Genomic DNA, 288,358 nt, shown 5'->3' on the forward strand with positions numbered 1-288,358 from the left:
GATCCCCTCTTTTCCAAAATTCAAAAGACTGCTCAAAGTCCTCTACCTCGATCGCTCCCTAGCAAACAGATAGGATCCCCCGAAGTGCCTTATCAGGCACTCCACTTGACTTTGATTCTCTGTCCTGTCACCTCGACCTCCTATTCCGCCCAGACCCCCACCGCGCTCCTTCCTCCCAGAACAGGAAACCTACTGGCTACTTCTTTTGTGCGACCTGTACACATCATGTGTCTTTTTGTTTTATTTGCTACTCCTTATGTTTGAACTCCACTCATCATGAATCACTATGTCCTACTATGATCTCTGCTTTGCTTGCCCTCGGGCCCAGCTAGCGCTATATAAAACTCCTAAATAAATAAAAGGAGAAGCTGATCCCTTGCATCCACATTTGGTAACAACATTTTTATTAACAATTTCATTTTGCTTTTTCAAAAGAAAACAAGAAAATACGGCACATGATACAATTCAACTAAGAGTAATAGTTCAGTCTCAAAAACTGTGGGAAAAGCAGAACACTTATACTCAAGTGTTATAAGAAAATCAGTTCAACATATCATCCCACCCCGGTCAAGCACATAAAAATTACATTTCGACAGATCCCTCCTCCAGGCCGGTGGAGGACATAACATGGATGTCAGAGGTGCATAAAATTTTAGACGTCATGTAAAGCCCTCCTGTTCACTGTTGGCGCTTGATGAGAGTAGTAAAGGGGTGCCATGTAGCCTGAAATTTGGTCATAGGGCTCGAATGATAGCTGTCAATTATTCCATGGTGTAGATGGACTACACCCTCTCCCACCACATATTTGAAGGAGGAAGCAGCTGCTTTCACATATGCGCCACGCATAGTTGTGCCGCTAGAAGTAGGTGGATGAGCAAGCAGCCTGAGGGGTTAATGTGGGGAAAAGTGTGTCAGCCCATGGGTTGCCCAAAAGAATTAACAGTTCAAATGGGAGGTAAACGTTGGTTATGGTCTGTACTGTGTGGTGAATTTCAACCCAGAAGGTACGGATCATTGGGCTTGACCACCACATGTGCAGAAAGGTGACCCTCTCTCTGTGCCCCTTCCAGCATACGTTCGAACCCCCAAATATCTTGGAAAGTCTAACGGGTATAAGATACCAGCAGGTCAAAACCTTATACGAGTTTTCCTTACAGCGGTCACAAATCAAAAGACTTGGTCACTTTCCCAGATGGCCCCCCAGGTGCCATTAGATATCTCAGCGGCCTACTCCCTCTCCCATTACAATATGAAAGTGTGTTTACGAGAAGGAGACAACTGCAAGAGGTGTTGAGATCACCATGATATGCCTTTATGATGGACTTTATGGAGATAGAGGGACTCTGGGTGTATCATCGCGCTGGAGAACCAGGTACACAAGGGGCCTACCTGCCCAATGAAGTGCCTGACTTAGGCTGAAGGTTGTTCCGTCCAGTTAGGGCAAATTTGGTAACGATTTCACCTTGTGGCCTTAGTTCACCATCGTCATTAAAGTGCCCAAAGTGAGGGAGCGCCCCTGAACTCAATTAAAGGAAGCCGGGTGGCTCGGTCATATTTATGTGTTCGAGTGTACGCCATGCTGTCTGATACCTAAATTTTTTATTTTAATATTTACAGACCCTTTTTTTAAATGCTTTACCGCTATTTAAAATGAACAAATGCGTTGTGTCCATAAGGATATCAGAATGAAGTTAACTGAAGTGAAAATACATAGCTCTCTGTTGACTGACATTTTTTTCTGGCATCTACAACACAGAGTTGTGCTGATTTTATGTCAATATAATAGTGTGGCATAATATGTAAACATCCTTTGTAATAATACATCCAGCAGCAGTAATGGAACGAATAATAAGTCTATTATTTCTCTCAATAAAAATCCGTTTTTTTTTTAACCACATTAGCGAAAGTTCAAACCAACATCAAATGCATTTATCAAATCTTGCCTTTTTTCCATGGCAGCCGACATATGGGGCATTCCTCCATTGTACCTTTTTTGGGCACAGTGTTTTTTCCTCTAACTCCTGTCTTCACTCATTTTGTTCCCCACTGGGGAGATCAAAGAAGTGCCAGCTGAGGTACCGCACATGGCTAAAGTAACAACAATACCAACTTCGCTGCTACTCAAGGTCAGTTTTTTTTCCCCTACTCCTTTTCCACTTCCTCAAATTGAGGGTCGTATTGCATTATTCTTTTCAAAATTACACTTATTACCCACTAATCCCTTGGACTTGCAGGCAGTGTCAAGGGTTTGCATAAACGTTTGGCCCACTCCTCATCAGAGCAAGTACCTACTGCCACTTGTTTTTCCTGCAAAGAATCCGCCTTGGAACAGGAAGTCCAGAACATGCTCAAAAAGGGCACTATCGTATCGTCTCCCTATGAGGGAGGCTGCATATGTACCTTTTTCCACATGAGGAAAAATACATGGGTCTAGGACAGGCCAAAAGTTTCCACTCCCTCAATCTTTGGTTGGTTTATCATCACTTCAAGATGGAGGGTATATGTATTCTGTGAAACAACCTTCTTATAGGTAGCTGGATGGTCAGCCTGTGCATAAAGGATGCCTATTTTGCAGTCCTGATCTGTCCAGCATCAGCCCATCCTCAAATTCCAGTAGTGAAACCAAATGTGGCAATTTCAATGCTTGCTATTGTCTTTCCTCTGCTCCATGTTGCTTCGCCATGGTTTTACATGTAGTTGTAGTAAACTTACAAGCAAGGGGCATTAGTCTCCTCCATGTAAGCCACTCTTTTGATGCATCAATGCCCCCTAGGTTTCATTTGTGATCTCAATTCAATGGTCTCCGTTCTCCATGACCTTGGGTTTCTGGTCAAGTTCGAGAAGTCCTCTTTTTCAGCCCATGGACTTCATAGACTTTACCATAGACACATTGTCATGTGCTCTCACACTCCCATAGAAGATGTCCAAAATCAAGCAATCACCTTCTGCTTCCCTTACACTCAGAACCCTGTCTCACTTAATTACTCATATCTGCATCAATCCAGGCCATTTTATCTGTCCCTCTACATTATCACAACCTACAGTGCTGGAACTGCAACTACATACCCATGTCCCAGGGGAAAGACATCATCCTGGAAAAAGGACTACCAATACAAACTGCACTACTGGCTAACCAACATAGGAGTCTCGAAAAGTCAATTTTGGTTCAACCCCATATTTCCTCATTGAGTCGGATGCTAGCAATCTAGGTTGGGGAGCCCATCTTAATGGAGCTAACTACAAGAGGCTTTTGGTTCATGCCAGAACACCTCCTCCATATCAATGCCCTGGAACTTCTGGGGGCTACCTTCGCAATCAAGAGTCTGGTCAAACACTGATCCAACTGTACAATCAGAATGGACAACTTGTCTATAGTTCATTATGTGAACAAAATTATTGGCACAACGTCGAAATCCATTGCCGATCTCTCCAGACACCAGACAACAATGCTCAAAGTATGGATGCCTTCCTCCAGGACTGGAGCAAACTCCTTCCTTATGCCTTTTTCACCTTTTTGCCTATTTCAAGGCTCCTCCTAGTATGGAGGCATCTTTCTTGTTCACTTATAATTTCCAGGCTTGCTTTCTTTACATGCTTGCATTGACATAACATTTTGTTGCTTACTTCCTTCTCTCAACTCTTTTCACCTGAGTCCAAAAGGTCTTCCCCATGACTAAGTCCTACTATTCCATCTAGGATATCTTGATGATCATGCCTTTTGGGACTTGCTGGTTAGTTAATTCCACAATCTGGTACCGTGGAACAAGAAGAGCCTATCAGTAAGCCTGGGCAAAGCACTACGCTACGCTCGTGTAGTTTGCAAAGTTTGCGCAACTTCGCACTACGCAAATTGCACGTAGCACAGTGCAAACACGCGTAGCGTTGCGTAGTGCAGTGGTCATTTTTTGCTTGCTCGCGGTCCTCAACGTCAAGTAGGCGACCGCGAGCAAGCAAAATTACAACCCGGCGAGACTTTTTCCTCGTTCGCGATCAGCATCATCAAGTTGGCGATCACGAGCGTGGAAAATAATCCTCCCGGCAAGATTCTCAACGCAGGGAGGTCAGGTTTCTCATTGCGAGTGGTCGTGTATGCTCGAGACTGCTCGCGATGAGAAACTACCAGTCCGCGTTGCGAAAGCTGCCGCTCAAGTAAAAATCTACTCGAGCGGCAGAAAACTACAGCTCGCACATTTTCAATCATTGCACAGTGCCGGATGCTTGTCCGCACTGTGCAATCATTGAAAACGTCATGTTGCACAGTGTGAACAGGGAACTACGCAGTTCGTGAAGCGCTACGCGTAGCTCGCGAAGTGCACTTTGCGTAGCGCTACTTCGAACTACGCCCAGGGTTACCTATCAGTCTTCCTGGTCAGCTTGGTTAGTTTGTGCCTGAGAAGGGGTATTCTCTGCAATTTTCTTTTCTCCTTGTTCACCACTGGTTCCAAGTGGACTATCGATGTTTACCATCAGTTGCTTCACATCTCCCGTGTCAATTCCCCTTCTACTGGACATGACCATCTGACTTGCTAATTAATGATTGTTGTTAGTCTTAAGAGACATCCTCTTCCCTGGCATGGCCTCACCTTTGATGTGGTTTCCTTGGTCTTTAATTTCCTTCCAATTTGCTTTCCCCAGTCCTTCCTCTTGTTTAAAATCTCGCTTTTAAGTTGTAAAACATGTTTTGTCTTAACTCCTATTGGAGGTTTTCATATCGATTAAACCAATTCACTCTGGTCTACATTTCCCCCCCAGATAGTGCAATGTTTTATATTTCAGCTAGGACCAAGACTTCCTCTCTTCTCTATGCCCAGTCTCCTAGTTAACTCCCTTCTACTGCATCTATATTACAACCTTATAAATGCAACTGTGTCCATAAACACATCAGACTGGGAAAGTTTTGAAGTGAAAATACATTACTGTCTGTAGAGTGATCAAAGTGTTTTCCGATAGATCAAGCCACATACGATCACACTAATTTTTGTGGCCCATAAGGGTTCCCTTAAAACATGTTGTAATACTTTTTTAAAATAAAATATATTGCACTTAATGCTGGTATTGAGCCCTTTGTCCAAACACGAATGAATTGACAACTACGGAAGATAAGGAAATGGAGGCATATCAAGATAAACTAAATACAGAGTGTGGGAGGGTTCCAAAAACCTCTGTTGGTGTCCATATAGCTCAGCTTAGGTTTTAGGTCTGGTGCTAGTGCGGACCTGCAGATTCTCCTAAACTTATATGTACAATATACTTACTGCAAGGGTCTTTTAGCCAGCTCTCTTCATTCATCAGTCTGGTGTTGTTTTGTTCACATTTTGTTTTCGCCTACTCAAACCTACAGTACTGGCTATGGGTCAGCCTACTTCAGCCATGGGCTTAACTTCACTTTGAGTGACTACATTTTGCTCTTTTACAAGGAGCAAATCCACACACAAGGTTGTTCCCTTCAATGCCAGTGTTTCTGTTTTTACTTTATTATTACTTTAGCGTTGCCTTTGTGAAAAAGCCTGGTGTGATAGCACAATGCTTTCCATCAGATTTCCATGTTATTTTTAATGCGTGCAAAGGGTGTATTCCAGCTTTATCAAACACGGGAAAAACCGAGGTCATAGAGTTTGGTAAAAAACCATCGATTTGGAGCCAACTATGGTGGCCCCCTGAAGCTAGAATCTGCCCGGTGCCGGCACCCAAAGCCAGAAACGTGGGTGTTTTGATAGACAAAGACCTCACTCTTGCCCCACAGATAAACCAGGTGTCTTCAGTCTGCTTTTTCACCTTAAAGGTCCTCCGCAAGATCCTACCCTTTATCCCTTTTTTCCCTGAGGAAAACGGTGGTCGGAGCCTTACTACTGTTTACTACTGTCGAGGTTGGACTACTGTAATTCTCCATATTTGGGAGCTGGTGTAGCCCAGCTCTCCAAACTCCAATCTCTACAAAATGCGGCTGTAAGAGTATTGCTTAGTCTTCCAAAGTACCATTCCACATCTGCTGGCGTAAAACAATTACACTGGCTGCCAGCTAAACGACGGGTGGATTTTAAGGCCTTGTGTATAGTCCACAAAGCCATCCACAGAGGAGGGGCCTATGACTTACAAGCCCTCTTCCCTTGCTACGAACCATCACGCTGTCTCAGATCTTCAAATACTGGATTGGTGTTATGTCCCAAGATAAATAGAGTAAGGTGGGGGGGAAGCGGTTTTCACACTTAGCAGCTAAATTGTGGAAGTCACTTCAAAAGCCACTCCGACTTCAACCAAGCAGGCCACTTTTCAGGAAGAAAATAAAAACATGGCTTTTCTCTCAATGCTAACCGGTCACGCTGCACTAGCCTGCACTTTATCTCAGCACCAAGACGCCTCGGCAGTAGTGCGCTTTTGAAATACCAAGTCAGCCAGTCATCAGTTCCGGTCTCCTGCTAATGAGGTTATAAATTCCTTTTTGAGTGCCCTTTATTTATCAGACTACAGCTATTTCACATAATAACAGTTGTGTCCATCTGAAACTGTCCTCTTTATAGCATGTACGAAATAAAGTGCATATTTAATTGTATTCTTCTGTCATGCTGGTATGCATTGTAATTTGAGGACTACAATTCTACTTGTAAACCAGCTTAGTATGTATGACCCTCTAGTAAGGCTACACGTTTGTTTTCAGTGCTCTTGTGTGTTGTGCGCTAATTGATATTTAACTTTTGTATTAATAGTTAAATCTGTATCATTTATTCTAATTTCCTATCCATCTTTGCAACCTGATCTGTTTGTCTGTGTACCTACTGGTCGTATCTATTTGCCCATCTACCAACCTATCTCTTTTTTGATCTATCTTTTCAAATCTATTTAATATATCTATGCATTCCTAGTTTTCTATATCAACCTTTTCAACTCTATCTATGCAACCACATCTGTTGTCTATCTATGCAAATCTATATACATCTCTCTATTGCTCTGGCTTTACAAAACTCTCTATTTATCTACCTTTTCAACACTCTCTCTTTGTAATAAAGGTTTACAAAAACATTACAACAGCAGCATTAGCTAGAGTCTGGCAGCCAACGCTGACTGGCTTTTTTCATTTTGATGTTAGCCAAGACCTTTTGATTTCCCTAAAACTGTGTATGTTATTATTATTATTACTAACAGTTGTAGGGCGCTATCGAATCATCCCTAAGGGGATGTGGGAGGCAAACTCCTTACAACCAGGTTGTAAGGAGTTTCTTGCACTGAGGGTGGGACAGGCCCATATGTTCACGGGGAGTCTGTTCCAGTGGAAGGGGGCGAGGTATGATTCTCAGGGTGCATAGCAGTTGTCGGTCGCTCGAACTCAGTTGGCGTGCCGGGATATATGGTTTCAACTTCTTGATTAAATAAGCTGGGCCCTTCCCCTCCAGTGATTTAAACACCAGACACAATAGCTTGAATTCTCCTCTTTTCCTAATAGGTAGCCAGTGCAGTTGTCGTAGGAGGGGTGCCGACGGGGTACAGACAGGCTGGTTAAGGGCCAGGCGAGCGGCTGTATTTTGGGCAACCGGCAACCTGCAGCCTGGAGAGTAGGTCTTCCCTATTCCCTACCAGTAGGGAGTTTCCATAATCTAGTCTGCTAACTAGAAGTGCCTGTATAAGGGTTCTTCTGGCCGAGAGGGGGATCCAAGGGAAGACTTTTCTCAACATTCGCATCAAGCCAAAGCAGGTGCCCAAGATAGTTTTCACATCCTCCTCCATAGAGTCGGTCGTCAATTATGACACCCAGATTCTTAGCCCACTTTTTAGGTGTAGGAGGATCACCGAGCATCGAAGGCCACCAATCTGTGGCCCAGCACTCCTCTGCTTTTCTGAGCAGAAGGATCTCAGTTTTATTGGAGTTGAGCTGTAGATAGTTTGCCATCATCCATGTGGCTATTTTTAGCATGCAGTTATTAAACTTTTCTCTGGTCAGCGCGGGGTCTGTCTCAACAATGACTATCACTTGAGTATCATCCGTGTATGAGATGGTTTCGAATCCACAGGATCTAAAGATTGTGGCCAGAGAAGACACATAGATATTGAATAAAGTGGGGCTTAAGATGGAACCTTGGAGGACTCCCTTGTCAGCAACCATGGTCTGTGAGGTAAACATGTCCAATTGGACATGTTGTGTTCTGTTAGCCAGAAAGCTTTTTAGCCCTTTTAACGCCATTCCTCCAACACCAATCTCTCGAAGCATATCCATGAGGATTCCATGCGAGATGGTGTCGAAAGCTGCTGACAGGTCAAGAAGGACTTAGTTAGTTATAGGGGTATTCAGTCAGACTTAATTCATTAGTCCGTTGTATTGTTCACATTTTTGTCCTACATGCTCCAGAATGCATCATGGGACAAGGGGTCGGCCTGCTTCAGCCATTCCCCGACCATAACTGAGTTACGACAAGGGGCATATCAACACACAAAGTAGTTCCCTTTATGGTAATGTGTGCTTTTTGGAAATCCCAAAATATTTTTTATCTTTAGTCAGTGTTATTTTTGAGATTGCTGAGGGCCCGGCAGCTTCTACAACAATAACATTTTGAAAAAACCATGATGGAACAAAATAGGAATTGTGAAAACCAGAAGGCTGGCATCCACCACCAGACTACTGGCTTTGCTAATGCTTGCTTTTTTTAGTTTGTGCAAAGATTCATAGAGTAGGGAGTGTGTGGGTAGGTAAGTGGGTGGATAATGAGACAGTGGATCCACAAGTGGTTGATTGAGTAGCTAGGTGGATGATTACATTGGATGAATATGTGAGTGGATGAATGACCGGATAAGCAGGTAGGTGTATAAGTGAGCAAATAGATGCATGCAGAGGTAGGTAGTTGAACACATCTGTACGTTAGATGAATGAGATGAAAAATGAATGTTTGTTTAAGTGCTGGACGATTAAGTAGGTGGATAGTGTGTGTGTATTTCTAGTGTAAAATGGTGAAATACAGTGCGTTCAATTGCATAAATAAATAGGTGAATTGATGAGCGAACAGGTGGGTGGATGAACAGCTGGATGAATGGCTAGATAGTAAATGAATATATGTGAAAGTATGAGAGTTGGTGAATGAGGAAGTTGGCGACTGCATTAGTGTGTAGGTGGATCGTGAGCTGAATGGGTAGCGGGGTAGGTGAGCAAGTAGACAAATGCATGGTTTGGTGGATAGACATGGGAGTAGCTTATTGGTGGATCAGTGAGAGGATTGATGATGGCTAAGTGAATATTTTGATGAAGGAGGAGTATGTAGGGTAAAGCATGAGTGTGTAATGAATTAAGGAGAATGACTAGATTGGCAATGAGGTTCATGGTTGGTGAGTAGCTGGATAAAAACATTATAGAATAGGTAGTCTGATAAATGTACTATTATGTGGGTATGTCATCAAGACAATCAAGAGTGATTAACAATTAATATGTGGGTGTTTGAGCGGCAGGAAAAAGGTGGGTCAGTAGGTCGATGACCAATAAATGGATGAATGGTGGCTGTTTCGATGGAATGGGTAAGAAGAGCAGTGTTTTGATGGAATGGGTGATGTGTGATGGATAAGAATGAAGATGGATGAGCAAAAGGACATAAGAGTTAGTTTGTGGGTGAGTTCCTAGTGGATGAAAGTGTGAGTGTGTGGGTGAATGAGTAGAAGCATGGATAAATAAATAGGTGCATGGTTAGGTAGACAGATACATGTACAGGTGGATTGGTAGATGGATGGAAGAATGAATTAGTGGGTGAGTTGATTGATATGAATAAAGAAACTAAATAAATAGTGGATGACTTCTTTAAATAGTGTCAATGGTGTACTTTAACTATGTTTATGCTTACCAAAGAGTTATGGCAAGTTCACCATGCGGGGAGCAGGCCCTTTGCCAGCTACCCCAAGCTGCAGGTATCTTGACTCTGCCCTAACGTGCCATTCTGTGTGCTCACTTCAACTCTTCCCCCGCTCGCTGCTGCAATTCAGCATTGTTCTGTGTGCTCATCATAGCATTTTCGTTCCTGTTAGCATAGCGTAGCGCCTGGTGTCAGTCAGCCTTTTTGTTCCGGTCTGGTTTAGACATTCACTGTACTCGTGCGATTTCTTTCAATTTTTCCTTGCTCCTGCTTCACTTGTTTTAACTTGGATTTTGTCTTTGTTACAAGCGTTGTTTCAGTTTGTGTCTGCGCTTGTATAGCTAGCCAGCGTGCCATGCTCCTTGTTTCCCGCCATTCTTACACTGCTCCCGCTACGTAGTGCCCCGCCCCTCTCCTAGGACCAACGTAACAGAGGCTACGGCGCGCCAAAGCCAAGCCTGTCTGCATCTGGACCATGCCTGGCGCCAGGAACCCTGGCTGTCTAGCCATCCACAAGTACTCCACCACAGAACTCTGAGACAAGGGCCACAGACGCTGCAACAATGAATGCTGCACCGAATTTCCTCGATCCTCTGTTGGACCGTTCACCTGCCGCCACTGTCTCTTCAACTGCATTGCAGGACTTCCTGCCCTCTCAGATTCCTGCACCATGCCGACTTCATTGACCTCGACCAGCCCAGAACCACTCCAGTGCCTCCTGCTCAACACGCGATCTCTCTGCAAACATGTTACCAAAATCTGGGACACTATCATCACCTTCGCCTCTGATGTGATCTTCATCAAAAGAGACTTAGTTCAACCCCTCCTTCACCAGACATCACAACTGCAAAGCCCAATGATGCACCATAACCGCACCAACAAACACAGTGGAGGCATTGCCATCATCTACAAAGATACAATTAGCTGCACCACCACCGAAGACAACACCACACTGGTCATGGACACATTAACTTCCAACTCCACACCGACTGCAGAACGACCATCAGGGGCACCCTCGCCTACAGACACCCAGGACCATGCCTAGACTTCTGTGAAGCCGTCGCCGACTTCAACGCCCCACTAGCCATAGACTCCAAGCACTACATCCTCCTCTGTGACCTCACCTACCCAACGGACACCAACTGTCAACCTCCTAGTATGCATGACCAACATCAGTCTTACCCAGGTGGTCATAGAGCCCACACACAGTGCAGGAATTGCGCTTGACCCGATCTTCATGGCCAGCAACCGAGTTACAGTCATGTCACACAACTCCTGGACCGACCATTAATCGTTCACTTCACCATCGCTGGATCCATAGGCACCGCCACTAGGTCTCCCTTCTTCTCCCCTCAGCAGCTGGAACAAAGTGACCCAGGCCCAATGGACGGATGCCCTCAACACAACCCAGACAGACCTTGCAACCAACTTGGAACAGGTTATCCAGAATTTCAACACCTGGATCACCAACTGTGCAGACAGAGTCGACCCCAGCAAGCCAGCAAAGACCTGCAGACCCACCAAACAAGCCAGCTGGTTCACACCAGAACTCAGAAATTAACAATGAAACGCAGTTGTAAATGGCTTGAGAGCAGATGGTGCACCAGCAGAGATCTCACAGACTTAGCCACCTTCAAGCCAGCCATCAATTAATAACACCTCAAAGACACAAAAAAAGACGCCCTGGTAAAACTGCATCGAAGCAAGCGCTAACCACATCAAGGAACACTTCAGCATCATCAGAGAGCTCGCATGCCCAGCAGCCACTGGGAACTCAATATCACCTTCACAGGAACTCTGCGACACACTAGCGAACTAGTTCCACAACAATATATTTACCATCTACAGGAACTTTGAACCCCAAGCCACCGACCTCAAATGACTCCTCACACCAACAGACGCCACCCTGACCATCCACTCCCCATATGCGAACAGCTCACCACACAGAACACTACAGCTATTATGAGCTCCATCCAAGCGGAAGGACCCACAGACATCTGCCCCCACCGCCTCTTTTACCTCAGAAGCAAGTAAATCAGCTGCCAACTCACCACCATTCTCAACTCATCCATCACCACAGCCACCTTCCCTGACGTACGGAAACATGCAAAAGCCAGACCCCTCCTCATGAAGCCATCCGCTGACCCCAGCAAACTAAAGAACTACTGTCCCATCTCACTTCTACCATTCTCGAGGAGGCCATCAACATTCAGCTCACTTAACGCCTGGAAAAAAACAACGTGCTAGAAGCCTCACAATCTAGTTTCCAGCCAACCACAGCACCAACACCTCCCTGATCGCTACCACCAATGACATCTGTACCCTCTTCGACAGGGGAGAATCGGCAGCCCCGATTCTCCTCGACCTTTCCGCAGCATACAACACTGAATATCCTATACTGACAACACCCAGCTCATACTCTCACTCTCAGCAGACATCCCCCTCCACAAGGACCAACTTCCAGAACTGCATTACAATCTACGCCAACTAGATGAAGACCAACTGTCTGAAGGTCAATACTGACAATACCAAAGTGCTGATCTTTGGGAACAGCACCTACCCGTGGAATGAAGCCTGGTGGCCTGCTTAACTAGGACCCACTCAGACGGACGACGCTCACAACCTTGGCATCAAACTGGACAGCAAACTCACCATGAAGCGACTGATCAATGCAGGCTCTTCTGCCTGCGTCCACACCCTCCAGAGGCTCTGAATTATCTTCAAATGGCTCGCCATCCACACGAGAAAAAACGTCACTCAAGCCCCAGTCACCAGCTAGCTAGACTAAGGCAACACACTATATGTAGGAACAACCACCCAACTCAAGAACAGACTCCATATAAATACAAAATTAAGCAGCCAGGCTCATCCTTAACCTGCCTAAGTGGACCCACATCACCCCCCACCTCAGGAATTTTTACTGGCTCCACATTCAGAAAAGATGCCAATTCAAGCTGCTGACACACACCTACAAAGCCCTCCACGACCAAGGACCATCATAGAGCTTCACTCTGCCCCTCTTGCCCAGACACCTCGCATCCCCTGCAATTACACTGGAGGCCGTTCCTTTACCTACCTTGCCGACAAATCCTGGACCGGCTGCCCTCTCCATCTTCGATCATCACCCTCTCTCACGGACTTCAAAAAAAGACTCAAGACCTGGATTTTCAACTGAGCCCAGCAACCTAGCCTCTGAATACCCTTGTAAGTGACTAGCCTCGCTCTACAAATACTGACTGATTGATTAACCTCTGCACTACCATACTTATGCAGTGCACTTCAGGGTGACATTCCACGTGATTAATTCTGTCAATCTTGGAAGGGAACGCAATGAGCACTATGACATTAATATATCCGCTGGAGATACCCTTTCCTGTTAGTAAAGATGCTTGGTTGGCTCTTTTACTAGGCCAGTCTTCCACATCATTAATTTTTCTTACAGTTTTTATGTTACTTTTTCCAACTACTCGGTGTCCCATCTACAGCAATGGAGAAATCCCATGATTTGTTTTTTAGTACCCTTGACACTACTAAAATGTGTATATTCCACCTGCCCTTTCATCCACCACTTAAAAACCTGCATGCTCATGTTGGTGCCATCTAATGATTAATATGATCCAACCTAAATAATTCTTAATAGAAGTTCATGTTTCCTTCCTTGTGTTTCTAAGACTAATTGAGACTTCCTGTCAATGCACCATATAGCTAGGAGTTTACAGTTATGGGGACTATATTTTGTGCTTCCCTTTATTGGTATTCCCTTGCTTAATTTTAATACAGACGGAATACTGCACAGACTTTATTTGCCACATTAATTCAGGCTTACATGCCTCTAATTTCCACTTGACTTTTGTGTGATGTCTGTCTGGTAATGCTTTAAGAAACATTATTTTTTGGGTTTCTCTATAGCTTTCAAGCCTCTCTCTCTTGGTTATCTCCTTGGTGTTACACTCCTAATTTGTACTTTGCTGTGCACGTTGTACAATTATTTTCTATTCTTGCTTACTAGTTTGCACAACAACCCCTGTACATATGTCTCAATTTGCAGCGGCGGGTCTTAATTGTGGACATGAAAGCAGTTCCAAGGTATGAGAGTGATGATGAACCCCTGGTTCTCCATCTCTCCAGTTCCTCGATTATTGATTTAACCTCTAGCTCAAGCCTAAGTACTAAAGACTTGACTATTACGAACTGGACAAATGTTAAATGTGGGTACATTGCTAATAATTTAACGATAGTCAAATCGATAATATGACACTGCAGTCCCTGCACTAGGGACAGCATGGATGTCCTTCGGAGTTATTAGAAATACAACAATTATTTGCTGAACTTGTAGAATTCTTTGAGAGGCTTTGTAAAGTGGAGACTAGAAGTCCAAAAGCATAGGAATTGCATAACTCCAATTCCTGTGAAAGCGAGACACACCATATAGATGCCATCAAGCAGGGTGATGGGGACAAAATAACAGTGCATAGGGCAGTTTACAGAAAGTTTCATAACAGCTGAAACAATTTGGAAGTTTGAAAACTGGAGAGATCTATTAGAAACAGCCAAAAGTAATGATGTAAGAACTTGTTGGGATATTGCCACACACACATACGCCTACGAGACCCTAAGTTCACATATAAGCCAATTTAGAGAACCATCTAAGACTTGTACTTGCACTGAAAAAAAGCACATCTTCCAATCTGCTATTGTTTTCTATCTTTTTGAGAACCAAGCAACTATTAATGTATAGAAGCTAGGAAAAGCGACTAGGTAGACAAAATTTCAGCATCTATATAGATCTGAGCCTAATATTTCGGTTACCTGTAAAAACATTCTTTCCAATGCCATAGAGCAGGTGCTACAAGAGACATGGAAGTTGGCAGAAATAGTTCCAATCTTTAAGAAAGGCTGTATAAATATGGCTAGTGATTATCAACCAATTAGTCGGATTGTTAATTTATAGAAAATATTTTAATAAGTCAGTTAATTCCTGGCTGGATTTAGTCCCACGACCTGCACAATTGATCAACTTTCTGCCACCTCCTGATTAAGTGAAAAGTGGTGGAAATCGGACTGCACAACTAATATGCTGCATTTGTTGATTTCTGTGCTGCTTTTGACACAGTCCCCAGAATGAAACTATGGCAAGTGCTTTCTCAAATGGGTGTCCCTTATAATAATTTAGACATAACCATGAGTTTGCATACAGACATTTTTGCCTAAATCCATTGGGGTTTAAATGGCAAACTTACTGAAAGAATAGATGTACGTAACGTTTTCAGCCAGGGATGTGCTCCTAATCTTTTTTGTATTTTTATTAATGGGTGTGCAGATTTTTTGATCAATTGCGAAAATGATTCATCCTGATTAGCTGCCCAGAAATTCGCTAGGCATGGATTATAGACCAATGTCCCCAAAAATAAATTCACAGCATTTAAGGCTTACAAAAATTTTTAGAAGTAAGATAATGCTGGGTGAAAATGTGTTAGAGAGAATGACAGAGTTCCATTTTCTTAGTGGAAGAGGTGTGGCGCAGCGGCCAGGGTGCCTGACACCGGACCACGGGGTTCACGGTTCGATCCCCGGCACCAGGTTAGCCCAGCACCATATGACTCTGGGCAATAGCTCGCTTGATCTTCCCGATGGCCCCCAGTGCGGGGAAACCTCTCCAGAGGTAGCTGTTAATTTACAAATGCTGGTATTTCACATTTCATTTAGTGTGAGGATAGTAGACTCCCATCTATGGCACAAGCAAACTTAAATAATCACACTTTTATTGACACACAGATCCTTTGCGATAGTTATATTTATACAATGGGCATCAACTTAACCTGGTTACCAGCCCTAGAGATATAGAGTCCAGGCACTTAGTGCTGCTCTATATAGCTTCGAGCATTGGGAGCACTCTGGGTGTGGATTCTTAGTTAAAGTTGAGAAAGATTTCATTATATTGCTCTTAAGACTTCTTCAGAGCACACCACTTCTGCTGTTACTTTTAGATCTGGCCTTAAACTTATATTGTATTATGCCAAGTTGAGGCCCATCCTGTACTGGATTAGAATGTACTTCACAAAAGAGCTGAAACTATACGAGGAGGATCTACTTGGCGTTATAAGTAGGCTACAAACAGTTAAAATGGTTGAAATACACCAAAAACACACTATCAGATCTTGGGCTAGGTAATTATTGGGCTGATACCTAATCTAGCACTACAAATGTGCATCACATTGTAAAAGAGATGTTCTGGAGCACTGGGTCTGTGCTCTAGAGAATGAAATGAAATCAACAACTATGAACAGATTGGCTAATTGTTTTTTAGACCTGAAATACGATTATAGTTTTGAAGAATACTTCGTAAGCATTAGGTCTACTCAGAGTGGAACTCTGTATACAAAGTTCAGGGTGGGGACTTCCACTGGCATGCTTCACGAGTGTGCGGCTGGTTCCTGAAGCTTAAAGCAAGGTATGCCCTATTTGCCAAAGGGCTAGGGAAACTGAACATTTCTTATTCTTTGGTCCAGCTCACAATAGACAGAGATTAGAACTGAAAAAGCCTTTTGCTTGCTTCTTGGAATAAGACACTACCAGGAGACTATAAGAATTTGCAAATCTGACACTTAAATCCTCGTAGTTTTTATGGATTTTTGCAAGTTATACGGTACATGAGAAGCAAAGCATTGAGATCTTGCCTTTGAATTCTTGAATACATTATATCACTTTACTAAAGTTTTTATGAGAAAGAATTTTGTGGTTTTATTGAAAATGTTAACTATTAACTTTGAACAATTCTATATGGAATATAATATTTTATGTATGCTCTGTTGATGGATCATTATGAATTCTAATTAACAAATTAATAAATAAATAAAATAAAACAAATAGTCGTCTTGTGCCTTCTTCTAGCCCAAGCAGCTCTCTACCTAGATAATAAATGCAGCAGTAGTCTTGAGCGGAACCCAGTAGTGGCAATAATGGCTACTTTAACTCAGGTATTTTCTACACAGCCTTCTCCCATCTTCTCCAGCAGAATTGCAAAGTTACTGTTTTGCCCTGGTGCCTTACTGAAAAAACAAACCCATAAAGATTTAAGATGCATTATTCTAAAATGGCAGAGTTAAACTTGGCCTGCACTCTTCTTCATAATTCCTGCTGCCCCTTAGGCTAAAAAAACATAATCCCAACCTCTCTAAACACATCTTCCCAACAAAGGAAAAAGTCTTTTACAAGTGCTCCAGATATTTCTTGAAGATATTAGAAAACAGGTATAATTGGGAAAAATCTTCACAGTACCCATTGGGTGAATGGCCACCACTGGCTCCAGTACCTATACCTCTTTAGGGTAGAAATATATACAATTTACATATCTAGATATCGGGATATCTAGGGACGAGTATATATTTTATAAAGACAATCTGAAACCATTAACAAAGTAGAGGTGGACATCTCTTACTGGAGTAAATTTCCCTTGTCACCGCTTGGTAAAGCAGGAGTGTATAAGATGAGCACCCTTACTAGATTCTTATATATACTACAAAACACCACATACTAAGCCCCCCACTGCCTTTTTATGAAAATAGACTAGACCACCAGAGCATTAATGTGGCCAGGAGGCACTTCAGATACAGCACTAAGATCGACATAGAAAGGGGCATAGCATCGCCAAACATACTTTATTACTACGAGGTAGCACAACTCTGTGTTGTGAATGAATTGGCATGCACACCAACTGAGGAACCAGCATTTAAAATTCCCAATATCCATCAGGACTCCTCCTCCCCTACTCGTACCTCCACCAGTCTGGCTCCAGATCAGGAAAGAGGTGAAAGTACAGACCCCCTTAAACACACTACATCTTGATGCAGTAACAGTCCACAAGCCAGCAACCTCTCAAATCACTTTTTGATTGCATCCTTGTCTTTGACTCTGTACTCCGATTTTGGCTAGGTATGTGCTAGACACATGCTACATACATACATACTAATTTTGAAGTCAGATGGAATTTTAGAAAAAGCTTTTTTTCAAATTGTAACCATTGGGCAAAGATTGATTCATGAGATTGTTTAAATTGTAACAGGTTCACTTTAATAGATCTTTTGAGCCTTGAATCAATATCATTCAAGGTTTCTGTCAAGCAAGAACATTATCTTACTAATATTACACTGTTATTTGTACAACACATTGATCAAATTAATACAAAATCCCAGGATGACCATATAAGGTAATGAAGTAATACAATTTTTTCAACAAATACAAATGCTGTATAAATACACAAAAACAACTCTATTCATGTGAAAATAGAAATTGTCAGTACATATTATCAGATGGCACTTAAAAATCAAAACACATTTCTGTTCCAGTATTCTGCTTAGAAATTATACTTCTTGTGTTCATGATGAATATAATCTATGTAAATATTTACAATTTGTGTAGATATAAATTAATAATAAAGACAAATTTTCATTAAACGTTCCTGTCTCCTTGAGATTAGAATCAAATGAAAAAAGAAAGCACCATCAGTGATGCAAATTAAGAGAACTCACAAAGAGGAAGGCAGAGGAAATGGAAAGGCAACAACCGACATGTCTGAGACTTTTCATAACATACAGGGGCAACCAGAAAGTGAAACAAGCCTGGCCCTGGGGTATTTAGCACAATTAATGTGTAACATATAAATACCTGCCACCACCAAAATTCTAACGCAAAAATGTATTCTATTTACTTTATCTTATTTCATAACCCGAATACATGTAAAATGAAGATTTTCTATTAAGCATATTAAAAAAGAAGCAATGCAAATAGCAGCAAATATTGAGATTTACAATACAATCACATTGTTGCAGTTTAATTGGCAGCATAGGTTTTCTTAAAAATATAATATTTTACATGACATTAGTGGTTTACAACCATCGCAGCTTCATAAAGAAACAAGATTGGCTTTATAAAGACTTTGCAAACATGGGTAAATCTATCTTCAGTATCTTAGTAAAAATATATTTATTTATTTATATATAGAGAGAGATTTATATTAATTCTATCCAGATATATTTTATTCAGGTACTCAAATCCAACTGTTTTACCAATGGAACCTGAACATCAGCATGAAAATTTAAGAGACAATATAAACTGCTTTAGACTCAAACAAAAACATTAACATTTGATATGCGATAACTTTACTCCAAGTATGAAAAAGCAAGAACATTGAATATGGGCTGCGTTTGCACATTTATGTCTGGTTTTCATTCCGTTTCTTTACATTAGTTACACTCAATCATTCCTTCTAGCACATTTTGACATCATGTGAGAGTACCAACAAGCATACATTAGCCGTGTAAACACAGGTAGGAAAATAAAGGTAGGAGGCAGTGTGTTCTTGACATTAATCTATGTGTCCGCTGACCCATGCTGTAAAAGAGCACATGAAAACATAACTCATTTCTCAGCAATTTCTATACTGTTTTGCAAGATTAACAGTAGTCTCCAGAAAGGTAATCTTTCATATTTGTATACTTGCAACCATATTCTGTGAAGTCAGGCTATATACACCTATGAGATTACTACGGTCAGCTCCGTCAGGCATTGTACATAGTTCCAGTCTAATGTTCTTGTTCATTTCTATCAATTAAGATGACACCACAGTTCTTAGACACATCTTTACTTTCATAGATGTTTAGTTTCCACTATAGGACCCGATACATGTTTGGCTAAGGACACGTACAGGTGCGTTTGTACCACTCTGGTCATGTACGTTGTATCAGCAGATAATCTAAGTAATTTGATTTTCGTTATTGTAAACAGTGAATATTTGCATATGTTTTTATATTTTTTCAAATATAGGCCCCTGAAGAAGGGATTTTGTGAGAATCCCGAAATGCATTGGGCATCATCAACTACAATCGTCGTTTACTTCAGCATTACAAGTTTATTGCTGATGTTTTCAAAGTATTGAGATTGACAATTGATTTGTTGAAATTAGTTCTTCTATCATGTTTGGTTTAACAAAAATTTGTTTCGAATTTTTTCTCATTTGTGATGTTTGAAAACTCAACAAGTAAATGAGTAAAACTTTTGTTATAAGTTTCACTGATTTCTTGTGGTTCATTCAAGTAATGACAATTTTACTTAACCCAATGTATATTATGTAATAGCAAACAAGTACTTTCATTGCTGTGCACCCGGTATACAGGTGCGTCAGCACCTGCTCTTTTGTATGTTGTTATAGGTTGGCTACCTTTTCCGGTTTGCACGCACATCATGTTCTAGATTAATTAGTATATGTTTAATATTAATCGTTGTTAAAACTACAGTAGTGCGCTGACTTCCTTTAAATTTTACATAGTTCCAGACAGCCACGGTCTGTGTAGGTAACAGCAGTGGGGCGTTCGGGCCGGGTAAGGGGGGATTTTGAGGGACGATACCGGGGAAAAATAATTATTTAATTTTCCCTCAGCATCGTACCTCGAACTTACCCCTTACCGTTGTGACCTGCACGGACCGCGGCTGGTTCCAGACATCATCTGCTCTGTGCCTCTGCTTAACTGTTTCTAGCCTACCACAGCAACAAGATGCCTGCTCAAAGGCGATAGATGTGCTTTACATAAATGATGATGTAACGTTTTATAATAACAATCCCACACATTTGGGAGATTTCCATAGGTCCTAATTGTGTACATATAACTCATAATATTCAATGAAAAAATATCTGCAGGCAAATATATGAAAAGTCATAGGAACCTGAATACTGAAGTGGATGTATGCTTTAAGGCAGTGTTTCTCTATCAGGTGTAACTTAATATTGTGTACCTTACAATATACTTAAAAAGTGTTAGTACTACCATGAGTTAGAGAACTGCATGTTCATAATTTCCCAACAGTGCATAACTTACATATTTTTAAAATGTATTGTAAGTCACACTTGCATATGTTCCCAGTAGTAGGTCAGTGGAGTAGTCGGGTAAATCGGAAAAATGTGGTGGAAACCCACTCAGGTGTAACTTAGAAGATAATCACAATTATTTGTTAAACCATGTCCTATACATTTCAGCACACTTACTTTGCACATGAAAGATTCAGAGATACAGCCTTAAAAACAAATTGTTTTGGGAGTGTGGAAGGAGTAGATGATAGAATATTTAAAGGAACTATATTGATAAGTAGAAGAAAAACAATTTCAAAAATTGAAAATGTGTTCACACAATTAAAACATTCATGTATACTTCTAGGAAAACTGTTGTATGTATGGTTGCTTCATACACTAGCATCAACCTACACCTATTCCTTTTAACAGTCATTATGTGTTAGGTCAGGATAATTTTGTCTGTAGTGCAGGCAGGGGTAATTTATAGTTCAACAGTGTACGCCACAAGTTACATCGGTCTTCGGAAAACCAGGCAGACCGATGAACACTAAAAATTAGTTAACTCCCCTCTTAAAGTGGACTGTTCGCCATAAATGGGTGCACTGTACTGAAAGGTAAGATGCTATGGCAACTTGCCAGATCAACTTCACATTTGTTACTTCCTGTCTTTAACATCCCTCCATGTAAGTATTTTAAATGAATTGGAAGTATATTTTATATGGAATTATAGATGAGTAACAATGAATTAAGGGATGTTTTTCACCAGAGGGCTCTGAGTGGCATCAAATAGACGACAAGAGTTAAGCTCAAGTTTTCTAAGATGTCACTCATAACCCCTCAGAGAAAAACATCCCCGTAATACGCTTACTTTAAAATGCTATGGGGTCTGTGGCACCTAAAGTCATCTTACCCTGCATTCAACAACTATTCAAAGGCAGAGGGGAAAATTATATCCTCTCCTCCTGTCCCAAATCTAAAAAAAACATCATAATAATAATAATATAAATAATACATGGCCTGCCACGCACCGAGCCACTTCCTGTGCCTTCCCTTTCCTTCCCTGCTTTCAAGTGCTGCTCTGACAGGCGCTCATACAGTCCTACTAGAGCAGCCTGGAATTCCTTTATAACGTAGCGACAGTATTAAACAAGTTCGGTTACCCACGGTTGCTACTTCATAGCAGTGAAGAACTGGATTTAAAATTCAGTCATTCACACTTTATGAGAACCATGCATAAAAAGGATCTTATCTGAACAGGACTTCATGTTCACCTCCTTATACTCATACAATATTACTAAATTTAGAAATGGGAAAATCAGTGTGGTCCACAAAATGCATAAATCATTTGAAAGGGGCCAATATTACAGGTCAATAAAATGACTCAGAGATCAGGTCTTCCTTGAAATTCACATCTGCAAACATTGCGCCGTTTATTCAAACAACAACCAGATACATATCCCACAAGGACAGGATTTATCTTAAATAAATCAATATCTTTACAGTCAGATTCACGAAATTGCACATTTAAACATGCTATCTGTTTCCTTGCCTTGCATCCTCTCCAAAGGGGATTATATTCGGTCTTTGTTGCTGTGTTGGTCACATTAAACAGACAAAATATAAATGCACTTTGCAAAACGTGGGAATTTCATAGTGACCTGCTAAGCCTTCATCCAAATACAACTTTCCTGGAAACAAGATCACTGTCCCTTTCAAGAGATCGCTCAGCATAAATCTGTTTAACCTCATCAAAGAAATCATATGGTAGTCCAAAGCTCCACGAAATGACTATCGAAACTTAAGCATGTATTTTACTGCCGATGCAAAAGCCTCAGGGATACACATTTTTAAGTTTGAGGTCACACTGCGAAAAGGAATATAAAATGAAAAAGTTTAATTTGTTTCCAGGTTTGTCATGAAATTTCAGTTTCCATGGCAGACGAAGTACAGCAAAAGAAATTGAACACACAAGTTCGAGTTAGGTTAAAGGCATGCCTCGGATCAATATAAATAAGACAATCTGCAAAAGTAAAATTGGGTATCCTAACCAAGAATATTTCCAGTTTCTTTCCCCTTTTTTCTGGAAAACATCCAGAGCACATATTTGTACAATTTATAGAATTATTTAAGAGAGAAATAGTAATTGAATGAAGTCTTAAATAACAGAAATTCTGACATTAAGATTTTTTTTTAAAGCACAATCACTCAGCTATGTAAAAAAACATAAAAGGCAGGATAGAAAATGCACACTCAAACATGAAAAATCCACAAAAAGTGAAACCATGTTTGTTGGTCTTGGAAATTATGTACTAAATTAAACAAGTCAGATTTCTGATGTGTGGCTTGGTAGCCATCAGGAGAATCATATGGCAAAAACGAGAATGCCAGTAACATGGTGCTGTTGAGTTCAACAACAACTATTCTTTCATTATTTGACAACTTCTCAACAACACTTTGACAAACAGAACCTGCAGTCATGAGAGACAAACAATGGCGAGGACAAAATTTGAAGGGAGTAAGTGGCAACTAAATCTGTCCGTCCTTACCATTTTCATTAACACATAGGAAATGACTGATCTAAGATGTGATCATTCCTATACAACACTCAACTCTTGTCATTCAAGATAAATGCAGGCTTCCTGCCTACTAGAGCCTATAGTGACAAGATGACTAGGCCACAAAACCTTAACGTTGTCAGCAGTTCTCTAGCACAAAAGTGAAGGGATTGAGTAGGTGACATGTTTATGATCAGTATACAATCCCAGCACAAAGTCTCATGAGCATCTAACAGTGCTAAGATAGTTGTACAGGGTAAAAGACAGAAACAAGCTGTAGAACAGATTCAAATGCAAATCTACCCCCCCAACTGCCAAATTAAAAGATTTTAAAAAATAATATCTATTTGAAATGTTGTCGTCAAGATATAGAAAGAAATCAGATTTTTATCTGCACCTAAAGATCAATATTTCACCAAATAAAAATGCCAAGTAGTCTTTATGGGTTAAGTGGGGTTCCAGTTGTTTTAAACGTTATATTAAATGTTCACAACACATGTGAATAGGATCGAAACCCATGGAGATGGCCAAAACGTTGTTACATATTGAGACGTCTGAATGTATTGAGATTGATACATATCATGGAAACTTGCAAATGCAAATGTGAAATTAGTGAGCAGCTCCACATTTACATCTATGCAGTTTGGCAGCTTAATGTGTACATCTAGAGGGTTTGTCAGCTGCCCGTGTTGGTGTTCATCAGCTGCATGTGCACATCTACAAAGGTAGGCATTTACATCAGGCCCAACTTTCATTAAAACCTGCCCAACTACTGTGCACACATTCAACAGTGCCAAGCTCCTGTTCAAACAGTAGCAACAAAGATAGGGGAGAGGATTCATGGGGCAGTACGGTTTGCAGTCCCAGGTTTTGACACAAGGCTCATTTCTCTGTTAATGATAACAGTACTTTTATGAGCTGGTTGAAGGAGAAGATACAGTTTAGTGCTTAAGATATTTTCCTTGCAAGTTGAAGATGTACTTGATCAAAGCCAATCTTGTGGGACTGTGCACATTACTCCATATTCTTCTGCCTCAAACTGTAAATAAGTGGAAAACCAGGCACAGTCTTGTTCTCTACCAATTCTACGGTCCTGCCACTTTCTTCATCACACCCTGGTTGTAATCAGACTCCGCGCAAACCACTGTTTGTACATCACCTGCTGCAATAAAAATCTAGCATGTAATGATGTAGAGGTGCACCACATCAAATACAATAGCTTATAAATGTAAAAGTGATAACAAAAAACAACTGTAGAAGGTTAAGCCTCTTTATGAAACATACGCACTAGGGCAAGAACGTGGATACACTATGTTCAGGAGAAATTATTTAATTAAACCAATAGAGCTTTTGGTTCATCTTTGTGCACAGGGTCAACCAAAATAAAAAGAATAGCCAAAAACCACATGGAGAGTGAATATGACTAAAATAATGGAACTCGGGAAATCCAGCTCTAGAGCCGATGTAGTACTGCTTTGCAGCATTTTGACTCTAGTTGTGACAAAGTAGTTCTATTTCATCTGGCACAAAGCCCATTACTAGTTTATTAAAGAAAAAACCTAGACCTGATGGAACGCCAGACACTTGGACATAAGAAACAGGAGAGTTCTGGGATTTGTCAAGTCACATACATACATACATACAAACATATATAGAAGTCCAGAGGAAAACAATATTACAAAGCAGGAAAAAAAACAGTAAGAATAATAAAATAGTGATGGCATCACAAACTATCTCAACTGCACAAATCAAAATGAATGACCAAAAAACAACTTTAAAGAGCACAACATGTTCGGATCAAAACCCAATAACTGCCTATGGGAAGTTGCCTTGATGTTACCTAGCTCCTGACTTTGTGTGTGGTAAACTGCCGTTATGTGGCAGTGTGGGTTCTCTATCTATTGCAACAGTCCCCATCATTCTTTGGAGTGTTATTTTCTTTCTTTTAAGCAATGCTGGTGAAAGATTTGACCATGAAAGTAGAAATGAATTACTATCAAGATGTGGTTCCCAGGTCACTCAGTTGCCCATACTTACAATAAATTGTGCTCCTTTATTAAGACAACAGGCTATAATAACTACATTCTGATGCAGACTTTTTTTGTATATGCTTTTATCAATTCCCTACAATTTTTATAATGGTTTTTCATCTACCTCTAGGGTTTTTGTTTAAAAAAAACTGTTTGCTAAACAGAAAACAGTTCTAATCTTCAATAGAAAAAAAATAACTGCTGAAGACAGCAGTAAGGGAATTAACAGTCGAACATTCAGGGGAAGGTAAATAAATAACAAAATCAAAATCCTTTTACCTGAAAAACAATTCACTGTAGCTCTCTGAATCGCAACATTACAATCTTTGCATTTTTTTAAGAAAGGTTAGCAGTTTTTCAGGCTATAGTCAGGACGAATACAGCAGATCTGTTGAATGTTAATTCTTTGCAGACCCTTCCTGTTAATTAGTGTTATCACCCCCCAGTTGGTATAAAAGATAAAGGACAGCTCTATGTCATGGTCTTTTGGGCGACAGAATATTTTTCAGTTGAACACAAGTCCTTTCAAGCTCTCTTGTAGTGGTAAATATAGCAGAATACACATATGCGAGTATACACATAGATTATATCAATGTAATAACATATGCGTATACATGCCTATGAATGTATGTTTGTGTGCTGTATTAAAATCTCTTAAAAGCACAGTGTTCGTAGAAGGAAGGACATCAGGGCTATAGTAGGTAGGGTCTTCACGGAGGTCGCCTGGGCACAGTCTTTGTAGGTGAAGACCTGATGGCTGATTGGATTCTTTTCAATAAAATAACAGTGTATGAAGATAGATTTCTTTTGTTTCGGTGCCACAGGGATTATTTAGGTCTATCCACCTTCTTTCTTGAGGCTCGAAAACGACTCATGGTGTTGGCCGCTCACGTTTCCTTTAGTGATAGCAGTGCTAGACTGGTTTACCTGCCAAGAAAGGAAGAAACAGATGATATAGTGATTAAAAAGGACATTAACGGCTATTTCCTAAAGTGGTACCATTGTCAGAAAGATCGGGTAATACTTCAACAACAGCTCAATCATGTACAGTTCATTAGAGGTTACCTTCCATTTGCATAGAAACATTGCACCCAGTGGTGACAGGTGGTCTTTGGGACTGGGATTGTGCTCCATCACTTTCAGAGTTCAGCAGCTGAGTAAAACAAGCACACTAAACTATTCTTAGGGGGGGTTCGGGGATAGTACTCTGCCCCACCCAGAAATGGCTTTGAATAACAGGGTCAAATAGAGCATTTTGATGCACAATTTTAATATGGATTAGCTAACAAGCCATAGGTTCTGAAAGAGCACTCTTGAAATACTACAGTACATTTATTGAGTGTGTCAGGTAAGCCTGTACCCCCCCAGGAGTCGATAATATTTTCTTCACAATTTCAAATGAATGCCTCCCCCACCTACCCCCCCATATGTCAAGAATGATCTCCAGTATGCCATAGCAAGCATTATGTCATGGGAGTCCACCTTGTGGCAATGATTACTAGCAAGTTGCTAGTGCCAGAATAATCCCTGTGTGTACCCCAGGTGCCACTGGTGCTTCAATATGCCAAAAACTAGCTCACGTATGACCACTTGAGCACTCTGCCATGGGCCAACTCTTTCCCACTCACCATACACCAAGAATGACCTCTCCTACTGCATAATGCACAAATACCATGAAATTTAACACACAGTTTTTCTCGGGTCAACTGCCAAATGCGTGGAACTGGGACATGTGGGTTGTGCCTTTTGCATCAGGAGCTCAACTGGGTTTATGCTCTCCTAATCATTTAAGTTAACTCGCAATATTGAAGCCATATGTTCTTATTCTTGTGAAGATATAGTTGAAAAAGAAATCCAATATATTGATGCATCGTTGATACAAGATTAGAAAATTATGGCGATTACCTGGCATAAAAGAACAATTGAGGCAGCTGATTCACTGTGCAATGATCAGGATAAAAGCTGAAATGATTCCAGCAAAAATAAACACACTTTAGGAACAAAACATATACAGAGGCATGTCATCTACCAATTTAACTTAATTCACTTTCTTCAACAATACAAGTTGTGGTTATTCAACATCCTGCAAGACAGAAAAAGCTGATGGTGGCAAAGATATAAAGATTGCAAAACACACAAGGGGGAGAACGGTTAGTGACTCTAAAATGTAATTACTTGATCTGAATTCTGTAATTCCTATTTTACAAACACTTAATTACGAATGGTAAAACATTTTATAATGTAAACTATACTTCAGCTTCACCTCAGCCTTCATTCAGTTTTTAAGTCTTATTCACATTGAAATCAAGAGATATATTATATATTATGTAAGCAATAATTGGCAAAGCCAACATATTAGATATCTACACGGTGTGCAGACAACCAAACCTATTGCACTAAAGTTCAGAAAAGGAATGTAAAAATGCATTATGTTTTTGTCCCTGCTCACTCTTGCGTACTACCAGGCCAAATGAATATTGAATGATTTTAGCTGCAAAATTATCCCTCATGCATTCCAGTTAAGACAGAGGGGACGCCAAATGGCCAGTAGAAAAATGGTGATATAGCATACGCCTATGGGCTGACCAAGAATTGAAAGACATCTCAAGCCAACGGGGAAGGTTATAGAGCAAAAGAAACTAATGGCTGAATGACGCTGAACCAAAGCTCCTTAAAGTAAATATACAATAAAATATGTACAACCAGAATGGCACATGTGCCAAACGCTAAAAAAAAAAAATTAAGCAAAACCATCTTTATATACCTTCTGATCAACGTTGTTATGCTTACAAATGGTATCTTAACTACAAAATTAACCAACAGACTCATTCAAATAATGAAAGAACAGTAAAAAGAAATCAGTGAAAATGACATACGAGAAGCTTATGTTCTTCAATGTATTGTCCCATTTGCTCTTATGCACTCATCCCCTCACAAAAAGTGCAAAAGGTAAATGGAGCATGGAAGATAAGTTAACACACAACCGGGTGAAGGATAAAAACCATGACTAGGGAATAAGCACAAACAATATGTAGTATTGTTGGCCAATTGTATCTGTCAATTGCAAGCATTATGGAGCTCCACCTGTTTGTGCATTTAAATACGATCTTCTTGAGGACTTTGACAAGGGAGGATGCTATTCTTGACGGTTTATTTGAGAGGTTGTAGGGAATGGCGGTCCTCATGTTAAGGAGTAAAGCATTACAATAGAGGGATAATGAGATGGCAAAGAGAAAATCTGGAGTGGCCTAAAATATTTGGAGGATTAAAGATGGTACACCAGGCACTAGGCGAAAGTAGTTTGGTGAGGAGAAGCGAGACCTTGAAGCAATTTAAAATCTAGGATTAGGAATATATAATACTGTGCTTTGAGAACCAGCCAATCTGGTGTCTAAAGAGAAAAACAATGGGTGCCTGCAAAATTGCAGAGGGATCTACGGCAAAGTTGAGAACATATTTCTAGGAATAAGATGGAAGTAATGTGGGAGGCTGTAGTAAAGCTTGATCAGATACCAGGTACAAGCGCTTTGAAAAAGTGTAATGTGTAGGGAAAAATGATCTTTAGGAAGTCATTCTAATTGCATTTGAATGTTAAATTAGAACCAAATGTTTCTGACTGAGCAGGAAGGTGAAACTTACTAACGGGTAGTGAGGTCTAAAATGCGCAAGATTTAGTGGTTAGAAAAGTCCACAACCAAATTATCAAATTTGTATGCATCAAGGGAAAAACAGCCACCACCCAACGCTGTTAGCTTACAATTGCAAGCAATTGTTAAAAGTTCAAACAAATGTTAATTCCCTGAGCAAGGTTCAGAAGTATATGTCTCTATATTAGATGATAGAAATTTTCATGCACAAGTACATATAAGGTAATAATATTCGGTCCTCATCCACAATCTTTATTTTCAGATTCTGTCGTTTTTCTTGGAAGACTTGTTTAAACATAAACTCTGTTCTCAAATCGTACAACCTCAAAACGTACAGCCAACACGTGTATCGTCTAAGGCAATATTTTCCAAAAGACTTCCTCAGGGCTCAAGCGGATAAGTAATAAGGGTAATCCTATAAAATTATCTTCATAAGGTCATCATCCAAAAATGACACTTCCTATTTATAGAAATCCAATTCAGAGTTAACAATATATGTAACGGTCAGCCCATAGAAAATTTCTCCTTATTAGCGGACTCCTGACCTCCAAATTCGAGGCAGAAGGTTCCAACACGTCTTGCCACAATACCTTGTATTTTCTATGGGCTGGCCGCGGTGCATTGTGGTCCTTGCGTCAGATGTGGGTGAGTGGCTTCTCAGTCTGTTGCTGTGTTAGGTGCGGAGGCTGCTCCCATCTGTTGATAGAAGTGCATCACAGTGCACTTCTAACATTAACCCAGGACTACTGCAGTCCATCCTCCTCCTTGGAGGAGATGCTGGTTGAGAACTAGCATTTTAACTAGCATCCAGCATTGATCTGAAAAAGCGAGTTGTTAATTTCTGAGCGTTTAAGTGCAATGCAAATAACTAATGTAAATGCAAATTCTGGATTATTAAAACACAGACAATCTATTTTAATGTTATCCATCAACACCCTCCTGCACCACACCTTCGGACATAAAACAAAATGCGGTGCCCTGCTGAAGTTGGGTACTCTGCAGATTTTATGGATTCATTTGGTAACTTTATTTTTTAGTTAGGATTTCATTTCAAGTTTCTGCCTTTTTCTGTAGAATTGAGAGTGCCGTTATTATGTGTAGCTCACTGGCCTGATCTGGTGGCTTAGTGGACTAATGCATCCACTGCAGGGCCCCGTATTAGAGCTGAAGGTCACAGATTCAAATCCCTGCCTGTCATCCTTCTGAGGTCGATTAAAATGAGAACCATCGAGTTGGCATATCATGAAAGCAGGACCGAGACAGGTGTGCCATGAAAGCAGGGCCGCACCACTCCTGCTATGAAAGCAGGGTCACATTAGGCAGGCTGTAAAATCAGGGACGTACCAGGCATGCCACGAAAGCAAGGCCATGCTTAAAAACGTATAACATCCCAAAGGCGAGACCTATTGGCTATGCCAACGCTTGTTATTATATGTCTCTGCTACCTTCTGTGGGACTTGTATTAAATGTCTGACTTGCATGCCTTGAGAAGTTTCAATTAGTAATGTACACCACAGAAACGTTATGCATAAACAAACGCATAAAAGGACCAAATAAAGTTGTAACAGATGCTACCATGCTTTTTAAGTCTGGTCAACAACCCTATAAAATGCTTACTTTGCGACAACCTCACGCAATAGATACGCAACCCCCCTCACTCGCCCTCTCTTCAGAGGAGTTGAGAAACTTCCCTTGGAACTCATAAACCGCGACCAATCTCTTTGAAATGGTCAAACGATACTCACCCTTGTATGACAGGTCCGGGTGTAATTGAGAACAGGTTCGTAAATATGGACCATCAGCCTTGTTTAAAGAGGCAAGGAAACTACTGACGATGTTGTTGGCTCATGGGAATTATTGATTCCTTAAAAGGATTAGTCACCTCAGCACGCCCGATTGTGCTCTAAACATTCCTTCGGAGCTGCTCAGAGGCCCGAAAAGCCAAACTGAAGAACGCACACAGGGCTTTAAAACAAAGTTTCTAAAGAACACCTTTCTAGAAGCTTCCGGCGGCGGTAATTTCTGAAAATGCTGCGACCCTTTTGGCCTCCGCATACAGGAGACCGTGGCCTTCGCCATCGAATGCCTCCTGGAGCTAGAAGGATTGTACACATATCGGTCACATTACCTGGCAGGTGGCCTACCTACAGATGCACACACTTGCTTCGAGCCAACAGCTAAATAACCATGTAAGATTTAATTATAGAAAGACCGAAAGATAAACCATGTTTGGTTTTCTTCCACTGACTTTCTGTATATATGTCCGAAAAAGAAAAAAAACACCTCAACAGCATGGTAGGATTCTTCTGCGGATTATTTAAAAAAGGATAATAAAAACTGGAAACTGGTGCTATGAAGAAATAATCATTGTATGGAGAAGGCAGAGAAATAACGGGACCAAATTTTGATGAAAAGTGCCTTTGTCATTCAGCTTACTTCAGCTACTTTACTCCCTGCAAGATTGGGGAGTCATTGTAAACAGGCTGGTGCGCAACAAGTCTCTGAATATTTACTGCGTGCTTGCCAAAAATGGCAGGTGGAGGGGAGAGGGGGGGGGGGGGGTAGCAGAATGCTCATCTGGCATTACAGTGTAGAAGAACATCTGCGAAGGTGCGGGGAGAAAAGGAGGTCCCCAAACACACCGCCCACGAGCCGACACACAAAAGTTCCACCTGTGGTGGCTGGCATGTTACTTGTGTTGATAGACTAGCCTGTGTGTTTTTGGCAGTCAGGAGCTCCAGCACAGGCGCCGCTTCGGTCATGCGCCCTTGGTGATGAAAAGGAAAACAAACAACCATTTGCCCCTGTGCCTTAGGGAGCAACACATTGAATGAATAAAATATATGTAAATAAAAAAGCTGAGAGCACTTAATGCAAAAGAGATGTAAAGCAGTGCCACCTTCATAGAATTGAAACGAATTGCTGGGAGGCAGAATGACACACCATACCGTTGACAGCATGAGGTGAGAGTAGTAATTTGTGCAGATCCAAAATGGGATTGACAATGTCTCAAAACAAAGACAGAAGGAAGCTGACCCAAGGCCCAAAACCAGTATACTAGAAATACGCCTGGCTTATTAAAGGATGTGTTACAACAACAACGACAACAAAGTCAAGGAGGGGGTTAGGGAAAGATAACGGAGACTGAACAGGAAAAAATTATATTAAAAAATACAAGAACTAAAAAATAGATATTGCTTAGGCTAAGTCTAGAATTACACACTGTGTGAATGGCGAGAGGGGGAGGGGAAAAACAGGAGCCCACTGGGGTCTGGCCTGTGAAAATACACATAGCTAGAGAATGATGCTACAAGGATCTAGCTCGTCTCCAAAGAGACAAAACGGAAACACACCATGCCGAGTTGCATTCAGGGCAGCGGGACTGAAAATCCTGACATCAGATCAGAAAGCGTGTTACAGTATAGGCTGCGTTATGTATATGGCAATGGACCGCCTTGATTCTCCAAAAAATTCTTAATCAATTCTAAACTGAGGAGAAGACTTCTGCTGAGCTATTTGGTGCCTAATAGTGTGAATGTTTATCTGCATATATAGATGTGCCTTATATCTACATAACTTTTCATAATCACAGTTCAAAATAAAACATCTTGATGTCATGACTGTAGCCAGATTTTAAATATATTTTATAATGAACTGTCCTCTGTCCAACTTTCCACCTGATAGATGAACAAATTAAATATTAACGTGGAAGATACGGATGTGTGTGTAATCTGGGAGACCTCCTCTACCAAAGTCTAACAGACAAAAACTCACTTAAAATTCCTATCAGTACCAGCTTCACCCTGAGTGAGTGAACAAAGTCATAACACAAGCAAGGAAGCAGTCAGGGGTAAATCAACCAAGTTTGTATGCAAATTATCCTCATTAAGATAGCCTGCAGGGCTGGAAAGAAACCGCGGTCACCATTGGCAAGCTTGACCGTATAGGCAGAGAAGGGACTTGAGAAAGAAATTAAATGACCCACTGAGATCCACGTTCTATTTATGGGGCTCACCAAATACATCACTCACATTTAGGTTACTGTGCACTGAACATCATCTGAGCCATTTTTACTAAGACCACCAATGCTTCAGCAGATGGCCAAAGGATGGGGGTTACGAACTCAAGCAAATGTCAACTATACTTATATCTTGCTCTAACATTGTGCAAAAAGAACCATTGATCAACGAAATGCTGAACAACGTTAAACATTGACCCCCAGTACAGAGATCTGGGCCTAAATCCATCGTTTTATTGCCCGCAATGCCATTCCAGTTTAAAGGCAGCCATATGCAAATCAGTCTTGACAACGCTCCCCAGTGGGAACAGTCTATCCCGACTTGCCAGGCAGGTCCTTCCTGGACTGTAAAAAAGCATCCTGGGACCAGTTTCGGGGTATCACCCGTCATCAGCCAGACCAGCTTGAATCTAGTGGCATGATGAGCAAGGTACCGACGTCTGGGCATACCGGTCTCACTCGGGGTGACAAATGCAAAAAGAGCAATTGATGGACAGATCTGGGTCTAAATCCATCGTTTTTTGCCCGCCATTCCAGTTTAATCCCAGCCATATGCAAATCAGTCAGGCTGGGTCCAAACTGAGGGGGGGATATGGCGAGCACCCAGTTCTGTGACTGGGGGTGAGTGTTTGAAATATTTTTCTAATATAGTCAGTTTCTATCTGCTTGTTGTAGCTTTTTGGGAAGCATTTTGTAAAAATTAGATAAGAGAAACTCCACTCTTCATCACCTCGACAAACTTGTCAATGAGACTCCTAATAAAAGATATGGGTGAACTGAAGACACTTTCTGAAACTAGTCACACTCGTGTATTAGATATATGTATAAGGAGTTCAATTTGTTGGGAGTCGCAAGAATGCACATTTGAAAACTACTTTCCATACCTCATGGACATCCAATATCAACAGAAAGTACTTGGGTGATCAGAAAAAGAATCATAAAGCACTAAACCAATATCCACAGTTAATTTTCTGAGGAGGGAACATATAGAGTGGCATGGGTCGTGATGGGATGTGCTAAAGAGTCCTTTAGGTTTGGTAGTCATACCCTAAGAAGAGAGCAGAGTCAAATACACCGGTTTTCCAGAAAAAAAAAAACATACATACAAATTGAATATGCTACTTACCAGTATGCATCTGTTCTTGGCATGTAGGGCTGCTGACATTCATATCTGTGCATAGATCGCCGCCTAGTGTTGGGTCCGGATGTTTGCACGTTGTTGTCCTGGAAGAGTCTTCGAAGTATCCTTGGATAGGTGACTCCTCCCCTGGACAACAGTGCGCATGGGCATCCTCTCCATCCTCAGATTGTTTTTCGCCATTGTGGCAGTGATGGAGTAGATACAGAAAGTGATGACCATGCTTGCATTAATTCTGAGAGCTGCAGCTGCGACAGGCGCCGGGGAGGAGGGAGGGCGATATGAATGTCAGCAGCCCTACATGCCAAGAACAGATGCATACTGGTAAGTAGCATATTCAGTTCGAGGCATGTGGGCTGCTGAATTCATATCTGTGCATAGAATACATAGCAGTGCCCTCTATTGGCGGCGGCTACCCGTGCCAGCTGCAGCGGTCTGAAAAAGTGTTTTGAGAACAGCCTGTCCTACAGCTGCCTGTTGTTTTGACTGCACATCTACGCAATAGTGTTTTGTAAATGTGTGTGTGTAGTGGACCATGTGGCTGCTCTGCATATATCATGCAGGGGAATATTTCCTAGAAAAGCCATGGAAGCCCCCAACTTGCGTGTTGAGTGGGCTCGTGGTGGAATAGTTAATGTGCGTTTTGCCTTTTGATAACAGATTTGAATACACTTAACTATCCATCTGGCTATCCCTGCTTTGGAGATGGCGTTACCTTTGTGGTGTGGGGCAAAGGCAACGAACAGTTGTTTTGTCTTCCTGAAGGGTTTAGTCCTGTCGATGTAGTACATGAGGGCCCTCCGTACATCTAGTGTATGTAGTGCCCTTTCTGCAACAGTTTGTGGGTTTTGGAAGAAAACTGGCAGTTCAATAGTCTGATTCATGTGGAACTGCGATATTACTTTGGGCATGAATTTGGGGTTGGTACGTAGTACGACCCTGTTGGCGTGAACCTGTATAAATGGCTCTTGAACGGTTAGTGCCTGGAGTTCACTAACTCTTCTTAGGGAAGTGATCGCTACAAGGAAGGCCACTTTCCAGGTAAGGAATTGAATCTCGCATGAGTGTAGAGGTTCAAAGGGTGGACCCATCAAGCGTGTGAGGACCAAGTTGAGGTTCCACATTGGAGACGGTGGGTGGCTTGGTGGAATGACTCGTTTGAGTCCTTCCAAGAATGCTTTGATGGCAGGCACTCTAAATAGAGAGAGGTGCTGCCTGGTTTGCAGATAGGCTGAGATTGCGGTCAAATGGACACGTATAGAGGTGTACGCCAGATTGCATCGATATAGGTGTAAGAGGTAACAGATGATGTTTTGGATGGATGCGTCCAGCGGGTTGATGTCATTATTACCGCAATAAATGACGAACCTTTTCCATTTGGCTGCATAGCAAGCTCTGGTAGTGGGTCTCCTGGCCTCCTTGATGATGTCCATACAGTCAGGTGGCAGGTTGAGATAGCCAAACTCTAGGACTTCAGGAGCCAGATCGCCAGGTTCAGCTGTTGCGGATCTGGGTGCTGAACCTCTCCATGGTTCTGCGTCAAGTGCGCGGGTTTGATCCGCAGCCTTTGATGCGGCACCACGGAAAGTTCGAGGAAGGTGGTGTACCACGGCTGGCGTGCCCACGTGGGAGCAACTAGGACGAGTGTCAGAGAGTGTTGTCGGAGTTTGCGGGCCACTAGCGGTATCAATGGCGCTGGGGGAAAAGCGTACGCAAATCTGCCGGACCAGTTCATCCATATCGCATTGCCCTGCGACTGCGGATGTGGGAATCTGGCGGCGAAGCTTTGGCATTTTGTGTTTTCGCTTGTCGCGAATAGGTCTATCTCCGGATGACCCCACTGCTGGAAGTACGGTTGGAGTACTGATGGGTGTAACTCCCACTCGTGCATCTGGTGGCTGTGTCTGCTGAGCAGTTCCGCCATCTGGTTGTCCTTGCCAGGGAGGTGTTCCGCCATGAGGAACATGTTCCTTTGAATGGCCCACTTCCACATGCTCTGAGCCAGATGAGACAACTGTGGAGAGTGTGTTCCTCCCTGTTTCTGTATGTAGTACATTGCGGTCATGTTGTCCGTCCGGATCAACACGACCTTGTTGCATAGATGTACTTTGAATGCCTTCATGGCTAGGAAGATTGCCATCAGTTCCAGAAGGTTGATGTGCAACTTCTTTTGTTGTGTTGTCCATAGTCCCTGCACTGTGTAGTGGAGTACATGAGCTCCCCATCCCTGGAGAGACGCGTCCGCTGTCAGTACTATCTGTGGGACAGGCTCTTGGAATGGTCGGCCCTTGCAAAGGTTTTGTGGGTTCCACCAATGCAGAGAGTTGTATGCCCGACCGCTCACCAACACTAGGTCCTTTAACTGTCCTTGAGCCTGATTCCACTGACGTGCTAGGCACTCCTGAAGTGGGCGCATATGTAATCTCGCGTGCGGGACTATGAAGATGCAGGAGGCCATCATGCCTATCAACTGCATAAACACTCGCGCTGGAAGTGAGTGATTGGGTTGGGACTTGGAGATCAGCAGTTGTATGCTGTTGATCCTCACTAAATTTGGCTGAGCTGTGGCCGCCAGAGTGTCTATAGTCGCACCTAGGTACTGTTGTACGTGTGCGGGCTGGAGATGGGACTTTGGATAATTTAGTGAGAATCCCAGACTGTGAAGAAGGTGAATAGTGCGGGACATGTGGCTTGCACATTGCTGGGCTGACTTCGCTTGAACGAGCCAGTCGTCTAGGTAGGGGTAGACGTGTATATGCTGCCTCCGTAGATGTGCTGCCACCGTAGCTAGGCACTTCGTGAAAACCCTGGGCGCTGTTGTCACGCCGAAGGGAAGGACTTTGAACTGATAGTGCTGCCCCTGAACAGTGAACCCGAGGTATTTTTTGTGCGAGGGGTGGATGGGTATGTGAAAGTACGCATCCTTGAGGTCCAGTGTGGCTAGGAAGTCTCCCTGCTTGAGAAGCGGAAGGACTTGCTGTAGAGTGAGCATGTGAAAGTGCTCTGAAAGAATGTACTGGTTCAGGGGTCTCAGGTCTAATATAGGTCTGAGCGACCCGTCCTTTTTTGGAATTAAGAAGTAGAGGGAGTACACTCCCGTACCCTGCTCGTGGATGGGTACGACCTCTATAGCGCCTTTTAGAAGCATACTTTGCACCTCTTGCTGTAAGAGCGTGAAGTGCTCTGAGGACAGGCTTCTTGGTGGTATTGTGGGTGGAGTGGAGGTTAACTCCAGACAGTAACCGTATTTTACAATATCTTTGACCCACCTGTCCGTGGTGATGGAGTTCCACGTGGACAGGAACCTTTGTAGCCTTCCCCCGACAGGTGTTGTGTGGTCGGGAGGAAGGGAGAGGGCGTCACTGCTTGTTCTTGGGGGAGGACCTGGTGTTGCCGTAGCCACGTCCTCTGCCCTTTGTACTGGAGCCACGATATCCACCTCGGGTGTTTTTATCGTAGGTGGTCTGTGTATTGCCTTTGTTATATGTTTGTTGTGACCCCTGTCCTCTACCTGCTCCCTTGTTTCCGGGGCGACGAAAGGAGCCGCTCCGAAAGGACTGAGTTTGTAGGGCGCCCATGGACTTTGCAGTGTCCGTGTCCTTCTTTATCTTTTCGAGGGTGGTGTCAACCTCTGGCCCGAATAAATAGTCGGGGTTGACGGGCTGGTTCAGTATATTGTTTTGTACCTCAGGCTTGAATCCTGAGATCCGTAGCCAGGCATGTCGTCGCAGCATGACGCTTGTGTTTATGGCTCTGGCAGCCGTGTCTGCAGCATCTAGTGCACATTTGATGGAAGCGTTCGTGAGTAGCTGTCCTTCTCTGATGAGCATTTCTGCGCCTTCTTTGAACTGGTCAGGGAGATGTTGGAATATTTGCTCCAGTGTGTCATAGTGCGCTCTATCATAGCGAGCAAGGAGCGCTTGAGTGTTGGCTATGCGCCATATGTTGGCAGCTTGGGCGGCAACTCGCTTGCCAGAGGTCTTTAACACTTTGGACTCTTTGTCCGGGGGAGGAGCGTCACCTGTCGTTTGCGAGTGTGCCCTCTTGTGTGCATTCGCTACGACGATGGAGTCGAGTGGTAATTGGCCTCTGATGTAAGTAGGATCCCCAGGTGCTGATCTGTATTTCTTATCAATCCTGGGGTTTATCACTCGTGCCCTGGTGGGTTCCTTGAAAATGTCCTTAGCTGGTTTGAGGACCCCCTTCAACATTGGCAGAGTTTTTACATGTCTTTCTGAGGATGCAAAGGTGTCCATTAGAAAGTCATCTTCGATGGTATCAGAGTGAAGCTGTACCCCATGGTTATTTGCAGCACGTTCAATAAGAGCGTTGAACGCCGCAGTATCCTCCGTAGGAGATGTTTTTGCCCCATAGAGTTGTTGGTCCTGTGCATCGAGAGGTGCACTGGGGTCTGCAGGGTCGCCCCAAGTTTGATCATGGTCCTGCTGGTCATCAGGGTCCGTGTCTACATGGTAGGGGACTTGGTCATCCATGTAGTCCTCCAATGCGTCCGTGTGGGGGAGAACCGGTGTGGATCCTGGTAGGATGAATGGAAGGGTTCATAAAGGAGAGGTTCTGATTCTACAGGCAACTTCCTTTTTAGTGGGATCCTGAAAGGGTCCAGTGGCGGCTCCGAAGTTATCCTTCGGTCGTGGAGAATCATCCTGCCAGTGTCGGCGTCGATGACGCGTGCCGGAGACGTCTCAGCAGGTGTGACCGTAGTTTGGGTGACCCGTGTCCTGAGTTGGAACATTTTTGGGATTGTCGACGGAGGCAAGCCGAAGGTAATGTTGGCCGGCACCGAAGAGGCTGCCGGAGCTCCGATCGAACCGGAACCCGACGTGTCCTGGAGGACAGCCGTGGTTTTGCTGCCTTGCGTCGCACCAGGTCGTACTTGGGGCGCCTTTGAGGCTTTGGCACCGGCCAGGTTCGTAGAGGCGGCCGTGGATTTTTTCGGCGCCGGCGGTTCTTCGAGTCGAGGTGCAGAGATCACCGTCGAAGTCTTCGATACGTGAGGCTTAGGTGTCGTCGAGGGAGCGATGCGAGACGCAGCAGGCGTTACGGCCCTCGGTGTCGTTGGTGCCGGTAGCCGAGCAGGTTTGTCGGTGCCGATGGCCTTTTTCCGTTTGTCGACTCCAACGTCGCCCGCTTCAAGTTCGGCACCGAAGTCTCTCTTGGTGCGGTCGGTGCCGACGCGTTGCGCTGGCGTCGAAGGCGTGGAAGGCCTCGATCCGACCAGCGCCACTTTCAGTTTCGGTTTCGGTGGAACCGGAGCAGCTTTCGGTTTCGGTTTTGCGGTAGGGAAACCAGCTTGTTTATGCAATAATGGCTGCCGCTGAACGTCCGAGGGCGGGGCCGAAGAACTGCGGGATGGGTCTCGGGTAAGGCCCGAAGGCGATCCCTCGACCGGAGCCATAGGCTGTGGCACTGGTGTTTCTTCGGTTTGAACAGGTAGGCCTTGTTCATCATTGGAGCTACTCTCTTCGGCCCCTAAGGCCTCCTCGTCGTCTCCTACCTCGGTGTCGTCTTCACCTCTGTGGAAGAGTGACTCGTCTACCTCGTCCGATCCGGGGTCGTGTTCGGAAACGGGACTGGAGGGCAAGACTTCTGATTCCTCGACGTCTTCGGCCTCGTTGAAGATGTCTGTTGGGGCCGGTGCCGCGTGCTGCGCCTCGAGTCTCGCCGCTCGTCGGTTCCGTAGAGTCTTCTTCGAACGGAACCGGGCACAGGCCATGCATGTCGATTCGTCGTGGTCCGGCGAAAGGCATTTGTTGCACACCGGATGGACGTCGATGTGTGGGTACTTCGCATTGCATACCGGACACCTTTTGAATGGCGTCCTCGATTCCATCGTCGAAGTAGTCGATGGACAGGTAAATGCGAAAAAAGTCGGTGCTGAAAGTTAGTAAACTAACAGAATTGTATCGAAACCCGATCGATAAACAGTACCGACGCAAACTAAAGGCCTTTTGGCCTCGACAAAATATTTTCCTAACTTGAGCTAAGATAGCACATCCGAACCCAATGGCGGAAAAAAACAATCTGAGGATGGAGAGGATGCCCATGCGCACTGTAGTCCAGGGGAGGAGTCACCTATCCAAGGATACTTCGAAGACTCTTCCGGGACAACAACGTGCAAACATCCGGACCCAACACTAGGCGGCGATCTATGCACAGATATGAATTCAGCAGCCCACATGCCTCGAACACTAAAAAATGATTTCGTAAACATGGAGTAAAGATTCTGACCTTCATACATTCCATTGCCTCATTCAATCGTGCTAAGCACATTAACAGACTGAAAGCCTGAAGTGATGATGTTACTTGTAAATTGCACAGTCACTAGAGGCATAATCTGCAAGGCTTCCAAAACCTCACAGTATCTAATATAGTGGAACAGCGAGTGTAATATTTAAATACTTACAATATATTCCCCGCCAGGATGAAGTACAACCGATCAATAGAGATTAATTCAAGGTCATCTAAGTGATGAGGTGCCTAACATATCCTGCTTGGCAGTAAACCGCTGGGTACCTGAAAAGGTTCAGAGAAACCATCATGCCAATAGAAAAGTAATGCTTGCCAGGGAAGGAAAGGGTATCCAAAACACACCTATATATCTTGAGTTTCTTTGTCTAGCAGCTGAAGCGAAGCCAAGTATGTATACACCGGGTAGCATGTTTTAAATTTCCTCCTTGCTTTGACTTACAGCCAGGATAATGACTGAAAGCTGGCTTTTCGGCCAAAGCGTTCATATCCGGTTTTCAATCCGGATGCAGTGTTTATGTAGGACTGTGATGTACTTAGCAGGGAAAAATACTAGAACTTATGCCAGAAAAAAAGACTCGTTCTCAAAAGTGATCTGCATTGTAATAAATGAAGATTGTGCTTTTCAAAGTTTGTGTTAGACCTGACAGCCTTACCCCTTAGGGTGGGCTTCCCCCAACTTTTTGCCTTCTTCCCTCCATTTTTGTGACCTAGTTTTCGCTGGCTTTAGGACTCTGTGTGCCTTACCACTGCTAACCAGTGCTAAGGTGCTTATGCTCTCTCCCCTAAACATGGCAATATTGTCTCTTCCCCAATTTGCATATTTAATTTACTTATAAGTCCCTAGTAAAGCGCACTACATGAGCCCAGGGCCTGTAAAGGAAATGCTACTAGTGGGCCTGCAGCACTCATCGTACCACCCACTTAAGTAGTCCTCCAACCATGGCTCAGGCCCACCAGGACCAGCTTTAGTGTTGGTGGCGCCCAGTGTGACAATGTTTGTTGGCACCCCACATCCATGATGGAGGTGGTGAATACCTTCAGCACGGATTCCCTCAACCCCAGCTTTTAACAGTGCCCCTCAAAGCTCCATTACTACTCTCTTTCAGCTGCATATAATTAGTTATATGGCGCCACTCATGCCAGTGTGGGGTGTCAGAGCTCTTTGCCTCACACACACACACACATTACACAGAGGCAATAAATCAGTGTATAAATCAGTGTGTAAATCAGTGTATAGGAAGTGTTGCATAAGCCAGAGGACTAGAAGGTGTAGGAGTGACACGTAATCCATACTGGTAGGCAGTATAGTTTAAGAGTGCTTGGTTTAGAGAAGCACAAATTCAGAATTGAAAACGGAACACCATAGTTAGGGGTTACCTTTAATAATAAGAATTAATTTCTACCCAAATGAACCCTTTTTTGTATTATTAATCTATTCTCCAACACTTTGCAGTGTGCATGCAGTTCGTTGATGGCAGTTAATAATTCACTGTTCTATATTAGGATTTCAACATATATAGTGCAAGTAACAAAAGGATGTCTCTTACAAAAACAGTAACCCACTGACCTCTTGGCATTATATGCACTTTGTGATCTGCATGGTACAGGTTCTTTCCTGCAGGCATCTTAATCATATGTGCTATTTTATGATCAGTCAAAACATCAAGTAGACAAAACTCCGCTCTCTCGCCAAGAAGAACATTAATCACTGGTGTTATCTTGACATTTTTATTGTTGCCTGGAAACTGCTTGAGGCAAAGAACACGGCATCAGGTGCTTTAAAAACCAAAATAAATTTGCAAACACGGTGCCCCCTGATGTCAGCACCCGGCGCAGTGGCACCGGTCACAATGCCCTAGAGCGGCCCTGAGACATACCAATGCAGAGCCGGTCTGTGCAGTTTACATTGCCATTTCGACCTGGCAAGATAAACCTCTTGTCAGGCCTAAACCTTCCCCTTTTATACTCATAGGTCACCCTTAGGTACACTCTAAGTAGCCCAGACGGCAGGGTGCAATGTATTTAAAAGGCAGGACGTGTACTTTTAGATGCCCTGGAAGTGACAAACTACTCCTAAATACGGGTTTCACTACTACAAGGCCTATCTCTCCCATAGGATAACATTGGAATTACCTCATTACATCTTTTAAGTGTAATTCCCAGTTGTGAAAAGAGAGATCTCTCAGGTTTGGTGTGTCTGGAATCCCAATTTAAAATCACAACTGATGGGGAAGTTGGACTTTAAATTGCATCTCTAAAAAAATCAATTTTAGAAAGTTGGCATTTTCTTACGTTAGTCACTCTGTGCCTATTGGTCTCTGAATACACATCTGGGGTGGGTGACAGCCTGGCTTTGTGCATTCCCTCTAGACAGAAACACTCGAAGGGAGCTTAGGTGTAACTGAAGGGCAATCTACATCCTGATTAACCCTCTTGGGCAGGATTGAAGGGAGGGGCAGGTCACAGCCTCACACTTAAACCTGAATAGGCTGTGCCCTGTACCCACACAAAGGGCTGCATACCCCCAGTAGTGAGTCTGAAGCCTGGGCAGGAAGGGAGGACCTCTGTGCACTTCAAAGACCTTTCTTTGAAGCCTTCCCCACTTCAAAGGCTCAACTGGATACAAGTACTGGAATAATTACACCACCACTCCAGTACACTTCTGGTCTGTGACCACCCTGCCAGGAAGAACTGCTGTGCTTCCACTCTGCTGGACTGCTGCTTTGTAGGACTCCTGCCTTGCTGCCTCCTGTTCCCCTGCCTGGGTGAGAAGGACTGGACCTGCCACACTTGACCCCAGAGTGACTCCAAGGGCTTGCTGGCTTGCCTCCTGATGTGACGTCACAGGGACATACAAGACTTCCATCTTACCTGCATCTGCACATGGGTTCTGTCATCTGTGAGACTAACCTGCCAAGTGGTGCCAGCCAAGTCCTGGACCCTTGGAAGTGAGTGAGGCCTAAGTGCTTCTTCAAGCCAACCCATGCATCCTAAAGCGCATCTTCGCCTTTTGATGGCTCGGAACCGGCGCATGTTCTCCTTGGCATGGACTGGAACCGGCGCTTCCTCATCATTGCGTGGAGCGGACCCGGTGCATCAGCTTCAGAACCCAAGCATCGCCCTCGCAAACGACACATCCTCTGCTGAAGGAGCATTAAAGCGCAGCGCATCCAGAACCAGCGCATTGCATTCTGAACGGACGCATCATGACCGGTGCATGGAGAAAATCACTGCATCTTATCCACTGCATGACTCAACACAGACGCATCACTTTGGATGCACTCTACATCTTTGTCAACAACAACCTAGTACGTATCGGGGTACTTTTGTTCAGTAGGCAAAACTGGATCCCTTTATGTGGCCCGCCCTCCATCATTGTCAGCCTAAACTTTTGACCAGGGGTGTGGAATTGCTATAGCCCAATACCCAGGACATATTGTTTGGGGTCAAGGGCAACTCGTTTTCATGTGCATTTTGTCCTTGGGACAAGTAGGCCCTACCCACTACAGCACAAACCTTTTGGTTGCAAGTTTACAGCAACTATGGATCTGAGAAGGGCATTGTCTGCAGTTAAGGTAATATTTGTGTCCATGTATTAATGGTGTTCAAAGTTGTATTTGTGATTCATTAATGAAAAGCCTTTTATTATTAAGGGTGAGCACTCTAAGTAAATGTTGTAAGCTTGGACTGCTCTTCTGACAGTGGTTCCAGTATAAAAATGTGTACACGTTTTCAAAGTTTTGCAATATGAGGCTATGTATAATGCTCCCAGAATGCTCTTGGATTAGATGCAAATATTTGCAAATGCTTGAAAGCAAGATTGAGAAGTCTTTGCTTTCAAAATAAAATGTTCACAAAAAAATGCAAGTAGGAAAAAAAACATTTAGCTCTAAAGTACTGTATCATTTGAGGTACCATTTCTTTGCTGCATCCTTCAGTAAAATGTGTTGATGTATGCTGGTATTTCACAAAGATTTTCATATTGGAAAACCACTGTAACTAGTTTCAATAAGATTATGGGAAACATTAAAATAAACAAGCATTGGCAAAACCAGCGGGTTTAAAATTGGTGGCCAGCTTTTTGGTTGTGTCAATACGGGACTTGTTTTGGCTTGGTTTTTATAAAACCTTATTGGTGTGGTAGCTGCCGAGCCATCACCATTATAACAAACATTGGCAAGAGGAGAAGTGGTTTTTGCTCTAAAAAAATCACACATTGCCTTAGTAGTTCCTGGCACTGAACAGAGCTACTTTGTGTGCTGATATGCTCCTTTTGAAAGAGAGAGGAAAGAGAGAGAGGGAAAGAGAGAGAGGGAAAGAGAGAGAGGGAAAGAGAGGAAAGAGAGAGAGAGAGAGAGAGAGAGAAAGAGAGAGAGAGAGAGAGAGAGAGAGAGAGAGAGAGAGAGAAGAGAGAGAGAGAGAGAGAGAGAGAGAGAGAGAGAGAGAGAGAGAGAGAGAGAGAGAGAGAGAGAGAGAGAGAGAGAGAGAGAGAGAGAGAGAGAGAGAGAGAGAGAGAGAGAGAGAGAGAGAGAGAGAGAGAGAGAGAGAGAGAGAAAGAGAGAGAGAGAGAGAGAGAGAGAGAGAGAGAGAGAGAGAGAGAGAGAGAGAGAGAGAGAGAGAGAGAGAGAGAGAGAGAGAGAGAGAGAGAGAGAGAGAGAGAGAGAAGAGAGAGAGAGAGAGAGAGAGAGAGAGAGAGAGAGAGAGAGAGAGAGAGAGAGAGAGAGAGAGAGAGAGAGAGAGAGAGAGAGAGAGAGAGAGAGAGAGAGAGAGAGAGAGAGAGAGAGAGAGAGAGAGAGAGAGAGAGAGAGAGAGAGGAGAGAGAGAGAGAGAGAGAGAGAGAGAGAGAGAGAGAGAGAGAGAGAGAGAGAGGAGAGAGAGAGAGAGAGAGAGAGAGAGAGAGAGAATGAGAATGAGAATAAACACAAAAAGGTCATGGTATATGTCCTTGCATTGAGCGCAGATATTCAACTTTCGTCAATTCACAAATTTAAAGAAGTAGGCCAAGAAATAGTACTCCTCAAAAATATTTGTTAACTGCCTTTCAGAATGCGCAAATATGCATGTGTAGCTTTGCTCATGAGAAAAATCTAAAGTGTTTGCCAGTTCACTTTCTCTCCAACCACTTTTTTCAAAACCCTGGAAGATGTTTCACATCTGCCATTGTCAGGAGTAAAGTTTCAACCTTTCTCAGTGTGAGAGAGGATTAGAGAGGAGTTGGCGAAAACCCTTAAAAAGTGCAAGTTAGTAGGTTTACAAATACCAAAAAGGCATTCCAACCCAGGAACTATTGCTTACCGTCAGCCCCAGAATGTAGATCTGCGAAAATGTGGCAACGTGAGGGAATTGCTAGTATTCAAACCCTACTATAGTGTGAGCACTGGCATAATCAGAGAGACTATATCAGAGCTCTTATATGATGAGTTTTTTGCCATAATCTGTTGCCGCATTACATGGCACAAAAGGGACATATGGATTTTTTGTACAGCACAAGTAGGTTTATGAAGCAAACTGCCCCAGGGACAAGTAGATATTTTATTAAATTTCACACCCGTTTGTCTCGGTCCAGTGTGACCAGATGAGCCTACTTAAGCACTTATTGCTTCTAAGCGCTATTTTTCAGAATATTCATTAAAAAAAATTCATATCTCTACTATTATTCATTGGCTTTTGGTCATGTTAGTCTTGTTTTATTTATAACATTATTCTCTATTGTTCTGAACTGGTTTGGGGTCTTTTGTGGTGTGTTCACTGTGCTACTGTTTGAAGTATTGCACAAACGCTTTACACATTGCCTCTTACATTAAGCCTGACTGCGCTGTGCAAAGCTAACAGAGGGTGAGCACAGGTAATTTAGGGTGTGTAGTGACTTTCTCCGACTAGGTTTGTGGTTCCTACTAGGACAGGGTACAAACCTCTGCCAACTAGAAACCCAATTTCTAACAGTTGGCAATGCCTAGTGAGTTTTATAGTTCTTTTTAACATGTTAGTTCTAAATTGGTACTCTTTTTAACATGTTAGTTCTAAAATGGCACTCTTACCTGACTGCAGGTTGAAAAAGATTTTTTTTAAAGATCTATGGGGACTGTGCACAAGAACTATAGCCGGTAAATACATTTGTTTGCCATGTACAGCTCTTCAAGCAGATTCTGCCAAGAATAATTCTGGACATGTCAGTTTATGTTCCTGAACCTCAGTTTTACTTCCAAGACCCAATCTTACAACCAGCCTGAGTAATCCCCAAGACTCTATTAAAGGTATGATTAGTCGATATTCTTGCATTTTCATTTAGCCCTTTGAGATTTAGATGGTGCCTATACTTCCCTTTCTGTAACATGAAATTAATTATAAGTACAGAGTTAACCCGTTTCTCCAACAAACTCAACCGCAGTTTCCTGCTGTACATTCAGTGGCATGGCAACATTATTAACCTATGGTGAACTCATACAGAGGGGTCTACTCATTCTGTAGCACCTAAAGTAGTACTGCTCATGTACTACAAAATGCAATTCACAAACCTGTTGGCAGAGACCAAAGCCACTCTGACCTTTTCTGAGCAGAGAGCTCCACACAGAGGTATGCATTTCATTAGTTAATGTGTAAGGGACAAGGGAGAGCGTCTGGAAAATTGAAAATATTTACTCCTAAAATTGAGTGCTTTGGGGACATTTTCTCAAGTCAATAATGTGTAGAATGCTTCCTGCATTCCATGTGGGATGAGGTGGTCAGAGAGATGGTGGACCTCTGGAGAGGAGGGTGGACGGTTGACGTGCTGGCACGTAGCTACCTCTTTTTATTGCCTGATCTTGAGCTATACTTTAAAGTTGTTTTACCTGAATTTTGGCAGTTGTTACTTCACTGGCAATTAGGATGGCTGGCGTTAAGGAGAGCCTCCTTCTATAGGAGCTGGCAGCTGAGAAGCTACTAGACGGTGTGGTCGTTGAGCGGAGCAGTGTCGAGGGATAACCGCCGCCGCTCTTCAAAGTTGTCATGTTGCGGTGTTATTGAGGAGAGTAACCTATCATGCCACAATATCGAGGAACAAGTCATAATTTATTCAAGCTACTGGGGAGGAGAAAACACCATGCACACAACACTTGACAAAAAAATACTGCTTGTATCATGTCAGGCGCTGCCTTTTACTAACGTTCTTGGCAACGTATTGTGTACCGCAACCTTCCTGTTATGGGGCAACCTTACTCTCTCGACAACGTGAGCATTCCATAGCGTTGCAGCCTTGTGTGCACATTGCTTGGCAAAATTGCGTAGTTAAACGCCACGGCCTTCCTCTTGTATTGATCTACTGTGAACTACTGCCGCCTTTCCCTTGCTAAGCAACCGTGTTCACAGTCTTGTGGATTCTGCAAGCAGTTGTTATGCCACATAGTCCTTTCTGAGCGTGAATAAATAAAGAGGAAAGAAAAAAATTGACATTTTATTTTAGCCAAGATTAAAATTCTAACGCTGGCTGGAACTGTTGGTAATTCCCTTCTTTTCCATGAATACATTATTACTGGATTCCATTATATATATATATCAACTGTAGAAAGAAGTATGGAAGGCATGATGGCCCCTGCACATTTCTTAAAGAGGCCGGTGAGCCTGTTACCATGTGGGAGGATAGGAAAGAAGGCTTTCAAGCATACGTTGAGTCCGTTGGTGGAGATATACTCGCTACTTCTCGTATAATGGCCATGTTGAAACACTGTTTAGAGGCCGAAGGGCGTTGAATTGTTCAACATTTACAATAATTACCGGAGGAGGATGATGAGGAATCAAATGGTGATGATTCTGAAGCGGCAATAAATACAATGGGTTTAAACTATGGAAAAAAGAAATGAAGTGGTAGAAAGACTTATGTTTTTACAAAGACCTCAAATGCCTGGGGAATCCATAGATAATTTAATAGCAGCTTTATGGTGATTGGCATCCATGTGCAACTACAGAGTTTTCGTAGATGAGATGCTGCATGATCAACTGGTACAAAAAAAAAACCTGACAAACGCTCACAAGAAAACCTTCCAAACACAGAAAATGTAACGCTAGTGAAAGCTATCCATATAGCAAAAAAGCAGAGAATACTGAAGGACTTAAAGAAATGGCGTTTTAGCAATATGGGAAAAGTGGATGTGGTGCAAAAATAAAATCATACAGTACTATTAAGAAACAAAATGGAAGCAGTGGGTCCCTAAAAAACCAACTGGTTGGGTAGTGAGAAAAGTTACTCATTTTACAAATGTGGGTTAGAGAGGAATGTAGATACCGATTCTAATTGTCCTGCCATTGGTCAGGTGTGCAGGAGGTGCTAGATTATAAGGCATTTTGCTAAAGTTTGCAAAGGGATGAGAGGTAATCTTTCTATGTCAAGGGGATCTGTTCACATCGTTGGTGGGGATGGTTCAGAGACTCCGGTGGAAGTTTATATTACAAATCAGTGAAGCAAAGATTGCTGCTGATGAGATGTATCCTTATTGTACCATCAAGGTTGATGGGGTGGAGGTGCTAGCAATGGCTGATTGGGTGCCCTTTAAACCTTGATTGCTGAGGAGTATCTAGATAGATTTACTGAGCACGAGTTGTTCAAGCCGGACATCAAGCTTTTGGCTTAAGGGGAAAAGTCCAAAGAGTTGTTGGGGTATATTGAAGGAACAGTGGAATTTGAGGCAAAAAGATGTATTCCAAGGTGTACATTGCTAAGGATGGGTCATGTTTGCTAGGGTAGCCACAACAAAGATGTACTGATCAGGCTAGATCCCAATCAGGTGCTGGGAGGGTTGACTGATGTGAATGTGGTGTGTGATAAGAAGTGGCAAGATACATTTCCCAATGTTTTCAGAAGTGAATTGGGATTGCTCTAATGTTTTGTTCATAAGATTGTGTCTAAAGAATGTGTTTGTCTCAAGGTGCACAAGCCTCACAGTGTGCCTTTGGTAACTAGGTAGCCTTTAAAGGAAGAATTGCAAAATCTGTGTGAAGCAGACATTGAGGCTTCGGAATGGTTGGCCCCAGTGGTCTTAACTAAAAAACCTACTGGAGAGTTACAGATGTGCGTAGATCAAACTGACCTTAATAAGGCTATTTAATGGACAGACATCCACCACCCAATATAGGCGAAATGCTGACCGCAATCAAAGGAGCACAAATATTTACTACCTTGGATTTGCCATTCGCTTTTCACCTATCTGCCTCGCACCCTGACTCAAGACAAGTTACATCGTTTGGAATCCCTGAAGAAGCATTCAGGTTCAAACGTATGCCCTTTGGTCTGGCATCAGCTTCTGTTTTATTCCAGAGGGCGATGCACCATCTATTCAAGGAGCAGAGCAATGTAACCTACTTCCAAGATGACATACTTTTTGCATAGAATGAGGAGAAGCATGATGAAGTATTATCCAAGGTGTTGTAGACCTTACAACAAAGACTATAAAGTTGGAAATATTTTCAATTGGGGTCAGGTGTGTTGAATATCTTGGGCACTGGTTAGATGTAAAGGGAGTATCACTAAAGTTGAAGCTGGTCAAGGCCACTGAAGATGGCCCAACAGCAAGAGTTCAGTTGAGATCCTTCTTAGGATTGGCTGAATATTATTCACGGTTCATCCATGTGCAAGCATAAATTAATGTTAGGGAATGGCAGATTTGACTGGTGTGAGCGAAAGTTTGAGCAACAGAAGAAGGAAATTGCATCTGCTCTGGCACTCAAATTTTTTGATACGCATGATAAGAGCATTGTGTGTATGGATGCTAGGACCGTAGGTTTGGGTGCTGTGCTCTTCCAACTTAGACAAGGGAAGGAAGTCACCACTGATCACGCGTCAAGACCCTTGAGGGGTGCAGAGAGTACGTATTCTACCATCAAAAGAGAAGCTCTGGCGTTTTGGTAAGGAGCAATCATTTCAAGCAATTTGTATAGGGAACAGATTCTCTGATTCGCAAAGACCACCGTCTCTTGGTTGATGTTTTACCAATAAAGGGACATGTCAAGCTTCATCCCGAATTTTGCGTTGGGCTCTGAAGATGTTGGAATTCTCATAAATGAGGGAGAATATGCCTGACAAACAAAAAAAGAAGTGGCGGACTGTTTGTTGAGATTTCCAATGAATTTCTAATGTGTGGATCATTACTGATGTACTCCAATACAGTCCAAAAAAACCCATAGAGGCAAGAAAATAAAAACATTCCTTAGGAAATAACGTTAAAGAAATGATATTTAAACATTTCAAATATACAAAAAATATATATATTATTAAGAATAATAACATTCATTTAATAAAGTTAATAATAAACTTAGTTTAAAGGCAAAATAAACTATTTTAAAAACTGAGAAAATATAAAAAGAAACAATTTTTAAAACCATGTACTACATATTACATACAAATACGAATGCTAGTGAGGGCAAGACTATTTAAATTAGTGTTAAAATTATTTATAATTAAATTGATACATGTAAATACATTTTTTATTATAAATTTAATTTGGTGAGTTAATGTACTATAACATTTCATTGTATTAGTGCTAAGCCACAATTAAATAATTTAACTTTATATTTTAGGTTAAAGTTTTTTTTATATTTTGTTTCAGTAATAATAAACTTCAATCATTCACTCCATACTCTTGTGGCTATCTCCATCTATTTGTACAAGTAGTAACTTTACACTTGTAAACCCTGTTGTAGGCGGGTCCACCCTTCCGACTGATGGGGATGGAGTCTTACAAGTCTCCACCTAACCCGAAATCTACACCCAAAGTAATGTATATTTACTTTTGTGAATAGGCCTCAAAGTGTTCCAAGCTTCGTGCCCCCCAGGACTGCTTTCAACAACATGGTGTAAACAGTTAGAAGATGATATTCCATACCCAACAATAAACCCGAAAAACGTTAACTCATTTGGGGACTCTGGTGGCTCAATGTAGATTGGAAGTGTACTAGAAGTTTTTGACGTTCGCCTACACAGATATAAATCTCAACCATGAGTGGTCCTTGGGTTAATGATCTGAGTCCTATGTGAAATCACATTGGTAGCTTCAGTCTTGCACTGCCTGTTGGCAATGCATATTTACGAATCAGTGGTTATCACCCACTGACCCTGCTCCCCCTTAAAAATCAACCAACAATAATGCAGCACATAAGGGACAGTTAATTTATTTGTGCCCAGGCTTAGGGCTAGCGAATATTGGAGACGCTATAGCGTTTGTGCTATTGCAAGGAAGTCCACCTTTTCCTAGACACCTGAAGAGTGGGGGTGGGGGGGGGAAATAAGGGGCTACTCAGTACTTGGAGGAAAGTAAAAACATTCTGAGGTCATTTTTATCAGGTACTTTGATCCATAGTCAATACTTCAGTGGATTGTGCACAAGCCCCAATGGCATTTGGAAAAACACATTTCCTTTGTGCTTGAAGCTTCTGAATAAATGTTGCATGCAGACCAGGTAAAGCAAACAAAAATCCAATTTATTGGAATTAAATGCATGCTCAGCGCACAGTGGAATTTCAGATGGGTCAGAAGGCTCCATCTGTAACACTGAATGTAAGGATGTTTTTCGAGTGCCACTACATTCATGAGTTAGTGTTTCCTTTTTTGTATGCCTGTAATCAACATGCATCTAGGGCACTATTCACTGGTGCATGTACGATTCCATTACATAAGTTGGAAACAGCTTATGTAACGCTGACCACCACCGGCTGCCTACAAACCCACACTTCTCCTCAGGAGAGAGCAGATTGGTATGACAGCCAACAGTGCTGTTCTATTTTCCTTCACAAATAGAGGGTTTGTGGCTTTAGGAAAGCACTAGAAGGATCACAAAGTTTTAAAACGAGGCGTGGCTGTGAAGCCAGTGTATTATGTCTGTCTCTACTGTAGCCCTTAATGTTGCAAGGGGCTGAGATCCAGAGAAAGCCCTCACACTTCATCTTTTTTGCAAAAGATGGATAGGCTATCTGCCACACAGTGGCAGATGGATAGGAAAGGCATTTGCTCTGTGTCTTTGCACTGGTGTAGAAGATGTCTGATGCATGCAAAAGCAGTGTGTGACAGTCTTCTGAAGAAATGAAATGGTGGTAGACTGTGCTAAGCAGAGACAAAATGCCTTGCACCAGGCAGTCTAACCCTTGGAGCAGAACTGAAGGATTTTCCTTCACCTTTCTATCACTGTTATGGGTGTTATTTCGACAGCTGAGTCTCCACTGGAAGAGAAGTCTCCTATAGTGGATTTCTTCTCCACCGGTGGGCAATTCTCCTTTGAAGGAATTATCACTTCCTGTGCAAGTACGTGGATTTCCAGTTACTGCCAGCTTTAAATCATCCCTAAAGACTCTAAACCAAGCTCTTATATGTAATGTGGATTTTTCTCCCAGCAGCAAATCCCTGCATCATCCTCTAGTAGCCTTGAGGGGCTCCAGAAGTTTTCTATATCATGGTCTTCAATCTACCACCTTTTGCCTTATTATGAGATTTGCATAATAAGTTGGTTTTGTTAAGGCTCTTCCCAACATCGCTGTAAACAGCTCTATTGTCCATATGGGCAGGCTTCCCATAAGACATACACTTAATACAACAATAAATAACTTTAGGAAGCCAATTCTTACAATGATATACAGGAGGTATTTTAAATGTGTGCAGCATTTCAATGTCAGAAAAACATTTTAGAAACTTTTATTGCAATATACTACAATCAACAGGGAACTTATTGGTAGATCAATTAACATTAAATCTCTAAACCCCCACTAAGTGAAATTAGTTATTTTCTTACAAATATGTCGGTTGATTTACAGTTACTAGTGAGATTTTCTTACTATGATAGTTAATTTATGAGTGAGCTTTGGTGATTATGTTATAGAAACAGAATTATCACAACGTTAGAAAGTTAAATAGCAGGGTATTCTGAATTAAAGAAATGAGCAATCAATGTTCACCTCCATACTGAAAGACAATGGCATAATGAAATATGAATCACAAAGAGTCCATCAAAATATGATCCACAAAAGAAGCACATAAATGATTAAACTGTTAAGGGTTAACCGCAATACACAAAAAAGGTCAGGATATGGTTAGGTGTTGATGTGGTAATTAGGACAACAGCCCAATTACTATTGCATCTCCAGCACTTGACCCATACGCCCATATTTGTTCACTATTCCCAGGAAAGACAGGGTACCAGGGAAGAGCACTTTAGGGAGGCAGGTGATAGGGAAGGACAAAGAGCAGGATACTAATGACCGGGAACTAGGTGATCTAGGCTGGGGCAGTGATGGAAAGGAGATTTTCTGGTATCTTCCTTTCTACCTTGCTTTCAACCAGGACGTGTACAAGGCAGTGGCTTGACAACATTAGGTTTTAGAGGGGCCAAGAGGCTCGACAAAGAAGACCCTGGCATGAGACTAACATGAGTGGCTAATTTAAGGGAAATTTCTTTTTTAATGTCCTGGCTTTCTTTGGGGAGGGGAATAGGTCGCAAAAAGGCATCCTACAACTGTGGCAGCTAAAGACTTATGAAGAGGAAGGCGAACACACAAAAGATGCCCTGTGCTTGAGCAGACTGCTGTGCTGTGGCCATTTTACCTTCTGATCAAACGTTCTTTCATGCAAGACTATTAACAGTTATGCTTTTGTTTAATCTTGTACTAGCATCTGTTCGATCACATTTGTTTTTGCCTGAAAATACAGAAGCTGATCTTACAAACTGTACAAGAATTCTAATTATCCGGGCACAAGATGCTTGATAGTCATGCCATCATTCATACAGAATGCTGTACTTCTCTTGATTACTGTTCATTTACAAGACATATGACTCCAGGGATGGTTTAGAGAAAAGGAAAATGTATTGCGAGTGGGATTGACTAAAAACCTATGGGGATCTGAATAGGGCAAGCCAATGTAATATATTGTCTATAAACTCTATATTTCCCTTCAGTTCAGTGGTCGTATTGAACCTACTGAAAAAACAGAAGCTCAAACCAGAAATGCTTAACCCATAAACCTATTCTTAATATAAAAGCCCTTCAAAAGTACAAACTAGCAAGGATTTCAAAGTGGAAGCAAGGCTGACAAAGTAGGTATCAGTCTTTGGAAATTGAAAAAGGCAGTGACAGAGTGACATTTTTATATCATCAAAACAATTTAATTTCTCCAAACCAATCCATAGCCGTGCATGTAAAATTTAACAGTTGTCAAATGACTCGCCAATTAATCACTTAATGATTTTTCAGGGTTTAAAGAGTTGTGGGTTTTCCAGCTGCACTTATTACATTCAACACAAAAATCTACTACTTTTAGTAAGCAAGGCCACAGGAGATAACGAACCCTGTGTGGTTTACCTACTGTTCATAACTAGAGCTTACCATCCGATTATTTAACCAATTTCAGTAAAAACACCAAAACTTAATATAACCAGTCTCTTTTTCAGTTAAATGATTAAAACCATATTTGATCATTAAAGGCTGATTTACAGAGGTGCCAATACTCACAATAATTCCAATGCCACACTAATGAAGCCTGAGTGCTAACAACCACACTCCTTGGTAAATGCAATTTCCTAAGGCCTATTAATTCTTGCAAATGTCCCCCATGTCTATGGAGAACTACGCACAGTAGCATAGGATCTTTTGAGAAAAGCCACATGCCAATCCCGATTTTCAGCAGGGAAAAAGATGAACTCCGCCGTGAGGAAAACGTCCGTAGAACTTCTCCGGACTACAATGCTGGCGAGACGATATATACTGCCCATTTGTCGATGAGTAAAGCGTATGAACTAACAGGAGAAGCGGTACTGAACTTGCTAAATAGGCTATAGCTTAAAAGCCTTACCTGCACCAAAAGTACTTGATGATACGTCGGGATACCCGACTCCTCCACCACCTCTGGATTGCGCGGACCTACTCCCACCGTCTGATCGGCTTGGGCTGCTCGGCCCTCCACTGGCCTAGTCTGCTGTCAGCTTATGCTATGGCCACCTAAGATCAGCGTGCCGAGGAGCGGGCGTCCCGTTCAGAACTCAGCTGCTACTCATACCGCTCCGCAGAGAGTGAAAAACACGGAGGATAATGCAAAACCCCCTCCAGGCGGAGAGTCTCCCCTCCCCGCTTCCCCCCTCGTACCATCCAGCTGTGCTCTGCTACCTCAAATCACCACTGACAACTTTTGTTGGGTGCCTGAAAGGGTCGCAGTTTATTCGCATAATAACACTTTATACATTTGTATCACATTGTTCATGGTTATGTACATGTTGCGTTATTATTCTTGACCCAGCTTTATCAATCACCTGGGAGGGGAGGGAACCCTTTTTGTGTTTCCTGCTTCCGGGTCTAGGCTTCAGCTTGCTACCGATTAGGCGGGTCTCCGTTTGGACCTGTCTGGGCCGCAAGTGCCGTCCCGCTCGCCCTGTGCCCTTTCGTGGGCCCTCCCTTCTCCCAGAGGCCCCTGCCGGCTGGCATCCCAAGGGCCTTTCTTGCGTATCTACTCTAATTTCTTGCGACTGGGTTCTTTGCTTTTGTCTCCTTCTGAGCCCCTGCCGTGAGGCATCCCAAGGGTCATGGGGAGAGCACTGTCACTAGTCTTTGCTGGCGGCGTGCCGCCCTTTTGGCTCCCTCAGTGCCCCTGCCGTGCGGCATCCCCAAGGCACTGCGAGAGCCTCCCATCTATCTTCTAATGAGTTTTCCCCTTTTGTTTGTTAATTTAGTCCGTCTAGCTCCGCTACCCTCCACCTTGCAGCTGCGACGCCCGACTCTTAGGTGTGGGTGGGTGGGATTCTTCTTTCTTTGTCCTTGGCCCGGGGGGGGATTTGTGATTCCACTGGACCCTGTGTCCCCCTTTTATTCCCCCCCCTGGCCCCTGTGCTCGCCCCCTGATTGGGAGGGGCTTGCTCGCGCCATCGCCCTTATGTAAATGCAGGAAGGGGGTGGACGGGGGAGGGGCGCCGCCCCCGGACGGCGTTTTGCCCGGGCCTCTAATGGGTCCGGCTTTGCCTACCCGGTCCGGGTTCTTTGCAGACTTGCACTTACAAGAGCGTGTGGATAGAGTGGAAAAGAAAAATGCACTCCGTATGGGGAGACCCATCTTAAAGCTGCTCCATTCAGGAAAGGCTGCCGACATCCTCTCTGCTGTTCCTGAAGCGGCCATGGCTGACACTATACTGGGGGGCAGTACAGCTCGGACATAGGGAGAGATCTGACGGAGGTAAGGGAGGCCCTGCCGGTTTTGAGGAAGCCTCAGCCTGCGTGAACAAGGACACAGAGAACTCAAGCATTTTGGGGGCAACTCGGCTTCGATATTAAATTTGATGCTGCAACAACCACTTACTCTGCTAGACAGTCAATCAGTGGTTGCGCTACTGCTGCATGCTCAAATATCGCTAACCCTTCATTGCTTTTTCAACCTTTGCCGCTGCCGCTTTCTTGGAATGAAACTGCGGGTAACAATGTAGCCTGTTTATATTCAGGGGATGACCCTGGGGCCGCAGAATTAACCGCAGGTTTAGATACTCCCCTATCAGGGACTAAGCTGTCCTCTCAAAAGGCTGATACAATGGGTCTAGGACCTGAGGAGCAAATAAAGGATTTATTTATTGAGCAACTTGTGGAGGCTGACATCATGCCTCCCTCACATTCACTGTTGCAGAACATGAGTTACAGAAATTTTAGAGGATTCTAATGATTCAGCCTGTCTTCCCTCAGTTAAGAGGAAGTATAATCTTAAACTTGCTACCTCTACTAGATGACCTAAAAAGAACGCCAAGCTTTACAGCAAGACGCGACTCTATGGTACTGTTTTCAGCACACGCGAAAGGGAGGGCGGAGGGTAGCCCCATAGACAAATGGGTCACTTCTAAAGGAGAGGTAAAGGCATTCATATCAGGACTTTCTAATTCCAGGTGCTTCTGCAGGAACCCGCCCGCTTGAAGGTTATTAAAGATAGACACTTGCAAATCTTCTATTTGGATCAGGAGGCAAAGCTGGCGCTTGGAAGATGGCAGCAACAAACCAAGAAATGACATTAGCTGAACGAATGCCACTTTTGCAAAGAAGACTAGAAGACATTTATCACGTTTGGCCAACGTATTTCTGTTTTCCTCACCAGCTAAAACTACATTATGCACTAGCTTAATTTAGCTGTGACTTTTGATCTTTCTTTTACTTCTCCTTGCTCAAAGCTTTTTTTTTCCTTTCTTCTCTTTTGGGCATCAATCTTGTATCTCTTCTTAATATAACGGATACTCACTAAAGGGGGGGCTCTCGGGATAGTGTTCATCTACGGCTGTCAGGTGTCGACAGCCGGGAAAAAAGGGGGGATTCCTTTTCTAGAGTACTAAAGGTGTCAACCAAAAACTATTTTGTCATTATACAAATGCTATTTTTTTTTTTCTTTCATTCGAAGTCTTTCTTCTTTAAAATCTTTGGGTGGTCAATATGCAGAGAAGTTGAAAAGAGTATTGTCATCCGTCTTATGCACTTTTAAAAAATGATCTATGCTTAACGATGGGGACAATTAGATGCATGGGTTGTAATGTTGCTGGATTGAATGAAGCAACTAAGCGCCAGCTGGTCAGGGAAGAGCTCAAACTTTATAAGCTTCATGTGGTACTTCTCACGGAAACACATCTGGCTTACAAAGATAGAGGCTTGCTAAAACAACTACGTCTTGAAATAGCTGATTGTACGTCACAGGGTGTGGCATTAGGAGGAGTAACGATACTCAAAAGACAAACGGCTAATCTGTAAAATTCTTAAAACTTTCTCTGACCAACGTGGTAGATGGGTAATCACACAAATGGAAATCTATGATAAAAAAAATATGTATTCTGCGCAGTGTATGGACCAAATACGGATGACCCCACTTTTTTTAATACTTTAATGTTGGAACTGTTGGATTGGCTGGGGGAATTAATTATTATGGGGGACTTTAACTGTATGCTAAATTATGACATTGATTCTACCAATAGGGCAGCCTATCTGAGAATGGGAAGGGTTCGAAGCTCAATTTTTTGAATGGCTAGATTACACGGTCTATCTAATGTATGGCGGATGCACTAACCCACACTATCTGGATATACTTACTACTCTGCTCCTCATAAGTAATACTCCAGAATAGAACTAGCCTTGGTCAATAGTAGTATTTTGACAACTGCTAAAATTGAGGTATGTCCCCGGATAACTTCTGACCACAATCCCATTCTGCTTAGTTTTCCCATTAGAGGCAGCAGATAGGACTAAGGGGCCCTTTTCATGCCCTAGACACCTGTTGATGGACCCAGAATTTATCTTGTTTACTCAAGAACCTTTAACTGAGATTTTTCATTTTAATGTGGGCTCCGCTTTTTCTATTATAGTTTGGGACACCATGAAAGCCTATATACGTGGCACTACCCAGGAGTATGTCTATCGCCTAAATAAAATCAATGAGAATAATATAAGGGCATCTTGCCATGAATTAACACAATTAGAAATTCTTAATGCTGAGGAGATTAGGCTCGGGGGGGTTGAATCAAGACCAGCTATATGCCTCATTAATAGATAAATGATTACACATTGTCAGGATATTTAAAGAAAAGAGCACAGCTGTTTATAATAAAAATCGATCTGTGCAATATGAATATAGAGATCAGGTGGGGAAGATACTGGCTTGTCAGGTGGCAGATAGCTTTTATCTGCCCTTTAGATTTCCTATTAGGGGTGAAGATGGAATTATACACACATCCCCCCACTCAATATTAGAACAATTATCTCAATTTTATCAGAGACTTTACACTCCTTCATGTACTTTGGTTACGTAGTTCGATAATTACTTAAAAAGTTGCGACCTCCAATCTCTGAATGAAGAAGCAGCTGATCTTCTCCATCGGGATATTACTAACAAAGAGATTTTGACTGTCTTAGCCGCCTTACCATCCGGTAAGGCCGCTTGGGATGTTACCCTGCCAATCGAGTTCTATAAAACCTTCAAAACCCTTATCCTACTGTTACTGAACGATGTCATACATCTGATAGGGAACCGTATGGGGGGCCTAAATCTTGAGATATGACTAATATTGTCTTTTTTCTAAAAAAAAGGGGAAATCAGATGACGACTGTGGGTCCTACTGCCCGATAGCTCCTATTAACGCAGGTGCTAACATTTTTGCCTAGGTAATGGCTAACGATTGGCCCCTCTCATGCCGGGCTTAGTCTCGGACCAACAGCATGTGTTTATAACCGGTAGAGACACCATAGCTCATGTCAATACAGCGATTACTGAGTTTGATATTGCTAATAAGACAACATGCAGCATGGAGATGGTGCTATTGGAAGCTGAGAAATCGAGTTGTATGGGAAGTGCTTTGGGCCACACTAATCGCTAATGGATTCTATGGTCGATATACTAAATGGATCCGTGCACTATACATTAACCCACAGGCTAAACTTGTGTAAACTAATCTACACTCTGCCCCTTTTCAGATACATCGTGGCACTCAACATGGGTGCCCACTTTCCCCAATGCTATTTGCATTGTACATTGAGCAGTTCATTAGAGCACTTACTCGGAATGCCCACATTGTTCCATTCAGTATTGGGTCACGCAAATTAAAAGTTACCGCCCATGCCAACAACATAGAGGTCTTCTCTTCCGATCCAGCGACGGCACTGGTTTTAATACAAGAGGAGGCGGAGAACTTTGGCCGCTTTTCATGGTACAAACTGAATCCTCACAAAACATAAGTTCTACATAATTCGACTATACCTATAATGGGTGGCTGCACGACTACAACCTAATTGGGGGTACGCATCTCTCCTCTTGTCGAACAGGTATGGAAACAAAACTACGAGCCATCGCTACAGTCAGCTATCCAAGGTTTAAAGAAATTGAATAAACTCCCAGTAACTATAATCTGAAGATGTAACATCATTAAGATGACTATTTTGCCCATGTTTCTGTATCTGTTCCGGGCTATCCCTCTTCGCGTCCCCACTTCCTTCTTTAAAAATCTGGAAGGTGTGAGAAATATCTTTAAATGGAGGTATAAGCAACCGCGTCGTGCAATCCGATCACTTAAGTTCCCCATAAGCAAGGTGGGCTTCAACTCCCTGATTTTAAACTATATTTCTGTGCGGCATTTGCAGGGCGCCTTCAAAGTCTTCTAACTGTTAAGAATTCCTGCTTTTGCTTTTTCCTTGCACTAGGTGCAGACAGTAATAGTTTCTGTATAGGATCAATGACCCAAACTATAGCAAAAGAGTTCGATTGAAGACAGTTAGGGACACAATACGTATATGGCAATAAATTCTTGACTACTGCTCGCTGTCCTCTAAAGATCTAATGCAGGACTCCCATCTTCCGCTTTGGGATAACCCCTTCCTCCCTGAAGTATTTCATGACTCTATTGCTCGACGTTGGGCAAGTCATGGGATTAAACGGCTTGGGCAGCTGTACGATCTTAATGGCTTTCCTACTTTTGTGTCCTTACAATCCACACACAACCTCCCTCAGCAATACTTCTTTAAATATTTACAACTAAGGGACTATTCTTTTAAGACGGCAGATGATGCAAATACCATATACTCATAACTTACTGACCTGTAACTCAAATCTCAATCAGAAATCACGAATCAGCACAATGTATTTACAACTCTGTCACTATAGAACGATAAGTCAACGGCTACCTACTAAATGGAGTCAAGCTTTGGGTATAACTACTACTCCTGCAGAAATTGTTTCCGCTTTAGATCGTTCTATTTCCTCTATCAGCTTAAAGCTGCAACAATTTCGCACTATCGTATGCTGTATTACACTCCCGAAATTTTTTGGAAATGGGTGCAAATAGCACTGGGAAATGGGGGAGATAGCACACTATGTCCAAAATGTGGATTGGCTGCAGCTAATATTGTGCATATGCTTTGTACTTGTCCCATGCTTGATATTTTCTGGGGGGGGGGGGGGGGGGGGGGAGGAAAGGGAGGGGCAGGGAAGTAATCTAATCTTTTGGAAGTCGCCCGGGTCTGAATTTCCACCCTACCAATAAGGAGATTATGTTAGGATTTAAAGAGGATGTTAACCAAGGGTTGAGATCTTTCCTTTCTATCGCTGAGTGGCAGCTTGCCTATGCATTGCAAGAGAATGAATTTCTCCTTACCCCCGTTTTTTCAGAGTGGTGGTTAGTCATGAAAGATCTGTATGAGAGGGAACGAGCATTTGCTAAGTCCAGAGGTATACAGTCCTTACAAAAACTGGATCGTACATGGGTCTTACCTATATATTTGATTGTGATTCAAGAGGACTTTTGTTGCTGCTACTATTTTTTTTAAAATCTTTTTATTAGGTTTAGCAGTAGTTATGCATACATTTCTTTGTATCTGTTCAGCTTGGTATAATACAACAATACTGTGTTAAGGGGAAATTAGCATTTACATAGAGACAACATCCAGTACTCTGTCACGTCTTAGTTCTAATTCTATCAACGGGGAGACACGTATATCACCTCTGTATTCGTTCCATTTGCTCCACTTCTTATCCCACTTCTTAGGGCACACACGTGTCGTAAATACTTCATTTTCTGCGACCATACATTTATCCAGTTCTGTTATCCATGTCTGGAAACTTGGTGGGTTTGCCGTCCCCCCCCCCCAGCCCCTGGCGATTTCCCGTTTGACAAGAGTGTAACCTAGTGTGGCCAATTGTTGTTCTGTTTCTGTAAGGTACGTGGCTACCCAAATATTAAGTAGACCCAGCCCTGGTGTGAGATTAATTTCTTTTCCTAGCGCCGTCTGGATATGGGTCGTAGCCCCCTCCCACAGCCGCAGAAGCACCGGGCACTCCCAGATCGTATGGTAGAAGGTAGCCATCTGGGAGCAACCTCTTAAACAAAGTGCATCTGTTCTGGCACCTATCTCCGCCAAGGTCACTCCTGTGAGGTATGACCTGTGAAGAATTTTAAGCTGCATCAGTCGTAAGCGGAGGGTAATTGCTGCTTCTTTGGGGGACATCAGAGCCGCCTGCCGGTCCTCATCTTTAATGGGTCCCAGGTCCACCTGCCACCGCTCCCTGAGTTTGTGAAATGTGTTTGGTAAGTTGTTGCATAGTTTTTTTATAAGTTAATGAGATTGCTTTTGAGTCTAGTGGCCCATCAAGAAGTCGATCTTCCAACGGGGTCGACTCCGGTATATTTGTAGGATCTGGGAAGCCTGTGTTGAGTGCATGTCGGATTTGTAAATATCTAAACCGTTCTCCCTGTGCCAACTGATATTGTTCCTGGAGGTCTTCAAATTTAAGGATTGACCCCTTTTTAATCAGATCTCAAACTGTTGAGATCCCAATTATGTCCCATTTGTCGAAGCCCGATTGATAACAAAGGGAACCCAACCCCTGTGCATACCACAGCGGAGACGCCTTTGTGAGTACATTGGACCAACCCAGTCGGGAGTTTGACTGGTGCCAAATCGCCACCGTATGGGAGAAGGGCCCAAAATACCTCCCTCTCTTGACCGTTGAATATAGTGCTCCCAAGTAGCCAGTTTGGTATTTGTCTAATAAGTACGCAGGATCGTCAGGGGAACGATACATCCAGTGGTTCACCACTATCAATTACGAAATTACGAGGCCCAATAGTAGAGTCGAATATCCGGGAGGGCAATCCCCCCCCCCATCGTACCATCCATTCATCAGTTTTTTGATAGCAATACGGGGAGCCCTACCATCCCAAAATAGAGTGCGAACCTCACCTTCCACCGCCTGAAAATAGGCCTCTGCGACTATATAGGGGCAATTCTGAAGAATGTATAGGAAGCAGGGAAGGGCCAGCATCTTTAACAAAGCTGCGCGGCCCACCAGTGATCGCGGTAGGGATCTCCAATGTTTAACATCTGTCCTCAACCGAGCTAATGGAGGGGCCAGGTTACGGTCAAAGGAAAGAGTTGAGTCTGATGTTACGAATATTCCTAAATATCTGAAGCCGTCTGCTGCCACCTCCACCCTACAATTCAACTGAAGACGGGGAAATCGGGCCTTGAAGTACAAACAGCACCGATTTACTCCAGTTGATCTGATAGCCTGAATACTTCCCAAAGTTTGTAAAGATGTTTAGGACGCCACATATGTATTTATATGGGGAGGCTAAATACAACTAGTATGTCGTCCGCATATAGGGATATCCGGTCCTCTTGACCCTCCGCCCACTTCAGACCTCGCACCTCTACATCTCTACGGATCCAGGCGGTCAACGGTTCCAGCATAAGAGAGATTATCAGTGGGGAAAGAGGGTAGCCTTGATGGGTTCCACTCCGCAATGTAAACACCCGTGAGGTATAGTTATTAACTCTCACGTGACCCTATATGTTAGTGTATAAGAGTTTCACCCACCCAATGTATTTCGGGCCAAACCGCATTTTTGCTAGAACTTCAAATAAATATGGCCACTCTATGGAATCAAACGCCATAGAGGCATCTAAGGGAGAGCACTACTGCGTCCTCCGCAATATATTCTCAGCGCGAGAGCACATTATGCAGACGGCAAATATTTAGTGCTGTATTCCTCCCTGGCATAAATTCAGATTGGTCTGGGTGGACTAAAGACGAGATAACGGCAATTAGCCTGGTCGCGGGAATCTTCGCTAGGATCTTAGCCTCTACGTTTATTAATGAGATCGGCCTATAGGAGCCGCATTTATCCACAGGTTTCTCCGGTTTGTGGATCACAACTATATATGCCATCCGCTGGTCGCTAGGCAATTCCCTCGATCATAGCTTTCATTATACATAGCCCGCAGATGCGGGGCTACCAGGGAAGCAGTAACGTTTATGAATTCGATAAGAGTCCCATTCGCCCCATCGCCTTACCAGAGTTAATTTGGCTTATAGCCTTTAGAATCTCAGCATCTGTGAGGTCACCGTCTGGGGCCTCTCTATCTGTGTCAGAGAGGGTGGAGATGTTACTGTCAGAGAGGAGTTGGCGGGAGTCCTCAGCATCATATGTAGTTGAGGGAGAGTATATCTGCTCTAAATGATCCGCGAAGACATTTGCTACATCTCTAGGGTGCGTTATAACTCTACCGTCAGTGAGGGTCAAACGCGGGACCCATCTGTTCCCTTGATCCCGTCTTTCCAGATAGGCCAATTTTTTCCCGGCCCTATCCACTAGCTCGTATAATCGGTGTTGTGTATTTAAGTACTTGGCCATCATATGTTCCCTTGTTTTGATTTTATATTCGGCCTGCTTGAGTGTGAGGCGGTATAGTGTTTCTTCTGAGGGAGTGGTGGTATTGTCGGTCTTTAGTTGCTGAAGCTAAGTTTCCAACTGGACTAACTGACGATTTTTGTTAATGACCTATCCCGTCTTTAAGGACAGGGCGTGGCCCTTTAGGACCACCTTGAAGGCTTCCCATAGTGTTTGCCCCGACGCAACCGATCCCATGTTCTCCTTGAAGTAGTTCGTAGTTTGTGCGTACAGTTCTGTTTTAATGTCGGGAATTTTAAACAGCCATGGGCTAATAATAATAGTCGACCGCAGTTGACTTTCCCAGTTGCTGAGCTCGATTCTGACGGGGGAGTGGTCCGAAATACCTCTCGGCAGAACCTGGGGATTCTGAAAATTCCCAATGGAGGCCACATGTGTCAAGAAGTAATCGATGTGGGAGGAGCTTTTATGTGCCTTCGAGAATTAAGTGTAGTGTGTGTCATTCGGGTTCAGCGTACGCCAAATATCTAGGAGACCCAAAGCCTTGGTCAGTCATGTGTGTATTTGGCCGGGTTCCGGGCCTCTGAGGGTGTCTGTCTAGGCTGTCATCCATGGTCATGTTGTAATCTCCTCCTAGGACCAGGGTTACCGGAAGGTCTGTTAGTATTTCGCCCAGGTCAGTAAGTGCTTCCCTGCCCAACGCCGGTGGCAGGTATAGTGAGATCCGATTAATCGCTCTCACCTCCCACTGGACCTCCAGGACCGCAAATCTACCCCCGGGATCTGCCCAGGTGAGTTTTACGATAAGAGCTAGGTGTATTTTAACTAAGATACCCGTACCCCGGGATCCAGTAGTGTAATCAGCATGCACTAGGAGCTTATATCACCATCATGTTAATGCTTTGCTTTTATTTCCAACCATATGTGTCTCCTGCAACAATACTATGTCTGGGGCCTGGCGTTTCAGATATTGTTGGACAATCCCCCTCTTAATTTTGTCACCCATACCGTTCACATTCCAAGTGAGGATGGAGAGCAACGATTCTCGGTCATCCCCCATCATCTGATACGAAGAAAGTACAATTACAGAACATTGGCAGCAGTATGTGTAGAACGAACCAGCCAATCAGAGCTGGTAAGACATGACATCTCTCCTTACCCCTACTAGTATTGCGAGTGAATAAATCGATGAATGATAGTATGCAAACACCACTTATTAATTCAAACAGTTCTTGAACAAACCCCAAACCATCCCCCCATTTCACCTCCCTGCCCCCTCCCTGCTCCCCTGCCGGTGGATTTCGAACTACCCACACCCCAACTCGGCAGAGTGCCTCTTCCCTGCCCAACAATAGTGAAAAATGTAGGGTCGGTAATCTCACAGTCCCCGCTAAGGACTATTGGTATTGCCCCGGCTGTCTGTTTGTCCCAAAGTCCACAGAGTGTGTGATGCAAATCTCACAATACACATGTGGGTCTGTATATCTGTAATAGTTTGGGAATAAATCTCTTGAAAACCCTTAAATCGACAACATCATACAAACTGTCTCACCACTTCAGTGAAGCAAGCGGACGTGTCCTGGATCTGACATGCCCATTCTCAGGCGCAGTCGTCGGCTCCGTACCTCAACTACTTGCCTAGTGTACCAGCAGATCCACTTGAGGGAATGGCCTCACCGCTCTCCATTTGCGCTCGTGGTCTGTTGGTCCGCTCTCCACGCTGGCCTCCGACTCTATGCCAACCCTCGAGCCACTCCATGTGTCCTCCAACGACGTGAAGAACCATGTTTTGCCCTCTGATTCCACTCTAAGTTTTGCTGGAAAGAGCATAGCGTATTTCACCTCGTGGTCTCGGAGCTCTTTCTTCACTGCCTGGAAGCTCAGTCTTCGAGCCTGGACTTTGGCCGTAAAATCCGGGAAGAACGTTATTTCAGCGTTATCTATTTTGAGTGGCAGGTTAGAGCGCGCTGTTTGCAGGATAATATCCCTATCTGTATAGTTAAAGACACGGGCTATGAGTGGCCGCGGAAGAGCTCCCGGTTTTGGCCTGCCTCCCAGCACTCTGAGTGCCCTCTCAACCGAAAAATAACTGGACAATCTTTTAGGTTGTAGATGTTTGGTTATCAGGTCTTCCACAAAGAGATCAGCGGCTGGTCCCTCGGCCCGTTCTGGCACCCCCAGGATACGTATATTGTTCCTTCGGGCTCTCCCTTCATACTCATCTAGTTGTTGTGCCATCTCAGCTTGGCGACTTTGAAGGTCAGCAACTTGGTCTGGAGTTGTGCCGTGTCCTCTTGTAGCAACAACGTTACTATCTTGAGATCTTTCACTTTCTCGTTCATTTTACGGAAGTCCGCTCGTTTAAGGGAAACTTCAGTAGTCACGGAATCGAGAGAGGACCGTACTCCCCCGATAGCCACCATAACATATCGCAGTGTTGGTTCCTGTGACTGGCCAGGGTCTCCCTGCGTTTCCAGAGCCTCCATCTGTTGTGACCCTCGACCCTCACCTGATTTGGTCTAGGCGAATTTGGCGAGTTTGTTCTGCGTCATTGACTTCGGGCCCCTATTCGTTGCCATGCTGGGGCCGCAGTGTATTCGGGAAGGTAGAGGACGTAACTCACAGTCTGGGTATTCCCCGCCGCCTACCCAGCGTAGTTGGTAGTTCCGCCTGTGGCCTGTTGGGTTTCACACAGATCTGCCAGCCAGGGACACTGTGGCATGCCTACTCTGCTGCGCCACTAAGGTTCTCACTGGACTGGGTGGGCCAAAGCATCAGGTCTCTACTACAGTATTGAACAGTGGTGGATGGGGCAAGAGGTCCCTCCGCACAGTGTGTCCCGATGGGTCCTTTATTTCTCCTAAAACCCCAACGATCCTCAAGGCGGCCCTTAACTAGGCTCCCTCCAGTGTGTAGTAGCAGATGGATTTGGGGTGACGCACAGATCACAACCGCAGTTCCCAGGTCATTGCGCAGAGCACCCTACAAGGACTCCAGTGTTGTGCCAACACCCTGTGCACGTATGTGGAGTTTTCCCCACTGCCCCAACAGTTCGATTGCCGATTCAAAGCGCCCCTTCAATCTCCTATTATAAGTCAATGTGTGCTTATATAACCATTATGTGCAGCCAGGAGCCAGACTTCGCCAGGGAGGAGGGGGGCTTTCACATGCCACGATGTCCTGGGGCCCTCTTGATTTAAAGTCTCTCGTTCAGGACATAGGCCGTACCTGAGGTTGTGACTCCTGCGGGGTCCCGTCTCCCCGATCAGCGGGTGTTCCACTCCGCAGTCACGCTGCTGGGCCCCGGGTAGCAATCACTTAAGCAGGCTCGGTAGGCCCGCGAAGCATCGAGTAGCGGCCGCCCGGAGGCCGCTCCAGTCACCTCAGTGCCGCTCCCCCGTCCCTGCGCCGCGAACGCCGCTGCTGCAAGTTTGTCAGGGCGGCCAATGGCCGCGTCTCAAGTTGGGGGGGGGGGAGCGTTCGCACACAGCACTTGGCCACAACCTGCTCTCAAGTCTCGGGCTCCGAAACCCGATCGGAGCCTAGGACGCCGCCATGTTGTCTTCTTGGCTCTGCACAGTTGTGTCTCTGTCACATGTGTCGGTTCAGAGAGGCAGTCTCGGCGATACCGGTGGACTCTAGAGCCGACGCCGTCTCCGCAGCTTCGATTTTTGAGTTGTTTGGCACATTATTTTAGCGGATATTTTGCAGGTATGTAGGAGCCTCTCTAGCCAGCCGCCATTCTCTTCGGCTGTTAGCCACGCCCCCTCGTTGTTGCTACTATTCTTGATTTATTTTCTTTATTACTCATACTAGGACCACAATATATATGTATTAATTTAAGGTTTTTCTCTTTTGTACCCTTTGTCAAAACCAAATAAATAATAAAAAAAGAAAAAAAAAAAAAAAAAAAAAAGGAGAAAAGCCACATGACAATTCTAGAAGTACTTCTAAAAACTTACCAGATCCACCAATTTTTATGTGAATCAAAGGAAAGGTCTCCACTATTTAATTATCGAAGTGGTTCCAGGCATAATTCAAAAGCAGGTATTTGCAAATCCTCAAGCAGATACATCCCAACTGCATCACTATGCAAATGTATAATGCATAATTTTACAGTGGTATCTTATTACAAACCAACATAATGACAAACATGCATAGTTATAAATATTCTCTGATGACAGGGCCCAGTGGTGTGATGCCATTTGCTGAGCTCACTATTACAGCTGTAGGCAACTGATTTCTAATCATGAATTTGACTATTTTATATATCTGTGGAGAGTCCAGAGTGCACAGATTGTAATGCACCATTATATACCATAAGCAGGCCATAAAAACAGTCTCTATTTCTATTGTATTTTAATAGTGCACACACCGCACCATCACAGGTTATGTCCTGAATATATCAAACACTAAAGGAAGTCTGTAGCCTTAAACAGCAGGGTTTTTAGAGCATCTGGGTCATATGTAGATTGCACAGCCCCTGGCTGGTTATTCTATGTATGTCAGGGCTTGAATACACAGAAGGAGGGGTCTCTTCCATAAAGGTAAGAGAAAGCCCAGGTAAGTGGGAGCTTCTTTTTCGATGTACTACATTGAAGTGCTACCTCCACACTGGCTGTCGTTGGGGTTCACTCACTACAAGTTACTACTCTTCAACAATTAGAACCTGCCAAGCAGAAATTATTACTATCTCTGAGGCTATGCCTGTAAACCTTCTAGACAGTTGTATGCGATCTACTTCCCACTGACGTTTTCATGATCAAGTTGACTTTAGCCATAGGTCAAACAGATTACCTGAGCAAACTCCTAAAAGTAGCGCACATGAGATCTGTGTCGGATTTCTATTGCCAGAGACATGCTGGTATCTGTTATGGATATGCACTTAAAATATCGATTTTGTCCAACTGACATGTAGACATTAAATTATGATGAACACAAGCCGAGCTATGGCACACTAGAGCTTACAACCAATGAGAACATCAGAAAGAACTCCCACCTCAGTGGGAAAAGTGCGAAACCCTGTCACTGGAGTCCATGCCTTGACTCTAGCCTGGAATTGGCTGGGAGGAATCTTGAGCCCATCCACAGGTAAAAACATTTCATGCTATTGGGGTAAGCAGCCCAGGGGTGGGTTCTGTGCTTTATTTGCCTTTTGGCATGAATACAAGAATCTGCAGTCTCCATTACATTTTCCATAAGGCTGGCACGTGCGGGAGGAGAGATCACAGCAAAGTCGAGGGCGTCTCACCACTGTCTGGTAAGACGCTGGAAAGTATGGTGGAAGAAAGTCTCTCAAGGGTGCCACTGACATCCCATACCTATTTCACTGCCTCTGGTGTTGCATTTCCTTTCCTTGTTGCTCTCATCTCAAACCCTCTACTCACTGCTCAAAAGTATGCTCTCCTTGCACTTCTGATTGCAGTGTCCTGCCAGCCCCAGGTACTCGCCAATAACCAAGCCACACATGGAGAGTAGTTGCACACGTCTATCTGCTGGATGTAAGAACTCAACATTTTAAGCCGGTCTTCAACTCATCTGTCCAACGCTTACATCACAGGCCTATGGTGTACAGTGGGAACGAAAAGAGTTTCAGCGTTTTCATTATTTGCAAGACACTGCATCAACCGCAATGTTTAATAATAACTTTTACAAATAGATAAATAACTAAATAGATTAATAAATACACAAATACACATATGATTATAGATAAACAGGCAATTATAATTCTTCAAATAATTGTGGCGCCTGAATCACACGTTCTGATAAGGTCAATGAAAACCGGGAAGTTGGAGTGTCAGTGATCTGTGCAGGTGAGGAGGAATACTCACCAGACATCAGAGATGATAAATCAGCTTCAAAAGGAACATCAGACTTTCTCTTTCTGTGTTGTTTGACAAGCACTCCAACGCCTCTTGTAAAGATGTCTCTTACATGATGTCATCTGTCAGCATAGTATGAATGTCTACTTCTTTCTTGGTTCGGAGGTTGGTCCATTGGGCCAGCTTGGTCGTCATGGCTCTTCCAAACATTACAGTTGCAGGGCTTGCCCCTCCCGTTGACTGAGGGATCTAACAGTAAGCTCGAAGAGTAGTGTTCAAAACAACTTTGAGGTCGAGCTTCTCTAATGCAGCTGAAATGAGTACTCTTGAACCGTTGTACCAGACCACTGTCCTAGGGCCAAAGAGGAGTGCTATTCTGATGATTAAATATTGAGGTGATTCAGAAAGTCTTTGAATTCTCGACTATTAAAAGGTGGCCATTGTTAGACTTCACGATTGCAGTTACACCCCATGTTGCAAAGATGCCATCTAACTTTAGAATAACCTTTTATGTGTGGTGGATGAAAGGTCTTCTACCAATGGAAAACTGGAGTATTCATTAACAATGAGTGGAAGATGATGTCCATTATCAAGAGGACCAAAGAAATGGATACCTATTCTCTCCCATGAATGATGTATCAATTCTTACAAATTCAAAGGGGGCTGAATGACTGGAGATGAAAGACGGCTGCATATATGACAAGTTTTTACTTTCCTTTTTTTCCGTCGAGATATGAAAACCAAACTCGTCATGGAAAGCTCTTTTGGTGGTAACTATTCCTTGATGTCCCTCATGGGCAATGTTGATCACTTGTTGTTGTAGACTGTTGGGAATCACAATTCGTGTACCTCGCAGATTGAGGCCGTTTTGAGTCACTGAAATTTAATCTCATACATTTTTTAACTCAAGAGTGCTGGTACCATGAGAGATGAGTACTAATTTCTTTTTAGCTTCAACATATCACTATCTTGGCTCGTGGCAGTGACAATTTGATCCTAAGACATGGCATCTGGTGTGATCAATAAAATTGATGTAAGCCTTGGTTGTCTTAGATGATGTAGCAGGACACTACAATGGCACTCTTGAAAAATAATTAGCAGGATTTTGATCTTTCCCTAGATGATGGAGAATTGTATAGTTGTATTCTCATAACTTCAAACCCCAGCGTTCAATTTGAAGAGGTATTTTGGCTTTGGGATTGCCAAATATCGTCAACAGTGCTTGATGATCAGTCACTAATATGAAAGGCTTTTCATGTAAGAACATATGGAAATATTCACAAGCCCAGATCACTGCCAAACTTTTTCTATTGGTGACAAGCTGTTGCTGGCGTATGCAACAATAGGTCTCCAGGTATTCTGCTGTCCGCAGTGCCAGAATTGAACCTAACCCCACAGAGCTAGATTCAACTACAACCTCTGTATAAAGTTTGGGATCAAAGTAAGCCATTTCAGTGGCATTTTCAATAGCTTGTTTGATTTTTTTGAAAGCTCTTCTCACATTCACATGACCAATGAAAAGACCATTTTTTTTGGGGGGGGGGAAACCTTTATTGATAAGTCGGATTAAACACAGCGTGGTGCCTACAACCCTGACCGGGCCGGCAGTGTAAACACTCATAGAAAGAAAAAGAGAAGAAGAGCACCCGAGCATGCAGCTAGATCATACACAGCAAGTCCCCTACAACCACTTCGAGCTGGCCGCGTGAGAAAAAGCATTGCATACAACATAAACAGGCTTCAAAGGGATAACAAGCAAAGTGGAACAGGAGGGCCCAAGTCAGGAGCTGCAGTAAAAGCTTTGGACACATTTGTTTTTGCCAGTTCTCGGAATTGGGCACAGTGTGTAGCAACATATCGAAAGAATCTAGAATAGTAACTGGCCATTCTAAGAAATGATTGTAACATAGAAATGTCCTGTGGGGGACTGGCAGTAGACAATGCTTGCGTTTTGGCTGGATCAGGTTTCATGACCACATCAGCAAATACATGGCCAAAGAAGTCCAAGTTTCTTTGTGGAATTCACATTTATCAGCATTTAGTGTTAAAACTGCAACGTTCAGCAAACTACATACTTTTATAAGACATCTGTCATGCTCTTTCGGGGTGGCTCCAAAAACTGATATGCCAGCTCTATAGTTAAATTCATTTACTACAGGCTGTATGACACGTTGAATGACATCTTGAAAATGTTCTGCAGCATAGGATACACAAAACTCAATTACTTGTAGCAAAACAGATCAATACGCGAATAAAAGGTTGTAATATACCTGGATTTTTCTTCAAGCGTGGTATCCTTTAGTTCAGTTGAGTCGAGAAAAGAACTCCACACCATTTAGTTATCATATCAGCAATGTGAGGGCCTTGATGTCACTCTCGCTCAATTGCCTTGCATATGCGTACAGCTCCTTCACTGTCACTACTACAATGGGAGAAACCCATGGCGTTGGACCAGTGGAGTATTCAATGATGTCATGTTTAAGCAATTAATTAAGTTCCCTTTTAACAGCCTCTTGCAAGTGAAACACAATTTGTCTGTGTCTTTGTGTAAGATGACAAATATCTTCATTTATATGTAACTTTACTTTAATTGTTTTGAGTTTTACTAACCCATGAAATAATTAAGTAAATTGACTAACAATTTCATGATGGGCGTTAATATTTTATTTGACTGATATCAGTACCATATCAGCAGCAGTGTTAAAACCCAGCAAACAGGCACCGGAGGCTATTCGTGAATTACATGAATAGGTGCTTCTACCACAGTTTTATTTTGTTTCATCATAGCTTTCTTCACTTACACTTTTTCCTCACATCCAACTAGTCCCATATGTGCAAAAGTAAACATCGACATAGCACAATTGTCATGGTCACTTTCACTAGCAAATGATACTGAGGAACTTTTTGTTGATGATTTAGACGATGATGGTCTTCGTTTGGTGTTGATTTGACTCAGTTGGTGTGCCTGCTTGTCCATGTGGGGGATGCACTGAAAGTCACTGAGTTAAGGTTCGGTTGGCCAAAATGTCTTCACGCTGTAACTCACTTGTTTTTCTCTTCGCCTTGCCAGTCATCACAAAATGGTTTGCTTTAACACAGCTGATAAATATTTGTCTAATTGCAGGACATTTGCCTTCATGTGGAAATGACAGTCCACATCTGTAACACGTTTTCTTCTTCTGTGAGGAAATCACTTGGTGTCCCTCAGCTTTATACTTTGGACTACTCTTCATGCTTATGACTGATGCACTTTGGGTGCCACCGGCCTCAATGTTAGTCGCTTGACGATCCGCACGTTCTTCAGCACCAGAAGACTTAAGGACTTGTTCCATGCTCAGAGTTTCCTTCAGCATTCGTCGTCGAAAGGAATCTGACAGACATCTATCAATTACTCTGAGGCATGTAGCATCCTCATCATTAAAGTTACTGAATCTACAATGCTTCACCAGAGCATCCAGTCTCTCAACAAACTCATCAATGGTTTCACCTGGTCTCTGGCGTCCTTGACTGAATATGTATCTTTCATAATCTACATTTGGCACTGGATTAAATTTCACATTCAAGGCGGTTTTAATTTGATCATGTGTCACGTCTCCTTCTTGTGGTAACTATTTCATAACTTCTTTCACTTCTTCACCTTGCGTTACCTTCGATACGTTATTACCTTATTATCATCTTTTTTATCTACTGAATCTATAAAATCTTCAAGAGTCTCTATTCGTGCAGTCCATCTATTAACAATATTGTGTTTCTTGGCAGTATCAAATGCAGATGGCAGTTTAAAGAAAGCAGCAGTAGTATACATGTTGGTGACAGTAGTGGTTTCTCATGCACTTCTTGTGGAACTCGATCAGGCAGAGAGATACTCTAGCGCGTTGTGACAGGCTAGCTTCAGGGTCATCTTTAATGACTTTGAGCTTGGATCTCTCCTGGATCTCCATTGGAGCGTGTTAGACCTGGCATCTTTGGCGTGGTTACCCCTGACTTTTTGCCTCTACCTCCTGTATTTTTGACGCTATGCTGGATTTCGTTTTTGCTGGTTTAGATGCTTTGGGCACTTTGCCACTGCTGATCAGTGTCAAAGTGCAAGTGCTCCCTAGGTAAATTGTTATATTGATTGGTTATCCATGATTGGTATATTTGTTTCACCTGTTAGCCCCCAGTAAAGTTCACTGAGTGTGCCAGGGCTGGTGATTCAAATGCTACTAGTGGGCTGCAGCACTGATTGTGCCACCCACGGGAGTAGCCCTAAAATGATGTCTTAGGCCTGCTTGCAGTGCCTATGTGCAGTCCAGGACTGCCATGTCGACCTGGCCAGTGCAACCACAGGCCTTATCCCTCCCTTTCTGTACATGTCAGGCATCCCTATGGTGGCCCTAGGTACCCCCTTGGGCTGGGTGCAGTGTATCTGAAAGGTAGGGCATGTACTGAGGTGTGTAACATGCCCTGGTAGTGAATTACAGCCATTTTCGTTTTTCACTGCTGAGAGGCTATCTTGCCCATAGGACAGAATGGGGGAGGCTGTTTACATGCCATCTTCCCCTAAAGGCAAGATAGAAAATCCAAGTTTGGTATCTTTGTGTTCAGAATTTAATTATACATTTTTTTAGCAAGATTGTTTTTAAATTCACTGTGTGAGAATAGCACTTTTTAGAAAATAGCTATTCTCCTGTTTAACCTTCATGTGTGCCTGTGTGCAGATTGGCTGACTGGTGTCATGTGACTGGCTAGGTGGCTCCAGGAGTCTGGATGAGTCAGCAGCAGGGTGAATAGGGAGATCTGCTTTAGATGGGTGGGAGGTGTAGCCCCTGGGTTTGAGTAGGGCTGCCTCTGCCAGCACAATGCTGGCTCCACCCCCTGCTGGTCAGGCTGAGGACTCTGCCTCTTTCAGCACAAAGAAGGCTCCACCTCCTGCTGAGCGTCTAACGACCCTGCCCCTCACTCTGAAAGGAACCAGGTGCTCCAGGGCAGAGCACACCCAGGAACCGGTTTGAGCAGGGGAATCCCCCCACTGAAACAAAGAAAGACAAAGACTTGGAGGGGTATAAGAAGAGGACCCCTAAACTTTAGATCTCTTTGGAACTAAGAAGGAACCTCTGCCAAGGAGAAAGCTGAAAAGGACTGAAGAGGAGAAGACTGCCTGCTTGCTGTTTTGCTTTGCTGCCAAGGAGAGGGGAAGGACTTTGCTGTGTCCCCTTCTTTTGATTCTAATCTCCAAGGGCCTGAGAAGAGCTGGCTCCCTGTTAAGAAGTCCCAGGAACAAAAGGACTTCACCACCAGCTCCCCTGGAACTCTGATGAGGGAGTTCTGACCTGCCTTGGAGTGCTTGCCCAGTCTTGGGGCCTCAGGAGGTCGTTTTGCTGTGTTTGGGAGCTGAAAAGCAGAAGCGTGAAAAAGAGTAACTGGTACCCAACGCATCATCCGATTGCGAGTCGCAAGAACGAGAGTGGAGAAGAATTTCATCGCGGCGTCATCGCAGCACCCGGAGTCCCCGCATCGCCGAGTGCGTCGAGCATCGTCCCGGTGCGTGAAGATTCCAGACGCTGCGAGGGTCGTCGCAGAACCAGTTTGCCGGCCTCACCACTGCCGGTGCGTGAAAGTATCCAGTCGCTGCGTGTGTCGACGCAGAATCCCGTCCCATGACGCATCGAGGGTTGCGGTGCACCGCGACGCATCGAGGGTTGCAGCACCAAAAGTCAGCACTGCGCCGCGTATCGCGCCGCATTGAAGATCGTCGTATCGTACCTGTGCGTGAAGCTTCCCCCTAAGAAACCTACGCAACGGAAGCCAAAGTCATCGCATCCTTCCCCTACAGATCGGAGCCGGCGCATCCACCTCTGCTGCGTGAAGCAGGGCTGCTGCAAAGCCTCCCCAAGATCTCAGGAGTATCGCATCGCCTTTGCCATCTTCCTTGTTATAGCTTTTGGGAACCTTATCGCAACTACAGGTACTGTTGGGCACAAGAGTGTCGCATTTTGTGCATTGAGAGTCGCATTGTGCAGGACACTGATTTTTACATCCTGGAGTACTTTCTACAAACTCTTGAACTATCTTTAAAGTAACCTTTTTAATTGTATGTTGGTTTTTCTGTAGTATTTGGTCTTGTGAAGTTTTTAGTAAAGGTACCTTATTTTTCTAAAACTGGTGTGGAGTAAATCTGTGGTGTTTTCACTGTGTTACTGTGAGTGTTGGTACAAATACTTTACACATTGCCTTTGATAGCCTAGACTGCTCAGGCCAAGCTACCTAGAGGGCGAGCAGGGGTTATCTTAACAGTGTATCCCCCTTTCCCTGACTAGAGGCAAGGGTCCCTACTTGGACAGTGGTGCCTACCCTGCCAACTAGAGACCCCCAGATCTAACATTGGTGGTCAGCGGTGAGGATTGAACTTGTATTTGTACTTGACCCACAGTAATTGGTGTACATCACTAGGAGAGCAGACCATTACACAGCCACATACTGCTGAGTGTTGATTTTTGGTTCTATTTTTGGAAGTAACTCTTGAATTATTGAATTATCATGGCTCCAAGTGAGAAAGCAGCCAGTGTAGAAGGAGAGCTAGAGTTCACCATTGAGGATTTGTATTCGTACAAAGTGGAGGAGCTCAAGCAGTTCTGCAAGGATTTTGGTTGTCCCATAAAAAGCAACTTCAGAAAGGAAGAGTTGCAGAAGGTTCTGAAAACCTGGTTGGAGGCTAAAGAGGCTGAAGGAGCAGATGATAATAATGAAGGGAATGGGCTTGGGGCAAATGATTTGCCAGTGGGCAACCCCATCAGAGGAGCGGGGAGCCACCATTCCAGCAGGGGTCTCTCCCCAGCAGAGGAGTTACAAGATAATCAAAGAATCAGAGAACATGAACTGGAAGTAATGAAAATGAAAATGGAAATGGCAAGGGAGGAGAAGAAATTGCTTCTGGCTCATGAGTTGAGCATGAGAGAACTGGATATCAAGGCCAAGCAGCTGGAGTCCGGTTCCAATGGTGGCAGCGCACACCCAGCGCAGGGGGGTAAAGTATATATCCCCAAGGATTTGGTACAGAATTATAATAGGAGTGAGGATATCTATGCCTAGTTTACCTCGTATGAAATTGCGTTGAGGATGAATGGTGTGCCTGAACAGCATTGGGGGGCTGGCCTGTGGAAACATTTCGAGGCTTCTGGGAGGAGTGCTCTAGAGCCCTTGGAATCAGCAGGTACCATGACCTATCCCAATATGAAGGAGTCCCTATGTCTCAGGTATGGACTTACTCCAGAACAGTATAGACTGCAATTTGGGAACTCCAAGAATAAAGAGTCTAAGACTTGGATGGAGTGTGTGAATCTGTACTCGCGGGCACTGGAAGGTTGGATGAAGGGCAGCAAAGTAGTAGTAGTAGTAAATCTTTATTCGGTTATAAAAACAATGATAACCATTAAAGTACATAAAAAATATATATCATACACAATATACACTTTATAAAAAGACTGATTGTATTGATTAAAATTGATTCAATATAGATTTACTCTATGTTTAAAAATACATTTTAAAAACGTGCTAACACTTTTAGTAATCAATGGGTTGTTCAGAAATTGCAAATACAACATGGCAATGCGACACCTTCTAAAACCCAGTGTTCTCAGCAAAGGGATTAGCCATAATTTACGGTGTATAGAGTAAAATTTACAGAACAATATCGTGTGCATTGTTGATTGTTCCGATAAATCATCACACGGACAAGCCATTAGGCCCTCTTTCCAGTTATAGTTTTTTGGAAAGGCAACAAGTCTATGGAAAACATTCAATCTGAATCGTGTCAATAAAAAGCGTTCAAATTGTGAATCAACATAAGTCAAATACGGTTCCATTTCAAGTGTGGTCATGACTGTCAAGGAGTGCTGAGTGGATATTTTATTTATCTCCTTGCCCATCCTTAGTTCTTCCAAGTGGCTGAGGGCCCTTATTTTTAAATCTTTCTTGGAAATCTCAGCAATTTTTTGGGGATTAATATAATATTTATTAAGGCTCAAATCAGTAAGGAAGTTTTTTACATAAAGCAGCCATTCTATTTTTCCCACATGTTCCAGGGACATGCAATCCGCCACAATCTCTTTTGTAAATAGATTCTTCGTTGAGGTCCAAATACGGCGCCATAACAAAAGAGGTTGAATTTTGGCCAGATCTTCAATATGGGAAAGGCCAAGTTCTGCATGACAGGCAAAAGTGGATGCCCGCTTGGGGGCCATCAGGAGAAATCTCGTAAATGTATTCTCTGCTATCTGCAGGGCATTGGTGTTTTTATGTCCCCACAGATGGAAAGACACTTTGCTTTATAAATGCGGAGGAGCTCTACCGGTGGCCGCTTTCCTAGCTTCTGGGAAAATTTTATCAAGGCAATAATAGCTCGCAAAAGTTGATGTTTGCGGGCTTCAATGGCCGCTTTCCAGTTAAGTTTGTCGTCTGTCATCACCCCTAAGTATGGGTATTGGGAGGTCGAATCTACTTTCTCTTCGTCAAGGTAGATGAGCTTTTCCTTTTTTTTCCCCTTTCCTGCCACCATCACATACGTTTTTCCTATATTTATTTTAAGGTCCAAGGTACCCATGAATTTTGAGTATCTATCTAAAGCTTTCTGCAGCTCTCGCGGAGTACGTGCCAGTATTACTGCGTCATCCGCGTAGAGGAGGGCCAGGACGGGGCGATTTTTTACTCGTGGAAGGTCCTGGGCCCCTCTCAACATCTCGACCTCAAGATCGTTAGTATAGAGGGAGAAAAGAAAGGGGGCCAGTACACAGCCCTGCCTCACGCCCCTCTCCACGTTAAAGAGTTCAGATAGCTCACCCTGCGTTCCAAAACGGACCCTTGATGAGGCGTTGGAATATAGAGCCCTAAGAAGATGTACGAGGGGAATATCTATGCCCATATTAGAGAGCACTGACCACAGTTTCGAGTGGGAAACGCAATCGAAGGCTGCGGAGAGATTGACATAGACCATATATAACTTTCCTTGCTTTGCTGATGCATATTTACCCATCAATAAAGCTAGGTTCAGGGCCTGTTCTGTTGTTCCAAATCCCTCTCGAAAACCGAACTGAATGTCAGATAGTACATTGTGGTCATCTGCCCACTCCTGTAGGCGCTGAAGGACCACTCTGCCTAGAGCTTTGCCAAGTGAGTCCAATAAAGAGATAGGCCTAAAACAGGTCACATCTTCCCTGTTTCCTTTTTTAAAAATAGGGACCATGATTGATTGGGACCAAGTTTTAATGAGACCACACTTCATTGTTGCATCGAACACTTTTTTTTAGGATTGGAGCCCACAGATCTAAGTTGGACTTAAAAAAGTCCACTGGCACACCGTCTGGGCCAGGGGCTTTTCCGCTTTTACTCTTTTTTACCGCGTTTATGACTTCGTTTAACTCAAAATTTAAAAGGATCGGGAATACACTTTCATGTGAGATCTGTTTATTTTCTTCGAGTGGATCTTCCCCTACTACTTTACCAAATACTTTAGAGAAGTGATTTGCCCATATTGGGCCCTCGATCACTACATCAACTTTCGGCAGATCGCTAGTGTCTGTCAAAAAGGGAGTCCTTACTACCTTCCAGAATTGTTCACTATTCCAGTTCCGGGAACACTCATATAGTTGGTCCCAGAGCGCTTTTTTCAAATGTTTTTTCCTAGTTTTACATGCTAGACGATAGCACCTCCTTAAACCACGTATTTCCTCTTGATCTCGTAGAGGTTTTGTCAGCGCTTTTTTTAAAGATTTATGCGCCAAGGTGCATTCATGATCGAACCATCTTTTTTTCCTGGGCTTATTCACTTTTATATTACGGGTTAGAAAATCCTTTACTTTCTCCATGATTAAACTAAAATTTAGTAGAATCTCTTCTTCGCTGGTATCGTTCTCAAGACACTTCACTATTGCTGGATATGTCTCACGAACCACTTTGTTTGTCATGGCCACTGGATCAATCATTCCCCATCCTATGGCATAGCCATTTGTTCTTGCAAGATAGATATTATTCTGAGCAAGTGTTGTCATCATTGGATGTGAATTATATTGCCCCTGGTCAATGACCAACTCAAATGCCAGTGCAGTATGATCACTTAAGGTATTTAAGCCTAAAACTCTTAGCCTTACTTTCAAGTATTGCTGAGACCAGTATATAGTCTATTGTTGTTTCCCATGCCCTACCCAGATAGGTGGGCTGTACTTTGCCAGATACAATGTCAGTTTCATTTAAAATTACAAGTCCTAGTTCTGATAGCATTAAATTATGAAATCCCCCACTTTAGAGTGAGAGAAGTGGGACGGGTGTTTGTCTATTTCTTCTGCCATGCCACAGATGTTACTGTTTTTTGCCTCGCAGGGATGGTGATTAAAATCGCCACCCCAAACAATGCATGGTACGTCGGCTCCTTGCATTTTTTTTGTCTGGATAGAAAGTTTATTTCGAAGAGGCCCAAGTAAATTTAATCTCTCGCTTTCCGGGACATTGTTGTATGTATTCACTAAAATTATTGTCCCATTCTTCGGAAGTGAGAGTTTCAATATCTGGTAGTTGGAATGTAGGCTGAGCGATATTATTTTTAGCCCAATTATAGTATTTTTTATATATATCGTTAAACCCCCCTTTGCCCTACCATGAATGCCTGCCACTGCCGCTATGAAATGGGTTTTATAACCTAATAAGGAGTAGTTTCTTACCTGTAACTCCAGTTCTGTAGTAGGGGTATCTCTGTTATAGTCATAATCTATGAATAATCCCCGCCCATGTGCGGGGACCCCGAAGCAATCAAAAATATCTCTTAAGCTGTCCCGCATTTGCAAACCTGCAAAGACACTTAAGAGACAGACAAAATAATACAGCCTAATCACCACAAGGCTGCACTGGCCAGCACTTCCTCTGAAGTGAACACAAAAGCCAAAATAAAGTTGAAATGTCATTTTTATTCACATTTGACATGTTCCTTTATTATCACACACTCCCTTCACCAAAATCCCTTTAAACAATAGAGAGGAAGGGGTGGACAGACAAGCCCTATAGGCTGTCATTATGTGTCTGCTAAAGGGATACCGTGCCTTTAAGAAACTCTCCAGAGACCCCCGGTATCCCAGGATGCACAGCCAACACAAGTTACTTTCAGTTCTTTTTGAAGGTGTATAACAACAGGCCTGATACCGTCAGGTTACTCCACCGGGGAGGAGGGAGGGTCGCTTATGACTATAACAGAGATACCCCTACTACAGAACTGGAGTTACAGGTAAGAAACTACTCCTTCTGTAGTAGGGGATCTCTGTGTATAGTCATAATCTATGAATAGAATGGCAAGCCCATCCCAACCAACAAGAAGCGGTGGAGTAAGACCAACCACCAACAAATCACTGTGCAAACAAATTCCTTAGCGAAGCCTGTCCAACCTGCGCATCTGCCCTAGCATCAGAGTCCAGGCAGTAATGCTTTGTAAACGTATGGACTGACTTCCAGGTGGCAGCCTTACAAATGTCAGCAATGGGAACATTCCTAAGCAAAGCGGTGGTAGCCGCCTTTCCTCTAGTCGAATGTGCTGTAGGCTTACCCCCTAATGTTTTATTAGCTTTTTGGTAACAAAGCTGAATACAGGAAACAATCCATCTGGAAATGGACTGCTTTGAGGTAGCTAAACCAGTTCTTACCGAACCATAATTAACAAACAGTTGATCCGACCTGCGGATATCTTTTGTCTTATCCAGGTAGAATTTCAACACCCTACGCACATCAAGTGAATGCAGAGACCTCTCCGCCGGAGAGGAAGGATGCTGAAAAAACGTAGGCAAAGTTATCATCTGATTCACATGGAAATCTGATATCACCTTAGGCAAAAATTTAGGATGGGTACGCATCACTACTTTAGAAGCATGGAAAACAGTATACGGCTCTTGGCAACACAGAGCCTGAATCTCACTCACCCTCCTGGCCGATGTAATGGCTACCAGGAAGGCCGCCTTCCAAGACAAATGCTGCAGAGAAGCCTTATGGATAGGTTCAAAAGGCTCCCTCATCAATCTAGATAACACCACATTCAATTCCCAAGGTGGAGAAGGCCTTCTAACAGGGGGAAACACCTTACGCAAACCCTCCAAAAAATCCTTAATCACAGGGATTTGAAAAAATGAGGTTTGAGAAGGGCCCTTCCTATACGCAGTCAGAGCTGCGAGATGAACCTTAATAGATTGGAAATTAAGCCCAGACTGAGCTAACTGCAGCAGATAAGGCAAAATAACGTCTTCTTTACAGGATGTAGGGTCAAAGTCCTTCGCCTTGCACCATAAGCAGAATCTCTTCCACTTATAGGCGTAGGAGGTCCTCGTAGACGGTCTCTTAGCCTCTTTTAAGATCTCCATACAGTCCTGAGGCAGGTTCAAGTGTCCATACTGCACTAGCTCAGGAGCCATGCTGCCAAACTCAAGGACGAGAGATTGGGGTGAACCATCTGCCCTCCGAACTTCGTGAGGAGGTCCGGCCGGCACGGCAGGCGCCGGTGTGGCAGAACAGACCGGTGAAGAAGGTCGGTGAACCACCATTGTCTCGGCCACTCCGGAGCAATCAGGATCATTCTGGCTCTGGATTGCGACAGCTTGATCAGCACCGCCGGAATCAGGGGAATGGGCGGAAAGGCGTAGAGAAAGCTGTTGGACCAGCTGATCCATAGTGCATTCCCCAGCGTCCCTGGCTGGTAGTACCTGGACGCGAAGTCGCGGCATTTGCTGTTTTCTGCCGTGGCGAACAGATCTATATCCGGAGTGCCCCATTCTGCGAAGACGTGTCTTAGCACGTCGTCGTTTAGCACCCACTCGTGGTTCTCTTGAACGAGTCTGCTGAGCGCGTCTGCTTGGGCATTCTGCACTCCCGGCAGGTGGGTCGCCGTGATCGTCAGATTCCTGGCCACCAGCCAGTTCCAGATCGCCTGTGCCTCCCGAGACAGGGTGCGTGACCGGGAGCCCCCCTGCTTGTTGAGGTAATACATGGTCGTAGTATTGTCCGTCTGAACCAGCAGGGAGGACGTCCTGAAGGAGGGATGGAACGCCTTCAAGGCCAAGTGTACTGCTCTGAGTTCCAAAAAGTTGATATGGTAGGTCGTCTCCATCTGCGACCACATCCCCTGAATCTGAAGAGGGCCCGAATGCGCTCCCCAGCCCCGGAGAGACGCATCGGTCACTATGGTCTGGGCCGGAATGTCCTTGTGAAAAGGGGTCCCCTTGCAGACATTCTCTGGGGAACACCACCATTTCAGAGACTGCCGAGCGTGCTGAGCCAACTGGATCCTGTCCTCCCAACGCCCCCTCCTCTGGTCCCATTGATCCTCCAGACATTACTGCAGGGGCCTCATATGCAGACGTGCATTGGGGGTGAGGAAGATGCAAGAAGCCATCGACCCCAGTAATGAAGACACCGTCCTCACCGTAGGAGAGCGGGCTGAGATGAGATGCAGAGCCTTCCCACGGATCGATAAGCGTCTCCCCTCCGAAGGACACACGCTTGCGGTCAAGGTATTGACTGAAGCCCCCAAGTACTGGAGACACTGCACAGGGATCGGCACTGACTTCGTCATGTTGATGTGCAGCCCCAGACGGTGAAGCAAAGCCGCCGTCCTGTTGAAATGGCACTGGGCTTCCTGGTAAGTGGACGCTTTGATCAACCAGTCGTCCAGGTAAGGGTACACAAACACCTTGGTCTTCCGCAGGTGTGCCGCGACCACTGCCATGCACTTGGAGAACGTCCGTGGCGCAGACTTCAGGCCAAACGGGAGTACGGAATACTGGTAATGGTTGTTGCCTACCAGAAACCTCAGGAACTTGCGATGCTTCGGTGCGATCGGCACATGAAAGTAAGCGTCCTGCAGATCTATGGCGCACAGCCAGTCTCCTCAATGCAACTGAGGGTAAATCTGATGCAGGGACAACATACGGAACTTTTCTCGGCGGATCCACCTGTTTGCTTGACGCAGATCCAGAATAGGCCTGAACTCGTTCTTGTCTTTTTTTTTTCTTACGAGAAAGAACCGTGAGTAGAGACCTTTTCCTTTTTGCCTCAAAGGAACAGCTTCTATCGCCTTCTTTTTTAATAGAACGTCCGCCTCCCGCTGGAGCTCCCGCACCATGTAAAGGGAGCGCACTGGTGGAATCTGTGGAGGCGAACTGGTGAAACGAAGACAGTAGCCATTGCAAACAATATTCAGCACCCACTTGTCCTGTGTTATTGTCCTCCACTCTGCCAGGTAGTGTTGAATACTTCCCCCCCACCGGAGCGGGTAACGGATGAGGGGGAAGTAACTTTTCAGGGCTTCGACCCGGACGGGCCTTTGTTCCCCGCCGAGGACTGATGCTGGCCTCTGCCCCTCTGGCGCTTCTGAAAGGGCTGCCTCTGGTACTGCTGCTGTTGCTGGGGCTGTTGCTGGGGGCCCGACTGACGCCCTTGGCCCCTCTGCTTGGTGTAGCGCCTGCCCGAGGAACGGAAGGACCTCCTCTGCTCCTTAGGCCGCTCCAGCCCCACCGCCTTCAGACTCTCCGCCTCAGCCTTCATGCGGGCCATCTCGTCATCCGCATGCGACCCGAATAACGTCGTGCCAGAGAATGGTAGATTGGCGATCTTCTGCTGCGCTTCCGGCTTGAGCGGAGTCAGCCGCAGCCAGGAATGCCTCCTCATATGTATGCCGTGGCAGTACCCATGGGCCGCCAGCAACGACACGTCCCCCGCCGCACTGATGATCTGATTAGAGACCATCATGCCCTCGTTCAGCACCTCTTGAAAATCCTCCCTCTTGTCTCTGGGCAGGGAGGCCGCGAACTGTTGCAGGGAGTCCCAAAGAGACCTGTCATAGCGCCCCAACAGAGCGGAGGCGCTAGCGGCCTTCATTGTAGTAGCCGACGTGGAGCACATCCTCCTCCCCAAGGAGTCCATTTTGCGACTCTCCTTATCCGGGGGAGCCGTGGAGGAAGGCGTCGTAGAGTGTTGCTTACGAGCCGCCACCACGATAACAGAATCCGGTGGGGGGTCCAATCTGAGGAACGCCGGATCCGAGTCAGGGGCCCTGTACTTCTTTGACAGTCTCGAGGGCGCCGGCTTCACCACAGCCGGCGTTAAGAACACCTCCATCGCAGGTTCCTCCAGTCCTGGGACCAGCGGGAGGAGGGGGCGCGACAGATGTACTTTATGCAAAGTCTCAAAAATCACAGACGTAGTGGGAATAGGGGTAGTCACTGATATCCCCAACTTTGCAGCCCCTCTCAGCAACACCTCCTGGAACGTGGCAATGTCATCCACTGGAGAGACGCGGGTAGGAGGCGTCTCTGACAGCGAGGGCGAATACTTGCGAGCCCCCGGAGAGTACGTGCCCCTCGACCCTCTGGAACGGGACCGATACCTCCATCGACCATGTCCAGAGCGAGTGGAGGATCTGCGCCTACTCCGTGATCGCCTGCGAGGGCGAGAGCGAGATCTCTGCCGGTGAGGGACCCTCGGGGGAGGAGGCGGTGGCTGCGGTGGTGAGGCAGGCAGCTGAGGCACGGGCAGAGGCAGCGGAGGAGGTGGAGGAGGAGGAAGAGGAGGAGGAGGAGGAGGAAGAGGAGGAGGCTGAGGAGGAGGAGGCAGTGCAGGCACCGGTGGAGGCGCCGGTGGAAGGTCGGGCACCGGAGGCAAAGGAGGCCGCTGGGTACGCAGCGGGGTCAGAAGGTCTGAAGCCCCATCACTTCTAGCCGGAGAGCCCCCATCATCATTGTCCGGGCTCGCGGCCACTCTCCTCTTCTTGGCGGGCCTGTCCCGCGGGGAAGCCACCGAAGGCGAACGTCCGCGCCTCCCCGATCCCCGACTGGAGATCGTAATCACCGAGGACGTATTCCCCGATGTCTGGGACGTCGAACTGTACCTTGACCTCGAACGGCGTCTCTTCGCCCTCGACGACGAGTGCCGCCCCGCAGTCGATCGTCCTCTCGACGTCGAACCAAGTCTCCTCGACGTCGACCCATGCCTCCTCGGAGTCGAGCCCCGCCTTGATCGCCGTCGCCGGGGTGTCTGCCTCGACGTCGACTGTCTCCTCGACGTCGACTTCTGGCGTCTCGACGTCGACCGCCGGTGCCTCGGCGTCGACTGCTGCGATCTTGACGTCGATCGTTGGTATCTCGACGTCGATCGTTGATGTCTCGACGTCGATCGTTGATGTCTCGACGTCGATCGTTAGTGTCTCGACGTCGATCGTTGATGTCTCGACGTCGATCGTTGATGTCTCGACGTCGATCGTTGATGTCTCGACGTCGATCGTTGATGTCTCGACGTCGATCGTTGATGTCTCGACGTCGATCGTTGATGTCTCGACGTCGATCGTTGGTATCTCGACGTCGATCGTTGGTATCTCGACGTCGATCGTTGATGTCTCGACGTCGATCGTTGATGTCTCGACGTCGATCGTTGATGTCTCGACGTCGATCGTTGATGTCTCGACGTCGATCGTTGATGTCTCGACGTCGATCGTTGGTGTCTCGACGTCGACCTGCGTCTCGGCGTCGACCGCCTCCGCCTCGACGGCGGGCGCCGGGATCTCGGCGTCGACTCCGTCAGCGTCGAGCCGTGGGTAGACGGCGGCGAGTGCAGTCCATGGGGCTCGGTACGACGTCGATGTGTTGTCGACGTCGACCGTGACACCTGCGACGGCGACCCGGTCCCGGGTCTCGCCGGCCCCTCCCTCGACGTCGAACGCCGAGGCTGCCGCGACCCAGAGCCCTGGATCGACGGCGAACATACCGGTGCCTTCTCTCTCGCCGTCGACGTCATCGCCTTCGACGTCGAACGCGACCTACCAGCCGGTAGGTGTCGTTTCTGCTCCTTTTTCTGCCCGGAGGTCCCTCCAGGGGCTGAAGCATGGGCGGAGGAGGGGGAATGGGACCCTCCATGCCCTGAAGTCTCACCGGTCCTCTGCTTCTCCTGTCCCTGAAGGCGAGTCTTCTCCCGGTCCCTCAGGGTCCTTTTCGAAAAGGTGCTGCAGATGTCACAGGCAGCTGGGACATGTGAGGGCGACAAGCAGAGGATACACACCTCATGTGGGTCCGTCTTAGCCTTCTTCCTCCCACACTCAGGGCATTTATCGAATAAAGCCATGCTGAGAGTGGGCCAAAACTGCTCCAGATTGCAGGCAGTAGTAGACAAAGGCTTTAGACGTCGAATGAAACCACTTTTAATCCAAAAAATCCGATTTTAATCAATTAAACCACCCAAAAGGGTAGAGCTCAAGCTCCAGGGTCCTGCTAGCAGGAGCCGGAAAAAAGAACTGAAAGTAACTTGTGTTGGCTGTGCATCCTGGGATACCGGGGGTCTCTGGAGAGTTTCTTAAAGGCACGGTATCCCTTTAGCAGACACATAATGACAGCCTATAGGGCTTGTCTGTCCACCCCTTCCTCTCTATTGTTTAAAGGGATTTTGGTGAAGGGAGTGTGTGATAATAAAGGAACATGTCAAATGTGAATAAAAATGTCATTTCAACTTTATTTTGGCTTTTGTGTTCACTTCAGAGGAAGTGCTGGCCAGTGCAGCCTTGTGGTGATTAGGCTGTATTATTTTGTCTGTCTCTTAAGTGTCTTTGCAGGTTTGCAAATGCGGGACAGCTTAAGAGATATTTTTGATTGCTCCGGGGTCCCCGCACATGGGCGGGGATTATTCATAGATTATGACTATACACAGAGATCCCCTACTACAGAAATGCTCTTCATTTATGGACCATGTCTCCTGCAAACAGACAATGTGGTAATCTTGTATAAAATCCAGTAAACTCCCATTCCTTATTTTAGTTCGCAGTCCTGCGATGTTCCAGGACATAATTTTTATTATGTTATCGTCCTTTCTAGGAACTAAACATTTATTTGTGCAGGCTACCTCTACTTTTGAGACATTCTCTGGGGTTTTTTTTGATTCATCAGCCAGATACTTAGATCGATTACTACAAATTCTCCCACGAGTGGTAATATCGTGTCCTATATGCACTGTTTGGATGGGTGCTGGGGAGGAATGACTGTTTACCATTTCTTGTATTTCTACAATTTCTCTTTGGAGAATAGTGTCATTTTCAGTAGATTGACTTGGCATGTTCGGTCTTTGGACTCGTGCCTGCTCGGCATTAAGTCAATCTACATTCTCCAAACCACCCAGAACTGAGAAGCGATTAAAAGTGGGTATATTAAACCTCTGATGTTGGTTTACATAATCGCTCTGATAGAGTGGTTTTAATCGCTGGAGTGGGTATTGATTATTATTCGAGCTTCTCCAGAACTGGGGATTAGACAAATGATTATAAGCGTTTTGAGGGGCAAATTGATGGTCTGCCTCCATCCAGTCTTGGAGAGAATTAGTTGCAGGATGAGGTCTAGGATGGGAGATCCGTTCTCGTGGATAAAAATAATTGATATAATGTGTGGAAATAACGTCTCCTCCTCTAGGTTCGTACCAGTCGCCGATACATCTAACGGCTCTGTGGTCCCTAAAGTTTACAATTATCACGTCCCCCTTCCTTTCTTTTGGTCTTGTACCCACCCAGCTCGTTCTTCTCACCATTAAAATTTCCCCATTTATATGGGCAGGGAGAGGTCGATTTTGATTAAGCCAATAGATGGTTTTATTTTTTAACGCGTAATAGTCCTCCCTAGAACCATCTGATAATTCGGGGACCCCAGTCATGATAATCGTGTATGGGGCTGATTCTGGGGGTAGATCCACTCTTCTAGATAGTGCAATGGGTTGTTGAAGGGGGGGCTGTTCTTCATTTCCATTATCCAATGTGTGTGTTAATGAGGTACTACTTTTTCCCTTAAGGACATTTGTACTTTTGTTTTTATTATCTTCAACATTTCCTGTCGTTTCTAGTATAGAACTACTATCCATCCTTATCTCCCTATCATTTTCTGTGTTGTTCTTTGGGCACTTGGTTTTGCTTGTGGACACAGTTTTTTCTAGTGCTTTTCCAACAGATTTTTTGCCCATCGGGGTAAATGTTTTCCTTAAAGTGCCACTAGTTGATAGTTGTTCTAATAGAATGGGGGGAGAGGTGGAAGTGGTGGTTTTAGTCTGGGTTTTTAGATATTCAGTTAGGGTCAGGTTATTCCCTTTTATTTGTTTACCCAGATCGTCCAAATGTAGGGTAATCAATCTAGTCCTTTCAAAAAGGGGGAGTAAGAGGGACTTAACCATTGTCTCTATTTTCGTGAGTAATTCGGCCAAAGGGTCCTCGTCAGTGGCTAGCCCTATTATATTAATACTTGTGAGGGGATTTTTTATCGTCATTGGGTCAGTAAGGATCGAGGGTTGTACTTTGGATTTGGTCTTCTGTTTTTTCGCCACCAATGGTGTCGCAGAGGCACCTTGCCTCTTTCTTAAAATGTGTTTAGTCTCGAGAGGCCCTATTGACGGTGCGGGGGAAATTGCTAGGTTCGGGGAATCTGACAGTCCTGATATAGATGAGCCAATTGTGTGGTCAGCAATACTAGCCGTAACTGAGGTATTTGTCTGTAAAATTATTTCGTCATTCTCAGGGATAGAGCCTACACCCTCATTCATTGTCTCCGGGGAGAGTACTTTTCCAATTTGGCCAAGTGAAGAGCGTTTGCCCGTTAACAAATCAAGGGATAGGCGTTTCTCCGTATCCGTAATTTCCTTTTCCAGAACTGTAGTAACACGTTTAAAAAACTGATCTATTGTGCCAGAGACAGGACCATTAAATGTATTAACGGTTAGAGTGCGTGATTTGCCAGCGTCTAGTGGCATATTTGCGGACTATGGGCAAATACCAAAGGGACTCAAGAAACAAATAAATAAGTTCGAATTATCAGCAATACAAGGTCCAGAGAATCAGAGTAATTGTGGCAATATTGTCACATAAGTCTTACCGGGCCGTAGGAGTTAGCGGAGTGGCCCGTCCCGTCCTCGCTCGTCCTCGAACGGCCTCAAACGGCCCGCCCTTTGCCCGGGCGCTCCCGCGCAGCGGGAAACTGTGTTCGTAGAAATAGGGAGGTGCTTGAGCAAGGGGTCGTGGCGGCCAGGGAGAGCAGCCCAGGTGTTGATTGGGGTTGCAGGGACTCCTGGGCAATGGAGTCCCCGCTGCTCGCAGCCCCGGTCCAGGTAGGTTTTTCCCCCAGCCCCGTCCAGCAAGCTCCCGCGCTGTGTTGGCGCGCTGCGGGACCCTCGCAGCGGGTCCGGCGAGTTGCTGACGGCAAGAACAGGGACAGCAAGATTGTGCAAGGCAGTCCAGCGTCGATCCTGAGGTCTGTAGGTTATCCCGCTGTTAGGAGAAAACTGATCCTCTTTTACTCTCGTGAGCAAGGGGGCATGGCGGCCAGGGAGAGCAGCCCAGGTGTTGATGATTGGGGTTATAGGGACTCCTGGGCAATGGAGTCCCCGCTGCTCGCAGCCCCGGTCCAGGTAGGTTTTTCCCCCAGATGGTAGGCAGCCCCCGCGCTGTGTTGGCGCACTGCGGGACCCGCGCAGCGGGTCCGGCAAGTTACTGACGGCAAGAACAGGGACAGCAAGATTGTGCAAGGCAGTCCAGCGTCGATCCTGAGGTCTGTAGGTTATCCCGCTGTTAGGAGAAAACTGATCCTCTTTTACTCTCGTGAGCAAGGGGGCGTGGCGGCCAGGGAGAGCAGCCCAGGTGTTGATGATTGGGGTTGCAGGGACTCCTGGGCAATGGAGTCCCCGCTGCTCGCAGCCCCGGTCCAGGTAGGTTTTTCCCCCAGATGGTAGGCAGCCCCGTCCAGCAAGCTCCCGCGCGTGTTGGCGCGCTGCGGGACCCGCGCAGCGGGTCCGGCAAGTTGCTGACGGCAAGAACAGGGACAGCAAGATTGTGCAAGGCAGCCCAGCGTCGATCCTGAGGTCTGTAGGTTATCCCGCTGTTAGGAGAAAACTGATCCTCTTTTACTCTCGTGAGCAAGGGGGCGTGGCGGCCAGGGAGAGCAGCCCAGGTGTTGATGATTGGGGTTGCAGGGACTCCTGGGCAATGGAGTCCCCGCTGCTCGCAGCCCCGGTAGGTTTTTCCCCCAGATGGTAGGCAGCCCCATCCAGCAAGCTCCTGCGCTGTGTTGGCGCGCTGCGGGACCCGCGCAGCGGGTCCGGCGAGTTGCTGACGGCAAGAACAGGGACAGCAAGATTGTGCAAGGCAGTCCAGCGTCGATCCTGAGGTCTGTAGGTTATCCCGCTGTTAGGAGAAAACTGATCCTCTTTTACTCTCGTGAGCAAGGGGGCGTAGCGGCCAGGGAGAGCAGCCCAGGTGTTGATGATTGGGGTTGCAGGGACTCCTGGGCAATGGAGTCCCCGCTGCTCGCAGCCCCGGTCCAGGTAGGTTTTTCCCCCAGATGGTAGGCAGCCCCGTCCAGCAAGCTCCCGCGCTGTGTTGGCGCGCTGCGGGACCCGCGCAGCGGGTCCGGCGAGTTGCTGACGGCAAGAACAGGGACAGCAAGATTGTGCAAGGCAGTCCAGCGTCGATCCTGAGGTCTGTAGCAAAGTAGATTATAAGGGGTTGTTACATTTAATTAGTTGGGAGCACTTGAGTAGTCTATGTGTTCCAGAGCTGCGCCAGCATCTTTTAGACAGCAAGCTGACGGACCCCATTGAGCTTGCTAAGGAGGCGGACCGCTGGACCAGTACCAGGGTCCACAGAGGAATTGTGGGTACCATGGCCAAAGGTGGGCAGGGTCCCCAGCATAAGAGTGGGGGGGACAAGGGTAACCAAAAGGAGTTCTCACAAGGGCCCCAAAACAGTTCCCAGGGTAACCAGTCCCAGCCCCCCCCAAGTCAAAACCCAAACCAACCTGGCCCCCTAAGGGCAGGTCGGATAACAGGGGTCCCATTAAGTGTTATCACTGTCAGGAATTGGGTCACAAATCTCCTGTGTGTCCCAAGAAATCCCAGGCACCCTCTGGTGCTCCAACACCGGGTATAGCTAGTGTAGCTTTTGGTGGGGATTTAATTTCTAGTGATTTAGAGGGATTAGCAGTTATGGCCCTTGTCTCTTTAGGAGACACAGAGATGGTCCGGAAAACCCCTGTCCCTGATAACACTAAGAAGTACAGGCAGTGGGTGACCATCAATTGGAAGAGGGTGAAGGCTCTCAGGGACACTGGAGCCAGCGTGACTACGGTCAGGTGTCAGTGGGTCCCTGAGGAGCTGATCATTCCCGATGTACTTCACCCTGTAGTGTCAGATGACAACTCCGTGCGCCTTTGCAAGGTAGCACATGTTCCCTTTGAGTGGGGGGGGGGGGGGGGGGGGTCTCAGGTCCTCTCAGAGTTGTTGTGAGTCAATCCATGCCAGTAGACTGTCTGCTAGGTAATGACCTGGAGAGTTCCCCATGGAAGAAGGTGGAACGCCAGGCTCATTTGGAGATGTTGGGTTTGCCTGAGTGGCTCTGTGTGACCACTCGGTCCATGGCAGCCAGACAGGGTTGTGAAGCAGACCTGGAGCCTGAAACAGTGGCCCAGGTCCCTGCCAGAAAGAGGAAGGGCAAGGGGCGTGGTGCATCCACCCCCGCTGTTCCCACGGTCCAGGAAGGAGCAGATCCTGCGGGGGATGCCCTGGAGCCTACAGGGGAACAGGTAGGTGAGCTAGGAGACATACCTGAGCTGACCCATTGGCAGCAAGAGGGTGGTCCCTCCAGAGAGGAGTTCTGCCGAGCGCAGAAGGCATGTCCTACTCGAAGGTCTGCAGCACCAGGCTGCAGACCAGGAAGCAGGTGCTGATCCAAAAAACTTCTTTCTCTACTGGGAGAATGACTTGTTGTACAGTGAGCCTAGGTTTGCTGAGCCCAGTGGATCACGTACCCTGGTGGTACCCGCAGGGTTCAGGGACTTCCTACTGGGTCTGGCTCACGACGTACCTCTTGCAGGACATCTCGGGCAGGACAAGACCAGACAAAGGCTTGCCACCCACTTTTACTGGCCCGGGATGAAGACGGACGTCGCTTCCTTTTGTAGATCATGCCAGACTTGCCAGGCAAGTGGCAAGGCTGGAGGGAAGTGCAAAGGCCCTCTCCAGCCTTTTCCTGTAGTGAGCACCCCTTTCGAGCGGGTGGGGATAGATATTGTGGGGCCACTGGACCCCAGGACAGCCTTGGGCAACAGGTTCATCCTGGTCCTGGTGGATCATGCCACCCGGTACCCAGAGGCTATCCCTCTCAGGACAACCACAGCCCCGGTGGTGGGCCGTGCGTTGATGGGGGTCTTTTCCCGTGTGGGTTTCCCCAGAGAGGTGGTATCTGACCGGGGTACCAACTTCATCTCCAGGTATATGAAGTCTCTGTGGGAGGAGTGTGGGGTAACTCATAAGTTCACCACTCCTTACCACCCTCAAGGAAATGGGTTGGTTGAAAGGTTCAATCGGACCCTGAAGGGCATGATCATGGGGCTGACCGAGCCCATGAGACGGAAGTGGGACGTCTTTTTGCCATGCCTATTGTTTGCCTACAGGGAGGTACCACAAAAGTCTCTAGGGTTCCGTCCCTTTGAGCTTTTGTACGGGCACCCTGTTAGAGGACCTCTCAGTCTGGTGAAGGAGGGTTGGGAGAAATCCCCTGGGAAAACCCCCCAGGATGTGTTCAGCTATGTGCTGGCCATCCGCAACCAGACACAGTGCTTCAGGGCCCTCACTCAGGCAAACCTGGAAGCCAGCCAGGATGAGATGAAGAGATGGTATGACCAGCATACCACTCTGGTGGAATTTCAACCTGGGCAGATGGTGTGGGTGATGGCGCCAGTGGAGCCTTGCGCGCTCCAAGACAAGTGGACTGGGCCATATGAGGTGGTGGAGCGCAAGAGTGAAGTGACCTACCTGGTCAACTTGCGGTCTCCCAGGAACCCCCATGAGGGTCCTACATGTGAACAGCCTCAAACCCCATTTTGAGAGGTCTGAAATAACAATGCTACTTGCTACAGATGCAGGGATAGAGGAGGATAGCGATCCTCTTCCTGACCTCCTGGAAGCTAAGGAGCAAGATGGGTCAGTGGATGGAGTGGTCCTCTCGTCCACCCTGACTCCAGAACAGCAGAGGGACTGTCGCCATGTGTTGGGTCAGTTTGCATCTCTGCCTCTGCCAGCACAATGCTGGCTCCACCCCCTGCTGGCCAGGCTGAGGACTCTGCCTCTGCCAGCACAAAGAAGGCTCCACCTCCTGCTGAGCATCTACCGACCCTGCCCCTCACTCTGAAAGGAACCAGGTGCTCCAGGGCAGAGCACACCCAGGAACCAGTTTGAGCAGGGGAATCCCCCCACTGAAACAAAGAGAGACAAAGACTTGGAGGGGTATAAGAAGAGGACCCCAGACACCTAAACTTTAGATCTCTTTGGAACTAAGAAGGAACCTCTGCCAAGGAGAAAGCTGAAAAGGACTGAAGAGGAGAAGACTGCCTGCTTGCTGTTTTGCTTTGCTGCCAAGGAGAGGGGAAGGACTTTGCTGTGTCCCCTTCTTTTGATTCTAATCTCCAAGGGCCTGAGAAGAGCTGGCTCCCTGTTAAGAAGTCCCAGGAACAGAAGGACTTCACCACCAGCTCCCCTGGAACTCTGATGAGGGAGTTCTGACCTGCCTTGGAGTGCTTGCCCAGTCTTGGGGCCTCAGGAGGTCGTTTTGCTGTGTTTGGGAGCTGAAAAGCAGAAGCGTGAAAAAGAGTAACTGGTACCCAACGCATCATCCGATTGCGAGTCGCAAGAACGAGAGTGGAGAAGAATTTCATCGCGGCGTCATCGCAGCACCCGGAGTCCCCGCATCGCCGAGTGCGTCGAGCATCGTCCCGGTGCGTGAAGATTCCCGACGCTGCGAGGGTCGTCGCAGAACCAGTTTGCCGGCCTCACCACTGCCGGTGCGTGAAAGTATCCAGTCGCTGCGTGTGTCGACGCAGAGTCCCGTCCCATGACGCATCGAGGGTTGCGGTGCACCGCGACGCATCGAGGTTTGCAGCACCAAAAGTCAGCACTGCGCCGCGTATCGCGCCGCATTGAAGATAGTCGTATCGTACCTGTGCGTGAAGCTTCCCCCTAAGAAACCTACGCAACGGAAGCCAAAGTCATCGCATCCTCCCCCTACAGATCGGAGCCGGCGCATCCACCTCTGCTGCGTGAAGCAGGGCTGCTGCAAAGCCTCCCCAAGATCTCAGGAGTATCGCATCGCCTTTGCCATCTTCCTTGTTATAGCTTTTGGGAACCTTATCGCAACTACAGGTACTGTTGGGCACAAGAGTGTCGCATTTTGTGCATTGAGAGTCGCATTGTGCAGGACACTGATTTTTACATCCTGGAGTACTTTCTACAAACTCTTGAACTATCTTTAAAGTAACCTTTTTAATTGTATGTTGGTTTTTCTGTAGTATTTGGTCTTGTGAAGTTTTTAGTAAAGGTACCTTATTTTTCTAAAACTGGTGTGGAGTAAATCTGTGGTGTTTTCACTGTGTTACTGTGAGTGTTGGTACAAATACTTTACACATTGCCTTTGATAGCCTAGACTGCTCAGGCCAAGCTACCTAGAGGGCGAGCAGGGGTTATCTTAACAGTGTATCCCCCTTTCCCTGACTAGAGGCAAGGGTCCCTACTTGGACAGTGGTGCCTACCCTGCCAACTAGAGACGCCCAGATCTAACATTGGTGGTCAGCGGTGAGGATTGAACTTGTATTTGTACTTGACCCACAGTAATTGGTGTACATCACTAGGAGAGCAGACCATTACACAGCCACATACTGCTGAGTGTTGATTTTTGGTTCTATTTTTGGAAGTAACTCTTGAATTGTTGAATTATCATGGCTCCAAGTGAGAAAGCAGCCAGTGTAGAAGGAGAGCTAGAGTTCACCATTGAGGATTTGTATTCGTACAAAGTGGAGGAGCTCAAGCAGTTCTGCAAGGATTTTGGTTGTCCCATAAAAAGCAACTTCAGAAAGGAAGAGTTGCAGAAGGTTCTGAAAACCTGGTTGGAGGCTAAAGAGGCTGAAGGAGCAGATGATAATAATGAAGGGAATGGGCTTGGGGCAAATGATTTGCCAGTGGGCAACCCCATCAGAGGAGCGGGGAGCCACCATTCCAGCAGGGGTCTCTCCCCAGCAGAGGAGTTACAAGATAATCAAAGAATCAGAGAACATGAACTGGAAGTAATGAAAATGAAAATGGAAATGGCAAGGGAGGAGAAGAAATTGCTTCTGGCTCATGAGTTGAGCATGAGAGAACTGGATATCAAGGCCAAGCAGCTGGAGTCTGGTTCCAATGGTGGCAGCGCACACCCAGCGCAGGGGGGTAAAGTATATATCCCCAAGGATTTGGTACAGAATTATAATAGGAGTGAGGATATCTATGCCTAGTTTACCTTGTATGAAATTGCGTTGAGGATGAATGGTGTGCCTGAACAGCATTGGGGGGCTGGCCTGTGGAAACATTGAGGCTTCTGGGAGGAGTGCTCTAGAGCCCTTGGAATCAGCAGGTACCATGACCTATCCCAATATGAAGGCGTCCCTATGTCTCAGGTATGGACTTACTCCAGAACAGTATAGACTGCAATTTGGGAACTCCAAGAATAAAGAGTCTAAGACTTGGATGGAGTGTGTGAATCTGTACTCGCGGGCACTGGAAGGTTGGATGAAGGGCAGCAAAGTAGTAGTAGTAGTAAATCTTTATTCGGTTATAAAAACAATGATAACCATTAAAGTACATAAAAAATATATATCATACACAATATACACTTTATAAAAAGACTGATTGTATTGATTAAAATTGATTCAATATAGATTTACTCTATGTTTAAAAATACATTTTAAAAACGTGCTAACACTTTTAGTAATCAATGGGTTGTTCAGAAATTGCAAATACAACATGGCAATGCAACACCTTCTAAAACCCAGTGTTCTCAGCAAAGGGATTAGCCATAATTTACGGTGTATAGAGTAAAATTTACAGAACAATATCGTGTGCATTGTTGATTGTTCCGATAAATCATCACACGGACAAGCCATTAGGCCCTCTTTCCAGTTATAGTTTTTTGGAAAGGCAACAAGTCTATGGAAAACATTCAATCTGAATCGTGTCAATAAAAAGCGTTCAAATTGTGAATCAACATAAGTCAAATACGGTTCCATTTCAAGTGTGGTCATGACTGTCAAGGAGTGCTGAGTGGATATTTTATTTATCTCCTTGCCCATCCTTAGTTCTTCCAAGTGGCTGAGGGCCCTTATTTTTAAATCTTTCTTGGAAATCTCAGCAATTTTTTGGGGATTAATATAATATTTATTAAGGCTCAAATCAGTAAGGAAGTTTTTTACATAAAGCAGCCATTCTATTTTTCCCACATGTTCCAGGGACATGCAATCCGCCACAATCTCTTTTGTAAATAGATTCTTTGTTGAGGTCCAAATACGGCGCCATAACAAAAGAGGTTGAATTTTGGCCAGATCTTCAATATGGGAAAGGCCAAGTTCTGCATGACAGGCAAAAGTGGATGCCCGCTTGGGGGCCATCAGGAGAAATCTCGTAAATGTATTCTCTGCTATCTGCAGGGCATTGGTGTTTTTATGTCCCCACAGACCCGCCCCGTAAAGTGCGATGGAAAGACACTTTGCTTTATAAATGCGGAGGAGCTCTACCGGTGGCCGCTTTCCTAGCTTCTGGGAAAATTTTATCAAGGCAATAATAGCTCGCAAAAGTTGATGTTTGCGGGCTTCAATGGCCGCTTTCCAGTTAAGTTTGTCGTCTGTCATCACCCCTAAGTATGGGTATTGGGAGGTCGAATCTACTTTCTCTTCGTCAAGGTAGATGAGCTTTTCCTTTTTTTTCCCCTTTCCTGCCACCATCACATACGTTTTTCTTATATTTATTTTAAGGTCCAAGGTACCCATGAATTTTGAGTATCTATCTAAAGCTTTCTGCAGCTCTCGCGGAGTACGTGCCAGTATTACTGCGTCATTCGCGTAGAGGAGGGCCAGGACGGGGCGATTTTTTACTCGTGGAAGGTCCTGGGCCCCTCTCAACATCTCGACCTCAAGATCGTTAGTATAGAGGGAGAAAAGAAAGGGGGCCAGTACACAGCCCTGCCTCACGCCCCTCTCCACGTTAAAGAGTTCAGATAGCTCACCCTGCGTTCCAAAACGGACCCTTGATGAGGCGTTGGAATATAGAGCCCTAAGAAGATGTACGAGGGGAATATCTATGCCCATATTAGAGAGCACTGACCACAGTTTCGAGTGGGAAACGCAATCGAAGGCTGCGGAGAGATTGACATAGACCATATATAACTTTCCTTGCTTTGCTGATGCATATTTACCCATCAATAAAGCTAGGTTCAGGGCCTGTTCTGTTGTTCCAAATCCCTCTCGAAAACCGAACTGAATGTCAGATAGTACATTGTGGTCATCTGCCCACTCCTGTAGGCGCTGAAGGACCACTCTGCCTAGAGCTTTGCCAAGTGAGTCCAATAATGAGATAGGCCTAAAACAGGTCACATCTTCCCTGTTTCCTTTTTTAAAAATAGGGACCATGATTGATTGGGACCAAGTTTTAATGAGACCACACTTCATTGTTGCATCGAACACTTTTTTTAGGATTGGAGCCCACAGATCTAAGTTGGACTTAAAAAAGTCCACTGGCACACCATCTGGGCCAGGGGCTTTTCCGCTTTTACTCTTTTTTACCGCGTTTATGACTTCGTTTAACTCAAAATTTAAAAGGATCGGGAATACACTTTCATGTGAGATCTGTTTATTTTCTTCGAGTGGATCTTCCCCTACTACTTTACCAAATACTTTAGAAAAGTGATTTGCCCATATTGGGCCCTCGATCACTACATCAACTTTCGGCAGATCGCTAGTGTCTGTCAAAAAGGGAGTCCTTACTACCTTCCAGAATTGTTCACTATTCCAGTTCCGGGAACTCTCATATAGTTGGTCCCAGAGCGCTTTTTTCAAATGTTTTTTCCTAGTTTTACATGCTAGACGATAGCACCTCCTTAAACCACGTATTTCCTCTTGATCTCGTAGAGGTTTTGTCAGCGGTTTTTTTAAAGATTTATGCGCCAAGGTGCATTCATGATCGAACCATCTTTTTTTCCTGGGCTTATTCACTTTTATATTACGGGTTAGAAAATCCTTTACTTTCTCCATGATTAAACTAAAATTTAGTAGAATCTCTTCTTCGCTGGTATCGTTCTCAAGACACTTCACTATTGCTGGATATGTCTCACGAACCACTTTGTTTGTCATGGCCACTGGATCAATCATTCCCCATCCTATGGCATAGCCATTTGTTCTTGCAAGATAGATATTATTCTGAGCAAGTGTTGTCATCATTGGATGTGAATTATATTGCCCCTGGTCAATGACCAACTCAAATGCCAGTGCAGTATGATCACTTAAGGTATTTACTAACAGCCTAAAACTCTTAGCCTTACTTTCAAGTATTGCTGAGACCAGTATATAGTCTATTGTTGTTTCCCATCCCCTACCCAGATAGGTGGGCTGTACTTTGCCAGATACAATGTCAGTTTCATTTAAAATTACAAGTCCTAGTTCTGATAGCATTAAATTATGAAATCCCCCACTTTAGAGTGAGAGAAGTGGGACGTGTGTTTGTCTATTTCTTCTGCCATGCCACAGATGTTACTGTTTTTTGCCTCGCAGGGATGGGGATTAAAATCGCCACCCCAAACAATGCATGGTACGTCGGCTCCTTGCATTTTTTTTGTCTGGATAGAAAGTTTATTTCGAAGAGGCCCAAGTAAATTTAATCTCTCGCTTTCCGGGACATTGTTGTATGTATTCACTAAAATTATTGTCCCATTCTTCGGAAGTGAGAGTTTCAATATCTGGTAGTTGGAATGTAGGCTGAGCGATATTATTTTTAGCCCAATTATAGTATTTTTTATATATATCGTTAAACCCCCCTTTGCCCTACCATGAATGCCTGCCACTGCCGCTATGAAATGGGTTTTATAACCTAATAAATGCTCTTCATTTATGGACCATGTCTCCTGCAAACAGACAATGTGGTAATCTTGTATAAAATCCAGTAAACTCCCATTCCTTATTTTAGTTCGCAGTCCTGCGATGTTCCAGGACATAATTTTTATTATGTTATCGTCCTTTCTAGGAAATAAACATTTATTTGTGCAGGCTACCTCTACTTTTGAGACATTCTCTGGGGTTTTTTTTGATTCATCAGCCAGATACTTAGATCGATTACTACAAATTCTCCCACGAGTGGTAATATCGTGTCCTATATGCACTGTTTGGATGGGTGCTGGGGAGGAATGACTGTTTACCATTTCTTGTATTTCTACAATTTCTCTTTGGAGAATAGTGTCATTTTCAGTAGATTGACTTGGCATGTTCGGTCTTTGGACTCGTGCCTGCTCGGCATTAAGTCAATCTACATTCTCCAAACCACCCAGAACTGAGAAGCGATTAAAAGTGGGTATATTAAACCTCTGATGTTGGTTTACATAATCGCTCTGATAGAGTGGTTTTAATCGCTGGAGTGGGTATTGATTATTATTCGAGCTTCTCCAGAACTGGGGATTAGACAAATGATTATAAGCGTTTTGAGGGGCAAATTGATGGTCTGCCTCCATCCAGTCTTGGAGAGAATTAGTTGCAGGATGAGGTCTAGGATGGGAGATCCGTTCTCGTGGATAAAAATAATTGATATAATGTGTGGAAATAACGTCTCCTCCTCTAGGTTCGTACCAGTCGCCGATACATCTAACGGCTCTGTGGTCCCTAAAGTTTACAATTATCACGTCCCCCTTCCTTTCTTTTGGTCTTGTACCCACCCAGCTCGTTCTTCTCACCATTAAAATTTCCCCATTTATATGGGCTGGGAGAGGTCGATTTTGATTAAGCCAATAGATGGTTTTATTTTTTAACGCGTAATAGTCCTCCCTAGAACCATCTGATAATTCGGGGACCCCAGTCATGATAATCGTGTATGGGGCTGATTCTGGGGGTAGATCCACTCTTCTAGATAGTGCAATGGGTTGTTGAAGGGGGGGGCTGTTCTTCATTTCCATTATCCAATGTGTGTGTTAATGAGGTACTACTTTTTCCCTTAACCCCTTCGGTGCTCATGACGGAATGGTTCCGTCATGACCCACGGTTGAGCTGTGCTCATGACGGAACCATTCCGTCATGACCACACCCGCGCAAGATTCCGTCAGCACATCGGCGGAATCTGCGCAGCATCGAAGGGGTTAAGGACATTTGTATTTTTGTTTTTATTATCTTCAACATTTCCTGTCGTTTCTAGTATAGAACTACTATCCATCCTTATCTCCCTATCATTTTCTGTGTTGTTCTTTGGGCACTTGGTTTTGCTTGTGGACACAGTTTTTTCTAGTGCTTTTCCAACAGATTTTTTGCCCATCGGGGTAAATGTTTTCCTTAAAGTGCCACTAGTTGATAGTTGTTCTAATAGAATGGGGGGAGAGGTGGAAGTGGTGGTTTTAGTCTGGGTTTTTAGATAATCAGTTAGGGTCAGGTTATTCCCTTTTATTTGTTTACCCAAATCGTCCAAATGTAGGGTAATCAATCTAGTCCTTTCAAAAAGGGGGAGTAAGAGGGACTTAACCATTGTCTCTATTTTCGTGAGTAATTCGGCCAAAGGGTCCTCGTCAGTGGCTAGCCCTATTGTATTAATACTTGTGAGGGGATTTTTTATCGTCATTTGGTCAGTAAGGATCGAGGGTTGTACTTTGGATTTGGTCTTCTGTTTTTTCGCCACCAATGGTGTCGCAGAGGCACCTTGCCTCTTTCTTAAAATGTATTTAGTCTCGAGAGGCCCTATTGACGGTGCGGGGGAAATTGCTAGGTTCGGGGAATCTGACAGTCCTGATATAGATGAGCCAATTGTGTGGTCAGCAATACTAGCCGTAACTGAGGTATTTGTCTGTAAAATTATTTCGTCATTCTCAGGGATAGAGCCTACACCCTCATTCATTGTCTCCGGGGAGAGTACTTTTCCAATTTGGCCAAGTGAAGAGCGTTTGCCCGTTAACAAATCAAGGGATAGGCGTTTCTCTGTATCCGCAATTTCCTTCTCCAGAACTGTAGTAACACGTTTAAAAAACTGATCTATTGTGCCAGAGACAGGACCATTAAATGTATTAACGGTTAGAGTGCGTGATTTGCCAGCGTCTAGTGGCATATTTGCGGACTATGGGCAAATACCAAAGGGACTCAAGAAACAAATAAATAAGTTCGAATTATCAGCAATACAAGGTCCAGAGAATCAGAGTAATTGTGGCAATATTGTCACATAAGTCTTACCGGGCCGTAGGAGTTAGCGGAGTGGCCCGTCCCGTCCTCGCTCGTCCTCGAACGGCCTCAAACGGCCCGCCCTTTGCCCGGGCGCTCCCGCGCAGCGGGAAACTGTGTTCGTAGAAATAGGGAGGTGCTTGAGCAAGGGGTCGTGGCGGCCAGGGAGAGCAGCCCAGGTGTGGATTGGGGTTGCAGGGACTCCTGGGCAATGGAGTCCCCGCTGCTCGCAGCCCCGGTCCAGGTAGGTTTTTCCCCCAGCCCCGTCCAGCAAGCTCCCGCGCTGTGTTGGCGCACTGCGGGACCCGCGCAGCGGGTCCGGCGAGTTGCTGACGGAAAGAACAGGGACAGCAAGATTGTGCAAGGCAGTCCAGCGTCGATCCTGAGGTCTGTAGGTTATCCCGCTGTTAGGAGAAAACTGATCCTCTTTTACTCTCGTGAGCAAGGGGGCGTGGCGGCCAGGGAGAGCAGCCCAGGTGTTGATGATTGGGGTTATAGGGACTCCTGGGCAATGGAGTCCCCGCTGCTCGCAGCCCCGGTAGGTTTTTCCCCCAGATGGTAGGCAGCCCCCGCGGTGTGTTGGCGCACTGCGCGACCCGCGCAGCGGGTCCGGCGAGTTACTGACGGCAAGAACAGGGACAGCAAGATTGTGCAAGGCAGTCCAGCGTCGATCCTGAGGTCTGTAGGTTATCCCGCTGTTAGGAGAAAACTGATCCTCTTTTACTCTCGTGAGCAAGGGGGCGTGGCGGCCAGGGAGAGCAGCCCAGGTGTTGATGATTGGGGTTGCAGGGACTCCTGGGCAATGGAGTCCCCGCTGCTCGCAGCCCCGGTCCAGGTAGGTTTTTCCCCCAGATGGTAGGCAGCCCCGTCCAGCAAGCTCCCGCGCTGTGTTGGCGCGCTGCGGGACCCGCGCAGCGGGTCCGGCAAGTTGCTGACGGCAAGAACAGGGACAGCAAGATTGTGCAAGGCAGCCCAGCGTCGATCCTGAGGTCTGTAGGTTATCCCGCTGTTAGGAGAAAACTGATCCTCTTTTACTCTCATGAGCAAGGGGGCGTGGCAGCCAGGGAGAGCAGCCCAGGTGTTGATGATTGGGGTTGCAGGGACTCCTGGGCAATGGAGTCCCCGCTGCTCGCAGCCCCGGTAGGTTTTTCCCCCAGATGGTAGGCAGCCCCGTCCAGCAAGCTCCCGCGCTGTGTTGGCGCGCTGCGGGACCCGCACAGCGGGTCCGGCGAGTTGCTGACGGCAAGAACAGGGACAGCAAGATTGTGCAAGGCAGTCCAGCGTCGATCCTGAGGTCTGTAGGTTATCCCGCTGTTAGGAGAAAACTGATCCTCTTTTACTCTCGTGAGCAAGGGGGCGTGGCGGCCAGGGAGAGCAGCCCAGGTGTTGATGATTGGGGTTGCAGGGACTCCTGGGCAATGGAGTCCCCGCTGCTCGCAGCCCCGGTCCAGGTAGGTTTTTCCCCCAGATGGTAGGCAGCCCCGTCCAGCAAGCTCCCGCGCTGTGTTGGCGCGCTGCGGGACCCGCGCAGCGGGTCCGGCGAGTTGCTGACGGCAAGAACAGGGACAGCAAGATTGTGCAAGGCAGTCCAGCGTCGATCCTGAGGTCTGTAGCAAAGTAGATAAGGGGTTGTTACATTTAATTAGTTGGGAGCACTTGAGTAGTCTATGTGTTCCAGAGCTGCGCCAGCATCTTTTAGACAGCAAGCTGACGGACCCCATTGAGCTTGCTAAGGAGGCGGACCGCTGGACCAGTACCAGGGTCCACAGAGGAATTGTGGGTACCATGGCCAAAGGTGGGCAGGGTCCCCAGCATAAGAGTGGGGGGGACAAGGGTAACCAAAAGGAGTTCTCACAAGGGCCCCAAAACAGTTCCCAGGGTAACCAGTCCCAGCCCCCCCCCCAAGTCAAAACCCAAACCAACCTGGCCCCCTAAGGGCAGGTCGGATAACAGGGGTCCCATTAAGTGTTATCACTGTCAGGAATTGGGTCACAAATCTCCTGTGTGTCCCAAGAAATCCCAGGCACCCTCTGGTGCTCCAACACCGGGTATAGCTAGTGTAGCTTTTGGTGGGGATTTAATTTCTAGTGATTTGGAGGGATTAGCAGTTATGGCCCTTGTCTCTTTAGGAGACACAGAGATGGTCCGGAAAACCCCTGTCCCTGATAACACTAAGAAGTACAGGCAGTGGGTGACCATCAATTGGAAGAAGGTGAAGGCTCTCAGGGACACTGGAGCCAGCGTGACTACGGTCAGGTGTCAGTGGGTCCCTGAGGAGCTGATCATTCCCGATGTACTTCACCCTGTAGTGTCAGATGACAACTCCGTGCGCCTTTGCAAGGTAGCACATGTTCCCTTTGAGTGTGGGGGGGGGGGGGGGGTCTCAGGTCCTCTCAGAGTTGTTGTGAGTCAATCCATGCCAGTAGACTGTCTGCTAGGTAATGACCTGGAGAGTTCCCCATGGAAGAAGGTGGAACGCCAGGCTCATTTGGAGATGTTGGGTTTGCCTGAGTGGCTCTGTGTGACCACTCGGTCCATGGCAGCCAGACAGGGTTGTGAAGCAGACCTGGAGCCTGAAACAGTGGCCCAGGTCCCTGCCAGAAAGAGGAAGGGCAAGGGGCGTGGTGCATCCACCCCCGCTGTTCCCACGGTCCAGGAAGGAGCAGATCCTGCGGGGGATGCCCTGGAGCCTACAGGGGAACAGGTAGGTGAGCTAGGAGACATACCTGAGCTGACCCATTGGCAGCAAGAGGGTGGTCCCTCCAGAGAGGAGTTCTGCCGAGCGCAGAAGGCATGTCCTACTCGAAGGTCTGCAGCACCAGGCTGCAGACCAGGAAGCAGGTGCTGATCCAAAAAACTTCTTTCTCTACTGGGAGAATGACTTGTTGTACAGTGAGCCTAGGTTTGCTGAGCCCAGTGGATCACGTACCCTGGTGGTACCCGCAGGGTTCAGGGACTTCCTACTGGGTCTGGCTCACGACGTACCTCTTGCAGGACATCTCGGGCAGGACAAGACCAGACAAAGGCTTGCCACCCACTTTTACTGGCCCGGGATGAAGACGGACGTCGCTTCCTTTTGTAGATCATGCCAGACTTGCCAGGCAAGTGGCAAGGCTGGAGGGAAGTGCAAAGGCCCTCTCCAGCCTTTTCCTGTAGTGAGCACCCCTTTCGAGCGGGTGGGGATAGATATTGTGGGGCCACTGGACCCCAGGACAGCCTTGGGCAACAGGTTCATCCTGGTCCTGGTGGATCATGCCACCCGGTACCCAGAGGCTATCCCTCTCAGGACAACCACAGCCCCGGTGGTGGGCCGTGCGTTGATGGGGGTCTTTTCCCGTGTGGGTTTCCCCAGAGAGGTGGTATCTGACCGGGTTACCAACTTCATCTCCAGGTATATGAAGTCTCTGTGGGAGGAGTGTGGGGTAACTCATAAGTTCACCACTCCTTACCACCCTCAAGGAAATGGGTTGGTTGAAAGGTTCAATCGGACCCTGAAGGGCATGATCATGGGGCTGACCGAGCCCATGAGACGGAAGTGGGACGTCTTTTTGCCATGCCTATTGTTTGCCTACAGGGAGGTACCACAAAAGTCTCTAGGGTTCCGTCCCTTTGAGCTTTTGTACGGGCACCCTGTTAGAGGACCTCTCAGTCTGGTGAAGGAGGGTTGGGAGAAATCCCCTGGGAAAACCCCTGGATGTGTTCAGCTATGTGCTGGCCATCCGCAACCAGACACAGTGCTTCAGGGCCCTCACTCAGGCAAACCTGGAAGCCAGCCAGGATGAGATGAAGAGATGGTATGACCAGCATACCACTCTGGTGGAATTTCAACCTGGGCAGATGGTGTGGGTGATGGCGCCAGTGGAGCCTTGCGCGCTCCAAGACAAGTGGACTGGGCCATATGAGGTGGTGGAGCGCAAGAGTGAAGTGACCTACCTGGTCAACTTGCGGTCTCCCAGGAACCCCCATGAGGGTCCTACATGTGAACAGCCTCAAACCCCATTTTGAGAGGTCTGAAATAACAATGCTACTTGCTACAGATGCAGGGATAGAGGAGGATAGCGATCCTCTTCCTGACCTCCTGGAAGCTAAGGAGCAAGATGGGTCAGTGGATGGAGTGGTCCTCTCGTCCACCCTGACTCCAGAACAGCAGAGGGACTGTCGCCATGTGTTGGGTCAGTTTGCATCTCTGCCTCTGCCAGCACAATGCTGGCTCCACCCCCTGCTGGCCAGGCTGAGGACTCTGCCTCTGCCAGCACAAAGAAGGCTCCACCTCCTGCTGAGCATCTACCGACCCTGCCCCTCACTCTGAAAGGAACCAGGTACTCCAGGGCAGAGCACACCCAGGAACCAGTTTGAGCAGGGGAATCCCCCCACTGAAACAAAGAGAGACAAAGACTTGGAGGGGTATAAGAAGAGGACCCCAGACACCTAAACTTTAGATCACTTTGGAACTAAGAAGGAACCTCTGCCAAGGAGAAAGCTGAAAAGGACTGAAGAGGAGAAGACTGCCTGCTTGCTGTTTTGCTTTGCTGCCAAGGAGAGGGGAAGGACTTTGCTGTGTCCCCTTCTTTTGATTCTAATCTCCAAGGGCCTGAGAAGAGCTGGCTCCCTGTTAAGAAGTCCCAGGAACAAAAGGACTTCACCACCAGCTCCCCTGGAACTCTGATGAGGGAGTTCTGACCTGCCTTGGAGTGCTTGCCCAGTCTTGGGGCCTCAGGAGGTCGTTTTGCTGTGTTTGGGAGCTGAAAAGCAAAAGCGTGAAAAAGAGTAACTGGTACCCAACGCATCATCCGATTGCGAGTCGCAAGAACGAGAGTGGAGAAGAATTTCATCGCGGCGTCATCGCAGCACCCGGAGTCCCCGCATCGCCGAGTGCGTCGAGCATCGTCCCGGTGCGTGAAGATTCCCGACGCTGCGAGGGTCGTCGCAGAACCAGTTTGCCGGCCTCACCACTGCCGGTGCGTGAAAGTATCCAGTCGCTGCGTGTGTCGACGCAGAGTCCCGTCCCATGACGCATCGAGGGTTGCGGTGCACCGCGACGCATCGAGGGTTGCAGCACCAAAAGTCAGCACTGCGCCGCGTATCGCGCCGCATTGAAGATCGTCGTATCGTACCTGTGCGTGAAGCTTCCCCCTAAGAAACCTACGCAACGGAAGCCAAAGTCATCGCATCCTCCCCCTACAGATCGGAGCCGGCGCATCCACCTCTGCTGCGTGAAGCAGGGCTGCTGCAAAGCCTCCCCAAGATCTCAGGAGTATCGCATCGCCTTTGCCATCTTCCTTGTTATAGCTTTTGGGAACCTTATCGCAACTACAGGTACTGTTGGGCACAAGAGTGTCGCATTTTGTGCATTGAGAGTCGCATTGTGCAGGACACTGATTTTTACATCCTGGAGTACTTTCTACAAACTCTTGAACTATCTTTAAAGTAACCTTTTTAATTGTATGTTGGTTTTTCTGTAGTATTTGGTCTTGTGAAGTTTTTAGTAAAGGTACCTTATTTTTCTAAAACTGGTGTGGAGTAAATCTGTGGTGTTTTCACTGTGTTACTGTGAGTGTTGGTACAAATACTTTACACATTGCCTTTGATAGCCTAGACTGCTCAGGCCAAGCTACCTAGAGGGCGAGCAGGGGTTATCTTAACAGTGTATCCCCCTTTCCCTGACTAGAAGCAAGGGTCCCTACTTGGACAGTGGTGCCTACCCTGCCAACTAGAGACGCCCAGATCTAACAGAGCTCCTTACTTGGGGCGGTCTAAGGAGTTGTTCTAGGCACCTATGTGGCAGCTTTGGTGGTGGGCCGTGCAGCTGTCAAGCACAACCCCTGTGACCCTCCTTCTGGGGCAGCTCTGCAGCACGTTATGGAACGATGATTCGTGAATGGTTTTGGTAGATAAACCTTCTACCCCACTTGTCCATGAGAGCAGATTAAGTTATGATATTTGATAGGCTTTGCGATTAAATGTTTCTTCACAAACACCCGGTTAGTCTCTGCTTTGTAGCACGATTTCAGTTTAATCTGTACTGAACTACTGTGTGAACTGCTTTCGGAACCTGGTTGCATCCGCCTTCACCGTTACTACTCCGTTAAGCTTATGGCATTAATTTACATACTGGCTCAGTACCTTTTATTTGTAGCCATTTCAGTTAGTCTGTGGCCTCTGACATCTAGACTTTTAAAGTCGCTTTCTTCATCTTCAAGCGTTTACACAGGTTGGCGTTGCTCTGAGACCCCACCAGTGCCCTCGTTGATTCTGCACATCAACCACAACGCACATGGCACACACAAGCAGACCACAGCAAACTCTGCAAGAGCACATTAGGCGTATGGGCTTTGTATTGCCTATTTTGTCACCAGTCATAGTGTCCTGTTAGCCCCAAATACTCGTCAAAATTCTAGATTATAAGTCTGTCTTCAACGCATTCCTCGAACGTTTACGTCACAGGCCTACGGTGTACAGTGGGAACTAAAAGAGTTCCAAGACACAACACTGATACTTCCTCATCTCTAAGCTCTTTTCCCTCCGTGTCATGGCTCTTATCTCTCTATGTCAAAGGCCCACTCATGCAGTCAGCTCTTTGCTTCTCCCTGTGCCTGGTATAGGTAAATTTCAGTATACCAAAGTAGACTGGGAAGCGATAAGCCATAGATGTACAAGGGGCTGTGGGAGAATTTATACCCTTCTGATTATGAAATTGGGGGTGGCGAGTGGCCAAAAGAAAACCCAGGTTCCTGCTCTATCATGGCAATACATATGGATGTTTTTATATGAACACTAACCTTGTGAAATAGTAGATTTTATTCTGCTAAGATACACAAATATCTATATGTCCTTTCCTTAGACAATAGCCCAACAAATGGTATTACCAACGGACAATAAATGAACAGGGCCTGTTGGAGGGATCCCCCCCCCTCCTTGGATCTAACCTCTTTTCTGAGGATTCTGAGTCATCTAAAATCTGGCTCTCCCACAGGTCCCGCCCCCCCACCATCCTAAATAAGATCGCTGAGACCGTATCTCCGGTTATACTGGATTTGATCAACGCCTCCTTTCTGACGGGAATTGTGGCCCCGCTATGGAAACAGGCTATGGTCAAAGCACTTTTAAAAACATCCAAATACCGACCAATAGATCGGTTCTCTGGAATAAGTAAAATAGCGGAGAAGCACGTGAATTTAGCTCGCTCTGCATTCCTGGAAAAGAACAACTGTCTCCACCCTATGCAGACAGGATTCAGATCACAGCAGGGTACGGAGACCGCACTCCTGTCGTTAGCAGAGGAATCTAGAAAAATCTTTGACGGCGGAGGCTGCACTGCACTTATTCTGTTAGATCTCAGCGCAGACTTCGACACGGTGAATCATTCACTGATGATTCAAACACTCAGGGATGTGGGAGTGACTGGAATAGCACTGAAATGGCTGCAGTCTTTCCTGAAAAATAGATTCTTCACAGTCTTTGAAGATGAAATAGTTTCAAAGCAATTGCCCCTTACATGCGGGGTTCCTCAGGGATCTGCCCTGAGCCCCACCTTATTTAATATTTATATGAGCTCCTTGGCAGAAATAGTTACTCCGTTTGGAGTACCGATTGTTACCTATGCCGACGACACTCAGTTGGTTGTCTCCCTCAATAAACAAGATAATTCTGGACCTGGCATAGCTTCGTGCCTTGAAAAGGTTTCCAGATGGATGGATAGCTCATGTCTGAAGCTTAATGGAGCAAAGACTGAGCTCATGCTCCTTGGTAATTCTGTCCCTCCTAACATAGATCCATTCTGGCCTAGCTGCTTGAGCCTACCCCCTGCTTCAAAAAAGAAGATTAAGAACTTGGGCATGTGGCTCGACTGCAATCTTGATTTTAAGGAACAAGCCCGGAAAGGAGCAGCCAGTTGCTATGGTCTCCTGAGGATGATCAGGAAGATCCTTCCCTTGTTACCTTTTGCACTCTCCGGAGAAGGATCCCCAATGATTCGTTCCATGATTCAATTTTATCGGCCCAATAGAGCTTTGAGATCCGAAAATAAGCATCTGGTGGCAGTCCCAAAAATAAAACGAACCCGAAGTGGAGGTCACCTCTTCTCGTACAATATAGCTAAGCTATGGGATCACCTCCCCCTCACGTTCGTCTACTGTCAAACTACTTGAACTTCCGAAATCAACTGAAAACTTTCCTCTTCGCTTCATAGGCTCGAAGTCTGAATCTGCGTCACTATCAGTGCTGGGATGCCCTCGGGTAACTAGGCACTTTATAAATGCTACCTCATTCATTCATGTATGCATGTTCCATGCTCGGACTTGCCATTTCAAGGCCTTCTGTCGCTAACGATGCTAGAGCTCAGTTGGTGCAGAAGTTCCCTGGAGTGGCCAGTGCAGGATGTGGGCTTTCACTTTATTTCAATAAATGTGAATTTTAGCCTGATTTCTTTTGTCATTGTACTTCCACATTTGGGGACGAGGACCCTTCATTCATAGGAGTCTGCGTTGTGCTGAGGGGGTCATCCTCCGTTCTACCTTGACCAGGACTTCTTCGATGCCCCTGGCATCTCTGATGCTGGTGGTGTCTGCTGCTCCCTGTGGTATCCTTCGCTGCCTGGATATTGGAAGGAGCACACTGGCTGCCGTTTTGAAACCCTTCAAGAGCTGTTGCTGCCGCTCAAACGCCTGCACTTTGCGTGCGTGCCCTTGAGGACGTTAATTTGCTGATCCACAATGTTGAGAGTGACATTTAAGGTGGCCACACTTAAATGGGACCACTTTGGATTGGATTCACTTCCCGAACCCGTTTATGTCATCATGCTCCATCAGCGTCCATTTTAATTGGGCTTATTTGCCTTCGTGCGAATTCCACCTATGTGTATTTATTTTTAGCAGTCTGGCTTGGAGTTTGCTTTTGGTTTATCTACAGACATTATAGGCAATGTTTGTTGATTTACAAACACATTAGTTTAACTAATTAGCATTCCTGGGCCAGTATTATTAAAGGGCGCACTGTGCCAGTTTGCGCCACGGCGCACCTTAAAGCAGGTGTGCCTGGTGAAAACAGGGAAAGGGCACCCAATTATAACGAATGTGCTAACCTCAGAGCAGCCAAAACAATCACGCTTCAAGTGAAATATGGAGTAGCTCTTAAAAAGCAGGTCTGTTTTTCTCTGTGCAGGAAGCAACAGGCCTCCACTTTCAAAAGTGATTATAAATCCCCTTGCAGGCGAGTGCAAGGAGTGACTGCACCCACCTGCAGGGTGATGTCAGCGGGGTCCTCGAGAGAGGTGCCCTCAGGGGGTGGGCGGATGACTGCACTGGAATGCCACCACCTTTTTGTATCCCCCTAAGGGCACGTTTGTCTATGCGCCCACATCGGTAACACGCCATGGATGCAGAGGCAAAGTGATTCCCTCATTTGGAAATTAGGGCACGCCCTCGCTCGATAGCACTGGCTCTACATGTGAGCCAGCGCAATCTGTTTTACAGAAGGGCCATACAAGCATCTGCGACCCATTTGTAATACCAAAGTGCCTCGGGGACACGTAAAGTAAGCGCAAATGCCCCCAGGGTCACTGCCAACATGGTCACTACTCCATATCCTGGCCAGAGTTAACTATTTCTACAGAATCTAGGAAAACCTCCTGTTCCCTGGAAACAATGGCTTCACATTTTTAAAAATTATTTAGAGGTCATTGATGCCACATAATTTGAACCGGCAAGAAAGGCAGACTTACTATTTAGTCATTTGGGCCAAGAAGGGCAAAATTTGTTGATAATCTATCTATAATGGAGGCCCCCAAGGTTCCTCTCTCTCTCCCCTTCTGTTTAATTTGTATATTGCCCCTTTAATTTTTTCTCTTCAACAGATGGAGGTCACCGTATTCAATTATGCGGATGACCTCCAGCTGGTCTTTAATCTCTCTTCTCCCTCTGCTGTTCTTAATTTCCAAACTGTCATGCTCCATATCAGGGACTGGATGAACCACAACCACCTGAAACTCAACCCTGATAAAACCGAGTTGGTGCTGACGGGCGGTTCATCCAGCCCCTGGTCCCCTCTCTTCTGGCCCCCCGCCCTTGGTCCCTCTCCTGCTCCGTCTTCCTCAGTTAAAACTTTAGGCATAAAACTTAATTCTCAACTCACCCGTCACTCCCAGGTCAGCTCTGTGGTATCCTCTTCTTTCCTCTCACTGCGCACTATACGCAGGGTGTCCCGCTTCTTCACTTTCTCTGCCCTCAAACTCATTATCTTGGCCATGGTGATGTCCCGCCTGGACTATGGGAACGCCCTGTATGCCGGTATCCCCGCATACAGTTTGCGTCGCCTACAACAGATACAAAACCAGGCGGCTCGCCTGGTCTTCAATCTCCCTAAATTTCACCATTCCACCCCACTTCTGATTTCACTACATTGGCTCCCCGTGCGAGCTAGAATTCAATTCAAGCTCGCATCCATTACCTTTTTGGCCCGATCGGGCTTGGCGCCAGCCTTCATTTCTTCTGAAATTGCCTCATATATCCCCACCAGGACTTTACGTTCCTCCTCCCAGTTCCTCCTCACCATCCCACGCTTCCGGAGAAAGAAGTGGGGAGGATCTAAATTTGCTATCCTTGCCCCTACCCTCTGGAATTCCCTTCCCCTTGAACTTCGTTCCATCACCCTCTATTCACAGTTCCGTAAACGCCTTAAAACCCACTTATTCACAAAGTCCCTTGTATAAACGCTCCCCCTTCCCTCCCTGTTTTTAACCTCAGTTTCCCGTCAGCCATAGCGCCAAGAAACCGCTGGTATACGTGCGCTTTAAAAATACTTTCAAACTCAAACTCAAACTCCTGGAGGTGAAGGGGATGGTTGAAACATTTATATACAGAGACAGTGTCACATTTTCTAAGTACATTTTATGAACAACCTAATAGGCTTCTGGAAACAATCTGTGGATGAAAGCATTGAATTGTTTATTTCTGGTCTAAGATTCTTGGCTTCCTGCTACAACTTTGGAGATTCACTTGACACTTCCATCAGGGACCAGTTTGTCTTTAGTTGTTACTCTAAGAAAATACAAGAGCGGCTGCTGAGCTACATGGGCCCCACTCTTGCAGAATTAACTGATGTTGTCAAGGCCACTGAACGGGCTATAGTTTCTGACCAACTTATGGCTGTGGAACAATCCACTACTTCTCATGTTAATGTTAATTCAGGTTCTGAGAAGCACCCTGCTACTGAAATATCAGTGAAAGATAAGCTTGCTAAAAATGTGTCTAAAAATGCTCAAAATATATGTTATAGATGTGGGTTCAAAGGTTAGAACTTCAATTGTACTCCTTTGGGCAAACGTTGCAATAAATTCAAGACAATTGGCCACTTTGAAAGTGTCAGCAAGGTAGGTAAATCTTTACTTACAGTTACCAGTATGGATCTTGAATTGGATGAATGCACTAATGATTTGTCAAAGTACTTCATATAATACATAGCAATGTGTCTCCAGATTGTGATAGTAACAACATTGGTGTGAATGGTAAAGTCAAAGGACCTTGGTGTGACCCGACTATCGGTAAGATTTCCCTAAACATGATGACTGATTCAGGTGCGCCAATAACCATATCTGATTTGTGCTGGGTTAAGGAAAGGTCACTTCAAAAACCGGATCCACATCCCAAAGTTGCATTGGGTAGTAAAGCATCGAATTCCAAGGGTATTTTATTGAGTCTGTTTAATGTCTGGGGAGAATGGCAATTGCCAAAGTTCATTTAGCCATATAGGGTAAAAATTAGTTTTGGTTGCAGGATTTGGCCAACTTGGGCTTAATGATCATTCTCGAGGCTGAAACATCAGTCGTGGCAGCTTGACACTTTAATTGATACTGCATTAGTGAAAACCACCTCTGCAATTCTTCAGAAATTTCGTGAAGTGTTCGTGAAGTGTTTGGAAATAACATTGGTCTCATTACAAATTTGAGCATAAGATCAAACTCAAATCCAATGCAGTGCCGGTGGTCCATAAGGCGACCCCTATCCCATTAAGTGTGAGGGACGACCGTAAGACGTTATTACATAAATTGACGCCTGAGGTAAATACTAGAGCGACTGATTCTGCAGAATGGGTAAGCCCCATTGTAATGGTGTGGAAAAATCTAGGGAGATTTGCATATGGGAAGATCTTCGCACCCTGAATTAAAACTTTGTTATTGACTGCCATCCCCCTATCCAAAGTGCATGAGCTTTTAGTCAAAATGGAACAAGTCAGATTCTTTTCGCTCATTGATTTACGGTCGGCTTATAACCAGATCCTCTAAGCAGAAGAGTCACATGATTTGATCACCTTTGTAACACCATTTGGTGCGTTTAAATGCTTATGCCTACCTTTTGCCCTAGCATCCGTTGCCAGTATGTTTTAGAGATTCATGGACATCATTCTAGAAGGCATGTCTAGAGTACAGGTTTTCCAGGATGATATTTTATTTTTGCTGAAGATATTGAGAAACACAATGTGATTTTAGAGAGAGTATTGCAGATCTTCAGGGATTATTCTGAAGTGAGAAGTGAAAGTTTTTAGTCCAGGAACTTTATTGCCCAGGTAGAACATTACAGCTGAAGGGATCGAACCTAACTTTGTTCTTGTACAACCCAGTTAGGATGCCATTCCACCCAAGAATAAAGATATCCTTCAATCTTTTCAAGGACTTAGTGAGTACCACTCTATATTTATTGAGGGGTATGCTTTCATCATTTAACCATTACGCAATTTGCTTAAGAAGGGTGTAAAGTTTGACTGGAATGATTCAACTAATGATGCATTCCATCTGCCCGAGCTTCATTTGATTCGGTGAAGAAATGTTTTGTAACGGTTGATGTCAGTCAAAGTGGTTTTGGTACAGTCATTTCATAATGGGTGAATGGCAAAGAGCAGCCAATGGCATTTGCTTTTCATGCTTGAAAGCAATCTGAAACTAAGTACAGTATGATAGAACAGGTGGTTCAACGTACTGCTGGGCTGTGGAGAAATTCAAGACCGTTTTAATGGGGGACAGAATTTGAGATCTTTACTGACCACAAGACTTTGATTTACATGTTGGATGGTAGCGGCACTGGCAAGTCCTCTTTGACATTAGTCAGGTTGGTAGCACGTCTGGGAATAATCATTTACCTCTAAGGACAGGAGGAAAGAAAAGTAGGGCAGATTGCTGGTCTAGGATGCCTCTGAAACTTGATAGAGGGGCAGATGGAGAAGAGGATGTGGAGTGTGTGAGGCTTTGGTGAGTAACATGTTGAAGTACAAAGAATCAGTTACATGGTTGAAAGTTCTGGAATAAGATAATGATTAAAAAAAATATCAGTGTGATTCAAGAATAGTTTGCCCAAGGATAGGCATCTGGGCACTGGTGTTAAACCTTTTGCCAAGGATTCTCAAGAGTTATCAATTGTTTTCCAATGTATCAGGATTTGTGCATTGCCCCGGCTTCTATTTGTGTAATGATGATTGGTTTAGCTCAAGAGGAACATTAGGGCAGCTCCGAGCATCTGCCTGTGGCTTAAAAAGTCAGCATGAAGCAGGCAGGGCAGCTCTCAAACTGTGACCTGAGGTAGTGTAGCAGTGGCTGACTGCCTGAACTGAAAGACAAAACACATAAGATGATGGATGGAAAGTTGCACATTGGCAAAACATTCACTCCCAGTCACAGATCTGGGTTTAATCCATCGCTATTTTGCTCACCATGCCACCCCAGTTCCGAAATGGCCATATGCAAATCAGTCTTGACCCTGTGCCTCATGGGAACAGTCCAGCCCGAACTGCCAAGCCATGTCTTCCCTGGACCGGAATCAAGCATCCTAGAACCTAGGATTTAGGCCCAGATCTCTGTACTGGGGTGAATGTATGACATTGTTCTGCATTCTGTCCATCAGCTGTTGTTTTTGCATTTGAACTGAAAGACAGCACTGTGCCATCACACTGTATTCAATGCTGGATGCCACTGCCACCCAGTGCTTTAAATGGGACGGTACTCACCGGTACTAAGTACCGTCACTTCTGAATTTTCTGCCCTTGAGTACCGAAACTTCTCCTTGGCTAAACAGAGTACCGGTACTCAAGGGGCAGCAACGCAGAAAGGAAATGGTTATGTGCTGAAAGAAGAGCAACACAACTGACAACGAGCCGTCCTGTTTTCGTGCAGCACTCTGATAATAGAGTGATAACTTGCACTGTGCTAATTCGGCAGCAGACCCAGGCGCGCAACGCCCATTAGGATCAAAAGGCTCCACTCTCTACCCCCCCCCCCCCCCGTGTGTCAACCCGGGCTGAGGCAGCTTCCTGGGCACACCATCAGCCGCACAGAGTACTTCACAGGTCTTTAAAGGACCATTGACTTGCTATCGAGGGTTTGTTATTTCACCCCTTCTTAGAGCCCCTACAGCTCCACTCTGCTGATAGCTGGAAGAATCAGCCCCACCCACCCAAGTGACACGCTAGTACATCATAGTATGCGAACACTTGTCTGGAGCAAGATTGTAGGGAAGAGGTGGTGTCAGAGACACTGAGGGTGGGAATCAAGGTTTTGTAATGCGAGGCCAGCTAATGTAACCATTTCTAAAAACAAAACGTATTGAATGCAGTTGACTGTTGAAATGGGTCGTTGCCAGTAGAAGACTGGATTCAGAGAGTAAAGGCAAATAAGCAATCAATGAAGCCCGTTCCTCCATTATCAAATGTTGATAATGATAATCAGGTTTACTATTTTAAAGCAAGAATATTTTCTCAAGCTTCATTGTGCATAAGTGCTCATGTGTCACTGTGCGTGATTTTGCATGCATTAGTGTTGTCTGCAATGTTCATCACAGCAAATGTATAGCTTCCATCCCGAAAAGCCTTGCATTACCACAGTCTGGCGTGAAGCGCATGTAAAAGGGTTCGCTTATAGCAAGTACTAGGCCAGTCTTTCTCTCCCCAGTGCAGATATGATTTTTCTGCAGTGTGTCAATACAACTGTATTTTATTCTAAAGAGGCCATTTTCTCTAGGGTTAATGGAGTGGCTCTGGGAGAGGCAGAGGTGGACAAACCAACAAATAAACAAGGATAGCAAGTCAGTTGAGTCAAGAGTCCGGCTTGGCTTGAAGAGCCCTTACATAAATCGAGCCTTGAAAACATTGAAATTGAAATAAAAATTGTATTCTTTAACATGTGGAAGCATTTTACCTTGGTACATAAGATTATATCATCGCATTGAGAGGAGTTTATTAAAAGTGATAGTGAAGTTAGAAACTTTTGAGCTCCCACCATGACCACAATGCCCCTAGTGAACAAAGAAGCAAGTCCGTTCTCAATGGTACATTATATATAGCCTATTTTGTTTAACATTATAGTGCATTAAATCTAACACAAGATTTGACTGCATACATCCTGAACTTGTGTATTTGAATATACGAACAAATGAGATAATGAAGAAAAAAGGAGGGCTCCTGTATCATTATGCACATTTGCACACCAAGAAAATCTCAATAAAATTAAATATGTGATCCTGGACACGCTCCTTAGCACCGCCCATAACCCCGCCTCCAAACTCACCCCTAGTGAGTACCTGCACTTATTTTTTCCATTTAAAGCACTGCTGCCACCCTAATTCTACGTCGCCATTACCTGACCCCAGGGCCCGAGAGTACTCGGTCTACAATTTATTGTATTTGCTCAGGCTATTCCGATTAATTGCATATCATTTGCTGAACTTTTGAGAGGTGTTACTGAGCACCGGCCAAATAATTACCAGTTTTTAAAAAGATGGATCGTTTGCTGTTTTCAGCAGGGTGACCAGACATCCCAGGTTGGCCTGTGTCCCCGTTTTCTATCTTCTGTCACAATAGTCGATTAACTGAAGGATGCACGTTTTCACGTACACAAAACAATTTAACTTTGCTGATACTATTCGGAAAAGCTTCATTTAATTCCCTTAAGTGTCTCACTGCAATGTGTTCTTTATGATGGACTGTGTTTTCTAGTAAGCAATCATTTGTCCCGCTGTTGCTGAATAACTGTAATCCGACTTGCATGTATGTTTTTGATCGGTCATTCACGGCTTTAGTTTTTTTTAGAATCTCGTCACCTTAGCGTAAAAGTCTGAAGTACATGTAGATGGTGCTGTGGATTTTCCTACACAATGTTTCCTTGTACATAGTCCTTTGCATGGAGAGGGCCAAGAAGCCTTTAATCATTGCAACCTTTGTGCAAAATTGTTTCAAGCAAAACAAGCATTGGCATAGCCAATAAATCTCGCCTTTGGGACCTTATAAGTTTTTAGCCATGCAACAGTTAATGTTGTTGCAGTAAGGCTATTGTGCTGCATAACTAAATACTTATAAGGTCCCCAAAGGCGAGACCTATTGGCTATGCCAATGCTGGTTTCTTTTTCTGGTCTCCTCTTTATTCCCTTATGTCACCCGGTGTCCCCTTCACTCTGGTAGCAGCAGATAGACTACAACAGCAGCTTATTCTTTGTGAGCCAAGCAAGCTTCACGCCTGCCTCTAGCCAGATGGCTGGCTCTGACCCGTCCCTGGTCTCTTGGGAATAGCGAACCAAAGTAGAGCCAGGCTCATCACAGGTCCTGCCCTTTCCTTCCCTTTCCTTCCCTTTTAAATGACAAAACAGCTTTGTCCATGAAATCTAAAAAAGTGTTTTTTCTTTGCAACCAAGGTACACATCTGCATCTCATTGAAGACCTGTAATCTCGGTCAACGTTTAGTGGGTGTCCAAATCCTCTTTGTTTTGCTAATCTTCTTCACTACAGTCATTGTTATTGCCTAGGCTCCTAATCCTAGGTGCTTTGTACAGGACATTTTAGATTCTTTTAAAGTTTTCATGTTGTATGGATTATTTTAAGTTGCACCACCGCACATTTATTGAATGTCAGTGTATTTGGATCCTTGCCAGATGAGAGGATGTAGGCGAGAGAGTGTGAGGGACGACAGACAGGAGGAGAGAAAGCGACAGACAAGAGGGTGAATGGAAGAGAGAGAGGGAGGGGCGACAGACAGGAGGAGAGAAAGTGACAGACGAGACGGACTGACTGAAGGTATTTATAGAGTGCACTACTGCCGAGGCGTTTTGGCGAGAGGATGTAGGGGAGAGAGAGTGAGGAGCGACAGACAGGAGAATAGGAGATAAAAGTGACAGACGAGAGGAGAGAAAGTGACAGACGAAAGGGTAAAGGGAAGAGTGAGAGATGGAGGGGTGGTGAGAGGAGAGGCGAGTGAGGTAGGGAGGCTGACAGGCAAGAGGCAGAGGACGGAAAGTGACCGAGGAGAGGGTGGCCGCGCCGCAGGCTGTGAGGACGTGCCCAGGTGAGGAGCCTGCGGGGTGGGCTCAGTGGGGCTGGGGGAGCCTGGGGAGGAGGATGGAATCCCCTCCTCCGCTCCTGTATTTCCAGACACAATTGCGGGGTAATTTGCGACTATTGGCACGTGCCGTGCGGAAGTACCACATCCGCTCCGGGGGGTGGGGAGGGGGGGCGTGTGGGGGAAGAGGGGGCAGAGTGAGAGTGAAAGGGATAAACTAGGTGAGAACAAAGCGGGCAGACGTAAGAAATAGGTAAATAGTAAATATTTTTTTTTTTAAATTAAACTCCAGGATGTTTTATGGACTTAACTAAAAATAAATGTTATTGCTTCAAAAAAAACAGACTCACTTAGAGACTGTGGGAGAAAGGTAGGAAAGAAGAGACAAATGAAGGACAAATAAAAGGGGGAAGAAAGCGACCTACAAGGATGAAAATAAATGTAAAACAAGGAAGACTACTGGGACAGAGGAGTTAGAAGACGACGGGTGCACGAGGGGTGAATAGGGAGTGGGTAGTAGAAAGCTGGAAAGGGTGAGGGACGGTACAGAGACGGTGGGAAAAAAGCACAGAAAGAGGCCACTAAAAGAGATGCCGCTGAGGATCGGAAAGAGCCGTAAAAGGGAGATAAAGATAAAGGGGCCACACCAGGAAGTTCAAACAAACAACAGCTGATGTTTAAATGAGAATAAACTAGGGGCGAAAAGAAGATGAAAGGGAGAGATTCAGAATGTGAAACTAAGAAAGCAGACCTCAAAAAAGAGAGAGGATTGACAGAGAAAGAAAAGATAGAGATGAGTGAGAAGAAGGGACGAGGAGAGACAACGGCGGCAGAGAGTGGGAGGCAGACACAGACAGGGAGGCGGCGCGGGAGAAAGAGGAAGTGAGAAGGACAACCAGGGAGTGAGATAAAACTGCGGGAGTGTGCGCTTGTGATGGAGAAACGAAGACATCCCCAAAGAAAAAGGAAGAGAGCGGAAAAAATAGAAACAAGCGTAAGGGAGCGTGGCCCCGTACCTGTGGTGCGTGTGTGTGCGCAGTCTTCTCTTTTTGGAAGCACATTCTCGTGCTTGCGGAGTGCCCCTGCTCGCTTCCGCAAGGTGGATGCCGCCACAAGCATGAGTATGTGCTTCCAAAAAGAGCAGAGCGACAGCTAAAGGTCCTACTATGGAGCGCATGCGCGCTGCGTAGGCAAGACCTAAAAACGTGTTACTTTTCATGATAATGTCCATTAAACATTAAATCCAAACGAATAGGTTTTGTCTTTTTCAATGACAAATAGTGTGTTTGGAGTTGGACTTGTATAATTTGATCAATTGAGTTTTTCATGGTTTTAAAATCATTTAAATTGTGAAACTGGTCACAAATGTTGCAGCACGAAATAAAAACCGAGATTTACATTGTTAACAACTTTGCTGAAAGATACGCGTGTACCTGTTTCATGTTTGTATAACAACTTAATAAACAAACATGTTTTTAGAACAAAAGAAACCCTGAAATTAAATATCAACGTCACCTTATACGACAAAAGTCCACCTTAACTGGAAAATGACAAAACAATTGATTTTTCACTAAAAATATTCTAGTTTTGACAAACAAATCAAGTTGTAAGAATTTGTGTTTCGTAATTCAGTATTATAGTGTGGCACACTGGTGAAGTTGTGCATTTTAGCCCTTGTACGCAGATCGCTTTGGTAGAATAAATGAAATCGACCCAACACTAGTAGTATCCTACAGTAGAAACCTCGGCTCTAGAACTACTGAGTTCCTTCCTCTCCAGCCCTCCACACCCAGAGATACCTGATCTCTTAACTACCGACTATCACCCTCAACGACTTCCGGTGCACCTATGTGCCTATTCTACGAACCTCTATTACACAGCACTCCATTGCTTTGTGACCGAGTTTACAGAGAAGTCTCATACACACATAGCTAGCTTAAGTCTTATTCATTGTCTTTTGAGCTCTTTCTCTGGGTGCTCATGCTTATTTTTCGGTGAAAGTACAATACATTTTGTTTGTCGTAACCTTGATTATAAACATAAAATATTAAAATACTATTAATGTGCCAGCCACAACTAGAGTAAGAAGTACGATGCACAATTGCAGATTATACAATCAAGCAGATACATAATTGTTTCATACAGTCATACTGATCAGGCAGTGGTTTCAGTACTACCTCTTTTCCTTAAACCTTCTTTATCTTTCCAACCTCAATCAATGTTTTGCTCATTTAGCAACGTCTTTACTTAAGGTTTACAGAATTCTCATACATCCCATTCAACAACTTTACACATGTTATTCCTACACTATGCATCTAAGAGCTGTTGCGTGTTTTGCATCCAATTTAGTCCTCAAATAGTTTTGATGTCCTGGAGCACAAAGCTTATATGAAAAAAGATAATGCATTCATTCAGAAAACAAATTTCCCCATTCACAATAAATCAACTGTTATTACAGAGGAACTATTTTTCTGATCTAGGCACAGGATTGTGTCTTGAGTCTAGCATTCCCACATAATCAAAGGCTATTCCGAAGTGATCAGGACTGAGAACAACCTTTTTCCAGAATATGCTACAGTCTACAAGTCAGCTGCCTCGATTGCTGCAATCATGGGGTGTCGGAAATCCACTAAAAGCAGCAAGTGTTGTCCTAAAGATTGTTTGGGGGGTGCGGTGGGAGGAGGAACTAGGTGATTGGTGCAAAATGTCACTTTTCCCAAGTTGGCAAATATCCTTCCACAGACAATGGGCACAGACACAATGCCAGTAGACCGCACTGCCTTATACGATGCCACATGTTTGATCTCCGCAGAGCGGGGAATTGCAGCTTTCATTCTCAGTAAGCTTAACTCGGTCTCCTATCCTCTCACACTGAATAGCATTACTCTGCGCAAACCCCTTAAGATTCTTCCGCATATGCAACAACTTTGCCAGAGTGTTGTCAAACTGATGATTGTGCAGGGAGAATGCTCCAGGTACACATTCATTGTCACAATCCTTATGAGGTCGAGAATAATGAGAAACAAGCGCAAACACTATTCCACATATTTACTCAATGAGAGATTACAAATTAAGGAGATGTCATTAGAAAAATATTTTAAAAAATCTATGAAAAAAACTGTGAGAAGTATGAAAGAAGCCACTACCAGGAGTATAATGAATAAAAGGCAGCCTCCCAGTGCCTGTGTGTACATTACCTGTACCTGTATTTCACATCGAACACTGTTGAATCCTCGTCATCATCATTTTCTTCATTCAGAGGCGCCATTTCGACTCGCTCTGCAGGAGTGGTGATGATGTCATACTTCCGCGTTTTTCTTATCCTTCTACCAGACCTAAGAATGACATTAAATATTGGTTGACTGATGTTCTCATCAGAGTAATAGTCTTATGAAGAATATAATGCACTCAACTATTCTTATTAAGGTTGTGCAAATTAAAAGGTTCTCAGCAATAGTAATCAGACTGTAAATATAATTCAATATTTGTTTATAACGTGCAATACGGAGGTTAGCCCATCTGACAGAATCTAAAATTTATGCAGACAATAGAAACGGGGCAGAGAGAGTAAATGATTTGCTAAGAATCTGGATCTAATAGGAAACATGGACATTGAAGCATAGGACTCTGGGCCTGGGTCGAAAACCACTTGGCTCCATCCATCATCATGACAGTTGGAAAGAAAGGCTTGATGATCAATTTCCAAAGTTAAATATAGATCCACACTCTTTTTCAATTATAAATCAATAGGGATTGTCTTTATTCTATGAATCTTGACTTGGGGCTTGAGGAGGATTGCTATTGATTGTGTTAGTTTTTTAGTTTTTTTTTTAATTAGCCCAAGGAAAGCTTAGGATCACACTTTTCATGCTTGCCTTTTCCCCGCATTGGACTAGGATTCACCTACACATGCCCTAAAACACTCCTACACATAGACCTGAATTCTGTCTCCTTCCTTCCACGCCCCTTAAGCTCAATGACCGAGGTCTGAATATTTCTTGATAAAATTACTATAAATATTCAGAACCTGGCTGTAAACTGAAACACTCAAGGCAATTTCTTACACAATTTTAGATCTCTATAGTACTTAGCAAGAGTTGCAACTCGCACTTTTGTGAACCAGTAATAATTTTGGATAGAGTGGGTATGGAATAAGGTAGCCCCGCCCCTCTTTTATAGTCAAGTGATTAAAATTGTGAACATAAAAGCAAATGTTTGCAAAATATAATGGCATCGTCGCTGTGATGGGTCTTTCTTACTCGCATTAGGATGAACACACCTGGAGACTAGTGCATTGATCTTGCACTTATTTGTATTTATTTTTTTTTAATGCTAGACTCACATTCACAAAATATTACTTGAAGGTGAAAGCTTCAGCCTTTTCAAAGGAAGTCAATGCAACAAGCAGAGACAACCCTGAACAATGTAAAAAGCAGAATTTTTGGAACAAATGTAGCCCAAATATTTGGTTATTTAATGTTATAGCGTAACTTGTTACATGTTCATGAAAAAAAGACTATACAGGTGTCTGGTCCTAATATCTTCTAAAAGGAAGTCTATTTTCACAGCTATTTCGGGGTGTTTATTTTCACTACGGTGCTGATCGCGAGTAGGGCAGATGGGTATAAGGGATTTACTGCACCTGCTTAAAGTCGGACACCTTGAGGTATGGCATTTACTTGGTGTAGTAAATACCTTCATGTTTTTCCTCACACAGCAGCATAAAATGTAGAATTCCGAATGCATCATTAGTTTCCAGGTATTTTCCATCAGAAGATTTTGCAAGGTTTGACCTGCCGAACTTCACCGGGATACAATTACAAAAGGGGAGGTGTGCAGTAAGGAGTGTGAATCTCAGAATTCCAATATGGGGAGTGACAACTCAAATAGGTATTTAATGGCCCATGCATGGTCAAGGCCAAATAAGGGTTTCTGAAATAAATCACAGCCAAAACATGGTTAGGTACTCTATCTTTCTGCACACCTTGAGGAAATCAATGCATATAATACTCTTCCTCAGGACGGTAAACTTTCAAGAAATACGAAAAACTCAATATCAAGGGGGACACTAGCTGTAAAGAAAAGCTCAAAAGAATCCTAACTTCAATGGATTTCTTTTAACTGGAGGAAAGGATTTGTTAAAAAATTATACACACATGAATCCATCTGCGGGTAAAAATATAAAACATTATGTTTTGTTAAGCAGGCACGGACAGACATTGCTTTAGGCTCCATCGTCACTTTAAATGATTTGGAAAGAAATATTTTGAGATATTTTCCAATTATTACTTCTATGAGTCATGACTGAGGGGGAGTGGACAAACTTGGGAAACAGGCACAGAAGTCCACCTCAGCCCATGATGCCAGGCGTGCTGAATCTGGAAGTGTGACTTCTAGATAAGATGGCAGCTCCTTAGGGTTTCTTTGCGAGACTAATGTATTCAGGACTGGCGTGCCTTCTGTGGCTGTCAGCGAAGGGAAGGGAAGGGAATTACAAAAGTGAGTGCGAGCCAGGGTTTCTATAAGGAGAGGTCTGAAGGAACTTTATTTTGCTAACATTTTAACTATTCACAGACAGCATTACTTCTAAAAAGTGTGTTCCCCTGCTTCCTAGTAAAATTGCATGAACCTTCCATATGCAACTGTCACAACTTAATGCAGTTAACAGTCCCCTGGCACATATTTTAAGGAGGGTGATAGTTAACTGGAGTTTGTGCTATCCCACCCAGGCACTTGTTACGGGAATGTACTGTTTGGGGTCAAGACCCAGGGGGCGTGCTCATTCAAGGAAATTGAGAACATTAAGCATGCTATTAGTTTCTGGATGCCTACCTTTGAAGGGGTAGGATGTTCCCATTACAGTGTAAAGTATTATTTCTTAGGGGAGACACATTTCATCTGGACCTCTGGGAGCGTAGAGATAGGGTGGCAATAAACCTTAGGTGGCACATAAACACTTCTAAGTAGGTATGTAGGCGAGAGGGGTTTAGACCTGCAATAAACATTAGGTGGCACATAAACGCTTCTAAGTAGGTATGTAGGCGAGAGGGGTTTAGACCTGCAATAAACATTAGGTGGCACATAAACGCTTCTAAGTAGGTATGTAGGCGAGAGGGGTTTAGACCTGGATTTAGGTTGAATGGTGGCATACTTCTCCTACATCCAGGACCTTAGCACTTCATTTATTTACGGTCTTAGGCAGTTCATTCTTACGCCTTTCGATATTTGCAGCAGGACATTCACAATTGTACTCCATCTTGGAGATGCTCTAGGCTTGCATGGCTGGCCATACTCTGCATCCCTCTCAAAACGCTACCCCTCATTTCTTTCTCTGTGGCACTTTGTCATGGAACCCTCCCCCTTGACCTCACATAGTCAACTATATCTTCCATATTTTCTGCTACAAACCACAGGATGAAGGATAATTATTCTGATCTTATAACTTTCCTTCCAGTATCAATTTGATATAATCCATGTAACCTTAACAGATCATACGTCCAGTTCATTACCTGATCCCCTATTGTCAACAGAGCAGGCATATACTGTACGAAAGGCAATGTGGAACCTTGCTGGCAACTGGATGGGGCAGATCCACGCTACACGAACATGCTTAAATCAGTAACTCAGTATTAACCAGACAGGCCTGCCAGCACCAAAGAGATCTGCCACAAACTGCTAGTCAACAGAAGCCTCTACAACAGACCACCCTGCAGATCCTAAATAGTCACATGCTCTAGGCACCGACATACTGTAATAACAAAAAAGAAAACAAAGCGGTCCTTCACATAATGGAAATCTTATAAGGGAGAACTAGAACGCAGTCTATATTAGCAGAACTCGGATCCCTGCTCCTCACTCATTAAATCGACTTCTGTTACCTCTTGGGGATACATAAGACTATATCGGGGACGACCTCCTGCCACAGCCAGTATAAGAAATCAGATCAAGAACATAACATTAAAAAACTCTCTCCACAATAACGGACCTGCAGAGCTGATCAGTGCTGGCAGCGTAACATATTTTATCAAACTGCTAAGGACTGTGTCCCATAACATGATAACCACACCTCGGTGGACATCACTAAGGTCATGGAAACACTTCCCAAATAGGTTCAAATCAAAGACCACAATCTTTCAATCACACACCCACATGGTGTAGTGTGCTACCCATGTGAACAAGCACGTCAGTGTCCCTCAAAGGGGTAAAAAGTGGCATACAAATAATATACTGCAGTACAACACAATATCAAAGTGGAGAATGTTAACCTGGTAGGATATTTAAAGGACGCCTGCTAAAGTAATAAGTCAAGAAGATGCATTCTGCATTGTTCCAGTTCTAGGTTATAATGCATAAAATGACGAAATGCAACCTCAAGTCTATTGTATAGCATGTGTGATAACTTTCAACATAGCACTGCATAAGAAATAATGCCACACGAAAGAAGGAGTTCCCTTGCTTACACACTACTATATGAGAACCGAAAGAAAGTTCTTCTGAACTTGTCCTGATATTTTAAAATGAATTTTATTGTAACAGTTGTCGTTCTGTAATCATAAAAACAATCTCATATCTTTGTCAATGTGACACAATTTTTCGTTAAAAATACATATTACACAATCAATCAATAAAAACGAAATTAAAACAAAATTACAAAAACAACAATTAACAGATGCCCAAAAATGACCAGCATTATGGAGACAAACAAGTACGTAAGACACTGTTTTCTGTTCTTTACCATTACATATCCATTGAACTCAGCAGAACATTGAATTATATTCGTAATTTTTGTGTTTGTTGTTCTGTGCTGGTTATAAGATTATGTTTCCAGAAACAAGGGCGTCGATGCGTTTCGATGGCTTTTATATTGATGCTGCCATCTTTATCAAGACAAAAAGTGATTCTGCTGTCTCCTGTTTTCTTTTATGGCTTTCTTGTATGACTTTCTTTATTCCTAAATAGAGTAAATATATGTATTATTGTGATGAATATACTTCTTTCTTCCATATAGTCATCTACTGATACATTATAGGTACCAGACTTCCCTCTTTGAATTTATCTGGGTGAAACCTCCGGATATTATGTTTCACCGGGTGGGTTGTCGGTCTCCTATTTTCAGGACCTCAAAACATAAGGTGTCCTACCAGGCTCTTATTCTCTAGCAAATTTTACAAAGGTCAATGACCCCGATACAACGCTATCCTGTACCCACCGATTCCCTCTTGTATAGATATGCGAAGATATTCGTTCATTGTTGATAACTACTTTCTCACCTTCTTATTTCTTGAAAGTCAGAAAATAACATAAGAGGATGGAAAAGGTGCCGTCATCCGTAGTAAAACCACGATCTTCTACAGCTGCTCAATATATGTAACTGTGATATAATACTCTGTATATCAAAAAGAGGGGGGGATATATAGAATTTTTTTTTTATATATGTCTACTCGATTATAGTTATCAAAACATCTGCCTGAGAACAGATGTATATTGTGCTTTAATAATTAGAATCTGTCTATCCCTCCCATTGAGTTCTATAATCATAATTTACCTTGCTCTAAGGTGCCAAGCGATTATATGCTACCGATTCTTCTTCCCTAGGATGCGGGTCGGTGTAGATTACGGCATAAAACTGCGGGACCCACACTCTCGAGGCTCGTTGTCCTCCTTATTACTTGAGTGGGACTGAAAAGTAACGAACATTAACGAACATTAAAAGTTTGATAAGTCTCTCCCGATATTAACCACAAGAAGAAATAATGCTACCGTGTCTTTAATCAAGAAGTAATACAGAGTGACACGATAGGTATATGGGCAGAGAGGCAGGTAGGTTCATACATGTATAAAGGAAGCTAATCTTGTATTTATAGACTGACATACAGGCTTTGTATACTAGACTAAGGGGTTGCCTCTGTTTCAGCTGCACTGCTTCAGTCCTGAAGAGTCCCACTGATAGCAGATTTATGGTGACTGGTGGAGAAGTGCCACTTCTAGAACTTGGCATTTCTGTGCACTGTGTGTCTGCTAGGCCTGGGCTAAATTTCCGTTCCGCTCGCGGAAATTGCGATAATTTGACATTTTCGCGTTCTGCGGAGAGCACGAAAATGTCAAAATTTCCGCATTCCGCAGCTTAGCGATAATTTGTTTCTTGCTCGCGCTGTAAAATATTACATTCTTGCGCGATCGCCTTACCTGAATCCCCGCGTTCGCCGACAAGTTTACCCGATCCGGTCGCGTTCTCCACAAGATGTTGGATTGCTGGTAGCCATTTGCGCTGTCTCGCGACAGTTCGCGCCCGCAGTAATGTCATTGGTCGCGCGATCACGTCTTTCTTCTCGCGATCATGCACCGCAAGAAGAGTGAAAACAAGATGGCCGCGCCCGCGAGCAACCGCATGGGTAAGTTGGTGAGCCGCGACCACGCAGAAAATACCCCGAACAGGCAGGAAAAAAACTTCTGCATCTTCGTGATATTTCCGCTTGTTTGCGGAGATTTTTAACATTTTCGCGATAATTTGCGAAAGTCACTTTCGCAAATTCCGCCCACCCCTAGTGTCTGCCTGCCTGATGTGGAGTGCATGTCTGACTTGTGATTGACAGGAGCTGAGAGGGCTGGGGAATTCCAGGAGCCAGGGGTGAGTCTGCCCGGTGGTGAATGGAGAGATCTGCATGTAGATGGGAGGGAGGAGTTGCACCTGGGACCTGAATAGAACTGTGCCTTCCCTCCACAATGCTGGCTCCGCCCCCTGTGGTGCGTCTAAGCACCTAGCCCCCACCTAACAAAGGAGAGAGGAGCTGAGCAAAACAAAGTGCTCCAAAGCTCCCCTAAACTAGTTCTGGCTGGTATCCCCAAGCCTTGGGCTGTGACACAAAGGAAAAGGGCATTTAAATATAGGGGCTGTGACCCCATGGAAATTGTTCAGTCCTGTTCTGTTCCTGACGGAGGGGGGCTTGCTGCTGGTGGGGCCCAGGAGGGACCGCCATGGGGGCTGTCTTCCTGCTGGAGGGCGCTGTGTGCTGGCCCCTGGGCCCTGCATTGCCCCTTTCTTTCTAAAGACCTCTTTGCTGGGATCTTTTTGCTCCATTTCTTTATGCCTCCAGGACTTTAAAAAGACTTTATGCAGCCTTTCTGCGCACTAGGAGCGCTTTAACTTACTTTACCCCCAAAGGAGGAAAGCCTGGGGGCTGCGCTGCGGCCCTGTGTGAGGGGATCCCCATCGTAGAGATTCTCCCCATGATGCCTTAATTGCGGGTGCCACCCCGCTTATGTTTATTTTAATTTGCGGGTGCCCACTCCGCTTTATTTCTTAATTTAGGCAGGTGCCTACCCCGCGTTCTATTGCTGGGAAAGATTCACCGCTGCTGGCCCGATCGATAACCAGAAGTCAGGCAGCACGATGCCTGTAGCGGGGCGGGACTTCCGCTTGAGGAAAGGAAGTCCCGCCCGCCGGAGAACGCGAGAAGGAGGGAGTGCGGCCCGGAGCCTCGGAGGCTCCATGACTAATCCCCGGGTCCCAGGAGGGGACCCGGGTGAAGTAAGAAGTGGCGGCAGAGGCCGCTGATGCCTGGGAAGGGCTCCCGTGTGGGAGAGAGAGCCCCGCGTGGTGATGGCAGGCTGCAAGAAGGAGACGGAGCCTGCCTTGCCCCATGTGCAGGCTGGAGCCGACCGAGAGAGCGGCGCAAAAGGTCCTGCCTCCGGAGAGCAGCCCGGTGAGTGGTGCTGCCTGTGGAGTGGGGGGGCGCGAGATCGACGCACAAGTGCCAGTGCTGAGCAGCCCAGCTTGACAGTGGGCCGCTCCAACATGCCCTCTCCCGTGTGTGTGCGCCAGATGAGGCACAGAGTCAGAGCAGCCCCGTCTGTCAGCGGGCCGCTCCAACGCAGGCATAGTGGTTTTCAGAGCCTACATGGCTCCAACGATGGACACATTTATTTTAGACGGGCCCAGAGGGGCCCAGGCTTTTTCCCCTGTTGTGTGGCCATCCCTCCACAGCTGCCCCGCTTGCTAGAGGGAAGCTGGGATTTTAGTTGCGGCCATGATTGTTTTAGAGCCCCGTGTGGCTCCCACTTGGGCATATTTGTTTAGAGGGCACAGTGGGTGCCCAGGGCCAAAATTTGGTCCTCCCAGCTGCGCAGAAATTAGTGCCAGCTGCACCGTTTAGGTTACAGTACTTTGGGAGCATGTCCTTTTGCAGTTAGGAGTGAGATGCACTCCTTTTGCCCCTTTTCTTCACAGCTGCACAGCACTTAGTCCCAGCTGCAACGTTTAGGCCTGCGCAGATTGCGCACCCTTGACTTTCGCTGCTTTGGCATCGCGCCCTGACTCTTTTGGACCTAGGGCATTTGAGCCCCTTTTTGAGATGGCCAGTTGGACTAGAAGGTAAAAAGGGCGCCAGGCCCTAAAGTGATCTATGTGCCAAAAGTGTTTTGGTGCTAGGAAATGTAATTCATGTAGTATGTTTTACGCACCCTGTGCTATACCTCTAAATGTGGTCTTTTATGATTATGAGGTTGTTTTGCATATCATGGTTTATGCTAGTGAGATTATGTTTCACTGTGTGATTTACGTCCCTAATGTGAGTTATGCTTAGGAGGTTAGAGTCTAATTTTTTTTAGACTTGTGAGAGGATTGCATAATGTGTTTATGCTGGTGAGGTTGGTGCAGGAAGTAATTTGCGCCTGATGTGATGCTGTGCATAATGTAGTTTATGTTACAGGCTGATGCTAAGTACAGTGGTTACCAGTAGTTACCAGTAGTTACTGGTTGTGTTCCATGTTTATGCTAAATTCTACATTTACTAAGTTCACTTTGTGTGATGGTACTGACAGTGGTCCAGTTGGCCCTGTCAGGTGTAAATAATCCCTTGTAAATATTGCCCAGTGCCAGTTGGCGCAGTGTACAATATGTGCTTACTATTCTAATGTGTTATGAGTATACAAATGCTATTTTTGATATAACCTTGTGTGGAGTTCCTTTTGTGGTGAGCCTGGGGATGCTGTTGCTGTGTGTGTGCGCAAATGCTTTACACATTGCCAACGGGATAACCCTCACTGCTCGTGCCAAGCTACCAAGGGGTGAGCAGGGGTTATCTTTGGCGTGTAACTCCCAAGCCCTGACTAGAGTGGTGGTTTCTGCCTAGCTTTGGCGCAAGCCTTAGCCAACCAGAAATCCCATTTCTAACAACGCCTATGTGCTGACCTTAGAATTCTCAATAGAAATATTCTGGTTGATTGTCATCCTCTCCCACGTATTCATGAAATGCTAGCCAGTTTGGGTGGTAGCAAGTATTTTTCAACAATTGATTTACGCTCTGCGTACCATCAGATACCATTATCTAAAAATTCACAACACCCGACTACTTTTGTAACGCCTTTTGGTGTATATATGTACAAGCGTATGCCATTTGGATTGGCATCCGCTGCCAGTGTATTTCACCGTCTGATGGATCCAATTTTTGGGGGCCTAGAGGGCATACAAGCCTTTCAAGATGACATCTTAGTTCACACTGAGAGTTTAGATGAACACATTGCACTGTTGGAAGAGGTCATTAGCAAGTTAGGTACTTGGGGAATGACAGTCAATTTGTTAGGTACTTGGGGTATGACAGTCAATTTCGAGAACTGTAAATTTATATCACAACAAGTCAACTATTTAGGACACAACATTTCAGGGGATGGTGTTAAACCCAAAGAATCCTTACTAAAGGGTATAAATGAAGCAGCCATTCCAAATGACAAAGATTCTCTAAGGGCATTTTTGGGCTTAAGTGAATACTATGCACGTTTTGTTCAGGGTTATGCGGTTATTGTGCAACCTTTAAGGAATCTTTTAAAGAAAAATGAGAAGTTTATATGGTCCAAGGATTGTCAGGAAGCTTTTGAATCAGTAAAACACTTAATCACTTCTGCCCCTGCCATTAAGCCCTTTACACATGGTGCGAAATGCATAATTACAGTAGATGCTAGTGGCAACGGTTTAGGGGCAGTCCTCAGCCAAATAATTAAAGGTCATGAGTGGACTATTGTCTTTACAATTGAACGTGAAGCACTAGCTTGTTCATGGGCTTCAGACAAATTTAAAATTTATATTTGGGTAACAAAATTCGAATTACATACTGATCATAAACCCCTAATATGCATGTTAGGCGATAGTTGTTCAAATAAAGCCTAATCAAGATTAAAAAGATTGTTGGCAAGGTTACAGGAATTCAACTTTGACATAAAATACATTCCAGGAGGAAAGAATGTTAGAGCTGATTGCTTATCACGTTTACCAGTTGGAGGTGATAGTGTTGAGGACGACAACAAAAAAAAAAATGGGAAGATGTGGAATATGTTTTCACAATTGGTGACATTAATGAAAAGTTTAAGATTTCAGAGAAAGAATGGTTAAAAAATTGGGATAAAGATGAATGCATGGTCCAAGTGAAGAAATTTCTAGTTAGTGGGTGGCCAGGGGATAGGTGTATGTCCATGGGCGTAAGGTGCCATCATCAAGTTGCTTCAGAGTGGTCTGTAGTTATTGATATCTTGTTTAGACAAGATTTATTTGTTCCTCCTAGTAATCTACGGTCTAAGATCATTGCCTTGGCACATGAGGGACATTTAGGAATTTCTGCTACTGCAAAGAAAATTAAACAGATCTATTGGTGGCCAGGTATTGATGGTCAAGTCAAAAGATATGTGGAATCTTGCACTGAATGTTTGTGCTCGGACAAACATTGGAAGACATCAACTGCTCTATTACGTCCAGTTAGTTTGCCTAACAATGCTTGGAAAAAGATTGGGTTAGATTTCTCGGGTCCCAATAATGTTGTTGGTTGCTATAAAAGATTTTTGATAGTGGCAATAGATTACTATTGGAAATGGTTGTATTTTTCTTTTATGAGTTCTGCTGATTCTTCTTCTGTAATAGCATTTTTGAAACATCTATTTTATATTGAAGGAAGAGTTAAGGAAAAAGTTACTGATAATGGTTCCCATTTTGTCTCTAAGCAGTTCATCAATTTTCTTGATAAAAATGATGTGAAACACATAAGAGTACCATTATATAGTCCAGCTTCTAACGGTTTAGTTGAAAAAGCTAATAGGTTGATTAAAGAAGGGGTTCAAACAGCAGTTGCTAACAACCTTGATGTGAAAGATTATTTACATTTTAAGATCTGGAATTATAATATTACTCCTCAGAGTACCACTGATGTAGCTCCTTTTATTTTGTTAAGAGGGAGAAAACCTATTAGTTCTATTAGTCCAACGTGGTTATTGGACAAAGTTGAACGTTATCACAAAATAGATTTGCAAGGTCTCAGAGAACATGCCCGGGAAAAACAAAATTGTTATAAAAAGAATTATGATTCCAGAATGCATGTGAAGGAAGGAACTTTGACTATAGGTGATTGGGTTCTGATTAAATAACCAAATAGAGTCAGCAAAGTCAAAATTCTCAGAACCTGTAAAAGTTGTAAGAATCAATAGGACAGCAGTTTTATTACACAATAGATGATGGTGGAATTGCAATTCTCTAGTTAAGGTAACTCCTAAGCAAGCTAGGATCATTTCACAAAGAGTAAATGCACCTTTTGGTAATGCAAAGCAGGACTGGTTTGATTTAGATGCCCATACACATGCCGATCTTAGTGGTGATTTGCAAACTTCATTACCTTCTGGGAACAATGGAAGTACGCAGTTTCATTTGAGTGATGCTAATTTAAATAGAGGTGATTTTGTGTGGATGTTGAAAACACAGCTGCTTCTTCTTTACCATCTGATTTTATTCCAGGAGGAAGTGGAGACAATTCTATCAGGAGTAGTGCGAGAATAAAATCTGTTCCTATCCATTCTAGAGACTATGTATATTATGGATGTGATTGTATATATATATATGTATATATTTGTTCTTTTATCTATTTATTAATTTTATTTAAATTATGGAAAGGGGGATGTGTAATATATGGAAATGTATTATTTATTTCATGGCATGTCTTAAAAATGTAGAACGTACATTTCAGGGATGTAGCTTTAAGGAATGCTAGTGTTGGAATGTTATTGTTGGAATGTTGGTGTTTGACTGTGGGCAGAACGGACTAGGAAATTGGAGAAGAAGGTCGTGGGTCCTTACTCTTATTAAAACTTCAACTTAACTTATGTGGATTGGCTTTTATTGGATTTCGTAATCCACCCATACTACAGTAGCTCATGGTCCTTAGGGGTTAACGCAACCAAGAGAAACACAAATGGATTGTTTCATTGGCATGTCCACTCTCCCTCTGACACCGGCCCAGAGCCGTCCGTGACAGCTGTCACGCGACAGCACACTGGGCGTTTTGAAGGACGCGCTTGTTTCCAACAAGGAGTGAGGCTCTTGCAGATGACACTGTGGCACACAGTGTTCATGCAGGGGAACCTGCTGGGCTTGTTCACAACGGCCGAACAGCACAACGGTATTCTTCTTCTCCTCAGCAACTCAAAAAAAAAAAAAAGAAATTAGGAGTCAAATTGTGAAACGTTAAGGTGTTTATCAGTGGCATCCCGTGATTAAACCAAGTGTTAAGAAGCACTAAGCAGCAGGCCTACCAGTACAATAACGTCATGGGCAGCACATAGCAGGGTGCTCGGGTTTCTCAGGTTTCTCAGATTTCTTCTTTGCACTATGTTCCATCTTTTGGTAGAAAAACAGAAAGGAAGGGATCGAAGAGTACAAGTTACTGGCCTTGCTGGTAGCCTTTAACCCTCTCTTTCTTATGAAATGTTTCTCCTCATCAGGTGGAAAAGAGAGCACCTACACCAACACAGTTCTGTTTCTTTAAGAAAACTTGAAGCCCTGGCACACGCTTGGCCCAATCACATCTTTTTTAGTGGTAGTAAAGAATGTTAACAACTGAGCTGTCAAGTGCCTACTTTAATTTGTAATTGTGTTAATATATCCCTTGCTAACCCTGACCAGGTCTTGAAGGGACAGTTATGTAAAAAAAAAAATGCATTACGTACAGCCTGGGTATTACTCGAATCTATATTTTGGAAGCACCATTTTATCTTAAGCCTTTTTTGGGCATTCTGTAGCAGTCTATCTTAAACTGTGTGTAATGAAAGTTTAAAATAATGACGGACATATTCACAGTGCTTTCTGCTACAGACTAGTAAATCGAATTGTCTTTAGAATACAAAGTTTGTTATTTTGGGAACATGTGCAAGCCTGTGTTTAGACACGAGCTTAGGCAGTAGGCATTGTAGGCAGATGTCCACTTGTATATTATGCTTTGGGTCAGATGTGAGCTTTGAAGGGGTTGCCGGAGGGGCTTACTTATGTGCATAAGTCAGCTTCGGCCGCACTGTTTTCTAGGCACACGTGAGCTTGAGATGTGCTGCTTGGGTGCAGATGCGAGTTTAGAATGTGCTGTGGTAGGCGTTGTCTTGAATTACTGGTGTGCAGCTTTTTGGGAGCTGTGAGGATGGGATGAGTGGGAGGTGGGAGTCAGCAAGGAACGCTTTGATTTGAGATCGAAATGAGTCTGGACTAAGCTGCTTCATGGAAGATACAGCTGTGTGCCCTTCCTTAGGAGACATGTGACCTTCAGATGCGCCTCTCTAGGGAAAAAGGTGACATTTTGTTGTTCCGCCTTCAGGACAGTTGTGACCTAGAGATGCACTGTTTAAGGCCTGCTCTGAGATGTACAGCTCTAGGTGTTGATGTGACCATAACATGTGGTACCTAAACACAAAATGTGAGAATGGTCTGCCTTGTTTTGTGCCACAATGGGTGAGCGAGACCGTCATAAAGTGGCTTCAGAAGAGGTATCAGTACCCTTTAATTGCAATGTTGATGAATACGATGATGAAGAACTATGCGCTCGAGATGCTGGGCACAGACATGAGCTTGGGGTGCTTACCACAGGTGAGATTGTGGGGCTCTACTTTAACGCTCAACCACATCTGGCCAGACAGTCGAGAAGCTTTGGGAGCCATCCTTCTAATGCAGATCAGTCACCAAGCCCCCTAGTCAGTAGGACACCCCAGAACTCTCAGCTTGGACTGTGCTTGGTTGCCCATTAGTGGGAGAGGTAAATGCTTGACAATACACTCTTCTACATGCCCCATGTACTGCCAGACTGGATTCGTGCACAATAGGTATTGCCAACGTCTACATGCCTCAAGAAACATGAATTCTCAAGGAATACATGACCACAGAAACAGATGTTACTAGGTTTACTTGCTAACAATCAGTTTTGCCCATATCCACATGCCAAGTAACAGGTACTAACAGGTTGCACATGGCCTCAGTCATCCAAGTAGTCTAATTTTCACAAGCCCAGTAATAGGTACATGCCCTTATTATAAGGTATTGCCAGTTTGTAAATGCCCCCAGTGCCAGGTATTACCAGCATCTACCTACTATTAGTATCAAGTATTGTCAATGTGATCATGCTAGCTGTAGTTGGTGTATTCAGTTTCCACAGTACCCCCAAGTAAGTGTGCCAAGAGCTACAAATGCAGCTTCAATGCTTGACTTTTCATTTCGCTGCAGCAACTCGTGCCTGCTGTCTGCCAGGAAAATTTAGACTTGGGTTATTCAAGCACTTCTTCTACAGCAGAGCAGGAGCTGAAAGCTACTCGGATCCCTCCACCCGGAATACTAAGTGGCCTACAGCATTTTCCTGCCAAGTGAATCCACGGCCATTCCAGTCTGCAGCCACCCACGTGCTGGCCCACGCATGCGTCTGAATGATGGGCGCATACTGCTGACTCCACACTGGCCGCATGCCAGTCAACTGGATGGAGCATGCTCATAGGGAATGACAGGGAGTGGCACCAGCAAAAACAGCAGCATGAATATTCATCTTTAATCTTTTAGTGCTTGGGGTGTGTACATAAATCTTAAACAGGCATTTTACTTTTGCCCTAAGGTTGCCCATACATGTGACCACACCAAGAGTGTGCGCCAATTCTTCTCTAGGGCTGTACATAAATGCCAAAATATCAAACACAGAGCGCAAGAGCTAGGGAGCATGAGTGCTATTGGACAACACAGCAACAGCAGACTCGGATCTGAAATCAAGAGATAGAGCATTAAGTGTATAGAGAGGTCCCTTCTCAAGCCAGACTCGTCCCATCTCGACCCCCTCAGGGCCCTCAGCTGTGCCGAAGAATCTAGTCAACAGGAACGGAGCATACTGGGCACCTTCAAGCAAGGCCGAGCGTCACGCAAGGTTAAGATGGGTTTCGACAATCACCCAGAAGAAATAACTCAACAATATCACGGAAATCCTATTCATATCCCTCAAGGAGGGCATAGCCACCAGCCCCATAAAAAGGGCCCTCATTTCCCCCCACCCGAAGAAATATCTCCTGCAGACCTCAGGTGCTAGCTAAATGCCAATGTGTCTCAAACAAACCGTACTCAAGCAAAACAACAATTAAAAAAGTACTGACAGCTGCACGAGTCTGTGGGACGCTTCTTCATGACTGCCAGTTCCTGGAGACAGACAGAAAGAAACAGCACTTGACAATGTTCAGGAGAACCTCCACAACTTCCTACGTAAAGGACGGCCAGCAGCTTTAACATATATGGACATTTCTGTCCCCAGTGACCCTGCGGACCGTGACATTTTACATAAAAATCTGCAAGAGTGGATAAAAAACTCGGGAACCGGCTGAGAGTGGACCCACGGCTTCCTCCTAACCACAGCCCATGAATAGGAACGGGGCACTCTGGGTAAGGGTTATTCCAGTTTAAGGGCTTTGGGAGGAGCGTCGGGGGCTCTTCTCCTCCATCTTTGCGATTCCAAGTGCACTTTCTCGTTAATAGAAGTACACCAAAACACTCAGATCTAGCTCCGAGTGTAAAACGAAACACCCTTTACCGTGCTCAAAGGTGAATATAGGCGAGTTACGTCGGCCTAAAGGCATCAAAAAGAAGATGTTGCCTTTGGGCCACACTAACAACAAATCGGTTCCAGGCTTTACCAATGCCCGGTGCCTTTAAAATGCACCAGGACTTGCAAAGCCAATAATTGCAACAGTTATCTTGAACATCTGTCTCTTACACTTTCAAGAAGCCCACCATTTTGCGTGATGCAAAGTGATCACCTGGTGCGTCGGCCCACTTGAGAAGATAGAAATTAAGGTTTTTATACTTTCAAGATATTCGCCACATTAGGAGATACTATGTCAGATGAAATAACGTGACAGTCATTTCAAAGTAAGGAAGCATTATCCCACGATTATCTCTGAATTAACACATGCAAACAATAGAAAATAAAATGAAATTATATTTCACCGGCGGAAACCATTATAATTAGTTTCACTTAAGTTTTATTCTTTTGAATTTTGCTGTTGTTAGAAGTACAGTTAGGCAAATAATACGGACATCTTCAGGGCAGAGGGAAATAGAAAATGTGCGAAATACAGATAGTGGGATAGCAGGGAACAGACATAAGGGGAAGAGTGTACTGAAGGATATTTTCAACCAACTTAATTAGGACGTGAAAGGGGTTTTATGACAGTCAAGAGCATGCATTTTTCAGACAAGTCCACTGTTCATATCAAGAGTGAATACAGAACAACCTTATACTCGCACCCAAAAGTTCTCAAGTTTATATTTTCCTTAACTCATCCTAATGTTACACATTAAATACCTTTGAAAAAGACAAAGAGCATTGAATGAGCAACATTTCTTAAGATTACGGGCAGTGATCTATGACTTGTAGGATATTATTATTGTTCACCTATGCAATATATTTCCAAAATATATGTTCCAAATTGGCTCCAGCTAGCCTTAATCATGATATTGTAAGGCATCAACAAGCTCCCTGACTATATAGAGGCAAAGAGTCTGTTGAGGTCATGGTACTCCAAGGCGACTCCATGCGGTCTCAGAGCCTAGATGTTATTCTTTAACATGCACACTCACTTAAGTATGGTGTATAATTATTCATAAAAATAAATATTAACAATATTCCAAATCTCTTAATTTCACACATTTTGATGTGCCACGATTTGCTGAGAACATCAACTAAAATTGTGGTCTAGCATTTTTCAAAAAATGCTTCAGCAAACTACCAGTTACCAAACTGTACATCCAATGATATACACAAAACTACATTTCAAAGGAGTGAGGCCTTTTTTGTTGATAGTAAAATATTGTTCTTCTTTTCCATGTTTAAAAACAAAACCTTGTGGAGGGCGTTTTCATTTCATTCTTGGAAATAGAATTTTCATATGGAAACAAATTATTTAACAGAACCAATAAAGATCTATTGGCTGAAGTGTCTGTGGCTTTACATCAAGTTTTTGCTCATATAGGACAATGAAGTATGTCGTCAGCATTTTCTCCATCGAAGAGGATACAAGTCTAGCTGAGACTATGCTTGTTTTAGGCAGTTACAGCTGGAAAATGAGTAAGAGGCAGGCGGCTTAGAGAGCGGTGATTAGATCTGTGCTGTGCCTGCAGGAACATTGTGACAGCACTGTTCTAAATTACTACAGGTGGCTTGTGCTGTATCTTAATATAACAAATTATCTTTAATGTCAGAAACTCTGAGATCACATAACGCTTAGGTGACGCGTAATTTATTTTTAGGTCTCGGCTAAAGGCAGTTTTTGCCGTCTGTTGGACAGACATTCAGTTTCCAATGTAGATACATAATAATGACATAGGGTTAGCCCCATGCCAGTGGTCGAAGTGGAGGAAAAAAAGAAGGGGAATTGTGGGCGGAGAATCAGAGGGCGGGAATAGCCGGAGGATTGAGTCAGTGGGAGCAGTCAGAGGTGTGGCCAGAAAGTGCAAAACATCCCAATTTTTAGAATTTGTTTGGCAATGCACTTGCCTGTTACAGCTTATTTATTACGTTATTTAATACAACCAATAGATACACATGTTTATTTAAGGTTTAATGCGAGTTGACATTGGAATCGTATCCCACTTTGTGAATGTATTTTAATTAGAGAATGTCCCAAATATGCTTAAAAGTGGAATCACAAGCCATTTGTCTCCGAGCCATACAGTCTCTGTCATCAGCACTTCCTAGTTTTGCAAATAATAGATGATCGGCTGCATAATCAGATGATGTTAACTAAAATAAATTGTACCTCAAATGGATCAGAATGTGACTTGCATTGCTGTGAAGTGAAGGGCCCTTTGCAAAGTTTGACTGGTAACTTTTTTCACTGCTGCATTTGCATATTACACTGGTACTAATTAGGCAAAATATTTGCAGAGACTGTTAATATGTGTAAAAATACCAAAATAATGAAGTATCAGAAAATATAGTGCATTACGCTGCAGCCTTTATTGTGCTGCATAATTTAGTCAACACTACGACATAATTGTGTCCTCAACTGCTGCATAATTCCAGTGACTCCAAAGCAGACAGCACATGAGAAAAGTCCTTGTGCATGAAGCAGAGAGACCGTGAAGCATGTGAACTTAGTTTGGTGTGGATGCAAATCCTGCATTGCCGATCCCTGGCGAGTTGCACTACTACTGCTGAAACAAGGCCAATGTTGGGTGGTACCACTAGGTGAGGTGGACTGGCTCAAGGGTCCTGCGACCTGTTACTCTAGGGTGTGCCGCTTTGTAGGCCTTCCCGCAAGATTGAAGGTGAACTTCAGTATGGATTGTGGTGGACAGGCCTTCAAGGTTAACGCACACTAGGGTCCACCTGCTGGTGCTAAGACACCAGGGCTTCTAAAGTCTAGCGGGCCTTCTAAGGTCTAGTATGGAAATGTGCTCCCTCAGGAGAGTGGTCTGGTGGCCTGGTCATGTAGACTGAATCTGGTTCCTCAGGTCCAAATTCAGCAGCTCAGTCCATAGTGCCACATCCTCTACTCCACTTAACACCAGATGGTCCCACTGAGTGAAAATCGCATTGTCTTCAGCTACAACCCAATTGTGTCCTGCTATAAACACCTGGATGAGACTCAATTCAAATTATGCACTAGACAGGAGTAATATGCTGCCTGTAAAAAAAAAGTAAAAACATCCTGGAAAAAGCAAACGCTGAAAGGCAAAGCAAGACTAAGAAAAGCCTGTGAAATGTAAGCAGAAACAGCATGGTTATCTTATTGCTTTTACACTCATTATTCAAAAATCAATTACTGTTTTAAGCCTGAAAAGTTAAAGACAGGACTACAGGGCCCAGAAGGAATCCGTTTCAATGTCCATTGCTTATATCCTTACACGCAAGCAGTATGGTTTAAAAATACCACATCAATGAAAACAGCTGCAGTACACATTTTATAAACATAAAGAAAGAAAACACCTGATAAGGATAACAAACGTTTTCCCCTCCACACATCAACCAGGTATTGCAGCACCTCCAGGAATGGTGCACTTTCCCACCTGGGGAAAACAACGTTTTTCAAAGAAAGATAAGAAAACAAAAGTAGCACTTCACTGGCAAACTCTGCAAAGGGGCGCTAATGTGTTTGGGTGTGAATAAAACCAATCTGGCTACTTTGTGACCACTCTTATTTTATGTATTTTGAACCTTTATTTCTCTCCGTCACGAGGTTGCCCTTTGGAATATTAACATTTCAGAAAAAGACGACATTTCCAACGAAAGAGCTTCTTTCTTTTTGGATCCATTTCGCAGGCGAATGAATGAAGGAAAGGAAAGGAAAGGAAAGGAAAGGAATGGGGGTGAAAGCCATTTCTTGAAGTCACGGTTATCATTCAGCAAGTGAGGAGGAGAAAAACAGAGAGAGAGGAAATAAGAAGACAAAGAAGAAAGGGAGGGAGGGGCAACTCACAGCGGCAGAGCAGGAAAAGTGGACAATGTCCTTGTTTTCTTCTCTGCGCAAGAAGGAAGAGACAGAGTCCTTTTCCTTTTCTGTCCACCCCGCCCGTCCCCGAACTGCCGAGTCTTATTTATAGGCGTTAGCTATTGCTGCCGTCCTGGGGCGCATTTAAAAAAAAATTAAAAGTAGGGGGAACGGATTTTTAGTAAATTGAAAAAGTAGGGGCACACCATGCCCTGCCGATCCTGACCACTTCCCGTTGCTCATTATTTCATGGCTTTGTTGTCTATCTGCCATCCTTGCTCCTTACTGGATGGCTTTTCTTCCCATTCGTGTGCAGTCCAACCCTGGTTCATTTCTGTATCACAGTGTTCAGATTGGCTGATTTGTATGCTTTCTTGCTTGAAATCAAGGAGCCACATTTTTTTGTAAGCACTCCATGGGAATGCATCAGTTTTTAGGTCTCGCCTGACCCAGCGCATTTAGTAGGTGGGTTTAGAAAGTGCTACCCACATTTTTGTGCTGGCTACAAGCTTCAGTGTACGATGGCATGCACGCGCACAGCTGCTCCCCGCATTCCCCCCTCCCTTCTCGCCCAGACATCTGCCTTTCCTGCGCCAGCCTTCAGCACCATACCCCTCACCCGCTGCTGCGCGCATATCCCTAGCGAGCTTTAGCGCGTCATCGCGATCACTTTCAGAGTGATCGCGATGACTTTCACTTTTACGGCCGTGCGGCGTTACTTTTACTGCCGCGCGGCCAATGCTTGTTAAGGAAGCACCGCTTCCTCCCTGGGACACGCATTGTCTTAGCTTACGAGAACGGCACAACTCGGACTGTTTTGGTGGGGGGGAGGGAGGGGGAGGAGTAAAACTGTACTGTTTCTTCCCAAAAACGTTCCCAGCCAAACATGGACCCACCACTTATCACAATGAAAAAGGAATACTCTCTTCCTCCTTCAATATATGGCACACCTCCCCCCTCCTACAACATCACCCCGTCCCCTTTTTCTTCAGGGGGGGGAAGACATCCTTCTTTACCTACGATTCTGTCTTCCACAGTCCAACAGAACGTGCATACCACCTCACCTTATGCAATACAAACCACTTTGCTGGTAGTTTAATGCTGGTTTAATTTAGAACATTCTCCACTCTGAGTGCCATGTACTATTAGATTTACAGCCCTTCTGCCTCAGGTTGTGCTGGCATTTAATGACCGGATATCCCTATCCAGAGACCTAGAACAGCACGTAAAGTGCTTATGCAGTGCTCATTGCTTTCTATATAGGTTCTCTGTACTTGAACAAGAGTTTTTACAAATACCAGACTCCTTGGTCCTCGTGTAATCGATTCCAGAGGACGGAGAGCTCAGTTGGCCTGTCCAGCATGCGAGCCGGTGACCTGAGGATTATACACAGATGTCAGCCTTGCCTGGCTGCCGCGCTGAACTATCTGTCAATCTGTTAAATGTGACGCACTGCTTTGTTTAGAATGTTTGCTGTTTCTTTATTTGTCCTTGTTTCATCTTATTGGTAGGTCGTCCTGTGGGTTTAGAACAAGCAGGAGCTGTAGTTTCTTTGAAAACACTAACAATAGTCTCTAGGAGGGCACTTTGTATTCATGCTGCAGTATTTAACAGAAAACTTGTGTTCAGTGTCACACGTACTTGCTGATGTTGGAACACGCAAGTATACAGCCTCTTTCTTTAATAGCTGTCACTGTATCGTTTGTGATGGCTTTGTTCAAGTTTTCCTTTAGCTACGTAATTTTCCTCTTATTTGGGCAACACCCTATGGAGGTTGTTAGATTTGTGGCTTGAAATTAGTTTTAGCCCAGGTCTCCCATCGGGAGAGAATTTCAATGGAACAAGTTTGAATTCAAAATTAACAAGCATTGGCATAGCCAATAGGTCTCGCTTTTGGGACCTTATAAGTATTTAGTTTTGCAGCACAATATCCTTGGTGCAACAACATCAGCTGTTGCACAGCTAAACCTTGTACCTTATAAGCGTTTAGCCATGCAACAGTTGATGATGTTGCACCAAGGATATTGTGCTGCATAACTAAATACTTATAAAGTCCCAAAAGCGAGACCTATTGGCAATCCCAATGCTTGTTTCTATCTCTGTCCCTTTTGCTGCTTCCCCATTAACTTTACCCCACGCCCTGCTCTCCATGTTGCTTTTGCCGCCCTTGCCTTGTTGCTTATTAATAACATGTCCAATCACCGTTCACACTCTATTTACCTACACCTACCATACCGTCACCCACCATAAGGTACACCCACCAAGTGATTTTAAAAAAAAAATATATTTCTTTTTTAAAGGACTTGGCACCCGCACGGATGGGACACTGTCAACTTTTCACACTTTACGCATTTTTTAATACTTTAATTTACCAGTCTAAAATGGATGTCTGCCTTGTTATATAGGTATATTTCAAATAGCAGCTCCTGGCATGATATGTGGCGTTTTGTTGCCACAGGCCATCTTGGAATAGGTTTTCTGTATCAGAAAACTCACTTCAAAGTTACCATTGCACGTGCACATATGTGTCTTCATAAATGTACACATTTACAACTGCAAAAAGGCATTGACAAAGCCAATAGCTTGGCTTTTTTGAGTGTAAACTATTGGCTTTGCAAATGCTGGTCATGTATTCGCAGGAATACTTTATTAATTCATTATGTTTAAACCACCATCATCCCGTTTGTACGTCAATACTTGGGGCCGCATTTACAGTTTAGAGGAGGGGTCTTCTAACTTGGGGGCTGGCCCTGCTGGGGGTGCTCCAGTGACCCCAGGAGAACCACCAGGCTCTGGCAAAAAGAAGCATTATGCTGATAATAGTCCTTTGTTTTAAGCGTAAAAGAAAATGAGTGGCAGAAAGCCAGACTGTAATGGGCCATCACTAACATCTTTTGTCATTTATATCCTAGTTGGGAGTATGTGTCAAAATGGAAGGGACTCCAAATATTCTTCAAAAATCCCATCCCCATTTCTAATAATCACACTGCGTATACTTTTACACTTTCGTAAGGCTTTCCTGACCAGAATAGTATATTTGACAATCATGTATTTTGGTTGCATTTTTAAAACGGTACCAGAATTTTACAGCAATATGTTTTGTCTTTAAATAAAGTCGAGACATATTTAAAAATTAGCAATTTAATAGAATTAATGGGAAATATTCTAAAGGGGGAGGCCCGATGAATTAGATTTTTTTCACGGGGATGTGAGGGGGTGGCGCAGCATTAAAAAGCTTGAAGACCGCTGGTACAGGAAGTTGAACATCCTCCAGTTTCTAGGAGGAAATTCATACTATGAAGTAGACTTCACTGGCTGAGGTCCTTCCTTTGTGACTTGGAGCGTGGTGGATGGGTTTCTCCATCACAAGATGAGGAATATTCCGTCTACTGTTACTGCATGTACATTAGGATATAATGCACTTGTAGTAAGGCAGATGGAATATCAGTCACATTTGTGACGGAGGACCCATCCACGAAAGTCTAAACCAGGCCTTCAGTCTCTTGCTGCGTTCGCTATATGAGATATGTGTATTAATTGTGAAAACTGAACTGTGTAAATAAATGCATCATAGCTCACCTTAGACTTTTTACAAACAACTGACTTTTAAAACCTGGTTCATGGTTTACAACACATGCAACAAATAGTTCCTTGTTCTCATGTGCTGAACTAAGTACATTTACTACAATTAATCTCTCTTTGGGAGCGGACTGTTATCAATACTAGGTAAAGCAATTTCACAGGGCAGGGATTTCAAAAGCTAGGGATCTCTTAAAATGTTTAGATAATTTGGGTTTTGCAATGGAAGCTGCATTCAAAGCTGTCTGCTGGCAGCAGACACGGACATCAATTAAACGTGAAACACTACTACACTGGAGTTGTGAGTAGTGACCTCACTCTTGCATGCTTTATGAAGTTATGACATAAAATAAGTATTTGTGAGTAGTAATGATAACATCAAAAACAGATATTTTGTTAATTGTGATCGCCCACTTATCTACGAGTACTCTCTTTTATTCCTACAGTGTAACATGTAGAACAAAATACCCGGTCAGTAGTTCGATTGACCTGAAGTGTTGCATTGCTTATGTACAAAAATCCAAACCGTGAGCGGATGAGAAGCAAGAATGAGTCCGTGCTGCTGAGGTGGTCTATGAGTGAATGTGCGTGTGTAGGACTAAAGTGGGTGTGAAGCGAGCAGGTGAGTATCCTATTCTTTTCAATGATGAACAATGGTCATCAACAAGTTCGCCAGGGTCAAACATGGAGCATCAGAGTCGAGCAAGGGGTCGACTGCTCTGTGTGAGCGGCCTTTGTGTTGCAGATTAAGCGGGTGGTTGGGAGAGATGAAAATGTGTGTTTTTTAATGAGTGATTATTAACCTGCAGTCACTTGCTTCATATACAGGGCACCTGGGGAAAGTGGCAGAGAGAGGATTTCAACCCAGGGATGCAAGGTAGCTGGGTCATCCATCTTGTTTTATCTCTTGGTCAGACTACACCAAGAAAGAGGACTTTCGAATACAAACATAGCTAGAAATTTGCTTCAATGCGATGCAAAAAAGTACACACATTTTGTTTTTCCATTCCCAACGCACTGATTTGCGCGGCGGTGCGCCAGTTAGTGCTGGAAACGAGCGAGACCCACAGCGAGCTTGGCTGTGAATGCGGTTGAGCCTTTTTTATTTTCACCTGAGGGTGTTTTGCTCAAATCCCGGTCACATGCAATTCCTTATGCTACTTTCGAGCACATCATGTGGTTGAAGAAATGCAAAAATCGATTCATCAGCCTTGACACAGTTTATGACAGAGTTTATTTTTGGGGTCAAGGAACTGTGTATTTTTGTTTATGGCCATTAAAAATGCCCCAGAGTCGCTCAGTTCCCACAGATTTCGTTTTCAAAAAGCTGTGGGGACATTTTTCTTTTATTTATCACGATGCCTTCACTGCTCACAGATTTACCGAAAAACAATCTATTTAGTTAATAAAAGAAAACCACCTCAGGCTCAAGAAGAATCTGGAAACTTCCCGACCCCCGAAGAGGCATTCATCTGCTCTTCATTCCCACCTCGTGAGGTGCTCGGTCCTTGTTGTGGGTTCCTTTTTAACATGGCCATTCGGGGGGAGGGGGGGGGGGGGGACTTTGCGGGTTTGGTGCTGTTGTTGCTTGTGGTCCATGTGTGCTTCAGGTATGTTACTGGTTTGCTGTGGCGGGTGGCCGCTCTGCACCCCCATCACCCACTATCCTCGTTCTTGGGTCATTAACCGAAGTTTTCTGCTGTGACGATTCAGTGGATGTCTCTTTAGGAGGCGCTAATATCCCTTGCTCTGCTGCTCCGCCTCGGTCCTTTTTGTCCTCTGGTTAGCCACCTGCTCGCTGGGATGGGTTGTCGCAGTGGCGTCACTAGGGTTGGTGTCACCCGGTGCGGGTAACTCATGGTGTCACCCCCTCACGACTTACCGCATGGACCTCCTCCGCTCCGAGTCCACCAGTGGACACAGTTGGCAAATAACGGGACCATACAAAATGGTCTGCTGTGGCTTTTCTGCCCATAAACGCCCAGGGGTCTGTTTTTAATATCTCATTCATGTCAATCCAGCCCAAGCTTGTCATTGTCCATTATTTTGCGCAACTCTGCCTAATGTCTCGGCTACTTTTTGTAAAGTTTGCAACGTTTTCGCTTTCTTGCTGCTTAAACATCATTTTCAGCGTTTTTGTTTTAATGTTTCAAAGTTCCAGTATTCACTCCAGTCGAACGCGCAGACCTGTACTTCAAGGAAGGTTCTTAAAGTCCAACTATGGCTTTTCAGCTTGATCAATACTATCTCGCTGAGCATTCCTTTATTTTCTGAAAGCGCTTAGAAGCAGTTCTATATGTGCGCTATACAGTTCAAGCATTGGCAAAGGTCTGGCCTTTACTCTATCATTTACAACATACACATAATATCTCTCTCGCTAGGCTGCATTACCCTTTCTCTACAAACACCCATGCAACATCGTCAAACACAGTCACAAAAGAACATCTTGGTGGTGATGGTTTTGCAGTAGCGGACGTTATGGTGGTAGTTGTGGTGGTGATTATAGTTGTCATGGTGATTAGTGCTTTTGGAGAGTGGTGAAGCTAATAGTGATTTTAGTGGTGGTAGGGGTGAGGCTGTTATGGTGGAGATTATTATCATGGTGAGGATAGCAGTGGAGACAGTGGTGGTGCAGTAGTGAAAATGATGGCAGTGGTTGTGGTGGTGATTGGAGTATTTATGGTGGTTAGTGTTGTTGGCGAGTGGTGAAGATAGTGGTGCTTTTGGTGGTGGAGATGGTTGTTAAGGTACTGAGTGCAGTTGCGACAGTAGTGGAAGTGATGGTGGTAGCTGTGCTGGTGATTGTAGTCATGGTGATTAGTGCTGTTGGCAAGTGGTGGAGATAGTGGTGGTTTTCGTGGTGGTACAGGTGATGCTGGTAATAGTGGAGAGGATTGAAATGGGGGTGAGTATAGCAGTGGATACAGCGATGGTGCAGAAGTTGTGATGGTGTTGACAATGATGTTTGAGAGACAGTGGTAGCAGTAGTGGTGATGACTGGGATAGCGGTAATATTGGTGGTGATGACTGTGATTTAATATCAATAACCAGCACCTAATATTCAAGCCCGCTAAAGGTAGTTTAAATTCTGGCATTTACTTTCTTCGTAGTCACTACTATTACAATAAATCATTCAGAAGACGAGAGAATCATCTTCTAATAGAATATTACCCTACATTAATACATTTCTGAAAATGATAGTCATATTTTGCCCCTCTTGCACAGTGAGCTACCTTTTTAACAGACCATTTGAACCATCTTCCATCCTAGCGCGCTGCAGTAACGTGTCTGCAGTCATGGTTGCATGTTCCTCACAAGCAAATACAATATAAGATATATAAGTACATGTAATAAATGTGTATAGGAAATCATTTCGAGGAGGGTTGGTTTGTTCCAGTGCAGTATCGTAAATTAATGAATGTAATGTATTTAAAGATGAGACACAGGCATACATCGATTGTCTAGAGAAGTGTTACACTAAATATCAGAGAATGGAGAGGGAAGGGAGAAGGACAGCCGATAGAGCATGCAGGGGGTGAAATTATGGCAGAATGGGGAATGAAGTGAAAAAAGCGAGGGGGGAGGAGGAAGTATATTAGGAAGTGAGAGAGAGGGGCAGAGAGGGGAAAGACACCAGTAAAAGAAAGACATCAATACACAGCAAGGAAGAGGGAGTGTGTAAAGATATAAACATATGGAGGAGAAGGGTAATACAGTGAGAAGTCAAAGGAAAGGGCGAGAGTAGGGAAAATATGGAGCAGAGGTGATGAAAGAATGGAGTACAGATGGCAGGGAGAAGGGGGAGAGAGATTAGGAAAGGACAGAGAGAAGGAATATACTGAGGGTTTGAGGAAGAGGGGGTGGAAAATGTGTCCTAAAGAAGAAGGGAGGAAGAAAAGGAATCAGAAAATCAAAGGTAGAGAGAAAGGAATGAAGGATGGCATGGAGAAATGCAAGGAATTTCAAAAGTGACGGGAAGTAAGGAGTAGAGAGAGGAAGAAATGAGTAGTCCCACAATGGTCATGAATTCATCTTTTGGCACCTGCATGACACTCAGACACTCAGACACTCTACAAGCCTGGAGCCATAAACTTTGTTGAAGAGACAGGGAAAGTGACAATCTATCAGCAGCCAGGACCTCACCTGTGAGCAGCAGGAATAAAAAGAATAATAAAAGACATAGCCCGAAGTGTACCCGCATACATGCCATCAGACCGGATTCAGGCCAGAGACTCCCGATTTCTAAAGTTAAAATGTCTTTATTAATTCTAGCAGCCTCTCGTCTAAAATTGCCTCGATTTCCAGTTAATTCGGGAAAATATACTAGTCCACCAGTTTTTCAGTATCTCCCTCTTTCCCCCTCTTTGCTGTTTCAAGTATGCTCCTGCGACCCCTGAAGTACACGAGCACACGACAGAATGCAGAAATGCAGAACACTATCGTAAACTGGGCGCTGATGCACAACAGTACAATGGAAACGTATTTTAAGGAGCCTCGTGCGCAACACGAGTCAATTCATTCAGTGCACAGACTCACTGTCAGCTGAAACCTTACCTTACCGTTGATAATGGAATCGCCCACCGCCCTGGCCTGCACTGAATAGGCAATAGTAGGCCAAGGCCACTCACCTGCTGAGTTGTAGGTGGGGGGGGGGGGGGGGGGGGGGGGGACTACCTCGGTCGGCCTTGCTTGGAATAAAATTAAATTATAGTGGCAGTGTGGCGACGGCGACCTGAGACCTCCTCACCTCCTCGTCATGCCAAGTCACGCGCACTTGGGGGAGGGGGGCCAATGCGCATGCGGGATTCGGATTCCACCCGTAAAAAACATCGCCGACTGCACCCCTCTAGTGACGACGTGACGTCACTGCCGAGGCGCGCAGATGCGGCGGCGGAGAAGACAGTGCGCGCTGGCACCTCCTGTGAATAGAACACGGTTAGGTTGCGCGCGTCGTCGTTGTGTTTCTGTTTCTAATCTGTAGTCCTGGACTGCTGGTTTCAATAACATTGTGCACGGACGGTTGCAGTGCACCAGTGACCACACAGACAGTGACACACCGACCGGACCGGCCCTTTGGTGTCACCCCCCGTGAGGGTGTCACCCGGTGCGGTCCGCACCCCCCGCACCACCCTAGTGACGCCACTGGGTTGTCGTGCCCATTCTGGGTGTTGGCTGAACTCAACCAACACACGACTGCTAATGCGGGGCTACAGATTGTAGCAGATGGTACTTCAGAGCTGGGGCTCTTCAGTGGAAAGGGGTGGAGAGAAGCCTGCAGCCAGATATGCAAGAGTAGTGCAAAGAGAAGGAGTCAAAAGGCGACAGTGGACTCGGTGTAGGAGGAAGGGCAGAAAGGAAGAGGAGGATGGGGCAGAATGAGCCAGGAAATAGAGACAGGGCAGAGAGAGGAGGACTAGTTTGGGAACAGTGGGGGGGAGATGACAGTGCAGGGGGTAGAGCAGCCAGCAGCAGGATGAGTTAGGAAGCACAGGAAGCAGTGGCACAACTAGGTGGAAAAGGATGGCTGACAGAACAGGAGTAGCCACATAATTGTGTGAGCTCCAGTTCCAAAAGTTAAATCTCAAACGCCTGGAAGTCACTAGGCAAAGCTTATAAATGACTGTACAGCATATCACACGCATGATCAGTACTCTTATGCAGCACTGCAAGACTTTGATCACCATGGCCCACTGCTGGACTCCTGTATGCCACAGTACAAACAAGCACTGACAAAGTCAATAGATCTCCGCTTTAAATGACCAAGCTATCGAGTTTGCCAATGCTTGTTTATGCCTCAAGATGCAGGAGTATACATGTAATTTTCAAATTAGGTCCCTATTAAGAAAATACATTTCAAGATGGATGCCATGTGTCATGAAGATTGTGTATGAATGCTTGAAGAAGTGTGCATGTTTAATGACACGCACGTCATGATGTGTATACACATGTATGTTATGGCTCGTACACAACGGCATGATGAGGTCTACGTGTACACGAGTAATTACATTGGCAACCATTTGTTTTTGTTCCCCCCCCCCCCCCCCCAATTTATTTTTCCCAGATGGCGGACATCCATCTTATAGCGGTAAATTAAGAAAAAAGGAAAGAAAAGAAAAAAAAGTAATGTGTGTCAAAGCTTATTTTCAGAAAAGAGCACCCTGCCAGCAAATCACAAAAGGCACATGGTAATAGATGGGAATGCTCCCCAGCTTGCCAGAGTCAGGTTTTCTGATAGTGGTGTACTTCAGAGTATTTCGGCCATTCTTGCGAATTTATCAAATGCATTAGAGTAGGACAGTTCGACACCTCCATGCTTCCGGTGGCACAGCTGTCCCGTTATCGTAAATGCCACTTCTTAACCTTTGCTTACTTAGTCAGTCATGTGGATTCATGGCAACTGGTGAGGTCCTGTATGGTCAGCCTATTTTTCAAAGCTGCTGCATTTCTGTTTCGATACTGTAGCAGCAAATAAATCAGTATCACTACTTCTAAAGTTCATAATACTAACCCTCCCTTTCAGGGCCTCAAATTCACTTGGTTCATTTAGGCATCAGTAACTTTCCTAGAATGCTTCAACCTATCGCCCTTATTGTGAAGGGACGATGCAAGGTAATGACAACATATTGCAACTATTCCCCTTTTCTCTCCATCCAGTCTCGGGGAACTACAATATTCATGTTCATAGGTCATAAACAGCTAAGAATGTTTATTTTATTGACCGTGATGTTTATCCAACTCATGTTGTGGACCATGCCCATTAGTGCAGTCAACAATATAGACATGAAACACACAGGCGTGTGGCAGGTCTGTGACATGGTTGTGTCTCGAATAATATTATTTAAATGTTGGTTGCTTTGTTCTAGTGCACTTTGATACTTGAAGCTATATTTGTAATGATCATTTCCTGCAACTTTTACTGCTCACTTTAAAATCTTACGCCTTTGAGTTTGTGAGGGTGGTAAGTGGGGCTTGCCACGCTGCATTCCAGGTGACACAATAGCTCATGAAGCACCCAACTCCCAGTTTGGTTCACAACCCTAAGCCAGTTTCAATGACTATTATTAGCAATGGTGATGAACGCTGAGATCCAAAAGCAGAACCAGATTGTAGTTGGCCAAGGACAAAGTTGTTCTCGCTAAGACATACATGTACATGATAATACTAGACGCCTTCTCCGATATTATGAATGTCGAATGCAGTAGGCTAGCTGTAGGGATCTCAAATGTGTCTGGAAATGCTGTACACCACTAGAATTTGAACTGGTTGATGGTTTTCAAGAGAGTGAAATTCATGTACATACGTTGCAAAAGTATTGAGTATCTTCATAGGACTTCATAAAACTTAAATACATCAATTTTGATACTAAAGCTATTCTATCTAGAAACGTTTAAAGTAAGAGTAAAATAAAAGGGGGAGATTATATTTCCCTACTTCTTTCCAACATTGCAACAGAACCTCTCAAATCAGCACGTAGGAAGAACGAATTTGAACAGGGAGTTAAAGTTAAGATATGATATGCTTCTCATGGTGGCAGAATAGGTAGATTACTATAACTTACTGTGCATTTAATACAAGGTTTTGATGAAGTAGACACCCATAGAACTGAGAAAAATTAAGCCTACTAGGAATTCTCTCTGACATCATGATTGCTAAGAGCAAGCTGGACATTTAAGTGCCAAGTAGATGGTACTCGATTAATGTCAATTTAATTTACAGGTTGTAAAACTTATGCTTGGGTGTATGTTTTGGATCAGTGTTTCAAGAACCTGGAGAAGAAGATATATGATGAAGCCACTGAATCTAGATTTATTAATAAAACGAAACGAAACAGAAAGTAATACAGCTGATAATATTATATGTATGTAGTGATGTGGGTTCAGAAACTCGGCAAATTACTTTCCCACGTTGAAAAAGTCACCAAAAATATATGTATAGGACAAACAGATCAAATGTAAAAAAAAAAATTGGAGAGTCTAAATACGAATGGAGAATGTCGTTTGCGAAATGTAATGGTCAGTAGTTTGTCTTTATGTATACTAGAGGGTTTTTCAGCGGAACGCCTGATGATCGCTAAACTAGTTGGGCCCAAGAGGGAGGGTGTGGCTAGCAAGCCGGTGGATTAGAAACCAAAGCCATCAATTTAATTTCAGAGTCTCTAGAAGGCTAGGAACATTCTACAAGGGGCGAGTTCAAATACATGGAATAGCCAGTATAAACAATTGAGAGCCCAATTGGAAGGATTGGGCTCGCAAAGGTAGAGTGTGGTTTCACTTTGTAGAAAATATGCATATCATTTCACAGGTTGTAGGAAAACTATATTCCTGTGGGCTGTGTAATATGAAATGACTAATCTGAAATTGGCAATGGAACTGTATTTATTTTTTGAAAGCAGAATGAACAAAAGCATGAGGTGCTACTCTGGGTGTTTGCTGAGAATTTAAAAAGTAAAGTGTGAGACTTTAGGAGATGTTTGGTTAAGTGTCTATACTGCAGATTTCCTTCAGATGATTGGGGTATGGTCTGAACCTAACCTTCTCAGATAATGATTGGCAAAGAGGTTGGTCATTGATTCATAGGGTACATATTCATGTGGTGGGTAAACTTTCCCAGCAAAAATTCGGTCACTGCCTTCAAGGGCAATTTGAAAAGATGAAGATGCTGGATTTACTGCACTCGTATGTCTGAAGGAAACGGCAAAGCACAGTCAGACATTATTCCCAAATAGAGCGTTTTCATAATAGAGTGTCAAAAAACCCACGTGGATTGATCAGTGGGGTAACTGTAGAAGCAATAAGGCGCTGCCCCAGAGTAGTCATCCTCAATGATGGAACTCAGCTGGTCGTGGCCAATTACTCTGAAATGTTGTGGATGCAAAAGGCCATTGATGTGGCAAAAAAAATAGTCTTTGGAATAAAATACGAGTGAGATCTCATGGTAGAAATTGATATAGTATCCTGTGTGTCCCCATTCCCTGTATGTCTGACCTGGTAGCAGTCAGTCAAAATATCTTTATTTGGCTTAAAGCAGCAGCCATAAAAGTGCACGGAAACATTCAATACCTCAAACACGCATTGAGTAAAAATGTACAATACAAAAGAATATCAGCTAAAAACTACATCTTAGTCCAGCTATATAAGAACAGTTAATCAAGTACTTAGAAAACATCCATCATAATGCTATCAAGCCATAATGTTTCCTTGAATTCGAAGCACTTTGAATACAATAATGCAATATTTTCTGAGGTCATTTGTTGTAAAACAAGGAGTGCTTGTTTGGCACTCCTTACCTTAAGATCATGGAATACCCCATCATCTTCAGATCATGTAATATCGACAAAATATAGTGTTTCCTGGGGGGAATATACATTTTACAAAAGATGGCATAGTGCAAGGTGCTCTGAGAAGTTTGACGGTCACTGTCACTTTCAATAAGATCTTCAAACCATGTACCACAGCTGGGGAACACAACCAAAAAGTGCACCACATTTAGCCTGAAACGCGTTAGGTAAATCAATGCTTGGGATTAGTGACCATCAAAAGATAGGGCTCCGGGCCCCTCCCAGTTAGTAAATCAAGGTGATACGGAACTGAGGATTTACTGAATTCCTGTGCTTATCTAGCTTCCTCCAGGTTCGCCCTGTACATTTATTTTACCCTAGTCCTACTTGTTGTCATAGATTGATCTGGGTTGCTAAAGACCTCTGGCAACCCCAGGTGATGAAATGCATTTTTTAAACAAGCTAGCCAAGGAATATGCCTGAATCTGAATAAGACTCTACAATCTTTTTTTGTAATCTGTTGCATAAGGCTTCTCTTCGGGCTCCACCTTTTAGAAACCCATAATAGATGTGGGCAGATCTTTACTTGATCGACAACAAAAGATAGTCCTAGCTCGGCGCGACAAATGCCAGTAGAGCAGCTTTATGGTACTGCTACCATTCTCTGTAAAAATAATTATTCTCTACTTTCTGCAGCTGGTCTACGACATCATATCCCCACAAGACAGCTCCATATGTGGCAATGGCACACTCGTACTCCTATAGAGGAGAAGCATTTCTTGAAAGGGTTTGTGGAAAGATTTTGTGCGAATCTTAAAATCGCCTCTAGAGATCGGTTAAATTGCTGAGATCTAACATTTATCAAGTGGTGCCAAGTGAGGAATTAAAAGTGATACCTAGATATGTAAAATTCTTAACCTGTCCCACTACAAACTCCTCTTACATATAAACGTGATTTTGTATTCTTTGTACCACAGATCGTAATAAACGTTTTGGCAAGGTTAACTTTAAGATCCCAATTATTAATAAAAAGAGTAAAATTATTTCAAAAGGTCCTGAAGTCCATTTGCAGCTCTGGCTAGCAGAACTACATCCTCCACCTACAGCAACACGGGGATAGGGCGCTTACCCACAAGAGGTAGGTCTTTTCTGTGGTTAATTAAATAGTCCGCCAGCCCATTTATATACAGTGTGAATAGGAAAGGTGATCATATGTAGCCTTGACAAATCCCTCTGAGTGATTTAATTCGCTCTGCGCATTCCACATTTCGGTCAAAAGCGTACCCTCGCTAAAGTATTTCTATGCAGCTCTTTAAGTAGAAAAAAACCCCCAAGGAATCCACTACGCCCATTTCGGTCAAAATACCCCAGAGCCTCGAACTAGTAACCTTATTAAATGCATTAATTGGTCAGGTCCACAAATGCCAAAATGTATGGCTGTGCCCTTAACTTTAGTGTATTTTGCAGTTAATAAATACAGATTTGGTGTCTGGTGTCGAGAATGGGGAGAGTGAATGATGTGTGGTGTGGAAGCTAGGATATGTAAATAGTTTACGTAGTATTGAACCCTGACGGGATCTACCTGCTATTGCTGTAACACAAGGGCCTAACATGAAATAAAGAACGTACTTCCTACTTGAATGGCTCCAGACGCTTGCCCACTAATGTAAACATTTTGGCACGGAGTTAAGAAAATGCAGCAAGACTGTGGACGTCGAGAGCCATTTCTGGTAGAGGAGGAGGCCAGTCAAAAGAAGGAAGATGGCCCTCTGACTATGGAGGACTAGTCTTGGGTCACCCACCCTCAAAATCAAAAGTAAGCTGTGTCAGCCCAGGCTGCTGTACAGGAAGGGCAAGGTCTGGCGAGTAAAAAGAGCCAACTGAGAGGAGTTATAAACTGAAAAGATGTGCCCTAGTGAAGAGTCTACACTTAAGGACAATGTATAGAGACAGTGTGAGAAGGATAGGGCTGTGGAGGCACTGGGAAGAGGCAGATCTCCTTGACAGAAAATGACAGATGGAGCTTCAGTTAGTAATACATTAAACAGCGACATAAGAAGCAGTGCTCGTGTGCAATAGCGTTCTGTGTTAAATTGACGGTGGCACATCTGTGCCTTTGGAGGGTCCTACGTGCATTCTGAATATGTTATGGCACCCAGCGCAAAGTGACTAAATGAGATGAGGAGTCTCTTGTAGGTGCTGTGGTCAAGGCAATGGACGGAGATTTTGTGACATTGCGCACCACTAGGTAAATGGGGACCTTCCACTTCGGCACAAGTTAGTCAGAGCTGGAAACAGAGGGTGTGGTATTTGGGGGTAGAACACCGCAACTTGCTCGTGAGAGAGACTCACTAATACTTGGATTCCAGATGGGATGTCACAGTTGAGGATAAGGCTCTGTTGGACATCATAAACAGAGGTAGTAAGCTGATGTTTAGCTAGGTCAGGTTTGAAGATATTGAAGACTACCCAAGGCCTCAGGGTTAGTTTAGAAAGAAAAGTAAGACTACCTCCAAGGATAATGGAGAAAGAAGTGAGTTTGTGATGTTCGAGGGTATAATGTGCCCTGAAGTCATGGGAAGTTCAAACATCACCTGCCTGTTGGGAGGAGTTGCATGGGAGAGTAACCCACTGTTTCTAAGTTAGGGAAGAGTAGTACCCTGTTGTAAGAAGTGGTATGGGGGAATACCCCATGGGTGCAATGTGCCACAGAGAAATGCCATGCTGCAAGAGTTGGCAAGGGGAATTACCCCATGGAGTGAACATGTGGAGATGTACAGTACCCCATAATGTTGTGGGTGGAAACCAAAAGCTTTTCCGGAGTCATTATTCTGTATGAATGGGTAGATTTGACATGTGGGTTATACAGGCACAGTAGGTTTGTGATTGTATAGTAGTGATTTTTATTCAGTTTGCATATAATGGAGCCGGGCAGCGTAGTGTTTGAATGATAATGTTGAATGTACCTCGAGTGTATTATTAGAGAGGACTTCTTTATCTGCTGCTGATGTCTGGTGTTAATGGGGAGATTGCTGCACTGCTCTAGTATTCAACCCGTTTTGTGTCAATCTTTCAGTATGCATCTACTGGAGCCTATCATCATGGTGTTCAGAAGACATCCCAACTTTCCTGGTGCAACTTTCTTAACAGCATGGTACTTGCTGCAGATTAAGTGTTTTCTTCAGGCTGGCACTTGGTCATGTTGGTTAATTTGACTGCATGTGCTGTGTGTTGAAGTGCTGGGCTGCACCTTTGTGTGTGCGAGTCTAGTGAAGTAGGTTATTCTTCTGGGATGGAGTGCGCTGCTTGTGGAAGATGGAGAAAGTGTGAGAGTTGGGTCTGGGTCACCTTTGTAGTTTACTAATGTGAAGCGGACGTCTAGAATCTAGTCAAGGGAGTTTTGATTTAAGACAATGTATGGTTAAAGTTTCCATTTTTATTTTGCTTGAATGTGTACACTTAGGGATAACAGAGAAACTCTTTGTTGAAGGAAGCCTGTGGGCTCCGTGCCCCGGCCGCCGTGTGATCAAGCTACATGACTACATGATGTGTGTGCATAAATGTTGTATGGTTCTCATTGTGAGTGTGCAGACGTGGTGGTGGGGCCTCATGTCCGAGGAGGATGCAAGACTTGCTCATCTTGTACTGCTATGGAATGGTAGCCACAACCTAGTTGTTGTCATATTTCTTAGTTTGAAATAAGGTGTGGTGAGCCCAATGTCTTGGGGGAGCCCAATGTCTTGACCTGTCACAGAGTTTCTGTAACTGCTATTTATGGTCTTTTTGTGCCTGTATGAGTATTGGGCAGTGTTTGAAATTTTCCCTTCCAGCAAGGTCACCCATGATTATTCCCTTTTTATTCAACTCAGTCTTGAACATGCTAAAATTGGTAATTTCAATTTGGAGTGCACTGTTACAGCCCACATGGCTTTAATTAAAATGGTGGTATTGCCGCAGCTCTTCTACTATTTTACCAACTTACCCCTATACATAACTCCAGCTTTTTTCCAAGCATTGGAGAGGGTGGTGAGGGGATTTATTTGGGGGAACATCCTGCAGTTGAGTTGCACTCCGGAAGCTTCATCTACCAACGAATCAGTGCGGGCTCACGTTACCCAAATAAGAGCACTACTATCTTGCAGCTCAATTGCAATGGGTGGCCTGGTGGCTTTCCAAGCAATACCCATCAGATACGGCAACAGACTCTCCGCCCTTATCACATCGCAACCTCCTTGCACTATTCCACCCATGTCATAGGCCGTGAACTCTAACACAATTACTGCTTTATGTAGCATACAGATGCTACCGCAGAAGCTTGTTCCTTAAGCGACTCACAAAGCCATAGGCCCTTGCACTACCGCTATTGGGTACGCCCAGAGGATCCATGGCTATCGGGGCCCACGAATTGTGGCACTTGGCAGAAGGCGGGATTCATGACATCGGTGATCTATACCTTGAGGGTAGACTTATGCTGTTTGCCTCTCTGGTGAAGAACAGTGAGCTCCAGCCAGGGCAATCCCTCATACACCGCACATTACCAGCAGCATTGGGCAAACATTGGGGTGACAAGTCGAGAGAGCCTCCAACGCATTTAATTATCCAATACTTACATGTCATGGGACAGGGACGACATTTAATCAGGTGGTTCACCCCCGCCCTCAGGCATCACACAGCGATAGAGCTACTTCCTTTGCGCACAAGATGGCACAGAAACTTTCAGCATCCTTTCTCAGACTCTGAATGGAACACATTTCTGGAGGGGCTAAATAGCATCCCGTGCAGCATTTGTTTTTGCCTAATACAATACTTTATAACACGTAGGGCATATCTCACTCCAGTTAAGATTAATGAACACTACAATCGCACAGATGTTGGTTGCCCGCTGTGCCACTCAGTTGACGCAGATTTGCTTCACATGGTATGGAGCTGCAAACGTTTGGGAGAGTACAGTGAATCTGTGGTAACCTCTTTAAATCACTACATGGGCCGCTGTCTACCCCTATGCTGGGAAGCTTGCATTCTACACATTTATGCAGAACTAAGGAGCAAAAGGTGACTTCCGTTTCATTGCCCTGGGACTGATAATTGCTAAACTATGAATTACTAAAAAGTGGTGATCCCCTGAAACCCCTGTTATTCTTGCATGGAGGCGTTTGTTGCGGGTATGGGCCACAGCAGAAAGTGTCACGCTGTGTAAAGAGGATGTGCTCGGACTGCTTAAAGCACCAATTGCCACACACTGGGACACGATAGTGCAAGAGCTCCAGGAAACAGACGGGACACCCGATACTAGGCCAGAGGCTACATCAATCATGTATCAAGATTAGGAATTAGCTGTGATCCCCTGCAACTGCCAAAGCAGAAACAATAGACCTGGTTTTGGGCGGCCAGGCATAAACTCTGATAGACCTTACATGCTGAGACGTGGAAATGCACTGATGTTCATTTTATTTTGGTATGCGGAGGGTTCGGGGGGGCAGGGTTGATCCGATCTGTGGGCAACGCCATGTTAGATAGAACTTACAATCCCAGTTATGTTTTAGTTGTCCCCAACATTATTTTCTGCCTTCTGAGTCAGCAATTCTCACTGCGGTACATTTACTGCCATTCAACTGACAGACCATGCGGTTAAATAGCCACAATCGCAAACTAGGAGACACATGAACATGTACAGAGGCATTTAATATGACTATAGTATATGTAAGTGACATGAATGTATTGACCACAATATGCAGGCAAGCTATTCCGTATTGCAGATATTTGCTTTGTTCTCTTGTTAAGAAATCCAATAAAACAGATTGAAACAAAAAGTAGGATCCGTGCCCTAAACACTTATCAGGAGCGGTCCTGAAGTGGTTTGCCTCCTTCTTAGACAACAGATCTCAAAGAATACAGATTAACCAATCGCTATCCTCGAAAACACCGGTCACCCTGGGAGACCCGCAAGGTTCCGCCCTATCTCCTACCCTCTTCAATCCATTCATGGGACACTTAAGCGAAACTCTGAAACTCTCCAATATCCACTACCACATGTACGCGGATGATACCAAACGATACCTAAAAATATCATCGCCGGATGACATCCGCCTACTCTACACAATTTTACAAAAAACCCACACCTGGCTAACAAAAAACACCTCAAACTCAATGTGCTCAAAAAGGACTTTCATCTAATCTCCCCACCACAAGGTGACATAGTAAACTGGATGAAACACCCAACAGCCCTCAAATGCAAACCTCACATTATCGATTCCACAAGATCATTGGGAATAATACGGGATAGGAATCTCAAAATGAGGAAACACATCAGCACAGCCACCAGAGGAGCAAACTTTCATATGAGCATTCTCAGAAAGCTAAAACCCTTCCTCAACGACAACGACCTAAAAACAGCCGTTCAATCATTAGTTCTACCCAGAATAGAATATGGGAATACAACCTTATGTGGCCTGCCGAGATCCAGTCTGGCTCCTTTAAGAGCCTCACTCAATACAGCTGCAAGACTGGTCACTAGCTCCAGAAAGAACAACCACATCACCCGGATCTAAAGGAACTGAATTGGTTTCCTTATGAGGCAAGAGCACAGCTAAAAATTGCGTGCATGATGCACAAAGCCCTGCACCTCAATACACCAAAATATCTAGCCAATAAACTCGAATTATCAGGCAATAGCAGAACTCTGAGAAGCACCAACACACTGCTATTGAAACCACAAAAATGAAAGAAAAACGCAAACCTACACTTGCACCTTCTCTTGCCTAGCACCGAGGCTATGGAACGCCCTGCCCCAAGCAATCAGAATGAACCCCTCCACCACGTCCTTCAAAAAAGAAGTCAAACTACTTTTAATGAATAAAACGCTCTACTGATCCCAGCCCTGAGGCAAGTTGATACCAACCAGAAGCTGCTCCTCTACCAAGATACATGATGATCTCTAAACGAGAATGACTAACACAATCCTGACCTTCAACGAGAACTTACAACTTACATGATCTCATCTTAGATACTCATTTATATGTGACTAGCGCTCAACTTTTCTTTTGATGTAACTTATGTAAAGCGCTCGAATACCCTCATCACGTCTAGTCCGCGCTATATAAAACCTTATAATTAATAAAATAAAATTGCTTACTGAGCGTTGAAAAGTACACTCACTAAAACCAAAACAGCAAGTGCAATGTTTACAAAGTAGGAAAGTAAAACAAAATCAAGATGCAGAATAACTAAATTATGAAGGATATGCATAAAGTTAAGATAGAATTTTAGTCCTCTCCTAATAGGACATTTCGAAAAAGGGACATGCTATTGGGAATGTTGATGAGTAGATCAGACACTTACAATCCTGTGTTTTCCCTGGTCGTAGGTGGTACCTACTAAAATAGGAGGAGGTAAAATCTACTAGATGCGAAACATGCACAAATCTTGTAATCCCGATCCCAGCTGCAAACTCCTGCCTACATCCGAATCGAGTTAACTATACATCAGTGGATTCCCTGTTCAGGTCATCGAGTGACTTGGGGTCTAGTTAGAGATTAGAGCTGAGCAGAATGAAGACTAATTGTACACAATTTATCGACCTCAGAAGTATGAAAGGCTGAATTGGTCTAGTCTGGGTTGGAACTTGTGACATGCGCATTATGTAGATGTCAGAATATTAACTCTCGGAGCCATCTTGTTGATAAAGATGTTAACATTATTCTCCCACAGCTTTACAATTAAACTTTGCAGTAACAATACAAAATAATTTTCTTTTCATCTGCATGTTTATATTTTAGGGAATCAACTTCCCTTCACTTTTAGATTTAACCTTTGCAATCCTAAGAACATTGTTATAAAAAACAAAAAATGCGAACACCACCTTGTCATCAGAACTGGCCCTTGGAAAACTACAGCCTACTATAGTATCTTGGAATTTCTCGTAGAGAATGCACATATACAGATGGTGCCCATTATCTTCGGTTAGTGGGAGAGCAATAACTATGCTGCAAGTTTCTAGGTAGACACGTGCACACAGGCTCGGAGAGTGAGGTTTTCCTGCCCATGGGCTAGTCAGATTAGGGGTGGGCGGAATTTGCGAAATTCACTTTCGCAAATTATTGCGAAAATGTTAAAAATCTCCGCAAACACGCGGAAATATCGCGAAGATGTGGAAGTTTTTTCCCCGCCCGTTCGCGGTATTTTCTTGTTTTCACTGGTCTCGCGGTGCATGATCGCGAGCAGAAAGACGTGATCGCGCGACGCATGACGTTACTGCGGGCGCGAACTGTCGCGAGACAGCGCAAATGGCTACCAACAATCCAACATCTCGTGGAGAACGCGACTGGATCGGGAAAAGTTGTCGGCGAACGCGGGGATTCAGGTAAGGCGATCACGCGCACGCGAGAATGTATTATTTTACAGCACGAGCAAGAAACAAATTATCGCTAAGCTGCGGAATGCGGAAATTGTCATTTTCGCGATTTCCGCGGAACGCGAAAATGCCAAATTATCGCAATTTCCGCGAACGGAACAGAATTTTGGCCCAGGCCTAAGTCAGATGCCAGCGGGAGCGAAGCAAACTGGAAAGGAGCGAAGCAAACAGGAAATGAGCAAACCAGAAATAAGCCCGCATTCTTACGATTTAACATGACAAACTCACTCATTGCTACTCTGTGTAAATAATAAATCACTTTGTATCACTTTTTCTTTGAGTGTCACGCACACACGCTAAAAGGTTTCCGTGATCCCTACTTTTGCTTCCTCCTGCTGCAGAAGAGAGTGGGTGGGGGGGGGGGGAGGAGTCCACCGACCACCAGGCAGTGTTCAGTTTTATGTGCTGCCTGCGCCCCTCTCTCCCAACCACAACCCCTTTAATCTTGCGTATAAATGAGAATACGAACCAGGAAAACGTCTTTCGAAAATCCAAGGATAACTCGTATTTCTTAGATTAAGATACCATTTCGTTGCTTCGACAAATTTGCTCACTGTATTATTCAGGAGAATAAGCTTCTTCGTAAAAACATAAGCTTGTTCACAACATGCAGGCACGCATGTACCCCTCAATTTGGGGTCTTAAGCTCCACCAATAAAGACTGCTTTTAGTGTGTTTTTTTGTTTTTGTTTTTTTTTTACTTGGAGCCCAGGGAAGACTTCCTACAAAGCCACATTCTGTTCTCTAAATAAAAAAATACATATTATATTCAATATGCTTGTCTGAAGATCGCAGGAAAACGATGATCAACAAATAAAATAAAAGGATTAGTTCAGTGGAATGTTTACATTTCCTAAATTAAACATATTTCTGACCAGGGCACAAGTCCTAAAAAAAATAAGTGTGGGGACAAACCTAGTAGATCAGTATGCAACATGACATCACGGCCTGTGACATCACGGCGCGTGACATCAGATCTTAAGCCCTTACATATATGTTTAACAAGTCTATCATGAGTACATTTTAGCACATTTCGAGTATACAGGGAAACCCTCCTGATTTAGGCAGAAGATTCACACTTTTGTAAACTACACAAAACAATGTTGCCTTTTGTCAGCGTAAACTTCCTCTACCCATTGTGTTTTACAGGAAAAAAATAGTGATTTTAAGGGGTTTTAAGCACTTTATAAATGCTATTTTTTTGTGTAAACACTGGGAAAGACCAACACATCTGACATTCTTACAGTGCATGCATATCTCCTAAACAGGGACTGAACAAAGTGCTAACAAGGTGTGTGCCTTGGTTTCCCCTCTGCTGCATTTGCTTCTACGTGTGAAGCTCACGATTGCTGCCAGCCAGGAGACTCAAACAAAAGGAGGCCTGATGACCTCTCAGATTGGACCTTTGTTATGGGCCCATCAGGAGTCTGAACTTAGAAAGTCCCCTCCCAGCCTGCACATTGTTGCGGATCGAAAGCAGACAACTACGTGCAGGCGATGCCAAGTGTGTCCCGGTGTTTGCAAATTACTCCAGGACAAATTTAACATATTTTTCAGCAGTTTTGAAATAGTGGAAGGTGCACCAGGAAAGGAGTCCAAAAGTTAAACAAGTCCTTAAAGTTTTTTATTCCTTATAGTAAAAACGCAGTTCAGACATCAGCCAACGCGTTTCGTTCTTTACACAAGAACTTCTTCGGGGCATAGAAAGTCAATCATTGGTATTGACGTTGTCTAAGCACGAAAATATATTAGCCAAGTCTCTACTAGGAGTTCCTTATTATGAGTTCCAGTACATGGGTACCCTTCACAATGATCTTACTAAGTAGTATATATGCAGTTCATTTTCAGGGTGTAGTTCAAAATATAGGAGCATAAAGTCACAAGGAATCCCATCTAGAGGCTCCACAATAGGAGTTACAGTTCATCACTTCCAGCCCCAAATGTCTAAGGGGTCCTGAGAGTACGAGTGACAAGTTACTCCTTGGACGGCTCTATAAACGCTTTACGCAGCGACGCTTTCTTCCACCCGGACGCAGCAATACCGCAAAGTTTTAAATACTGAACCGCAGATTGCGTTTCTGTTACTCCTTGGACGGCACACTTGCCACTCGTACTCTCCGGACCCCTTAGACATTTGGGGCTGGAAGTGATGAACTGTAACTCCTATTGTGGAGCCTCTAGATGGGATTCCTCTTGACTTTATGCCCATATATTTTAAACTACGCGCTGAAAATGAACTGCTTGTATACTACTTAGTAAGATCATTGTGAAGGGTACCCATGTACTGGAAGGAGTAGTTTCTTTTCTGTAACTCCAGTTTTGTAGTAGGGGTATCTCTGTTATAGTCATAATCTAGTGAATAGTCCCGCCCATGTGCGTGGACCCCAGAGCAATAAAAAATAATCTCTAAAGGTGACAAATCATGCAGACCTGCATACACCTTTAAGAGAGAATTTAATTTAAAGACAGATAATGCAGCCTATACCCACAGGCTACACTGTCCAGTACTTCAACTAGAATTCCACCAACATCCACAAACAGCACTGCCTGTCCAGCTTTTTTCCACATAGGAAAAAACCCTGCCTCTACCAGCAAAAGCCTCTGGAATGATAGAGAGGAAGGAGTGGACAGACAAGCCCCATAGGCTGCCATTATGTGGCTTAGAACAGGATACTGTGCCTTTAAGAAAACTTTCCAGATTTCCAGAACTTTCCCCAGTATCCCAGAATGCCCAGCAGGTCCCTTTTACTTTCAGTTCTTTTTGAAGGCGTAGCACGCCAGACCTGTAGCATTCTTCATATGAATAATTATCTCTCCACCGGGGAGGAGGGCGGGCGCTTATGACTATAACAGAGATACCCCTACTACAGAACTGGAGTTACAGAAAAGAAACTACTTTTCTGTAGTAGGGGATCTCTGTGTATAGTCATAATCTAGTGAATAGAATGGCAAGCCCATCCCCACACAACAACAGCGGTGGAGAACAAACAAGACAAAACCACTACTGTGCGAACAAATTTCGCAGCGAAGCCTGCCCAACCTGAGCATCTGCCCTGGCATCCGAGTCCAGACAGTAATGCGCAGCAAAGGTATGGACCGACTTCCAAGTGGCCGCCTTGCAGATTTCCGCAATAGGAACATTACGCAGCAAAGCCGTCGTGGCAGCTTTGCCCCTGGTGGAATGAGCCTTAGGTTTACCCCCTAAGGTCTTATTAGCCTTTTGATAACACAATTGTATGCAGGACACAATCCACCGAGAAATGGACTGCTTAGAGGTCGCGAGACCGGTCCTGACTGATCCATAATTAACAAACAATTGGTCAGACCTACGAATATCCTTGGTCTTATCCAGATAAAATTTCAACACCCTCCGAACATCCAGGGAATGGAGAGACCTTTCCGCTGGCGAAGAGGGATTCTGAAAGAACGTAAGTAAAGTTATGGTCTGGTTGACATGAAAATCAGAGATAACCTTAGGAAGAAATTTAGGGTGAGTACGCATCACAACCTTAGCAGCATGAAATACAGTATAAGGTTCTTGACAACATAATGCCTGAAGTTCACTCACCCTGCGGGCCGATGTAATGGCCACTAGGAACGCCGCCTTCCAGGATAGGTGCTGCAATGAAGCCTTGTGAATGGGTTCAAAAGGCTCCTTCATCAGTCTGGACAGCACCACATTCAAGTCCCAGGAAGGCGAGGGAAGTCTGACGGGAGGAAACACTTTCTTCAAGCCTTCCAAAAAATCCTTGACCACAGGGATCTGAAAGAAGGAAGTCTGTGAAGGGCATTTCCTGTAAGCAGTCAAAGCAGCCAGATGAACCTTAATGGAATGGAAATTAAGGCCAGACTGCGCCAGATGTAAAAGGTACGGAAGGATGACATCTTCCTTACATGTCGTCGGATCAAAGTTCTTGGACTTACACCAGATACAGAACCTCTCCCACTTGTAGGCATAGGATGTCCTAGTGGAAGGTCGTTTAGACTCCTTCAGTATGTCCATACAATCGTCTGGTAGATTCAGATGGCCATATTGCACTATTTCAGGAGCCATGCCGCCAAACTCAAAGACGAGAGGTTGGGGTGCACCATCCGCCCCCCGAACTTCGTGAGAAGGTCCGGCCTGCACGGCAACCGTATGCGAGGAAGGAGAGACCGGTGAAGTAGGTCCGTGAACCACCACTGCCTGGGCCATTCCGGGGCGATCAGGATCATCCGCGCCCTGGACTGGGACAGCTTGATGAGCACTGCCGGAATCAGGGGAATGGGTGGAAAAGCGTACAGAAAGCTGTTCGACCAATCTATCCATAACGCATTCCCCAGCGTCCCCTGCTGGTAGTACCTGGATGCAAAGTCTCGGCATTTGCTGTTTTCGGCGGTGGCGAACAGATCTACATCTGGAGTCCCCGACCTTGTGAAGACTTCTCCTAGTACTTCGTCGTTTATGACCCATTCGTGGTTTTCCTGAATCAGCCTGCTCAAGGCGTCCGCCTGAGCATTCTGCACCCCTGGCAGATGCGTGGCCGTAATCGTCAGTCCTCGGGCCAGAAGCCAGTGCCAGATCACCTGCGCCTCCTGCGACAGAGTGCACGACCTTGACCCCCCCTGCTTGTTGAGGTAATACATCGTGGTTGTATTGTCCATCTGTATCAGCAGCGAGTTGGTCTGGAAGGACGGAAGGAAGGCCTTCAGTGCCAGGAAGACAGATCTGAGTTCCAGGAAATTGATGTGGTACGTCGATTCCAAAGGAGACCACTTCCCTTGAATCTGCAAGTCCCCGGAATGCGCTCCCCAGCCTTGGAGAGACGCATCCGTCACGACACTCTTCGTGGGAATGTCCTTGTGGAAGGGAACCCCCTTGAGGAGGTTTTCCGCCGAACACCACCACTTCAGAGACTGAAGAGCATGTAGAGACAGTCGTATCTTGTTGTCCCAAGAACCTGTCCTCTGATCCCACTGATCCTCCAAGCACTCCTGCAGTGGTCTCATGTGTAGCCGTGCGTGAGGCGTGAGGAAGATACAGGAGGCCATCGATCCCAGTAGCGAAGACACCTTCCTCACTGTCGTCGATGGAGCAGTCCTGAGGTCCTGAGCCTTCCGAAGGAGTGATAACCGTCTCTCCTCCGAAGGAGACACGCTTGCTGACCGCGTATCGATGGAGGCTCCCAGGTACTGTATGCACTGGACCGGAGTCGGGACCGATTTGGACATGTTGACGTGTAACCCCAGCTTGTGCAAGAGAGCGCACGTCCACCGGAAGTGTTCTTGCGCTTCCGAGTAGGATGATGCCTTGATCAGCCAATCGTCCAGATACGGGTAGACAAACACCTTGTTCCTTCGCAGATGTGCCGCCACCACCGCCATGCACTTCGAGAAGGTCCTGGGCGCAGACTTTAGCCCGAATGGCAGTACTGTGTATTGATAGTGATTGGCGCCGACTTGGAATCGCAGGAATTTCCTGTGCTTCCGTGCTATGGGCACATGGAAGTATGCATCCTGTAGATCTATGGCACAGAGCCAGTCTCCCCGTTGCAGCTGAGGGTAAATCTGATGCAACGATAGCATGCGAATCTTCTCTCTGCGAATCCATTTGTTTGCCTGTCGCAAATCCAGAATGGGCCTGAACTCGTTCTTGTCCTTCTTGCGAACGAGGAAGAATCGAGAGTACAGACCTCTTCCCCTTTGAGACAGAGGTACCTCTTCTACCGCCTTTTTTCTCAACAAGATGTCTGCCTCCGCCTGGAGCTCTCCCAGCTGGAACTGAGAGCTTACCGGCGGAATCGCTGGAGGCGGGCTGATAAACCGAAGATTGTATCCATTGCAAACAATATTCAGCACCCACTTGTCCTGAGTAATTCTTCTCCACTCTGCCGGAAAAAGTTGAATGCTTCCCCCCCCTCTGGAGTGGGTAACGGTTGCAGGGGAAGTAGTCGCTCAGGGCCGAGACCCGGCCGGGCCCTTGGTAGTGGTAGCCGCCTACTGGCCTCCTCTACCCCTCTGGCGTTTCTGGAAGGGCTTCCGGAACTGCTGCTGTTGGTGCTGCTGCTGTCCCGAACCCTGCCCACACCCTCTGCCCGTAGACCCGAACCGCCTCTGGAACGGGCGCTTCTTCTCGGCCTTCTCCAACCCGACGGCCGTCAGGGTTTCCGCCTCCGCCTTCATGCGGGCCATCTCATCATCCGCATGTTTTCCAAACAGGGTTTCCCCCGAGAAGGGCAGGTTGGCCACTCTGTGCTGCGCCTCTGGTTTGAGGGACGTCAGGCGCAGCCACGAATGCCGCCTCTGGTGGACGCCATGACAGTAGGCATGGGCGGCCAACAAGGAGACATCCGCCGCCGCGCCGATCACCTGATTCGAAACCAGCATGCCCTCACGCACTGTTTCCAAGAAGTCCTCCTTCCTGTCCCGGGGCAGCAGGTCCGCATACTGCTGCAGGGACTCCCACAGGGCCCGGTCGTAACGCCCCAACAAAGCCCCTGCACTCGCCGCCTTCATGGTGGTGGCGGCGGTCCCACACACCTTCCTGCCCGCAGAATCCAGCCAGCGGCTTTCTTTGTCAGGCGGGACCGTCGATGAAGGAGCGGTCGCATGTTGTTTCCTCGCCGCCGTCACGATGACCGAATCCGGCTTCGAGTCCACCGTCAAAAAGGTAGGGTCCGACTCTGGGGCCCTATACTTTTTCATGAGCCTGGAGGGGGCGGCTTTCGTCACCGCGGGAGTGAGGAACAGCTCCAACGCGGGCTCCACCAGTCCTGGTACAAGAGGCAGTAGAGGGCGAGACAGATGTTTCTTATGAAGTGTCTCGAATATCACGGACGTCGTGGGTGTTGGAACCGTCACCGTGATACCCAACTTTGCTGCCCCTCTCAACAACACCTCTTGGAAAGAGACCAAGTCCCCGGCGAGTCCGACAGCGTCGGTGAAAAATCTCTGGTCGAGGACCGCGTGTGCGACCTGGACCTGTGCCTCCTATGGCGTCGTCCTGAGTCCAACGATGACCGTCCATGGCTCCGCGATCTTCTCCTCCTGAGAGAGCGGGAGCGCGACCTCTTCGGCTTCGGTCTGCCCACTGGTCTAGCCGGTCCCGGCGTCTGTGGATGTCGCGGCCTCGGAGTCCCCTGCGGCGGAGTCGGGTACCTCGGAAGGGAAACCGACCGCGGAGGAACTGCCGGCGGCCCCAACGGAGTGCGCGGTAACGAACGAGGTGGGGGCGGCGGAGGCAGTGGCGCTGGCTGCGGATGCGGAGGCGGTGGTGGCGGTGGAGGTGGCGGTGGTGTTGGCGGTGGTGGTGGAGGCGGAGTCGGAGGTGGTGGAGGAGGAGGCGGTGGCGTAGGCATCCGAGGAGGCGTATACACCACAGAGTACACTGATCCCGATGACTCTCTCTTCCTCGACGGCGACCTTCGCCTCGACGGCGATCTTCGTCTCGACGGCGATCTGCGCCTCGACGGCGATCTGCGCCTCGACGGCGATCTTCTTGACGTCGATCGTCTCGACGTCGAACCTCTCATCGACGGCGACGTCGACCGTCTCCTCTTCACCGACGGCGATCTCCCCTCGACGGCGAGCACCGACGCCGGGTCCGATCGACGCTGACTGCTGGACGGCGACGGCGTCGTCGCAGAAGATGCCGATGTCGTCGACGGCGGCCTGTTCAGGTCCTTCGACGTCGACCGTCGACGCCGCTTCTCCCCAGAACCCTGGGGAGACGGCGAACAGATGGTAGTCATCCCCCTCGACGCCGCCGTCTACGCCCTCGACGTCGACGGGGAGTGGGGACGCTTACTGGTCTTCCTGCCCCTGGGGAGCCCCCCAGAGGCCTCATTATGGGCCAAATCAGCCCCTCCAGACCCACCTGGTGCCTTCAGCCTTCTCTCCTCCAGGACTTGAAGCCTGATCTTCATTCTGTCCCTCAGGGTCCTGGCTGAGAACGAGTGGCAGATTTCACAGTCTTCAGGCACGTGGGACTGGGGAAGGCAACCTATACACACCTCGTGTGGATCTGTTTTAGCCTTCTTTCTACCACACTCCGGGCACTTGTCGAACAAGCCAGGCATGTTGACAGTACCAGCCACTAAGCACTTGAAAAAGTGACAAAAATTGACAAAAACTACAATAAACCCTTGGAAAGGGGAGCGCTCAATGCTCCAGGGTCCTGCTAGCAGGAGCCGGAAAAAAGAACAGAAAGTAAAAGGGACCTGCTGGGCATTCTGGGATACTGGGGAAAGTTCTGGAAATCTGGAAAGTTTTCTTAAAGGCACAGTATCCTGTTCTAAGCCACATAATGGCAGCCTATGGGGCTTGTCTGTCCACTCCTTCCTCTCTATCATTCCAGAGGCTTTTGCTGGTAGAGGCAGGGTTTTTTCCTATGTGGAGAAAAGCTGGACAGGCAGTGCTGTTTGTGGATGTTGGTGGAATTCTAGTTGAGGTACTGGACAGTGTAGCCTGTGGGTATAGGCTGCATTATCTGTCTTTAAATAAATTCTCTCTTAAAGGTGTATGCAGGTCTGCATGATTTGTCACCTTTAGAGATTATTTTTTATTGCTCCGGGGTCCACGCACATGGGCGGGACTATTCACTAGATTATGACTATACACAGAGATCCCCTACTACAGAACTCATGATAAGGAGCTCCTAGTAGAGACTTGGCTAATATATTTTCGTGCTTAGACAACGTCAATACCAATGATTGACTTTCAATGCCCTGAAGAAGTTCTTGTGTAAAGAACGAAACGCGTTGGCTGATGTCTGAACTGCTTTTTTACTATAAGGATTAAAAGAAACTTTAAGGACTTCTTGTTTAACTTTTGGACTTCTTTCCTGGTGCTCCTTCCACTTTTTCAAAATTTCTTGTATGGATTTCAGTGGAGCCCTACTGCGGCGGACTCCGGAAGTGTTTTTGCACGAGACTCTCATATCTATCTAATAGGGATTGAGGTGCTGGATTAAGGGTTAGCCGCAGTTTTGGAATTTGTAAGATATTTTTCAGTGAGGACCAACTTCTTGGCAGGGTAGTAGTGGGTGGACGCAGTCCACCCGCGTTTACCCCCGACTCGTGCCCAGTTTCGGACAAACATTTATGGGCAGGCTCTCATCTCATCTCAACAGTTCGTTCTCTAACGGAAATTTCCAATATTTTGGGACATTTGGATTCTGCTCCTTCGTACAAGTTCCAATGTGGTACTACTGAACAGCTTTGACCCACTTCCACCGAGAAGTACAAAGAAAAAGACACTATGCCTAATGTCTATGGTACTGCAGGACACTGCTAAAGTCTTATTACAACAGAAGCAACCGAGCAGCGAACCCAGGAAAACTGCACCTCCCCCTTGTCCCAGATACGGTAGGTCTTAAAATATAATCCTTAGGATGTGCACCCACTATAGGCACCTGCTGCATAAAGATGCTAACTTATGGCCACATTGTAATAAAAAACTAATTTCGGTGCATCTAACAATCAATGTTCAGGTAAATAAGTCCAGATCAAGAGTGGATATATTGGATATATTCTATATTTTGCTTTGGTGAAAAAGGAAGAGACTCCAGACATTACATCAAACAGCCAACGCATTTCGTTCACCACATCTGAACTTCTTCAGGGCATTTACATCTCATGTGAGAATCTGTATCTTGTGTGGGCGGGATCCCTGTCAGATTTGAAACCCAGGATCCACTATGATCTTGGTCCTTCTACCGTTATACATTGAGACTGATGAGAAGTGCATACCGGCGGAAGTGCAGTTTTCAGGACACATTTCAAGGTGTCAATTATAACGGTAGACTAGCAAGAATCACAGTGGATCCTGGGTTTCAAATGTAACAGGGATCCTGCCCACACAAGATACAGATTCTCACATGGAATGTGGAATCAAGCAATGGCTAAATGATGGCTTGGCATGTAATGTAAATGCACTGAAGAAGTTCACATGTGGTGCACTAAACGCAATGGCTGCTTGCTGTAACATCTGGAGTCTCTTCCTTTTTATACATTCAAAATAAAGAAGATATGGAATATATTAAGTCTTGATCTGGACTTCTTTACATGAACATTGACTGTGTGGTACACCACTATTTGTTTTTCTTTGCTTAAGTCTACAAGTACCACTCTTCCTAAATAAGCAACTAGTTAATCTGACTCATCAGACATGCAATACTCCTCCTAAATAGGCATATAGTTGATCTGACCTGCAATGAAACCAAGTTCTTCTGTTCTCTAACGCCATCGATGGAGGCTAGGGAAACAACAGCTAATCTCAGCCGGTGTTCTTGTTCACAGAAGACTAACCAGTACTTCTGTCAAGACCACCTCTTACAAAAACCTGGTCTAGGACACCAGGCAAAGCATGTTAGCTCTGTTCACGTACTGTATTTATCTAGACAGCACCCCTCCCTGCCAGCCTATACACATTACACAAGCCTCGGGTTATGTAGGCGAGTATGCTTATGGGCAGGTGCTACACTTGACAAAGCATCTAGCAAAACCGGTTTTCCAAGGCATGCTCATGTTTTAAACCGCATCTAGATACGGATGTTGAACCGGTCTCTGAAACCCTTTGTTGCTCAGATGATGGCTTTCTGCCAGAGATTTTTCTGTTTTCTATTGAACATAATCTCTTTGAGCAGCATGCTGAACATTTCTCTGTTAATGTTTCCGTTAACAACTGGGTTTGGAAGAGAGTTTGTGAGAATTTGGCATCCTAACATAGATCACGAAAATGGTGCTGAAATTCAATTCTTACTTCTCTCAGCAATACAGGGCGTTCACCTTTAATCAAGCTAGAAGGACAACTGATGCAAATCGAGTGAAACATTGGATGCTTGTCACTTTCTAGGCTTCCACTGTCCCCATCTGTACCGGTTAAGGTGCGCGAGGGGTCCTTCTATTGCCTCCTTTTCACTTAAGGACGTTACTTCATTTAGATTCTCAAGAGAAACAGTGATTCCCGAGGTGTGTCCTCCATTACGTAGCCTGTATATGGGGAACCCACACCTCAACCGAAAGGGCTGCAGGATTATACAAGATGGCCCACCTGTTATACACACAAGAGGGGAAACTTTGGGCATGGTGGGAATCGAAAAGTAGGCGAATGTGTGGGAAGCACAAGTGCATTTTCAAGCAGGGCAGCCTGGGTTATGCCGTCAGTATAGGCAAAGGTGCAACCTGGATCTCGGCATGCGCAGAAGGTTTGCATCCAGACTCTTGGGAGCCCCAGGCAACATGCACTGTGGTAGGGGGGGGGTGGGGGAGAGCCTACAGCACACCTACTGAAAGATGCGGACAGTGGCTCAGTAGTTGTGCTGAGCACAAGAGTATGATGAACCAGCATGCATTTGTGCCACTGAAAAACACAGGCTTCTTCCTGCCTTGGCACCCGCCCCTACATCTGCAACAAATAGCTCATGATGCATCTTACAGAAAATGGCCCGCACTACACACAGTTTTCCCAGGAGGTATATGCTCCAAGGTCGTAGTCTGGAACGGATCACGGATAGCCATGTAGTGCAGAGAAGCTATGTTCACCAGTTCATTGAACCATTTCTTTATCCTCCCTGGGACCCCAGGCTCTACACAACAAGGACTTGGCCAGGTAAGAAGGTTGCAGGACGAATGTCTTCTCGTTCTTCATGCAATGTTCTTTAAACATCTCTTTCGGCAGATTTATTTGTTGTTATGATTTCTTGGGCCCTGGACAATAGTAAGAGGTAGAGGCAATACTTTAATTCAATGCGCATTTTTTTTTAATTATTATTTCAGGAATGTACAGCCTCCAACTACTCAAAATGCCAGGTTACCATTCCTGGATTCCAATATCTATTCTTCAGAATAAATGTTAAGTTTACAAAGTTCTGATGTGAAAGATAACGGGGTTCTTTCAGGCACTACCTATCAGTCCCCCCCCTCCCACCACATGTAAAGCGAAAGTGTTTGAAGATCCCCTTATTTCTAAATTCTTAAAGGCTGTGAACTGAAACCCCAATGAAACTAAAGTATTTTCTGTTCTCTTCCATCGGTTTCTGTAGCGCCGAGGCGGAGACATGCAATATTCAGAAGAGTTTTCACCTTCACACAATTGTTCATTCTAATGTATGTCTGCCAAATGCCCTTTTCACTATTCCTTGAGAGATATGCTACTGTTTATAGTATACAAGAAAGTGTTATATACAAAGAAAGTTTACAAAGCACAGACAATAAACAACCAGGATAGGTTGTTGGTGAAACCTTGGGCCGCTCAGGTCACATGATCAACATTTTAAACGACAAATCAAGGATATTCGGAGGAACAGATTTGGCCTACATCATTACTCTATCCTGGACAGACAAATATTCAAGGAAAAGACACTTTAATTTGTCAGCTGGAAAATGAGGCCTTCTAAGTTGACATCCCGGTTTCTCCAGGACAGATCCACTGTCAAAGGCTCTATAAAATCAGGAATACAATCGCTAATTTACTGTAACACCTCTAAATTGGAGCCTTGCATACTTATTTCTGAACACCAATGGAATTAAAACAATCACTCCAAGTATGCTTTAGGACAGTGATTTAGGAGAATCTCCACATTTCTCTAAAAACCCCTAGGAAGGATTCATTTCCAAGTTTTTCATTCGAGTTGGGGGATAAAAAGTCTTGGACAAACAGGTTTAACTTGCAGTTTAAATGTAGAGGGTTCCAAGAATGTTCCATGACAACATTTTGAAAAACTAAAGCCTTCTTCACTGAAACTAGTTATTGTTACAAATTTTGAAAATCTCAAACACACAAACAAAACAGGAGGTGAATGAAAGTGGTCAAATACTTTATTTAACTTGTAAGAATAATTGTAGTTATGTATTGAATGGGGGATCATGTTATTTCTGCTCCTTCAACATAAACAGCTTCACAACCCATTACATGGCATATTATACTGGTAACACTAAATGCTCCTGGATAACAATACTGCTCTTCCAGAGTTTAGTTCTGGAAATGCCTTCGCTGGAATGAAGAGGGGGCTTATTTTGGTAATGAGGTTCTAGTTCATGGTTACTACCTTGATTATCACTGCCCCAAAATAATCCTCTGTTTTCCCGCATTTATTTTGAGTATAGTTTACACTGTTCACCTATCAAGAAATCTACCAAAACCCTAAGACATACTTATTTATAAAATCATCAGTTGCCGTCAGTCTCTGCGCATTTCAAACCTCTGCTGTGGTCTCTGGATACTCAATAGAGTCAGAAGTACAACCTTTAACGAAGACCGTCCATCAGGGCCATTGAGCATTTAATAAGTTGGACAACTAATGCTGCAACAGTAAGGGAATTCTAGAGTAGACAACCATGCATTGGTGCAAAAGACAACTATAGAAAAATTGATCACTGATATCCAAATATTGGCAGAGAAGGCCAAAGCTAGCTAAAATGTCAAATATTATGGTTAAAGCAAAACCAAAGGGGATGATGGACGGAGTGTTGAACATTGAAAGCACTCACCCCCAGTCAACTGATTGTGGTTTAAGCCATCATCATTCTTTAGCTCTCTCCACCACCCCAGTTCAGACATAGCCATATGCAAATCACTCTGACCCTGTGCCTCATGGGAACAGTCCAGCCCGAACTGCCAAGCCATGTCTTCCCTGGAACAGAAACAAGCATCCTGGGACCGGTTTCGGGTTCATAACCCTCATCAGCCAGGATATCTTGAATCCAGTGGCAAAGTGAGCAAGAGACCCACGTCTGGGCATACCCTGCCAACTTAGGGCGAACAAAGCATAACCAAATATTACGGTTAGCAGCTGCACCCGATATATGCTTCCATTGTACTGAGTACTTAAAGAAGACTAATGAAATACTAATGAAATTCCTTTGGAAAGGAAGACTGTACAAAACTAGAATTGTGTGAAAAGTCGGAGGTAAAAGTCGCATATTTTAAACAAGAACAGCTAACCAGTTGACATTAAAAATGTATGGTGTTTTACGCAAACCTTTACGGCTTCAAACCACGCTGGATATGAATCTGAAGAAGCTATTTAACCCGTTTTGCTGTTTTCTGCACTACTCCTTATTTCAACCTTACAATTAATTTTTAGCGTCATTGTTTAAAATAAATCTAATATATTTTTAAATTATGAAGATAAAAGAAAAATTTAGAAACTGCCTGGTTATGTCAGAACACTCCTCTCTAAATTCAAAGGCTATCCCTTATATGAAACTCAAGGGTTGAAAATAATACAAGGGACCGGATTTAGAGTTTGGTAGACTAAGTTACTCCGTCACAGATGTGGAAAATATCCAGTGTGCCTTGTTACATGGGCATTCTAGCCTATGGCGCTTCTAATAAGTCACTGTAACGGAGTAACCAGTATGATAAACCTTAAGTCAGGCCTAAGGTCATTAAGGTAATCATTTAAAAAGTCTGGGTAATAATGGCATCTTCATCCCGCTTGAAAAATGCTTGGTTTTAAAGCAGTGACGTTGGTAAGGCACAGTAATGCCAACATATTGTATGCACAGTTGTCTGCCTGTGCAATGACCAGACTCCATCATGTCGACGTTCATGCAAAACAAACACGTTTTAGACAATGTAAGCAGTAGTACAGGTCGCCAGAGCTGTAAAAACTGCACTGGTTCCTGATACGAAGGATGGTAGAGTTTGAGATGTAAAGTCCGCAACGCTGCACTTTCGGGTTGAAATGGCTGACCTGCATCCGAGACTTGGTCAAGTGGTATAGTTCAGGCTTTGAGGTCAGTTGGTGATTTGAAAAATTAATCCGATCAAAGCAAGAGGTGGAGCGCTGGCTAGTCAGGGTGCTAAACTCTGGAACAATCCAACAACATTTGTTCACAGCAAAAAGGTAACTATGATCAAGTGGTCAGTCAGAGCTCTTTCAGAAACCTTTCCACTAGACCAAAATGGACCACAGTTAGTTATGGCAGCTGTTGGCCAGATCATAACTCTGGAAGGGCACAGCCCTGAAGTCGCACATGGGATTTATGGTTTGCAAGGAAAAAAACATGCACTAATAGTACAATAAGGTACTTTGGTCACCGCTCTAAAGTTGGCTTTGAGCAGGTTCAGCACAATCAGCAACAAACAAGGATCTTGGTTGGAATACTGTTAATAATTCTGGGCCAATAGACTCACAACTGGTTGTGTTCTTCTCAAATGATCATTTCCGTATCGGACACCTGCAGTAAACATTACCTCAATAAGAACGTATGATTTAACTTAAGCTTTTATAAAGGAGCCTATTCCCCGGAGATAGATACCACCACTGCTGTCTGGATTCTGGACCTCCTATGTATGTTTTTGGTTGCGTTTCATTCAGATCATCAGTTTACATGAGCCTCGCTCAACTTTCATCATTTCGCTTTACCTTTTGCAAATGGCATGCTTGGTGATGCCTGACATGGAAATGTGACACCACTGCTCCCGCAATTACCTTTAGAAAAAGAGATGTTGTTCGGCTTCAGATGCAGTAATCACTGAAAGCCTACAGGTAGCAAATAGCCTTGCTTCACAACGGTAAAGGACACACCATCTTTAAAATAACAAAAATACCTTCATCCTGCTCTTTTTAGGTCCAGCCTGTGAGAGCATTAACTGTTCACTCCTCTTTGCTGCCTTCGCATTGGGCAGTGGCTTGCCATCCGTCACTTCTTTTCAGTTTGTGGTGCATGGACAAAGTACAGATTAATTAATGGCCCCTCCGCTGCCAACTGCTACTTGTGCTGTGATTCAGGTACTTTTTGCGCTACAACGCAGTCAATGCTGCTCGCGTCATAGCTTTTTTTTTTTTTTTTTAACACCATCCTCCCTATCTTTTCCTCTGTGTCTCTGCAGGATGCCTTGTGAACACTCGGAACCCAGCTGCAAAAGGTGCCCAGTAGAAAGGCTTGGATTGGCAAGGCTGGCAATCGGACTTCGCTGATCGGCCTGTTGGCCAGGCCAGTTGGAGGGCCATTTTTTTGGGCAATTAATCAGGGCCATCCTGGTCTCCCCTACAAGTGCACACCGTAAAAGGCTGCTATTATAGCATTTGCATCCATATACTGAGCCAGACACATCTGAGGCCAGGTAATAGTCAGAGGCAGAATGACAATGGGCTGCTCCTTTGTGTGCCTGCCCCCTGGCTCCATTCAGGTCCGACAGAAGCCTCAAGGAGCTGCTGATGGGGAGCCATTAGCACTCGCCTTGCAGAGGACTGGGGTAGGGAGGAGCACTGGAAAGTTAGGTAGGTGGGGGGCTGGTTAGGGAGCTCCTCAGGTTGTGTCCCTCTCCAGTCATGGAAAAGAGGGGGAGGGGCATAAATTAGACTGTTATTCTTATGATTTTCCTGTCCGAGGCAGTGTTCACACTATATAAAACGACAACAAAAAAAAAAAATTACAATTCTGAAATGTCGGATACTTTTTGGTCAAGCCTGGGCAGCGCTTGCGCTGCTCTGCGCAATGCTGTATTGGAGTATGGAATAGAATCCCATCCACTTTCCGCCCAGATTTGTAATTGGTTTGTGTCATTGTCCTTTGCAAATGCTGGCTTCTGATTCATTTATAAGCTTGTTAGTCCCTCCTTAGTACCTACCGCCTTGTCTTCATTTGTAACCTGCCATGAGGACTGGCCCTTTCACTTCGGTTGTTACACGGTACGTCTTCTTAGGTCTGCAAGCACTATTTTCTTTAATGAGTTTCTCCTACTGCAGGCACGACATGCTTTTCTGCAACATTCAGTACGCCATGTGTGCCTTCACTTTCAGAGCAGCCCGGTATAATGGCGGCCGCTTCTTTGAATATGTCTCGCAAGAGTTTGAGCTATTGGCATTGTAAAGAGCAATGCCTTTTATTTAATGAATTAATTAGCAAAACAGATTTAATAAAAGGCATTGTCATTTACAATGCCAATAGCTTAAACTCTCGCAAATGTGAGACTTATTGCATTGCCAATGCTTGTTTTTTGGGAGTGCATGGGCCTAATTTGTGATCCCGATCCGACACTACCGGTAGCAGCGTGGCTCACACTTCATGTTTTAAACTTCTCCCCACCTCCCTGTTTCTTTTCCACCATATTTTCAGACGGCTGAAAATAAATAAGCCCAGGGTGTCTGCTTCCCCTAAGAAATGCAAACGTGTGAAAGGCTGCTTGGAAGGCGTTAGTTGCTGCAATCCTTGGAGTTTTCCGATGACACGATATCTTGTTTTTGCGAGGTACAGTTAGTAGACAGAATTCATGAACTCGAAAATCTATTGAAAGACCAGGAGACTAGGAAGCTGTGTAAGAGGAGTTCAAGGGACAACTAGAAGAATAAAGCAAACTTGAGGAATAAAAAGGTACAGAGATCGAACTGCTAAATGCCAGCTGATGTGCAATGTATTTCCAACTGCTGTATTGCAAGCCGTGGGATAGCCACCTTGGGAGTTTGGCAAAGAGCATTAGGTCCTCCAAGTATACATTTTCTACTTTATGAAATAGTATGCAAAAGCGTTCAATAGCTCCGACAACTGTAAGATCACTCACTTTTACTGAGTTTTAAAATAATGCAAAGATTATAAGGTAGTACATTTAGGCAAGGCATTCTTTACAGTGTGTATATGTTTACTCTTAAATCTGCTTGATAATGCTTTGTAACCATTCTATTATCTAACTACACCCACCCTCCCATTCATCACCTAAACACGTCCTACTATTCACTACACAATTCAGCACCCCGCCACATGTTCACCACCCACAAACCCCCTCCCGTTCACCACCCACACCAGATTGCCAAAGCCAATAGCTCGCCCATGGCGACCTACTGCTTTTCCAATGCAATGCTTCCAAGTGCCTGTGGATCTGTGGAGGAGAAGCATGCTTTGCGAGCTTGTAGACACCTTAGGGCAGGATAGGATTGTCTATCCATGGCTCTCCACTCTTCCCATCCTGCCACTTAGCATGCTTTTTCATACGAGGAAAGCGGGCAGGGAAAGGACATCTTTTTAGTTGGAAGGGGTAGGTGGGAGTTCACCTGTTAAAATTACGCATCTGAATGAAGTCGTTTTGAAGAAACGTACAGTAGATTCAAGCCATTTCTGTGGTTTAAATGACAAGTTCAACAGTGAGCAGTTCTACCTGTTTAAGAGGTATCTGCTAACGACTGGCTGGTCTTAAAATTTAAACACACCCCATTAGGTCTTTCAAAACGTCCACATTACATATACACATCTACAATATCAAAGATCAAATAGAGAAAAAAAAAACTATACAAACCACTGCGATTGCCTGGCTCACATTTCCAACTCCAGCAAACAACAATTTTAAAGATTACGCCAGTGGCGCAGCACAAAATGACGGGGCCACCAGCAGAATCTGGTGACAGGCTCCTGAGACTCCTGTATCTTCCAGATATTCAGCTTTGGGCTTACTGAGGGGCCCCTAGAGGCTAGTAGCACTCCTGCACTGCAGAGGCTGCAGGAGCCTGTGTTACACCCTGACTGATGCATATGGATACAGCATGACGTTTGCAGAACAGCAGGTGTCATTGTGAAGCCAGGACTTGCATTTAGGATTTGCAAAAACAATCCAGGTGTGTTAACAAATGTAGCCACCACATGATTGTAAAGCAATGATTACCTTGGTAAATACAATCTGGTCCTCTTGCTTATGGCAATGTGGTTCACCAATAGAAAAAATACACATTGCGTAGATCTACATATCAAGAAGAAGCCGGATGTTGACACACCCCAGTTCCTGAGAAGCATTTGCAGAACAGCCAGTCCTGTCGTGCCTGCCAAGTTCTTCCATGTGCTCAACAGTCGCGCATGAAGTCATATAGTCAGACAAATAGTTAATATATTAAAAATAACAGTTGTGTATCAGAAACTGCTTTCTCTTTCACGCAGACATCAGATGGGACCTCTAACAAAAGAAAAGAACCCCTCAGCCTGTTTCCAGTTTCCTGGGGCCTTTCTTTTTTTCACTCAAGAAGTCTCAAGGAAGGAGTAGTGGTCTTTAAAAGAAGGGCCCTAGGTAGGGGTGTGTGTGTGTGTTTAAGTGTAGGTGTAGGATGGGTGCGTGTGAGTGGAGGGGTGCGTGTGTGTAGAGGGGTGCGTGTGTGTAGAGGTGTGCATCGTGTAGAGGTGTGTGTGTGTGCGCATGTGTGTCCCTCCAGCCAGCCAAATATTGTCTAAAATGAGGGTTCCATTAAATGAGGCGAAAAGCATTGGTCCTCTATCTCGCTCCTCTTCATTTTTTAGTTTTGGTGGAATGGTGATATAGGTCCAGCATGGGTAAACAAATGCGGTAATATTACAAGGATGGGGCCAGAAGGTCACAAAATGCCTCATTGTGGAACCTTCAAACAAAAGTATCCATTTGATTGCATCGTGCCACTGCACATGCTGTGAACAGGGTGCGTTGGTCCTTTTTTTATAGAAAGGATGTTTCACTAAAAAGGTGCCTGTCATAATGGAAGAGAAGCCACGAGCACCCCTCAAAAGCACAAACAATTCTGGCACTATTCTCATTATTTGTCATTGATCCCACTGCTTTATTTTCCAAATCACATAAGGGATGGTGGACATTCAAATACTTTGCGTTATTACATTGCTGTAAGACACGGAAGCCAAAAACCCATTTCTGCCTCATGATCAGAGCTAGATAGGGAGGGACTGATCCCCCGGGTCAGTGCTATCCACTACAAGTGCAATGTATTTCCAAGCCACTGTTTAATTAAATACTCACACTTGGAAAAGGGTGTACATACACCATTCTGCTTTCATTAGGAGCATGGAAGGAAAAGGCAACAATATTAACTCCTTGGTAGATCAATGGCTACATGTCTTCAAAAGGTGATCAGAAAGAACATTCGTCTATTTTGTACTGGAAGATGGCGAATGAAAAAGCACACCACAAGATGGCATGTGTGTGTTATTGAGTGGTTTAGGTACATATATCAACCACAAAATGGATGTGATCGACTAAACTAATTACTTTAGTCAGTCATTTGGACCACCAGAATATGGCTGCTCTTAACCATAATGACACAGAGTTCTAGAATTCTGAGCATGGATAGTCCTATAGATGTGCTTTCTTAAAATCATGAACGCAAAAGAGTATATGTGGCCTGGGTAGGAAAGAGAAGGAGGCCATGCCGGTCAGAGGAGTTCCCACTGGTAAAAATGTCCTACCTCTTTCCCCAAAATTCTATACGGACCCACTCGGTGTTAAGGATTTGTTCCCACTGGTAGTGTTGCTCACTAACATCGGTAATTCTCAAATTGTTATAGTTCATCAATTATGGTAATATTAGTTAATTAGTTATTATGGTATTTTATAGAGGGCAAGATATCTTCTTCTTTCTCAGTTTAGAGCACCACCCTCAGCCAGAACGGGAGCAGGTAAATAATATATATTTAAGTTACACTGGATCGGTTTGTCGAACAAGTTGGTTACTCTGTTCGAGCCGACTCCCAGCAGAATTCAACCTCAGATACAACATTGAGGGATGCTGAATGTCGGCATTGAGTGCGCCTAAACTGTTCAGAGGCAAGTATCTGTCAAAAGGGTAGATAGTCGGCTGCACCTTCTTGATTAGTGAAAAAGCATACTATGCCCTTAATCTAATCCTAGAACTGAAATCACGTTCACCACGTTGGTTAAAACACAGGTTTCTTGTTTCCAGAGTGGTGACTCAAGATGAGTCAAAGAGAACACGAGGTAAAGCCATTCTATTCTGCACACCTACAGGCGGCTCCGATGAACCATGGGGCAATCTTATGACAAAACAAGTTACCACCCTTCACACCTTTTTTCTCCGATTCAGCAAAAGCAATGTACAAGCCTGCACTGGACGCGATCCAACAAGTTTGGTTTTCAATTTGACTACCTACTCTGAGATGTCATGTCACATTTAAAACACTGCTCACTGCACACCTGGCTAAGTCCCTAATCCCCCAGAATGACAAGTGATGCTCAGGCATGGACTGAACGCTAACATACCCCACAAACTGTTCCGAGTGACTAATGCCACCGTATTTAACAGAATATTTCACCCGGAGGATTAACCTTTCCTCCTGTGAAGACTGAGTTTGATCACGCATATAGATTTCATTTAGGCAGACGGATTTGTTTGTGCCAATGCAATAGTTATATGAAGGGGGACTAGTTATGCAGAATAATGGAGTCTGTGCTCCAGCAGTGTGGGGGCGCTCCCTCCATCAACAATAAGGAATTAATAGTGTGAGTGGGAAGGTCTCTCTAGAGTTCCATGTCAATTCCTAATTTCACCAGGAGATCGATCCTGATGTTTCTGCTACTTTCAGGAGCCACAGGGGCTCAATTACAAAGGCATTTTGGCGTATGTAAAGTAGTGCTTCTGTTTTACTTGCTTACCCATCAATGTGAATTCACCCCAAAACATTAAATGGGAATTAAATGGGAATATTCACATATAATTAGTACAAACAGAAAGAACTGTGCCCTCTTTCACTACTAAGAACTTAGATGTTTTGGGTTGATTCTCAGAGGCACGTAGGAGTACATAATGAGTACTCTTATACTACTTCCCCTGCTCATAGATACTTTCGTGAAGTAGTACCACAATTTCAACTTAATTTTAGATCGTTAATTATTTTGCCTGCTCTTTTTTTTAGTATTCTCTGCTGGGGGGAAGGGAATAAAGCCTGTAAATATGGAGCTAATGTAAAACGTGTGTTGCAGGTATGCAAATACTCACTTTTTTAAGAGTCTGTCTGACTCCAAGCGGTGGTGTTGCAATAGTTAGGGTGTGGCATATAACAAAGTGGCTCTGAAACATGTACAGAACAAGCATTGGCATAGCCAATAGGTCTCGCCCCTAGAACCTTATAAGTATTTAGTTATGCAGTACAATATCCTTGGTGCAACAACATCAACTGTTGCATGGCTAAACACTTATAAGGTCCCAAAGGCGAGACCTATTGGCTATGCCAATGCTAGTTTTGTGCAAGTTTGGGGCGTACCCAGGCACTGATAACACAGGCTGGAGAAAGAACAGGCAAACGCGTGGCAATAAACTGGTCAATCACAGCCTTATCACAGCTCAAGAGGAAAGACTGTAAATCACCAGGAGGAGATGAAAGAAACCAGGTGCCTCTCAAAGCAGCCATCGCTGGCTGCAACCGGGCTTTCTCCTCTTTTTAGCCAACAGTGTGTACATCTGGAGAGATGTTGGCAAAAAAAAAAAAAAAAAAACAACAATAACTAGGGAGGCCAGGAAACAGAGCGCCGAACTCCGATGGAACAGAGTAAACATGGGAACTGGGAACTACCGGTATGTGGGTCTTGGAGATCACTCTATTGAACATAGGGCAGGGAAACATCAGCCATAACCTCACAGTGAGGTTGCACCCATGAGCAGCGGAAGCAGAGCAAGAGAGGGACAGGCTTTCTCCAAGTGACTGGGAAACTAGTACTATAGATGGGATATTTCCATTGGTACCTTGATCGGACATATTACACACCAGAAGACCCACACACATTGAACTAGGAAGGTTGACATACAGTCACAGGTTGTTTGTAAGGGCACAAGATATTTTACTCTTTAAGCGGTAACACAACCAGACCTGACACAGGTTAGGCGGCGTGGCTCAAGAACCAAAGCGTTACTGCAAACTACCATAAAGAGACGATAAACTGAACACTTATCAGACGGACTAGAATGGATGGTCTAATTAAGTCTGCTGGCTTGCTGAACTGCTCATGATCAAGATTAAAATCTGTGATGGGTCCACTCAGCCTTTCATCCTTCAGAGGTCGATAAAATTAGTACCACTGAGATGGATAACAATACACATGTAGCCTGCGCCAAAAAGTCCCAAGGGTTTATTTGTGCTCTTTACAAATGCATGTTTTGTAAGACCCACTCGTCTCTCGGCCCTTCAGGAAATACCTCTTTAAAAATAACACATGTCTTTCAAAACATATACCCTTCAAACCACACACCCACACCAGTGTGGTCCAGGAACAAATGCTTAACGGAGAATGTGCTCTAGAGAATCGCAAGTTGTCAAATGTTTTCAGAAAACGCACGGAGGCAAAGTACTAGCCAGCTGCTGTGTTATACAGCTACCCAGTAGAGTAACATAGCATATGGTTTACAGAGTTAAATGTGAATAGTAGGCTAGTATGCTAGCTAAAGTTTTACACAAATATTATGCAGCAGCAATTAATCATTTTCCTTCAGATGCTGCAAGTCACAGTGTGTGCCAAAATTTGTCGAGGTTACAAACATGCAGTTATACACAGGGGTTAAAACAATTTAAAACTATTTGTGAAGTGTTGTGTTCAGTGGTGTAATCATTACGTCATCAATGATGCTGAGAGTACAGCAGTTTGATCGAACTGCGTAAAAACTACCAGTTACCGGTTTAATTGCTGCTGCTAAGGCAATCGGAGACTGGCAGGGGGAGCCCCATGGCGAGAGGCAGACAGTAAGAGCGACAGGGAGTGGACGAGAAACAAAGAGCAAAGGAGACAGACCGTGACAGCTAAAGACAATCGGAGACTGACAGGGGGAGCCCCATGGCGAGAGGCAGGGACAGACAGACAGTAAGAGAACGAAAGAGAGTGGGCGAGAGACAAAGAGGGGAGGAGACAGGCAGTGCAAACAAAAGTAAGATTGAGTCCGAGAGAGAAGTAAAGAGAGCGCCCGAGATGCAGAAATCCTAAATCTCAGAAGAGAAACGAAGGCGAGAAGAAAGAGTGAGAGACAGGCAGATCGAGTCAAAGACCAAGAGAGTGCGAGAGACGACCACATAGTGCTGAAGAGTAAGAGAGACCTGGAAAAAGGAAGGAAAGTGCAAGAGATGAATAAAGCAATGCAGAGAGGTCTAAACAGATAATGAGAGACAGACAGGGAACATTACCCTGACGGAGAAAAGACAGATGGTGGTTGCACGCGTTCACGCGCACAAGCACGCAGGCTTGAGGCCAGCAGCTGGCAGCACTTTGAAAATCCCCTTACTAAAAGTCGAGCAACAGCGCATGCGCTGTTCTAGGCTCTACCTAAAAAAAGGCTGCTTCTAGCGGTGGCACGCCCAAAGTGCGTGCCTTCAGCGCCAAAAGGCTCTCGGGAAGGCAGGGCCTAGCAGGAATGCAGGCACTGCGATACTGCCTGCTCGATGGCCGGACAGAAATGTTTTCTTTCAAAACAAATGTGCTTATTCCATTCGCCGACCCTTTCTTTTCAACTTGGATCCTATAACCTTGGGTGGAATTAATAAACCTTTATGTTTTATTTATTTAGGGATTTTTGTTTTGGATAAATAGATACGGATTAACCAGGGCCGGTTCTAAGATTTTTGGGGCCCTGACCAGAAGGGGCATATGGGAGGCCCCTCTAATTTGCACAGACTTGACCCATTCAGTGCTGCCTGTAACTCACTAGATGCCCCTGCTCCCGAAGCTGCAGCCCCTCCCTCTCAGCCACTTACAAGCACCTCTTAACAGATCATAAAGGGCTGAAGGTGTGAGGGTTGGTTATCTCTGGAGAGGGTGAATACTGCCAGGGAACTCAATAACAGGGCAATAGCCAACCCTCTGTGCCTCTGTGTGGGTGGGGGGGGGGGGTGGAGGCCTAATTGCCGGACAAACCTGATGAATGGGTCATCTTGCACCTGGGAATGGGCATCCCTTCCCCTGGGGTTCACATTGCTACACCAAAGCAGTGAGGCCAGGGGAGAGGGGCCTCCTAAGCTGGCGCACTTGCAAGGTGGCACCTTTCATGCCGTGGTCCGACTCTCTCCCATTGGTACGTCGTCCCAAGTTGGAGGGCTGACTACGGAGCCCTGGGCAGCTGCTCACTCTGCCCATGCCTAGCGCCGGCCCTGGGCTTAACGCAGCAAATCTAGGCACTACACCTAACGACTAATACCACCTACTCACTGGAATAAATTTGCAGACCAGCCCAATTATTTTTACTATCACCCTTTTATATAATGCAGATCACAAAATGGCAAGTCTCTTTTGCTCAATAACCAGTGTTATTATCGCCGCACTCAATAGCTCACGTTTGTTCAACTCCACAAAGAGGAACGTCTGAGTCAGCCTTGCAAGGATTTTGAAGCTGTAGCATGCAGGTTGGCCACAAATCTCTGCAGTGGCAATCAACCCACGCTAACTTTGCGTAGTATGTATGTGGAGATGATTGTGTAGCACAAACCTATTTAGGAGGCAACACAGCAGAACATCCAGGGGTATGGAGAGGTTGTTAACAGGTTCCAATGGTCATAAACAAGTTCAAAGTTTTCAACAAACCTCCACCAAACAAGTGTTGGGAGTAAGCTTATATAGGGCACAATACAGACAGAGGAGCGATAAAACATCTTGTAGGGAAACATGCCCTGAAAAACATTTCATAAACTTGTTCCCTTAAACATTTCCATATGAATGACAATTTCAGGATGTTGAGTCCATCCTGTAGCATTCACAGGGCTCTTCAGATCCCTTTTCCGGGATCAAATGGTTATCTTGTTCCATTTTTACATGGGAGGGTAAGGGAAATCCCTGTAAACCCATTTGTTTTCTCCCAGTCTTATTTTTCTACCCGGCACACCCCCAAATCTTTTCTTATACTCACATCTATTACTTGCCTCAAGTAGGGTTTTCTTTATCCAAACCCTGAACTTCTACCTTTACCCTAATATCTGTATCCCAATTATTAATACCCTCGTACCAATATCCATACATGTAGCCTGGTATCTTTTCACCCTTCTTTTTCCATTACTCCACACATTTTTTTACATGCCTATGATTTGTGCACTTTTCTTGTTCCACCTTCACCCCCCTTTATGGTGGCTTTTTGTCAAATGTTTTTCGAAAAAGGCTTTTTTCTAATCATGGTATCTTCTCAAAATAGAGTAATTGGGATGGGTCATGGTGCTAATGTTGTCCATTTTCTTTGTATTTTTTTAATTAGTCATGTGCACCTTTGGCTCTTTGATTAGGAAAACAATTGGGAACAACACTATCTACTTAAATGTGTATGTTATGTGTGGTGTTCGAAATCCAACAAAACTTTGCTGAAGAGCATTTCACAATATGGGATCCACGGAGGATCTTCTTCAGCGATAACCTGAAGGGTGTTTTGGTGAAACAGAACAGTTGGCAGGGGCACACTGTTCATGGGAAGAGGTATGAAGAACAGCATGAAGTGTAGTAGAGCAACTTCCATTTCCAACATGCGGACTGTTATCAAAGGAAATGAGCCACAGTTACTAATAACTCCTGGACTACGAGCGGTAAAATTTGATATCTCAGGGTCTAGTATTTATGGGATAAGACAAGCTTCACAATGGGGCATAACATGCAAAAGCAATATGCATGGTGTTTTTTGGCCATTTTTCGTCAGAGAATTTTTACAGGTTTGATCTGCCAATGCCGTGCAAGTGTGGCCTTTATGCACTCATTAATTACAGATGACGGTTCACTCCACACAAATCCTTATACTGACCCATTCATAAACAGGAGTTTGCACAGAGGACAGAATTTCTGCATCAGTTGAAGGCACGTCTTAAATGTTTCCCGGATCTTTTGCCAAAGACCTCATATTAAAACAATTGGTTGGTTCTTTTGAAACTGAGCAGAGGAACAACTGATTGCCAAAATGCAATGGTTCACTTGGTTAATGGACCCTTTCATTAGGAAGCGTCTGCAGACCTCACAAAAGAGTGATCTAGGCAAGAAAATAAATAACTAAAATGTCAAAGTCTACTCATACTGCCATAATCAAATTACCATGTTTGTGACTTGAGACTTTAATGCCACTTATGCGTTAACAGGAACATCAAACTCAAAGAGTTTGAGAACAGTCACAGTTTGGGATAAGTGTTTTGTATTACATCATTTCCTACCTACTCTGTCATTACAAATGGACTTTTAATTCCAATGGTGCATGTAGGAATAGTAACCGGCCTCATCCGAATTATGAAATCCACAGGAACACTGTGGATCATTAATTTTCACCCTACGATTTAGGCAGCAAAAATCCCCAGGTAAACATCTGTGCACAAACGAGGAATTATAGAGGGAAATGGATCAAGAAATAAATAGGGACTTGTATTGATTGATTTCATCCGGGTTCTTGCAGTCCCCAATGTTGACGGAGTTCTCCGCCTTCTGTTGTTTATCTGCCTCATCTTTATGAGTTTATGCACAGCTATTTACAGCCAAGGGCATTAAAGCACTTATGGAGGGCAACTAAGATAACCGTTCAGAAGAGATGGCTTTTCAGCATGGGTCCCAAGCCCTGCCTTTACAGCGGACAAGCATAAGTGCAAGCAACAAATGCAGTTATTGATCTACTTATTCATGGGATATGTGAGATATTGATATTAAACAGGGGATAGAAGGTCCAAAGAAGATGCAGAAGAGTATGATATGCAGGGGGTTTCGAGAGAAACGCTTTCTTTTTAACAGCTTTCAATTCAATTCACTCTAAAATATATTTTGAATGAATAACTTCAAAATCTGGCATGGATTCAGCTCTCCTGGACCTACATTGGCACCCCTGGATAGTCCTGCTCTAGTGACAGACTAAACTGCAAGTCCTACACAGAGGGCAAGTTGTGACCAAAATGTCTAGGAGTTAATTCTACTCACAGAAATTACCTCCATGCCCCAAAATAATTTTAATTTGACAGGCTCCGCAACATAACATTGAGGGCCTTATGACACAATCTATAGTGTCTCATGGAACACCTAAACAAACACAATCTCATAGATGGTCAAGAAGCAATGTCTACAGGGGAAGAAGAATAAGAACTTGCTCCACCTTACTGCCAATTAGTGATTACTATAAATACTAACCAGACTGAAATATATTACTAAAGTGGTAACACAAAACATCTGCATAAATGGTCAGCATGGTAGTATGTAGGAGTGGGTTAAGGTACTTTATGTAGAGGTTCGACACAATTTTAGCCACAGTTTCTGTCAGAACATGCCCATATTCAACTGCAACTCTTCAACATATGTAATCATAAAGTTCATACATTTTCATGTAAACTAGACTAGCACATAGCCCCTTTTGTGAATATATGAATGGTAGAAGGACAGCACAGTTCTGTAATTCCTAGATGTTCACATCATGGAGTACTACGTTTCTGCACAACAGCTTTGTTTTTTGCTGCTGTGGGAGAGAAGGTTCCTCTAGAGCAGGGGTCTTCAAACTGGGGGACGGGCCCCCTAAGGGGGCCTCAAGTGAACATGGGGTGGAGGGGGGCGCCAGGCTCTTGCCAATAGAAGCTTTATGCTGAACAGTGCTTTGTTCTTAGCAGAAACAAAATGAGCATCAGTAAGCTGCTCTGTAATGGGCCATAACTAACATCTTTTGTCATTTATATCTTGGCTGGGAGAAGAAGTCAAAATGGAAGGGGCTGGGAAGAGGTGTCAAAAGGGAAGGGACTGGGAGGAGGTGTCAAAAAGGGAAAGGATTCCAAATAAGACATATTTAAACATTGGCAGTTTAATAGAATTGTGAAAAACGGGGGGCCCCGGTGATTTTTTTTCCCACAGGGGCATTAGAAAATTTGAAAACCACTGCTCTAGAGGGAGAATGTGTGTGCACATCTCAAAACAATTATTGTTGTGCATTTGTGTTAAGGACATTGATGTACAGTCTGCCACTAGACCGAGGGAAATATTCTATACAGTGGGCTTTTTAGTTTGATAAGGAAAATCAAAAAAAAAAAAAAAAGAAAGTTTGCATTCCATGTTCTTTTCTACAACATTTTTTTAAAAAATTGAATTAAAAGATGGCTTTTTGAAGTGCACTTCTTTGAAAATAAAGGCCCTTATTTAGAGAAAGGCAAATGGAGGGCAGATGCAAAGCATCTTTCCAAAAGTGTCATATGTTCTGTCTGGCCTATTCAGAGTCCATTGATGTAAGTGGCATTCTGAACAGGTCAGAAGAGCTATCCACCACTTTTTGGCAAATGTCTCACTCCGTCAATTGCGAAATAAGGCAAAAGCCAGAAGATAATTGATGCTCTCAAAATAAACAAAACTGAGACAAAAAACAGTTAAAAGAGAGTCAAAAATAGGCCTCGATAAGTCGACCAGTTGGATTTTTTCAGGTTGAGCTATTTTTAGCACCTACTAGTCTGTTCCTTCTGGCAAGAAAGAGAAGGAGTACTAGAGAGGTCATTAAATCTTGTTTTTATCTTGACACATTTGCTGTCTGTTCAAGGAAAGAGGTCAAGTGTTAGTTTGTCTTTTTACTAATTGCTGCTTAGAACAAGCATTGGTAAATGCATTAGGTGGTATCGCCTATGTGCTTAATAATAAACTGTTTTCTGTTGTAAGTTGTAGCTTGCTGATTAGTTGTACAATATAAGTTACAGAAAGTCTGTTAAAGTGTTATGACTTGTTTATGTCCAAAAAGGCAATACATTGTGCTGTTACTAGTGGTATAGGGTGGGTATGTAAAAGCAAAATTTTGAAAAATGAAATGAATGCGGGAAATAATAGAATTAATTAAAGTAATAGCAATATTATGTGTTTAGAGGAGTCTTTTCAACTTTTGGCCCTGGTGCAGCTGCACCACTTAGATCATTACCCTAGTCGCTGCTAGATAACTGCACTTATGACTGCCTATTTAGCTGTAAAATGTAGCAATATTCTGCGTTTAGTGGGACCCTTCAAGCTTTTTGCCCTGGTGCCACTGCACCTGCAGTATCATTCAAATCAAACATTTTAGCTGAAAGATAACTGCAACTGTGTCTGCCTTTATAGCAGTAAAATATAGTAATATTAGGTGTTTAGAGGAGTTCTGACAAATTTTGGGCCCGGTACTACTGCACCTGCAGCAACATTCAAATCATGACCATGTTGTCTGCAAGCTAACTGCAATAGTGTCTGTATAGCATAGCTCTTGCATATTAACTTTATTTTTATTGTGCAAGGTTTATTTCAACATTTAGAATTTGATTATAATGACCAAATGGCTTAAGTTAAAAAAAAAAATTCAATCTGACAATGCCTACAAAGTGCAAAAAATGATACTGAAGCATGCCTAGGAAATGAAACAAACGTTCCAAGGCTAAAGCATATACTTTACACAACTAAGTCATAAAAAGCAAGCATTCCAGCATACTGTTAAAAGCTGTCAGCCTTTTCCATGTGAAGAGATCTTATCTTGACTGTGAATGGGGCTTAAGCAGTGAATAGCTTTAGTAGAAGTATCATAAATTTGTGCAGCCAGGAGAAGTTACCAAAAACAATAGGTTCCACACAAAAGTGAATGAACACAGTAATTTGGGTATGGGAACCCCTTTCAAGAGTTTATCTTTCCTTTTTTCTTACTACAATTGGAGGTTTTTGTCAAGTGAGCTGTCTGACAATCATGGTGAAACAAAAGGCTGTAAGATGTCAGTTTTTTTTTCCAAATACGACATTTGAATAGCTTGTAAATGAATAGTACAAATATTTCAAAATATATACCTGGAAATACAAAAGCACATTTGTTTTGTAATTAAGAAGTGTGATGCAAACAGAGATTTTGAAAAGGAGCAAAACAAATAAGGACACTTTATTTGGTAGTGTGCATATTTGCAGAAACTCGATTTCCAAACACTGTACACTTTATAGTTTTATCAGTAAATTTCTACCCGAGCAGCAGGAATACCAGCACAAACTGTAGTTCGCACTGTACTCTGCCACTCGTGGAACTCAGAGGAGTTTTTTTTAAACTTCGGAGTTCCGCGTAGCAAAACTCAGCGAACTACGCCCAGGCCTGATCTCATTCAGGCATCTGTGCAGCCCTTCTACTGAAGTGTGAATATATTTAGCCAAGCAAACACAAGGTGGTTATGGACGGAGCAATGGAAACTTTTCAGACACTCGTCCTCAGTCAAAGATCTGGGTTGAATCCATCATCGTACTTTAGCTCACTTCGCCACCCCAGTTCAGACCCAGCTATATGCAATCAGTCTTGACCCTGTGCCTCATGGGCCAGTCCAGCCCGAACTGCCAAGCCAGGTCTTCCCTGGACTGGAAACAAGCATCCTGGGACCGGTTTTCGGGTAACACCCTGTTATGAAGACAGACACTGGATGATTTGGCAAGAATTTATTGTCTTCTACTCACACCACCAACTATCGCTGCCAGCTCGTCAGTTCTCCAGTCTCCAAGTGTCCCAACAGAGACATCACCATGGAGACCGGAACCAACATGCACGAGCTGAAGTACATAGCCAAACAAGTCATTACAACACATCCCTCAAAATACAGAAAAAACTTGAAGAAAAATGAACAAGGAGAAAAAAAAGAAAGAAACAAGATTAAGAAAGAGATAGTAAGAATAAAGACAAGGGAAATTAAGAGAAAAGATTGTAAGGGAAAACAAAGCATTATTGCTACAATACATCACATAGTCCTTGAAATGTTCTGGAGAACGGCGAGACCTGGAAGAAAAACCTCTTGCATTAAAATTTGAAGGAAGATTAGCTTCAGACAAATTGGATCCAGGCAGATTAGCTCCAGAACATGAAGGATGCAATAATTTGTCACCTTGAAATTTCTCAAGGCGTGACATACTTCTCCACATACCACCATTGTGGACCGTCACCACGTTCCTTTTGATAGAAGTTACATAAAGTTCATACATTTTCATGTAAACTAGACTAGCACATAGCCCCTTTTGTGAATATATGAAGGGTAGAAGGACAGCACATAAATTCAGTGACCCCCCTTTCTTTGCCACCTTGGTTTCTTTATGAGCACCCACTCACCAACACTCCATGACCTTTACTTAACTGATTTCTTAAAATCATATCTATTTTTATATTTCCTTTGATATGATTTAATTCGGGCATCAATCTCCTCTCTACCCAAACCAATAACATCTTTCAAAGGCAGCCACCCAGGATTCAGCTTAGACAGTGCTAACCTACTACTCAATATCTGAAACGGGGAACTTTGCAAGACACCGTTAAGTGTGGTGCAAAGTGCCAACCAGGTATCCCTCAAAACTTCCTTAAGAGGAACTGTTGCCTCCAAAGCTGATTTAACCACCCCAATGCGTCCAGCAAGCCCACTGGCCTGTGGCACATAAAGAGCTGTTCTGATGAATTATACCAAAACCTTTCAGAAACGCTTGCATCACTTGAGAGGTGAATTGCACCCTGTTGTCAGTAACTAGGAACTTGGGAATGCCCTCACTCATGAACTCATCCTTTAGAAAATCTAAAACCACTCTGGTACTGACAGTGCTCACACACCTAGTGGAAACCCCCTTTGACGAGTAATCCACCAAAAGAATTACAAACCTTTCAGAAGGTCCCAACAGTTCAAAAGGACACATCAGATCTAACCCTAACTTAATCCATGGCTAGAGCGGAACCTCCACCGGAGACAAAGAAGCAGAGTTAGCAACACGAGATTTATCATGGTGACACTTTCCACCTGGCAGTCCATCCCAGGCCACCAATACCTTTCTCGGAGCCGAGACTTGGTAAGACTTCCTCCCAAGTGTCCCTCATGAGCAAGATTTACAAGCTTTGACCTCAAATCACATGGGGGCACCACCCTCTCACCACGCACGAGTTTAATATGAAACAATGTGAGTTAATTCCTAACAGACCAGAAAGGCAAAATATCAGAATGAGTTTTCTTGCACACAGGCCACCCCTTAACTACAAAGTCAGCAACAACAGGAAGCAATACATCATCAGATCCAGGCCTACTCCCACTTGCTTCCTGTGATGGCAGGCTCCTTGACCCAACATACTCCAGTAGGCTCAACATCGTGAACTTCACAACTGCTCTCAATTGGCAATCTGGACCAACAGTCTGCAGCTTTATTTGCTACGCCAGGAAGATACAGTACTTAAAAATTAAACTCTTCCAAGCCTCCACTCCACCGTTTCAACCTAGGTGTCAACTTCTCACTCTCCATGCAAGAAAACACTTGCACCAAAGGACGATGGTCAGACCTTACTAAGAAGGGTATGCCCCAAAGATACAACCTAAAGTGCCTAAGTTATAGCAAGAGCCTCTCTCTCTATGCACAAATATTTTTGTTCAGCTTTCTGTAAAGCTCTGGAAGCAAATGCAACAACTTTCACTTCACCCCCATCCAATTGAGAAAGAAATGCACCTAGTCCACAAAGACTAGCATCAGTGGTGAGGACAGTTTTCTTCCTTGTGTTAAAATGACCAAAAGTGGGAATCTCTCCAATAGCGTGTTTAACAGAGTTAAAGCTGTTTTGCATTCTTCAGACCAGGCAAACTGGATTCCTTTTTTGTGCAGAGCCCTAACGGGTTCAACAATAGTGGCATAACCTTTGATGAACTTTGAGTAAAACTCAACAAGTCCAAGAAAGGGCCTCACTTGCTCCTTGTCAGTGGGCGCAGCAGCGTTGACAATACTCTTTGATAAATCCAGTTTGGGTTGAATGCCCTCCCCAGAGATGACATGCCCCAGATATGTAACAGATGACACACCAATCTTGCATTTCAATTTGTTCACAGTCAACCCTTTGTTAGATAACCTCCCCAGTACATTTCTAAACACATTATCATGTTCCATGTCATCTTTACCATAAATTGAGATGTAATCTTGGAAGAACAAGATGTTAGACATATCACCAAGAATCATTTTCATGATGCGCTGGAAGCAAGCAGCCGCTGAAGCTAACCCAAACGGCATCCTGACTAAACAAAATGCTCCCAGAGGCGTCACAAAGGATGTTAAATGCTTAAGAGTCTTGGTGCAGGGGTACCTGGTGATACGCCGAGAACAAATCTAACACTAAAAACCTTTGCACCATAAAGCATGGTAATGGATTCAGCAATATTAGAAAGAGGCTGTCAATCCACCTATATCCACCTGTTCAAACTACTTAAGTCCAAACACATTCTGATATTTTTCCAAACATGCTTGGGGGCCAAAACCACTGGTGCCAACCAATCCGAGGATTCAATCTCCTCAATAACATTCAGAGCCACCAGCCTATTTAGTTCATTCTTCAACGGCTCCAACATCATATTGGGAACCTTCCTAACCTTATGCACACACGCCTCAGCATTCTTTTTGAGTACAATCCGATGTTCAAAGTCTTTCAATAAACCAAGTGCATCACTGAAGACTTGCGGGAATTCATCAAAGAACTTATTAGAGCCTCCACAATCATCCACTAACATGATTTGGTCAGTTGCATTACGTGCATTTGGGTTAAGTATTATACCTACTAGGTTGTTGCCTCGTTTGGCCACATACATTTTACCAATGGTTTCTCTGCCCTTAAAGCATTTCCTCATGCCTGCTTAACAAATCACATCAATATGCAAACCCCCATAACTTACTGTGTTAATGTCAGGAGAGAGAAGTTGTATGTCTGGAAACGTTTTGTACCACAATTCATTACACAATATTGTGAAGGGAGAACTTGAATCAGCTAATACAAACAACTTGCCACCAATCATTACTTCACACTCAGGCATGCTTATGGAGTCAGGGTCCACCACGCCATCACTTCTCACATTCAACATCACTGTTCTTGGATTAGCCTGGACGGTCTCAATATTCTCTATAGTGCGAATTTTCCCTCCAGATCTACAAACTCTGGCATAGTGACCTTTAATGCCACACTAGTGACAGGTGGAATTTTAGGCATAGCAATTGGGGTTACTGAAGGTGTGATTAAGACTCCCACAACGATAACATTTAATTTTTGAGAAGTCAGTAGAGACTTTGCCCCTTGATCCATGAACCACTTTATAGATATCGTCTACAGAGTCTTGTTGAACATCCTTGTGTGCTACTTCATGTATGATACTGGGAGTGGGAACATCCTCAGTTACAGGTTTATGAGTCTTCATTTCTTTGACCCAACCGGAAGTATTCTCTACACCTTCTACAAAAGCAATAGCTTCCTTAAGTGAAGGATTTCTTGATAGAAGCTTCTCTTGCACCCTAGAACTGTTGGTGCATGTGACTAACTGGTCAGGTATTAAGGAGTCGGTCAGATCACCAAACTCGCAAGTACGAGCAAGTGTTTTGAAGGAGGCGATGTAATTCCCAAACTTTTCATTGGGTTCTTGGATTCTCATAAACAATTTATGTCGTTCCAGCACAACATTAATCTGTGGGCCTAAATAAGATTCTAGCATTTTTATGGACATTTCAAAAGCATCTGAAGTTTCACCATCTCCCTCACTAATTGGTATTTCATCAATGCTTTCATAAATATTGCGGCCCTCAATTGCCAAATTGTGAAGAAGAATAGCTTGTCTCCTATGAGCAGAGAATTTCTCACCACCTATTACCACTAGCTAGGAATCAAATACCAGTCTCCATCTTTTCTATGGGAGCAACAGTTCACCCTTCTCACATAGAATGGCTGGGGGCCGATTCATAGATGTGGCTGACATGCTGGCAGACTTTTGTTACAAAACAGAATTTGAAATATTACTGTCCTTGCACGGTCTCCTTGAATAAAAAGAAATGCGATGAGGTACCTGAAATTATTGATGTCTTTGAACAATTCTCAATCCGGTGCACAGACAAAATTGTGTAGTAAAACAAAGCTTCCACTTGCTTCCGTGTCTAGTTCCGTGTGTGTGGCTGTTACCAAGGTAACAAGAATAAAAAAGATGGCAGTATACACTGCGTAAGTGGTGTGATGACGTATGCTCGCGCGTCAGGATTCAAAACATGAGCATTGAGTCAGCAGGCACAAGCAGCTCCGCGAGCTTTGCAGGGAGTCGTTGGCAAAGCTGAGAATAAGCACAAATAACGGTAAACGTTTACCAAATCGCTGGAAATCAGATCGCAACACAATTGCAATGCATCCTCGTAGATCCTGTAAAGTAGAGAATGTTATTTGCTTCCGCTAGCCGCCAATCAGGTTAAAATCCGCGAGTCCAAAACCAATCAGGTTAACATCCGTGGGTTCAAGGGGAATTGTTGGTGGTGAGCTTGTCCCCCACGAGCATCACTTGTCGCCAGTATTACGAAGACAGACACTGGATGATTTGGCAAGAATTTATGGTCTTCTAGTCATACTACTAACTATCGCTGCCAGCTCGTCGGTTCTTCAGTCTCCAACTGTCCCAGCAGAGACATCACCATGGAGACCGGAAACAACAGGCACGAGCTGAAGTACATAGCAAAACAAGACATTACACCCCTTATCAGCCAGGCCAGCGTGAATCCAGTGGCAAAGTGAGCAAAGGACCCACGTCTGGGCATACCCTGCCAACTTAGGGCAAACAAAGCAGACACAAGGAGATGATGGACAGAGCACTGAAACTTTTCAGACAGTTACCCCCAGTCACAGATCTGGGTTGAATACTTCATCGTTCTTTAGCTCACTTCGCCACCCGAGTTCAGACCCAGCTATATGCAAATCAGTCTTGCCCCTGTGCCTCATGGGAACAGTCCACCCGAACTGCCAAGCCAGGTCTTCCCTGGGCCGGAAACAAGCATCAAGGGACCGGTTTCGAGACAACACCCCTCATCAGCCAGGCTAGCTTGAATCCAGTGGCAAAGTGAACAAGGGACCCACGTCTGGTCGTACCCTGCCAACTTAGGGAGAACAAACACAAGGAGATGGACACAGTACTGAAACTTTTCAGACACTCACCCCCAGTCATCTAAGGACATGATCAGCTTCGTATCATCTCCATAATTTACAAACGACATCACGTGAGAATAAGGATCAGCACTGCTCGTAGATATATATTGGAGAGTATGGGGCTCACTGCACACCCTTGTGGTACCCCAAGAGCTGTTAGCTTATATTCCGAGCAAAAGGGCAGGAGTGGGATTACTTGAGATCTGTTTGTCAGGTAGGATTCAATCCACTCCTGTAATGTCCCTTCAACTCCTATTGCCTTCAGTCTAAGGATTGGTGTGTGTGGTGGCGAGTCGTGTCAAACGCAGCCGACAGATCTAAGAATGTCAGGACTGCTGTGTGACTTTTATCCACCATCATCCTCAGCTCATCTAAGGCCAAAATAAGTGCCGATTCTGTGACATGAGCTAGTCTGAAATCCATGTGTTCCACCTCCAAGGCGATATGATTTTCCAAATAACATGCAAGTTTTTTGCTGATATATTTCTCTCAATTATTTTTATCAGATGGGGAAGTTGTGGGATTGGAAGCTTTTTACTGGGGTCATTTCTATCTGCGGTTGGCTTCTTTATAAATGGGATGACTAAGGCCTTCTTCCTGGCTTGAGGTAGCGTGCCTGCTCTTAGGGTTTGGTTACATATTTTTAATAAGCAAGGAAGTAATTCTTCTGCCTATTCTTTCCACATATTCGGTGGGATAGGATCAAATAAGGAGCCGGAGGAGATTGACAGGGCCAATGATCTAAATTCCTCCTTCTCCTCCATGCCTTCAATCTTTTCTATTTTAGTGGACTCCTACTCATTCATGTCTCTGTAGCACTCCTCCTCTGTGGATGGATCTAACTCTATGGTAGAATAAGCTCCATTGTTTTTTTAAAAAACTCAAACAGATTGTCACAGAGTACCTGTGAAGGTTTAATGGTTTGCTCCTTACAGTCAAGGGTTGCCAAGTCCCTTTCCAAGCCAAATATTTTCCTCAACTTATTTGTTGCTTCTATGATGGTTTTCAAATAGTACTTATACTTAGGGCAGATTTATTATTTTTAGTGCAACCCATCTAAGTGTCAAAGCCCTTTCTGAGTCTTCCGACATGGGGCAGTGGATATGTTTTTGCATAATAACCTAATTCTATGCAAACCAGCATGAAGCTGGTGCGTCGAATGTGTACTTTTTCCTTATATGTTTATCTGCTGCGCGACAAGTGTTTTGACTAGGCACAAAGTATTCAAAAGCATACATCGATTTATTTCCTGCTGTAAAAGAATATTATTGTCTTTGAAACTATGATAAATCTTCAACATTTCATTAAAGAACCATTTGTAAAATGTAGCAATGTGTCCAATTTATTTACAGAAATGTGCCTTAAAGTGGATTTTTTCAGCCATTAATTTTCAATTTTCTTTTGGTAGGCTAGACAGTCATGCCTATGCTGGACTTCACTTGCACCCGACATTTCTCCCTTGGGAAGGCTTCGCTTACTCACAGAACTCGGACTGGGCCCGTTTGCAGCCCACTGGATTTGGGGGAAAGGATGAGAGTGCCGAGTCCTGGGAAAAGAGGCCATGAGTTTCATGGAGTAGTCCATTGGTGGGTGGAGAAACAGATTTCCTATCGAAGTTCTGAAGAATGTTGAGTAAAGCTTAAAACATAGTCAGGTCTGTCCTCTTAGTGTAGATGCAGAATAACGATAGGCCCTGTAATCTTTATCTGACACCAAACGAGATGAGCCAATGAAATGTCAGCAATCTTGCTGAAACTTTTACCATATTTTTACTATTAACCTACCTGCCTCTAGTTTAACTTGCTTGTATGCATTACATTCAACAGACACAAAAAAATATTTTTTCCATATTGACATATTAGTGTATGCCTTCCTATGTATAATCCTAAAATATTCAGTGTTAATATTTAAACTTTAGTTCAAAGAACTTCTTAGTCCTTAGAGTCAAGCATGCTGGAAAATTACTTTCCTTCCTCAGATCGAGGCCATTACTGAATGTTGTTCTTATCAACTGAGATACTGAATTTGGCTCATAGAAATATAACACCCTGAAGACATGCATTATGAAGGGGTATCCTCACCACTATCAAGGACTGTCACATTACTCACCCATCGAGCTTCAAAACAAGGCTGTCCATTGGTGACAGGGCAAGGCATAATTTCTTACCTGGCCTATGCCAGCATTTCTTCCAGTCTCATTAAGCAGTGTGATAAAAACAACAATAAGGCAGCCTACTGTCCTTCTCTGAACCGATGTTGAATGTTTCCAGAGTCCAATAAAAACTTTTCGTGGACAGAGCATTCTCTTTCCAGGTTTCCAAACTTTGCAACTTCTGCCCAATGCACACAGACCGATAAAAATTTATTTTTCGTTGCATAAACAGTGAACACTTGGCTTTTCCCCAAATGGGGATGCACTCAATCTGGACTGGATGTGAGCCTCAGTCACTGCCAAGAAACCACGTGTGGCCATGGGGTCCGCTAAGAAGCTGACAAAAATTAACATTGTTAAAAGCCCATGCAAAAATATGTGTGAATTCTTGTAGTATGACTCGCACAGTCTCAATGCCATGTGACAATGGAGGACTGATAGCGTGAACAGCCTGGTGGAGTCAAATATTCAGCTCTCTCCCTAGATAGTTATTCCATCTTACACTGTTTGCACAGTGACTAAAACTCACACTGACTGCCACCAGTTCACTTGAGTCAGACCTAGGGTCGGATTGACCAACAGAGCAATCTGGCAGTGCCCGAAGGGCTGGTCTGACAGAGGAGTGTGTTGGTTGTTATTTGGCTGTTTCTGGGCCTGTTTTATGGTCCGAGAGGCCGGTTTTTACTGTTGATTTTCCTGATATTACCACAAGCATTGCCTACAGCAAGAATAAATGCATTCATTCTCCCATGCCTTGCAAACCAACTACACGGCTGTTCTTTACTGATTCGCAGATGGAGGTACTTTTATATTGGTACAGATGCCTTTTTCTGACCCAGCTTGGCTATGCTGCAGTGAGATAATTTTTGAGCTACTGAGTTGAAAGACACATGCCACGCTCAAGAAATGCACTTACAGCAATCAGATTTAATAAGGACATTAATGCTGTGCCGCCTTGAAGACTGATCCAACAAGCATTTGCAATGCAATAGGTCTCGCATTTATAAGAGTTTGAGGTATTAGCATTGTAAACAACAATGCCCTTTATTTAGGTGGTGGTCCTAAAACCGATAAATAAAAGGCATAGTCATTTGCAATGCCAATAGCTTAAACTCACGCAAATAGTGCTTTGAGGCTGTAATTAAAAAACGCAACCGCTCGACAACACTAAACAGGTGTGGCCATGGGAGGTAAAAAATGAAACAAAGCGGTACTAAGGAGGGATTACTAAGCCTTTTGACAAACGAACTGCCACAGTTTACAGTGGACAATGACACAAGCCAATGGATTATGTAGGTGGGGAGTGGGCGGAGCTTCAAGTCCCTAACTCAGCAGAGCATGCCTCGCAGAACAGAGCATGCGCTGCCAAGGCTCGACCTAAAAACAGCAAAAAGGATTTGCTTGTTGATTTCCGTTTACATTTGGAGGCTTTATCAGGTTTCTTTAGATTCCAGCCAGACCATATGAAGTATCCAAGATTCCCTGAGCGTGTACTTCAAACCGCTATTGTTATTTTGGAAACATAATTGTTTGCCTAGTTGTACAATTGAAATGTGCCAGTCAGTGACTAAAGTCTATATAGCCCATTTCTAATGCACTAATTGTATTTGTTTGATCTCTACTCTACAACTTGTTGTGTAATGGAAGAAAGTGTGAGCTTTTGATTCAGTCCCAATTGCTTTCCCTTTAAAATGTTCCTTTCTATAGCCATTCATCTGGTTCACATACTTTGAAGTGAGGAATAATCGTATGCAAGCACAGTTTTTACAATGACCAGAGGCTCATCAAGTGCCGCAAATGAGGGGGATCCAGACAGATCCTGGATGTGATAACTATTATTGAATCAGATCCGAGACAGCCCAAGTGAAATATCACAACTTTTACCCCAAACGTGCCAAAACTGGGACACGTTCATCAGTGCCTGAACCTTGACCCTCATTTTCAGTTGCCCAGAATAATTTGTGTTAATTCCTTTCCCCAGAATTACCATTACTTAGGGTCCTGGTCACTCCAGAGGTCGGTGAAATAATAGGGATTGCAAGGTTTTTGCGAGTAACATGCTGGAATCCGTGTTTCTGTGCCAATTCCTGCATGTTTCCCCCCAATATTTCACACGGAGATTTCACATGGAGATTTCACCTGCTCTTAACACCACTGATACTTTAACTGGTCCTTGTAACTAGCCTTACGGGGCCCATCAGAGTTATCGTGCCACTGGTAAGGAGGACCTTTGTGTGCTTTCATTCAGAGCAGTTGCAGGGGGTGAGGGAGTTCTCTTCTTTTCAGTTCCAACACAAATGCCTCACGTAATGGGCCATCACTACACATTTAGTTTGAGTCTCATGTGGCTAGGAACTAGCTAAAGCTCAACACCTTAATGCAAATACCATCCAGGAAACAAAGACACCGAGCCCGTCACCTCACAAGTTCGTAGGAGCTAAACAGCTTCCAATAAGTCATTATTACTTAACAAAAGAATCATATGTAGCAAATCTTAGAACAGAGAAAGATAGAAAAAAAACTGTAAGGTTCTACACCTATGCATTGCAATTTACATGCATCTCCTTGATGCCAGTTCACAACTCAATGAGCTAGATTACAAAAATTGTATCTTTTGTCCTGCATGTAACAAAAGAACTCTGCAAAAACAAGTAACCCACTGAGCTGACTACAGAATTTACAAATCTGCGGTCTGCATGTTATATGTTGGGCTTTGCAACAAGCTCATTAACTCTGTATCCCATTTTCTGATGAGTCGAATGTGTGACTAGATTGCACACAGCATTTCTTTTTGTTAGGCACAGGGAGATCAAGTGATTTACCCAGAATCACGTGATGCTGAACCGACGAGACTATAACATGGTTCCCCAGCTCCAATGTCGGCAGCTCTGGCCGTTATGGTACATCCTATACGTTACTATATCCTGGAAAGCGCTGGGCACATAAATATCTCTAGAGCAGGTGTCTTATGTATAAAATGCAGCCTGTTCGGCTCCACTTAAGTAGGTAAGTACGACCGACTGCTGCCAAGTTCCTTGCTGTAGACTAGTTAGTAAAATAAATGTAGGAGTTGAGTGTCAGGCTCCACTCTCATGACTTCACCCCCCCTTTCTGCTGCCACCTTTGATTGCCAATTTATGGGATCCCAAAGTATTTTTTTTCGGTTTCCAGCACTAGCCTTATCTAGTTATGTAAATTCGGTGCTGCAGCAAAAGAAACCTGTAAAATGACAATCACTCATTGAAAGCACATCAGAAACATGGACGGACGCCTGTCTACATACCAGAATGAAGACTCGTAGTGATTGCCTGTTAGCTGCCTTAATAATAGCCAGTCAGTTTTCAGTTCTACTTTCTCTGCCATCTTACTTTGCCTCATAGTGCCTGTGAGACTGTGGTCCAGCAATTATGTGCCGAGGTAATAATATTTAACTACACCGGACTGCTCCACAGCCACACACAGTAACTGCAGTTTACCTACCTTGATAGAGTTTGTTTTTCTACTCCTTATAGGCTATAGTTTGTATTTAATTCTAAATTTGTTATTCAAAAACCGAAAAGACTACGTCTAGATTCTTGAGTGTTCGAGTTATATGCACTTTGGTCTTTACATAAAGAGCTTGTATCTGTTGTCATTAGGTAGGATTTGCTGGTGAATTATTTTAAAGTGTAAAACGTTTGTGTAACTAGTTAGCTCAGGATTCTCTTAGTTTTGGACCCCGAGGCCACCAAGCCAGTCTTTTTTTAGCTTCTACTTTGTCTGCCATATTGCTTCAGCTTATACGGTCGGCGAGTTTGGGATAATTCGTGTCAAACTAAGAAATCCTCTGAAACCGGGGCTGCTCTGCCACTGTGCAGCAGGCAGTTATGCCGAGGGTGCCCATGCATGCCCTAGAGTGACCGGAGACAGTTCTATGGCCCAAATGACGTCCATTACCATCCCTTCGGAATTTATGAGTAATGCTTCAATAACCTACTCATTTTCCCAATTTTAGGCATTACACTGTGCTAGCTGAATGCTCAATGACCAAAAAACAGGCTTTACTCAATTAACATATATACTGCCCCAGTTTCAATTATGGATCCCTTCCTCCGTTCCTGTCTAACTCGGCAAAACAAAAACTAAAAGGTCCTTCTTTATAATGTAAGATCAGTCACTGCACACCGACACTTGATTGTAGAGCTCTTGGAGCAAACTAGAGTTGACCTTTTTTGCTCGACTAAAAGGTGGCCTTCTGGCAATAGCAATCCTTTACTGGCATTTTTGTACCCAATAATTTCAAAATCTATCACTCTGACCTGCCCAATAAACCTAGTAAGGGAGTTTCAATTATTGCACGGTTGCATTTTACAATTCACATGAAACCTTTCATCTCAGATTCTGCTATGTATTGCCTTACTTTTTCCTGGAAAGTTGATAAATCCACTTTCTACTTCCATTGGACACAACACCCACCAAACACTTGCACTGCTAAATTGCATGCCTTAATACAGGGGTTGGCTAGTATGCTCTAAGCAATGCGAATGGTATGCTTTTAGGGGACCCTGACCTGTGGTTTGATTACCCTCGGGCGCATCTCAATTTGTGCAAAGTATGGAAACCTATAATATGCTTTTAGTAAACCAGCAGCATACACACAAGGCAAGTCGTCCATGGGACGCTGTTTTTTCCATGATAGATACTAAGGAAGTTAGTGATCCCATTTCTTTAGCATGGAATGATCATTTTGAAATTCCTTTTGATAACCCTCTTTCTGAGTCTCCCAAGCTAAACATCCAAATTGAATTTCATTATGGAAAAAACTTAAACTTTTGTTCCTATAAATCTACACCTACTCAGACCTCTCATAATTTTAATATCCAGTATCAACTACTTACAAATAAACACTTCCGACAGCATCTTAAAATGTTTTAATGATTCCCTGATGTATACTGTAGACCCCCTAATTTCCAAAACCAAAAGGTCAGTTCCAAGCACCAAAAACACAAAGTTTGAAATCAATGTAAATTGAAAATTCAAGCTTGCAGATTAAGCGTAAATGGTGTAGGTCATATGATCCCATTTAAAAGTCAACTACATTACTTTTTATAAATGTTATCAGTAATCTCAGATTAAGGCTGCTAAAAAAGCCTATTAATCAAATAAGAATGTGATGGTGCCCAATATATCCAAAGAAATCTGTAAATTCGGTAATTCTAAATAAGTGTCGATCGCCTGTAGCTGCGAAAACTTCAATCATTCCCTCAGTATCCATATGCAACAATCTGGCCATCCTTTTTGAAGATGCAATTTTAAGGACTTGGGCTAAAATCTTACCTGAACATTTATCTAAACCGGACCTCTTTGTGGGTGATCGTGGTCCCTCCATTTCTGCATCTGAAAACTGCATCTGGAGTCAGCTCAATCTCTAATTAACACTTGTAACTCGCATCCCTTTAGGTCACCGAGCAACATGTGCCCTGCAAATTGGCTGCAAGTTTTAATCAGCTCATTTCCCAAACATTTTGACTATTATTTTCAGTAATTCTATTTAGGCAGCGTTATGTCAGTTCTGTGGAAAACAGCAATGTTTAAACCTCTCCTGCAAAGGCCCTTTTTTAAATCCAGGAGAGCTGAGTAATTATACATCTATATCACTTGCACCATTTTTGGACAAAATACTGGAGAAACTGGTCTTCTTGTTGGGAGTAATAATCATCCTGGATAGTTATTAAGTGAGTTTCCATGCATCCAGACGCACAAAACTCGTCTTGACTGCCCTGATGTTCTGCACAGAATAACAGATAAAGATGGAGTCAGGACACGGATTTTGCTCTACCTGTTGGCAGCGTTCAGCACCAAAGATCACTCTACACCTATCTCCATACTTTTGTATGTGGGTATTTCAGGAGTAGACTTGAAAAGGGGTTGAGTCTTTCTTGGAAGATTATAAACACATTTTCAACCAAATGCAAAGATTCCTAGTTGTGATTTTTTTCAAGGCTCTATTTTATCAGCAATGTTGGTCAATATACACATGCTCCCTCTAACCAAATTACTCCATCAACCACGGGCTCAATTCTAAATACATGCCAATAGCACCCAACTAGATATTCTGTCCTGCCAGCCCTGCCTAACCCCAAGTGCTTGGTCAATCAACTATGGCAGATTATCCTTCCATCATTCATTGGCAGGCGGCCTCTAACTTTATGTAACTCAACTCTCCAAAAACTCAGCTCCTCATTTGCCATCTAAACGCACTGCCAGCGGATTCTTTAAGTGCCCCGATGGAAAGGGCTTTCAACTCTCTTTAACGGCCTCAGTTCCCAATCTTAGCTTTAATATGGACACAAGCCTATTGCAATAGAGCCAGGTTACCAATCTATTCAAAAAGTAATTTTGGCAACTTACAACACTGAAATCTCTATTGCCTTTGATTGATTCCATTCATCACAAAACATTGATTGACACCTTAGTCTTGTTAAGGCTGTATTCTGGCTATGTTTTATATTTAGCTGGTCCTAATTCTCTTGTAAATCAGCTTGTCTAAAACGTTGCTGACTGACCTATTGGTCATACACATTTTTTAAACCTTGTGATTGTTTATGGTCATTTATCTAGGACCCCCTGACATCTTCGCAGTTATTCTTAGATCTACTTTTACATCCCCAATCGTTCTCTCTGTTCAATGACACAAACTCTAATTGTTGTTGCTAGAATCTGTACAATTAATGAGTAAACACAACAGCTCTCAACTGCAGCCTCAAAGACAAGGGATTCTTTTCCACTGCGCTTCAAATATGATGCCAATTTATTATAGTTTAGGAGATTTTAAAATTTACTTATTTTGGGTTTCAAGCTGGTCGGTGCTGCAGTGCTTTACTTACACGATGACGTGTCGGTGAATTGGTGCTTTATAAATACCATATATAGACCACAGGCCTTCAGTTATCTCTAGATTAGTTATAACTGTTTAGGGAAGTTTTAGACCCTTTAGGTATGTTATACAACATGTAGCTACCAACACCTTCATGCAAGTTTTCACCTTCAGGCATTAATTCTGCTTTTGAACCCAATGTACAAATGTAACCTAACAGCTGATCTACTAGCTATCAGATTATTTGATTTCAACCAATTGTATTCAAGTTTGTATAAGACATAGAATACACAGTGCAATTTCTGTAAAGGTTGACAGTAAAAATCACAGAGTGAAAAAGTCATAGCCAGCAGATCAGATTAGAAGAGCAATATGTAAGTGCCATAACCTATAACCGGAAGGAATGAATTTAGTCATATGAGAAGTCGTAAAAACAATCCTGTAAAAAGCATTGAATGGAAGCTCTTTGAAAGGTAGTCATCCTAATCACAGCAGTGAGTGCACTGTGAAACAACTAAAAAGAAAGAAAAGAGAAAGAAAAGAGAAAGCAAAGAAAAAGTTGCAGAGTGCGTAAGCAAAAGAAGAACCGGGGTAGAGGAAAGAGGGAAAGGCAATAGACATGTGTAGCTTGTCCGGCAGTCCAATCACAAATTCAAAATAAAGGCGATAGAATTCACCAAGTAATCAGACTGTACGGTGGAACTGTATAGCGGGACCTTTAGGGTCGTTGGGATTTCTGCAGGTAACCATAAAAGAATCCCATAAGCGACGAGCTGCATGTTGTTTTATGTTATATAATGTTTTATACATCGCATTATACACACTTCTGGTGACACAAAATATGCCACCAATTATTGAATGGGGTTTCTGATGTGATTTCTACTCTGACAGAATAGTTTTTGCTCTGAGTGAAATCAAGTCTAGCAATAGCTTATCATCTACAGACAGAGTTAAAGGGTGTGGGTGGGCTCTTAGTCCTAAGGTAATCGTAAGGAAATAGAACGTAAAAGGAATATTGAAAAGGTGCTCTATCATGCTTTGCACTCACATTATAATTTTCTTGGCTACACAGCAAGGAGTACAATGTGTTCTTGCAGTAAACGGGTAGCATAGCTAAGAAGGTTATGTTACTGACAGTTTCCAATACACCATAGGAGGAAACAGGGGATACCATAATGTGATGGTCCACAGACACTGCAACTTAATTGGACTTCTTCGTGTTTCAGCCAATACATATCACCCTCATTTTAGTAACTTTTGCTCTGTTTGAGATTAAAAAAAACAATGTTTGGGTTAAAGTCTGCAGAGTATCCAGCAGATTAAGTATTGCGTGGCAAATGCAGAAAATCTATAATTATGAAGCATAAGCCTCAGCCGCAAAAATTGCATCTTTCTCGCAACCTTGCCTGTAGGCTACTGATTCAAATCTCAGCAGGACTAACTTAACTTCTCAACTTTAGAAGATGGATAATCAACTATGTGGGGACAGATTTTGTTACAGGGGACTGGCTGGCCACATTTCCTGCCTGCCACTCTTTAAAAGTAGACAATGCAACAAAAATGTTTTTAACGAGTTCTTTCAAACAATTTGAGTGGTTCCTGGCTCCTACAGGGTCGCCACCAGCAGCACTAGCCTTCGGAGATTTAAAGAGTGAGGGAGAGGTCTGCTGTTGCTGGACTCGGAGAGTCCTGTACATTGATGATAAGGACTCCTCAAATTTCAAAACAATTTATTTCTTTATAACGTGATCTGTGCAACCAATTTCAACTAAGTATAATCAATTATACCATTGTATTGAATGGCATTTGTTAGAAGTGACATATTTCAATCATGATCTTACAATCATTTGTGCCCCAACCGCCACTGCCCTGATGACAAAGCTATTAGCCAACCAAGAGGAAAGACAGCTGTGTTTTGCCCCTTTATCTGGGCTAGAGTTTTAGTATAGATGGAGTAACATTAAAGTATTTTGCTTTGTGCAGCACACACCCAGAACTGATGTAGTTGAAGTTACTCTTGTGATGACAAAAGAAAGGAGGCACTCTGTAAAAAAGTAATTGCCTGAAATCACACAACGTAGTCAAGTGGAAGCCAGGATTGATGCAAGGTTTCCTGATTTCACATTGTAGAATTCAGGCAGTTATCTCAGTCTCTCTCCTATTTTTGAGCAAACTTGCATGCACTGTGGTTAATTCTTTAAGGAGCTAAATCAGTGCACTCTGTTAAATAAAGCCATGCTATGTATGGTTTAAAAGGATTTGTTGGTAGTAGTGTTTGGGGGAAAGGTTGTTGTAATGCAAAGGTTAAAATGAAAATCAGACCACCCACCATTGGTCAGTGCATCGAGACAATTTGTTTCACATAGCTGAAAGTCTTTATTCAATACCATCCATTCATCTACTTACTGCTAACAATCAAGCTATTCATTCATGGAGCCAAGCAGCCCCATCTCCAATCTTGATCTGCCCACCCATTCAACGATTGGACAATGTTTGATAATGAAAAATATGTTGTAAAACGCACCGTATCTGCAACCCTCTGGGTGCAGCGGAGTAACACAAAATAACTTCTCTCACTGCAAAACATGTGGGGGTGGGGGGGGGGGTGGTCAAACATTTCTGCCTCAGAGATAAGGAGGCCTTGGACGGTGGGTGGGCATCTGAGGGGTGCACACTACTCCAAACATGCTACAGGGCCTGAAATATGCTCTTATCCAGTGGCACTGCCGAACAGGGCACTACACGAGAAAAAAAAAAAGTTTTAGGATCGAACGTTTCGGAACTCACATGACTGCAGCAAGTAACAGCATCCCGGAGCCCAGGCGTCTGACCTCAGGCAGTACAGGCCGTGCATATGCTGGAGCACCTGATCTCAGACAGTATCCGGCATGATACACACACAGCTCCCTACCGACCCCACCTCAACCGTGGCCCCGTCAGCCTCGGTTGTTTCTCCCCACCACATTGTATATTGTTTTCAAGACCCATGCTATAAATGCTAAAAGAGAAAGCACACGCCCCGAAAAGCAAAGTGATGTTGGCTAAAACTTAAGAAAGTCTGAAGGTCTTGTTGTGAGATGAGGTCACTTGGAAGCTGTGCAAAGGGGGTGGGCAGAACTCAGACAGTAAGATTAAAAGGGGCAACTTGAACTTAAGCAGTAAAGGAGAATGGGGGATACCTGAACCTAGTAACAGAGGAGAAAGTGTGAGTTAGCTCAGGTGATCAGCACCGAGTGCCAGAAATCAAATAGCAAAAGATAAAGAAAACTGTCGCCAGGTAGTAAAAAAATAAGTCATCTGGGTTCATTGGGCAGGAATAAAGAAAGCATCGTGTATAGCCCGACGTAGTAAAAGGTGTAGTGTTACGGAGCCGGGCAGCCCAAAGCATTACATCTGTGCATTGTGGAAGTTACCTGAAGATTTTGAACATGAGGCAGGCGATGAGGAAGGCCGTGAAGCCACACACAGCGATCACCACATTCTTGATGGTGGCGAGATCTTTGAAAATGGAGATGCGGGTCACAATGGTGGCGTTGCCCCCTTCGACCAAGGATGGATCTAGGGAGGCGGTGACGGTGTTGTTATCAGTCTCCCCGGGCTTACTGTCCGCCTGAGGGTTATCGCGAGTTAGTGTCCGAGGCTCTGCAATGCTGGACAAGGAGCGAACTTGCCCTCCGTGGGCAAGGAGGGCAAAGACCAAGGCAAGAAAGAAAGCGGGCATCTTTATTCCAGGAGAAGCAAGGTGTCCGCGACCAGGTGGTCCCAAAACCGTGTGCAGTCGTGGGATGATACTGTAGACGCAGTGCTTCCCCAAATGATCTACGGCCCCAGCAGCAGGCCTTGCTGCTGGCTCTAGGACAGGTGTGCCGGTCGCCGTGCCCCCTTCACTCCCGAACGTGATGGCAGAGCAGGGCGCCGCCTGCAGCCGTGGTTACTGCAAAGATGGAGCTTAGTACTAGCCGATCACTGACCTCTCAGTGGGGTCTCGAATGGCAGCCCGGTTACAAGCAAGAAGTCCTGTGTCCAGAGTTGCTGTCAGGAAAGACTGTGCAAACACAGGAGTGTGTAACACGTGGCGTCAGAGGTACCCCTTGGAAGTATGCCTTTGCGCAGGGCTGCAAACCATGCTGGAGCTCTGTGATTCGACGTGGTCTCAGCAGACCCTTGTGCCGTGCTGTACATACGAGGCTGTCCTCCAAGCGCTCTGTTCTCTCCTGCTGCTGTGTGCACTTGGAAGATTTGCAGGAAATGAGCCTGCAAACCCGGAAGAGTTTTCTCTGCAGCATGCTCTGATGAGTCACTTGATTCAGTTAAAGACGCCTATGGGGGAGGAGGGCGGGAGGAGACCGAGGACACAATGCTACAGGAGCAGGAAGCTGACTGTCTGCATCCTGATCCGCCTCCAGCAGCAGCGTGTTTGTGGAGCACTAGGAAAGGCTCCGAGCTGGCTTTGGAACAGCGCTGTGTTTTTTAGCTTACCTATGGCACAGTATGTATGGAAATACCCCGAGGCTGACGTGTAACCATGTTCAACTGTATTCATTTCAAGCGCAGTGCGTGCCCTTTAAAAAAATACACCGTAGTTTGAAAAACGATTCAAAACAGCTGCTGACACTGGAAGGCATACACGCACACACACACACACGCACGAAAAGGGTGCCCCCAGGTGAAGTGCACTCACTCAGGCTGCAAGGCTTTTATTGGCAAAACCTGCTTTGATCGATACACAGTCCCATGCCTGACGCGTTTCGGACTTGACATCCTTTCTCGAAAACTGCACATGAAATACCCGCGGCACGTGAAATACCGCAACTTCATTCCCAATATATCCCCATGATTCTATATCAGTCTCAGGTGAGTACATAATTAAAAATTTGCAAACATTCGTGACAATAATTTTCAATTCTATTAAGGACACGGAGGCTATGATTATGCTTCTCATTTTTTTACTGAAAATTCTCAGCAGCCAATTAGAAAAAAAGTAAAAACCAAATACACACTACAATACCCATAAACCTTAGTGGGTATCACATGACAACCATAGAGTAGACCCCTATATAAGGAGCACAAGAGAATACCACATCCTCTTTCTTTGTGAAATAACAGTTAAGTCCAAGAGAAAAAACACAGTCTGTGATCTGGCAACAGCGGAAAAGAAAAAATCCAGTCTTCATAAGGAAAATCTCCCAGGCTAACGAACAGCAATCAGAAATTTGAAGGCAGCTTCAACGAACAGCATCTTTTTGGAAAACTCGAATACTCTCTTCAGAGACGAAAAACAGCAAACTTTACTTGAGATCAGAACCTGAAACGGAAAGATAAGCCTGGGCTCTGTCGCTCCACTCCCTGCTGCTGCCATTGCCTGCTCGCTGCCCTGCTGACTCCGCCGCCTCCTGCCTGCATTTTCTGCCCCGCTCGCCGCTGCCCAGCTGATCTTGCTTTTCCCGCCGCTGCCTCCCTGCGGCCCCGCCCACGTGTCCTCCCATTCGCCGCCCCGCTCCCGCCACCCAGCTGACCCTCCCTCCCGGCTCCTTACTTAAGGGGACCGCAGTCGCCCACAGAGTGTGACCGCTCAGCCTTCCTGGGCTCTGTCGCTCCACTCCCTGCTGCTGCCATTGCCTGCTCGCTGCCCTGCTGACTCCGCCGCCTCCTGCCTGCATTTTCTGCCCCGCTCGCCGCTGCCCAGCTGATCTTGCTTTTCCCGCCGCTGCCTCCCTGCGGCCCCGCCCACGTGTCCTCCCATTCGCCGCCCCGCTCCCGCCACCCAGCTGACCCTCCCTCCCGGCTCCTTACTTAAGGGGACCGCAGTCGCCCACAGAGTGTGACCGCTCAGCCTTCCTGAGCTCTGTCGCTCCACTCCCTGCTGCTGCCATTGCCTGCTCGCTGCCCAGCTGACTCCGCCGCCTCCTGCCTGCATTGTCTGCCCCGCTCGCCGCTGCCTAGCTGATCTTGCTTTTCCCGCCGCTGCCTCCCTGCGGCCCCGCCCACGTGTCCTCCCATTCGCCGGCCTGCTCCCGCCACCCAGCTGACCCTCCCTCCCGGCTCCTTACTTAAGGGGACGGCAGTCGCCCACAGAGTGTGACCGCTCAGCCTTCCTGGGCTCTGTCGCTCCACTCCCTGCTGCTGCCATTGCCTGCTCGCTGCCCTGCTGACTCCGCCGCCTCCTGCCTGCATTTTCTGCCCCGCTCGCCGCTGCCCAGCTGATCTTGCTTTTCCCGCCGCTGCCTCCCTGCGGCCCCGCCCACGTGTCCTCCCATTCGCTGCCCCGCTCCCGCCACCCAGCTGACCCTCCCGGCTCCTTACTTATGACGCCCCCAGAGCGACCGCGCAGCGGACGCGCGCAGCGGGATCACCGATTGAGCGCCGAAGGTGCGCCAAAGGTAAGCCCGTCTGCGCCCGTCCATGCCTGGACCGCGCCCAGCGCCAGACCCCCTGGCCCCCGCCGCTGCAATCCCACCGGACGGACCTACAATGCCGCGGCCCTCAACGCACTCAACGCCGGCCGGAACCCTACCTGCTGCCGGGCCGCCCCGAGACGCGTTCACGGACCGTTCACCTGCACTACCTGCAAATTCACCTGCCTCCGTCCCTGCACCACGCCCGCCAAGCCAAACTCCAGCAGCGACCTCAAGTGCATCCTGCTCAACACCCGCTCCGTCCACAGACACGCCGTGGAACTCTGGAACCTCCTCGACACAACATCACCAGACATCGCCTTCCTCACCGAAACATGGATGAACGCCTCCTCAGCCCCCGACATCGCCAACCCGGATGGATACAAGATCATCAGGAGGGACCGCGTCAACCAGACCGGAGGAGGCATCGCCATCGTCCACAAGAACACCATCCGCATCACGACCGACGCCGACGACACCTTCACCACCGCCGAACACCTCCACTTCCAGATTCACACCGACCCAAAGACGACCCACAGAGACCCCCTCATCTACAGACCCCCGGGACCACGCACGCAATTCAGCGAAGACATCACGGACTTCATCAGCCCACACGCCCTCCCCTCCGCTGAATACATCCTCCTAGGGGACCTCAACTTCCACCTGGAGAACAACAAGGACCGCAACACTGCCACCCTGCGAGACAACCTCGCCAACCTCGGACTCAAGCAACTGGTCAACACCCCCACCCACTACGCCGGCCACACGCTTGATCCCGTCTTCTCATCCAGCAAGCACATCACCTTCAGCCACTCCACCGGACTCCACTGGACCGACCACAGCTGCGTCCACTTCGACTTCAGAAAAACCACAACCCACCACCACCCGCATCAGGTTCCTCACAGGAGCTGGAGCAAGATCACCGCCGACCAGCTCACCACCGCCCTCAACCAGAACCCACCTGCCAGTACATCGGACCCCAAGGAAGCAGCCCGCAACTTCACGCAGTGGCTGACCGCCTGCGCAGACGACCTCGCACCACTGAAGAACCCTCCCAGCAGACCCAGAAGCATGAAAGCCCCCTGGTTCACCGACGAACTCAAGGACTCCAAGAAGACCTGCTGCACCCTCGAGAAAACCTGGCTCCTCAACCAGACCACTGACAACATGACCGCCCTCAAACACGCCACCCGCAAGCACCACCAGCTCATCCGCACCACCAAGAAGAAATCACTGAAGGAGCGACTGGACAACAACGCCCATGACAGCAAGGAACTCTTCAGCATCGTCAAGGAGTTCTCCAACCCCAGCACCGGCAACAATGACATCACCCGTCTCAAGATCTCTGCGACTCCCTCGCCTCGTTCTTCCACCGCAAGATTGCCGACATCCACAACAGTTTCGGCGCACCATCCTCGCACCCAACCACCGAACCAACGCACCCCACCGCCACCCTCCGCACCTGGACCACGGTGACCACCGAAGACACAGCCCGCACGATGAACACCATCCACTCCGGCTCTCCAACCGACCCCTGCCCCCACCACGTCTTCAACAAGGCCGACTCCACCATCGCACCCCAACTCCGGGACGTCATCAACACCTCCTTCAACACTGCCACCTTCCCAGAGAGCTGGAAGCATGCCGAGCTCAGCGCCCTACTGAAGAAACCAACAGCGGACCCCACCGACCTCAGAAACTTCCGCCCCATCTCGCTCCTCCCTTTTCCTGCCAAAGTCATCTAGAAGATCGCCAACAGTCAGCTTGCCGCCTTCCTCGAGACGAACGGATCCCTCGACCCCTCGCAGTCCGGTTTCAGAGCCAACCACAGCACCGAGACCGCCCTCATCGCAGCCACCGACGACATCCGAGCCCTGCTCGACAACAGGGAAACAGCAGCACTCAACCTCCTGGACCTCTTTGCAGCATTTGACACTGTCTGCCACCGCACCCTAGTCCAACGCCTCAGCAACACCGGCGTCCAAGAGAAGGCACTGAAGTGGATCACCTCGTTCCTCGCCGGCAGAACACAGAGAGTCCGCCTCCCCCCTTTTCGTTCCGAGGCCACCGAAGTCATCTGCGGCGTCCCGCAAGGATCATCACTCAGCCCCACCCTCTTCAACGTCTACATGAGACCTCTTGCAGCCATCGCACGCCAGCACAACCTCAACATCATCTCCTACGCCGACGACACCCAACTGATCCTCTCCCTCACCAGAGACCCCGCCACCGCCAGAACGAGCCTACACGAAGGGATGAAAGACGTCGCCGAGTGGATGAAGAACAGCCGCCTGAAACTGAACTCAGACAAGACGGAAGTCCTCATCCTAGGACCATCACCCTCCGCCTGGGACGACTCCTGGTGGCCCCCAGCCCTGGGCACCGCACCCGAGCCAACAGACCACGCACGCAACCTGGGCTTCATCCTGGACTCCTCCCTCTCGATGACCAGACAAGTCAACGCCGTCTCCTACTCTTGCTTCCACACCCTCCGCATGCTTCGCAAGATCTTCCGTTGGATCCCGACCGAAACCAGGAAGACGGTCACCCAGGCCCTCGTCACCAGCCGTCTGGACTACGGAAACACCCTCAAAGCCGGAACCACAGCCAAGCTACAGAAAAGACTCCAACGCATCCAGAACGCCTCCGCCCGACTCATCCTGGACATCCCCCGACGCAGCCACATCTCCGGCCACCTGAGGGACCTGCACTGGCTCCCCGTCAACAAGACGATCACGTTCAGGCTCCTCACCCACGCACACAAGTCTCTCCATGACCTGGGCCTCAAGTACCTCAACGACCGCCTGACCTTCTACACGCTCACCCGCCAGCTACGGTCCACCAGCCTCGCCCTCACCACCGTACCACGCATCCGAAGAACCACCGCCGGAGGCAGATCCTTCTCCTACCTGGCAGCCAAGACATTGAACTCCCTCCCCATCCACCTTCGGCGGACCCAGGACCACCTCGCCTTCAGAAGACAACTAAAGACCTGGCTATTCGAGCAGTAGCAGACCCCTCCCCCAAAGCTCCTTGAGACCCTTCCGGGTGAGTAGCGCGCTATACAAGTACTATGATTGATTGATTGATTGAATACCATACTCCCAGGAAGAGATGAAGCATAAGGGGAGGGTCAAAACAATATAAGCATACATTGCAGTACATAAACAATGCAAATCAGATAATACAATACTGAAATACGGGTGGGATAATCCTCGTCTCCGTGTCCTTAATAGAATTGAAAATTCTTGTCACAAATGTTTGCAAATTTTTAATTCTATGTCAGGACCGGAGGCTCCGATTATGCTTGATCAAAGCTGAGCCACCACAACAGATGCAACATTCACAATAGGTTTATAATAAAACGTTTTAAAAGTAGAGTCCGAGGACCAATCAGCAGCATTCATAATGTCTAATAAACTGACTCCCACAGAAAAAGCCTTGGAGGCCATAGCCCCATGAGCAGAATGAGCACCAAATCTGGAAACATCAATACCATCTTCGCCCATGAGCCAACGCACCCATCTTGCTAGTGTAGCTGGAGTCACTGGGCAAAAAGGTTTCTGTAAAGCAATCAATAATTGACCCCCCATATCATGGCGAAGACCAGCAGTACTCACCTCGTAATCTCGGATACACTGTACCACACACAATTTTGGATTATCAGGAAATGCAGGATAGGTGACAGAAGCAGTGTTACATTTAGTGCGCCTGGTGACCAAAAAAGTAACACCTTCTGGAGAGAATCTGCGACCCGCGAGATCTAGAGCGCAAACATCCAAAACGCGTTTTCAGGATTCTAAACAAAGCAACATAGTGAGTTTGGCAGAAATTTGCTTACGAGATAAACAATGATTAACGGGCCAGGAGTCCAAGAAACGTAAGATAATGGAGACATCCCAAAGGTCAGAATATTTAGGACAAGAAGGTTTTACCAGCCGGATGCCTCCAAGTAATTTACATACTAATGGATGTTCACCAAGAGGTGTACCGTCAATGGCCACGTGTCCCGCCGAGACGGCCGATCGGAAATTATTGACAGTGCGATAAGCAAGGCCTGCAGCGGCTAAGGATGCCAGAACATTCACTACCAAGGAGACATCTGCTGTAACGGGATCCACCTCCCGTTGAGAGCACCAATCACACCATCGTTTCCATGCTGTAGCATAATGCTTGTGTGTGTTGGGCGACCAAGCCTCGCCGATGAATCTGGTAGCATCTCTCAAAAGGCCCGGGACTTTCCAGCAATCCCCGAAATTCGCCCAGCGACCAGACTGAGTTGACCTGATGTTATCAACGGATGCGGAGACTGGAGAGGGTCTAACAAAAGATTCCACCGTTGGGGAAGAAGGACCGGAACTGCACATAACATTTCCAGAAGAACCGTGAACCACGGTTGAGCCCTCCATAGAGGGGTGATCAGAATCAACTCTGACTGATAACATTTGGCTCGGGCCAGGACCCGTGCGATCATTACAAACGGAGGAAACGCATAACAAAGTGTTGGGGGCCACACCTGCAGAAAGGCACCCGTGGCAAGAGCGTCCAGATCCGGACGCCAGCTGAAGAACACTGGAATCTGATTGTTGAGTCCGGAAGCAAACAGATCGATCTGACAAGGGCCCCACATCTGGGTCAATAACCGGAACACCCGAGGGTGAAGCCTCTAGTTGCTGAAATCCCGGAGATGTCTGGAATTCCAATCGGCAACCTGATTGCTGCACCCCGGCAGGTACTCCGCCACCACAAACAATTTGTTCTGAAGGCAAAAATGCCAAAAGTCCTTTGCAATCTCCGCTAGAAGGCGGGACCGGGTCACGCCCAACTTGTTCACATAACGAACCGCCGACACATTGTCCATGTGGAGAAGAATGCAACAATGCGTCTGATGGGGCGAAAGGCATCGAATCGCAAAAGAGCCCGCTAGAAGTTCCAGACAATTGATGTGGAGATTCAATTCCTCCGGAGACCAACGGCCGCCTGTGGACACTTGACCGCATCGGGCTCCCCAACCCTGCCAACTGGCTTCCGATTCGATCACTACTTCCGGAGTGGTGCAAAATAATGCTCGATCGTTCCACGATTCCATATGTTCCAACCACCACAACATCTCCCACCTCGCCTCCTCTGAGAGGGAAATCTGATCGGAGTATTTGAGGCCTTTCTGGAGAAGGCGTATCTTGAGCCGTTGAAGTGCTCGGTAATGAAGGGTAGCCGGGAAGATTGCTTGTATAGAGGAAGCTAACAACCTGATGACCCGGGCTACAGACCTCAAGGACACAGTCTGCTTGTTCAAAATCAACCTCAACTCTCTCTTGATCAATCTGATCTTCTGATTGGGTAAGAGAAGTTTACAAATAAGGGAATTGACTAGAAAGCCCAGAAACTCCACAGACTGAGAGGGAATCAATACAGATTTTTGAGGGTTGACTAGGAATCCAAGATTCTGTAATAGATCTATGGTCCAGGCAAGATGCTTTAATACTAGACGAGGACAGTAACCCATGAATGTCGTCCAGATAAATGATGAGGCGAACGCCTCTGGTGCGCAGAAACTCGACCACAGGCCTCAGAAGTTTCGTGAAGCACCAAGATGCTGACGAGAGGCCAAAAGGAAGGACTTTGTACTCGTACCACATTCCCTGCCATTGGAACTGAAGAAAACGACGATGAGACCCGTAAATGGGCACTGAGAGATAAGCGTCCTTCAGGTCGAGTAGGACCATCCAGTCCCTTCCTTGAAGGAGATCGCGAAGAAGATGGAGTCCCTCCATCTTGAAGTGTCGATAAATCACCCAGCCATTGAACTCCCTGAGATTTAAGACAAGCCTGGATCCGCCCCCCTTCTTCTGAACTAGGAAGACGTTGCTGTCAAAGCCCTGGGGATGACGAACCGTCCGCACTATGGCCCCTTTCTGAAGAAGGGACTCTATCTCGCTGGAAATGAAAACCTGATGAAGATGGGAAAAAACCCCATCGGTCGCGGGGGAAGAGTCTGAGAGGGTGAATGAAAAAACTCTATTTTGTAACCCTGCACCGAATCCAGGATCCACGCATCCTGCGAGATCTCTTGCCATTTGTGGAGAAAATAGTGGAGACGGCCCCCCAATTGAACCTCTGCAAAGGGAATTAAGCTCACCTGAAGTAGTGGCATCACGTTGACCTCCTTGGTTGCCTCCATAGCGTCCCTTTTTGTTGTAGTTGCGGGATCCACGTGTGGGATAGAAATTGGCGGAAGAAGTGGACTCTTGATTCTTTCCACGTTGGGAATCATAGCCTCGCAGGGTGCCTCTTTGATAACCTCGGCCGAACGACCGCCCCAGATGTCGTCCGGCCCGTCCAAAAACCGGGCGACAAGCCCGCTTTAAGGAACCCTGTGCCTTATCAAGGCCACTGAAGGTTGCAACAAACTTAGTTAATTCCTTCAAAAAAAAGGTTGACCAAAGAGGAGACCCTGAGCCAAAGGGCCGGACTCTGAAGAAGACAACTCTGCCAATTTTGGATCGAGTTTTAAAAGAATAGAGTGGCAGCGCTCACTGGACATGGCACAGTTTGCATTGCCTAATAAACATATGGCACGTTGAGCCCAACCAATTAAATCATCAGGATTGATAATCTGCCACTGAGGCTTTGGATTTGTAACCCAAATCCAAAATTTTTGTTAGGGGGCCGGACAAATCGAGCAACTTATCCTGGCAGGACCTCCATGCACGATCTATACCTTTCTTTGGATCCTTCGTGTATTTCTTAAGATATGTGAACATGGAAGGATCCACTTCCGGAGTATCCGCCACTTTGTCTGCTAGATCTGGACGTGGGCATTCTGAACGCAAACGCGCTCTAACATCCTTATCAAAAGGTTGACGTAAGCGGGAGTGTACATAGGTCGCAACTTCAGTAGAGGGGAGCCATGAGGAAGAATTAGGGTGGACAATTGTAGAAGGCTCAAAGGTCAATAAAGTAGGATGTGAGGGTGCATCCACAAACCACTCTTTGCGTGATTTCTTAGCAGGAGGAGGAGAAGCCTCCGACTCAGACGTCGTACCAGAGGAGGTATTACCATCATCCCTAGGAGGCGAGTTAGAAGGAGTGTCTTTGGACGTAGAACCATAAGAATGGTCAGACGCCAAGGTTTGTGCGAGCTTCACAAAATCTGAAGAGTGTGGGTTTTTTGAACGCTTAACACCAGATGAAGACCGGGACGTTGAGGCAGGTAGCCAGCCTTGCTGCAAGGCATAATTACATAAATGGCGCTTCAAGGGTTCAATAGCCTTGACCATAGCCTTATTAACGGAGTGCTGGACTCCCACATCTAGAGCTTCGACGACCTCCTGCTCCAATGACCCAGAGGGTTCCTCCTCAAAATAGTCTGCCTCATCATAATAATATTCAGACATTGTAGGCACTAAGAAGTGACAGAATATACCCACAGGAGGAAAAATTGAGCTAATATGCACTGTCAGAGGTGTAAACAACTGTAAGGGTAATGACAGTGACAAGTAAGGGGGAGTTGCTAACCCCAGGCAAGCCAAGCAACACAGGAATGTAGAATTTCCAAAGTGCATAAATATTTAAATATTTAAATGTGTAGGGAGGGCTTGCCTATCAATGCCACTCTAGGCAGAGCCTATGCGAATTATACAGCCCAAGCCCTACTTAAGACCTGGACGTCGCTGGGAGGCTGGCAAGGTTGTGGGTGTAGAGCAATGAAAAGTGCTGCTCCTGCGCTCCAGAAATACCGGTTACGAGCTGAGGAAAAAACCTGGTATGCAAAGATGGCCGCCGCGCATGCGCGGAACGACCGAAACACAAGCCAGAAAGAGGACTGTGCAAGCAGAGCACGCGCGTCCTCACTCCCCGTCTCCCACTCCACAATAAGGATTGCGGGCACAATGCGCCCGTAACCGGGAGGCAAGAAGCGCTCCCAATAAAGCGTGCCCTTGAAACGGTGCGGCACAGAAACTGACAACAATGCAGCAAGCTGCAAACGCTGAAAGAAACAATGCGCGAGTGATCACGAAGCTGATAAGATACACAGCACCGGAAGCGCTCACGGTGAAAATGGCAGTGCGAGCAGCGCACACAGCAGCACAATGAAAATACAGTTAAAATGTAAGTACAGTCCAGCAAGCGAGCATATATAAGCGGAAAGCATGCATAGAAAAAGTAAAAGGTGAAATCGCTTAACTGGCTGCGGAGCAGCAAAGAAAGAGGATGTGGTATTCTCTTGTGCTCCTTATATAGGGGTCTACTCTATGGTTGTAATGTGATACCCACTAAAGTTTATGGGTATTGTAGTGTGTATTTGGTTTTTACTTTTTCTAATTGACTGCTGAGAATTTTCAGTAAAGAAAATGAGAAGCATAATCGGAGTCTCCGGTCCTGACGTAGAATTAGTTCCAATGCATTGTCGGATTGGGAGTCCAAATATTACCCATGTGGGTTTGCAGCCAAACCATCTGCCAAAATAAAAATAAATTTCTTGCGGCCAGTGGGAGTCAAATAAAGTCAGTTCATATATATATGTATGTGTGTATATATATATATATATATATATATATATATTATCTGGCGGTCGCCAGTAGATAGTTATAGTTAGGACCGTGTTTCCATAGGAAATCTGAAAATTCTATTTTGAATAACTTTGGCGCCGGTTGACGAATCCTCGCAAATTTTCAAAATAGGTGGGGTGCTCCGCTCCGCTCCTACCCTGAAAGTCTCGGGGTGATTTGTCAAGCGGGGGCCGAGAAAAAAGGGGGGTCCCAAAACACGTTTTCCCCATGCATTTTTCCATAGGGACCTTTAGTCCAAGGTACAGCCCGAACGGCTGAACAGAATTATTTGAAATTTAGCAGAGAGGTAGTCCTCAGGTCAGGGATGTGCCTTTTGAATATCTGAAGTAAATCTGTTCTGTAGTTCCTGAGAATATTTCAGTTAAAAGTACATATATATCTAAAGCGCGCACCGTGCGCGTACGGTAAGCATACCGTGCGCGCACCGTGCGCGTACGGTAAGCATACCGTACCCGCACGCTGCCGTGCGCGAGCGTAATTCTGATTGGTGGTTACATGACAGTAAACATTCCAGTCGGTCGAAATCAGGAAGTGTCGGCCGCCATTTTGTGTGTCTCACACTAAAAAACAAAGGTGGAGAACGTGAAAAGGGGGCAAGGTAGAGAGTTGCAGACCCCCTAGCCTTTGTCAGGGGGTCCAAAAAGGACTCAGAAGTGTGAAAAATACATTTTTTTTTTTTTTTTTTAAATCGCGGGGTACGCGTATGGTAAGCGTACGGCGGGAAAAAAAAAAAAAATAGAATTAAAAATCAAAATGAAATGTTTGGATGTTGGTTGGCTCTAAAAAGAGCCGTTGTGTTCATGGAGTGTTTTTTGTACCTATAAGTAAGTACCGATGCAGAGTCTAAAGTTCAAGAGGAAGACTCTGTTCCCTTCATTATTGAAATGTACACCGTCTCCTCTATAAATGTCTTGCATGTTGTAACGCAAGTTGTTGTGGTATATAGAACCCATACCATAGTCTCTGAGGAAAGCAGAAACAGACTTATTGACGTGCTTTCTTGCTTTGTCAATCTGCGGACAAAATTGGTTGGACCAGTTCCACTTTTGCCTTTGGCATATATTAGAATATACAAAGGCAGTTTGTGGAAAGAGTGACATCAATTGCACAAAGGTGTCCTTAATAAGCATTGCCAGACTTACCCCAGTTAAAGTGCCTAGGTCATTTCCACCACAGTGCAGAATAATAAGGTTAGGCTGTGGGAGATGTAGAAAGGTTTTCACCAAAGGCATTAATTGGTGCCACTTTAACCCTCTCTGACCAATCCATTTAATGTCTACATTTGGCAAAGCAAGGTCTTTCACAATACCTCTTTTTTCTGCATAGCTTTCACTCCAGAAGACATAGCTGTGACCTACAATCCACACTGTGAACATCTTTCAAGGAGATCTGGATGCACTCAGAAGGTGTCTTTCAGTAGAATGGCAATTTGAAAAGAAAGATGGATGTAAAATGGAGGCTAACATACTTTTTAAAAAAAAAAAAAAAGAACTGATTGGCTGATTCAAACCCTTTTACAGTTAAAACTAGGCTGTATGTTTAGATTTTTACAAGCATGTTTTGTATTGGTTCAGAAAAATGTGTTCACACAGAACATTACTTTGGATTTGCTGTTAGGTTTGTAAAGTCAAGCACTCTTGCTCTTTGGATTAGAAACATTGTGTGCTGAACTTCTGACCTCTCTGCTCACACCAGTGTTCCATGATCTGTTGCTATGGTAGCAGTCAGAAGTCATGTTGGGGGAAGGGATCATTTGGAAAGGGATGAAATTTGCAACCAATAGAAATGTGTGTTTCCATTTGAAAAAATTGTGGGAAGGACTGTGATTTGGAGTTAACATGTATATGTGTGGAAAAAGAGAGGGAAACATTGCCATTAACTGCTTCTGGTGAGAGGAGAGAGGTGTACAGCTCAGAGATTCTGGCTCTGATAATCTGCTGTTTGAGTGCCACATTTATTTCTGATCTAACTACTTTTAAAGGTGAGTTATGAATTTGAGAGGGAATGTATGTGGAGCATTTTGATATAAATAATAGAAATGTGATTCTTCTTTTAAAGTTGTTTTTCACATTTTGTGTTTTGGGAGATATTTAACTGTCTTGAAGTTGTGAGATATTATTGAGTATGTCTTCACCATAAGTTAAGGTGAACTGGTATCACCCAGGAATATTGTTTTCTGCCTAGAATAACACCATGAGTCTGTGTGCACACAGGAATTGTTATCAGAGATTTAATTTGTGTTGCTCTTGCTCTGTTAGCCTTGCACTCGCAGGAAAGGGGCAGTTTGTTTTCTTCAAGTGTGATGGTTAGCATTCAGCAGAAATCACTTTCTCACAAATGAGAGGCAAATGCAAACACATTTGTAAATAGCATGGTACATTTTCCTACCACTTTAAAAGTTGTGTTTTACATTTTATGTTAAGGAAGATAGTTAAGTGCCTTGAACATGTTAGATATTATGGAGTATGTCTTCACCATAATATAAGGTGTACTGGTATCACCCAGGAATACTGTTTTCTGCCTAGAATCACACCATGAGACAGTGTGCGCACAGGAATTGTTATCAGAGATTTAATTCATGTTGATCTTGCTCTGTTAGCCTTGCACTCGCAGGAAAGGGGCAGCTTGTTTTTTGGAACTGTGATGGTTTGTATTCAGCATAAAAAAGCTGTGTGGGCATGTGCTATTTTCTGTTTCTGAAAAATAAAATGAAAATGTGTCAGATTGTTAGAGTAATTATCACTTGCTCTACCACAGTAGTAAGTGTGCTTTCAAATTGCAAATCAAATTTCGTTGTAAGCCTAGAATCATACCATGAGTCTGTGCGCACACAGGAATTGTTCTCAGAGATTCAATTTGTGTTACTCTGGTTCTTTCAGAATTGCATTTGTAGGAAAGGGGGTGCTTGTTTTATTGAACTGTGATGGCTAGCATTGAGCCCAAATGAATATGTCACAAATGAGAGGGCAATGCAAACACATTTGACATCAACATGGTAGATTTTCCTTACACTCTTGCAATGGGTCATGTAGTTTGTACATGTTGAGAAGTCAAATTAACACTTTCCACACATGTAGTGTTACATACATGTCTCCAATGTTTATGCAGTTGCGCAAGGATCAATGCAGATCTCTTTTGCACTTGACAGTAGACAGTCTCCAGAAGCACACTCTTAGCAGAGAGCAAGCTATTTCTCATGTACAGTCAAGCTTACTATTCAGTGCTGTGTGGTGTTTCAGATAGTAGTGAGTAACGCTAATACATTGAACCTCACCAAGGCTCATTTCCTTTGCTAGAGTGTAGTATGTCATTCAGGTTGTACATGTTCATGGTCTCAAAAAGCAGTTTGGGCATGTGCTGTTTTCTGTTTCTGAAAAATATAATGAAAATGTGTCAGACTGTTACAGTAATTATCACTTGCTCTACCACAGTCGTAAGTGTGCTTTCAAATTGCAAATCAAATTTCGTTTTCTGCCTAGAATCACACCATGAGTCTGTGCGCACACAAGAATTGTTGTCAGAGATTCAATTCGTGTTACTCTGGTTCTTTCAGAATTGCATTCGTGGGAAAGGGGCAGCTTGTTTTATTGAACTGTGATGGCTAGCATTGAGCCCAAATTAATATGTCACAAATGAGAGGGCAATGCAAACACATTTGACATCAACATGGTAGATTTTCCTTACACTCCTGCAATGGGTCATGTAGTTTGTACATGTTCAAAAGTCTAATTAACCCTTACCACACATGTAGTGTTACATACATGTCTCCAATGTTTATGCAGTTGCGCAAGGATCAATGCAGATCTCTTTTGCACTTGACAGTAGACAGTCTCCAGAAGCACACTCTTAGCAGAGAGGAAGCTGTTTCTCATGTACAGTCAAGCTTACTATTCAGTGCTGTGTGGTGTTTCAGATAGCAGTGAGTAACGCTAATACATTGAACCTCACCAAGGCTCATTTCCTTTGCTAGAGTGTAGTACGTTATTCAGGTTGCACATGTTCATGGTCTCAAAAAGCAGTTTGGGCATGTGCTCTTTTCTGTTTCTGAAAAAAAATAATGAAAATGTGTCAGATTGTTAGAGTAATTATCACTTGCTCTACCACAGTAGTAAGTGTGCTTTCAAATTGCAAATCAAATTTTGTTTTCTGCCTAGAATCACACCATGAGTCTGTGCGCACACAGGAATTGTTGTCAGAGATTAAATTTGTGGTACTCTGGTTCTTTTAGAATTACATTCGTAGGAAAGGGGAAGCTTTAATTCGTGTTGGTTTTATTGTGTTTTTCACTTGTAGGAAAGGGGTAGATAGTATTATAAGATTTGAAAAGCACAAAAAAAATATAGTAATAAATGTAAATTACATAAAGGTATTTTTTTTTAGTTTCTTTCAGGTATTGCTGAACAACAGTGAAATAAGTTAAAGATGCCTATAAAATCAAGGAAGAGAAAAGAACAGAAAAAACATTTATATTTGAAGACAACTGGAGGACCCAAATTAGTTGAAGATCCTCATGTTGGAAAAAAGAAAAAGTCTTCTGGTAAGCAAACCAGGGATTTTTTTTTAAATATCTTCAAAAAAAGAACAAATTTGAAAAATGTCCCCACTGCAAATAGAGTTTCAAGTAGAAAACAACAGGACAAAAGTGAGAAATTAGAAAATGCTAATGTACAATTAGAAGCAATAAAGATTGACTTAAAAAGAAAAACAGCATTTAAAGACATTCGTAGAAAAATGTTTCAGAGAAGAGTGATGTCCAATTTGCTAAAGGATGTGAAAAAATATAAGAAGAAAGCGAAATTTTATAAGCGAAAAAAAGATATTGAATCAATTATAGCTAAGGCTTTAGATTTAAAAAGAAAACTATTCATTTTAATTTTGAACAGGATCCGTAGATTAGATAAAATGGTCAATGTAATGAAGTCACAAAGCAAAACGAAAAGAGTAGTGAAAAGAAATAACTTTTGTAAAGTGTTTTTAGGAGAATGGATGCATAGTTCAAGTACTGAACCATTTTTTAATGAAGAGAGTTATCTTCAAAGTAATAGTTTGCTGCATGCAGTTGACACCAGAGGTCGTGCTTATGAAGTGAAAGATGGTTGTATAATGGAAAAGGAGAAAATGGTTCCAAGAAATGAGGAAGAAGTGATAGCTGATGAGGTTATGGGGAGACGTCCTAAAGCCCCAGTGTACACTTGGAATTGTAGTAGTATTTGTACTGTACGACAGGAATCTATTGATAAATTACGTGAATTTCTAAGAGAATATAGTAAAAAAAAGTGTTAAACAGAAGATTAAGGTGCTTCAAAGACTAGATCCATGTAGAGTGAGAGAGAATACTGGTTTGCAAGGACATTCTCTGGCTTGTCTTTCTAGGAAAGTTTGCCAAAGTGTTTTTCACCATTTTAGGATGCTGGCAGTTCATCATACTGAAATGAGAAAGTTTGTGAGAAGATTGTATTTTGCTAAAAGTCCACCACTAAAGTTAAATGAGTTGAATAGGGCTCTGTTCCGTGGATCTGTATCCGATGTAGAGAAGGTTACTGATGAAATTCAGTTTTGTTACTTTGGTCCGGAACAAGAAAGTGCAGATAATGACACAGTAATTGAAGAAAATGTGGAAGACAATGTAGAACCTACTATTAGTAAAAATTTTGAAGATTAAATGACAAAATTTACTATCATCTCTAATGAAAGACCAAATATTACTTGTATTTGTTGCTGGAGAAGCCATTATAAAAAACAAACAAGGTATGTTGATCTCTATAAAAAAAGTGAAAAAGAAAATAATACTAAGTGGTTGGATTTTGCTACATATTTATTTCTGGAAAATTGTTTTGATTTGGGTGAATATCACCGTATTTGTAAATACTGTTATAACAAGTTAGAAGAGAATAAAATGCCAGCAAGAGCTGTACATAATAATTTAGAATTGGTTGAAATTCCTGCAGAACTTAGTGATTTAAATACGTATGAGTCTATACTCATTCAATGTGTCCATCCGTTCCAGACTATAGTTCGTATGGAGCCCAAAACAGGCAAATTACCTCCTTCGGATTTACAAAGAGGTTTAAAAGGAAGAGTTGTCTATTTGCCATTGGATTTGAAAAAAAATATGGAAACTATTGATGCAGATACATTGGAAACTGAACCATTAGTTATTTTGGTTAATGGAGTACCAACAAAGAACAAGAAAATTTGGCAGGAGCTGGTAGATGTACGAAAAGTACAAAGAGCAAATTTATATTTGAAAAGAAATAGTAAATGGTATGAAACAATTTATATGGATGAAGATGAAGAAGTTTTACTACCAGACTCAGGAATACCAGCTGGGCAAATTGAAAAAGTGGATAAGTCAAAAGAAGAAGAAATTTATGAACATTTCAGCATACATCCTCTTCATTCAAAAGAAGTTATGGCAAACACTATTGATCTGTTTCAGATGAAGAAAGCACAAGGAACTCCAGTGAGTGTATGGGAGGAGAGCTTGGAAGCTCGTTGTTTTCCCCAGCTGTTTCCTACAGGAAAAGGTGGACGGTATGATGAACGTCCAGTACAGATTCCTGCTTCTGAGTATCGGACTACAAGATTATATGCAGAAGATCCCAGATTTCGTCAAAGTATTCCTTATTTGTTCCATCTTTTATTTGAAAGTGACTTGTCAGCACTATCTTATGCAGTAAATCACATTTTGAAAACTGTAGTACATCTACGTAATGTGTCTGCAAAGGATTTTATGAACAAAGTGCAACAGCGAGATGATCATTTGGAATCTCAATTGATTAATCTAATGGCTTGTCAGCGTGGGACAAATGAATATTGGTACCGACGCCATGGAGAATTGAAGTGTATGTTACAGAATTTAGGAACTCCTACATGGTTTCCCACCCTAAGCTGTGCTGAGTACGCTTGGGATGATCTTCTGGATTTTCTTCGAGAGGCAAATTCAAATATTGAAAACATCCCATACAAGACAGCAGGAGAATTGTGCTCATTAGATCCGGTTAATGTTTGCAGATATTTCAATCGTAGATTTGAGGCTATGATGTCCTTCATCTGCAATAAAAAAAATCCACCTCTTGGAGAAGTTGTGGATTTCTTTTGAAGAAAAGAGTACCAAGCAAGAGGTGCTCCTCATATTCATATGCTGTTGTGGATCAAGGATGCCCCAAAATTTGGAACAGATTCTGATGATGCAGTTTTAAGTTTCATCAAAGGATATGCAACATGTGCTATACCGAAAAGCACAGAAGAGAAACACTTAAAAGAGCAAGTTTTACGTTTCCAAAGTCATCGGTGTGGAAAATACTGTCGACGAAAGTACAAGAGTAAAGAAAAATTCTACACAAAATGTTGATTTGGATTTCCACGACCTGTTCTTTCAAAAGGAAGAGTCAACAGTTTTATGTCAGCTGTGCGACACACTATTACAAGAAAATCGCCTAAAAATACCTACAACCTAAGAAGAAAAGAAGAGTCAAAATATATAAATGACTACAACCCAGTCATTTTATCCATGTGGAACGCTAACATGGATATTCAGTATGTAGCTGACAATTCTATTGCTGTTGCTCGGTATGTCACATCTTACATCACTAAATCTGAGAAAAGGGAATTGAAGGAAATGTGGGAAGAGATTTCTCACAAGAAGACTGTCAGTAAAAAGCTATACAGTTTCAGTTTAAAGATGTTATCGCATCGAGAAATTGGATCCTACGAATGCTCAGATAGGTTATCATCTGCAAGTCTGTACTCCAAATCCAGAAGAATAATTTGGGTAAGTTTAGGCCTTGCAGGAATGCGAAATCGGGTATTGAAATCTGTTGGAGAAATTGAATATTTGGCAGAGAATGACCCGGAAATTACAGATATTTTGAAATCAAACATGTTGGACACATATTACCCAAAAAGAAGTCGTCATCTTGAGAACATGTGTCTCTATGAAGTGCTGCAGAACTACATTTTTACACGGAAAGCCACAGAAGACATCAACAATGGAAAATATAAAGTCATTGGTGAGGAAGGATGTTTGGTGAAGCAAACAAAAGGAAGCTTGATTAATCACAGGAATCTGAGTTGCGACACTCCTGACAAAAAGGAATTTTACTACTTAGCACTTTTACAGCTGTTTAAACCATGGCGTTCAGACGATGAATTACTTGGAGATTTTCACAGCTATGAAGATTCCTTTAATGCATGTAAAGATACGATTGAATGCAGTACTTTCACAAATTATGTGCAAATGTTAAATGAAGAAATTGAACAGGAAGCTACAATTGCAGCTGAAGTAGCTAGAGACAGTTCTCAAGACAGCCAAAGTTCTGGAACACTCAGTCAAGATCCCCTAGGACAACCAATCGTAGAAAATGAAGCTGCAATAGCACTGACTGAAGTGGAAACAGCTATGACTCAAGCTCAGGAAGATTTAGTAGACTTAACATATTTGGAACAGCAACTGAATGAAGAACAAAAACAAATTTATGAAGAAGTCACAAAAAAATTGATCATGGATTACTACATGAAAAGAAAGAGTGCTCATGTGCATCATTTGAACCAATCAGGATGTATGTGAGTGGACAAGCTGGAACTGGAAAAAGTTTCTTAATTAAAGTCATCCGAAGCTACCTACAGCAAAAAACAGATTCAACTTTGTCTTGTGTTGTTACTGCTCCAACTGGGTTAGCTGCATATAACATAAAAGGAATTACTTTACATCGCTTGCTAATGTTACCAGTGGAGCATGAGAACAAAATAGAATATCACAAGTTAACAGGAGAAGCATGCTTCGAAGTTTCAAGAGTGTTGAAGAAGATGCAAGTTCTCATTATTGATGAGGTAAGCATGGTATCAAACTTAATGCTTGCCTTTGTGCATTTAAGAATGCAGCAAATTCTAAAGAGAGACTATGACGTGCTATTTGGAGGAAAACATGTTATAGTTTTTGGGGATCTTCTGCAGCTCACTCTAGTTAAAGGACAACCAGTGTTTAATACTGTGACACATGAAGACACAAAGAAGTCATTAGGAAGTATTGGTAATGCGAATATTTGATCATTCTTTGAGTACAAAGAACTCACTACCAATATGAGGCAAGCAAACGATGAAGATTATGCAAGTATTCTGAAAGATATTAGAATTGGACAACTCACAGAAGTTGGCAGAGAAGCATTACAGAGTCGGTTGCTACATAATTCATTTCCAAATGAAGAAATAGTTGCAGAGAAAATATACCAGAACATTGCAGAAAAAAATACTGTAATCTGCTTAATGCCAACACCACGTGAATGCTCGATATTCAATGAGGAACTTTTGAAATTGGAAAAGGAAGAGATTAAGAAAATGGAAGCAGTGGACAAAATTCAGCATGAAGGAATTACTATTACATTAACAGGCAAACTGAAAAATAAATTGGATTCTCTAGAGAAGAATATTTCGAAAACAGCTGGATTAGAAAAAAATCTTTATGTTTGTATGAACTGTCGAGTATTTTTAAGAAGAAATTTGGATGTAGAAAAAGGTTTAGTGAATGGAGCTATGGGTAAAGTTGTGGGTTTTGTGAAATACCAGAAAAAAGATGGAATTGAATTTTTAAAAATAAAATTTGATCAAATTGAAGAGGCTAAAGCCATTTGTCGTTGTTCAGTTCGTTTCTTGCTTGTGCAAGACTTATATGTACGTAGGAAGCAGTTTCCGTTTTCTCTAGCATATGCTGTAACTATTCACAAATCTCAAGGATTAACTGTAGATAGTGCTTTTGTAAACATTGGTTCAACTGTGTTCAAAGAAGGTATGGCATATGTTGCTTTGTCACGAGTGAAAACATTATCTGGTCTATTCATGATAGACTTTGATGACTCAAAAGTTAGTGCTGATACAAACTGTGTAAAGGAATATAATAGATTAAGAAGAAGCTATGCTCCTCATTTAGGTCAGTATCCTGTGTTTGAAAAACGTGTTGTTTGTCGGAAAAGGAGAATTGAGAATATCTGTAATGAGGATGTACAGAAGAGAAATCAAAAGGAGAGTGATGTGACTGCAAGCAAAAAGAAAAAGGACAGTGTTGAAGAGGTTGTTGGTTGTCATTTTGAAAATAGCTCTGGGGTCAACTGCTACGCTAATGTAGTGCTGAATGTTGTATTTTATCTTGAAAGTTAATACTAAATCATGAAAAAAGATTCTGTTCTCTGCTGAGTTTTCTTTTTGAGAAGCTGAGTAATGATAAAACTAAAATAGAAAGTGCTTCTGATGTTAGAAAACTTTTAGATGTATGTTCAGGAAGTACACAGTTTACTCAAAATGTCCAGCAAGATGAACAGGAATTCTTGATGTATATTCTTATGGTACTGGAAGAAGAAGGGGTAGAAATTGAAAATATGTTTGGTCTCTCTTATAAATGGGAACATAGTTGTGAAAACGGTTTCAAGACATGCAGCTCTAATGTTGATTCTGAAAGGTTCATATATTTTACATTACCAGAGAGTCAATCAGTGACTTTTAGTAAATTAGTTAAAGATGCCAATCACAGCATGGAATGTTCTAAATGTAAATCAGACATGTTTTCAACGTTATTTTTAAAGAAATATGGACAGTATGTAATTTTAATGATGCAACGTTGTAGAGCTGATGGAACAAAATTGGACACTTCTATAAAGAAGTTTGTAGGAAAACAATTATCAATATCAGGAAAAACTTTTGTTGCAGTTGCAATAATTTTCCATGATGGACCTTCGATAACTTCTGGTCATTACACAGTTTATCTTAAATGTGAAAAAGGCTGGACACTGTGTAATGATTCTCAATTGATTTTCAAGCAACGTTTGCCTGCAGGATTACCAAATTCCTATTTATTTTTTCTAAAACCAAAATTTTAGATACAAATTGCAACATCTGAACAAATCATTTTTTGCGATTTTATTGGATTACCATTGGATATTTCATCAAAAAAGAATTTAAAAATTACCATTTGGCCTCATGGAAAGGTAAAAATTTCTCTTGTGGACTTCTTTGACAGATATTATTTGGGTGTATGAGCTTAAGCAACAAGATTTACAGACGTTATTTATTACAAATAGTTATTGTTGCTAGATGATATTTTTATTATATATATTATATTTCTATCAAGGTATGTTTTACTGAGAAGAGATTCAGGGCTTTTTTTAAACAATCTTTCAGATTGTTAATTTTTTTGCCCGCTGTTAAGTGATGAATGCAATTGGTTTCACAATTTGCAGTGAAATTCAATATATTCTGAAAACAGCAAAAAAAGGGCAAAACATGTCTTTGTTAAATATGAAAATATGTGTACTGTATTGTAAAATGTATTGTTAAATATTAATACTTAGTTTCTTTTGTTACAGATTGAGAAAGAAATTTTAGGAAAATCCTTTTTTCTAGCAATTTAAAAAAAACATTTAATGAAAATTAAGTTGGTCAGGTAAGTTTGAGATATCTGTATTTATCACACATTCACTTTCGTAGTCCCTTGTTTTCAGTTCTCCTCACTCTGCTTTTGTCATTTTCCTTGTGGCCCCTCAAGTACATTGAAGGGTGTAATAAATATTTTATTTAAAAAAAAAAAAAAGTGCGCGTACGGTAAAAATTTTTTTTTACAAAAAAACTGATAAAATAAATGTCAAAAAAATTGTGAGGTAGGGTGGCTCTTAAAAGAGCCCTTGTGTTAATACAGGGACAGAGGAAAGAAGGAATGTCAGTGGTACATTTGTGACTAACTACATATGTGAAAAGCAGTATATGTGCGTGTAAGAGTATATAAGTGGGTAGATGTGAGTGTGTGATTGTGGAAGTGACTGTATGGATGAGTGTGTGCTTGTATCAATGATTCTATAAGAGTGTAAGAATGTGATACTATTTTTATGAGTAAGTGAACTTGAGTGTGTATAACTGCATAGGTGAGTAAATGGGAGTGTGATTATTTGCATGACTGAGTAGGTGTAAGAGTAGCTCTATGGATACTTGTTAGTGTGTGAGTGTCTATATAAGTGTATAAATGTATATGATAGTTTTGTACGGAGTGACTGTAAGTATGAGTGACTGTACAGGTGAGTGAGTGGAGGTATATGAAGACCTAAGAGTTAATAAGTGGGTATGTAATGATTGGTATTGCAGTATATATGGTTTTGAGAATGGAACTCTTAAATTTTTAGTCGGTGTATCAAAGGTTATATTAGGGTGTGGTTATATTAGGGTGTGAGAAGATGTGGTAATTTTTCACATGGATGATGTCATCAGTGATGTCATCAGTGATGTCATTTGAGATGTCATCAGTGATGTCATGAGTGATGTCACTGACCATGTCATGAGTGATGTAATATGTGACGTCATCAGCAGTGGATTGCGGGTGCGCGAGTTATAGTTAGCTGAACTAACTATGACGGGGAAATTTCAATGGTTTTGTACGAGTGAAATGTCCAGCTAACTATAACATGTGTGAAACCTCTGGTTTTTTCATTGAATTTGCAAGGTTTTTAAAATGCTAATTCCTAACTATAACGTGTGTGAAACCTATGGTTTTTTCAGTGAAGATATATATATATACAAAGAAAACAATGCCGTTAAACGTACGCTCTCAGAAACACGGACCACACATGGATCTCATCATCAAGGGTGTTTATTCACTACGCGTTTCAGCTCGAAAGCCTTGTTCACATGAATAATTGTGGCGGTAAAACTGACTGATAAAGTTTTAGTTAGGCGACATAGACAAAGGACATACGGTAAATAAAGAAAGCTTCATTTGTAAAATGGCAGCAGACATCTTGAAATATCATGTTGGTCCACACATAACATCGCATATATTGTGATTGAAATCAATTTGAATTAAAGGATCATAGGTATACATGTGACCTGCTGAGTAAACGCTTCTATATGTGTATTGTCCAACATTTGATAGCTAGCAAACAAAATATACAACTAGCTGTCACATAGTGATGTGGATATCCTGTCACGTGTAACATAAGATGATGTCGATATGCGCAAAAGCACATAGTAAACACTAAACAACCTGCCACAAATTATTAATTGGCAAGTATTAAGCCAAACCTCCGTTTCTGCATAGTGCAAGTCAGCCCGTATTTGGTCGGTCAATTACCATAATAACACACGTATACGGTCAAGTGACCGGTAACTGAATCAGTTCTATAGACCGACTCATTGGCTTCTAATTTAGAACATGAAAGAAGTATATCACAAATCAAGCCACATAATGTAGTAAAATAAAGAAATATGTTCTAAAATCATATGCAAACAGTACAATGGTCACGTTTCCACTCTGAATATACACAATGTGGTAAATAATTTAATTACCGGGACTTAATTTGATACAGAAAAATAATACAAATAGCTCAGTAAAATAAGAGGCAAAATCCGTGATATTAGAGGTTAGGAACGGGCTTTATTCCAATGGACGATTTCGAAATCGTGGACTCCATGTTCCATCACCACGGAGGCTCAGGAAGTGAAGTACATACTTTATTAATAAGTAATCACTTTTATACAATAGGCATTACAGTGAAGCAAATGCAGTAGGCGTAACAATTGATAGCAGAGATAGAACATACATGCGTAGCAAAAGTGGGCGTAACTGGGTGTAATTAAAGAACGTCATCAGGTATGATGTCATAATAGGGTGGTTCCATAAAAGAATTTTGCAATGTCAGCAGAAATACTTGGCAGAAATGCGCGCGCAGCAGCATGACGTATGATTGACGTGAAACTAGGGGGTGAAGGGGACTTGACATTTAGCTCTACATGTGGAGACAAGAAGTCTGGGGGGTCAAGTCAACCTAATCCCAAATCCTATCTAACATCCTATGTTTAAAGAACTATGTTATCCAAGAGAGAGGTCTCTTAGAGTAGAATCTTATTCTATACTGACTATACTGACTGTTAGTGCGTGTACAAGCGTCTAAGTGTCTACACTAGATGCGAGGGCAGAAGTCTTCCATGGTAATAGGGCTATGAATTACTTGCATAAAGACAGAGAAGCCGGGCCTTTGCTCGGTAGCTGGAAGAATGTTTACTTAAACTACTAGACAGGAATGCATTGGGCAGGGAGCGGAGCAGATAATTTCGAAGGTGAAATACAGTTCTTGGCAGGCAGCAAGCTGATGTCAGGCACCGTGAGCCGCGCAGGGAATGAGACAAAGTTCATGGTCACAGATGCAGGCTCAGACTGGAGCTTTCAGAGGCAGAAGGCAGAAAAAGGCTTGATGGCAGAATCAGGGCCTACTCGCCTGAACTGTAAAATGGCATAAGTGAACCATATAAAGGCGGTGGCCTTTCATACTTAGGAATGGAATATCCGGCTCATTCATGGCGGATCTGAAAGAGGACATGTTGGCGGTGGACGTACATGTGTTTGCGTCTTCATAATTGGAACTGGAGGAAACATACATGTACTTGTGATTTATACATGAAACCGTTGGGGTCCAAGATAGGGGACATAACTGACCATAAAAATCCATATTTCCACATTCCCTCCTTGTCCCCTACTTGCCCGTTAAGAGATATCAATCTTCATCAATCCATCGATCTGTTCATATAACATCATTTGTTCTTCTTTCTTCTTCCGGGATCTTGAACGAAAACTTGGATGTGGGATACACGAGGTGGCACACAGACCACAGATCGCTGGTCCACATTGTAGACATAGACAGCAACTGAATAGTATGAGAAAGCCAATACCTAGGAAGGATAGGACCTTCCATCCAAAGGTAGATAATACACTCCAAAACCAACCGGACCAAGTCCAGGTGCCTGGACTCTGGTGTATCTGGCTTACAATCTTATGAAGGCGAGTTATGGCTTTATATACAGATGGCGCATTTTCTGGTATGAAAATGCAACAACTTGATCCGATGACCCTACAAGCTCCGCCCCTATCGGCCAGGATGACGTCAAGGACAAGACGATTTTGAAGCACAACAATCCGCATAGCAGACTGCTCTTCTGTTAAATTGCCTAAGGCGGAAATAGTTTCGTTCACTACTGCTTCAAGGGTTCTAGTTAATCTACGTATCAGCTTACTATTAGTAACGGTACCTATATAGGGAAAGAGACCTTTATTGAAATCTGTGTATTTTTCCCATGCTGTTTCAGTGTAATCGACTATTGGGAGATCTCTCCTTTCTCTATTGTGTACTAAATGAGTATTTCTGTGATAATCAGGAGGAGCTAGAAAAACAGGTGGCAAAAGGAATCCGATGTAGCAGGTACCATCCCAATCTAGAGGCAGACGTATATATGCCGTCTGACCACATATAAAATAGGAATGGCGGGAAGCTCTAGATGTCGACTTGCCTTGATCACTAAATTCTATTACAGTGGTGCATCTACTATGGCCCATATGTATGGAACCATTCTTTCTTACACATAATTCACCTTTTACTGGAAATACTGACATGGCGGGCAAAATTGGAGTAGCTTTGGATTCGACATTCAAGATCAAGAGATTAAGCGTAAAATTACCTAATCCATATACTTCATTTTCTAGATCAGTTCCTGTTCTTTTGGGAAGTCCCTCCTTGTTAGGGTGGCAGACTTTAAGTAAAACTAAGTTCAGATTTCCCCATACCCCGTTGTCTTGATAAACTGCGGAGTTCGAATCTTGGGAATTAATTAAACTAAACCATGCTCCACAGGAGCCGTTGTGTGTGAACGGGTATGGAAAGAGAGGTAGAATTCCTTTATAGTTCTGATAGGGAGGGAGTCGGCCACATATCCAACAATTTGTAGCATTGCTAACCTGATGGGAATGATGTAACATACTAATAAAAGTGTTATTGCGCAGCGCAAATCTGTATGACAATTCATGCGGAGGTAATTCACTAAAAGAATGTTCAGCAGTAACATTATAAACATGTCTAAAAATAGGATAACATATGTGCAACAATATACTTGCAGTAATTATTAAAAGACTTAGGAAAAACAGAATTAATAACGTCACTGTGCAATGACTACGCAGTGATTTACAGTACGCATGTCGTTTCAGCTTTATCCTTTTGTTTCTTTCTCTGTACAGGTCTAAGGGATACATGTCAGAGACAAATTCGACCGCTTCACCTTGGAGAGGACTTAAACAATCAAATTGCCTGACGGGTTAGACCTGAGTTTTAGTTTATATAGTTCACGACTATTTAATTCAACCAAAGGAAGTTTTGAGTCAATGGGCGAAGACACACGAGGTGTGGTATTTACATCCGATGGTAGTCCATGAAATTTCTTGATATGACTTGAATGTACCCAGCCTTTTCGACCTTCGATCTTTACGGCTGTCCTCGTCGTTAGTAATACCAGCTGAGGCGACCTCCACCTAGGATCCAGCTGAGACTTCCGATCAAAGTTCCTTACTAAGACTAAATCTCCTGGAATTACGTCATGAGGTTTCACCTCAGTGTTGTCGGGAAAAGCTGCAGCTACCTGTGAACGACAAGATTGTAGTGCAGACATCAAGGAAGCCAAGTAATCTGTCAGCATATTACAGTCAATATCAGTTATTTTGCGTGGTATAGGCGTCCCCCACATATTTGGTGGCCTACCAAAGACCACTTCATAAGGAGATAGCCCTGTTCGAGAGTGCGCTACCATTCTCATATAAAAGAGTGCAACGGGTAAGGCTACTACCCAGTCGACACCTTTCTCTCTACATATTTTAGACAATCTAATTTTCAGAGTTTGATTATGTCGTTCCACGAGACCTGCTGCCTCGGGGTGTCGGACACAATGAAACTTCCACTGATATCCTAGCAGAAGTGAAACATGTTTCATTAGTTCGGAGGAAAACGGCTGGCCGTTATCTAAATAGACAACACGTGGTAAACCGTACCGTGGGAAGAATTCTCGAACTAGCTGCTTGGCAGTGGTCGGGGCAGTGTAATCTGATACTGGGTAAGCTTCGGTCCAGCGGGAAAGAGCGCAGACGACTACGAGAACATATTTGAATCCTCGACATCGTTCCATCTGGATATAATCCATCTGGAGGACTTCAAAAGGGTGATCAGGAGGCTGAAATCCACCCTGTTCTACGGGAATGCTTTTTCCTGGGTTAAACTGACAACAGATCATACAGGTACGGACTTTTTGTTTAGCTGCTGCTCGTAAATGTTTGTTGAACCAAATGTGTTGGATGCTGTCTAGCATAGCTTTCTCTCCTAGATGCGCTGGACTGTGTATTGTATTTATGATAGCTTGGACCATAGAGTCAGGAAGAAACCATACAGATTTCTCCTTCGTCATCCATCCCTGGTCCGTTTGGATTCCTCCTAATTCCGTCCATTTCTTTATTTCGTCTGGTGTAGCATGTGTCTGTATGTCAATTACATCAAGAGCGGGATCCTTAACCATCATGCAATGTGTTGGTGTCGGGACTATTGTCTTTGTCATGTCGGATGTTTGAGTTTGAGCAGTCTGTTTAGCTGTTCTGTCAGCTAGATCATTGCCTTGAGAAATAATATCAGTAACTTTCGTATGAGCTTTACATTTCATAATTGATATTGCAGTGGGTAGATGTATTGCATCTAATAAGGCATGAATGAGGGGTCCGTGCTGAATGTGGGCACCGTGAGAAGTTAAATAACCTCTCTCTCGCCACAGCACGCCGAAGTCATGTACAACTCCGAATGCATAACGTGAATCAGTGTATATGTTGACTTTTTTATTTGTGGCTTGAATACAGGCTTGTGTCAGAGCAATAAGCTCTGCTGCTTGAGCTGACAAGGTATTTATACAGTTTGTTTCAATGACTTCAGTATCTGTTGTGACTGCATATGCGGCCACTAAATCTCCTGTACCTGTTCTCATACATGAACCATCTACATACAACGTCAGGTCTGGGTCTGACAATGGAACGTCTGTCAAATCTTGCCTGGGTTTCGTCGTGATAGTGATAACTTCAATACAATCATGTGCAAGTGGGTCTGTTCCATTTACAGGTAACAGTGTGGCAGGATTCAATGTACTACAACGTCTGATTTCTATATGTGGCTGAAACAATGTTAATTCGTAACCCGTGAGTCGTGCTACAGTCAAGTGTTGTGTTTGTGTGCGGTTCAAGAGAACCTCTACTGCATGTGGTACTTGTACTGTCAATGGATGTCCTAACACTATGGCATCGCTTTGTCTAATTGCTAAAGCTGTTGCTGCCACTGATTTCAGGCACGCAGGCAGAGCCTGAGCTACGGGATCTAATGTACTAGAAAAATAAGCACACGGTTTGTGTGATCCTGCTTGTTCCTGTGTGAGTACTGACAAGGCAGTACCTTCGCGTTCTGTAACAAAGAGCGTAAATTGTTTGCTGTAACATGGTGTTGCTAGGACAGGTGCTTGACATAAAGCTTTCTTTAAACTTTCAAAAGCGTGTGTATGTTCCTGAGTCCAAGGGAGAACAGTCGATGTGGCTACCTCCTGTGTTGTCAATTGAATGAGTGGTTTTGCTAAAAATGCATATTGAGGGATCCACTGCCTACAATATGAAGTGAGGCCTATAAAAGCCCGCACCTCCTTTTGTGTCTTGGGTATTGGCATATTTGCAATTAGCTGGATGCGATCTGGTGTAAGCTGCCTTCCCTCCTTGGACAGCGAGTGACCAAGGTAAACAACTCGCTGGACACAGAATTGCAGCTTAGAAGGGGACACCTTGTGCCCCTTTTCGGCTAGAAATTGTAAAACCGTCAGTGATGCTTTTTCACATTCAGGTTCGCTTCGGGCGGTGATCAGCAGATCATCGACATATTGAAGCAGGGCAGTGTTGACTGGCATGTGTATACTGTCAAGTTCTCGTTTCAGTGCTTGGCTATAGATGCTGGGGCTTTCTGTAAATCCTTGGGGTGCGCGTGTGAATTTAAAGCTTCGTCCATTTAAACTAAATCCGAACAAGTATTGACTTTCTGGATCTATTGGGACGCTGAAAAAGGCATTCTTGAGATCAATTACAGTAAAGAATGTTGCTTCGGAATCAATAGCTGTCAGTAATGAAGAGATGTCTGGAACTACGGGGTATTGTGGTACAATACATTTATTTAATTCGCGCAGATCAATAACCAATCGATATACTGGTGGAGCCTTTGGATCAGTTCGTTTAAGAATCGGAATTATCGGTGAATTACATACATTGGAGTCGGTCTCCACAACCACTCCTTGGCCAATAAGCTCGTCAATGATTTGCAGTAAAGCCATTACAGCATCTGGGGGTAACTTGTATTGTCGCATTCGTGGTAGTACCACTCCTGCCTTTAGTGTGACTCGATATGGTGTAATGTTCATGCAACCAACATCTGTAGGGCCTTGTGCCCATAAATGTGTGGGTAAAGTCTGCAGTCGGGAATCCATGTCTCGGGACACATAGTGCCCTTTGAAATCTCGTAAAAACAATCTTACTCCTTCCGGAGAACAACATATTATAGCTCCTAGAGCTTTCAATGTTTTTATACCTAACAAGTTTTCTGGGCATGATTTAGTAAGCAATAAATCTGTAGTTCGGGTCAAAGGTCCTATCGTAAGTGGAAGAGGCTGTGATACTTCATTAACAATAGGTTTTCCTGAAAAACCAAGGGAAATATTCTGTGAGCCTGAGAGGGGTGCCCCTGGAACTTCACTACGTTTTATAGTTGTTCGACTTGCCCCTGTATCAAGTAAAAATTTTCTATCTTGGCCTAATAGTTCACTATGTACATAAGGTCCTTCTTGGTCTACAGGGACCTCGATAAGGGGTAAGTCAACTTCCCTCTCTAGGCTGGTTCATGCGTATCGTTGATAATCAGGATAGTCATACTGTGCGGTCTGGTACAGCTGTCGTGTCGTTGTTTGTGTGGCAGCAACAGGCAGCGCTGGTGCCGCTGGCACAAACTGTATAGACTGTTGCGGAGCTGGCATGGACTGTTGCGGAGCTGGCATGGACTGTGCATGCTGCGGTGCTCCTTGTTCATTCTGATCCTGTCTAGGTGGCCGTGGTCTTTCTTGTGTTTTACCTATGGCGATATTACGTTTCAGGACTGGACAATCGTGTACATAATGACCTGCCTGTTTACAATAGTTGCATGTCCCTTTTACAGGTCCTGCTGAATCACCGGGCTGTGTCGTACCCCTTTTATGACCTTCAGCTGGAACTGTCTGGGAGACTAGCATTTTCATTTTTGTGTCTTTCATGCGTCTCTGCTCATGTTCTTGTTCCTCTCTAATTCTATTGTAATGGTACTGTAACATTTGTAACATTTGTGATGGGGTATTACCTTGCCAGGTACTCTCGAATTTTAATACTCTATTCTTCACCTGGGGCAAGGAATTTTCAACTAATTTTGTCACAAACAGATGTGGGTATGACTCGCTACTTGCTTTTATACCACTATTTATACCAAAACATTTTTCGAATCGAGCATAGAAATCACTAGTGTCTTCATCTTGCTTTTGTTTACAGGCTGAGATTGCACCCCAGTCTTCCTTTTTCGTGGTTAATAAACGTGGCAGTACCTGTACTAGTAAACCTGGTAGTGCTTTAGTTTTATCCCCAAGCCCTGCTCCTGCAGTTCGGGCTTTTTCTTCTGCTTCTAATGTTGTCCATTCTATCTTTTGGTCTCCCACCTCCCACTCTTTTTCCTTGAGTTTTTCATAAATGCCAGCAGGCATTAATACCTTTAATATTGTCATAATGTCGGGATAGGTATACTCTCCCATGAGTAACATGTCTTTGATTTCTCGGTGGAAACCCGCTGGGTCTTTGTCATGACTGGGCACCACTTTCTTCATTTCTAACAATTCTATTTTCGATATGGGCGTATATACATATACACGTTTAAACTGATTGTCCTCGCCCTTTATTGGGTGTACTTCTCGTAAGGGATTCTGTCTGTCCATGTAATACGTCGTTCTTTCCTTGATGGGCAGTGAGACATGTTCTGGGCATACAAAAAGGATGTACTGCTTTCTTGATTCTAGTATTTCTCTAATTAACTTAGTACCTGAACCTCTCCATCTATTCGTGAGTAATTCAGTCAATATATCAGGTAAAGGACCAGGATCGGAATGTTGGCTTTTATAAAGTATAAGAAGTTGTTGAATCATATAAATCCCAGCTAAACGCTGTTCATCTGGGGTGAGGTTCAAAAATGTGTGTGCTACTGTATCATCACCATATTTTCCGGGACTGTCAACCCACTGAACGGCTGACCTGGCTAATTCTTGTTCATCCATAGAATCGAGAAAATGATAACCCCTTCGTTCTCGGAGTAATTTGTCAGCGGCTTGGAACGAATGCTCGGGGGACCTTATATTTATTATAGGTGTTTGGAAATTCCTGTTATTATCTGGACATACCGGACGTATCGGGTCAGTGAAACATCTAGTACTATTACAAGATCTTCCTCTACCTACATAGGCTATGGTTTCTGACTGTCCTGTGGGCAGTCCTAATCCTTCCTCCTCCTCATTTTTTTCGAACTCGTCTACCGCTAATCTCTCTTCGTGTAGGCGTTCTATTTCTTTACGGATCTTTCGGCACATGGCTATTATACATTTTTGCCTATCATGTCTCCCTTCTGATATATTCTGGCTCCATCTGGTAAGGGTTTGCATTATTTCCGGATCTACCCCCGGTCGGTCTTGATTTCTGATTACACAATTTATGAGGAAACGTAACAGTTCCCCCTGTATCTCCACTTTCTGGTATTCCATAGCGCTGTTAATACATTCAGAATCTCGCCCTGTTTGGACATAATGATATATATTATCTAAATGCATAGTCATTCCTGGTAGCTTTCCTAAATACATCGCAGCTCGTCTGATACGTAATGAGGCCAGGACCATTTCGTCCTCTTTGCCGGGCACAGGGTCATATCTACAATCTACTAGAAGTTCCTTAAGCGTGCGGGAATTTATGAGTTTGGGGGTACGTGGATGTGCTGATTCTTGAAAAGTAAGTTTATTTATTCTGGGTGGCGTAGAAAAAATGTTGGTAGCACCTCCGGTAGCCCCGTCTGGGGTATCGGACGTGAAAGGATTCGTTGAACGTGATACAGCAACTATAGGTGTGGACACAGCTGTAGGAGTAGCTGTAGGAACAGATGTGGAAACAGATGTGCTTGCCGGAACTTGTGTCAGGATTTGATGCTGTAAGGATACAGATACAGGGTCTTGGCGTTGAACCTCCCCGGCAGACGGTCTATGTGGGGCGGGGTTAGCATACTCGGGAGCTGCGTCATCTAAATATGAGGAAAGAAAAACATCTTCTGCTGTTCTAGGATGCCCCTTGGGATGCATTTTTATTGGGAACAATGGGGGTGGCAAGTCTTTTGGTATCTTCGGAGTAGCCTTAGGTAATCCCTCGGCCAGAAGGGGATACATACCATTCATAAGGGCATTTCTTTGTCTGTCTACTTGTTCTGATTTCACTCGTGTACCTTCTTGAATTAATAGATTTTCTCGGACTTTATTTGAATTTTCCTTACTCCTCTCTTCCTGTCTACGTGCTTTTTCTGTACGTCTATACGATTCTTTACGCCATAATTCAATGGCGTCTTTCTGTGACTGTCTGGCTTTCCTTTTCCATAATTCTTCCTCTACTTTCACGATGCAATCTGCATCCCAGGTCCCAGCTGCGGGCCACCTCTGACTTTCTGGTAATTCCTTAGTGTAGTCTACCCATAGATCAAGAAATAATATGGCGTCTAGGCCATGTTTATGATACATGAAGTACCCTGGAGTGTCCCTAGGAGGAATGCGAACAGCTTCTTCGAGTACCCCTTTTCTAGTTGTGATCTGTCTTAGTTTCGAAAAGAGCGGCATATTGAGAACTGATCTGATACTTGGTCTTGAACAAACTTAATACAATAAAACACAATAATGAACAGTCATTCATACCACAATATGCAGGACGTATTAACACATTTAACATTTAACGTTTTAAATGAGCAACAATGATGATGACGATCTAAGAAAACTTAATCACAAAACATAATTCTCGGCATTAACTGAATTATTCTGAATTTTTATATACTTGATATACTAGATATACTGCTAAACAGTACAGATACACTGCTAAAACAGTGCAGACCGGATTTGTGTACCCAAACCCGTCTGGATCGGCACAACTTATGTGCACGCCAGAACGCCTCCCCAGTAATGGTACTCACCGGGTAGCTCGGAACGGAAGGCCTCAGAACGGAACTGAACTGAACTGGACTGGACTCGACTCGAAAACTTCGGAAACTTCGGGACATCGGAAACCTGGTGGGCCTCTGTATACCTCGGATCTTGCTCTCTCTGCTAGGCTCTGGTCGGGATACTTCGCACTTCTCACCGCCTCGTCTGGGTGTTGATCGCAGCCTCAGTCGCCCCCGCTTGACCGGAGGGAGATACAGGAAATCCTGCTGGTACGCGTTGTTGTCCGTCCAGCTGTGGCAGGAGACCGGGCCTGCAACGCACCGCCGGCGCGTGAGATGAGAAAGTGTCCCTGTTCGGGCGCCATTCATGTGGTAAATAATTTAATTACCGGGACTTAATTTGATACAGAAAAATAATACAAATAGCTCAGTAAAATAAGAGGCAAAATCCGTGATATTAGAGGTTAGGAACGGGCTTTATTCCAATGGACGATTTCGAAATCGTGGACTCCATGTTCCATCACCACGGAGGCTCAGGAAGTGAAGTACATACTTTATTAATAAGTAATCACTTTTATACAATAGGCATTACAGTGAAGCAAATGCAGTAGGCGTAACAATTGATAGCAGAGATAGAACATACATGCGTAGCAAAAGTGGGCGTAACTGGGTGTAATTAAAGAACGTCATCAGGTATGATGTCATAATAGGGTGGTTCCATAAAAGAATTTTGCAATGTCAGCAGAAATACTTGGCAGAAATGCGCGCGCAGCAGCATGACGTATGATTGACGTGAAACTAGGGGGTGAAGGGGACTTGACATTTAGCTCTACATGTGGAGACAAGAAGTCTGGGGGGTCAAGTCAACCTAATCCCAAATCATATCTAACATCCTATGTTTAAAGAACTATGTTATCCAAGAGAGAGGTCTCTTAGAGTAGAATCTTATTCTATACTGACTATACTGACTGTTAGTGCGTGTACAAGCGTCTAAGTGTCTACACTAGATGCGAGGGCAGAAGTCTTCCATGGTAATAGGGCTATGAATTACTTGCATAAAGACAGAGAAGCCGGGCCTTTGCTCGGTAGCTGGAAGAATGTTTACTTAAACTACTAGACAGGAATGCATTGGGCAGGGAGCGGAGCAGATAATTTCGAAGGTGAAATACAGTTCTTGGCAGGCAGCAAGCTGATGTCAGGCACCGTGAGCCGCGCAGGGAATGAGACAAAGTTCATGGTCACAGATGCAGGCTCAGACTGGAGCTTTCAGAGGCAGAAGGCAGAAAAAGGCTTGATGGCAGAATCAGGGCCTACTCGCCTGAACTGTAAAATGGCATAAGTGAACCATATAAAGGCGGTGGCCTTTCATACTTAGGAATGGAATATCCGGCCCATTCATGGCGGATCTGAAAGAGGACATGTTGGCGGTGGACGTACATGTGTTTGCGTCTTCATAATTGGAACTGGAGGAAACATACATGTACTTGTGATTTATACATGAAACCGTTGGGGTCCAAGATAGGGGACATAACTGACCATAAAAATCCATATTTCCACAACAATATATCGTGGCAAATGCCATACATGCAAATTGGGTGACCTGGCCATACCGCAGTCCTGTGATATACAGCCACACATACATACAACGTCCATCAGTCAAGGTGATCAATTAGTGATGAAGGGAAGAAAGGGTAGGTGACCCATGTGAGGTGAGTGCCAGTGTCCGGGCACCTTCTTTCCTCCTGTAAAAAATAGTAATAACAGATTACTTAAAAATGATTAAAATAACTCATATACACACAAAAGTTATATAATGGAAAGAAGAAGAATTAGACTATCTCAAGTGATCTGAAAATCAAGAACTGTATAATTGCCTAAACATAAAATGTAAATAGAATTAACATTCCCTGAGATGAATTGCCAGTTCCTCATCCTGATTGAGACCACCCGGGTCCTTCGTTTGAAAATCAACTATATATTTAGACTCACGCTGTCTCAATTTGAGCACCCTGTTACCTCCTCTGGGGCTCTTGGTGATTTGTTCAAGAATACAAAACCTCAAGAGTGCTGGATTAGAGTAATGTTTCTCTTTGAAGTGGCGAGCCACCGGATATTTGTCATCATTATGTGCAATAGCTCGATAATGCTCAAGAACACGTTTTTATGCGAGAATAGTGGTGCTGCCTATATACCATAGTTTGCAGGGGCATTCTATCACATAGATAACAAAGGTAGTGCTGCATGTCAGAAACTGGTTAATCTCTTTAGTGACCCCATTGTAGCTGATTCTGTTAAGGAAAACACTGTTCTTGCAGGCTTTGCAATGCCCACAAGGAAAAAATCCCTTCAGCCCATGTTGTTGTCTGATGGGGTATATGGTAACATCACTCTGTACTAACATGTCTCTGATGCTTCTACCTTTGCGATATGTGATACTCGGTCTGTTTGGGATAGTTTCACCAATGATGTTATCACATTTGAGGATATCCCAGCTTTTGGCAAATATTTTATGGATGTTATTGGAATCTGTATTGAATGTCATGATCAATCTGGTGTTGTCGCCCCTCTCATTCAAAGACTCCACTGGTTTGTCAGTTATAGTAGAGGCTCTCGGTATCGCATCTGCTCTTTCTTTAGCTCTACGTAACACCCAATTGGGATATCCCCTAGCTTTGAAGCGTGTCAGCATCTCCTTACTTGTTGTTTGATAGGCAACTTCGGTATTACAGTTTCTTTTTGCCCTCAGCAGCTCTCCATATGGAATACTCCATTTGAGTGTTTCGAGGTGGCTGCTAAGGGCATGTAAGACACTGTTACCTGCTGTGGCTTTTCTGAAAAGAGTAGTCTGTATTAGGTTATCCTTGATGTCAAGTCTGACATCAAGATACTCTGCAAAGATGTTGCTAATGTGACTTGTGAGCACAATGTTGTTGCTGTTGAGGTTCAGTCTGTCAATAAACTGGATGGCTTGTTCTTCACTGCCATTCCATACAATGAACAAATCGTCAATATAGCGCATCCAAGTAGTGACATGTTCAATGTGTCCTACATAGTCAGGGCTGGAGAAAACCTCTTCCTCCCAGCGTCCCATGAAGAGATTCGCCAAGCTGGGAGCGAAGCAAGAACCCATTGCGGTACCGACCACTTGTCTATATAGGACACCGTTGAACAGAAATATGTTATTGGTCAGACAGTAGTCTATCATGTCAAGAATCATCCTCCTATGATCCCTAAGACGTATCAGCCTGGTTTTGAGAAAATGCTCACATGCCTCAATCCCCTGACGGTGATCTATGATAGTATACAGTGATTGTACATCCAATGTGATAAGGAAAGAATCTTCATTCCACTTGATATCCTCAATTTTCTTAAGAAAATCTTTAGTATCCCTGATGTAACTGGGTAGGCTACTAACATAGTCACTGAGGAAGTGGTCGATGTATTTTGATACATGTTCTCACACGCTGCCCCAGGAAGAGACTATGGGACGTCCTGGTGGATCAATGGGGTCTTTGTGTAGTTTGGGTAACAGATAAAGGGCCGGAAGAATGGGATGATCGTTTTTGAGATAAGTATACTCTTCCCATTCAAGTATGCCCTTGTCTTTCCAAGTAGTTAATTTGTCCCACAAACAAGTAATGCTGATATCATACTTCTCCATGTTAATGAGTTCATAATATCTGCTGTCAGAAAGTTGTCTGACTGCTTCTGCAATATACATGTCCCTGTCCATGATCACAACATTGCCACCCTTATCCGCTGGACGGATGACAATGTTGGTATCCTCTGTCAACGATTTCAATGCCTGTCTTTGAATGTACGTCAGATTATTGTTAATGGCATTGTAGCTTTTTCTCTTCTTCTGCCTAAATGTACACAATGCCTTACTTACGCATTCATGAAAAGTATCAATTGTATCATAGGGTAATGTGGGAAAGAATGTGGATCTTGGTTTGAAACCTGAAGAGGCATGATTATCAGTAATTAAATATAAGCTGTCAACAACTTGAGAAGTGCTGAACTGGTCATTGTTGTTCATCAAATTATTGCTGGGACTAGAATCCCTTCCATCTTCCTGATTTAATTGTATCATGTCAGCAATGGTGATATTGTCCTGGTAGTTGGATATGCCAGTAATCCTTTTTCTAGATTTTCCTAACCTTTTCAGCTTGTACCATTTCTTCAATTTAAGTTATATATATATATATATATATATATATATATATATATATATATATATATATATATATATCCACAACCAAAGATTACGCAAGTCCGGTGCTTCTGTCGCGGCGGTCCTGGATGGGCTCCGTAAACCAGTAAATTCGTTCGCACCTTTAGCTAATCCAAAAGAATACCAGGACACGCAGGAGTGTACTCAGCAAGTTTTAATGGGCAAGGTCACGCCACACCAACGCGTTTCGCTATTACAGCTTTATCACGGTGTAATCAACCGAGTTTTACTTCCTGTATTTCAATCCTATACAGTTGAACTGTATAGGATTGAAATACAGGAAGTAAAACTCGGTTGATTACACCGTGATAAAGCTGTAATAGCGAAACGCGTTGGTGTGGCGTGACCTTGCCCATTAAAACTTGCTGAGTACACTCCTGCGTGTCCTGGTATTCTTTTAAAGGTGCGAACGAATATATATATATATATATATATGCATTTATATATATATATATATTACCTACTGGCAGTCGCCAGTAGGTAGTTATAGTTAGGACCTATTTTCCATAGGAAATCCGCAACATTCTATTTGGAATAACGTTGGCGGCGATTGACGAATCTTTGCGAAATTTTCGAAACTTTTGGCCAGCTCCAGTCCACTCCTATCCTGAAAATTTCATGGTGATTCGTCAAGCGGGGGCCAAGAAAAAAGGGGGGTCCCAAAACGCGTTTTTCCCATGCATTTTCCCATAGGATCTGTTGACGCAGCTACAGCCCGAACTGCTGAACGGAATTACACCAAATTTGGCAAAGAGGTAGTCCTCAGTTCAGACTCGTGCCTTTTGCTTAAATGGTGTAAATCCGTTCAGTAGTTCCTGAGAAAATGAGAGTTAAAAAGATAGATATAGCTGGGCGGAGCCTAACCACACATCTCATCGTGAGATCTGATTGCCTGTCAGTACTTCATCCAAGAAGTGTTGGCAGCCATCTTGGGACCAATATACATGATAGCACCTCATTAAAAGCATTGCAGTTAATAGAAGGTTTTAAGACTTTAGTAACATTATAAATCATTTGTTGATGGTACCATACTCATTTTAGGAATTGTGGTGAGTTCTAAGGTGATTTTACCATGCGAAAAAGCCTTCTGCTGTGATATCATGAATCATGTTTGAGAGAAAACTATTTTCTCATGCTTTTCCCACAGAGGTTTGGAAGGTGATCTAGAAGCTAAACTGAGAGCATATTTTCTGTAAATTCTATGGCAGGACGGAGGCGAGGATTATGCATATCTTCCTCCACTTTATTATGCACAGCAGGTTTAAAAAAACGTTAAAATAAACACAATAAACATCAAAGACTACATATCCCATGAACCAGAGGGGTAGTCTCTATGGTAACAACAGTCCACTTTCATGACAGTCCACCACATATATTGCCATGACGTCCCTTCCGCTTCCTCTTTCTTCACTGCTCGTCAGTTAAATGGCCACTCTTTTCATTCCTACGCTTATCTGACGGGGTTTGATTATTGTGCATGGCGGGGATTGTGTTCTCTATTGGTTTCACTGTTGTACTGATTGGTGCGGTAGCGCAGCAGGCTCCAGCCCGAGCGCTTTCTTTCCACTTAGATGCGATTCTTCGCGGGAGCGCTTCGCGCGCTGCGGGTTTTCCGTGGCGCGTCATTGCCGGTGGGGGCTGCTTTGACGAGCGCTTCCCCATAACGCGCTCGCAGCGCCACCTGCTGGTCGTTTTTTTCTCTCGTTCTGAGAGACACTGCCGGCTGGGACTTGTTCCTCGTGGCTTTGAGCACTGGAGAGGGGGCTGCCTGCTTTATCTTTCAGGCGTTTTTTTGGTGCTCTCATCCTCATAAATATGTCTTCTTCTGAAGACCATTTCTATTCCTCCATTCAGGAGGCTGAAGAGGAATGGCCTCCTCAATGCCTCCCTCCTGCGGTGGACCATGCCCTCTCGCATGCCCTCTCGAGGGCGCTGGCCCCCCTGCAGAATAGTGTAGATCAGTTGGCTAAAAGTATCCCAGGGATGTTTGGGGATCCTAGTTCGACGGGCGCAGGTCCCAGTAGTGCGCGAGGGGAGGAAGGCCATTAAGCGTCACGCGGGGCACTTGGAAGGGTTTGACAGGTTGAGGGACACCTTCCTTAAAAGTGCACGAACACTTAAAAACGCACCCTGCCGGGAGGAAGATGGCCCCGGAGAAAATTGCGACTTTGTCGCCCCAAAGTTGGACCTCGATGGCGGTCTTTTTCCTGGAAGGGGAGGGTGTGTCGGACGGGGATGTCTCCTCTGACGAGGATAAGGATTCGGGTCGTCCATGGCGCCTGGGTTCCCGTTCCTCTGAGTCCCAAGACGGAGACGGGGGGCATTCGGACATGTTTGAGCCCACGCACATTTACCATCCCAGGTCGTCCGAATGGTTCCCTGACGCCAAGGTGGCGGACTACGTGGTGGCTAAGATTCGCCAGCCTCTGGAGAGGGAAGTTTGCATACGTATGAGGGGCGAATGTCCCCGGCCGTCGCTTAAAGGGAAGGTAGCGCTTACTCTGGAGATTGACGGTAAGCTGTGTACCTTTTTTTCTAAGTATATGCATGACCCCAAGAAGGGTATAGATAGGTCCTGGAGAAATTGTCAGGATAACCTCCTTGACGTGGTGGGCCCCATCAGACAGATTATCCAATTGGCAGAACGATCGAAGGACTCTGGGGACCCTTGCCGACTGACATAGTCGCGGGTTGGGCACAGCGGGCGGTTTGCCTTCTGGGCATTGCGAACTGCGCCCTGGCAGCGGAGAGGAGAAGATCACTCCTGATAAAGGTGGACCCAAAGCTAGAAGACTTGGCGACCTCTGAGGCGGGCCCTGTGGCTCAGGGAAAGCTGTTTGGGGACCCGATTGTTAAGGAGCTGAACAAGTTTGTCACCACCTTTTCGGCCCTGGACAAGGCTCAGGCCTCTATAAAGAAGATCTTTCCGGGGCGTGTTTTTGCCAGGGCCGGACGAGGCAGGGGACGCTCCTCCGGCCGTTCCCAGCAACAAGGACCCTCGGGTCGAGGTCAGCAGCGATGGAACAACGGCTGGACTGACGGTCGCCAGGAAACCTTCTATCCCAGTAGAGGTTCTGAAAGAGGGAAAGGTCGGAACAACAGGGGGGGTGTGAACGCCCCCAGAGGCCCCTTTGGTAGGGATTACCCCTTCTTCCCCTCAAGATCTGGGGGGGGAGGCACCTTCTCTTCGCTCACAATTGGGGGAAGATCACATCAGACTCGTGGGTTTTGCAGATGGTAAGGGGTTATCATATAGAGTTTTACGGCTCCCCGGTTCAGACGGTACGACCCAGACCCTTACATTTCTCGGCAGAGGAGGCGGATTTGATAGAGACCGAGATTTCGGAACTTTTACAGAAAGGGGATGTTTGCAGGTCGGTACTTCATCCAAAAGGTTTTCTTAGCAACCTTTTCCTGGTGGAGAAAAAGGACATAGGGTTCAGACCGGTTATCAATTTAAGGGAGTTCAACGAGTGGCTGGTTTACCGCCACTTCAAGATGGAGGGATACATCGTGTTCGGGATCTCCTCCTTCAGGGCGATTGGATGGTCTGCATCGACTTGAAGGATGCATATCTGACAGTTCCCATTTCTCCCCCTCACAGGCGTTTTCACCAGTTTGCCTGGAACGGTCAGGTCTTCAAGTTTCGAGCGTTGCCCTTAGGTCTTTCTTCCGCTCCGTGGTGCTTCACGAAGCTGTTGCGCCCCGTGGTGGAAACTCTCCGCCGAAGAGGGGTACGAATGATTATCTACCTGGACGACATCCTGATTTTGGATCAGTCGCTGGTACATCTCTCCCAGAACGTGACCATGACTATTGCTTTACTGCAAGATCTCGGCTTTGTCATCAACGCTCAGAAATCGGAACTGCGACCAGCACAGCAGATGGTCTTCTTGGGGTTCCTCATAGACTCTGTCTCGGCTTCCTTGAGCCTCCCAGAATCCAAGGTAAACAAGATACGGAAGGAACTGTCTCAGGTTCTACAGAGGGATCGGATTTCGCTGCGCAAGCTGGCCAGGATCGTGGGTCTGCTTTCCTCTTCGATTCAGGCCATATTTCCGGGCCCGTTGCATTACAGGGCTCTTCAGAGGTTGAAGGCTCAGCATCTACGGCAAGGTCTGACCTACTCAGAGCTAATTTCACTACCGGAGGAGGCCCGGACCGAACTTCTGTGGTGGGTAGGCCACATGTCGGCCTGGAATGGTCGGGCGATCTTCGGATCGGCCCCGGATTTGGTGATCGAATCGGAGGCCAGCCGACTAGGCTGGGGAGCCTGATGTGGCAACATATCGATGGGGGGCAGATGGTCAGAGGAGGAACTCCAGTTACACATCAATTGTCTGGAACTGCTGGCGGGATCCCTTGCAGTGAAGTCCATGACCAAGGATAGGATCTCTTGTTGCATCCTCCTGACGATGGGCAACATCTCAGCGGTGCAGTACATCAATCGCCTGGGCGGACCTCGTTCTTGGGCCTTGTCCAACCTGGCGAGGGACTTCTGGTACTATTGCCATCAGAAGCAGATTTCAGTGACGGCGAAGTACCTTCCCGGTTTGCAGAACTCGGAGGCAGATTGGCACTCCAGGAATTTCTTGGATTCCAGTGACTGGCAACTTGATCGGGCAGTCTTCCTGTCCTTGATGTACAGATGGGGTCCATGTACACTGGATCTCTTTGCCTCTCGACTGAATCACCAACTTCCGCGCTTCGTCAGCTGGAGGCCGGATCAGGAAGTCACAACGGTGGATGCCTTTCTGCAGGACTGGTCGAGGGAGTTCCCTTACGCTTTCCCCCTTTCATGATGATACCCAGGGTGGCAGCCCAGGTGCGTCGTCAGGTAGCATCCATGGCACTGATTACACCGGTTTGGAGAGCGCAGGCCTGGTTTCCAACGCTAATGGAATTGTCGTGGGACTGCCCGATTCTTCGGCCCTCATTCCCTTCCATCCTCCAGGATCCCCAGGGGTACCTTCATCCTCTGGTGCTTCAGGGCCATTTACCTCTCATGGCGTGGAAGATTTCAGGGGACGTTGGAAAGACGAACAACTTTCTTTGGACGCTGCGCACCTCATCCAGCAAGCCTGGGCATCAGGAACGATCAAGCGTTATCGCTCGGCTTGGCGACGATGGCACGGTTGGTGTCTGGAGAGACACTTGGATTCCGTGGGGGCATCCGTTACTCATATCTTGAATTTTTTGGCAGAGTTGTCTCGAAGCAGCTTGGCATACCGGACGGTTAACTCCTTTTGTTCAGCCATTTCCGCTGGACACCGCGAGATCGAGGGCAGACCGGCGGGGGAACACGCTTGGGTTTGTAGACTGATGCGGGGCATCCGGTTGGCTAATCCACCGGAGCCTAGATATTCAGGCCATTGGGATGTCAACCAGGTTCTGAATCTCCTGTTGGGTTGGCAGGATAATCAATTCTTGTCCAGCAAATCACTGTCCGCTAAGTTAGTTATTCTCCTATGCCTCATCTCATGTAAAAGGGTGTCAGACGTCAGAGCTCTAGGCATCTCTGCTAGGGTTTTTACTCCGGATGGAGTTACCTTTACCATTTCTCGGAGAACGAAAACCAATACCAGGTCAGTATCTTATCCTTTCTTTCCAGATCAACCTAAGTTGTGTGTGGTGAGATACATTAAGGCATATGAGGAAGTGACCTCGAAGCTTAGGCCCCCTGGTGAGCGGTAATTGCTTTTTGCTTTGCAGAAACCTTTCAAGGCGGTTTCTTCTCCCTGCATAGCCAGGTGGGTACGCTGGATTATGTCTGAGGCAGGAGTGGATATGAGTAGGTTTGGTGCACACTCCAGAAGGGGGGCCATGGCATCGAAGGCCATTCAGGTAGGTGGTAGATTGGAAGATATTATGAATGCGGCCGATTGTTCATCTGAGTCTACCTTTAAGAGGTTCTACTTTAAACCTATCTCGGAGGCGGCGTCCCTGGTTGTAAGTAAGTTTGAACTTGCATAATCCTCACCTCCGTCCTGCCACAGAATGAAAAATTTCCTAGCTACGAGAAGGAAAGTTTCAATTCTATTAAGGACTAGGAGGCAAGGATTATCCCTCCCTGAGATTATTTCATTATCTCCCTACCCTGGAGTTTTTCGTTGGTAGTAAGTAAGTTCTTTCTTGGTTATCATTGATATGGGTTTGGCATGTATTGTTGTTGATTTGGACTTTTGTCTTTGAGTGCATTGCTTTTCTATGCTGTTCTGTTTTGACTTTGCTTCTTATGAAACTGTGACGATCGTTCCCTTTTCCGGAACCGGGTAACAGGATTATTTCTTTGTCTCAGGGAATGATCAAAAATTCGAATGAAGTGGTGATTCCAGCTTAACATCCTCCAGTGAAGAAGAGGAAGCGGAAGGGACGTCATAGCAATATATGTGGTGGACTATCGTGAAAGTGGACTGTTGTTACCATAGAGACTACCCCTCTGGTTCATGGGATATGTAGTCTTTGATGTTTATTGTGTTTATTTTAACGTTTTTTTAAACCTGCTGTGCATAATAAAGTGGAGGAAGATATGCATAATCCTCGCCTCTTAGTCCTTAATAGAATTGAAACTTTCCTTCTCGTAAGCTAGGAAAGTTTTCATTCACATTATCTTTCTCAGTCATGTGAGAATGAAGTCTGACATTCTCAGTAAAATAAGTACATCCAACGAAGGCAGAGACTGTCAGTTGATTCCTTTGTGTTCTACTGCAGCTTCCCAGAGTGTTCTAAAGAACAACTAGAGCGCTAACAGTCCTACTTATGACAAACGTATTGCAAACCTGAAGCCATCTTGATTGGAATAAAGTGGTAACTCTTAAAACATTTAGGTGCCAATTACGATCCAGTAAAAAAATTCCCCGTGCGACTCGTGTCCGGTCTTTTTACCGTACGAATTGTACAAGTGCCGTACGAACTGGCAATCACGATTCGCATGGTAAAAAGTCCATACGAACCGCATCGGGAATGATTTCCCACACGTCCTCGGGTTGGAAAATGTGTCCGACACGTCCTCGGACGATTTACCGTACAAATGTGAAAGGTGAAGTCCGACCGAGGAATCACGATCCATCCCGTGCGTCCGATGTTACAACCGTATGGAAAAAACACCGTCCGCACCGAACTCCCATAGCAACCATGGAGACATGTGCCCGCATACGCGCCCAACACTCCCCCCCCGTACGTCCGAGACATACCCCCCGTGTATGTACACCCCCACCCGTGTATGTACACCCCAGTACGTTCGAGTCGAACCCCCACCCCTGTACGTGTCGTACCACCGTCTATGTACACCCAGTATGTTCGAGTCGAACCCCCACCCCTGTATGTGTCGTACCACCGTCTATGTACACCCCAGTACGTTCGAGTCGAACCCCCACCCCTGTACGTGTCCGACCCCCATGTATGTACACCCCAGTACGTTCGAGTCAAACCCCCACCCCTGTACGTGTCGTACCACCGTCTATGTACACCCCAGTATGTTTGAGTCGAACCCCCACCCCTGTACGTGTCGTACCACCGTCAATGTACACCCCAGTACGTTTGAGTCGAGCCCCCACCCCTGTACGTGTCCGACCCCCATGTATGTAGACCCCAGTACGTTCGAGTCGAACCCCCACCCCTGTACGTGTCGCACCACCGTCTATGTACACCCCAGTATGTTCGAGTCGAACCCCCACCCCTGTACGTGTCGTACCACCGTCTATGTACACCCCAGTATGTTTGAGTCGAACCCCCACCCCTGTACGTGTCCGACCCCCATGTATGTACACCCCAGTACGTTCGAGTCGAACCCCCACCCCTGTACGTGTCGTACTACCGTCTATGTACACCCCAGTACATTCGAGTCGTACCCCCACCCCTGTATGTGTCGTACCACCGTCTATGTACACCCCAGTACGTTCGAGTCGAACCCCCACCCCTGTACGTGTCATACCACCGTCAATGTACACCCCAGTACGTTCGAGTCGAACCCCCACCCCTGTACGTGTCGCACCACCGTCTATGTACACCCCAGTACGTTCGAGTCGAACCCCCACCCCTGTACGTGTCGTACCACCGTCTATGTACACTCCAGTACGTTCGAGTCGAACCCCCACCCCTGTACGTGTCTGACCCCCATGTATGTACACCCCAGTACGTTCGAGTCGAACCCCCACCCCTGTACGTGTCCGACCCCCATGTATGTACACCCCAGTACATTCGAGTCGAACCCCCACCCCTGTACGTGTCGCACCACCGTCTATGTACACCCCAGTACGTTCGAGTCGAACCCCCACCCCTGTACGTGTCATACCACCGTCAATGTACACCCCAGTACGTTCGAGTCGAACCCCCACCCCTGTACGTGTCGCACCACCGTCTATGTACACCCCAGTACGTTCGAGTCGAACCCCCACCCCTGTACGTGTCGTACCACCGTCTATGTACACCCCAGTACGTTCGAGTCGAACCCCCACCCCTGTACGTGTCCGACCCCCATGTATGTACACCCCAGTACGTTCGAGTCGAACCCCCACCCCTGTACGTGTCCGACCCCCATGTATGTACACCCCAGTACGTTCGAGTCGAACCCCCACCCCTGTACGTGTCGCACCACCGTCTATGTACACCCCAGTACGTTCGAGTCGAACCCCCACCCCTGTACATGTCGTACCACCGTCTATGTACACCCCAGTACGTTCGAGTCGAACCCCCACCCCTGTACGTGTCCGACCCCCATGTATGTACACCCCAGTACGTTCGAGTCGAACCCCCACCCCTGTACGTGTCCGACCCCCATGTATGTACACCCCAGTACGTTCGAGTCGAACCCCCACCCCTGTACGTGTTGCACCACCTTCTATGTACACCCCAGTACGTTCGAGTCGAACCCCCACCCCTGTACGTGTCCGACCCCCATGTATGTACACCCCAGTACGTTCGAGTCGAACCCCCAGCCCTGTACGTGTCTGACCCCCATGTATGTACACCCCAGTACGTTCGAGTCGAACCCCCACCCCTGTACGTGTCCGACCCCCATGTATGTACACCCCAGTACGTTCGAGTCGAACCCCCACCCCTGTACGTGTCGCACCACCGCCTATGTACACCCCAGTACGTTCGAGTCGAACCCCCACCCCTGTACGTGTCGTACCACCGTCAATGTACACCCCAGTACGTTCGAGTCGAACCTCCACCCCTGTACGTGTCGCACCACCGTCTATGTACACCCCAGTACGTTCGAGTCGAACCCCCACCCCTGTACGTGTCTGACCCCCATGTATGTATACCCCAGTACGTTCGAGTCGGACCCCCACCCCTGTACGTGTCCGACCCCCATGTATGTACACCCCAGTACGTTCGAGTCGAACCCCCACCCCTGTACGTGTCCGACCCCCATGTATGTATACCCCAGTACGTGCGAGTCGAACCCCCACCCCTGTACGTGTCCGACCCCCATGTATGTACACCCCAGTACGTTCGATTTGAACCCCCACCCCTGTACGTGTCGCACCACCGTCTATGTACACCCCAGTACGTTCGAGTCGAACCCCCACCCCTGTACGTGTCGTACCACCGTCTATGTACACCCCAGTACGTTCGAGTCGAACCCCCACCCCTGTACGTGTCCGACCCCCATGTATGTACACCCCAGTACGTTCGAGTCGAACCCCCACCCCTGTACGTGTCGTACCACCGTCTATGTACACCCCAGTACGTTCGAGTCGTACCCCCACCCATGTACGTGTCGTACCACCGTCAATGTACACCCCAGTACGTTCGAGTCGTACCCCCACCCCTGTACGTGTCGTACCACCGTCAATGTACACCCCAGTACGTTCCCGTCGCACCCCCAACACAACCTCCTAAGTACGGAGCGCACCCCAGGCCCCAACATCACAACCGCATGTACGAGTCGTACCAAGCCACACACAAGGACTGCACCGTACAACCAAATGGCCCATGTACACACCGTACACACGCTCAAAACGCACGTACACAACCAGGACAAAACAAAACAACACAAGAATACACTATACGAATGGCACAAAGCCACTAAACATGGCCAACAAACACTCAAAAACACGTTCACTGACCTGCAACTGCCGAAAACAAACAGAGGCCCAAAACACCACCACTCCTTATAACACACCCACCCAAACTTCAAACACAGCCACACCCACCAATGGACCAATAAAAAGGGCCCACACACACAAACCATGAGCCTTTGCAACAGACTCACTGCTGCCAGACACCACAGAACCATACTACAAGCTTCACCACACCTTACACTTGCACACCTTCACACAACCACCTTCACAAACACCCCCTCATCACATTCACACACACACACCTGCACAACCACACCCACACACCCACAACCATCCACACACACCCCCCACCATCCACACCCACACCCCTCACCATGCCCACTAACAAGAATCCAAAGTTCAGTAACCGAGAGTTGGAGGTCCTTGTTGATGAAATCCTCAGAGTCGAGCCACAGCTCTTTGGAACATTGGTCAGACAGACCAGCAGTGCAGCAAAAACAGCCATGTGGCAGACCATCGTCGATGCTGTGAATGCTGTTGCGGACACCAGAAGGACCAGGCAGGAATGCCAAGCCAGGTGGTACAATCTACGGAGGAGGGTCCGAGCCAAGATGCTGGAGGAACACAACCAGGCCAACGCCACTGGAGGAGGGCCCTCCCGCAGACCTGTACACTACCAGCCCTGGGAGGAGAGGGTGATGGCCATACAGCCGGTGGAGGCAGTCGAAGGATTAGGAGGACTCCGAGACCCTGGTGAGTACACAAACAACGCACCTCACATGGGGGGAACGTCATCCACAACCAAACTCACAAACAGGCACGCAACCACCCCAAGCAATCGCATGATTCACCCACACTCCATGAACATGCACATGCCACTGCCGCCACCATGCCCCATGCACCCAGCTGGACAATGTCAAGTCACAGGCCACAGCAGACACCAACACATGACACGGTAACCCGGATGGCGGGAGGGTGGGCCCCAAAAATCACATAGTGCAACTCAGAAGCAGACAACAATGCCCACTGCCCATATGGCCCAAGTCACAGCCAGACAAACAGTGTGTCCCCACACAGGAAAGACTCACCAGCAAATGGCGGACGCCTTGCATCAACACATGGGGGTGAAGGCACTGTTTTGCACATGACAGCAGCTAATGAACAGCCAACACTGTGAAAGAGTGGCAGCACACACAACCACAGCAGCAGCGCACACACAGACACTACACCCAATGGGTGCCTGGAGATCAGAAACAAACTCACAGCAACAAGCCAAGGGCCATTCAAAGGACTGGAAAAAGTGTGTGTCTAGGAAGCTGGGCTGAGGTGACAGAGGGTGACACACAGAGGGAGGGAGAGGGGGACAGAGAGGGAGGGAGAGGGGGACAGAGAGAGAGGGAGAGGGGGACAGGGAGGGAGAGGGGGACAGAGAGGGAGGGAGACACAGGGACACGGACAGAGGGAGGAGGCTGACACACGGAGGGAGGGAGAGGGGGACAGAGAGGGAGGGAGACACAGGGACACGGACAGAGGGAGGAGGCAGACACACGGAGGGAGGGAGAGGGGGACAGAGAGGGAGGGAGAGGGGGACAGAGAGGGAGGGAGAGGGGGACAGAGAGGGAGGGAGACACAGGGACACGGACAGAGGGAGGAGGCTGACACACGGAGGGAGGGAGAGGGGGACAGAGAGGGAGGGAGACACAGGGACACGGACAGAGGGAGGAGGCAGACACACGGAGGGAGGGAGAGGGGGACAGAGAGGGAGGGAGAGGGGGACAGAGAGGGAGGGAGAGGGGGACAGAGAGGGAGGGAGACACAGGGACACGGACAGAGGGAGGAGGCTGACACACGGAGGGAGGGAGAGGGGGACAGAGAGGGAGGGAGACACAGGGACACGGACAGAGGGAGGAGGCAGACACACGGAGGGAGGGAGAGGGGGACAGAGAGGGAGGGAGACACAGGGAGAGCAAATCAGCCGTGTGGTGTGTGGGAATGTCTGCTCGTCAGCAGGTAGACTGCGTGCATGTAGCCAAGGGTGGCCAGTGCCAGAACCCCCCCTCTTCCCCATGGCAAAACACAGGGCCATGTCACAACCTGTTCACGAGCACAACGACAGCTACCTGCATTATATAAGTGTGTGGATCCACTCCATGTGCACATGTTCAGTGCTACACGGAAGGCGCCAATGCATGGCTCGCCACACCTGCCCACTCCACTGCTGACTGCAGTCACACTTGACGCAGCAAGTAAGACTTTGCCACACATATTTAAAGGGGCCAAAGTGGTGTCCAAGGGACACACCCATGCACAAGTGCACTGTGAGTGGAATGCAAGACAGATCCTAATTCCAAGAGGAAAAGTGCCAACTTTGAAACTGATGAAACATGGATGTTGCATGGACCAAAATTAACATTGTCTCTCTCACACACAGGTCAACGTCGTGGTTCACCCCCCAACACTGGGGGGGAAGACTCACAGGACCCGGATCTGCGGGAGCCCGATCCCACCGGCAGCGACGACTCTCACCACTCTGTGGACGACCCCGACCGACCTGGCACCTCTGGTGTCCAACCACCTGCAGCACCTGCGTCAGGTACAACTGTGCCAACCACCACCCCCACTCCTGCCACATCCCAGGAGACACCCAGGATCCCTGCCCCACCACCACAATGCAGCCAGGCTGGCCAGGAGGGACACGGTGTCCCGGGCACCCAGGAGGAGGCAGGCGACAACGCCAATGCCACCCCTCAGGGGTCCCGGAGACCCGATGTACCCACAAGGGCAGGCCAGGTGCAAGTGGGCAGGGGTGGTGGGAGTGGAGGACGGCGGAGGCGCGAGCCTGACCAGTTGGCTGGGGAACCGGTATTTGCCCATGTCCGTAACATCATGGACACATACCGGCAGGACACCACGGGCATGGCCCAGGTTGTGTCCACCCTCAATGAGATCAAGGGGACCCTCGATGAGATTAAGACCCAGCAGGCCCAGCAACATGCCTGTCTACTGCAACACCAACGGAGGATGGAGGACAGACAGGCTGAGCAAGTGACGGTGTTCCAGGGGATTCACGATACACTCCGTCGGATGGCCGACAACATGGCCGACCCTCCCTGTGCCAGAAGGCGGAGAACATCACCACCCACAGGGAGGGAGCAGGAGGAGGAGGAGGAAACATCCGATGGAGCATCCCAGACGTCGTCACGGCCTGCTTCTGAGGGTCCCCGCAGGAGGGCGGGTCGCCCACGTAAAAGACCGTGAGGGTCGGCGCAACATCACCATCTCCCAGGACACCTGGCCTGGCACCTGGCCCACTGGAGCAACAGCATCACAGCATCAAGAGACATTCTCTGCCACATGGCCCTGCTGGTCACTGTCTGACCAATGTTGACAAAGACTGTGGCATGGACTCTGAGGATTTCAAATGTCAAGGACACCAACTCCCCTACTGAACTTTGGATTCCAAACTCCCGGAAAGCCCCTCACTTTATCCCCCCCCCCCCCCAAAAATAAAAATTCACACCATGAAGAGAAGATGCCTGCTGGTTGCATTATTACCTTACATGTGTGTTGTAAAGTCTAAACATGCCTGAGCTCTCTTTTGACTCTAACCATCCACACCCTGGGGCCTGAGTCTGGCACAGGACACACGGGTCACAGTGTATTAGTCAAGACAGACATGGAGCACCATACACACCCGTGATGGGCCCAACCAGCTGAGGGGGTGGCCGCACAACCGTGCTGACAGACACATTGAGTACAGCAACAGTCATGCGCAGAGGTCAGGGATCATGTCCAGGGTCCTGGGGGGCACCCAGGTATGTGTAGACAGGTGGCAGAACCATGTCCTGCAAGCTTGAGTCCGGTGGATGCAGAGAATGGGGGCCTGGCCAACGTTGGATGCATGGGGATGGCACATGTCACAATACCCACACAGTTATGGACATCATGCCCAATACACAGTCTCAGCCCACACACACAGCTTGCATCTTGCTACTCGACACATCGACACATAGCCACTATCAGGGAAAACCATGCCAGACATGCTGGATGCACCGTGGCAACACACCAGCATTGACGGAGAAGAGGCACCTTGGAGGCATAGGGACACCTTTATTAGTCATGTTTTCGGGATTGCAGAGGCAACTTGAAGTACACATGAACACATCTTGTGGAGTAACATGTGGGTCCAACACTGGCACCCCCCTTCTGCAGCACAAATGCGTGTTAGCCATGGAACTGGCACACAATTGTCGGCTAACAGCTAAACACCCACAGCTGCTCACGGAGAGACTGCCATACACCATTGATCCGCTGATGTGGAAGTCCCACACCATGTCAAGCCAATGCTAACCGTATGTGTCAGAGGGCAGTGTTACACACATTGATGCCATCATCACAATCCACTATCCCATCACTGATGACTGTCAACCAGGCAGACCATCTAGTCAGGTGTACACAGCTGCATGTCGTGTCCCATGGTGATGCTACATGGCTGCAGAGGAACCAAACATCGACAGGGGCAGTGTGCATACATCGTGAACAACTGCCACACCCAATACACCCCTGATGCATCCCTTACCCTATGGAGACTTCCAAACGTGTCCGTGCCTGTAACGCTGAGTCAGCCCACGATGACGTGTCCATGAGGAATAGCAGTGCCACAACAATGCAAGCAGCAGACGGCATGCGCAAGTACCTGGGGAAGAGAGACACACAAGAAGTCAGCCACAAAAAGCACAGCCACTTGCATGTGCATTTACTCGACACATGTATGGATGACAACATGCTAGGTCACAATTATGACTGGGGAAATACAACCATCACTGCCACCATCACTCCAGTGACACACCCACACACACCTCTGACTCACGTGCCATACATGCAGGTGGAGACACACATCACAACACATGCCACACGGGGACCAATGCGTGCACACTCAGACACTGGTACTCACCACTAAGCAAAGAAGTCGCGTATGAGCCGAGTCCGGATGTCCTCTTGCGGCTCCACATCCTCCACATCACTAGCCCCATTGCCAAGCCCTTCGTCCTCCACGGGTGGATGGTCCTCGTCATGTTGATCCAGGATGAGTGGCACAGCTCTCTCAACTGCCATGTTGTGCAGCATGCAGCAGACCATGAAGATTTTGCAGACCTTCGCAGGGGCATATGGGAGCGCGCCGCCGGTCTTGTGGAGGCACCGAAATCGGCTCTTCAGCAGGCCAAACGTCCTCTCTATCACTCGCCTTGTCCGGCCATGGGCGGTGTTGTAGCGGAGCTGGGCCGGCGTGATGGGGTTGCAGAGAGGTGTGAGCAGCCATGGCATGTTGGGATAGCCAGCGTCCCCTACATGGGAAGCACATGGACATCGTTAGAAGTGGTGAAGCGGTCGTGCTGGTAGGCTATGCAAAATACAGGACAGACAGACTGTACCCACCAACAACACATGCTCTTTCGTTGCGCAGCTGCATCATCATTTCAGGCATCCTGCTACGCCTCATGATGTAGGCATCGTGTGCTGATCCTGGAAAACGAGCACAGACATGTGAAATCACCATGTTGGACTGACACACCACAAGGGCATTGATGGAGTGGTAGTGCTTCCGATTGCGGTACGCCACCTCCCGTGCGTGTGGTGGTACCAAAGCTACATGTGTCCCATCTATGGACCCAATGACATGGGGCATCCCTCCCAGGGCATAGAATCCACGCTTGACCGCAGTCAACTGTTCAGGGGTTGGGAACTTGATGAAGTCATCCAGGTGAATCAACATGGCCTCTAAGAAATCATGCAGCACACGGCAGAACATGCTCTGGGACATGCCACCAACATGAGCTATGGTATATTGAAAGGTACCCGTGGCAAGAAAATGTAGGGCAGCCATTACCTTCAGCTGGGGTGTCAGTGCCGTAGGATACCTGTGCTGCGGTTGCAGGTGTGGTGCCAGTCTCGCCGTCAACTCCAGAATCAACGGTTGGGGGAAGCGGTAGAGCCGGATGCTGTCATTCTCCCGCATGTCAGCCAAGTCTGGAATTGGTCGGGCAAGAGGCGGCGCTCTGCAGTAATTTGGAAGTGACAAGGAAGAGTGAGTGCACTACGACAACAATTCATATGTACTGAGCACATGTTAATCTGTCAATACACATATGCTACATAGGGAGTCAGGTATGTGCTACATGCCCAGGACACGTATGGATGCAAGGTGACACCCCTACCAAGACCCAGCTACACACGGAGATTGAGAACCTCCCCATGCCATGCCATGGGAATAGCTGTGTCCCAGTGCAAGTGAACAGCCAGACGCAAGACAGGAGTGACATACGCCCACACATCAGCAGAAGTAGGATGCCGATTGCAGAGACTGGTAGCGGAACACTAGAGCCACAGGTCACATGACATTACACTAGGACAGCCCACACACCTTGCCATGAAGGTGCACATGTCATGACTCACCACACATTCATTGTGAGGATGCAGACATGTCCTTGTCACGCTACTCCGTGTCCCATGCATACATGTGCACCTCACATCATATACCACATGTGGCATGGTGTGCGGAACAGTGTGCAATGTCAATCTACACACAGACACATGTTGGTTGCTGCAACGGCTGCAGCTTTTGAGGGTGCTCCAACATCAACCTGATGGGAAGCCCCCACACATACATGACATAGTCACATTGTGCACCGTGGGTAGTGACAAGTCAGGTGTGGTAACCCCTGTACCGGGCATCAGGGGACACTTCCGTGTGTTGGTGTCCGTGCCATGCCAGTGACGCTCACCCCAAGTGTGCAGTACGACATGCACACATGTCAAAGGAGTCAAGGGCATGCCTGGCACACATTGCACCATCACACAGTACATCTGTAGACATCTCATCATACATCTGGTGCCTTCTCGACTCAGGAGTAATGTTCCACATCACAGGCCATCACACCTGTGCCCCACACATGTAGTAATGCACAGACGATGCCTTGATGTCAATTAATGGACAAGTATGTCCATTCATGGACAAGTATGTCCATCCATGGACAAGTATGTCCATCCATGGACAAGTATGTCCGCCCTATCCCTACCTGTGTGCCGCCTGTCACCACTGTGATGTGTGAAAACCGCTGTACTGCTGCGAAGAGGGCCTGTGTACGTTCCCATATCACTATGGGAGTGCTGCTGTTAGAAATGGGATTTCTGGTTGGCTAAGGCTTGCGCCAAAGTCAGGCAGGAACACCCACTCTAGTCAGGGCAAGGAAGTTACACGCCAAAGATAACCCCTGCTCACCCCCTTGGTAGCTTGGCACGAGCAGACAGGCTTATCCCTGAGGCGATGTGTAAAGCGTTTGCGCGCGCACCCAGCAACAACACCCAAGGCCCCCCCACAAAGGAAACTCCACACAAGGTATTCTATAAAAATAGCCTTTGTATTATACAAAACACATTAGATAAAAACACACACTCTACAATGTGCCAACAGGCACGGGCAGAATTTACAAGGGATTATATGTACAGGGGACAGGGCCACATGGACCACTGTCAGGAATTAGCACTTTTTAGAAATAGGAATAATACTGTAGTACAAAATAACATATGTAGCACACAACCAGTAACTACTGGTATCAGGTAAGTACCACCTACGCAACCCTAACCACCTTAGGAAAATATTGCGCAGGGAATCAGGACCTCACTAGCACCACCTGTACTAGGGAGAAAACAACCACCTAAGTATCACAATACCTGTAGGGGTCTAAGCACATAAACACATGATGCATAACATTCAGAGGTGTAAAGCAAGCACATGACGCATAAACACATTCAGAGGTGCAGGAAAGGAACAATGGCGCAAAAACTCACATTAGCCACTATCTGTGGCAGTCCCTAGGCCAACTGGCCGTGAAGGGGCAAGGGCACCCTGTGTCCAAATGTTAGGGTAAGGCTGCGCAAGCTGCGCCAGCCAAAACACAGAGGCTACAACCTAAACGTAGCAGTTGCCCACTAAGTGCTGGGCAACTGGAGCCTCCCAGGGCTCTGAACCAACTGAAATGCCCCCTGAGCCTCGTGGGCTCTGCACAGCAGGAACTGCCCCCTAGAGCCTTCTAGGCTCGACAAATAATGGGGGCAAGGTGGGAGTGGCCCGCTGCCATCTGGGGCCACTCAGTCAAAAGAGAAATGCCCCCCGAGTACGTGGGAGCCTCACTGGGCTCAACAAAACACAATCCCCACGTTGGAGCGCACTCGCTCTAAAACAATGATTGGCCTCCGCGTTGGAGTCCTGCTCAGGGACTCGACAGATTCAGGACCCCAGACGTTAGAGCCTCGGGGCTCTAAACGACCAAGGACTGCCCCTGTTGGAGCCTCACAGGCTCGATAAACCACTCGTGGCCGCGGAGTCCCTCGGGACTCTAAAGAAATACTGCTGGGCGCTTGAGCCTCTCGGGCTCTGGAAAACGAAAGTGCCCCTGAGTTGCTGGAGCCTCACGGGGCTCGGAAAGAATACAATGCGGCCGTTGGAGCGCACCAGTGCTCTGTGACTGACCAGGCTGCTCCGGCCCCCTCCCGGCAAGAGCCCCCCTGGAGCGCACTTGCTCCGAGCACCACACGGTCGTCCCCACTCACCGGGACTCCGGCGGCGCTCCTGGTCTTGTCGCGGGGCTCTCCTCTTCTTCGGTAGGCGGGGTGGGCTCCCGCCGAACCTCCGGCTCCGCTTCTCTCCCTGCTTCGTGGACCGGAGCGCGGGGTAGGCTCCCGACGGCTTCCGGGTTGAGGCGAGGCCCCGCCCACGTCTCGACTGAGGTCGCCTGACTTCCTGTGTGCCCAAGGGCCGCGGCGGTGACTTTCTCCCTGGCAGCAATGTGGGGTAGGCTCCCTCGTAATGCAATGTACGGCGGGGTGGCACCCGCCGTGAAATTAATACAAATAAGCGGGGTAGGCACCCGCAAGCGCCACAATGCGGGGTGGGCACCCGCTTTAGAACACGGCCGGAAAGCGGGGAATCCCACGCCGGGGTTCCCTCGCTAAATATTGCAGCTCGGCGCTGCGGGGGCCACAGAGAGAGCGCTCCTAGCGCTATAAGGCAGAGAAAAGCGCTCCCAGGCGCTTAGGGGTGAAATAACCACCAAATCCAGCAAACTCCTTAGTAAGGTGGGCAGGGGGCAAGGCTGGGCCAGGGGCCAGCTCACTGGGCCCTCCAGGCAGGAAGGCAGTCCAAAGTGGCGGTTCCTCCTGGCCTCCAGCAAATCAGCAGCCCCCCTCAGGATCCTGGAAGAGAACAGTTTCTGTGGGGACACAGCCCCATTTTTATACAGCAAACCCCTTTGTTCTGGGTTCAGGGTGAGGGGGAAAACCAGTCGCAGCTGGTTGGGGAGCACCCTTGATGTGCTCAGCCCCTCACTCTATTCATTGGCAGGGCTAGGGTCGTCAGTCGCACCGCAGGGGGCGGGGCCAGCATTGTGTGTGGAAAACCCTGTCCTATTCAGGACCCAGGTGTACTCCTCCCACCCATCTAGCTGCTGATCTCCCCATTCACCACTGGGTGACTCATCCTGACTCTGGGGAATCCCTAGCCCGTCACATGACATGACCAGCCAATCACGCGACAGACACACTGCACACAGAAGTGCCCACTTCTAGAAGTGGCACTTCCACACTAGGTACATGCACGCCGCACACATCATCGCGCAGCATTCACTCCCACGAGTCCGCACATACCAAACTCGGGCCTGCACACCCCACGCATCAGGAACTACTAGGGACACATACATTCCCCATGCATTCCTATGGGAGGGCAGGCCTATCTCACCACATGCACTCAGAGCGCGCACGCACTTTACCCTGGGACACAGGGAAAGTGCGCAGAAACCAAAAAATCACCACACCAAGTCACCAGTAAAAAGCAAAAAAAGTTCAGGGGTGAACCTGCCAGAAGGGCCAAGTCCAACAGCTGCCGTATGTGTACCCATCGTGATGGCGAGCGTACAGGCATGTGTACGGCCCGTACCACTACGAGTACGCATACGCAAGAACACCCATAGTGGTAGGGCCGTACGCACGCCTGTACGCTCCCTATCACTATGGGTGGCCTCCCGTATGCGTACTCGTAGTGGTACGGGCCATACACACGCCTGTACGCTCCCTATCACTATGGGTGGCCTCGCGTATGCGTACTCGTAGTGTTACGGGCCGTACACACGCCTGTACGCTCCCTATCACTATGGGTGTCCTCGCGTATGCGTACTCGTAGTGGTACGGGCCGTACACACGCCTGTACGCTCCCTATCACTATGGGTGGCCTCGCGTATGCGTACTCGTAGTGGTACAGGCCGTACACACGCCTGTACGCTCCCTATCACTATGGGTGGCCTCGCGTATGCGTACTCGTAGTGGTACAGGCCGTACACACGCCTGTACGCTCCCTATCACTATGGGTGGCCTCGCGTATGCGTACTCGTAGTGGTACGGGCCGTACACACGCCTGTACGCTCACTATCACAACGTGTACGCATACGCGAGGCCACCCATAGTGATAGTGAGCGTACAGGCGTGTGTACGGCCCGTACCAATACGAGTACGCATACGCGAGGCCACCCATAGTGATAGGGAGCGTACAGGCGTGTGTACGGCCCGTACCACTACGAGTACGCATACGCGAGGCCATCCATAGTGATAGTGAACGTAGGCACGCGTGTACGGGCCGTTGCAATGCATTTGGGGTACCCTAGGGCCCCGGAACGCACCGTACCTGTGTGTGAAGCTCCAAATTACATAGGGGACACATGAGGGACAAGTATTAAGGCCTACATGCATGCTGGTTGTCATGGAGACCAAGTTCAAATTTTGAATTTGTTCTGGAAGGTGCACAGCAGAAGTCAGTTGGAATTAATCTACTTTGTTGCAATGTGTTTGTGGGGCTGACATCATGCAGGAGAATGAAACCGATAGAGAACACACAGACTGCTAGGTTTGAAGGGATTGGAGGAAACATAGGATGCAAATGTGAGTGACCAATCACTCTGTACTCCTGTGCATGAGATGGCCCAGCAAGGCAGATATAAGGCAGCCAGGTCCCATGAGGGAGCACTTGCCTGCACATCTTTGTATTCCACGACCCAGCTGCTGCTACTGATTCCCTGGAACCATGTCAAGGGCTGTGGAGAGGTCACAGCCATTCACCCTGGATGAGAACATGGCTTTGGTGGATGTGATCCTCCCACGGTACCCCATGCTGTATGGGCGACCAGGTTATCAGGTGAGTTCAGTGTCCACTGGCACAGACTGTGTCCCTTTTTAGTGACTGTGACTTCTGCCATTGTGTCCAGGTGTGACACACATGCTATGTACTGTAAGGGGGGTGCCAGGGGGGGGAATGCCTGATGTCTCCCAGCAGTGCCCTGAGACAGGAGGGGTGGGGGCCTATCACTCCCAGCAGTGCACTGAGACAGGAGGGGTGGGTGCCTATCACTCCCAGCAGTGCCCTGAGACAGGAGGGGTGTGTGCAGAGTCCTCCCAGCAGTGCCCTGAGACAGGAGGGGTGTGTGCAGAGTCCTCCCAGCAGTGCCCTGAGACAGGAGGTGTGGGGGCCTATCACTCCCAGCAGTGCCCTGAGACAGGAGGGGTGGGTGCCTATCACTCCCAGCAGTGCCCTGAGACAGGAGGGGTGGGTGCCTATCACTCCCAGCAGTGCCCTGAGACAGGAGGGGTGGGGGCCTATCACTCCCAGCAGTGCCCTGAGACAGGAGGGGTGTGTGCAGAGTCCTCCCAGCAGTGCCCTGAAACAGGAGGGGTGTGTGCAGAGTCCTCCCAGCAGTGCCCTGAGACAGGAGGGGTGGGGGCCTATCACTCCCAGCAGTGCCCTGAGACAGGAGGGGTGGGGGCCTATCACTCCCAGCAGTGCCCTGAGACAGGAGGGGTGTGTGCAGAGTCCTCCCAGCAGTGCCCTGAGACAGGAGGGGTGTGTGCAGAGTCCTCCCAGCAGTGCCCTGAGACAGGAGGGGTGGGGGCCTATCACTCCCAGCAGTGCCCTGAGACAGGAGGGGTGGGGGCCTATCACTCCCAGCAGTGCCCTGAGACAGGAGGGGTGGGGGCCTATCACTCCCAGCAGTGCCCTGAGACAGGAGGGGTGTGTGCAGAGTCCTCCCAGCAGTGCCCTGAGACAGGAGGGGTGTGTGCAGAGTCCTCCCAGCAGTGCCCTGAGACAGGAGGGGTGGGTGCCCAACACTCCCAGCAGTGCCCTGAGACAGGAGGGGTGGGTGTGATGCACAGTGTGAGCCTGGATCATTGATTGTGTAGTTGCCCTCATTCCACCTGTGTCCTTTCAATGGCACGTACTGCTTTTGGCCTTCCCCCACAAGATCATGTCCCTATGACAAAGGTGCAATGCGTTGGATGCATACTATGCCTTGTTGTAAACAGCAAATGTGTTCTAATCTGTGTCCCCGTGACATGTGCAAGGTGTATTGATGTAGTGTCACTTGTTCATCCTCACAGGTAGACGCCTCTGCCAAGGAGCAGATATGGCTGGACGCCGTCAGCGCCGTGAGGAGTGCGGATGGTCGGAGGCGGCACCTGTCCCAGGTGAGGAAACGCTGGCAGGATATCCGGTGCTGGACGCGGAGGATCGCACGGCTCCTGCTGGGGGACTCACCTGAGAGCCACAAGAACCGCGGGCGCCGCCGTCTCTCCCACATCCAGAAACGTGTGCTGGCGGTGGTCTTTCCTGACTTGGACAGGCGTCTACAGGACATGCAGCAGCCGGAAGGGGGTAGGTACATGTGCGTGTTTGTTGTGTTTCACCAGCATTTGTAAGTGCACTGTTCCATGGATACACTTCCAGGGTTTATGGTGCTGTGCAGATCCTGTTACCCACAGTGTTGCAGGCCTCTCCTGCCTCCCTTCCCCACCTTGCAATGTGTTCCCTGGTCTCTGTGTAGTCACTCCATCACAAAGTTATGTAGCCTGACACCTTCTCCAAGTGTACAATGCCTGCAGCATCATGTGTGGGGGTGGTGTGTAACAGGTTTAGTGACCTTGCCTGTGCCCTGTCCAGTTCTGGACTTGTGGGTTCCATGTCAGTTGGCACTAATGCTGATTTCAGACATGGGAGTTAATCTCTTGAGTGCGAGGCCTTCCAGCAGGCATGTCCCATGTGGTGGCCTGTGACATGATGTGCATGAGTGTGCGTTACGCATAGTGCAGGGATGTTAGCGTGTGTTGCAGTCATTTCCATTCAGGAGCATGGAGTTGTGTGGCCACTACTGTCCCCAGGGGCATCTTTTCCTAGGTATCATGTGTGTAATCCGAGAATGTCGACAATCTCTGTGTCTACAGTATAGGTTGTGCTCTGTGCCATTGTCCCCTGGCACCATGTTTCTTGACGTGAGATGTATTACAAGTGTCCACTGTCCAGCCTGACCTGATTTTCCAAGTACATACTCACGGTGGCCATTGCCTGTGTGTCTTGTAGCAATCATCTGATGATGCCCATTTGTACATGATTCTTTGGACAGGCGCACCTTGGGTATTTGGTGTGCAATCTTGAATTATTGCATCCCATGTGTATTTCACCCAGACTAAGAGATGTAAGTGCTTCCTGTGTCTCCACAGATTTGTCTCATGTAGGGGGTGGGTGGGGCGGCCATGGCCTACATGTCAAGACCTGTCATCTCCTTGCTCGGACTGGCCAGTGTGTGATGTTTGTCTGGACATACACTCAAGGTGCAGCGTGCCAGTCAGGGTGGGCATGTTCTCAGTATTACCTATGCTGCATGTGCCTCTAGTTCCTGGATTTGGTCCCTGCTCATCCCAATTTCCTGCCACGCTGTGTGGTGCAGATGCAGTGCTGTATTGTCCCCAGGGCCTTGCTCCTCAGTCAGAATAGCATCTCATCTCATTTGCTATTGTGTCATGCTCTCCATAGTTTTTCCATGGCATGGTGGGTCACACAACTGTGTCTTGCAGGGCCTACGTATGTACCTTGTTTTGTAGTTGTAACTCATCCTTTGTTTCAGGCTATGCACTGTAACCTACGTAGATTGTACTCATGTGACATATGTATACAAGTGTATGATTACTTTCTGTCTCTTCACCCTGCCCACAGCATCGTTGGGGGACACGGAGGGAGACATGGACACAGACGGCGTGGAGGGACCGAGCACCAGTGCCAGCGGTGACATCGGGGCTGGCACTTCGAGTGGGACAGAGGCGGAGGAGAGTGAACCCGGGGACCTGTCGACTGGCACAACAGAGTATGAAGCTGACGGGTCCGAGGATGATCTCTCCGAGTGGGCGGTGGCTGCACCACCATCTGACAGCAGCCCTACATCTGGCACCGCCCCCTCCATTGGCATCAGCCGCCTCCCACGTGCTCGTGTCCCTTCCCAACGTGCCCGGTCACCACATGTCTCCTTCCTGCCAGGCACCGCACCCCCTGCCCCTGTCTCCACTGCTGCCGCCAATACTGAGTTTGTGGACATCCAGCGGCAGTTGCAGATTGGTCAGACTGCGATCCTTAATGTCCTCCATGGCCACAGCCAGGTCCTCAACAACATGGAGGCATACTTGGAGGGCATTCATTCATCGCAGGCTGACCAACGCAACTTGCTGAGGTCCATAGACTCCACACTGACTGCAGCAGTGGGTCTCCTGCAGCGCTACGTCCCACCCCCTACCCCTGCTCCTTCCACAATTCCCACTCCCATGCCTGTCCCACATACACCCAGACGTAAGCATTCACCCACCACAACAGACACAGGCACCACACCAGCAGGGAAGGTCCGCCGCACACCTCCTGACACGCACACACAGGGTGCAGTAGGCACACCCACTGGGTCGGGGGGCAAACGTGTGACACGCAGCCAGAGTGGGAGTCCGCATTCCACCCAATCCACTCCCTCCAAATCCCCTCCCCTCAGCTCTCCTGGCCACATCTCCCCCAAAGACTCCTTCATGGCCGCTCTGTCCCTGAGCCCCACAGTGACACCACCCCGCAAGCGGTCAAGGAGGTCCCCGGTCAGGGTGCTTGAGTCCCCCCCCCTGTCCACACCCTCCCCCAGTGGCGCTGCGACCCATCCCTCTGACCCACCCCCCTCCTTGGGGCCTGTGGTTCCTTCGGGTGCAGGGGAGTCCCTGGAGGACCTTGCTAAGGTGTGCAGCGAGATCCTGGCCTCCGCCTTTGGCCCTGCCCCACCCCCTGTGGTGGAGTCCTCCATCCCTGCACCCACGACGCCTACCCTTCACCCTCCTGTCCCTGCGGTGCCTGTTTCTTCCCCCCCACATGATGCCCTGACCCCTGTGGAAGACAACGGATTGTAACTGTGCAGGCAAGCTAGGGGACACGCATCCCACTGTGTCCCCCATCCAGCTGGGACTCCTGGACTTCCCTATGGCCTTTGTTAATATTGGGCTTACGTCATACTAGTTTTTTGCTCATGCTGAATAAAGCTATTTATTTTTTGCCCTTGGAACACTCCTGCATTGCTGGCATTGCTGTTGGTGGGGCTGCTACATGGTTGTGGGTGTTGGTCATGTGTTGGGTGTGTGGGTAATGTAGTAGTGTGCTGCTCATAGGGGGGACCCTGGGATCTGTGTGCCATCACACGGTGTTAGCTACCTTTCTCCATTCATGTAAGCAGTTGCTGCATGTTGCAATTGTCCCAAGGTGTATTCCTTCCTCTGTGTACCCTGACTTCTTCCCTGCAGGGTGTCCCCTGACTTTAGCACAGAGCTGTGTGTCCATTAGCTGGGTGTGTGACGTAGTCCTTCACCTTTGCACATGCATGCTGAGCGATGTCTCCACCTGCATCATTCGTGGCATCCTTGGTAGTCATTGTACTTGTGTATGTGGCCTATTGACATGACTTCATGTGTACATGTTTTCTTTTCTGCGCTATGCATGCGTATACTCCCAGCCTCGCACACATGTGGTACATGTACTGCAGGGTCTTTGTGCACCTGACTGACATTTGTGGGCATGGTATCTGGGACTACTCCACCCTTTGCGTTCCATGGGCACTGCTGGGAGTGATGGGCACCCACCCCTCCTGTCTCAGGGCACTGCTGGGAGGACTCTGCACACACCCCTCCTGCGTCTGGGCACTGCTGGGAGGACTCTGCACCCACCCCTCCTGTGTCTGGGCACTGCTGGGAGGACTCTGCACCCACCCCTCCTGTCTCAGGGCACTGCTGGGAGGACTCTGCACACACCCCTCCTGCGTCTGGGCACTACTGGGAGGACTCTGCACCCACCCCTCCTGTCTCAGGGCACTGCTGGGAGTGATAGGCCCCCACCCCTCCTGTCTCAGGGCACTGCTGGGAGTGATAGGCCCCCACCCCTCATGTCTCAGGGCACTGCTGGGAGTGATAGGCACCCACCCCTCCTGTCTCAGGGCACTGCTGGGAGTGATAGGCCCCCACCCCGCCTGTCTCAGGGCACTACTGGGAGGACTCTGCACCCACCCCTCCTGCGTCTGGGCACTGCTGGGAGGACTCTGCACCCACCCCTCCTGTCTCAGGGCACTGCTGGGAGTGATAGGCACCCACCCCTCCTGTCTCAGGGCACTGCTGGGAGGACTCTGCACCCACCCCTCCTGTCTCAGGGCACTGCTGGGAGTGATAGGCCCCCACCCCTCCTGTCTCAGGGCACTGCTGGGAGTGATAGGCCCCCACCCCTCCTGTCTCAGGGCACTGCTGGGAGGACTCTGCACACACCCCTCCTGTGTCTGGGCACTGCTGGGTGGACTCTGCACCCACCCCTCCTGTCTCAGGGCACTGCTGGGAGTGATAGGCCCCCACCCCTCCTGTCTCAGGGCACTGCTGGGAGTGATAGGCCCCCACCCCTCATGTCTCAGGGCACTGCTGGGAGTGATAGGCACCCACCCCTCCTGTCTCAGGGCACTGCTGGGAGTGATAGGCCCCCACCCCTCCTGTCTCAGGGCACTGCTGGGAGTGATAGGCCCCCACCCCTCATGTCTCAGGGCACTGCTGGGAGTGATAGGCCCCCACCCCTCCTGTCTCAGGGCACTGCTGGGAGGACTCTGCACCCACCCCTCATGTCTCAGGGCACTACTGGGAGTGATAGGCACCCACCCCTCATGTCTCAGGGCACTGCTGGGAGGACTCTGCACCCACCCCTCATGTCTCAGGGCACTGCTGGGAGTGATAGGCACCCACCACTCATGTCTCAGGGCACTGCTGGGAGTGATAGGCACCCACCCCTCCTGTGTCTGGGCACTGCTGGGAGGACTCTGCACCCACCCCTCCTGTCTCAGGGCACTGCTGGGAGTGATAGGCCCCCACCCCTCATGTCTCAGGGCACTGCTGGGAGTGATAGGCCCCACCCCTCCTGTCTCAGGGCACTGCTGGGAGGACTCTGCACCCACCCCTCATGTCTCAGGGCACTGCTGGGAGTGATAGGCACCCACCCCTCATGTCTCAGGGCACTGCTGGGAGGACTCTGCACCCACCCCTCCTGTCTCAGGGCACTGCTAGGAGTGATAGGCACCCACCCCTCATGTCCTCAGGGCACTGCTGGGAGTGATAGGCCCCCACCCCTCCTGTCTCAGGGCACTGCTGGGAGGACTCTGCACACACCCCTCCTGCGTCTGGGCACTGCTGGGAGGACTCTGCACCCACGCCTCCTGTCTCAGGGCACTGCTGGGAGTGATAGGCACCCACCCCTCCTGTCTCAGGGCACTGCTGGGAGGACTCTGCACCCACCCCTCCTGTCTCAGGGCACTGCTGGGAGGACTCTGCACCCACCTCTCCAATTTCACAATATGTACGCTCATGACATACACGGATGTGGGTACGCTCCATGCATTCGAGGTGGGGGTACGTGTCGTACTTACACTGTTGGGGTGGGGCTACGCTCCATGCATTCGAGGTGAGGGTACGTGTCTTACTTACACTGTTGGGGTGGGGGTACGCTCCATACGTACGCGGGTGTGGGTACGGGTCGTACTTACACTGTTGGGGTGGGGGTACGCTCCATACGTACGCGGGTGTGGGTACGGGTCATACTTACACTGTTGGGGTGGGGGTACGCTCCATACATATGCGGGTGTGGGTACGGGTCGTACTTACACTGTTGGGGTGGGGGTATTCTCCATACGTACGCGGGTGTGGGTACGGGTCGTACTTACACTGTTGGGGTGGGGGTACGCTCCATACGTACGCGGGTGTGGGTACGGGTCGTACTTACACTGTTGGGGTGGGGGTACGCTCCATACGTACGCAGGTGGGGGTACGGGTCGTACTTACACTGTTGGGGTGGGGGTACACTCCATACGTACGCGGGTGGGGGTACGAGTCGTACTTACATTGTTGGGGTGGGGGTACGCTCCATACGTACGTGGGTGTGGGTACGGGTCGTACTCACGCTGTTGGGGTGGGGGTATGCTCCATACGTACGCGGGTGTGGGTACGGGTCGTACTTACACTGTTGGGGTGGGGGTACGCTCCATACGTACGCGGGTGTGGGTACGGGTCGTACTTACACTGTTTGGGTGGGGGTAGGCTCCATACGTACGCGGGTGGGGGTACGGGTTGTACTTACACTGTTGGGGTGGGGGTACGCTCCATACGTACGCGGGTGGGGGTACGAGTCGTACTTACACTGTTGGGGTGGGGGTACGCTCCATATGTACGCGGGTGTGGGTACGGGTCGTACTTACACTGTTGGGGTGGGGGTACGCTCCATGCATACGGGGTGGGGGTAGGGTCTGTACATATCCGTCCCCACGCTATGTGATGCTTGTGCGGTCCGTACCCAGGCCTTTGCCACGTGGGTACGAGCCGTCCCGCCATTGTTGGGGTGATGTGGGTGTGGGCGTGGTACGACTCGTACCCACGCTCTTCAGGCGTGGGTACGGGACGTACCGGTCTGGTTGTGTTGCCGGTTCGCGTCGTTACGGACTTCCGTTGTGGCGGTCGCTGGCTTAGCTGGACACGCCCCCACCCCCTCGTAGTGACCAGGGCATGGGAGTCAGGTATGTCCTGGGCATGTGTGCTGTGTGACTTTGGTGGGGGGTTTGTGGCCTGCTCTGGTCCTGCCACCCCCACCCCACCCCACTTTCCCCCCTCCCTTAGTTGTTCTGACCTTCTGCGGCATCTGCGTCGGAACCTGTAGAGGAGGTCGACTGCTATGAGGGCCGGGATGACACGTAGGTTCGGGTCCATGTCTGTCCGTCGCGTACGGGTCCTCCTTGTTCGCGTCGTCCTGTCTGTCCGTCGCATTCTGGTACTCCTTGTTCGCGTTGTCCTGTCGCGTACTGGTCCTCCTTGTTCGCGTCGTCCTGTCTGTCCGTCGCGTACTGGTGGTCCTTGTTCGTGTCGTCCTGATTTCCCGGCAGTTTTTGGCAGCCGGAAAATATTCACCGTGCGGGATGACGTCGGTGCGAATCGTAATTCCTGGTTCGTGAATGGCAGGCTGCGAGCGTCCCGACGTCAGGTCGGCGCTTTCCCGGATCGCATTTGTAGGTTTATTTTGTTCGGTCGGGGTTTTTTACGATTCGTACGGAAATGGTGTTCCCGTGCGAATCCTAATTCCATGTTTGTAAATTTTGACGACCGGGTACGCGTCGGACGGAGAATATGCTCCGTCCGACGGTTCGTACCCGGTTTTTGCCGGATCGTAATCGGCACCACAATTTAAAAAGGAACACAATGAGGGGGTTCATTTTGCCATAGAAAGTATGATTAGTGCTGCAGAAAGAAAAATTAGGGCACGTTTTGAGTGACTGTTCAAATTCTCTTCTATTTCATAAACAAATTCTGACATGCAGACTGAAACATGCACTTTGAATACCAGCAGCAGACTTCCCTGGTGAGCAATCGCTTTACTACAGTGATCTAATAAGCAACTAGAGTGCTAACATTCTGAATTTATGGCAAATGTGTGACACATCTGAATGCCTTCTTGATGGAACCAAAGTAAAAAACTGAAAGTATTTCCTACTGAGGAGACTGCAGTAAATGAGGAAATTAGGAAACTTCATAACAAATAAATCTCCCAAGATGGCCACCAGAGACAAAAGAGCCCCAAATGTAGCCCACATATCACCCAGATGTAGCCCAAGTATAGCCTAATGACAGAATGTCCCAGAGTGTTCTTAAGAACAACTAGAGCGCTTACTGTCTTACTTATGACAAAAGTATGGCACACCTGAAGCCATCTTGATTGGAATAAACTGGTAACACTTAAAACATTTAATTTAAAAAGGAACACAATGAGGGGGTTCATTTTGCCATAGAAATTATGATTAGTGCTGAAGAAAGAAAAATTAGGGTACATTTTGAGTGACTTCTCAAATCCTCTTCTATTTCATTAAAAAATTCTGATATGCAGACTGAAACATGCACTTTTAATACCAGCAGCAGACTTCCGTGGTGAACAGTAGCTTTACTACAGTGATCTAATGAGCAACTAGAGTGCTAACATTCAAAATATATGGCAAATGTGTGACATATCTGAATACCTTCTTGATGGAATCAAAGTAAATAACTGAAAGCATTTCCTACTGAGAAGACTGCAGTAAATGAGGAAATTGGGAAACTTCATAACAAATAAATCTCCCAAGATGGCCACCAGAGACAAAAGAGCCCAAATGCAGCACAAATATCACCCAGATGTAGCCCACATGTAGCCCAATGACAGAAGTGTGCAAAACACTTATTTTTTGTGTATTTGCAGTTTTATATAGTGCAGACTTGTCAGGTATTGGAGTGCTTTACATGAGCATTGGTTACATCACACAAGATCAAATTAATTTTGGTTGTGGACATGGGAAGATTAATTGATTTGACCAGAATCACAGAAAGTTGAGCTGAAGCAGAAACTCCAACCTGGATCCCCAGTTGCAAAGTCTGCAGCTCTGGAAGTAACAACACATCCTCTCCCCTAAGGGCAAATTTAAATCAAGTGGTCAACTGGATAAAAAAACATAAAGATTACAAATATTTTAAAAGTTCTTTGTCGCTATTTGAAAACTCAGAAAATATGTCCTCATTTTAGTTTTTTAGAGCACTAACCATAATTTTGATGCAAAAAAGACCCTCTCATAAATGTAATTTCTAAAGGAAATGCTCTAGGTATTACAGTTTTGATTACATCAAGATGACGTCAGGCGTGCCACACTTTTGTAATAAATATAGAATGTTAGCAATCTAGTTGTTCATTGGGATACTGTTGAAAGGCAGAGGCCAGGGCCACGGACTCTGAAAATTGAAGGCAGGTAGGAGAGTGTAGAGGCAACAATTTGACCACACTGGGCAGGCAGGAAGGGCAGTGGCAGCACAACAGACTATGGAGGGCAGTGGAAAGGGGGGCAGGGGCAACAAAGCAACAATTCAGGACTGGCAAGAGAGGCTGTGGCAATATAATTGACCATTGTGGGCAGAAGGAAGAGGCGGTGGTAGTACAACCATACATGCCAACAAACCCGTTTCAGCCAGGAAACGTCCAATGTTTTTAAGCTCAAATGGGCTTTATTTGATCTGTCTCCTGTCTACAATCTCCTCTTTTTCAATGTAACTCAAAGGGGAAAATCAATACCCCAGTTTTTTTTCAAAATCTCCCTCTTACCAAGTCCAAAATGTTTGCAAGTATGGTACATTGGATCATGGTAGGCAGGAGGAATTGGGGTAGGGACATGGACTCGGATAACAGAGGACAGGAGGGACATGGAGAGGTGCACCAAACTGAACCAAAAGGGCAGGCATCAGGGTTTGCAGCGGCACAATACACCACACAGGGCATGCGGGACAGGAGTGCACCACAACAATCCATAGAAAGCAATAGGGAGGGGACCGGACCATGCAAATGGACAACAGAGAACAGAGGGGAAAGAGGCAATGGTAGCTAGCTGACCATAATGGACAGACAGGAGAGAAAGCTGCAGCATAACAGACCATAAAGAGTAGGAGGGTCAGATCATGTGCATTACAATTGAACAGACAAGCCAGGAGGGAGGGAATAGGGGTCTGCACATGGAAACAGAGGGCTGGGGGCAAGGTGGCAAGGGCAGGAGCAGCAAGATGACCATGGAGGTCAGGCAGGATGGGCACTAGAAGTGAATAGGGGTCTGCACATGGAAACACAGGGCTGGGGGCAAGGGGGCAGGGCAGGAGCAGCAAGATGACCATGGAGATCAGGCAGAATGGGCACTAGAAACAAGACACACCATGGAGAGCAACAGTGAGACTATGATGGCATACACACAGACCATGGAGGGAAGGTGGGAGGGGGTCAGGAGCAGCTAGCTGACCACACAGGGGAGGTGGGAGGGGCCATGGCAGCACACAAGACCATGTATGGCAAGCGGGAGGGTTAGTGGCAGCACAATGGCTATGATGGGCAGGAAGGAGAGTGCAGGGGCATGCACAAAGGACCATGGAGGATAGAAGGGAGGGTCAGGACCTGGGCACAGACAAGAGAGTTCAGGGGATGGAGCCTCACAACAGACCGCGCGGGGCAGGCAGGAGGAGCAGTTGCAGCACAACAGACCAGGGAGGGCAGAAGGGTGTGGCAGTAAAATGGACCATGGAGGACAGGAGGAAGGGGATAGGGGCATGGCATGTGGACAGGCAGGGTGGAGGTGGCAGAGACAGGTTACAGTCATCTGACAAAGCTAGGCAGGTGGGAGGGGAGTGGCAGCTCAACAGAACACTCAGAGTAGATAGGAGTGGCAGGTCCATGGAACGTGGTGGTCAAAAAGGATGGAGCAGGGGCATGCACAAAGACATCGGAGAGCAGGGGGAAGGAGAATAGGGGCAGCAAGCTAAGTACAGAGGCTAAGCAGGAGGTCAATAATGGGCCATAGATCTGGGCAATGGAGGGCAGGGGGAGTGGACTGGTACATCATGCTAAATGGAGGGCAGTGGCAGCACATCAGACCATGCATGGCAGGAGGGAGGAGGCTAGTCCATGGATTTAGACAACAGAGGATAGGGAGGAGATGGATGGGGCAGCAAGCTAACTGTTCAGAGAAGGTGGGTATTAGGAACTTTATTGTTCTTAAAATGTGTGTCTGTGCGAACTACTTAAAATATGAACAAGTATGCAGCATAATCTCACTTTTATTCAGGAAGAAGAGGACGTTTGTGACTGTGACTCCGGGCTCACTTGGCAGAAACACCCCCTGACCCTCCACCCCCATTGCAAAATGTAATGCCCCTGAAAAGGGTAGGTGGACGCAGTGCTATATAGAACATAGTCCTGAGAGCACGATTGAAAATGAAAACTAGATAAAGTATATGGTATAAACTATGCACCAAAAAGTTTGATATAAGTTGAACCGGGGCATGAAATATAATATGCAATACATTGTGCGCAATGACAGATTCATTGGAGAGCGCGAGATAGCACAGGCACTAGCGCGTGCTATGCGATATGCGCCTTGGAGTGTAATATGCACAGGGCAGTGTTGTGTAACCTTACTAGTCTCTAAAGTTGTAATATAAAATATGTGCTGGGGAGTGTAACATTGCATATGCACAGTGACAAAGATATGGATCCCAGATTGTAATATGTATGGCATAGCGCTGTGCGTTATAACATAGGCATCGAGGAAGGCACGTTAGATGGGGCAATATAACCCGTGCGAAGGCAAGTGTGGCATGACATATTCACGGGGTGGTGTTACAGTGCACATGGGCTAGAGAGTGTCATAGCATACGCACTAGCTGGTGGAATACAACACAGAGGTGTGTGGCACTCTGCGGGCACTGGTGGGTGTAACACAGCATTGGACTCAGCCAGGAGCACGCTGTTATTCTCAAGTGAGGTTCGTCTCCTTTCCAGAGAGTAAAATAAAAAGTATTACACATCCAGCAGTGGATGTGTGTTTTATTAACCGTGAGGGGGGTTTCTTGCATAGTTTGGTCGAATTTTTGTCGAATCCCCTTTGAATGGCTTGGTGTGCGTGTGTATTAAATGTGCCCATCAATAGCTACCAATGTTTGTATAAATAAACAACAAGGACGGGGGCGCCGGGATTAGGCACAGTAGGGCGTCAGACACGTCAGAGCTTCACTAGCGGTGTAAATACATTCCACGTGGATTCATTGTATGCATTTTTTTTTGAAAATTCTTTTTATTGGCATTTTGAGGTTTAAACGTACATACAGCGTGTGACGTGGATTCATTGTATGCATAGTCGCCTTTTAATGAATATCACTCAAATCGTCATGGTGATAGTTACATACGGTTTGTCCAGCATGTCCTAGGTGTTTCTATAAATATATATATTTTTTTTAAATAATAAAAAACAAAGGCCGGCCCTGGGGGATGGGGTCCCCGGGGCCATAAGTGGCCTGAGGAGGGGGCAACGCAGCCCCCCTCCTAAAGAATTAAAAAAACAAAAGGCCATGACCCAGGGGTTGGGGTCCCCGGGGCCGATTAAGGCCTTGAGAGGGGGGCCACGCAGCCCCCTTCGAAATGTATTTTTTTCAACAAACAAAATTAGGGTGCAGGCCCTGGGGGATGGGGTCCCCAGGGCCAATACATTAGAAAAAGAAGGGGGGCCACACAGCCCTCCTTCTTAAAAAAAAAAATAATCGTGCCGGAGGCCACGCCCCCTTCTTGCAGCACTCTGCAAACACGCCCCCTGGCCAGTTGTAAGTTGGGGAATTAATTCCCCTTCAATACTGAGGGTCCCTTAGGGACAACTAGCCCAACAGGTATCTCCAGTATGCACCAGGGAGCTGCGTTGCAGACAGGTGTCCTGAGGCCATGCCCCTTTTTACACCTCTATGCAACGCAGCTCTGTGGCGCTTACTGGAGGTACCTAGTGGGCTAGTTTGACCCTAGGGACCCGTAGGATTCAAGGGGACTCTTTCTCTCAACTCAGAACGCCCACAGGGCGAGTTTACACAGTGGTGAAGGGAGGGGACAGGGAATGAGGTGACGTGTGCAAACACGCCCTGTGGCGCATATTAAGTTGGGGAAATAATTCCCTTTCAATCTTGAGGGACCCGGGGGGCCAACTAGCCCACCAGGTGCTTCCAGTCAGCGCCACTGCTCTATGTTGCAGAGAGGTGGTGCAGGCCGTGCCCCTATTTACACCTCTCTCCAATGGCGCTTACTGGACGTATCTAGTGGGCTATTTTGCCCCTAGGGATCCTCAGGATTCAAGGGGACTTAATCTCCCAACTTAAAACGGCCACAGGGCGTGTTTACACAGTGGGGAAGGGAGGGGACGGGCCTGAGGTGACATGTGCAAACACGCCCTATGGCGCGTTTTAAGTTGGGGAAATAATTCCCCTTCAATCCTGAGGGCCCCTGGGGGCTAACTAGCCCACCAGGTGCTTCCAGTAAGCGCCACTGAGCTGCGTTGCAGAGAGGTGGTCCAGGCCGTGCCACTTTTTACACCTCTCTGCAAAGCAGCTCTGTGGCGCTTACTGGAGATACCTAGTGGGCTAGTTGGACCCTAGGGACCCTCAGGATTCAAATGAACTTAATCTCCCAACTAAAATTGGCCACAGGGCATGTTTACACAGTGGTGAAGGGAGGGGACGGGGCCTGAGTTAACGTATGCAAGCACGCCCTGTGGCACATTTTAAGTTGGGGAAATGATTCCCCTTCAATCCTGAGGGACCCTGGGGGCCAACTAGCCCACCAGGTGCTTCCAGTAAGCGCCACTGCGCTGCGTTGCAGAGAGGTGGTCTAGGCCGTGCCCCTATTACATCTCTCTGCAACGCAGCTCTGTGGCGCTTACTGGAGGTACTTGGTGGTCTAGTTGGACCCTAGGGACCCTCAGGATTCAAGGGGACTTAATCTCCCAACTTAAAACGGCCACAGGGCGTGTTTACACAGTGGGGAAGGGAGGGGGAGGAGCCTGAGGTGACGTGTGCAAACACACCCTGTGGCACGTTTTAAGAGGTAGTTTTAATCCCCTGCCCTATTATATACTAGGGGCTCACAGAGGAGGTCATGCTAATCCCAGGGGGACCCCAACGCATAGTGTTCCCTAGTGTATGTAGGTGTTTTCACTGTATTCTGAGTATCTTTTAACATAGCACTGGCTCTAGGACTGGTTAGTCAGACTCAGTTACCACCAGTATCCATCTGAAAAAGTTGAGGGTACAGGATGATTTTGCAACAAGGCTTCTTTCTGCTCTTCTGTTTGTTCTTTCTGCACGTTATCCTTCTTCCTGCACTTTTCTTCATCTTTGAGGACTTCTGTTGCTTCTTTCTGCATTTCTTTTTTTTCTTTCTGTGCGTTTTTTCTTCTTTCTTCACATGTCCTATCTCTGTAGGCATAGTTAGAAATTAGCATTTAAAAAACCTTTGAAATTCACTGAAAAAACCATAGGTTTCAGGCATGTTATAGTTAGGAATTAGCATTTAAAAAACCTTAAAAATTCACTGGAAAAACCATAGGTTTCAGGGGCGTTATAGTTAGCTGGACTTTTCACTCATACAAAACCATTGAAATTCCCCCGTTATAGTTAGTTCAGCTAACTATAACTCGCGCGCCCGCAATGCACTGCTGATGACGTCACATATTACATCACTCATGACATGGTCAGTGACATCACTCATGACATCACTGATGACATCTCAAATAACATCACTGATGACATCACTGATGACATCATCCATT

At 45.4% G+C, this 288,358-nt stretch overlaps 1 protein-coding gene across 3 annotated transcripts; it reads right to left on the reverse strand.

The window, feature by feature from the left end:
* Window positions 1-22,061: 22,061 nt before the first annotated feature.
* Window positions 22,062-213,723, reverse strand: FAM174B (family with sequence similarity 174 member B). 3 transcript variants are annotated; one of them, XM_085644493.1, is made up of 3 exons: window positions 212,846-213,723; window positions 123,042-123,179; window positions 22,062-26,176 (listed from the first exon to the last, which is right to left on the reverse strand). In XM_085644493.1, exons 1-3 carry the CDS (start codon window positions 213,151-213,153, stop codon window positions 26,173-26,175), a joined length of 450 nt encoding a protein of 149 aa, XP_085500619.1. In that variant the 5' UTR covers window positions 213,154-213,723; the 3' UTR covers window positions 22,062-26,172. The 3 variants fall into 3 exon arrangements, with proteins under 3 accessions (XP_085500619.1, XP_085500621.1, XP_085500620.1); XM_085644495.1 differs by having other exon boundaries at window positions 24,534-26,176; window positions 123,048-123,179; window positions 212,846-213,718; XM_085644494.1 differs by lacking the exon at window positions 22,062-26,176 and having other exon boundaries at window positions 123,038-123,179; window positions 212,846-213,713.
* Between the last annotated feature and the right edge of the window lie 74,635 nt (window positions 213,724-288,358).

Source organism: Triturus cristatus, chromosome 3_1 (genome assembly GCF_964204655.1).
Source record: "Triturus cristatus chromosome 3_1, aTriCri1.1, whole genome shotgun sequence".
NCBI classification, from domain to species: Eukaryota; Metazoa; Chordata; class Amphibia; order Caudata; family Salamandridae; genus Triturus; species Triturus cristatus.

Bases quoted from the DNA above. Each gene is read 5' to 3' on its own strand.
- FAM174B (XM_085644493.1), bottom strand. From the start codon at position 213,153: ATGCCCGCTTTCTTTCTTGCCTTGGTCTTTGCCCTCCTTGCCCACGGA. The intron at 123,180-212,845 runs GTAACTTCCACA...TGTCATTCTTAG, and splicing joins CTCATGTTCAAAATCTTCAG to GTCTGGTAGAAGGATAAGAA.